Genomic DNA, 243793 nt, shown 5'->3' with positions numbered 1-243793 from the left:
ATGCAACAATATTATGAATTTGGTTGAAATCTGTTGACCCCCACCTTGCCACCCTCTGACTGGTCCTATCATGGACACACACTTAAAACGTGTAAAATCCAGCTATGGTTTAAAATGGATAAAGTAAACGTACAAATGAGAAAAAATTCATTTTTAAAATTTTTTATCTTATTATTCGTATTTATTATCTTTTTTCTGTTTTTTCTCTACTCAAGCCAGTGACATAAGAGTACTGGTCACCTGAAGCCAAAAAGGAAGGCGAGAAGTTCACAGCTTCCAGTATAACCGACATCGTGCCTATCATAATTTTGGGGAGAGGATTTGTTGCTCAGAAATTGTCATCTACTTTGTCTGTTACATTTCGAGCTCACTGCTTAGTACTTAATACTCTTACCATAAAATGAAATGATAAACAAAAAAACAAAATAGAAAATATAAAATTAAATTTATATGTCTTTAAGATATTATAATCAAATTGGCGTATCACTATCAAAGACCATCCCCTATGAACAAGTTGACTAGTGGTGACAACAGGAACGCCACCACGTGACTAAAGGTATAAAAGCGCGGAATTTTGAAAGTGCGTTCACTCAACTGCGGACAGATCTAGAGCAACAGGAAGGACGTCGTGTGCTGCGCCCTGTATCAAGCACAAAGGACACGCGAGTCGACTCGCATTTCTCCGAATCTTTCCTCATCCTACGTCAACGCATCGCTCTTCGACATATTGTTCCTTGCACACGCAGACGTCTAGACGTTGGATTCGGCGTTTCTCTAAGCTGGCCAGCTACAACCTTCGCTTCTCCCCACGAGGAATCGTCGCTCAGGGATCTTCGGAGGATACTTCACCTTTTTGCTGTCGTGGACTAGTCGTAGTGTCATTGCATTATTGCATGCGTTCCAGGTTTATTTTTTTTATTACAGTTCGTTCTTATTTCTGTTTACAGTACAAAGAAGATGATGAGCGCTACCTGTGGGACTTCGACTGCACTCCTTAAGGTATGTAATCTTTTTCTTTTTGGAAGTGGAGTTTAAGAAATGAAAGAAATCTAATCTCGTTCTTATTTCTGTTTACAGGACATAGAAGATGATGAGCACCACCGGTGGGACTTCGACTGCACTCCTTAAGGTATGTAATCTTTTTCTTTTTGGAAGTAGAGTTTAAGAAATGAAAGAACTCTAATCTCGTTCTTATTTCTGTTTACAGGACAAAGAAGATGATGAGCGCCACCGGTGGGACTTCGACTGCACTCCATAAGGTATGTAATCTTTTTCTTTTTGGAAGTGGAGTTTAAGAAATGAAAGAACTCTAATCTCGTTCTTATTTCTGTTTACAGGACAAAGAAGATGATGAGCGCCACCGGTAGGACTTCGACTGCACTCCTTAAGGTATGTAATCTTTTTCTTTTTGGAAGTGGAGTTTAAGAAATGAAAGAAATCTAATCTTGTTTCTTATTTCTGTTTACAGGACATAGAAGATGATGAGCACCACCGGTGGGACTTCGACTGCACTCCTTAAGGTATGTAATCTTTTTCTTTTTGGAAGTAGAGTTTAAGAAATGAAAGAAATCTAATCTCGTTCTTATTTCTGTTTACAGGACATAGAAGATGATGAGCGCCAACGGTGGGACTTCGACTGCACTCCTTAAGGTATGTAATCTTTTTCTTTTTGGAAGTGGAGTTTAAGAAATGAAAGAAATCTAATCTTGTTTCTAATTTCTGTTTACAGGACATAGAAGATGATGAGCGCCACCGGTGGGACTTCGACTGCACTCCATAAGGTATGTAATCTTTTTCTTTTTGGAAGTGGAGTTTAAGAAATGAGAGAAATCTAATCTTGTTTTTATTTCTGTTTACAGAACACGACTGCAAGAAGAGGGCCCACATCTACACTTCAGCTACTTCGACCAATCTTTGTTGCCAGCGAGTCCTGCCATGGTCCGTCTACGAGGTGGCTGCACTGGGGGAAGCGTCCAGCGAGTCCTGCCATGGTCCGTCTACGAGGTGGCTGCACAGGGGATACGTCCAGCGAGTCCTGCCACGGTCCGTCTACGAGGTGGCTGCCCTGGGGAAGCGTCCAGCGAGTCCTGCCATGGTCCGTCTACGAGGTGGCTGCACTGGGGGAAGCGTCCAGCGAGTCCAGCCATGGTCCGTCTACGAGGTGGCTGCACTGGGGGAAGCGTCCAGCGAGTCCTGCCATGGTCCGTCTACGAGGTGGCTGCCCTGGGGAAGCGTCCAGCGAGTCCTGCCATGGTCCGTCTACGAGGTGGCTGCACTGGGGGAAGCGTCCAGCGAGTCCTGCCATGGTCCGTCTACGAGGTGGCTGCACTGGGGGAAGCGTCCAGCGAGTCCTGCCATGGTCCGTCTACGAGGTGGCTGCACTGGGGGAAGCGTCACATGTAACCATGTTATTTGGGAAAGCAAAACACGTTCCTTCCTTTATGCATCTTGTTCTCCAGTCACTTCCTTTTTGTAGAATCTAAGCACTCTCCCAATCGATGTTTTTCCTGGTCTGTTACAGCAAATACAATGTTCCTTTTCCGTCGTTAACTCTAAATTTTGCCGTACTCCATTGTGTCACAAGTGTGAAGGTCGCCCGTGGCATGTCAAAATTTATAAGTTTTTTCAGAGTTTGTGACAAAATTACTCTTGATATCTATTTTTTTATCAAACCCGTGAAACTTTTTAAACACATTTCGTATTGCAATTGTTGGCTTTTATTACATTTTAAAATTATTAATCAAATTTGCAGGCTACCAAAAGTGGAGGTGTCCAAAAATGTCGATTGCAACATCCAAACCACCAGATGAAACGCTTCTTCTTCAGGAGCGAGGGATCTTCTTGCTAGATAAGTTTGTAAGTTCTTGGGGATCGACAACTTTAAGAAAAGCAGTTCTTAACTTTTATATATATTATTATTAGTGTATTGTTTCTTATTATGGACTGTGATCAAAGATTGTATCCTTTAAAATTCGCAGAATAATAAACTTAGAGCAGTGTCTGTATATACAGAATTGGCAAAAGCGCCCAGCACATTCCTAAACATCGCATCCTTTAACTAATAGCCAAGTGTCTAAATTAGTTATTAAATAATTCAATCATATATCATTATTTTTCTTTCCTTAAGAAAAGTAGCATGGACAGCCAACAATTTTAACATGTAACATTTCAAGGTGAAATAACTTTTAAGTGAACACATTACATTTCATTTGTAGGCTACGAAAAGGGATTTCCAGAAATGATGCCCGAAGGCAAACAGCTTCAACCGTAGACCAAATATCCAAGATGTGAAACGCTTCATAGCGCTAGCAAGGAGCCCCCTGTAGCCACTTTTCATTGACGATTGGACGTCCTAGCAGTCTTTGTTTTGAAGGATACAACTTGTTCTGCAAACAAATATAGAGAATGTGCAATGGAAATGGAAAGCAATATGCTGAGTATAATAGGAATACAAACAAGTAATGGACTTGGGGCTTTTGGATAATAAGAATATTTGGGTTTCATTGGTCACAAACTTTTGTCGAGTGTAATTGCACTAAGTTTTGTTTTTCACTAGTGTAAGTGATGTTTTATTACAATGGCTGAAGGTCTGAATGATGATTCTTAATTCCATGCATTCCAATTGAATACGATGAGGCGTGGTTATGTATAAAAATGTGTTAAGTCTACCTCTTCAGATATAATAATAATCATCATGTTAATGATTTTAATTGAATATCCAGTTGCTGTATACATTCTAAATGCAGATAGTTTTATGCTCACAAAAACATGCGCATTTCCACCACTTATGGTCGTCTGTGTTTTGTTTCAATCTTAGTGCAGTAGTCTTTTCTGAAATTTGTGCTTTTGATGATGTGGAGTTGTTTGTCAGTAAGGCATTTGAGAAGGTCTTAACCTGCACACTAACCTTACTAATAAACCCTCACATCTTTGTAAAATCTGACTTCATGTAAACGCTTTTACATGAAGAGATTTTACATTGATAGCCTGTGCAAAATCTGCAATGAAATATTTTACATGTGAAAATATTTCATTATTTTTTGCACAGTCTGCTCTACTTGAGAGATGCCATCATCTCTCAAGATGGAGATCACATTACTAACATTCAGATTTTCTCAAGTGTTATACTTGACAAATAAATCCACTTCATCATATATGCACCTTTTCTCCGGATCAACCAAATTCAAATTGAAATTTACATGGACGGTCAAACAGTGATGTGAGATGCGAAATAAATCGAAGCAAGCTTGCTTTATTCTCAACTTGTATCATATAGGTAGTGGCGATTTCAGGGCAAAATGAAAATTTAGAAATTTTATAGTTTTAGGTATTTTATCCAGAGTTATGTCTTAGTTTAGTTTAAATCATTGAGATACCCGAGTTATGGTCATATTACATGAATCTGTTAATGGTCTGTTTATTTTATCGTTAGAAATTTCAGGACTGAGCGACTTAATTTATGGCTTTGCCCCCCTGGATAAAGTTTTAACTAGTTTCGTGTTAAGTCTCTGGTAAATGTCTCGGGTTGGCTTCAGTGCCTCTTTCTGTATGAATTACTTTGGTCAATATGTTTATCTTGTATAGTATACCGGTATATAGAGAATAGTTTGTAGTCTCGAAAGTTTATTCAGTCGTGCCATGCTGTCTAAAACGGGACGATATTCTTGAGCTTGTAAGGCGCTGTAAAAACTGTTATCCGGGCCTGGCATTCCCCAAGAAGGGTTTAGACGGGGTTTTCCCCACGGCCCGAGAGCATCTGGTACCAACCTCTGACCATCAAAATTTGGCTTCAGTGCCTCTTTCTGTATGAATTACTTTGGTGAATTTGTTTATCTGGTACATTTCTGGGCTATTTGCGTTTCGTTGTGAGATGATAAAGACGGGAATGGAAGATATAAACTTTCAGTAAAACTACCGTTTTTTAATCCATTGCATTTACGTATAGTAATTCATTAATGATTAAGTACTTGCAAATCCTATTGGAATTGTATGTAACTGTTCATCATTGAACTTGATAGTTGAATAAAAATTATATTCTAAACTTGATTTACTCTTTTGTAGTTACTTTCACACCGATTTCTTCCATAAAACCAGACGATGTTAAGTAAATAAATAAATTTTTTGATTTTAGAAACGATTTTGCAGTGTTGCGCAACGTTTCAATTTTGGGAATAACTCTTGCCACAATACCAAGACTTTAATGAGTTGGAATAGAGCACCTAGAATTAACAGTTCCGTGCCGTCATTTTGGTCTAAATATTTTTTGTTATGTTTGAGATGCTTGTTAAAAATTGTCCATTCCGAAACAAAGTACCTTTACATTGCCAATGTTATAAATAGAGAGAATTCTGTCTTTAATGCTGTATGTTTCACTTGACATGAGCAAATTACTGTTAGAGCATCATGCATATGACATAAAAATAATAGAAAAACATTCCTTCAATGGCATCTTTTTAAATTTCTATATATATCCTCAACAAAAAAATTCATTTTTGCAAGTCAGCATCTTTTCTTTGGATCTACTAGAACTTCCATTGCATATTTTCCCAAAGTTCATGTATTTCAAAGTTAAATTAACAATCAATTGAAGAGATTATATCAGTTTAAATAAAAATAAAGGCAATTTGGATGCTTTGTATCGGAAAGGACATTTTTTAACAGATTGTCTAAAACACTTGTTTACTCTTTGGTCTGCTCATCTATTTATTATTCATGAGGAAAAGGATGATGGAAAGCACATCAAATTTATGTAGAATATAATTTTGAATAATATAACTTACTTTAATATTGCTTACTTATGATGTGCATTTTTAGGGAAGTTATGCTGTTTTTTAAAAACTTTTTTCAGCATATATGCAGCGCCGATAACACGATAAGTGGAAAACCATTTTACCTTTTGGCTTGAAACTTACAAAACTGATGAATATTCATAATACGCAGGTCAAAGTTGAAAATCAGCATGATTGGGCAATTTTTATGGAAATTATTCTTTTTTTTTTTTTTCAAATTTTTCAGCATTTTTATAACATGGATAATAAGATAAGTGTTAATTTTTTTCCTTTTGGATTGAAACTTATAGAACTGATGAATATTCATAATACGAAGGTCAAGTTGGAAATTTGGCTTGATTGGACTATTTTTACAAATGTTATCCTGTTTTTTTTTCCTTATTCAGCATATATGCAACACTGACAACACATTTTAAGGAAAACCAAGCAGCCATTTGTCTTGCAGCTCACAGGAGTGATTAGTCTAACTAGTATACAGATCAAGTTTGAAAATAAGCTTGATCAGTTAAGTTTTGATGAAGTTATTAGCCTTTTTGTATTTAAGTGTTTTTTCTTCAGATTTAATTCTTAGGCATGTTGACAGTCTCATAATGGAACTAATTAGATATGTAAAAGTGTTTTTTTGTCATTTTCTGCTTCTTAACAATATTGTTAGTTGATTGTATAAAAATGACGGTAAACCTGTTATCGTGCATTGTGTAATAAAGTATCAAAATGGAAAGGAACTCATCATTGCAGTTTGTCAGATTCAATCATTCACTATGTTCAGAATCTGTGAATGGAGCAAATTGGACATTTAAAATTGTTCTATTGATATTTTTCCTATGTCAACAATTTTCCTAGTTGATCATTTAAAAATGACAGAAAATTGATTATTTTGTTTTATGTAAAACAAGGCAGCAAAGCTGTTAAATGTACAGACAAAAAACAGAAAATAAGGATGCAAAAAATACAGAAAATGTGCAGAGCCTTGAGCGGATGGGAGTTAAAAGTCATTAGCTAAGTGATACCCAAGGGATATTAACAGACTGACCCTCTCAAAGGTCTTTCAGGCCCATAAGTCACATCTTAAGAAAAGCGCAAAACAATAATGCACAAAATAGGAGACTACCAATTCTGATGCAATAATACATTATGTTTTACTGCACAGTCTACATCTAATTTTATTTATGCACAACAGGTAACAATGATGAAAGTAAAAGCATAAGTCTTCAGGCCCATCAGAGTTCAAGTTTATACTTTGAAAGTGCCAGAATGGGAAAAATGAAAATTTCACACAATATTGCATAAATTCAATAATAAATGATAACCCAATTGACCTGGCTTTCCAATTTGAACTGCATGTCAATCCTAAAAATCATACTTGTAAGTTAAAAATAATAATAAGTAACACAGTTTTCTTTTCATAATGTATGCAGTAGCAATGCAAAAATATTGTTGTCAATTTTGATGTAACATTACATAAAAAATTATAGAATAATTATCACTAATTTTTGATTAATTATAAATAGCATGGACATGTAGAAAATTTGATTACCATTCGTCTTCATGTCCATGGGAGCTCCGAGTCCCACAATGAATATGCCAAAAAGAAAATGAATATTTCACTCAAATGTATAACTTCCAGAAAAAGAAGCCAATTAGACTGCTTTTCCAACTCATTCTGCATTTTAGTCCTGTGTTTCTTTTTTTAAGGTTTGACAGTCATAACACGGTTTTCCCATAATGGTCATCATGGCAGCAGCACCAAAAATTTTCTTCTATTTTGATGCAACATTACATAATGCTTAACAGCATAATGACCATCAATTTTTTATAATAGAATATTAGTAACATGGACATTCAGAAAACGTGACAAGCATCTGTGTCTGTACATAAAAATGTTTGAGTTGAACTTAGGGGAAAAATTATATGAAACTTACAATTAACAAAAGACTTTTACTAAAATTATTCAAAAACACTTTTCATCTTTGTATTATTGACATTTTATTTACAGGTATCAAAATAGTTTACAGGATAGAAAATACACTTCATAGAATTAAAATATAGAGACAGAAACTGTATAAAACATCTAGTACCTTGTTTTTTCATTACAAAAATTTTGTTACTTGAGATAAAAATTCATCATCAGATTACAACATTCGTAAAAATAGCTTGCACATCTAGTAAAATTACAATGGAAAAAGTTTGCATTTTTCTTGTGAAAAATAGGTTAACGTTATAGTAAAAGTATGACCATTGAAAATAAGCACAGTAACAATTTTAATGCAATTTAATACCAAATTTTCTGCCTTCCTTTTAAAACAGCTTGAGCAAATACATAACAGTTATCACAGATAACATAAATACCAAATCACATAAACATCTACCTAAACCTGTGACATTTCTAAAATCCATTCCGTGACATAAATGCAATCAACATATTTGTTAACTCATTACTATGTAGAAGAATAATGGAAAATAAAGTAAAGCTTTATTATGATCATACCCTGAAATTACAGAATGTAGTCAAAACATTTTGCTGTGGATACACTATAATGGTAAGATACTTTCTGTAACACGAGTGACATCATAATTCCTTTTTTTTTTTTTTTTTTGCTGAGGTACATTTTGGCTACACTGCATTTCTTTTTAATCCATAAACATTTACAGTTCCTGGTAAAGACCATTACAGTGGTACAGTGTAATATGTTAAAGGCATGCCTGTGTGTTATTCAATTTCTTATCATTTTAAAAGCATATAAAGTTAATATGAGCAATATTTGAAATTTGAAATGAAATACTGCAATTTGTTTCTGGTTGATAAAATAATATGTGTTGTTTGCTGTTAATTTGTTATAACATATGATTATTCTTGTAAATAAAAATTTATGAACAGCATTAAATTTGGTATCACATGTGAGACAAAAAAGAATGCTAACACATAACACATTTTCTCTGCAAATATCATTGAAAGAGAGGGTTTTTAGCTCCAAAATTAGTTAATTATACTGTATCATTTCAAAAGTAGTAATGATAATTAAGTGTGCAACTAGAGAAAAATATATCAATCATTAAACGAAAAAAATTAATAAAGAGAAAATTTTAAAAATTTCAATTTGAAAATAATGTTCTCAGTGAATTTATATAATAACCTGATACATTAGGTACTTTTTTCAGAGTTCAAAATAAATCCACAATTGGAATAAATATGTTACAGAAGTCTTCATTTTCTCAGTTGAACTATCAAATTCATGAACCAACGTCATTCATAATCCTTTATAAATAATCTTACTTCTGAATCAATATAAAAGCATATAAGCAGTATTTACTCTGTTCCATCAAAGTTAAATATCCCAAGGCTCAAGTGCTTAAGGCAGCTCAAAACAATCAATGTGTTTTAATAACTAAAGACTATTGTTTAAAATAATGCACTTAATTCATTACTTTGGTGTTAAATTGCAAACCACACCACAGAACTCAATCTGGCATCGATTGCCTGCTATCTAGTGATGTCATCAGGACTTAAACCAGTTTAAGTAAAATTATGAAGCTGAGCACACCCTAAGTCACTCAGCTTAACATAAATTAAACCAAGGTTAGGCTCTGAAGAGAAAGTCACTAAACAAGAACATCTGGGACTTGTCCCATGAAGACTTTATTATATAGCAACCTTTCATTAGTATCTTAGCACTTTGTCTATACATATAATCCCTGTTTTAAATACCCAGATGATTATAATACTGCAATGCTACTGGTTGGAAAATGATAGCATCATAGAGCTTGCCCTTTCTTTTCTCACCATTAAAGAGGGGTTTAGAATATGTAAACAATATCTGAGATAAATGAGCCCTGTTTGGTGACTGTGAAAAGGCTACATTTTCTATGATTAGATTCTGCTGAGAAAGTCACTAGAGGGGTTATAAGACTAGGGTACCTCTACAAAATATTGTACATATATATTTATATAAAATTCCACTGAAAAAATTGCAGTGGGGCAAAGGGACTAAGTTTATGTGAAAGTACATTTAGTACAAAGAAAATTCCCTGTTGGGCAGGTGTTTCTTAATAACTTGTTTCTCAAACAATTCATCAGACGTCGGGGGGGGGGGGGGGGGGGGGGGGGGGGGGGGGGGGGGGGGGGGGGGAATATTAAATATTTTTTCCAAAGTAATTACTTTTTGTTACTAGTAAAAAAAACATTTTAGACAATGTTAACACCAATTTGAACTTACTAAAGCCATTCTGTAAAAACAGTGATTATTATTTAATAAAATGTTTTAGTGGTCTAAAATACATAACAAACGTTGTGAGAACCATAAAACTTGTAAGTTTTTGTCTTAATCTTATTCAGATGTAACCGTATGATCAGCTGGATGTCAGTAAAAAAAGAAATATATTTTTGGGTTCAATTTTTTTTTCTATTTTGACCACTTTGATGTTAACAGAGTTTGAGAAATAAGTAATCAAAATTATCTGCCTTTTATGTTGTTACGGAAAGTGGAATTGCCCTGCTGCAGTGGACTTAGGATTTCTGACTGGTGGGAAATTCAGGCTAAAATAGAAAAAAAAAAAAAAAAATTAAGTATTTTGTTTTTACAGTTTACTGTTGCAGTAACTTTAGTCTATACTAAATAAACATCACTAATGACAAATCCACATTAAAAATAATGTAATAATTTTAGCGTCATTATATCCATTAAATAAAACCTAATACGCTGTCAACTAATATTCTGTTCCAAAATGAGCGTCTTAGTCCAAGTCTATCATTATAATTAGGCCAAAAAGATGAGGCAACAAGAAAAGTACTCACAGATCTTTAGTTGTGAGTTTATGACTTGTCAAAGAAAGATCCGGCACTTCTCCGCCACTGTGATGATGATGATGATTCTTCATATCAATGTTTGTGCGGCTCCTACCCAGGGAATTGAGGCGCCCAGGTGGCCCTGAAACATGCAGAATACACACTTAAATTAGTTGGGCAATGATGAAAAATTAGAGATGGGCAGACTGATGAAAGAAAGATCTAAGAAATTCAATATAAATGTCTATTTATGTAGACTGGCAACTATAAAGACTGGGTTAACTTCACAAGGCATCCCCCTGTTCTCAGAAACAGAGTTTTCTAAGCCAAACTTTGACTTGGATCGATAAAATACTGGCCAAACTAAAGTAAAACCACCTCTTAAGCCGCTAAAATAAAATATTAATAGAATTAAAATGAAACAAACACAACCATACACTAAAATACCTAAAATACTCCAATGCTTAAAAGGGTGCCTTCTTTACAGTCTTTGAAGTACAACAACTGAAAATATCACAACAGTCCACATACAAAGAGTACTCAAGACAGACAAGGACAGACACAAACTGAAGTCAAAAAGAAAAATTCTGCATTGAATTTACAAACGGGTTCAAACCGACTCAATAACCACCAGGCTTATACCTCTAATAGTGATGTTTGTGATTTCTCTGTGTATTCTGGGACCACCGGGAATGTTGGCTGGCTGTGTTCTAAACTGCATGGGCACAAACTTATCGTAGGATCTCTGCACCATGTTGGGAAGCTCTGGCATCACCTGGGCGGCAGACTTGGTGGGCTGGGCAACTGGGTGGAACCAGCGTGGCTTCTCCAGTGGGGGCTTCTTCACTGGGGCCCTGATGGAAGAAAATTTGTTGTTTTTTAATATAAAATTTGTAAATCTGAGGAAGGATGAGATTTTTTTTAAAGGAAGCGGATTTCTGTTTTATCAAACAACAGTGTTTACTTGTATTTACATATTTAAAAAAAGCAGGCTGTTTTATCTTTGTGTCACATTTTACATAAACTAATAGACAGAGAGAACAAAGGCATCAACACTTTGCAAAATATAATGATTTTTCCTCTCACTAAACAAAGCCAGTGCATTCAATCCATAAGCAAAGCCATGCAACAGGCTATTGCAATATGTATATAACATCACCTACCTGGAAAACCCACTATACTGATCACTTTCACTGTCAAGATTGAAAGAATCTATGCTTCTACTCAATTCTTCCACAGCAGAGTATCTAAAAGCAACAAGCAGTTACAAGATTTGTTTTCTAAAATATGCAACGAAGCTTAACATAAGAACATGCGCAAAAGTTGCTGTGTGCCTAAGGCATGAGTAAATATGGTTTTCAGAATAGAAATATCATGCTCAATACATTTTAGTTGACATCTGATGGAAAATAAGCTTCAAGACATTAAAAGTATTGGGAATCATTATAATTATTTTTCATTAAGTGAAATAAGAAATAGTTATTAATGTTGTTAAAATCACAAAAAGGATTTAAAAGATATTTCACATATAGGATATTTGGTTTGGACCCTGAATGGGTAGTCTGGAATCAAACTAAAACTTACTTTTTGGTAATTTCCACCCATGAGGGGTCTGGCACGGGTCCAACCCCAGCATCCTCCTCTTCTTCTTCCTCCTCCTTATCTTGACTGGGCATTCTCTTGAAGGGTTTGTTAACCCCAGACATACCCATATCAGTCAGACTGGCCAGTTTCCTCCCTGGGGGAGAAAGTCTATTGAGGGGTCTGTCCACAGAATTAGGCGACAACTCATGTTGAATTCTTGAAGCTTTGTCTGCAGAGTTAGGCAACATCTCCTGCTGCAAGACGTTGGGTTTATTCTCCCTGACATCTGAGTTTGAGCGTGTTAGTGACCTGGGAGACTTCTCAACAGGTTTTAAAGTTGTCAAATTTGAGTCCATACTTTCTAAATTAATTTTTATGATGTTTGTTTTTTCTTTGGCCTTTTCTTTTTTGGCACTGTTTGGACGGCCCACGACGGCTGTGCTCTCAGGTCCATCTCCTGTTCCCTGTAGTTTTATTTTAGGTTTGGAATGTCTGTTTCCATGACCCTGTGAATCTTGAGCAAATACAATAGGTTCCAGTTCCTTTTTACTGCTGCTACCACTGGACTTTGAGGAATGATCACTGGAATCTCTCTAGAAAAGAAAACATTTTCATTAAGTCCAATTAACCTCTGGAGGTTGAGAGCAAGAATTAAACCACAAATATGCAGTCATTTGATAACATATAGTTATTTACATTACCCAACAAATAAACTACAATATTTCAACTTCCATTAAAACAAGGCAGCAAAGCTGTCAAATGTACAGACAAAAAGCAGACAATAACAATGCACAAAACAGGCTACTGTCAATTCTGATGCAAAAGTACATTATGCTTTAAAACTGCAAATTCAACATCAAATTCCAATTATGCTCAACAGGTAATACCAATGTAAGTGAAATGTGTAACAAGCGTAAGGCTTCAGGCCCATGGGAGTTTAAGTTCACACTTTGAAAATGCCAGAATGAGAAAAATGAAAATTTCACATAAAACTGCTTAAATTCAATAATAAATGATAACCCATTTGAGCTGGCTTTCTTATTTGAACTGCATGCCAATCCTACAAATCATACTTGTAATTTGAAAATAATAATAAGTAACACAGTTTTCTTTTCATAATGTTTGTAGTAGCAGTGCAAAAAGATTTTTGTCAATTTTGATGTAACATTACATAATAAATTACAGAATAATTATCACCAATTTTTGATTATTGACTATAAATAGCATGGACATGTAGAAAATTTGATTACCATTTGGCTTCATATCCATGGGAGCTTCGAGTCCCACAATGAATATGCCAACATGATAAAAATGAATATTTCACTAAAATGTATAACTTCCAGAAAAAGAAGCCAATTAGACTACTTTTCCAACTCAGGCTGCATTTTAGTCCTTTGTTTCTTTTTTGAAAGTTTGACAATCATAAGTAACATGGTTTTCCCATAATGGTCATCATGGCAGCAGCACCCAAAATTGTGTTTTCTTCTTTTTTAATGCAATATTACATAATGCTTAACAGCATAATGACCATCAGTTTTTAATAATAAAAGATCCGTATCATGGATTTTCAGAAAATGTGATTAGCATGGGTCTTCAAGCTCGTGGAGGTTCTTAAGTCACACCTTGAAAATGCCAATATGTGAAAAATTAAATTTTCACAAAAAACTGATTAACTGCCAAAAAAATTTACCTAAAAAATAGACTGCATTGCCCACTGAAGCTTTATTTAAGTCCCATGTTTCTTCCTGTAAGTTTGAGAACAGTAAGTGACATGGTTTTCCTTAAATGGTCATCATGGGAGCAGTGTCCGAAATAGGGGTGTCTTCAAATTTTGATGCAATATTACATAATGTTTAACAGGATAATTACCATCAATTTTTAATAATAAAATATTAGTATCATGGATATTCAGAAAATGTTCCTAGCAAAGGTCTTCAGGCCCAAGGAACTTTAAAGTCACACCTTGAAAATGCCAAAATGTAGACAAAACAGCACTGTCCTGAAATGTGTTTTTTTCCATTTTTAACAATTTTTTAACATATGACAAAATTAACAATTTACTGCCATTTATATATGATCAACTAAGAAAATTGATGAGATGGGAAAAATATCAATAGAACAGTGTTTAATGTCCAATTTCCTCCATTCTGAGTTTCTGAACATAGTGAATGAATGAATCTGACAAACTGCAATGATATGAGTTTATTTCCATTTTTGAAACTCTATTATACAATACATGATAACAAGTTTACCATCATTTTTACTAAATCAACAAACAATGTTGTAAAGATGCAGGAAATGTCAAACAAACGCTTTTACATATCTTATTAGTTTAATAATGAGACTGTTAACATGCCTAAGAAATAAATCTGAGGAAATGTGAAAAAACAGCATAACTTATAAAATAATGGCCCGATTATGCTGATTTTCGAACTTGACCTGCGTTTTAGTAAGATTGATTACTCCTGTGAGTTTCATGACAACAGGTCTATCGGTTTTCCTTAAAATGTGTTAACAGTGTTGCACATATGCTGAAAAGTGAAAAAAAACAGCATAACTACTAAAATAGTGGCCCGATCATGCCGATTTTCGAATTTGATCTGCGTTTTAGTAAGATTGATTACTCCTGTGAGTTTCATGACAACAGGCCTATCGGTTTTCCTTGAAATGTGTTAACAGTGTTGTATATATGCTAAAAAGTGAAAAAACAGCATAAATTCTACAATAATGGCCCGATCATGCTGATTTTCGAACTTGACCTGTGTTTTAAGGATATTAGTCAGCTCTGTAAATATAAAGCCAAAAAGTAAAACTGTCTTCCACTTATGGTGTTAACGCTGAAAGTGCACGGCGACGGCGACGTGATCGGCGACGGCGACGGCGACGACAGACGCAGGTGATGGCAATATGTACAGACACATCTGTGTCTGTACATAAAAACCTTCATTGGAGCCATGGCAATTTGTCAAATGTGCAAAAATGATCCTACTTCAATTTTTTTAATGATTTATGACAGTATCTGCAGTATACAATACAAGGGGCTTAATCCTAATCCAGAAAATTTTAGTTATAAATTAAATCTATTTATACCTCTGCCTTTTCAACACCCTGTTCAATTTGTTTGCTGACAACTTTCTTGTGCAGTGAACTGCTGCTGCTTGCAGCTGAAAATATATTTAAAATATGTTCCCCTGGTTACACAATAAATATACATCTTCACTTATCTAATCTGAAAGAATATTTGTAATAATCTATGATAAAAAGGACATTTCTCTTCATACCACTCTGGAAGAAGAAAGGATAAACAAGCCAGCAGTCAAGCATCAAATATATATACTAAGTGATACATTTCTACTCAATATATCAAATGCTAAAATATTTAAGATGTACTATAAAATTAAAGAGTGTGTAGAATCTCAATTTTCTTTCATATTCCTTCACTTCATAAAATCAGTTCAGTTACACTCATTTCAACAGACATCTTAATCACTTATATGACCTCCACCTTAAGGCTGCCTCCATGTTCACAACTGGACTAACTTTAAATTAGCAACTGTCTACATATTTATAACTAAATTGCATACAAATCTTCATTCTGTCTTATAACCTTTCTGTTATCACCAAATTAATAAATCTTGATATTTAGTTATGTCAATTTGTTATCTTGTTTAACTAAGCCCAGTTGTGAACACAGCCTATAAGTCATACCTGAGCTAGGTCTACTACTGCCTTGTGATTTTTCTTTTACGTCAAGCCTTGCTTTGGGGGACTTGTGATAGTACTGAAATAAGAGGACATAAGAACTATATTAGTACATAATTATAGATTAGTAGAGTTAAGTCTGCTTTCATCTTGGGTATTCTATTACCTAGCATGGTTTAAATATATCACAGTATTGATTTTTGAATCAATGAGGCTGGGAAATCTTAAGATAAAGCATTTAAGTAAATATTAATAAGTTACTAAAACAGACTTAATGAGACAAGACTGAATCCCTGGAGTTCTTTTTACAATAAATTGTATCCCTGTTATTGAGTCCGACATCTCAACAAAAATTATCAAGAGGATTTAAATGCACAAAAACTTTAAACCATTCAATTTTGTCAAGCATTCAAAATATGTAAGCAAGGTATTGCACTTGTGAATTCTCACTCAAAACAAGCAAAAGTTATAACATAAGTATAAGCCAAGGTTTGAAGCTAAGATTTGCTTTTAAAGATAAAGCACAGGCTGCTGCAACATGATATTAAAATAATTTATGCACAGTATCCACTGAGAGAGTTTTTAGGGTCAAAAAAAGGAACATAAGAATATTATATATTAGCCTTTACCATGGAAAAAAATCTGCAAAAAAAAAAAAAATCACAATTCAGAGAACAAGTAGAGTGAAAATTGAAGTTGTTACAAGTTGATTATTTTGAATTAGAAATTGAAATATGAGATAAGTAAGAACATGTGGAAAATTTCAAGAGATTTGCAGAAGACTGGTATGAATTTAGGGCATTGTAAGAAGTATCATACAGAGATGGAAATGGAATTTGCATAAGAATAATTAGCATAAATTTACGACCTATACTTATTTAACCATACCTTTAGTAAAGTCGGAGACTTATCTGGATCTATTATTACTGGCAATTTATTCTACAAGGCCAAATACATAGGTGTTATGACTGTGACTGAGATCAGTGTTCCACAGTTACAATGAATTCTATATTCCATGCTCATCAAAATGGTACAAACATAAATAAGAATATTAATATTTAAAGACATTCTTCATACAGATAGCATTAACGTTTTTCTGTCAGGTATGATAATCATATTCACATTTGTATGACTACCAAGAACAATATTCATGTTTTCTAGTTATTTATTTTTTGGTTATTTTGTGAAAGCAGCACAATAAAAACAATAAATACAGCTAATTAACTATTCTAATGGATTTTGCTAGAGGTTTGTTCTACTGTCATTATTAAATGTGATTCTCTAAAGTCAGTTCACTATTTTCAATAAGAAATATGATTTATTAGGAATGGAAGTTTACAATGAAATAATAGAAAAGCTATTCACTGCACTCATCATAGAAACAGTGTAGTAAGACTAAAGAATTCTAAACAGAAAATTAATTATAAAACAACTTCATGGAGGACTGAATCTATTTTAGTTCTGTTGCACATGTTTAGTAGAGTACTTCCTTTTTCTATTGTTTTATGTGCAGTGGCTGTTTTTATCTTGCAAACAACTATAATATTAAATGCCGAGAAGTAGTTTTATCTAATGTTGTAAATAACAGTCTAAATACGTAACCTAAGGAAAAAATGCACAGATAGTTATAAACTGAATACAATTATAATAATTAGCAAATGATAGAAAAACACACTAATGCTCAATTTTAACAAATTTAAAAGGGAAAATTTTAAAGTATCATTCATATGAAAATCTCAAGGAGAAAAGGTTACCTGACTTGGTGCATTATGGGTATGACCCCAGCATGTAAATTTCTGTACAGATGATTGAAAAGCTGTAATTATCTACTGTTTGATGGTGTAATTTTGGTCTGTAGTTTGCCAAATAACAGTTATATATCAACAACGAAAGGTATCTTGGCCATTTTTTATTTCGAATCCTTTTTCTGAACTTTGGCAAATTCTATATTGTGACAAAAGTCTTGAGGTTTGAAGTACCAATGCTTTCTAAAAATATTTAGAGTTTTATAACCATTATAAGCAACCAAAGGAAAAGCCCATTCAAAAATACATGAAGCTTTATAAAAAAGACAACATTGACTTGTGATAAAAAACATATATCTACCTTGAAGAGCCATTTATTGAATATGTTTTGCTGGTAAAGAGGATCAAAACAACACAGTGTTAGAAAGTGTGATACACATCAAAATGAAAAATAAACACCTTGGCTGTTGCAGGAATTTTGGAGCAGGTACATCACTTCTAATATTTTAAAATTAAACATGCCTTCAGGTATTAAGCAATGCATATACTATTTAAAAAACAAGAGCTTTCAAACAAAAAAATCAAATGTACCATTACCACAGTACATTTCATTCTTTGAAAGCAGCTCCATGTTGAAATGGGCTAAGGATGGACCAGCTGTACCACTTTCTGTTTTCCTTTTTAAAAAATCTTTTTTAAAAATACTTTGTCATTTTTCTGTTAAAGACTTTTAATGGTGAAAGAGACAAACTTAACAGTTTAATATTAAAAAAAAAAATATTTAAAATAAACAGGCAGATGATTTTACTCCAAAATGCTTCATGATGTAACAGCCCATATATGTTTTGTGTGTGTTAAAGCAGGGAAAATATAAACTATTTTGTGCAAATACTATCAAGCAAACAAATGACAGATTATTGTGCAGTTAGGAGTAGTAGTGTAATTTCAAATACACCTAATAAATCTAAAAACACAAATGCTAATAAACAACTTCTATTAACAGTGCTTAATATGATTTTCAAACCATGCACAATATCTATTTGTAATAATTAATCATGAAAAAAATACAACAGCTTGTAGCAAATGCACTCACTTTGGCACTATTTGCACTGGTTGACCTTGTCCCTGTACTCTTTGACCCCTCTGTTGAGCTTGCCACTGACATCGCATCTGATTTTGAGCTTCGTCTTTTCTTCGTGGCACCAGCCTGTTTAGACCCCGACTCTGACTGTTCCTCTCCTCCGCTTTTCTTTACTGAGTAGAGTGGCGGTCTGTTGCTATCATCTAAAATGTCATCAAATTCCTTAAGACATATTTTCAAATAATACTTCTTCATGCGATCATACTCATCATATCTTTAGCATGTGTTCTATTTCATCTTGGTCATTCAAAGACTTGAACATGGATTTTATTCAGAATACTGAACAATGTGCATTAGGCAGGTGACTGGACATGTCCCTCCAGCTGGGGGTTTCCAAATCAATAAATACAGGGAGCATAAAATATCTCTGTCTTTGTATTTTGTAATATATTATACAGAGCAGAATTTTCAATCCAGCAATTTCACAAATCATTTTTAAAATAACTGTCCTCAATTCAGAGCCCCACACTCACACAAACCTTAATTTGGGGGTATCTTTTAAACTAATATCAAAATATTCTGAGATATTTTTTACTTACAATTATCCTTTGAAGTTCTTGCCTTGGCTGGTTTACTTTCACACTTCCCTTCAAAAGTTATTGCACTAACCTGCCACATAAAAAAACTGCATATTTGGAGACAGATTCAAATTGTGATAATAGAATTAACAATTCACAATCCCAAAATATAAGTAACCCTGAAAATATTTAAAAGCTAATCCAAGTCCAACCTTTTCATATGAAAATAATTCTTCATCCTCACTGTGTACATCATTTAAATTTCAAAGATCCTGACAAATATAACAGAACTTTAAAATTCTATCAATTATGTTACACTAAAACATACCGTAAAGACATATTCTTTATCAGGCACCAAGCGCCTGGCGGAGTAACTCATATCCATCCCAGAGTAGACAGACTTTCCATCAATCTTCAGCTCATACATGGTTATCTTCCCCAGTGGCTGCTCTGGTGCCTCCCATGTCACGTGAATCTCATTACGACCCAGAACATGGACTGTTGGCTTTGGTGGGGCGTGAGCACCTGCAACAAACATTTAATTTTACTTTTCTTTCTTCCTTCTAATTAACATAGTTTTATTTTCTTTAGCTCTCTATTAAATTGTTATACCTAAATAATTACTGACCTCGATGTTCCAAATTACAACACTAAAATAACCATACATATCCATTACAACAAAAGCTAACAGGGATCTTCCTACAATATTTTTGAATTAGCCAACAGGTATTTTTTTTTTCATTTTCTAAAACCAGAGTATATCTATTTCTTGTATTTGGCAAGAAAACTGCATCTGCCAGCATGAGCCTAGATTTATGTAAATGAACATTATGGATACTACAAAATACTGAAACTGATTTTGAATGTAAGCTTTTGAAAAACTATTGACACTCTCTAAAGCATTTCTCCATATATAACTGCAAATGATGCAAATACCTAATTCTGATGTGGATCCCAGTAAAGTGGCTTTAGCACCTTTCCCCTTCACTGTGACAGCACAAACAGAAATATCATATGAAGTATGTGGTGCAAGTCCTGAGATAATACAACTTAATTCATGTACAAAGTCAACTTCCTTCTTTCCAAGGTACACGTGGTACCCTTTAAGGTGTCCGTTAGCACTTTCAGGAGGCTCCCAACCAACTTTAATCTGGGTTGTGGTGGAACCCAAAATACGGAAGTTCTGAGGTGGGGTTGGCACTGACTCGTCCGTGATAACTCGCACAGGCTCACTCCATGGACTGTCGTCTCCTTCAGTGTAGGCTCGTAACTTAAAGGTGTATGGCGTGGCAGCCAAGAGATCGTTTACAGTGCACCTGAGTTCTGTGCCATTATACACGCATTTATTGCCCTCAAATAACTGATAGCGGACCTCAAGGCCACTTTTTGTGGTCATCTCTGTCCACGTGGCCTCTACTTCATCGGGTCCTTTGACCTCTATATCTGGTGGGGGCGGCTTGGTCAGCCTTTTCAGAATCTCTAATGTGCAAAGGACTTCTTCTTTCAGGTCCTCATTAACGTCAGTCTTGGCCTCGGTCCACTTCAGCCCAGGGAGGATGTCAGCGTGTTCACGTAACCTCAAACAGCCCTTTGGCTGGCTGGCTAGAGTCCTCAATGTCCTGGAATTCCCATAAAAAATTACAGCATTTCAAATTACTTTTCAGATCAGCAAACATTGATACACAGACTCGATCTTTATGATTATCTTTGATTATTAGCATCAGTTTCCAGTTTAAGCTAAGATCATCAAAACTAAGAGTCTGCATAAACTGTAAATAAATTACAGAATAGACAACAAAAATTTATTAAATAAGAGAATATTTTCTATGACACTCAGTAACTAGCAGAGCCAGGAATTTTTTTTATCAAAGTACCGAATCTTGTCAGAGTGTTTGTACATAATCTGTTCTCACCGGCTGAGTCTAAAGGAGAAAGAGGGTTATGAAAATAGGGGAGACAGATATAAATGTTTGTATGAAAACATTATTAAACTCACATTGCTGCAAACCACCCAGTTTCCCCATCCTCTGCCGCAAGTAAGTTGCTGAGAGTATGGAGTATATCATCAGAATACACATTGTGGAGAATACGGGAATGACCAGCATTGCTAGTAGCTAGGCAACTTAAGGCAAAACATGCATTCTTGCTGGCACCAGGATCATTGCAAGATAACATCTTTGCCAGGGCAGTAATCTGGAAATGGAATAAAAATATACAGAGGTCAGATGCCAAAGCAATAGTATTTACAGAAAACAGTAGTCTTTTTTTTCTTTTAGTAAAGATGTAGAAAAATTTCAAAACACTTGAGAAACTATAACACTAATGCATACAAAATGCTACAATTGAAAGGGATAACAACTCTTTATATAAGATTCAAATTTCCACAATAGATACATTGTAAACAACACAGAAACAAAATAAATTCCACTTTACTACCAAAATGGCAGTTATCGCAATTATACTGAAAATCTGGGCTTGTAATCGAACCACCCGGACCTTTATAGATGGCTTCCCTCCATAATGATCTCTTATAAGATTATTACAAAAAACACACTTCTAAAAAATCGACTAACTGTGAATTCAGAAAGATTCATTAACCAGTGGTAAGTCTGAGCCCAGGAAAATCAGGCTTACGGCACTTTTCCCACCAAAAGGAAAAGTTGTTATTCTTTTAATATCAAGTTCAATGTGAGGTCTCAGTGGTCAAGTGGTGGATAATGACTGATGCAGTTAGCTGTAGTTATTCTAAAGACGATATACCATTTTCTCTGACTCTTGTAATGCTAGGAGAGCTGTTCTTCCAGCATCCATATCACACAGCCTTCCAATGGCAAAGGCAGCATTCATGCCTCTTCCTGAAAACAGAACATCGACCGTTATTTGATATCAACAACCCTGAGACAAACACCCCATTCTCATAGATTAGATCGACCTACATTGGATCGACCTAACTCCCTGGGGGTTCACGCTAAATAGCTGTCAGCCGGGCGGACACGAAAGTTAATTACCCCTTAAAGCTTGTAGTAGCCGGGGACGGACACTTAAGGGGGATTATCTGACAGTAATCTAGTGAGACTCCCCGCGGTGATAGATCGATCTAAAAGTTGTGAGAACAGAGCCAAAGTAAATATATGAGATGTTCTCTTTAAAAATATAGAAAAATATGATGAAGATGATGATGATGGTTCAAAAATGGGGAGGTTATTACATACAATTATAAGAATATATTTTTATTATTTTAAATTCTGCTGACCATCTATTATCCCTGAAATAGCTATATCCCATCACATCAACAATTATCCAAAAATCCCAAAACAAACTGTTACAAGGATTCTGATACCTGTAATTCAAAAGTGAGATTCGGTGACTTTCATTACATGGTGCAATGCACTTGTTATGTATATACCGTTAACCTGAAATATGGACTTTATCCCATAATATAAAATATATCTCATGCTCCAATGCCCTCTGACCTGCTTCATCTACTCCTAATGAGTTAATCAGTTTCCCAGCTATGTCTTTGCCATTTTCATGCTCCAGGATTTTCATGCATCCATCTTCAGAAATGGTCAACCTAGAAACAGAATCATTTCTATTACTTTCTGTGAACAGAAATATCTAATTCCACTTCATATCTAATATATCATAACTTGTTACCTGAAGTTATCTTGATATATCATTTGTTTTACTGAAATCACAATTTTCTCAACCAAGTCAACAATAAACAGACATTTTTGAATTAATCATTTCATATCTTCTATCTTCTTATTTAAGGTTCTTCTGAAAAAGCACTTCACCAACATTGTACACACTAACTACATAAGCCAGAATACCAAATATGTTACAAACCTTGCCAACACTAAAGCAGCATTACTAGCAGTCCACATGTTTTCATTGGTCAGGAGAGCTGTTATGTGATCTATGGTCATCTCTAAACATGGCTGCTGTAACATCCACGCCCTTCCTTCCTGACTCTCCGCCAGAGTTCCCATCGTCCCCGCAGCGTTCATCACACTCTCCGAGTCATCAAAGGTGAGCATTCTTGTCAGATCAGGAAGGATTTTCTTCCCCTCTGCGTGACTGGAGTTTGTGAGGCTGAGGACACGATAGCATCCAATGTCATTTTCTGCAAGTGTCCCAATAATGTAAGCAGCATTGCCTGCAACCCTGATAGACAGAAAAGAAAAATTCCAATTAAATTATAAATCATGATTATCATTTTTTTTGGTAATTCACACTTTATCCAACATAAAAATAGACATAAAGATAAGTTTTATTGTGCAACTGCTACAAAAATGAACACATATGGTATCTGATATTATTCATACTCATGTTCAATCAAGACATGCTTTGTTCTTCAAAAATAGTTTTGTATCAATAATGCACATCGCATTTTCACTTTCAAATTCAACTTATTTACATGCAGCACCATTGAACCAAACTAGAAGCACTGTAATCAAATCAATTGAGTAAATTTAATGTGGGAAATTAAAAGAGTGTTGCACTGTTCCCACATTGATCAATTTTACAGACATAGTTCGAAGAAAGTCTATCATTTAATAAGCCACCACTGAGGTCAAACAAACAAGTTGATGAAAACTTCAAGTTTGTTTAAAAAGTGCACGATAAATAAATCATGAGAATTGCATCTTACATCTATTTAAAATCAAACTGGTTTCAAATAAATTCACATATACATGGAGCTTTGCTTATATCTATCTGACTTGAGAGATTGTTGGAGTTTAGAATTACGATATTCAGTCCAAACTAGTTTTATATAAAAAAATCCCACCACTAACTTGACCTTTACAGTAATTTTACAACATCAATTCAAAGTTCAATGAGATTAAAAAGTGTATAATTCACAGTTTGTTTGTCTGAGGTCGACCAAAGATTCATAAAAAACTAATTTTTCCTGAATTCTAGTTTTCACTTCTACACTGATTAAAACCACGCAGTTGTTTCCATCATGCACAACTGCTAGCATTTCCACGCATGAAAGAACTATTTCAACAGACATTGAAAAATCGATTATGATTATAACATGTTGACATAGCATTACAGAAAATGTGTGCATTGAACTGGTCATGTCCCTTTCTTCCCCGACCCATTGTATGCTTTAACATAGTCACCTACACAAACACAATCTCTATTAGCAGTTGGAAATTCAATAGGCAAAACCTCTTGATCTTAATCTGAAATTTATGGGATACTTTAACTCCATTTTCGTACCAAAGTCAAAATGTAAAACACATGAGGTTCCCTGACATGGTTTAATCCATAGGATATCTTGATTTTATTGCACTTAAATCTTGTTGTCAAGCATCTAAATGTTAAAACATTAATTATATTGATGGGTCTTTTGTTAGAAGAAATGTTTGTCAAACAAGAAAGCACTGGTCTTGCACTGGTGAAACCATGTCAGCTATTCAGAAACCTGCACGATGTTATATAGTAGAACTTTGACAAGTAGAACAATATTTGTTTTGCAACATTATATTTAGTCAATCATACTCAACATGACTTAGGTATAAAACATACTGTTTCAAGTTAATTTTGCAAGTTTTGGTGTCTTTTTTGTATAACTAGTAAAAATAATTACTGAATCATACATCTTCCTCTTCACATAATAAGATACATATTAGATGCCAACTGTACAAAATAAGAATGAAAGAGAAAATGTTGATATTTTGACCGATGATTGACAAAAATGTGTTTGCCATGCCATAAAAAAGCATCTTACATTTTGATAGTAGCTACATCAAGGGGTCTGAAACATGAAGTATAACCAGCTTTTCATCAGTTTGTTCTGAAAAAGTTTTAGGTCTTACTTCTTGAAGATTCTAAGCAACTGCTAAATGAGAGAAAAATACTGTCCAAAGAGACACGATTTCATGCAACTGAATTTAAAACACCACAATTTGGGCCATCTACATCCTGGATATCCACTTATCAAAGACTCCCACACAGTTCCAACAGCCTCACTTTAGGATCTTCCAACTGATTCCCCTTGTGATTGTTTGCCTTCTGTATGCTCTGGGAAAAGATGCTTGTGTGGTAAAAGAGGTCAGATTTACTGCTGCAAAGGGATTTGCTTTCAAATTAGGGGATTGATTGACTGATTGAAATTGATTGACTGATTGAAATTGATTGATTGAAGTTGTAGGGTTAAACAACAGCACTGCACCTCCATCACATAAAGAAAATCATCGATATTTTAAGGTGTCAGAAGTCATTTTTTTTTTGTGTTTGGCATAAATGGATTGAATATAAGCTATTGAAAGTAGTCTTATAAATTCATTGGAGTTTGCCCTCTGGTTTTACCTAACATATGTAAATGTCTACATTTGACATAATATATTGATAAACAAGTTTTTCTGTAGAATTGCTGAAAATTTTCAAACATTAAACTGACAAATTTGTGGCAGGTGTGTGGCACTTACATCAAAAGTATTGGTTAACAATTAAGAGGTGATATTGATTTTTGATAAACTTTTAGTGTATGGTTGTGTGAGCTGTTGCAAGGGGATTTAGTTACTGGGAGAACTTTTTGGAATGATTTTTACAAGTATTTGATAAAATATTTTAGCTATTTAAAAAAATTAATTATTCTGCCAAAATGACTGATTCAAGCCATTTATATGTCAATGTATGTTTTAAAAGTTTTAACTGCCCTCAGATACTAGTAAGTTCAACAAAAAGCATGCAGTTCATGGAAGTAGAAAGAATTCAAAATCCTGGCTTGGATCACTTCAAGTGACATGTTGTTGATGATTTTATGCTGTTATTAGTGGACAGGTGGTCTGTTTTTCAATTAAAAACTTTTATACCTCAATATCAGCTGTACAGCAGATTTTTATACATTTGTAAAATTTAAAAAATGAAAAAATAAATGGGGGTAATATCACTGTTAATGTCTTGACAGGACTTGTTTTTAACGAAGACATCAATCCCTTAAAAGTGTACAGTAGAGCTACTAGTATATCACTGATGTAGACCACTCTATGTGAAAAGAATCGAAGGCTGAAAACATTGGTCTACTTTGTCTCAGTTTTCAGAGTTTACCATAACATTGCACCAAACACAGTTTTAAAACATTTTTTTTTTGTAAAGCAGGCTTAACATTTCCCAATTTAGACAGACAACTAGTAATTTTAAATGTCCAGCCAGAGAAAAGTAAAAAAAAATTGGTCAAATGTTTTTTTGTGAAACTGGGGCTAGGACCTAACACAGACTACAGTAACAAAAATAATTAAAGACAGCCTCAGAGTTTTGCAACTTGGCGTTAAATCAATCAAGATTTTATCTGAATCTAAGAGAGAGTAGGATTAAAAATATTGGAAGATGAGCCAGTTTAGTGCAGCAAGTCAGCAACCATACAATGTCAGAATTGATCAAAGGATATTCTTCTTGGTTGCTTTCTCCCAAATTCTGCCTTTAAAATATTTCAGTATATATTCACAATGTTTTGTATGTAAATTTTGTATTGCTCTACGAGATGACATTCCTGACACAAAGAAATTTACCCTTATCACTAAAAAGTAAACATCATTTCACAAAGATAGTTACGCATTTTGAATTTTTCTACCCTTGAATGATGTCACACAGCTCCATTTTTCATTTTAGGATATTACAAATGATTCCCATTGGGACTGCTTGCCTTTTATGATCTTTCGTATACTCTGCCAGGGAAAAGATGCTGGTGTGGTAAAAGAGGTCAGATTCACTGCTGCTAGGCTTCCTTCTTTAAATGGACAATACATCTTACCGACCTATCAGTCTATAGTGCTGGGCACTAATCATGCAACAGAACTACACCTCTTTCACATTCTGCAGACCACTGGTATATAAAGGTGTTGAAAGGAATTTTTTTTATGTGTTTGGCATATGTAGATTTGAATATAAGCCATTGAAAGTAGTCTTATAAATTCACTGAAGTTTACCCTCTGGTTTTACCTAACATATGTAAAAGTCTTAATTTGACATGATATTTTGATACAGTAAGCAAGTCTTTCTGCAGAACTGCTGAAAAATTTCAAAGATAAAACTTATGAATTGTGGTGGGTGTGTGGCACCTAAGTCAAAAAGCTATGGTTAACAAAAGGTGCATTGTGATATTGTTTATTGATAAACTTTTAGTGTATGGCACTTCTGTGAGAGTTAGTGACGTAGTTTAATTTGAGTCAGTGATATATCAACTAACAAAATGTCATTGCCTAAGCCTTCTGTGTTACAGTAACTCTAGGAAAAGGAACTGATGTGGCAGAAGAGGTAAGATTTGATGTTGCAAGCTACTGGAGAACTTTTTGACTTACAAACTATCAAAAAAAAAAGTAACAAGTATCATGAAAGAGAGGTTGAGAGGTTTGCAACTTGGCATATAATCACTCAAAATTTTACAATTTATGCCTTTAGAATATTACAGTTTGTATTCACCATGTCCGTGTAGCACTTCTGTATTGCTTTCCAAGATGACATTCTTAACACATCAAAATTCATCCTAAACACTGAAAAGTTAACCCCATTTTACAAAGATTCTCACACATTTAAATTTCTAGTTTTTAAAGTGATGTCAGAAAATTCCAACAGCCTCATCTTAGGATATATATCCCAAATGATCCCCATTGTGACTGCTTGCTTTCTGTATACTCTGAGAAAAGATGCTGGCGTGGCAAAAGAGGTCAGGTTTACTGCTGCAAAGGGATTTGGTTTCAAATAAAGGGATAGACTGATTGAATGATTGGTTCAGTTTTGGGGTAAGCAACAGCACTCCACCTCCAATCAAAATTTTACAGGATCTAAAGGAGAGTAGGGTCCTAAATAATAGGCTTTGAGCCAGTATTATGCAGAATTGAGCCAATTAAATCTTTCTTGGTTGCTTTCTACTTAATTCTTATAATATTACAGTATATATTCACAATGTTTTATGTAGAACTTTTGTATTGCTTTCTTAGATGACATTCCTGACACACAGGAATTCATCCTAAACACTGAAAAGTTTACCCACTTGAGTAAAACACACTTTCTAATCTTGAATAGTCACTCAGTTCCAACAGCTTCTCTTTAGAATCTCCCAACAGATTCCCATTGTATTTGTTTGCCATCTTAATACCCCTGGGAGACAGATGCTTGTGTGGTAAAAGAGGTCAGATTTGTTTCATTCAATTATTGAGGGACATGAACTTCAGCTCACTGCACCTCCCTTGTCTAAGGAAAACCATTGGTATTTAAAGGTGTCGGAAGTAAATTTTTTACGTGTTTGGCAAAAATTAAATGAATATAAGCTATTGAAAGTAGTCATAAATTCACTGGAGTTTGCCCTCTGGTTTTACTGAACATATGTTAATGTCCATAATTGAAATTACTTTTTGATAAGCAAGTTTTTCTGTAGAATTGCCAAAAACTATCAAAGATAAAACTTATAAATTTGTGGTAGGTGTGTACCACTTAGGTAAAAAAGCTTTGGTTAACAAAACATGCATTATGATATTGATTATTGATAAACTTTTGTGTGTGGTCCTTTTGTGAGAGTTAGTGATGTAGTTAGTGATATATCAACTAACAAAATGTTATTGCCTAAGCCTTCTGTGCTACAGTAACTCTGGGAAAAGAGGCCAATGTGGCAAAAGAGGTTAGATTTGATGTTGCAAGGGATTTTAGTTACTGGGAGATGTTTTTAAAATGGTTTTTGCAAGTACATATATATATATATATATATATATATATGCTGAAACTGTCGGTCTGATCAGTCATGACCTTGAAAATTTGTCTGGACCGAGAAGAGTTTTAAGAGCCGCAATTTTGAATTTACAGTCATCATCCGACATACGTCACTAATAAATTGTATAAAACCCAAAGTGTTTTTCTCTTCCATTTCAAACCTATCACATTCATAAAGTAAGCTACCCTTATCGTACTGGTAGTATCTGTCTCAAACGAATGGTGATTTTCGGTCCGACAAAAATCCATTCGGACCGGCACATTTTTCATTACTGCCGGTCCAAATGTCCGACCATTCCTAAAAGTTTTCAGCATGTGTGTGTGTGTGTTTATAATTCTGCCAAAATGACTGATTCAAGCTATTTATATGTTTCAAAAGTTTTAATTGTCTTCAGGTTTTTATGCTGTTATCAGTGGACAGGTGGTTTGTTTCTAAATTAAAAACCCTTTACTTATCAATATCAGCTGTACAGCAGATTTTTTTTGTTTGTTTAGTTTTAAACAAGAAATGAATGGAGTTAATATTACTGTTTTAATGTTTTGACATGACATGTTTTTAATCAAAACGTGAATCTCTAATAGTGTACAGTTAATCTGTATCACCAAAATAGACCACTCAATGTAAAAAAAATCCAAGACTAAAATCATTGGTCTACTTTGTCTAATACTTCAGAGCATACTATTACAATGTACCAATTAAACATAGTGTACCAATTAAACATTCTTGACACAAAGAAATTCACCCTAATCATGGAAAAATTTATCCCCCTTAACAAAGATTCCCAAACATCTAGTCTTAGGCCCTATTCAGAATGAGAAGAGCCGAGTGCTAACTGGGTCCATGGCCTAAATATGGCGGACCTACATGAAAGGAAGACCACTTAATCCTGTAATGGTCTCTCTGCCTCTTATGCGCCTCTACACATGTCGTCCCTCGACCAGTCGAATTTAGCCAAGATTTAATTACTGTGCTCCTGCAGCCTGCAAGGATGATGCATGGAGATATGTGAAAGAGGCAGAGAGACCATTGTAGGTCAGCCATATTTAGGCATTGTAGACTGAATGGTCTCTTAAAGATACATATGAACCAAGCATTGGTGGATTCCCAGTAACACATATAAACCACTTATACTAGTTTCTTATATGACTCAAATAAAGTTAATATGTCAAGGGATAAATTAAATACTAGTACATCACTCGGTCAACCATAAAAGAGCTTGAGACTGCTATTTTCTTTAAATCTTTGGTCGGAAATTTAACCTACTTATGTGACCTACTTTTCAGCCCATGTATTTACAGCATAGCCAGAAGAAAAACCTGTTCAAATATCATTTTGTGGGTAACATTAAACAATGTCTTTTGGTAATTCTCTTAGTTATACTATTTGAAACCATATGCTGGCATTTGGTTGGTTTTTGTGGCAAAAAATTGACTTCATATGCATCTTTAAGTGGAGTCACACAGTTCAAACAGCCTCATTTTAGGATATATCCCAAATGGATCCTTTTGAGATTGCTTGCCTTCCATATAGTCCAGGAAAATATGCTGGTGTGGTAAAAGAGGTCAGATTTACTGTTGCAAAGGGGTATGCTTATATTTTTATTTGAAATTGATTTTTTGTTACGCAACAGTACTGCACCTCCAGCTTCCTCTGAAGACTAGTGGCATTTTAAGGTGTCAGAAGTAATTTTTTATGTGTTTGGCATTAATGGATTTGAATTTAAGCCATTGAAAGTAGACTTAAAAATTCACTGGGATTTGCCCTGTGGTTTTACTTAACATATGTAAATGTCTACATTTGACATAATATATTGATAAACAAGATTTTCTGTAGAATTGCTGAAAATTTTCAAACATTAAACTGACAAATTTGTGGTAGGTGTGTGGCACTTACATCAAAAGTTTTGGTTAACAATTAAGAGGTGATATTGATTATTGATAAACTTTTAGTGTATGGTGCTTGTGTGAGCTGTTGCAAGGGGATTTAGTTACTGGGAGAACTTTTTGGAATGATTTTTACAAGTATTTGATAAAATATTTTAGCTATTTAAAAAAAGCTTAATGATTATATGTAGTTAAACTGGTAAACCTGGCAGCAAGGTTTCAATTTGGTTTGTTCTTCAGCGCTATCACAGTAAGCTAATTCAGTTGTCAACTTGATTGTTTGCTGAAAAAAATTATAATGACAGAGTCTTCAGAACTTAAAACACTTTATGTCAAAACATATAAAGCTTGTAGTAGGCGGGGACGGACACTTAAGGGGGATTATCTGACAGTAATCTAGTGAGACTCCCCGCAGTGATAGATCGATCTAAAAGTTGTGAGAACAGAGCCAAAGACTCCCACACAGTTCTCACAGCCTCACTTTAGGATCTCCCAACTGATTCCCCTTGTGATTGTTTGCCTTCTGTATACTCTGGAAAAATATGCTTGTGTGGTAAAAGAGGTCAGATTTACTGCTGCAAAGGGATTTTTTTCAAGGGTCGATTGATTGAAATTGATAGGCCATTTCTGGCTAAACAACAGCACTGCACCTCCTTCACTACTAGAAAATCATTGATATTTTTAGGTGTCAAAAGTAAAATTTCTTTGTGATTGGCATTAATGGATTTGAATATAAGCCATTGAAAGTAGTCTTATAAATTCACTGGAGTTTGCCCTCTGGTTTTACCTAACATATGTAAATGTCTGTATTTTAAATGACATATTGATAGGAGAGTTTTTGTGTAGAATTGCTAAAAAAAAATTAATTATAACACTTTTTAGCTTGTGGTAGGTGTGTAGCACTTACTAGTACGTCAACAGGCTGTGGTTGATAAAAGCTGCGTTATGATATTGATAAATTTGTAGTGTATGATGCTTTGGTGACAGTGATATAGTTATAGATATATACTAAGCTCATATGTTATATTTTTGCCATTTATAGATTTAAATATACTCCACTGAAAGCAGCCTTAAAATTTACAAGCATTTGCCATTGGTTTTATAGCTCTATGTCAATGTCTACTTCTTAAATGGCATTTTGATTATCAAGCTTTTTTGTAGATCAGAGAAGATAAAACTGAAGTAAGTGTTATTTAGGTCAACAAGCAGCTGTACATGACAGTCAAAATTATGATACTGATTATTGATAAACCTTTAGGATATGGTGCTTCTGTGAGAGTAAGCAGTAACATGGTAGTAACATTAACTTCTAAAATTCTGCACAAGTATTAATTTGTGGAGAAATAAGGTAACGGAACTACGGTATTTCTTTAAGTTATTTGTAACTATAAAGTGGCATTTGATTGTGTTTAGTGGCAACAATTTGCCATAAGTACAAGTACTAGTATAATTTATATATTCATCTTTAATTAAGCTAAAACTTGTGTGTGCCTAAATGTGTTGCTAGATCACCAAGTACTTGTAGTATGTGTGGACAGCCAAGCCAACTGACACTGAAAATTCAAATGCATCCTTCCAGACAGGGTGGTATTTTTATTCAAGACAAAGTGACCAAAAAACGCTGTATCATGACTTTACATGACTTTTGAAAAATAACACAGACAGCTTCCTTTTTTTGCTATTTCTGCTGCAAAGAATGGCATTTCTTAAAGGCAGTCTTAAAATTTAATAGAAATTGATGCAGTTGTAAGTTAACTGACATTCCTACAACAAATTTGTTTTGCAAAACGCCATATTCACATGTTGAAATGTTTTCAACATAATCTAAAACACTTTCGGGGGCCACAGAAAGTACTATGTATCATTATTCTTTGTGAGCATTTAATAAACATTATAACTATTTTCTTTAAAAGATTCTGCTTCTGCCAAAATGAAATTAAATATTAGGTCATCAAGGAACATAATTGTGAAGGCAATCAAGGTGCTTCATTGGATACAATGACATACAGTACATGATATAATATTTTCTATAAAAAATTGTTTTTATATCTGTTATAATTGTAATCATAGATTTGTATTGGCAATTGTCTCTGCTCATACACAAAATAATGGTGACCACAGTTAGACTACTAGTATTCAGATATTTTTCTGAATGTCTAATAATTCAGTTTTTTGTTTGTTTATAGGTTGGCACCTTAATTTCACTTGTAATGCATGACAGGTAAAGTCAATAAAATTATTCACGTTTTGCAGGGACAAAGCTGCCAAAGCCTGGTGATTTTTCCAAAGAGTGCTTTCTCATATTGGGAAAACCTGAGAAAGGGTTATTGTAGCCTTGATCTTTGTTATTATGTACTGTAGTTAGCTTCCAAGCCATGCTTTTACCACCAAAGACTCATTTAAAGCATTTTCTCAGGGAAGATGGCATTTCTCCCAATTTATCATCCTTTAACCTTTCTTTTCTGATACTCACCATAACTTTGTAACAATTTTAGAAATAGCAAATGATCTAAACCTGCGCTTAAGCACAGGTTTTCCAGATACCCCATCAGATGTACCTCATTCATTCCAAGTTTGGCTTTCAGATCTTACAGGACTCTCATGCTGCAACCATATTATTTTTTTCAAACTGTGTCACGATGGCTGACTACGGAGGTTAGGTAGGAGGCAGTGAATATGATTATTTTTTGTGATGCTGATTATGGTCATTTTTATGTCAAAATATGTCTTAAAAGCTTTAATTATTCTCAAATATGCTCAACAAGAAGCAATTTATGCACTTAGAATGTGTTCAAAATTCTTGTTTTGGTCACATTACTGTAAGTGACATGTTGTTTTTGATTTTATGCTGTTATAAGTGGACAGGTGGTCTGTTTTTAAACTAAAAGCCTATATACCTGGATGTTAGGAGTGCAGCAGATTTATTTTGCGTGTGTGTGTTTGTTGAATATAAAACAATTTCAAAAATATAAAAGGATGTCTAATTATTTATATGTTTTGACATAAAGTGTTTTAAGTTCTGAAGACTGTGTCATTATAATTTTTTTCAGCAAACAATCAAGTTGACAACTGAATTAGCTTACTGTGATAGCGCTGAAGAACAAACCAAATTGAAACCTTGCTGCCAGGTTTACCAGTTTAACTACATATAATCATTTCTTTCTTTTAACAACAACAACAAAAATAAATAAATAAAATAATAGCAAAAATTAATAATAATAATTAAATATAAATAATAATAATAATAATTAAAAATCTGTTGGGGCATTTGGAAACAACTACATTATCCTATATTATAAGTAATTTATAATGACGCATATTATTGATCAATATCATTAATGCTTTCTACCATTATGCTATTACTAGTCATAGTTATATAAGTTGTAGTTATTAAATTTACAAAGGTAGTTAAAGCACGCTTTTCTTAAAACTGCAAAAATACCTCGAGTTTTCACTTGCCAGCAGCTTTACCAATCCCCACAAGAAATCTTCCGAGCCAGAATGACAGAGAAATTTGGTTATCGTCTTGTCCTTTTCGACGTGCAGGTCGTCTACAAGCATCTCCAGTGCTATGTGCGAGCGCTTGTCCCCGCACAATAACTGGTGAAAATACTCGTTATTCGCCCAGTTTACCGTCATCATCCTTGCCTTATGTGATACTACAGGAACAGTGTTTCTTTTTCTTTACACCTCCAGCAGCTATGTGATACCTGCTGCCCATTTTACCCACTGTTTAATAGGCATATCACGCCGAGTAGTACGCAGTCACATTTCTGTGTTGATCGTTTCCAATGTTTGGTTTACTTTCCAGAAAGAGGCTGTGGGTCGCGAGAATGCGCGAGATCAAACAGGCGGGCGGTGGATGGGGCGGTGGAGTGGAGCCAATGTAGGGTCACAGGATGGCGGAATATGTCGTCTCAGACCAGAGGACTTCTCAAAAGAACTAAAAAAAAAAAAAAAGGTTGACCCTTTTTAACTTTGAGACGAAAACTTCGTCTACTTCACTTAAGGAATAATATGCAGCAGTCCAATAAAATAGTATAGATTCTAACCTTTCTTAATTTGATTTAAAATTGTGAAATGCAAATATCTGCCTTGAATTACTTTAAGGGCGTATTCCCATAGATTTTGATCGATCTATCCCCGTGGGGAGTGTCACAAGATTACTGTCAGATAATCCAACTTAAATGTCCGTCCCGCCTACTACAAGCTGTAAGGGGGTAATTAACTTTCGTGCCCGCTCGGCGTGAACCCCCAGGGATTTAGGTAGATCTAGTTTGGATCGATCTAATCTCTGGGAATGGGGTCTAATTATCAATTCTATTCAAATGGTTAAATAAAATTATTTAGTTAGACCATATTTTTACTAAAGCTTTGGTAAACAAAGTCAAACCTATGATCTTATGTTCTTTTGTGAAATAGGTCCCAGAGCTAGATCAGAAATCGTTGAACTTCTTTCCATGAAAATATATACTGAAATTGCTAAACTCTTCATTTCTGATATATGTTTTAAATAATATTTAGAGTGAATTAATTTACTTAAAATGTAAGCTCTAATTACCAAGAAATTGTATATTGTTGGAAGTAAACTCCCTAGCCTGTAACGACACCTCGCTAATTGGCCTGATATGGCATCTTGTGGTCTGGCTGTACCCTTTTTTTGTGGTCTGACCAGAAAATCGTATAGATATCTCTGCTAGTGTTAAAGCTGAATACAAATGAGCAAATCTTGTATTTTTATGAGTATAGGGGCAGGTTTGGTATAATCAAGTCATTTTCGTCCCAACACATTTTATCAACCAAGCAAACTTATGGTAACCATGAAGTGCGCAGCTGTTTTGTGTACTTCCGGCAAATAGTTTCCTTGCACAATCGAAGTTTTCTGTACTGGTAAGTAGAGAAGAACCGTGTTTATTTGCAAATGATTGTCGGTATATGGATCTTTTTTGCAAGTGACAAAAGATTGTTTGAGACAGGAGCGATATTCAGCAAACCAGTTTTTCTTTCTTTTCCCCTAATTCTTGTGAAATCAGTCGAAAGATTTATTTTTTATTTTCAGTCATATTTTGATCTAGATCTATTTAATTTTTGTTTTAAATAATTTAAGATAATTTGATCCACTTTTTATTACATTATTCATGACATTGCATTATTTTTGACCTCGAATTATCACACCGTACGTGTGTCTTATTTTTAATTTCAAATATTTGAACTAATGTATATATTTCTTCCACTCTAGAGCATGGAGTGAAAGAAACAAGACTCGCCTCAAAATGATGGAATTAAACCTTTCTCGTGTGGATTACCTGCAGGTGAGTGGGTTGTATAGAACCAAGATGCATGAATATAGTTTTATAATTGAATCCCTTATCGAAAAAACAGTTGTATTTATTTAATCCAAGGAGTTTCAACAGGAGTTGAAACTCCTTGTTTAATCTGAGTGCACTATCATTAAATGCTTATATATAAATTATAATATAATAAATAGAAACTGTTTGAAAATTTACACAAATTCATGATGAGCTGTTTTTTTAGGTGGGTATCACATCACCAAAGAGCTTAAAGCTCCTTCCTCCAGCAGGAAAAAAGGATCCAACACAAAAAGTAAGTTCAATTATTTCATTGTAAATGGAATTAGATTCTGTAATATTCTTATATAACATGTATCACTTACATGTATAAATAAAACATAACTATATTTATACATGTATGACTTACAGAAATGCAGTGGTCTCCAGAGGTAAAAAAGAAATTATATACAGACATATTCAAATTTTAATAAGTGTCAACTGAATATTTTCAATTAAGAGAAAGAACATATACACCACAGTCTCATCCATTTTATTCTTTGTCTATTATGAATATTTGGTGGATCAACTGTGAATTGCTTGGGAGATTTAAAAAAACTCAGAAGACAAGCTGCTGCCAGTTCACTTAAAATGATCTACATCTCTTGCAGGTTGTTGTTGCTGACCATAATGGCGTCTTACAGTGCTTTTCTTTAAAGAAAGGGGAGCCTAATGTAAGTAAATTAAAATCGTGTTTTTACCAAATGTTGTGAATTCAATTTAGATTTACAATTTTACAATCTAGTAAAAATTCATCTGATTTACAATTTTTATTATCTTGTAAATATTCATTTTCATATGATTATATGGGATTGCAACTGCTAATGAGAGGTAAAAATTGGGACACCAGTATTTTATTAGTGCTTAACATTTTCAATATCAATATGATTGATACTGTCTCCCTTAATATAAACTATCTAAATAATAATTTTATATATATATATATATATATATATATATATATATATATATATATATATATATATATATATATATATATATATATATATATATAATCCTAGATGATTGCATGCTTATATAGAATCATGCAATGAAATGCGTTAAGGTTGACTTGAAGATTAACCCAGTTGTTTAAACTTTTTTTTACTTCAGCATGTATTTAAGACCCTCCCTGGCAACAAAATGGTACGAGTGGAACTGGGAGGCCCCCTGGGACAAGTTAGAGAGAAAATTTTTGTAGCAACTGGCCCAGAGGTCAAAGGGTTCAACAAGAAAGGAAAACAGTTTCTAGGATTTGATACAAATATGTCTGAAAGCATCTTAGCCATGTAAGTTCCCTTGCTTGTAATGTTTAAAAATGATTACTTTTAAAAATGTTTCAAAGACTAGTTGTGTCTAGAATATATTTTGGAAAGTGAAAGATAATTGGTTACATACTCAGCCTAATATTATATGTAAAGTGTAAAAAGAAATATTCTTAAGTATGTACCTTGTTATTTGGATGCTCTCAGGCAAGGCTTTTCATTACCTAGACATATTAAAAGACAAGTGATTACACCCTTTATTGAAACTAGACAATGTTGTGTCTAGGATGTATTTTGGAAATGAAAGGTTAGTGGTTACATACTCACCTCAATATTACATGTAAAATGTAAATTGGATATGTACCTTGTTATTTGGATGCTCTCAGACAAGGCTTTTCTTTATCTACTAAGACAGATTAAAAGACAAGTGGTCACATAATCACTCCTATATTAAATACATGTGAAATTTTTAAAATGTCGTATGTACTTTGTTGTTTCTTGATGTCAGGCAAGGGCAAGGACAAGTTTTAATTTAAAAATCACTTTTATTATTCAGATCAAGTTATTAAAACAATTACTTTCTGGATATTTGCAGGCATGTTGAGGGGGCAGATCTGTTTGTGAGTGGAAACTACATTTACAACCATTATAAGGATTGTAAAGATACCAACTATTACCTATGCCAAGACAAAGTCAATGACATTATAGTGTTACCTGTGGAAAGAATACCAGAAATAATGCCTGTATTGGCCTGTCAGGATAGGGTACTTCGAGTGTTACAGGTAAAGCAAAGTCGAACACCCATGTTAATGTTATCCTCAGAGTTTAGGGTTCATTTAAACTCTTAGTCATAGATGTATATTACTGTCCACATCTTTCATTTTCTTTCTTTCCTCAGTCTCCTTTAACTAAGCTGATAATCATATCTTGGTTTCTGTATGTCATGATGTAGCATTTTTTACCTGCAGTTATGCAGTTATCTATAAGTCATCATTTTCGTGAGTCACCATGAGTAGCACAAGAAATATGATAATTCACATAAACATAAAGAGTATTTGATGTTGTAAATTGTCAAGAATGAGATAATGAGAATTTTAAAAATTGGTACACCTATGTTTACTTTTCTACACACTGCCATGTTGTAAATGCACCATGTTGTAAATGGCCACGGTCACAAGGTTTGGAATGGTTGGGTTCATTGTTGTATTATCCTGTTTTGCCATTACATCACTGAAGTTTCATTCCTATTTGTCTCCAGGACTCTGACATTTTATATGAAGTGGAGACTCCTGGGCCGCCTTCTACACTTTGTATGTATGCTGGCACTGGAGGTGAGTCATATACATGTCCTGGTTAAAGACTGCACTGGATCTGTGGGCATAACACTGTTTTATTATAAACATTTTTCATTTAATTTGATATTTATTTTTTTAATTATAATTCCCTTTTCCTATCATTTTGTAAACTTGACCGACTTGGATGTTATATATATTACTTATTTTTATGAACTTACACATTGGTTGAAAATATATAGTGTTTCTTTTCTAATTATGTACATGTTAGTTATATTGTGTTCTTTGTACTAGGTGATGAGGGCAATGAAATCTTGTATGGCACATCAGATGGAAGGATAGGATTGGTGGAGATTGGGAGGTAGGGTTTGTGGAGTTATATTCTTGTGGGTAACTGCCTTTCTTTGTATTGGTATGAAATGTTTACTAAGCACTTTAACATAGCGTGACTGTGCAATTAGAATCTAGTTACAGACTTAGATATTACTAGAATTTTGTTCCTTTTGAACTGTGTATAAAATAAATGTTGTCAAAATCCATCTTAGTTTTCTGACAACTATACATGTATCAGAATGCTCTGATGATAAATGTATATACAACTTAAGTGACATTGTCTTAGGGTTGCAATCCATTGGGACCCTATTCAAAATCATCACTGCTAAACTATTACCCCATTCACACTACAGTTGCAAAAATGTGCATTTCTATAATTCGAATTTTTCGCGAGGAATTTCGATTCGGTATTGCGTTCACACACGCAAATCCGAATCACACGTTGAAAATTTCAGGTTTAACTTCCTGTTTTGAACACTCGCGCATGCGCCACACAGGAAATCTTAAAATACCAACAAAAATGTGTGACGACAAATGCAACTCAAAAGACATTCCAGCATTCAGGAGAAGTATAAGATGGCAAAATAAGTTAATATTTCCTCATGTTGTAGTGAGTGGTGACCTTCAAATACGTTTGGTGCAATCACTAAAGTAATAAACAAGCGTTCAAGGATACCCGCACTTATCTGCACACATGCGCAGTAAGATCTGTACAGGTGTCGATTCCGGTAAGTTATCCGAATCGCGCTTAGAAATCCACCTCGCTTGCAGGATTTTGAAAATTCGCATTAGAGAAATCCTCTTGCGTTCACACTACTGCATTTATTCGAATTGTGACCTAATTTGCAACTTATCTGGATAACTGAGCGTAGTGTGAATGGGGTATATATTCAATCAAAATTATTCCACATCCATTTGATTTGTTGACCTCTTTTAAAAACATTGTGAACAATTTCAATAGAAAAAAATTTTAATAGCTTCGAGAACACCAAATTTTTGAATTCGATGAAATTTTTGTATTCCATAGTTTTGAGAATACCCCCCTCCCCCCTGTGTCCTGTCCAATTAAGCTGGTTACAATCGGTCACTGATGGAGTTGGAAAAAAATTTTAATGCTATGAATTACAATCACTCTCTGATAGAGTTGGAAGAAATTTTTAAATGCTGTATTGATTTTGCCTGTGTTAACTCAACTCTCTTATAAATCTCTGCCAAGAATCCATGGAAGTCAGTTACATATATGTATATATATTTTTGCTGAGATGTTAACCATTTTGCTCCCTACACACAGAACAATGGCCAGTCCAAGGAGGAGGTAACCAGATAAGTTTTCCTTGCTTCCTTCAAGTGCTGTGGACACAACCAATTGCCTTCATTGTTTGTTTATTGTTTATTTTGTTGCAGTCATGTAATATCAATTTAAGTACAACGTTATCTTTGTGAAAAAAATATCTTTTATGGTAAAGGGAAAGAGTAAGCAGATTAAACGGTACACCTTGAATGTGAATTCAGATACTTTTATTGCAGAAATAAACCTTTGTTGGAGCCAAGCTAATCCCACATTGCCAATGCTATGTGCATGATATCAGTTATTTTGTATTTAGCTGTTTAGAAAGAATTAGATGTGGTTGCACTATTATGTTTGGTCAGTTATGCCTCTTATTGTTGGTAATAGTATTCATTTGCTAATAGATGTGATTTCCTTTTTACTTCTACCTTAATTTGGTTGTAAATGACAAGATTTATTTTCAAACTTTTGCGAAGTTTATCTTAGGAGTAATTATTTATTTGAGCCAGGCCATATTGTTCAACAGTGATTATCAGAAGACTGTCTGTATTGTCTTAGCAAACATTTTTTCTCTGTTGTATATATGTTTAGTGTCAAAAAACATTTCTGTAGCTTAATGCATGTACATGTGTGCTTAGATCAGTATGTATGTGAGTACATAATGTGTGTGATACACATGTCACTGTATGCTTGTGCATCTGTGTTCATACATAACTCTCAGCACAGACTTCTGCCTGAAATAATGCTGAAACTGATGCAAGCAAGTCTGGGCAGTAAATGTGCGGCTTCATCAGATAAGCTCTTTTCTTTTTTTTTTTTATGGACAGACACAGATGTGTCTGTACATATAGCCGTCATCTGCGTCTGTCGTCGCCGTCGTTGCCGTCGTCGCCATGCACTTTTACCGATAACACGATAAGTGGAAAACTGTTTTTTCTTTTTGTTTGAAACTTACAGAACTGATGAATATTCATAATACGCAGGTCGAGTTCGAAAATCAGCATGATCGGGTCACTTATATGGAATTTATGCTGTTTTTTCACTTTTTTCAGCATATATGCAGCACCGATAACACAATAAGTGGAAAACCATTTTACCTTTTGGCTTGAAACTTACAGAACTGATGAATATACATAATACGAAGGTCAAGTTCGAAAATCAGCGTGATTGGGTCATTTTTAGTGAATTTAGGCTATTTTTTCTCTTTTTTCAGCATATGTGCAGCACCGATAACATGATAAGTGGAAAACCATTTTACCTTTCGGCTTGAAACTTACAGAACTGATAAATATTCATAATACGCAGGTCAAGTTTGAAAATCAGCACGATTGGGCCACTTATAGGGAATTTATGCTGTTTTTTCACTTTTTTCAGTATATATGCAACACAGATAACACAATATAAGAAAAACAGATTGGCCAATTGTCATTATACTCACAGGAGGGGCCAATCTTACTAAAACGCAGGTTGAGTTTGAAAATCAGCATAATCAGTCCATTATTTTAGAAGTTATGCTGTTTTTTCACATTTTCTCACATTCAATTCTTAGGCATGTTAACAGTCTCATTATTGAACTAATAAGATACGTAAAAGTGTTTGTTTGACATTTCCTGCATCTTTACAACATTGTTAGTTGATTTTTTAAAAATGATGGTAAACTTGTTATCATGTATTGTGTAATAAAGTGTCAAAAATGGAAATAAACTCATATATTTGCAGTTTGTCAGATGCATTCATCCACTATGTTCAGAATCTCAGAATGGAGGAAGTTGGACATTTAACACTGTTCTATTGATACTTTTCCCATCTCATCAATTTTCTTCATTGGTCATATAAAAATGGCAGTAAACTGTTTATTTTGTTTTATGTTAAAAAAGTGTTAAAAATGGAAATAAACCCATTTCAGAACAGTGCTGTCTTGTTTACATTTTGGCATTTTCAGTATGTGGCTTTGAAGTTCCATGGGCCTGAAGACTTTTGCTTGTCACATTTTCTGAATAACCATGATACTAATATTTTATAATTAAAAATTGATGGTCATTATGCTGTTAAACATTATGTAATATTGCATCAAAATGTGAAGAAACCCCTATTTTGGGCACTGCTCCCATGATGACCATTTAAGGAAAATCATGTCACTTACTGTTCTCAAACTTACAGGAAAGAGACATGGGACTAAAATACAGCTTCAGTAGGCAATGCAGTCTGTTTGGTAAATTTTTCTGGCAATTAAACAGTTTTTTTGTGAAAATTTAATTTTTCACATATTGGCATTTCCAAGGTGTGACTTAGAACCTCCACGGGCTTGAAGACCTTTGCTAGTCACATTTTCTGAATATCCATGATACTAATATTTAGTACCACCAGCGTATACGCTGGCGGTACTCATGGTTTTAGTCCCGACCCGTCTCGTACAGCTCCGCCGGCTCCGCCGGCTCCTGCGGCTCCGCCGGCTCCTGCGGCTCCGCAGTCGGGCGCCGGAAACAAGTCACCGTTACCGCTTCTCCTCCTAGACCACCAGGACCTGTGTCCCCATCTCTTGGATTTAGGTCACATATAATCTCAACTTGAACACCCTGGTTTTTTTGTCTCTGTCGGTGCATTGGCCTGGGCGTGACACTTGTTGAAACGCACCCTTGTCAAAATTTTTGAAAATTCAAGGCTAAATATCTCCCAAACCAAAGGAATTATGGGAAAAATTACTACAGAAGTCTGACCGAAAGTCATATGTGGAGATTCCAAATATGCCCTTTGATATGACTTTTGACCTTTTTTTCAAGGTCAAACAAGCCAAAATTTTCTAAAAATGGGAATTTTCTGCAAAAAAATAGTTGTTTGTGCTATTTTTTGGAAACTACACAGATCTAAGCTCTCCTGTTACAGTGAGGGGTTACAATTGGGGACTCCTTTCATCTTTGGGAGTTTGGGGTCAATCGGTGCATTTCCACGGGAGAAGCAGCCATTAGATACCGAAACTGAAAACTTGCCTTTATTCTGGAATGGTAAATGCCAGAGACCTTTTGTTCATCGCACTATGTAGAACTTGTCAAGTGCAATACTGGAGGTGGTGTCCATTTTTTTGTTTTCGATATGGTTTAGGCATTGCGCTATATCAAAAATTACAACATCGCAATATTCAGTGGGGAAAATGTTAAACATTCCAAAACTGGCAGAGATACGCCCATAGTTACTATTGAACTTGAATAGGAAGTTATATACAAGTAATCTAACTGTGACCTTTAAATTGACCTTTGACCTACTTTTCACCATGAACTGAACTTTGCAAATTTTCTAGCCCTTATATCTCCAAAACTGGCAGAGATACACCCATAGTTACTGTTGAACTTGAATAGGAAGTCATATACTGGCATTCTTATTGTGACCTTGAAATTGACCTTTGACCTACTTTTCAACATGAACTGAACTTTGCAAATTTTCTATCCCTTATATCTCGAAAACTGGCAGAGATAGGTCCAAAGTTACTATTGAACTTGAATAGGAAGTCATATACTGGCATTCTTATTGTGACCTTGAAATTGACCTTTGACCTACTTTTCAACATGAACTGAACTTTGCAAATTTTCTATCCCTTATATCTCGAAAACTGGCAGAGATAGGTCCAAAGTTACTATTGAACTTGAATAGGAAGTCATATACTGGCAATCTTACTGTGACCTTGAAATTGACCTTTGACCTATTATTTATGATGAACTGCACTTTGCATGTTTCCTGGCCTTCATATCTCCAACATTGGCAAAGAAATGCCCATAGCTACTATTAAACTTTTATAGGAAGTCATATACTGCGACCTTGAAATTGACCTATGACCTACTTTTTACCTCAAACTGAACTCTGCATATTTTCTTGCCCTTCATATCTTCAAAACTAGCAGAGATCTGCCCAGTGTTGTCCCTAGGTTTTCTCTTTTGTCAGCATTCCGGTATATGCATTACTGATAATGCATTTCAAGGAAAACCAATAGGCCTTTTGTCTAGAAAATCACAGGAGTGATCAGTGTTAGGAAAATACAGGTTAATTAGGACATCTCCTTGATTGGACCATTTTAACTGTTATGTTTTTTTGATTTTTTTTTTTTTTTTTCATATTTTGAGAACTCTTGTTTATTGCATCTTATAGAGCTTGTCAAGCACAAGACTGGTGGTGGTGTCCATTTTTTTTTTTTTTTTTTTTTTTGGGGGGGGGGTCCATACGAATGCGCTTACTCCAGCTGGTGGTACAATATCCAGAGGCGGTATCGCCTCTCTGATCCTCTAGTTTATTATTAAAAATTGATGGTCATTATGCTGTTAAGCATTATGTAATGTTGCATCAAAATAGAAGAAAACACAATTTTTGGTGCTGCTGCCTTGATGACCATTATGGGAAAACCCTGTTACTTATGACTGTCAAACTTTCAAAAAAGAAACACAGGACTAAAATGCAGCCTGAGTTAGAAAAGCAGTCTAATTGGCTTCTTTTTCTGGAAGTTATACATTTTAGTGTAATATTCATTATCTTTTTGGCATATTCATTGTGGGACTCGGAGCTCCCATGGACATGAAGCCAAATGGTAATCATATTTTCTACATGTCCATCCTATTTATAGTCAATAAACAAAAATTGGTGATAATTATTCTCTAATTTATTATGTAATGTTACATCAAAATTGACAACAATCTTTTTGCACTGCTACTGCAAACATTATGAAAAGAAAACTGTGCCACTTATTATAATTTTAAACTTACAAGTTACGATTTTTAGGATTGGCCTTTAGCTCATGAGAAAACCAGCTCTATTGGATTATCATGTTTATTGTATTTATGCATTTTTTGTGAAATTTTCATTTTTCTCATTCTGGCACTTTCTAAGTATAAACTTGAACTCTGATGGGCCTGGAGCCTTATGCTTTTACTTTCGTCTGTGTTACCTGTTGTGCATAAGTTGATGTTGACTGTGCAGTTAAACATAATGTATTATTGCATCAGGATTGGTAGTCTCCTATTTTGGGCATTATGGTTTTGTGCTTTTCTTAAGGTGTGACTTATGGGCCTGAAGACCTTTGAGTGGGTCAGTCTGTAAATTACCCTTGGGTATCACTAGATTAATTTCAGAGTTATAAAGTCATTTGCTTTAATAGGCCATTAAATGAGATTACGTAAAGCACACTTGTTGATATTTCCCTGTAAACTCCCAAAGGTAAAGCTCTCTGCTAGATTAATAATAAGGAAGCAGTGATAATTATGCAGGTAAATTTTGTTTAATATTGCAAGTAAGTTTTATATATATATATATATATATATATATATATATATATATATATATATATATATATATATATATATATATATATATATATATCAAACTGGAAGATTAAAAGTTTGAATAGCATCTTCATTGGAATTATATTTACCTCAAGCTCTGCCAAGGAGGTTATATTTTCACCCCTGTTTGTCTGTCATCCACATAACACAAAAAAGTTATGGACCGATTTTGCAGAAATTTTCAGGAACTGTCGGAAGTGGGCCAAAGAGGACAATGATTAATTTTTGGTGGTGGTCCGGATCAATAATCAATCAATTAACAATAATAATCAACAATTGCTGCCTTGGCAGAGGTCTGCACTCTCAAAGTGCTTTTCTAGTTTTGTTGTTTTCCTTTATAATTTTTTCTCAAACACTTGCATTTGTGACTTTTAACTCTCATCTGCCTGGGGCTCTGCACATTTTCTGTATTTCTACATAAGCAGTTGTATTGTTTTTTATGTCTTTAAACATTATGTAATATTATTTTATGCACTGTCATCATTTTTCAAATATTGAGACTTTCATAATGTGAATTTGAACTCTCATGGTCCTGAAACTGTAATCTTATTGAAGGGGTGGATTGAGACCATCTTGTGGGTCTTCCGGAAGACAGTCAGGTTATTAAGTTTATATTGACTGGTATCTATTTTTTTCTGTTGGAAGACCATCAAAATGGAGGATGGATCAACATAGATACTTTGAAATACTGTCAGAAAATATCTCTGGGTCTGCTCCTGTTATTGACCATGTTACCTGTTGTGCAAGATTAAAATTAAGTGTTGACTGACAGTGCTATTATAAGCATTATTTATTATTGCATCAAAATTGACAAAATGACCTTTTTTGCATCTTTATTTTCTGTTTTTTGTCTGTACATTTGACAGCTTTGCTGCCTTGTTTTTTTTTTTTTTGCATGAAAAACTAATGCCGTGATGTAAAAAAACATAATGCATACTGTTGATGCCATGTATTGTCTATATTCAGGCTGGCTCCCTCTCACAGATGGGAACTTCCAAATGAAAAGAGAAATGGAGGTGAGATAGTAGACCCACATTCGGTAAACTTATGGTCATCATGAAGTGTCTTGACCTTGTAGTAGATTTATAATTGAATACCCTTTTTTCACCTGTAAATAAGTAGAAATCTTGTAAGGAGTCATAGATATGATTTTTCATTACAACTTTTCTCCACCTTTTCTTTCTTTCCTTAAGGGGTACTTTGTCTGGACAATTATGACATGACAGCAGATGGCATCTTGGACTTGGTGGTTGGCAGAGATGATGGCTTGGTGGAAATCTATGGTTATGATGAGGCAGATGAACCTATACTGAGACATACTACGGTATGTATTATATATGTTGATGGATGTGTCGATTATTGCAATATTTTCTATGATTAAAATGATTATGTTACTGTGCTTTATAGCTCTCTTAGAAACAGGATATCCTTTGGTGATGCTTCTCTCTCTCTCTCTCTCTCTCTCTCTCTCTCTCTCTCTCTCTCTCTCTCTCTCTCTCTCTCTCTCTCTCTCTCTCTCTCTCTCTCTCTCTCTCAGACACACACACACACACACACACACACACACACACACACACACACACATGCAGTGAAAGTATCCCATTTACCTCACAAGGAATCTAGTCATCATGAATCATTTTCATCTTCTAATATGATGTTACATTATATAACAAATATATATGGTTTTTCATACATTTGCATTGTTTTACATTGTGGGTACGTGTAGTGGCATATTGTAAGTATGTATTTTTTTCTGCTTTCCCTGAACAGACCTGTAGTGAGAGTGTCACATCTGTGCAGGGAGGTCGTGTGGCCAATGGAACGTTTGATGAAGTTGTGTGTACCACATACGCAGGTAAGACTACACCTGTCCACTGAAATGAGTATAAATACCATTGAATGTAAAAAGGTTAAAATTGTTTTAAACCAACAGCAGTTATAATTGTGTTATTAAGGAATGAAGTGAGTCTGATACTCATGTTTGTATGCATGAATGTGTGCGCACCTGTGTGTATAAGAAAGAGAAAGACTTAACAACTAAATATCTTGTACAGAAGATGAGTTGGTCATGTTTTCAGGATGGCTGTTTAGCTACACAGCTGAACAGCATCAGAACAAAATACAAGGTGGAATATACTCCGAGGAGGGGAAAGCCAAAATTATGGCTTTAAGGTAGTCACCATATTTGAAGTTGGGTCTTATTTTTCGTCAGCTACACATGCATGCACACATGCATGGTCACACACACACGCGCGTACACACACACACACACACACACACACACACACACACACTAGGCATGTAAATAATATGCAATGTTTTCACCCACTGAATGGCATGTCATTTTAACCATGGGTGTTCTCTGTTGTAGAACAAATGGCAGCATGGAAGTATTGGACAAGCACCTTGCTGCACGTGGCACTGTTATTATATTATATCTTATTTCATGTTATCATTATTTATTGATTAAGACCAAAATTTCCTAAAAGCCATAAATAAATTTACCATGTTTCCTTTTCTTTAAACAAAGAAGTTATTCATTATGCATTTGGAAGCATGAGCCAAGTGCACATTATTATATGTAAAAATGCATGTTTTTAAAAACTTGTTTTGTTTAAAGACATTGACTTTGTTGATATGAAAATCATTCCCAAGTTTGCATTACAGCTTGATGCAATATTGCAGAACTGATGCTTGCTTTTTTCCAATACAGTAAAGATCATAATGCATGAACCAACAATATACAAATCAAGCTTAGGGTCTTCTCACCTAAAGAAGTTTTCAGAACTTCACTAAGTTAATCGGGAAATCTTCTCACTGACATTATTTCTTGACTTTTATATCAAGAAGGCAACCATTAAAGGACCCCGAATCCCTTGTATTTTGGGATTTTGAATTTTGTGTTGACAAATTTGGTCCCCTAATGTTGTCAGTTTTGATTTCTGGTTTAAGTTGGTAAAGTTCTAAACAAGCCCAGGCTATGTGCAAGTACTCTTAATAAATTTACAGTTATTCAGATTGTTACCGTGTAGGGGCAGACGGAGGCCATCTTCTGGGTCTTCTGGAAGACATATAGAAATTTTCAGGTTTACATTGACAGGCATCTAGTTTTTCTGTTGAAAAGAGGTAAAAAAAGGAGGATGGATCAACAAAGACAATTTGGAAGACTGTCAGAAAATAGCTCTGGATCCCCCAGTGCTATGATATATCCTTAGCTTATATTTCAGCATCTTCTCCCCCCCCCCCCCCCCCCCCCCTTATTACCATGTTACTTTTTGTGATTATTGCAAATTCAAATGAATTTGTCAAAATTTACACATTCAAATTTGTCAAAAGTAAGTACTTTTCAATACATTGGTCACTGTAGGATGGGTCATTGGTTTGACCACTCACACTATGACTGAAAAGGCAACTGGACCAGGTGGAGCGAGGGTGGTGGACAGGGATGTCCAAGCCAAAATTATACACCTGAGGTACAACTTTACTTTGAGTCTGTGTGTACTGATGGAGACCCTCCTGTACCCCTGCTGACAACCTCAGTCATCTTTCTCCCAAAGTTATCACTGTGAGCAGCCACTAGATGGCAGCACATCATTGTGAGCAGCCACTAAATGGCAGCAATACAGCGTGAACATACTAAGGTTTTGATCTTTAGTTTTGGTTATCTTTTTCCTGCTTTTCTTTGTGTGTAAAGGAGTGCCCCCCTCAGTACTCTGACTCTTAAACCCATTTTGATTATTCCAAGTAATAAATCAATGACCATACTAACTGACCAGTGAACTGCTGACCAAGGTGACTGATGAGATGAATTCACATCACAACGAAGCTTAAACTATTAACACCATCATTATTTATAACCTTCCAGTTACCCAGTGCTGATGAATATTATACCAGGACATGCTCATACTGCTTACCCATATTAACAAAAATCACTGATTTTAGATACCAACTATAAGATCACATATATACAAGAGAGTATGTTGATCTATTGGTGAATATCATCATACACCAGCATTTTTATCACAATTGCTAGGTGTTCTTGCTATTGTCTTGCTCGCTCACTCACTCACACACTGCCTAGCATGCTGTACTGCACTCATTCAGGTTGGATCATGAGCTTAACCACTGAGCACCAAACCAAGGCCGCGGGACCAGGCAATGCTGTCCCTGCAGATAAAGATATGCAGGCTAAGATTATTCACATGAGGTAATGGCATGGAACAGTTGTAGAGTGATGGGAGTGGTTTTAGGCAAAGTATTACATGTATTAAATCTTTGTAATCTGCTTTGCACATTTATCTTGTCCTCTTACTCAGCTTTATAGAATGCTGTCTGGTAATTGTATGATTTTGATTCCTAACATTTCTTGCTTTTTTTCAAAGTGCTTTGATTATTCATATTAATTATATTGAATTATTGTGTTGGAATGTACATTTATTTATTTGCTAGTATTATTTTTTAAACTATGGTGATATCATAACTTTTACATGATAAAAACTGATGTCTGTCTTAATTATTCAACATAGAAATACATGTAATACTTCAACATTTTATTGAGTTGAATTAATACTTTTGCATATTTGTAACTCAGTGCTTAAAAGTGAACATTTGATAATTTTTACAATAAATTCAGACAAGAGATGGAAGCTCTTCAACAGAAGGTTATCCAGGAGAGAGAAAAATACCAGGTGACAGCTCAGCACAAGAATGCCATATCAGCTGTCCCACAGTTTAACATTAATGACAAGTTTGTGCTGAACAAGGAAGATGCCAGCTACACTCTCAGTCTTGAAGTTCAAATGGCAATTGATAATGTTCTCATACAGGTATGTAAAGGGAGTAGTTGAATATAGGGGAATTCGACTGACTGAACTGTCATCTGTTGGCATTCATAGCTGGGCCAATTTTTTTCAGACTGAAATGTAAGGAAAAAGGCTTGGTCTGATATCTCTAATGGTAATCTGAAGGCACTCAAACAAACCTTTAAAAAACGTCCAAACCCATCTCATTTCTAAGTTTATGGAATAAATAAATAAAAAATGGAGTTTTTAATAATGCTGTGGTCACCAGCAACTGTTGTCATATTATGGTCTGTGCATTGCAAATCTTTACATTTGCAATTTCTAAAAGCCAAAATTAAATTTACCATAGACTCTTAATTTTTTTCTCTTATTTATACCAAAAAAAGTTGTTAATTATGCATTTGGCAAAAAGTTTGATGTGTAGTTTTTAAATTTAATTCTTTCTTTCAGAGTGATGTTCCTGTTGACTTGCTGGATGTGGATAAAAACTCTGCTGTAGTTAGCTTCAGTGCCTGTAACCCAGAGGTAAGAGTTTGACACAGGATACCAGTACTACAGTACATCCCTATTTAATTTTAATCCAAGAAGCGTGCTTTTAGATCTAAAAAGAAGACTTCATGATTTGACACATTTCTGTCGGCAAAAACAAGTGCATTCAATTTACTTCATTTCGTCAACATGTCAGTTATATTTACAGGAAAAATTATTTTCTTCTTATCTTTTAATTAAGTTTTGTTTAGTTGTATGTTATTTTATTTAACTGTACTTAGTTATATAGTTATAAGTTAGTATTTAATTATGTTTTGTTTTCAAATGTAGTTTGTAAATATTTTGATTTATAGACTTACTCTCTCTACCTGTTTAGTCAACATGTCACTTATATTTGCTGGTCTCATGAAAAAACATTGAACTTAACCCTATAAAAGAGTTGTACGTTATTCGGTTTAATAACAAAACTCTTACATATACCCATTGAAATCTTTTTCAGGAGGGCAACTACCTGCTCGCCACCTATCGCTGCCAGGCCAACACGACGCGCCTGGAGATCAAGGTGCGGTCCATAGAGGGCCAGTATGGCACCCTGCAGGCCTATACCACACCCAGGCTACAGCCTAAGACCTGTGTGGTCAAGCAGTACCCCATCAAGCCACTGTCTCTGCATCAGAGGACACATGTCTTTGATGAAAATAGGTGATGGCTTGGTTCAATAATGGTTATTGTGTAACTGTTCATCTGATCAACGGGAAAAAAAGGATGCAAGTGCCTGTTATTATTTATTTAGAGCTATATCTGAATAAGTTTGATTAACTAACAATCTATAAGTGTATGGCCCACATTAACAACTGCCTTTGGACATTTGAAACACAGAAAAAAGTAATTTTAATCGATACGAAGATTTTAAAGTAAAAAGAGTAACAATGAACTGTACACTGTGCTCCCCCTCTTCATTACTAAAACTGATAGCAATTAAAGTGTATATATTTTTGTACAATTCCAGACCAAACTGTTCACTGAAACTGATGGGCAACTTCAGCCTGGCTGAGATCCACTCCTGGGTGACATTCTGTCTCCCTGAGCTGCCTGAGAGGACACCTGCTGGGGACACGGCTGTGTTCCACTTTGTCTCCACATTCCTTGACACACAGCTCATGTGTCAGTACAAGTTAGTAGGACTTTGCTGAATTAGTAGGTTCTGATATTATAGGATTGTTTACCATAGCATTCATGAGCGGTTTTATGATTATTATTTAATCATGGTTAAATGATTAGATGTCATGAATATAAACCAATAGGCCTTTTCTCAAATTTTGTGAAAGCGTAGCAAGTGCCAGTATTTTTTCTTGATATTTCTTTTAGTTTTACCATACAGATAGACAGATGAAGTCGAGCTTTACATAATTTCTCAAATAGACATTATTTGTCTGAAAACCTTATTTTCTTAATATTTTAGAAAAGGGGAAGGGCTTTTTAAATCGGACAACATTTCCACAATCTCAATTTTAAAAGATGTTCTCACAAAGGAAGCCACCAAAAAGAAGATCAGATTGGACATTTCATATGGTGAGTGACCATTAAGTCAATATATAAAAGAGGGTCATCACTAAAAATAAAATCTTAAAAGACAAATTTGCCTCTTTTCGAAATTGTTCAATTTTTAATGACTAAAATGTTTTTTATGAGTTTTGCTCAATATTGTGATAAAAAACTCTGAAGAAATATTTTTTTATGTAAATTCTGAACAAATAAATGATGCTTATGTTGTTAATGATGCAAATAAATGATTTTTGATCTTTTGGTTATCTAGACATCAATGAAGAGTCTGTGGCTCACTTACTCAATCTGATCCACCCAAAACTGGAGTACCAGCTGGTCCTGGCCAAGAAAGTACAGATTATTGATGCACTCAAGGTAAGTGGCTCTTCAGATAAAGTCTGCCTTAAACTATGGCACAACGTTAGAGGCACTTAACATGTTTTTATTATCTGAAACACGAATACTGGACTAGACGATTATGAGGTTTAGAATTTAAAAAAAAATCTCATATTAAATTGTTGGTCCTTGATTGTCATTTTCTAAAATAAAAAAACTTAAGGTAAACATTTATCAAATCGATATATGTGTGTGTGTGTGTGTGTGTGTGTGTGTGTGTGTGTGTGTGTGTGTGTGTTGCACACTTTAATGGATGGTGCAAAAAAAGCAAGTTTTCATTAACTTATTTGGTCAAACTTTCAGGAGTTGCAGGTACATGAAAGTGACACATCCTTCCTGTCAGCAGAATACCAACAAATTCTTCAAGATGCTGAAAAGCTTCAGGAAGAATATAAAAAGCAGCCTTGCTGTCTTGAGAGGCTCTATGATATCCTTTTTGATGGAATTGCTGGAAAAATAATTGAAAACTATTGGGATTTATGATATGTATAAACAAAAAGTAATATGTTGTCATATATACTAATTTATTTTGATGGGTCATTTTTTCAGATAGTATTTCAAATTTTATTACCCTAATTTACAATTTTGTAAATTGTTTTTTAAATTGAAAATTTCTTTGTATTTCGAAGTTGATCTTTTTAATTACTTTATCATTTGGCACTTATATTGATATTTCATAATGCATCATAATGCATGTATGTTTGCGTTTATGCTTTGTTTTAACTTTAAAGGTGTCATCTTGCTCTTTTTACTTAATTCCTATCCTTAACCATTTTCAAGTATGATCACAGATCTGTTCATCGACAAGTTCAAATTCAAGGGGCAGAATGTGAAGAGCAAAGTACCTCTCCTGATAGAACACTTAGATAACTATGACCTGGGGCAGCTAATACAGTTTTTCAATGCATCTGGATAGGCAGAGACTAGGAAACAAGCAAAATTTATCACTTCAGAATTTTTTCTACTGAACTTGAGCAGCCCAGGCTTGTATTGACCGTTTGCAAATTTATTGAAAACAAATTTTATTAATTTGGATCATAATTATGTTAACAAATTATTTGCTCTTGGTTGTAACTTTCTATGTGCTGCTGTTCTGTGATGGTGTAGAAAAAAGTGGGGCTGTTCCTACAGGTACTGCAGGCGAGGACGATATACTCTGTTGCATTTTCTTTTTTCTTTGATAGACTTTTGGGACTTAAGTAAACAGTTGACAAAAGGTTTTGATGATAGACCTGGTAGTCAAAGTTGAAAACCTTGTGGTAGTCATTCTTGTAAGGGAAACAATCATGTACATACAAAAATAGGTAATGTTCCAACAAGCCACGTAAGAAATATTAAGATTGGTTTTTATTTTGTAACTTGTCATTGTGCATAGTGTAATGTATTTTTTTATTTAAAAGTAGTCGTTTAAGCAGTATCTTCAAAATGTCATACGGATATTTTATTAATTTCAATGTTTTGTTAGAGCTTAATGTTTTTTATCTGAGTTTTGACAATATAATGGACAGTTACTAGCTTAATGGAAAAAAGACCTATAACATATTTGGAAAAAAAGCTTTGGCCATTGAAAACAGCAAATTGGTCTAAACACAATTGTAATATCAAAGACTGGATAACTTTAATAATTTATTCATTATGTAGTATAATGCTATATCACCAGAAAACAACATCATGTTCTTAACAGTATGCAAAATCCGTCCTTAAAACTTTTTTTTACTTTGCAACATATCACTTTACCAGGAAGTCTTACATCATGTCGTTGTTTGTCTGTGATCATATTTTAAGCAGAAACAAATATATGAAAAAGCATCATATCACTTTGTCTTTTTTTAAGGGAGAAAACCTCCAAGGGAAAAAACTCGAGAATTCAATCCAATCAGATCCTCTGACATTTGGTCTAGTGCTACCATGAACTTCGGTTTTGGGCAAAAAGTCCTGTCAACTGTTAAGGGACTGTCTGCTTTAAGAGTTCATGGATTAGTTAAGCTCAGAGAAAAGGACATGAAAACTGGTCAAGCTGCCTTACAATTCAAAGTACCAAATATACACTTGGATTTTACTTCTCTTCAAATATACAACTGACACAAGACAAAAACCCTTGTGAAAACTCTTCCTCTGAGAATTTCTTCACGGATTCTCTGGCATTCATTCTTATATCCATTCTCTCCTGTGGTGTGAGGTGGAATATGGTTTCCATTGCATCTGCATAACTGGTAATATCACTGGCCAAAAACCCTGTTTTTGTCCCCTTTCTGTCCACTACAATATCCATCTTTGGTCCACCAGAGTTGTGAGCAAGGACTATAGTGCCTGCTGCCATAATTTCTACCACTCCTGGAATAGAAAAAAATGAACCAAAGAGGGTAAAAATCTATGTAGCTATAAGAGCCCTTGTTTAGTAGTCTTTTGTAATAATGAAACACTTTACTTTCTTCAATGTATCAGATTCTCAATTTTTTGGCTCCCCTTAATATAACATTTAACAACATTTCATAAATCAAGCTATAACAAGAAAATAAACCAACTCATTTTGTAAAACAAAGCAATGAGCAGAAAATTTTCAAAAATGGCCTTTCACTTATTATTCATTAATCAAAAAATATAATCTGGCTAAAACAAAAAATTGTTAAAGTTAGCACGGTTTTAAATTTTTTATTTGCCATGAAATCAAGATAAAGGAAAATTAATTCAGGAAAATTGTCATCAGAAATATCAACACAACATAATCATCCACATGAATTGCTTAACAAAAATGCCCTTTTGTTTTGGTGTTTTCTTACCAATTCCAAAGTGTTCATTCCACATAGTGTGTAGGCCTATAGTGGCATGGTGCAGTTGCTTCTTAAGTTCCTCAAATGACACATTTAGCAAAAACTCCACACTGTCTTCCAACCCAAGATCCTTAACTGTGACTCTGAGCTCCTCTACTCTTGCAACATCCCCAGCATTGCGACAGCTTCCAATCAAAATCAATTTATATTGTAAGTTTTCCTGGTTGGATTTTTTCTTAAGAAATTCATGGAATGACCTGAGTTGTAAATCATGGTCTTTTTCTGGCCTAAACTGAGCTATTGAAACTATGGTGTGTGTTGTCCTTTGGGAGTCCTCCTCCTTGAGAGGGAGTTTCAAAAATTCCTCCACATCACACGGTGGGTACACGATGCTCGTTTTTGAAGCAGCCCTCCACAAGTGTAAAATATGCCCTAAAGTCCACGAAGAATTGACCATGATAACATCTGACCTTTTTCCAGCCACCCCATAGGCAAAGGCAAACATGTGATAGTACACCAACTTAAAGAAGCTGAGCACAGGGTTTTTTGATATCACCCTCCTGTTGTTATAGCTCTCCGTCCTCTGGGCCACTCTCTCTAACATGTCATTACTAATGGTGGGATAATGGACATAGCACCCAGTTTGACAGCCTCCAATGTACTTAAACAGTGGTATGGTGAAGGCATATCCCATAGTGTCGATGTAGACATCTGGGACCAGCTTACACAGTGCCTCCCAGCCTAAGAAGACTGAGCCCATGCTTTGTCCTAGCAATGTGAAATAAGGCCATGTTTTAGCCTCAACCCAGTCCCGCCTTGTAAGGTACACAAACTCTACAGGTCTCGACACTTTGATGTTAAAACGCTGCCATGCTTTCTGTAATATTTCTTCACCTGTAAGATATGACATTAAAAAAAAAAAAAATTATCATGTTTATAATGTGCACCATAAGCTTTAAGTTATGATGAGAAAACATTTTACAATAAAATATCATGGCTGGAATGAAGAAAAAAAAAACTAGGTCTTGTTTCATTCTTTCATAATTTCACCTAATTTGGACAATATTTAATGTCCCACATGCCTTTAAAATTTTCAAATAACTTCAAATGATATCTAAAAGCAAACAGTATAACAAGCCTTCTATACAGATTACCTGTTGCATCTTGGTCTCCAGTGTACACTACACACTGCACAGCTGGGTATCTGAAATACAGAACACACAACAATTACATTCACTGTGCAGGCTTTTGGTTAACTATCAGCTCAGTGTAAAATTCTATTAATTTCCCCAATTACCTTCCATTAAAATCCCTCATTTCAGCAATAAGGAATACTACAGTTGATATGTAGCCTCCTATTAAGGGTTGAATCTAACTTTGCTAATGGCACTACACCATGACATCTGGGTTATTACCTGATCAATACATATACAATACATGTGATGCTTTCCAGACAAACCATAAAATAATGATCGATACAGACAACATAATTAAACATAATTAAAAATGTTTTGGTTCAGGTTGGTGAATTATAGAACCACTAGTGTAGAATAAAAGATATCTGGGATTTGTTTTCCTAAGGGTCATCACAATAGCCTGAGCATGTTGTTAAATTCTGCTTTTAGTCGAATAACTTTTTTTAAGACTAATCAGATAAAAATTAGAAAAGCATAAATAATAAGACACATTTCATGCATATTGATAAATACACTGTGCATGTCAAGTTGAACCCTGTCAAAGTGTCGCTCACTTCAAATTGTCACCACGTGATACTGATGACAACTCAAAATCATTTCACCTGAGGAAGGTCTGGTGATAAAGTTAAAACAATGTGATCTCTATTTCAACCTAAGATCCATTATTAGAGTTTTTTATTTTTATTACTTTTGTCACTCACTTTTTTTGCAAGGCTTTGATGGCACACCACAAAACCCTCTCCCCTCCACCACCAGCATTGCAATATGGATGAAAAAATCCCACGACAACAGAGCCTGGGTCCTGACGAAGATGTGGCAATTGATTCTTCTTCTTGTGCCTAATGTATAATCTGAGTGTTAGGAGTACGCCTACCACTAGCAGCAAAATAGCAGCAGCTCCCTGAAGTGCTGCAGTTATTATGGAGGCCAGCATTCTGCAACCTGGAAAATATTCACTTGTCTATGTGATATCCAAATCACTTACTCTATTTCTAATTAATATCTATAACAAATTACTCAGTGGGAAATATGACAACAAAGTTGCAGACTTCATTAAACTAAATTAAGCAATACTTCAGTTCCAGAGAACAAGGGAGGGGGGCTTTTAGACCTAATATTAGTACAGTACATAAAGAAGTACAGTTTCACTGTGCAAGTAGTAAATCTGTGGAATAGCCTCCCAGACCAAGTGATGAATGCTTAGCAGAAAATTCTTTCGAGAGAGAAAGAGGGGGGGGGGGGGGGGGGGGGGGGGGGGGGAGAGAGGGGGGCGAGGACAGGTGCTCTATAATTACAAAGAGTTTCGAGACTCTGAGTGACAGAAGTCACAGCAGAAACCTAAACTCACAAATTCTGTAGTCTGACAAAGAGGACCTGTCGGGGTCCTGTCTCGAAAACTCCATAAATTAATTAACTCATACACGTACTAAATGAGAACTACAATTAGTACAGTACAGTACAGTACGGGGCGGTACCTGTAGCATCCAACCTGCTTGTCCCACTTCTTCCAGACCAAATAGCACTATTTTGCCGGCCTCCAGTATTGTAAGCACCCCTCTTCCCCACTAAACTTCCTCCCTATCAGGTTATATTGACAATCATAATTCTAACTCAGATGCGATCCAAGTTTCGTCATTCCTTCACAGTAACTCGCCAGCTAGCGGAAGTGCCGACCTCAATGTTGATAACCGTAAGGGAAAATCCGTGTATCATATATTTACAAACTATGAATGGGAAAATTTAAACTGAGAAACTCTACACTTAACAACTTTTGTTCATTTTTAGTTATGCATCATCATTCTGGTAAAACGCGATCATATTTGATAACAAGGAAGTATCTGTATCCCTTTCGCTCCTCATTCATGACATTTTTTCAACTAACCGGAAGAAATGCGCTGACCCAGTTTTAGGTCTACATCCTTTTGCTGTTTATTCATACTGCATATGGTTTACAGGGACGAATGTTGTATGTGGAAAGCAGAAATGCTGAATTTCAATTCCAACTTGGATTAAACCTAACTTTATCAGGTAAACAGAATTGAAAATTCCATCTGTACACGGCTTAAGAATTGACCTATTTCAATTTCTGGACATTGGTTTGTAATTTGTTTCGAAAATTTGACTAAAAAAATATCAGCAAGTCATCTCTGTATTTTATTTTATTTTAAAGATAGGGTCGTTTTTAGTAAGACGCCGTTTTACTTTTGTGTGTGATGTTTCTAGGCCTGTTTTCTTTGTCTGGTTGTGTGTGTGTGTGTGTGAGAGAGAGAGAGAGAGAGAGAGAGAGAGAGAAAGGAGGAAAGGGCCTTTCTTGTAGAGTTAGGAAGTCGGGGAGTTTAAACAGTAGTGGATCAAGGGTGGTCTCTTGGCTGTCACCTTGATTGGTTAAACAACCTGGTTAAAGGGATGTCATCTCTTCATTTTGGCTTGAAAAGGGACACAAAACAGTTTTCCATGGGGTAAACATTAATTTTCTGACACTTTCAAATGGTAAATAAATGCGTTAATTGTGACTTCAAAGTGAATAGGTGTGGCAAAATACCGGAGAGATGTCTTGCATGTGTCTTATATATTCAAAATTGTGAAGCATGTCTGAATAGCAGCTGGGGTAGCACTAGCAATTTTTTTCGCTCAGCCAAATCACCACTTTTTTGTCAGTTTGTTATCAAAATGGTTTTAATTTGACGAAAATAAGTCAAATCAAGCCCTTTTTCTTTAGTTTAATTAAGTTTTAGCATTTGGCTAAATTGGCGAGTGTTAGCACTACCGCAGAGGAGGCTCTTTTAATAGGATGAATGTGGATAATTTTCAAATCATATTTCTGATAAGACTGTTTTAGATGCATGTAGGCAGAGACGAAATGTAAGTGGTTGTTGTTATAAAAATGTATTAGGGGTAGGGCGTGATTTAAGATAAAAAATAATATTATATAGTTTAAAACCTACCCTTGATGCTTTGAAATCTCAGTGTAATAGAAAAAGAAGATTATTATAATTGTGCAGTGTGTGTGTTTGTGTGAATGAGAGAGAAAAAAAGAGAGAGAAGGAGAGAGAGAGAAAGAAAGAGAGCGGGGGGATTGTGTTGCTGGACTCTAAAAAAGTAAATAACAAGTAAATAACAAAAATGTTAATTTTGTTTTTTAAGAAGCAAGATGATGAGTGAAGCAGTGATCAGTATCCAAGGCATGACTTGCCAGTCTTGTGTGAAAAATATAGAAGTGAACATGGCAGCATTCCCTGGAATATCCGCAATTGAGGTATCGTTTATCAAGTATAATTATATCAATATTGAATTTTATCTAAAAGTGGGTATGTGTTGCACATAAGCTAACATGTGATGTACCAGTTGTTATAGATTTATATTTCATTGTTATGTTAAAAATTAAGCAGGCTGCCATTACTGTTGATGTAGAAAATAGAAAAATGTATTTGTTGTAAATCGTTGTTAACTTACAAGGAGTCATATGAACGCAGGTTTTCTTGTATTTTTTTTAATTAGCAGTGTTGTTTCAGGTCTGTTTCACTTTCACTTTGAATGATCATGATAACTAATAGTAAATGATAACTAGTAAACGCTTTTTACTAGTACTAGTACTATATTGCTCTTGTTACAAAGCCTAGTCTTATGTTGAACATTGTTGAGTTCAAAGAGCAGTGAAGGAGCAATGGTCCAAAAAAGAGAGACGTGTCCTTGCATTTGAAAATGATGATAAGTTGTCAGATTTTACCTCTGTGCTGGTTTTGAAATGCAGGAGAAGGCACTCTTGGGTTGTTTACAAGTAAACAGAAATTCCATTTAAACTGGAAAGCAGACTATCTTGGGTAATCATTGACCAAAAGACAAAAGTTGGACCAATTTTCAATTGAAATTAATAAAGGGTAAATTCACACACAGCTGTCTCTATGCAATCCCTGTATGCAATCTAGACCCAGTATTCTCATGATGATGTGCTTAATCAAGAATGAAATTGTCTGTCCCGTATTTCTAACAACATAATGCAGGAAGGACGATAAAGCTTTGAATTGCCCTGCTGACGACAGGTTGCCCTCATTTATGGGTTTGACGCAATTCAGTCTTTTAAGTGTGACTTAAGCGCTTGGGTTGGCTGACTATCTCGCTTATCTTGTTATGCCCTCAGGTTTTTGAGTGTCTCTCTCATTTTATTATATATATATGGGCAAATATTATCAGAAGCATCTGACCTTGTTTTAAGCACATACTTAGGTATTTTATGATGCCAAATCTAAGTCGTTTTATTTCCAAAGTCAAGATATCTGTGACTTTTAACACATGTAAGACAAACTGATCCACTTCTTGACCTCTCACGCTGTACCCAGCACTGTTCTCAAACATTTACAACTGGTCTCGAACCTTTTTAGCAAAGTTAATTGGTGATGAAAATCCCTTAATTTGGAAGTTGAAACAATGTTGCTCTTGTTACAAAGCTTAGTCTTATGTTGAGCATTGTTGAGTTATATATTTTGAAACAGTTACTAGTAGATTTTTTTTTTGTGAAGAATGAAAAGAAAGAATCAAATGTAGGTGTTTAAAAAAACTTGTTTCAAAGTGATTCTCATTAACAAACTTTTAAATGGATTCAAGATCTAGGAACCATGGATATTTATCTCATTTTAATTAAAGTGTGATAGAAAGTGGTCTTTTAAAACATATTTAATATTTGTGCCATGCTAAGGAACTTAATTATATGTTGTCTCTCAGTGAACATTCCCACCTGCTCCTTGTTCACTGTACTGGTCTCACGTCATGTGGATGACAACATATAATCTTCCTCCTGTATTTAGTCTAAAAAACAGGGTAGTTTAAAGGGCTGCTGAATGCATCTTTGCACTTCTTATCCTCACTGTAGAAGAATATAGATGGATCTATAGATATTACTATCACGATATGACCATGACCGGTAACGTCTACAGCTGGAAAGATATGGACCAGATAGAAGGCCAGTATCTTATATACTATCTTATATTCTGTGTCAGTTCAGAAAAAGACATTGGCTAGACAGTACGTGTTTGTGTCTTCAGATGGGATTTACAGTGATAAAGCCTCAACAAATGTTTTAGTTCAAGTATTTAAACTTTGTGTGGAAATTATAACAACTGTGTGTATGCAATCAAAGGTGAAAGGAGGAAACGGTTCAGCATATGGAGGACTTCAGAGAATTACTTAGGTAAACTGTGTGATAAGTTTGCATTTTGGCAGATGTACATTTATTCAATATGATTTATCTGTTCATAGAAACTGAACTGGTTTGACATAAAAACTTGACTGTTTAACTGTGCATGAACATCTGTATTAGTACTTTTAAGCACGATTTATAATATATGCTATGCAGTTATTTAAACTGATGTTGTATGTGTTGATATAAATTATTCAATTTAGTTTAGGTGTTTTTACAGTACATTGATGATTCCCTGTGTTACATCTTTTTCCCTCTGTAAAACTTCCTTATTTTTCATATCTTATGGAAGAGAATAAAATGGTTTGAGTTTCTCTTCTAAAATCTTTAGAAAATAGAATGTAAGGGCCTATACTAAGTAAGCTGTATGCAATTTGACTAATTTTTTTAAAAACATTTTCATGGCCAAAATTAAATGTAAATCAAGTCTACTTATGCAGGTGTACAGTATATTTCATCACTGCCTGCTTGTTTTTTAAATTTTTTAATTAAAAAAATTATGGGAACCCAGATATAACCTTGTATTTGCAGTGATAGGTTATTGTTAAAAACTTGATGACAGATGTTGCAGACAGATGAGGGTAGAGATTTTTGTTTTGTCGATGTTAGTGTTGTTAGGAGGTGCTGTTGACATGAACATGGCGCTGGCTTGCTGCAGACATATGGTGACAATGCTAGCAAAGTAACATGAAGTAAGAGCTTTTTCTTGGAGAAGATATGATATACAGTGGTGAGATTGATCTAGATCATACCTTTTTGCTAACCTAGTATCCCAGATATTTAGGAATGTCATAATATATATTTACCCAGATTAACCAGATGATTATTTTAATATCCTGATTTCAAATTTGATAACATCTATAGAAATTTACTTCCACAATTTCACTAGTGAAAGGGTGTTTGATATAGGACACGGAAATGTTGGAATACAGGATACTTCAGATGTGAGAAAGGTAGCAAGACAAGAGGGTCTATAAACCTGTTATCGTAACGTTATACATCTCAAATTTAAAATCTGTGATTAATTGATATTCGTTTAATTGATATTGATTGAAAATATTCTAAGTAGATTGTTCACTGGGTGGAGGGTTTTAACAAACCTGATATCTTTGGACTTTGTTTTATTACACGATAACTTATCATAATTTACATGTGACTGCTGAACAGGAGGGGGGTGAGATATATTCTTGATCATGGACAAGTAAAGATATTGTAGGTGTGGGTATTGTTGGTAAACACACAAGGATTTGTGTTCATTTATTTGATTGCTTGTAAGATACTTGATTTGATATGAGGACATTTCCACTTCCTTATTTTCACATTATTAATATCCTGGTTTCCTCTTCAGAACTTTTTTAGGATGTACATGATAGTCCTTGACTTGAGTCTGTGTCAGGTGCTTGAAAAATAGCTTAGCAGAAAAAAGTTTAATCAAAAACAAAACGGTATGAGATATATTTCTAAAGGAATTTTCAGATATTGAATTTTTTTCTACTAAATTTATCGTTGACAATTTTTATAATGTGGTTTGTGTTATTCAACTGCTTGCCTTTAAAGATTTTTTTCTGGTTTGAGCCCTGCTGGGTCAAGATGAAAAAAAAAGAAATAATTGCTAGAGTAAATATATATGTTGAGAAGAGATTTATCTCAGGTTGTATTGATTTCTACCAAAATACGGGAAGTGACATTCCTTTGATTAGTAACATTTTATGATATTAAGCACAGTTAAGACCTTCCATGAATTGGCATAAAATGACTTGATGCCCTTTAACAGTTAGGTCAGTTTTGTTCAGTCCTACGTAACTAGAGTTTAAAATGCAAGCCTCTCAGCGTATAAATGTTAGCATAGAAGCCTTAAGTTACCAGCATTCTGTCGGACAAACAAGAGATACATAATTATAATTATTGACTTCATAATACCATATATACGGGCTGACTTTGCAGAGTAGTTTATTGTTATTCACTACCATATGTTGCTTGAAAGCCATTCCAGTTGGAAGTTACTGTTTGAAAAAAATTGTTTTACCCTGTACAGCTTCAAGATCCTGTTTGGTTCTATGGTTCTTAAAGTGGTAAACATGTGCCTGAAATATAGTGCAGGGAGTAACAGTGGGTAAATGCTGACCATAGTTTTAGCTCAAAGTGATGAGATTTATCAAGGAGCAGCTTGTAAGAAATCATAGTTCTGTGGACTTAGACTGGACTGGCAGTGGTGAAAAAATGCAAAAGACTTGTCTGAATATTGATTTCATGAATGTTATCATTGCTTCCGAGTTACTTCATGTGCATCTGGTTAAGATCTAGGTTCATATGTTTGCTTTAAGATGTTTTAGTACTAAAAAGAAAATGTGGAATGTTCTTTTTTGCCAAGTTTAAGTTATCATTGATTACGTGAAAATGATATCATTTGCTTAAAAGTGTAAGTGATGGATGAATGTTTGATATTCATATATGACAGTTGTAGATGTCATGTAGATATATGTGAAAATATAAAAAGACAGAAAAAATAATTAAAATTTCCCTTTTTTAAACAGGTTTCTCTAGAAAACCAGGAAGGTGTTGTTAACTTTGATCGCACCGTTACCACTGCTGAGAAGATTGCTGAGGGAATAGATGACATGGGTTTTGAAGCCAAAGTTAAGTCCCCTGGGTCCTCCCCCCAGGAAGTGACAATCTACATAGAGGGAATGACCTGTCAGTCTTGTGTCAAAAACATAGAGGGCGCCATCAGCATGAGGTCAGGGGTCAAGCAGATCAAGGTATCATTATCACAGAAACAGGCGAGCATAAGGTATGACCCCTCTCAGACCAATCCAAGAACTCTACGTGAACACATCGACGATATGGGTTTTGAGGCTTTTCTGGAAAAACCGAAGCAGACGGCGAATGTGAAAATTGGAGTAGAGGGCATGACCTGCCAGTCTTGTGTCAAGAATATTGAAGGGAACATGTCCAGCAAACCGGGAGTGAGGCACATTCAAGTTTCCCTGGAGAGAAAAGAGGCCAATATCACGTATGACCCCTCCGTTGTTACAGCACAGATGTTACGAGATCAAATCAATGACATGGGGTTTGAGGCAACACTTCCCAGCAATGGATCCTCAACATCTTTTGATGAATTTCATGAACTCGCTAAGACAAGAAGCCATGCTGACTTTGGCAAATGTAGGTTACACATTGAGGGGATGACTTGTCAGTCGTGCGTTAAGAACATTGAAGGGGTTATCGGTGAATTCCCAGGAGTGAAAACTATCAAGGTGACTTTGGAGACCAAATCTGCTGATGTTACTTTTGACTCCAGCATTGTTACTGCCCAGGCAGTGGCGGATAGAATATCTGATATGGGTTTCGACTGCAATGTGGCTGACCAACAGGATGAGTTTGATGAAATAGCCAGTAGAAGTGCTCCCACAAAATCTCCCCCAGATGGCACTCTAGCCAAGTGTATGGTTGATATTGAAGGGATGACCTGTATGTCTTGTGTTAAGAACATCGAGGGTACTCTTTCTGATGAGAAGGGGATCGCACAAGTCAGTGTTTCTCTGGAAGAGAAAAGGGGTACAGTGCAGTATGATCCCGCCCTCTGGTCCCCCACCACTGTGGCCGAGAGAATCAGTGACATGGGCTATGATTCTGTAGTCCATGCTGCAGCCATTCCTAAGGTGCCCTCCACTATCAGCACAACTGTCATCTCCATCAAAGGAATGACATGCAATTCCTGTGTGAAGACAATCCAGGAAGTGATTTCTGAGAAACCAGGGGTGAGATCTATAAAAGTGTCTCTGCAGGAAGAGCAGGGAGTTATCCAATATGATCCTGACGTCACGTCACCCCAGCAGCTGCGAGACGCCATAGATGATATGGGCTTTGATGCATGCATCACAGGTGGGTGATACAGGCAGTGATTAGATTATACAGTGTGATAGTCTTGCTGTTTTGGTCATAAAAAGTTAATTTTGGATTTGTTTATGCTGCCACTGAATTTTTTTATGTGAATATTATCCACAGCATTTGAACAGTGCTTGGTAGATAAGATGTATCACTTCAGCATATGATATTTTTAATACCAAGTTAACATTTTTTATGCCTACCCTCTTTTATAACTGTGAAACCTAGCTTTTACCCCTGTATCTTATATACTTGTGTCTATATTTTTATTTCGATATTTACAAGTTTACTTTTCAATCATTTTCTGTCAAAAATCTCTCCCACATACACATTGGGTGATATTTTACCAGCTCTGCTGAAAACTCAGTATAAATCTTTCAGACGAGACCAAATTCCCACCAGAAACCACCGTGATAATGAACGGCAGTGCAGGGCCAGTGAAGTCCACGCCTTCACGCGGCCATCTACCCAAGACCAACCATGGCATGGTCCTACAAAGGAAGGTGGACACAGTGGAAGAGGATGACCTGGAGAAATGCCACCTCCATGTGTCTGGAATGACCTGTGCTTCTTGTGTGGCTAATATTGAGAGGAACTTACTGAAAGTGCCTGGTTAGTATTTGTTGATTTTGGCAATGTGGTATCATTTCTCGATTGGCAATGACTTAAGTAATTTTTTAGCCTTTTAACATGATATTTCTCTTTTTAAATCATTTAACTTCTCAATTGTAAGATATATGAGATACAGGAGAAGATTCAGAGATATTTTATGACAGTCTTGAAAATTAGCTTTGTTGGTCCATCGTCCATTTGTGTCCATCCTCCAACAGAAAAAAATTAGATGCTCGTCAATTTAAACTTAAAACATTCTGACCATCTTCTTGATGACCCAGAAGACGCCCTCCATCCATTTCTGGGATATTTGATTTTCTATTCACTAATTCAGGAAAATGTTATTTTTTTCTTGAGTTTGGCTAATAAATAGCCCAATTTACTGGCAGTGGAAAATAAACCACAATTTTGTGCCATCATGTGTAGTCCTAATATTTCAATAAACTTGTGTGGGAGGATAAATTTCTCGTTGTGGGCAAGTTGATTGCAGGGATAATTTGCCTGCATTTATGATGGAAATCACAATGTTTCCAAACTATGGATTTCAAGACATTTAAGCAGTCGTACATCGAATTAGTATATTTAGGCTTAGCAAACTGCTGGTAACATGACAATAAATGTCAAACTGAATTTCAGTTCTCTTTAAGACTTACCTTAAATGGCAGGAGGAAGAATGAATGATGTATTGGTAGATATATAGTATGCCTAAACTTTTCAAGGAGAAACCTTTATTATTTCACACTGTATACCACTAGAGGATATGAAAACGTGACTTAAAGCAGGTTCCATTTCATTTTTTAAAAACCAGCATTGAATTATTAATGGTTCCATTATCCTTGTCTTGATATCTGAAAGAAGGAAAACTGGAAAGTGTCAGCGTTCATTGATACAAGAGTCACAATTTCTACATTTAGAGGAATACAGTTGTACTTAAATGAGTGCTACTTTAGTGTGTACCACAAAGAGATCCTACGATGGCTGGCCATACGCTGACCGAGGTTTGTTTAGGTTTCAATGTTGTTTCTTATCTTAAGAAGCCTATTGATTTCTTTAAGAGTTCTTTCTCAGGGAAAAGGTGTTAAAATGAATACTACCCTCACAAAATTAAGATGAAATTAAGATGAACATAGTATGTGATGGATTCATACAGATCAGTTTGAATTTTGTGATTTCCAGGTATTTCTTCAGTGTTGGTGGCTTTGATGGCCCAGAAAGCAGAAGTGAAGTATGATCCTGCCTACATGATGCCCTCCCAGATTGCTACCCTGGTCACAGAACTGGGCTACCCCGCCATGCTGATCGAGAATGAAGGAACAGGTGATGGGCACCTTGAAATCCAGGTATAATATAATTATAGTAATATTTAGGAAATAGAGAAATACATTTAATAATGCGCACACACCAAGAACTCAAAGTCGGTTTATTGTGCCTTTGTGAAGACAAAAAGCTTTGGCATCATTATTTGCCATATCTGTCACATCATGAAAAAAGGAACAAAATGTAAAATAGATTCAAGGAAACAAAATTGGCATAATGAAGACAAGTAATGTAATCAGCCCCATGTACCTGCAGATTAGAGTGACAGAGAGATGTGTACATTATTATGGTAATCCTTATTCTATTGGAGATATATAAAACTACCTGCATGTTTTTGTGAAAGGCAAAAATTATATGAATGCACTTTTATGTTGAAAATAGTGACATATAATTTTTAGCCTGACGATGTGTTCACATCAAGACTCACATGAACCTTTAATAAGACCAGCTGACATCATCATACAGGCATATTGCTTTACATTAGATTTATGATTCTAAGATGCTCTGTAATAGTGTCACCTAATCTGGGTCATTTGGTGATGGCTTTCAGGCTTTTCTGGTGTCAGCAAGGATGTTTCAGGATAGTTCAGTTATTGTTTATTCTGTGTAATATAGGGCTGTATGTACCTTAAGTATTCACAGGAAATAATTTCTAGGCAAATGCTGTAGGTATCACTGCTCCTCTAGGGCCATCCTAACATTTACATTATATTTCATCCAAATAGCAAATGAATTTATAAAATAGCAATTTTCAAGCAAGAACATCAGTTAAAAGTTAATTAGTCCTTTATTTTCTTCAACCAATGTAAAGAATCTTTATCAATTATATTGTTATGTAGCAGTATGAGCCTAGATCTTTCTTGTTTTATGAATATATCACTCTTTTCCAGATTGGTGGTATGACATGTTCATCCTGTGTCCACCGTATAGAGTCCCATATGGTGAAACAACCAGGTATCAAATCTGCCATAGTTTCCCTGGCAACCAATAGGGGGCGCTTTGAGTTTGACCCAGAAAATACAGGACCAAGAGATATTATGAATGAAATAAGGGTAATTCTGTCTTTTGTTAGATGTTTTTATTAGAGATAAAGTCATATTAAACCCTTTCAGTAATATTTTAGCTTCAAAATTGTAAATAGGCTGTTAATAAATTTTAAACAATAGAACAAAAAAAAAGAAGGAAAAATGCTAAAAGAGCCCAGGATCTCAGTGGCTGGTGACATCAAAAATTGTATGTTTGAACCAAATAAATCATGACTGCTATTGAGTTTTCTGTATTAAGTTAAACTTAGTACTAATCAATTTTTTAGGATATGGGATATGAGGCTTCCCTGGTCACAGATAATTCCAAGAATTCTGCTGCACATGAACACAGGAAAACTACCAGGCAGTAAGTGGCATTGTCATGTTTAATCATGTTTTAGAGTAGCGTCTCAGCTGCTCTCAGTTTCAAGTATTATAAAAAAGGCAAAAAGTATATATTTGAACTAGACAAATTTAGAATTTTTAAAAATTAGGATTAACTGACAAGTATTTTATTCATTTGAACATCAGTTAAATCAGTTATGTAATTTGGTGTTTCTAGTGAGCATATTTATTTGAATAAATAGAGCTTAATGTCAAAAAGTGCTCAAGCTGGAATGTGATGCACAACTGCCATCTTGAATATTTGCCACATTGGCAAGATGACATATACAAGCAATAAGGTACATTGTTTTGGCACTGAACATTTAGTAAGTTATGTCGGATCTTAAACCTGGCATGTACTGATTTTATATATCATTGTAAAAAAAACTCTAAATGTTTAATTGATACTTATAATTCTAGGTGGAGAAATTCATTCCTGTTTTCCCTCATACTTGGTGTACCTTGTATGGTGGTCATGATGTACTTCATGTTTGCTTATATGCACATGCCTGGTCACCAGATGGCAGCAGGTGGCAGTAATGATACAGCTGATTCCTCGCCAGGTGTCCCCATGGTGACAGCAGGACTGTCTGTGGAGAACTTGATTCTATTTTTACTGGCAACTCCTGTACAGGTATTGCTACATTTTATACTATGCTAAAACATATCAAGATGAGACTGGATAAAGTTTTGTTTGAAATCCAGGAGAAGTTCATTGTTCAGGAATTGTTTATATAGTTAAAAATTTACCCAGGGGCAGATCCAGGTGTATTTTTTTTTTTTGGAGGGGGGGGGGGCAGATACATCGGGACCCCCCTCTTAATCTGCCACTGATAGCCATATTAATTTCTCTCATATGTTTATATATTTTTTAATGATTCAGAAATTTGATTTTGAAATATTATAGACATTGTTTCCTAACTTAAAACTTATTGGATCTCTTTCAGTTTATTGGTGGTAGATATTTTTATATCCAAGCCTACAAAGCTTTGAAACACAGATCCACCAATATGGATGTCCTTATTGTCATGGCAACCACAATATCATATGTTTACTCAGTCATTGTTGTGGCTGTTGCCATGGTGATGCAAGAGTCCACGAGTCCACGTACATTCTTTGAGACCACACCTATGTTAATGGTGTTTATATCATTGGGACGGTGGCTTGAACATATAGCAAAGGTAAGTAGATAATGACTGAATATGGTTTTTGATTAAATGAAAATAAACTTTCTTTTGCAAAGTGACTGAATATAGTGCATCACAGAAAATAATACATGAAACAGATGTAGCTTCCAAAGTAATAGTAAATTAATGATAACAGAGGACCATTATGGATATATACACAAATGTTCAAAATTTGCATAATTTCTATCTCAACTTTAGGGCAAGACGTCAGAGGCTCTGACCAAGCTGATGTCTCTGCAGGCCAGTGAGGCTTTACTGCTGGAGTGTGACAAGAATGGCCAGGTGATCAAGGAACAGAGGATCAGTGTGGACTTAGTTCACAGGGGAGATATTCTCAAGGTGAGGGAACACACTGGACTTGCCTTCATCTCATGGATTTTAGTCAAATGGGAAACATACTCCATTTTGATCTAGTGAATTAAACCAGTTTGTCATTGATTTGTTTCAAAGTTTTGATTAGTGAAAACTATCCACCTGGCTATAAAAATTCAAGATTGTGCCTATGGGATTGTAATATAGTAAATGTAATAAAGTCATACTTTTGTTTCTGGCTGCTATTCACAAACAGTTTACCTGCAATCTGATGTATTACAGATAAAAAATACTTAAAAGCAGTGATGTAACATTCAATTTATTTTGGTCTGTACCATAACACAATTTATTTATCATATCTAGTAGGTTTTTCCTGGAATAAAGTCCATAGGATGTCACAAACTTAAAAAACTATCTGTATGATGATGAATTCTTGTTATCACACTTGATATTTATCATCTCTAGGTCCTACCTGGAGAGAAGATCCCAGTGGATGGTAAAGTGACCGAGGGCCACTCCATGTGTGATGAATCTCTAATCACAGGAGAGTCCATGCCCGTGGAGAAGAAAAAAGGTGGGTTTTTCCTTTAGATCAGAGCATCTTCTACTCAGTATAAGGAACAGTGAGCCAGATATTACCATGTGATATACATTTTTGATGGTGATGGTGAATGACTCTAAGCTTTTAATTGTTAGCTGATGAAGAAATTGGTTAAATTTGTAAAGAAATACAAACAAGGATGTACTTGTTGGAATTCTGAACTAATTTTGACTTTAAGTTTGAAAGTACCTTAATTAATATGTACTAACCTATTCTGTTATTGATCAAATGACAGGTTCTTCTGTGATTGGAGGATCTATCAACCAGAATGGCACTCTGTTGGTGGAAGCTACACATGTGGGGGCAGACAGTGCTCTTGCTCAAATAGTCAGGCTTGTGGAAGAAGCTCAAACATCCAAAGTAGGTCACATTCATAAAGTGAACAGAAATTTGGTTTTATTTCTACCACTTTACAATGCTCTCGTATTTTTTTATTTAAAGAATCTTTTGTATGGTTCAACTGAATTGAATATTCATTGCTTATACTTTTATAAGAAAGGATACTTCACATAGAAAATTTTAATGCATCTGCACCTTTCAGTGCTATATCATAACATTGAGCCGGGGCATGTCATAAGTATGCCCTATTTACAGTGGTTTTATCAAACAATTGTTTTTAAAATTTTCATCCAGGCTCCTCTCCAGGCAGTGGCAGACACCATAGCTGGCTATTTTGTCCCTGGGGTTTGCACCATCTCTCTCCTCACAGCTGTAGTATGGGTTATAGTGGGCTATGCCACTTATAACCAGTTGGACATTCATTGGAAAGTAAGGCTTTGTTTTTTTTTTTCTGTGCTTGATATATGTGAACATGTGTGTAATAATTCACAGTAAAGAAAAAAAAAAGAAATTAGTCTTTTTTTGTTATGCAATTTTTCACAAATGATAAAAAAATCCCTTAAAATAAGTGTTACTATGATGTATATTGAGAGCATTGCAAGATAAGTACCTGAAATTCATTTTATGTGTGATTAAACTGAAGGACTGAATAAAGTTAAAAAAAGGTGTCAGGTAAAAAAAAAAAAAATCTGACATTTCATACAATAACACCACATGAACTTTTTCTATTTCAGTCAGAAAGTGGAATGGGCAAGAACGAAATTATCTTCCAGCATGCGTTTAAGTTTGCCATCACAGTTCTAGCAATAGCCTGCCCCTGTGCCCTGGGCCTGGCCACACCCACTGCTGTTATGGTGGGGACAGGGGTGGGCGCCACTAACGGGATACTCATCAAGGGAGGAGAGCCATTAGAGATTGCGCACAAGGTAAAATAAGTGCTAGAATTTTTATTGTTGAATTTTAAATATGTTCAGTTGGGGAAACTTACATAAGTGTAGTACGTGAATGAAGGTAGATTTGGAAATCGGTGGTTTAAGAATGAGCAATTCAAATGTGCACATGTTTCAGAATATAATTTTTATATTTTCAATTATTATAAGTTATAGGAGGTTGCTTTTCAATTTTCACTGTAACTTTTCTCTCTCCATAGGTACAGAGTATTGTGTTTGACAAGACAGGCACAATAACTCGTGGTATAGCAGAGTTGACTAGACTGACACTGTTTAATACAGGGTTGTCCAAACATCTGGTGATAGCTGTCACTGGGACTGCAGAAACCAGCAGTGAACACCCTGTAGCTGCAGCCATTGTCAAATATGCCAAACAGGTGAGTATCAGATTGAAATAATGAAGGAAATGATTTGTAACGACGAAAAGTTGTATAATCTTCAAATTACACAAATTATCCCGTTTCCATGAATACTGAAGGTGCATGTGCAGATAGGACATCACCCTTTCACTGTGATTCACAGAGTTCCAAATTCTCCATGACATAAGTGAACACAGAAAGTCTGAGAGATATCCATTAATTTTATAAAGAACTGTTTAAAACCTTATACAATTTTTTTTTATTTGCTAAATTTAATGCACATTTGCAGGCACTGGGTGCAGAGACCCTGGGCAAGGTGTTGGATTTCCAAGCTGTCCCAGGCTGTGGCTTGAAGTGTAGAGTGACCAATGTTGATCATCTGGTGAGCAGTATGGAAACAAAGGACATTCTCAAAGAACACACTAATATTGACAGAGACGAAATACAAGGTATGTGACATTCAAATACTGCATTCAGTTTTTTGAGCTGAATTCAGAAGTCAATATTTTCTGTGATATCTTAAGTTAATCTGTTGTTTTACCCAAGCCATCTGCACAGTGTTTCAAGAATTGGGAAATATGTTCTTAAAAAGCAGTTGGTCACAAAAGTCAATCTCTGGGTAGCTTAGCCAAGACAATATACACGTCTTTTAGTATTGGTTACTGTTAAAAGCACAAGTTGACTCTAGTTTTTTGTTGGAAAAATTGACTTGATAATTTTCTGTCCTCAGACCTGTAAGATGCTCCCTCCTGCAGTGACTGTGAGATATTGATATGTAAAGTTATTATATTTTCTATCCCCATATCTGCAAGATGCCCCCTCTTCCAGTAGCTATGAGGTATTGATGGGTAAATTGTTATGTTAGTTATATTTCTATCCTCAGACCTGCAAGATGTCCCTGCTTCCAGTGGCTATAAAGTATTGATTCATAATATGAATTATTATAGTTATATATTCTATCCTTAGACCTACAAGATGTCCTCTACTCCAGTGGCTATGAGGTATTGATTGGTAATATAAATTATTATAGTTATATTTTCTATCCCCAGACCTACAAGATGCCCCATCCTCCAGTGGCTATGAGGTATTGATTGGTAATATAAATTATTATAGTTATATTTTCTGTCCCCAGACCTACAAGATGTCTCCTCCTCCAGTGGCTATGAGGTATTGATAGGTAACAGGGAGTGGATGGGTCGTAACATGCTGACAGTCACTGAAGCCATGGATCAGGAGATGTCATATCATGAAAACAAAGGAGAAACTGCAGTACTCTGTGCAATTAATGGTAAGGCTTTAGTATTTCATTTTTGGTGTCTTTCCTCGTTTGTAATATGGATGGGTTTTGAAGGACTGGTGCACATGAACACATGCATGCACGCACGCACACTATTTGGCTTAACAAAGCAATTAATTAAATGAAGGTATACATTTTGTTGTTGTTGTAGCCTTGTTTTTGGAAACTTGTACTACATTTAATGGAAAGTGCATTAGACAATAGATTGTGTGAAACAACTCCAGTGTAATAAACACTAAGTGATTGATTTAACATTGGTAATTGAAGTTGACAATGACAAAAAATTGGCCAATGACACTGTGAACATCAGGAAAAAAAGTAGTTACCTACTGCAGATTGCGATTAATAAAATGACCTGTATTTTCTCAGGTGAGATAGTTGCCATGCTGGCCGTGGCAGACACAGTGAAGGAAGAGGCTCACCTTGCTGTGTACACACTGAAGAAAATGGGACTCAATGTTTTCCTCCTCACAGGAGACAATCTCAAGACAGCTAAGGCAATAGCCAAACAGGTGTGGTTTATGGTCTGAGATATTATCATTATAATGTAAACAGTATCAGCTGTTTATTACATAGATAACAGTTAGTCTGCCTTATGTTGTTAAAATCAGAACCTGCTTGATCCAATGATCTTATATTGTATGTTAGATGGTGAAACGGAATGCAAAAGGAATTTTAAAAAACATGCATTATATTTTATACAATTAAAAGTGCTATTATATAATAATGGCTTACATTGAACTGTCTGTATTCTAGGTTGGCATCAGTAAAGTGTTTGCAGAAGTGTTACCGTCTCACAAAGTGGCCAAGATCAAGCAACTCCAGAAGGACGGGCACCGTGTTGCCATGGTGGGGGATGGGGTCAATGATTCCCCTGCCCTGGCACAGGCTGACCTTGGCATTGCCATAGGAACTGGAACTGATGTTGCCGTGGAAGCAGCAGGCGTGGTGCTAATTAGGGTAAGACATCAGGATGATGTTGTGGCTTTTGAAGATATGTATTTGATGGTTATACAGATTTTATCACATTAGATTAAAGAGAATGACTAATAATAACGAAATGGGGAAAATTTTGCAAGTTTGATTCATATGAAGAAGTTGGTTATAAAAGTATGACATATGAGACATCATGATTTGAAACAAGTGCACAGTACCAATTTTCAAATATCTTGTGCACTTTTTAATGAAATACCGTCTTATTTGATTACTTTTTTGGGGGAAGGGGGGATGGTTACTATAAAGATATTTCCCTGATAGCTATAGTATATTAAAATCTCTTTTAAATATCTTAGTATTTTTGTTGTTATTTTAGAATGACCTGTTAGATGTGGTGGCGGCCATGCGTCTGTCAAAGAAGACAGTGAGGAGGATAAGGTTCAACTTCCTGGCTGCTACCATCTACAACATAGTGGGAATACCTGTAGCTGCTGGTGAGTGGATTATAATTAGGAGAGGAATGGTTTTGGAAAATGTCATGATTTTAGACAATTTTAAAGAGATATGTAAAATGGCACATTTTTGTGGAAAATTGGTATGAAATTATGAATGCACTCATGTTCCATTTGATCAAAGATTAGATGGCTGTCCACCATAGTGGCAGCAATTTTTTAGTCCAGAAGGTAGTAGAGCTTGTTACTTCAACAACTGTGGTAAGTTAACAAAGCTGTTTACTAAATGAAAATTATGATGTTTGATTTCCAGGTGCTTTATTCCCAATTGGTATTGAGTTAATGCCATGGATGGCCTCTGCTGCAATGGCTGCCTCATCTGTGTCTGTCGTCTGCTCATCATTGTTGCTGAAACTGTAAGTATCATCTGTGTAGTAGAAGGACAATACAATTTCTTGCACTTGATTTTGAAGACTTACTCTTTAAAGGGATAACAACTGTTCATTTTAGCCAAAAAGGGATTTTCCTTGGAAAAACAACAATTTTCCATTACTTACCAATGGTTAATGAATCCATTCCAACATTCAAAGTTAATCCCTGATTTATTATAAATCTACGAGTTGTTTACAATGTATTCATTGTGAAATATGTATCTCATACAAAGAGTTGTTATCCCTTTAATATTGCACCATATTTTGTACAAAGTATTGAAAAATACATATGGCTGGGACTTTCAGATAAATTCCTTGGATTTATGAACAAAATAACAAAAGTTGTTTTAAATGTTGATTTTTTTTTTCATTTTTCAATGTAAGCCCTTAAAAAATTACTTTGCTAAAATTAGATAAAATTTTGTATTAATTGCTTTATGTCTTAATGTGGTCAGTTTCAAGATGCCACGTCCTGAAGATCTTCTGACAAGTGAATATATGGCCAGGGTGTGTTTGCCAGACATTTTTGTCCATTTCCTGTTGTTGTTCCTTGCAAAGAGTAAAGTTTTTTTTTTTTTATTTATTTGGAGAAGGAATTTTTGGGTGTAAAATAAATGAAAATTTCTTTTAGCAAATTGCCAACTGAAATCGCAACTTAATGTCTCTTCTCTTGGGATAATTTCAAGAAGTTTTTCATTACCCAGCATCCTGGACTGCCTGCTTATCGCTTTTTTTTTCACCTTTTCCCTCCTTTTTTGTATCAGCATTTTTGTTGTTTTACAGCAAACTTCACTCTTTCTGTTCCTGTCTCAGGTTTGTTTCCAGGACTGGGATTATATTGCATGATTATTAATCTCCCCTTCCCTTTACATAACACTTTAGTAGGTAGCTATAGTCACTGAGGTTGTGTACCCAATAAAATCAAAACCTTCCATAGAAATAGATGGTATACAGCAGTATTCTAACACACTTCAGTTAAGAAAATAAAAAGGGTATATGGCCTGGAGAATATTTGATAGGTAAAAATCATACCTGCATCAGAACATTAATTTTGTGATATTTTTGTTCCTAGGTCCATAGCTAGTGATTGGGTTGTTGGAAAAAATGTACTCAGTACTCAAATGAGTATTTTTTAAACTACATTTGAGAGAAAAAAATTATGATGCTGTTTATGAAGTTTTGACCAATTCAAACCATTTGTTTGTAGAAATATTTGAACATTTGAAACAGAAATGGCATTCAATGATTTATTTTTAAAATCACTCAGTAATTACAAAAGTCTAAAATAAAACTAAAAGGTCACCTCTCTTGTAACATTATTTCATGTAGCCCAATCAAATAATTCCAAACAATTCCTCTTTTATTCCAACAGCTTCAAGAAACCTAACAGAGAGGATCTCCTGACACAAGAGTACTTTCAGAAGTTCAGCTCAGGCAGGGACGAGTATGGGGAGGATGATATTTCTGTCCACTGCGGTATGGACGCCGACTTTGACCCCGATATTTATGGGAAGACCAGTCTCAAGGGCAGTATTAAGAGCATAGTCAGCAAGCTGAACATAGCAAACAGACCCAAGGGGCATGAGTACAACAGTCTGCTGTCTGTGAATGCACACGAAGAAATGGAGATGGACCCAGTGTAATATTTAGTATGGTATCATAATAACCTGAGAAGAACTCGTGAAAGCAAGCTTTCTGTTGTTATAGGCAAATAGTTTAATGCCTTCAAGTACATCATAAAGAGTTTTTAAAGTTCAAAATTGTTTATACTTTGCTTCTGTATAAAAACTCAGATTTATATATTTATTGCTTCTGCATGGAACATTATATGTATTGTATGATCTGTTAGAGAGTAACCATGTTTACACTGACAGTTTCAACCACAGTTCACACCTAACAATATTAACTTTTCTAATGTTAATGCACTACCTCCTAAGTGCCTTTCATTGGTTTCAAGTCACTTTTACAATGACATCTGAATGTTTGAGGAAAAAAGTTTGAATTTCCCGATTAACATTGATAAGAAAATATAATGAATATAAAAGAACAAATTTAACATGAAAAACTAATACTCTAGAAATATTTATTTTTGTTTGTTGATGCTTTGGAAATTACATGAATGCCAATTTAAGTGATAAACACTTAAATTCAGATATTTAAAGCAGGTCATCTTCTCAATTGATATTGCAGTTCTACACCTTTTCACCAATAGTTTCAGGTTGAATTGAGTTTTGCTTGCCAAATTTAAGATTTTTTTATGCTTGTGTAAAGCCATGACAGTTTATTTGACAAAATGCAAATATAAAATTTTTCCAATATTGTAGTACTGTAATAGCTGTTATGATATACATTTCTGTTTTATGGAAGGGATTTAATTCTTGCCCAAGTTGTCTTTATTGCCAGTTTGAAGGCCAAATTGTTCTGGAAGCTTCTTATAGATATGTTAAAATTATAAGATTGTATAAGTATGGTTATTTGTGGCTTATGCCAATACATTACTTTTTTCAGATTGTGAAGTTTTCAACCCTTCATTAACATAGTGATGTCAAAAAACTTGTTTCAGAATTCACTTTTTTATTACTCGTAGTACAATCTAACTTATACTCTTTCAGGCAATACAATCACACAAAACTTACTTGGGGAAAATAATTTGGGAACATTATTTAAAAAATCAGTAATTACTGAATACTTGTGACCAATTTTTAAAATCAAATTCACTATAATATTGGAGTAAAAAAGTGGAATTTTGAACTGTAATAAATAAGACGGGCAAGTGGTGACCCACATGTCTAGCAAGCCATTATCTGAAAAGTATAGTAAAAAGGAAGATGTTCATGTTGCATTGCATTAAAAATGTAAAACATTATTCAAACAAAAGAAAATAAAACAAAATTTATAAAATAGACATGTTTTATTCACAGTATTTTTCATGTTTTAAAAATACTCAAAATGGACACCAAATAAAAATTAAAACTAATAATAATTAAGTTTTGGTAAGAATTATACAAGAAAATTTATGATTATAAGCCAAGTCTTCACTGGTCCTGCATTCTTGGTCTTTGAAAATAGAAAATCTGGCAGCCAGATGGCAAAACCTTGAAAAGCCACGACAGAAGAAGGTAGCTTTACACACCCACTGAAAACAGATTTGACGTGGCAGGAGATTAAACTCCAAAATCTTTCCCTTGAAATTGCATGGGCAGTTTTTAATTCTAAGCTGCCTCAGAACTTGGGTGAATTCACACACCAACACTCTGAAACTGTAGCCAATGTTGCAGAAAATCCACTGATACCAATCCTTATATAAGAGGGTCTGACTTACTGTGGTGGCTTGACTATATAGAGGCATTTAAGAAATTACCCATACTATCATCATCACCTGCCAGTCTTTTTCTTCTTCTTCTTCAATTTTTCACCCGCTTTTGCAGGTGATTTTGAGTCCTTGGATATAGGTTTCAGAGCGGATGTCAGATCTATTGTGTCTGGTGCTTTATTGTCCCTTTAAGTTAAAACAACCAAAAGGTAACTGACATGATATTGTATTGTCTAAACAGCATAAATATTATTATTGATTTACTTTCTCTAGTGTGCATATAGCATAGAGAAGAGATGAAAACTGTACAAAAGACATTCACCTTTTTTAATCAAACTGAATAAACATTTAAACCCAATTCAGACAAAAAGTTAAAAAGAAAAAATTCAAGCAGAAATTCTTTTTTTTGGTCCTTTTTTAAACAGTATTCCAAGAAAAACAAGAAATTTTCCTTTTCCATCTTACCCTTTTCCCTTCCCAATTTTAGTATCATCCAACTCCTCTAACACTACAACTTCTTCCTCCTCACTGTCTCCACTCAACTCTCCAGTTATATCTGAAAAATCAAAGACCTCCACTTTAACAAAAAGTCATAAAAAGTTATCAGGACACCATAAAATTAAAATATAATAACAAACTTTTATAGCAATACTTATCATTTGAACAATTTATTTTCCAGTTAAACAAAAAATTTAAACACAAAACTATATCTGTTCATTATATTGCTGGTAAACATTGTCTAAAGACACAAATTGAAACTGTTGCCTACCAACTACAGCTGTTGCACCTTTCTTGTTAACTTGACTGGTTTTGTTTTCCTTCATTCTGTTCTCTTCTTCACTTTCCACACCCCATGTGTTAGCACCTCCCTCCCCTATAGCTCCAGTACCAGGACCCTGGAATGATTCAAACAGACATTTATATCAATATGGCAAAGCAACAACTCCAGAAAGTTCATACTAGGTTCCTAGGGAAAACTGTGTAATTAAACCTTTATAATAAGCAGTACACACTAAAAATAATGTTATATCATAGCCCACAGGAACCATTACTTTTATGGTTCGAACTGGATATAGCAAACCAATCCAAACTATACAATGAAGAAAGGATCAGGATGAAAATTGATTACATTCAAAACAAATGTACAGGTGCAAAGTTGCATATTAAGAAACTTACCAAAATTTTCACCTCTGACACTGATCTTGATCCGAGTTAAGAAAAACAATTTCAACATGGTATTTACGTACTTTCAACAATGGTTTATCATTATATTTGTTACAGCTATTACCAAGATGATTCTTACAATATCTTAATGTCTTTTCAAATAAGAAACACAACAAATCAAAAAATAATTAATTGTAAAAACTTTGAAAAATGCAATATTCTTGGTAAATGCACCAAAAATAAACATGTATCAAGGATACTCCATTTCTTCTTCGTCATCTTTTCCATTTTCTAACAGCTGATAGGCCATCTCCATGGCAACCTCTGTGTCCACTTCCTGAGCCTGCTGCTGATTGGCTGTCACCTTGGCAGGTTCCTGAGATGCAGCAAAGCCAAATTTCTCTCCAGAGGACCTGTATTAGAAATGTGACAAAACTGACCTGAAAAGCTACATATATCTGTCAATCTTTGCTAGTGGTTACAAAATGTTGAATTTGACCGAAAATTTCAAACTTTCTCTGGGAAGCTGTAATTTTGCGATGTGATAGCTACACCATCACAGTTTATCATTTCATAAAAAGAGAAACAGCAGCTGCCCTTTTTAGGGCACACAGGAGAGTTGAACAGCTATACCCACCAAATCCAAGACGCGTTACCCTGGGCAATATATTTTGCACAAACTAATGAAAGTCTAATGGAATGTTTTCAGTTTTAGTTTAAATCATTAGGGGGTGTTGTCTCAGTGCTTCAAAACTGGGTTTGAAGAATTTAATCCACATTTCATAATTAATAAAAATGGTGAATATGGGGTTCACGGTTACGTCATTGACGCGGGTACAACAATTTTTTATAATCATGTAAATAATAACAATATTTTTGCTATTATCCATACACACTTCAATCATGAGGGGCACACCACTTTCACATGCTTTTAAAATGGAATTGACAAACACAGAGGAATAATGCACATTTTATTTACTGTAACTCTGTCACATGGGACACACACTGAACAAAGTTGATCTAAAGAATGTTCCAGATTGTAGTTTTTTATCTGAATTATTATTTTTTTAATTATTATTTTAACACAATAACGTTCAGTTAAATACAAAATTTAACAAAATGAAGTTCAGTGTAACACAAAGTTCATAATTATAACATTCTTCCTGACATATGTGGACCAATGGTGATATCTGTTCTGTGCTCACTAAGGCATCCACTCTTGGGATTCTGAAAAAAAAATCACACAAAGAATCTGTTAACTCTGATAACGAACAATGGATAACCTAAGATCAAAAATAGTTTATTGCTTATTCAAACAAAGTACAGTGCATTATGAGTGGCAAACACGCATATTACTGAGACACATTTTCTTCACCCATTTTCGGTGCTTCATTGCGTAACGTAAGTGTTGCTAGTAATCCATTATTGCTGTTTTTACAGACGGTTAAATTTTAAACGCACGGAATACAGTGTAGCAGCTTAATTTAAGACAAAACTAAAACAAGGCAGCAAAGCTGTCAAATGTACAGACAAAAAGCAGGAAATAACAAAATAGGCTACTGTCAATTCTGATACAAAAGTACATTATGTTAAACTGCAAATTCAACATCAAATTTTAATTATGCTCAACAGGTAATACCAATGTAAGTAAAATGTGTACCAAGCATAAGGCTTCAGGCCCATGGAAGTTCAAGTTCACACTTTGAAGATGTAAAACTTCCAGAAAAAGAAGTTAATTAGACTGCTTTTCCAACGTCAGGCTGCATTTTAGTCCTGTATTTCTTTTTTGAAAGTTTTGCAATCATAAGTAACATGGTTTTCTCATAATGGTCATCATGGCAGCAGCACCCAAAATTGTGTTTTCTTCTATTCTGATGCAATATTACATAATGGTTTACAGCATAATGACAATCAATTTTTAATAAGAAAATATACCTATCATGGATTTTCAGAAAATGTGACTATCATGGGTCTTCAAGCCTGTGGAACTTCAAAGTCACACATTGAAAATGCCAATATGTGAAAAATTAAATTTTCACAAAAAAATGTTTAACTGGCAGATTGCATTGCCTACTGAAGCTATGTTTTAGTCCCAAGTTTCTTTCCTGTAAGTTTGAGAACAGTAAGTGACATGGTTTTTCTTAAATGGTCATCATAGTAGCAGTGCCCAAAAATAGTTTTTTTTTCAAATTTTGATGCAATATTACATAATGTTAAACAGCATAATGACCATCAATTTCTAATAATAAAATATTAGTATCATGGATATTCAGAAAATGTGACTAGCAAAGGTCTTCTGGCCCATGGAACTTCAAAGTCACAACTTGAAAATGCCAAAATGTAAACAAGACAGCACTGTTCTGAAATGTTTTTTTCCACATTTTTAACAATTTTTAACATAAAACAAAATTAACAGTTTACTGCCATTTATATATGATCAACTAAAAAAATTGATGAGATGGGAAAAATATCAATAGAGCAGTGTTAAATGTCCAATTTCTTCCATTCTGAGATTCTGAACATAGTGAATGATTGAATCTGACAAACTGCAATGATATGAGTTTATTTCCATTTTTGAAACTTTATTACACAATACACGATAACAAGTTTACCATCATTTTTACAAAATCAACCAACAATGTTGTAAAGATGCAGGAAATGTCAAACAAACACTTTTACGTATCTTATTAATTAAATAATGAAACTGTTAACATGCCTAAGAATTGAATCTGAGGAAATGTGAAAAAAACAGCATAACTTCTAAAATAATGGCCCGATTATGCTGATTTTCAAACTCAACCTGAGTTTTAGTAAGATTAACCACTCCTGTGAGTTTCATGACAATTGGCCTATCTGTTTTTCTTATATTGTGTTAACAGTGTTGTATATATGCTGAAAAGTGAAAAAAACAGCATAACTACTAAAATAGTGGCCCAATCATGCCGATTTTCGAACTTGACCTGCATTTTAGTAAGATTAACCACTCCTGTGAGTTTCATGACAACTGGCCTATATGTTTTTCTTATATTGTGTTAACAGTGTTGCATATATGCTGAAAAGTGAAAAAAAAACAGCATAACTTCTACAATAATGCCTCGATCATGTTGATTTTCGAACTTGACCTGCGTTTTATGAATATTCATCAGCTCTGTAAATATAAAGCCAAAAAGTAAAACTGTCTTCCACTTATGGTGTTAAGGATAAAAGTGCACGGCGACGGCAACATGGACGGCGACGACAGATGCAGGTGATGGCAATATGTACATAATAAAATATATGTATCGTGGATTTTCAGAAAATGTGACTAGCATGGGTCTTCAAGCCCGTGGAGGTTCTAAGTCACACCTTGAAAATGCCAATATGTGAAAAATTAAATTTTCACAAAAAACCGATTAACTGCCAGAAAGAATTACCAAACAGACTGCATTGCCTAATTAAACTGTATCTTAGTCCCATGTTTCTTTCCTGTAAGTTTGAGAACAGTAAGTGACATGGTTTTCCTTAAATGGTCATCATGGGAGCAGTGTCCAAAATAGGGGTTTCTTCAAATTTTGATGCAATATTACATAATGTTTAACAGCATAATGACCATCAATTTTTAATAATAAAATATTAGTATCATGGATATTCAGAAAATGTGACAAGCAAAGGTCTTCAGGCCCATGGAACTTCAAAGTCACACCTTGAAAATGCCAAAATGTAAACAAGACAGCACTGTCCTGAAATGTGTTTTTTTCCATTTTTAACAATTGTTTAACATATAACAAAATTAACAGTTTACTGCCATTTTTATATGATCAACTAAGAAAATTGATGACATGGGAAAAATATCAATAGAACAGTGTTTAATGTCCAATTTCCTCCATTCCGAGTTTCTGAACATAGTGAATGAATTAATCTGACAAACTGCAATGATATGAGTTTTTTTCCATTTTTGAAACTCTATTATACAATACATGATAACAAGTTTACCATCATTTTTACATAATCAACTAACAATGTTGTAAAGTTGCAGGAAATGTCAAACAAACACATTTACATATCTTATTAGTTAAATAATGAGACTGTTAACATGCCTAAGAATTGAATCTGAGGAAATGTGAAAAAACAGCATAACTTATAAAATAATGGCCCCATTATGCTGATTTTTGAACTTGACCTGCGTTTTAGTAAGATTGATTACTAATGTGAGTTTCATGACAACAGGCCTATCGGTTTTCCTTGAAATGTGTTAACAATGTTGCATATATGCTAAAAAGTGAAAAAACAGCATAAATACTAAAATAGTGGCCCGATCATGCCGATTTTCGAACTTGACCTGCGTTTTAGTAAGATTGATTACTCCTGTGAGTTTAATGACAACAGGCCTATCGGTTTTCCTTAAAATGTGTTAACAGGGTTGCATATATGCTGAAAAGTGAAAAAACAGCATAACTTCTACAATAATGGCCCGATCATGCTGATTTTCGAACTTGACCTGTGTTTTATGAATATTCATCAGCTCTGTAAATATAAAGCCAAAAAGTAAAACTGCCCTCCACTTATCGTGTTAACAAGGAAAGTGCACGGCGCCGGCATCGGCATCGGCGACGGCATCGGCGACGACAGACGCAGGTGATGGCAATATGTACAGACACTTCTGTGTCTGTACATAAAAAGTAATTCAATTTCGATGATTGAGTTTTCGAGAACAAGAGAACATGAATACGGTATCACCGCGTCACCATGTTCAATGTGACCTTAAGTCCCCCATGTGACACAGACGCAAAGCGAAAGTTCAGACGAAGTCACCCTACTTATAGAATGGTAAAAATCAATCGGTACACAAATATGTTGAAACAATTGAAGAAAAATGAAACGAAACTCATTATTTCTCACCTCCATACAAAGAAGATCCCAATAAACAATCCTGTGACGGTTAAATCGAGGGAATTACACCTGTGCCCTGCATCCTATCTCGACAGCGTCATTGCGTGACATGTTATCAGAATGGGCCACCCGCCAGTTTGAACTGGTTTTTTTAGTGTGCAAAAGAAGCCATTCGTGTGTAAGACGTCATCAGTTAGTGAGTATGGAAGAAGATCGCTATCGATGTATAATTTTCACGCGGCATTTTAAAGTCGTCTGATAAGAATCGATCTCTGAAGTTTCAGCGTTGCGAACGTTATATTGGGACGCGGTGAAGAAAAATCGACCTTGCTGAGCAATAAATGTGAAATTCTTAAGAAAACTGATATTATCATGGATTTCGTGACACAAACTAACCGACATACTACTTTGGACGATTGAACAGTTTTAGTACGGAAAGATAGGATTAGATGAAATTTTCATCGGGGTGGGACACCGCATGTATCGTAAGTTAAGCTAATTTTGTGATCATTTTTCAGTCACTTCAAATAAATTTTTATTTAAATAACCATTTGCACATTCTGTTTATTATATCTTCTTGCAGTAGGTGTATTCCCTGCTTCAATAATTCATTCAAACCCTAAACAAACTGTTCCTAAATAGAGGTAGGGTCGAAATTCCACAAAAAAGGACGCCATTTTGAGGGTAATTTCGATATATTTTCTGCTTTTTCTCTTATTTTGCTTTTATAACAGCATCCTCCTTGCTCATGCAGCTTCTTTGATTTGTTATTGAAACATACACAACGATGTCATGAGAATTTGGTTGGCTATCTAAATTTAAATTACATTCTTGTTATGGCCCCCCTGCAGTGCACCACTAGCAAAGAATGACTGATATATACCTCAGTATTCAGATATGACACCAAAATCATGATTCGTATGTATTGACTGATTACTGAAAAAATTCTCCCCATCTGCACCAAAGGTTAACTTATCAAATGGTTTTGCTGTTATATGAGGAAAGTTCAACAGAATTATGACAGCTTCAGATACTATTTCAGCTGTGCAAACCAACAAGAAGTTCATCAAGTACAGTGGCCTTAGTGCTTCATCTACAGTTATAGTGGTCATGATTAATTGTGCATTACTTTGAGTGCAAACACATAACCAGGTTAACTTGTAAACCATGCTTGACCTATAGCAGTAGTGGTAAGACTGAGAAATGTTACACAAAACATGGAGTATTTTTATCAAACTAAAGGACAAACTGAATGCAACTAAATTATTCAAGTGTAACAGCATAGAACAATAGGGGTCTCCATGAATGAACTAACCTTGCTTTAGAGTCATTTTCCAGAGCTTTGTGGATGAGTTCTGTGATTTCTATCACCTTCACAACAGCAATGTTGGAGCACCTTAAGACCTGACGTGAAATAAACAGACAATATGAAAATAACACACAACTTCTAAGTGATGAAGGAAGTGCTCCAGAAGAAAAATACACTACTGCAGTGACAATAATGTTGACTCATTTTGACTTTAGGAAATTTGATTCATTCAAAAAGAATACTACAAAATATATAAAAAAAGAAAGAGACAGACAGACAGTAAGCCAGACTGTCCATCCATCTGTCTGTCCATCCATCACTCACTCATTAACTCATTCACTTGGTCTTTAAGTGACAACATATTTCCTGCCAGCTAAATGTGTTGGTGATTCACATTTACTTACTTGGTCTTTAAGCAACAACATATTTCCAGTCATCTGAAGGGTGCATATTTCTCTGTGTTTGTTCATTGCAATGACCATCTTTCCGTCCATCACCTTCTCCTCCTTCTCAGTAGGGTCAACCAATAAATATTTCCTGAACAAATGAATATATCAAACATGGCAATTGATGAGATGCAGTGTGAAAGGTGCAGTGTATGGAAGTAAGCCATGGAACTTTATTTATGGGCACCTTAAAATTGCTTTTAGACCCCAAGATCAATATGCCTTTTGTGGGACCAAAAGTTGCAAGAACAACTTCCCATCAATATTAATGGGTAATATTAATATTGATGGGAAGTTGTTCTTGCAACTATCATGATATCACATGACCAATTACTGAAAAATTGTCCCCATCTGTACTTAAGATGTAATAAGATACCAAAATAAAACAATCCTCACTGACCACAATACACCTCATCTTTTCGGTATTTCATCTTTTAGCTAGTTAATAAGTACAAATTGTTTTGTTCACTCACCCCTGTTCATAGAAGGCAAACGTGACACATATAGGCATATGGTGTAAACTGAGAGGAATGGGTTCCCGCTCCTCTGCTTTATGCTGGAAGTAGATGCAAGATCAAAATGATATTTTCCAAAATGCATTTTTCTTCTTTTAAAATTATGTGTCTACTTATTTAATTCATAAATATTTCAGATTCTGAAGATGTATGGTAACTTCTTAAGGATATTATTCAGAAGTGTTTATTTTTCCATCTTTCAGATTTTAGGTTAACACTTACTATTGTGACCTCTTCGCCATCGACAGTCACATCAGGACGTCTGCAATATGTAGAAACAAATTCATTTAAACTGAGAAAAAATACTATCAAGTTTACAATGAAACCTTCAATGAGTTAAAAATGAAGTTGTTTTGTACTGAAAGGTATTAAGTAAAAGATAAGAATTTTGCATGTTATAATAAATTGTAAAAGTGGTTTCTGGGTTTTAATTTTGAATTTTGAATAACAGCACTACATTACCCATGTAAAGAGCACTTTCTAAGCATCAGTTACTTAATCATCCAGTTTAAGAAATGCTCTCCTATAACCCCCATCCTCACCTGAAATGTGCAAGTGCTGCCATTGCTGCTATACTAGCACAATCCATAATATTCCCTTCTTCATTCAACACATGAACATCTACACGGACTGAAAACACCTAGAGCAAAGAAAGTTGTCACAGTACTAAAATTTTGTCATTACTTTTTTCAAAAACATTTTGGATTTTTACAAATTAATCATTAGTTACAATTTTTTAAAAAATTGTTTTAACCTGGAGACAATGACAGACAGTGATCAGATAAGTAAACATAACTATCAAGTATCAAGCAAACTGAAACTTAAAATAATTGATCTTAAAATAAAAGAATAAAAATTCTAACCTTCTCCCCTGCTATGATACACAATGATTCTGTATCAATACATCGAGAATCTTTGATGCATCTCTCTAACAGTCTGTTCAGTTCTACGCCATATTCTGATAACCTGCAAATTGGTAAATATACTTCTTAAAGACTGCAATAAGGTCAGACATTGTTATTTCCCTTGTCTTTTATATTGAAGTTGCTATATTATGCAGATATTTACCAAACCCTTTTACAAACAGAAAGGGAAATTAAACCAGATATGTACATTTTTACTCAATGGTGACTTACGTTAATAAAAGTCATGTACATATAAAAATCACAAAGCCAATTCTATCAAGGTTACACATGTTCAAGGCTGTTAACAAAGAAAATCAAAATTAAAAACAATCTGTCTTAAAACACTGAGCTAATAATCAACTTGAATCTTCAGGTATGACCTTTACCTTCCTGCTTCAAAATGAGGAGCCGCCATAGGCGACAACTCCAAGTTGACATTGAGAAGTCCCTCTGTGGGCCGTGTCTGCTTGGGCTCTGTGATCTCACAGGACACTTGTGCAAGCACTCTAGAAAACATATCACAGTATAATACATAATGGAATATAGCATTAGATCCAAATGAGGGCTCTGCTTGCATGAGACCCAGCTATATGACCTGATATGTCTCCTAAGGCATCAGCAATTATCACAGTATTAAATAATATGTATATTGTTAATTGATGTATAATTCAATCATTTTATTCATCATATCATCAGCTGTGCTTATCATAATACAAACATTATTTTGACAGGCAAAATAAATTTGAAATTAAGACATTTTAATTGCGCTTGAGTGACATCAATTGGTTCTAGTATAAATCATAAGCACTGTGTATTCTTTTTCAAAGAACAGCTCTTTACCTTGTAAGCCCAAGCTCTACACTGCAGCATCCTCTGTCAATACCAAATGTTATCTTCAGCTTTCTGTAATCATATGCTTCTCTGCCATCTAGCCTCTGAAACACAAGGAAAATCAACATTGTTTTACAATGACCTTTAATAATTTAGTTCTGATTAAACTCATTAATTCAATTAGCTTATTCACAATTTGCTACTTTTTTTATAGTATATGTATAAATATTATGTCAAATAAGCTATAGTTAAATGGCAAGTTCACTGTTGTTCCTCAATATAATTGCATCACAGCTAGGTTGTCCTTTCAAGAAAGTGTCGTTAATAGACTCAACAGAATTAAGCACAAAAAAGAGTAAGTTAATCCACTGAAACATTGGGAGACCGGCACAGGCCTAGGGTTAAAATTAAATACTAATTATTTCAAAATAGTTGGAAACTGCATGCATATTCTGCCAATAAAAACAAAATACAGAAGTTGTGCTACAGCGTGGATCAGCCTAGAAATCTTACCCTCCTTTCGGCAATGGCTTTTAATATGAACTCCCGTTCACATATTGTCAACGGTACTTCCCTCATGATCAGAATGTCATCTGAAAACAGTAAGAAACCTGTAGTCACATTTTTCGTTTACCCACGTTTTCTAGTTACAAACGTGACGTGAATCGAATGTTCCATGACTCGACTGTTTTGCGCATGTGCACTAAGCGCTAACTGCAACTGTTATGCAGAGAGTTATGAGGCATTTATTATGAATTTTCAATTTTTTCATGTCAGTGCTACCATGTTTTTTTTTTCTGAGATGAATTTCAATAAATTCTATTATTTGTATTCTTAATGTTGTATTCATATTTTTTTCAGGAGGCGCTGCAGCAGATTTCGCAGAACGTCTGAGCACGACAAAGTTTTGAGATCGTGATGCCGGAAGTATTTAAAACGACAATGAGGTCTAGCCTTGACCTACATAGGATCGAAAGTTGACGATATGTGCTGATAGAATAGTCACAAGATATTTATTTAATTAGAAGATGGCACACACTAGAGGCTACCAGAATTTACAGTGGAACGAAGGCAGTGTTCAAAGTACGTGGAATTATATAGAATTTCACTTTGTCCCATATCACTTTCGGTATTTTTCGGTGGTTTATTTAATCATTATTGTTTCATATGTGCACTGACATTTCATCGCATGTATTTCAATTTTCTCCAGCTTTCGGCCTGCAGTCAGTTCCGAGCATGTTAAGACGAAAACTAAAACAAACGACGAGTGCGTGCAATGTTTTGGAAAGAGTAACATGAAATATATACACTTTTGATGTGTGTATTTGTGTGTGCGTGTCCATGAATGTGTGTGTGTGTGTGTGTGTGTGCATGTGTGTGTGTGTGTGTGTGTGGGGGGGGGGGGTTGACTTAAAAGCAGGCTCCAGTGATGGGATTCCTTAATGTGTAGGATAATCACTATTGCATGAGCTGGACTGGAAATCGCAGCTGGCGGTCATTTAACTTTAAACAGATATGCCCCACTGTAGACATTCTTGACTGACCACTTAGCTATCCCTTCCATTAGGGTTTAGTTTGAATTTAGACAACTGAATGCTAGCTATTTCTGTAGACACACCTGCATCGGTCATTTTCATATATCATATATGATGTAAGACATGTTTTCTCAGCTTTGGCTTTTTTAACATTCGTTCATGAGCTCTTATGTGGACCTTGACATTTGAGATGTAAAAAGCTATATTATACAGTACAGTACTAGTAAATCTGGTAAATGCGTACATTGATCTTCACTGCAAAGGTACAATCATTCCGAATGTGATGGTATCAATAATTCAAATAAATATCTGTAAGTGTAGACACAAAAAGACATTATATATACTTTACAGCTTAACCTGCATGAGAATACATAAAGGGAAAGCTAGGTGAACAAGCAGATCTGTATCTAAACATACTACAGTGTTTAGTTATGTAAAGTGCTGGCTAACAATGACTAAATTTGGTACGTAGCAAACTAATTTTTTATCTTGGTACCTGTTTTGAAAATAAATTCTCCCACTTCTGATTTTAATTTAACCTCACTTGAAAAAATATGGCAAATGTTCACAAACACTTAAGGTAACCTGTACATGTAAGATATATTATAATGAGAATCCCTTAAGGGAGGCGATAATTTTTAGAGTGTAAAAGTCGTAATAGCTTGGATGACAGTAGACAGGTATGAAACTTTCCCATGGAATAATTATTAGTATAATAACTTGCAAGTTTCACATTAACTACTGCAATTCATGCTGTGAGATTCTTCTATAATGAATGATGATAAATACCCATTGCATTCATTTCAACAGAGTTCTGTGAGCTTTCTGTGTGCATAAAGCTGTTGCCTATTAGTATAGTATGTAATACTGTATACTATAAGACTCATGTGCTGAGTAATACAATTTTTAACATACGTTAACATTTCTGATAAATTGTATATGTAACAACAATGATAGCTTATGAACACCTGTGCACTGTATCTTTACATCAGTATTGATAATGTATTGTATTGATAATGTATTATACTAGTAATTGTACCACCAGCGTTAGCGCTGGCGGTACACATGGTTTCGGTCCCGTCCGGATCGTTCCGCCGGAGGGCTACCGTTACCGCTTCTCCTCCTAGACGGTAAGGGCCCCCATACCCATCTCATGGATTTAGGTCACCTATAATCTCAACTCGTTCCACGTAAAATTTGGGCTTTGTCGGTATTGGGGTCTGGGTGTGGCACTCATTACAATGCACCCTTGTCTAAAAATGGCAAAATTAAATGCTAATTATCTACCCTACAGAAGGAGTTATGGGAAAAATTTCTATAGACGGCTTTCCAAAAGTCATATGTGTAGATTTCAAATATACCCTTGGATTTGACCTTTGACCTTTACTTCAAGGTCAGATGGGCCAAAATTTTCAAAAAAATGAATTTTTTTACGAAAAAATTTTTTTTTGCCCCGTTATTCAGACACTACACAGACTTAACCAATGATATTATTGGAAAGTGTTACCCTTCAGGTCATCTTTCATCTCCATGAATTTGGGGTCAATCGGTGCATTTTCACGGGAGTAGCGGCCATAAGATACCGAAACTGAAAACTGTCTCTAATTCGGGAACCGTTAATGCTAGAGACCCATTCTTTTTTGCATTTTGTAGAGCATGTAAAGCCCAACACTGGAGGTGGTCTCGGTGTTTTTGTATTCCATACGGTTTTCGAGTTACGCTGTATCAAAAAGTACATATTGGTGGTAAAAGCAAAATGTGCAGTACGGTAATGGATAATAAATTTTGAACTCTGGAAAAATAAAACATAAGGCTTGGCAAAGCAGACAACTTGTGTTCAAAAATGACATTATTTCATCAAATTTGAACTTCTGAAACTTCAGAGCACCTCCTATTTCAAGAATTTTGACCAAAATGACATTTTCTTTATTTTAATTAATTTTTTCTGTACGAAATTTAAGGCACATATGGTAACTCCAAAATTATAACATTTAGTCCCTTATATCTCCAAAACTGGCAGAGATAGGTCCATAGTTACTATTGAAGTTGAATAGGAAGTCATATACTGGCAATCTTACTGTGACCTTGAAATTGACCTTTGACCTACTTTTCACCATGAACTGAACTTTGCAAATTTTTCTTCACTTTTATCTCCAAAACTGGCAGAGATAGGTCCATAGTTACTATTGAACTTGAATAGGAAGTCATATACTGGCAATCTAAATGTGATCTTAAAATTGACCTTTGACCTACTTTTCACCATGAACTGAACTTTGCAAATTTTGCTTCCCTTTTATCTCCAAAACTGGCTGAGATAGGTCCATAGTTAGTATTGAACTTGAATAGAAAGTCATATACTGGCAATCTAAATGTGACCTTGAAATTGACCTTTGACCTACTTTTCACCATGAATTGAACTAAGCAAATTTTGCTTTCCTTTTATCTCCAAAACTGGCAGAGATAGGTCCGTAGTTACTATTGAACTTGAATAGGAAGTCATATACTGGCAATCTATATGTGATCTTATAATTGACCTTTGACCTACTTTTCACCATGAATTGAACTTTGCAAATTTTGCTTTCCTTTTATCTCCAAAACTGGCAGAGATAGGTCCGTAGTTACTATTGAACTTCAATAGGAAGTCATATACTGGCAATCTATATGTGACCTTAAAATTGACCTTTGACCTACTTTTCACCATGAACTGAACTTTGCAAATTTTTCTTCCCTTTTATCTCCAAAACTGGCAGAGATAGGTCCATAGTTACTATTGAACTTGAATAGGAAGTCATATACTGGCAATCTAAATGTGACCTTAAAATTGACCTTTGACCTACTTTACACCATGAACTGAATTTTGCAAATTTTGCTTTTCTTTTATCTTCAAAACTGGCTGAGATAGGTCCGTAGTTACTATTGAACTTGAATAGAAAGTCATATACTGGCAATCTAAATGTGGCCTTGAAATTGACCTTTGACCTACTTTTCACCATGAATTGAACTTTGCAAATTTTGCTTTTCTTTTATCTCCAAAACTGGCAGAGATAGGTCCGTAGTTACTATTGAACTTGAATAGAAAGTCATATACTGGCAATCTAAATGTGACCTTGAAATTGACCTTTGACCTACTTTTCACCATGAATTGAACTTTGCAAATTTTGCTTTCCTTTTATCTCCAAAACTGGCAGAGATAGGTCCGTAGATACTATTGAACTTGAATAGGAAGTCATATACTGGCAATCTAAATGTGACCTTAAAATTGACCTTTGACCTACTTTACACCATGAACTGAATTTTGCAAATTTTGCTTTTCTTTTATCTCCAAAACTGGCTGAGATAGGTCCGTAGTTACTATTGAACTTGAATAGGAAGTCATATACTGGCAATCTAAATGTGATCTTAAAATTGACCTTTGACCTACTTTTCACCATGAACTGAACTTTGCAAATTTTGCTTCCCTTTTATCTCCCAAAACTGGCTGAGATAGGTCCATAGTTAGTATTGAACTTGAATAGAAAGTCATATACTGGCAATCTAAATGTGATCTTAAAATTGACCTTTGACCTACTTTTCACCATGAACTGAACTTTGCAAATTTTGCTTCCCTTTTATCTCCAAAACTGGCTGAGATAGGTCCATAGTTAGTATTGAACTTGAATAGAAAGTCATATACTGGCAATCTAAATGTGACCTTGAAATTGACCTTTGACCTACTTTTCACCATGAATTGAACTAAGCAAATTTTGCTTTCCTTTTATCTCCAAAACTGGCAGAGATAGGTCCGTAGTTACTATTGAACTTGAATAGGAAGTCATATACTGGCAATCTATATGTGATCTTATAATTGACCTTTGACCTACTTTTCACCATGAATTGAACTTTGCAAATTTTGCTTTCCTTTTATCTCCAAAACTGGCAGAGATAGGTCCGTAGTTACTATTGAACTTCAATAGGAAGTCATATACTGGCAATCTATATGTGACCTTAAAATTGACCTTTGACCTACTTTTCACCATGAACTGAACTTTGCAAATTTTTCTTCCCTTTTATCTCCAAAACTGGCAGAGATAGGTCCATAGTTACTATTGAACTTGAATAGGAAGTCATATACTGGCAATCTAAATGTGACTTTAAAATTGACCCTTGACCTACTTTTCACCATAAACTGAACTTTGCAAATTTTGCTTCCCTTTTATCTCCAAAACTGGCAGAGATAGGTCCATAGTTACTATTGAACTTGAATAGAAAGTCATATACTGGCAATCTAAATGTGACCTTGAAATTGACCTTTGACCTACTTTTCACCATGAATTGAACTTTGCAAATTTTGCTTTCCTTTTATCTCCAAAACTGGCAGAGATAGGTCCGTAGTTACTATTGAACTTGAATAGGAAGTCATATACTGGCAATCTAAATGTGACCTTAAAATTGACCTTTGACCTACTTTACACCATGAACTGAATTTTGCAAATTTTGCTTTTCTTTTATCTTCAAAACTGGCTGAGATAGGTCCGTAGTTACTATTGAACTTGAATAGAAAGTCATATACTGGCAATCTAAATGTGACCTTGAAATTGACCTTTGACCTACTTTTCACCATGAATTGAACTTTGCAAATTTTGCTTTCCTTTTATCTCCAAAACTGGCAGAGATAGGTCCGTAGTTACTATTGAACTTGAATAGAAAGTCATATACTGGCAATCTAAATGTGACCTTGAAATTGACCTTTGACCTACTTTTCACCATGAATTGAACTTTGCAAATTTTGCTTTCCTTTTATCTCCAAAACTGGCAGAGATAGGTCCGTAGTTACTATTGAACTTGAATAGGAAGTCATATACTGGCAATCTAAATGTGACCTTAAAATTGACCTTTGACCTACTTTACACCATGAACTGAATTTTGCAAATTTTGCTTTTCTTTTATCTCCAAAACTGGCTGAGATAGGTCCGTAGTTACTATTGAACTTGAATAGGAAGTCGTATACTGGCAATCTAAATGTGACCTTAAAATTGACCTTTGACCTACTTTTCACCTTAAACTGAACTTTGCAAATTTTGCTTCCCTTTTATCTCCAAAACTAGCAGAGATAGGTTCATAGTTACTATTGAACTTGAATAGGAAGTCATATACTGGCAATCTAAATGTGACCTTAAAATTGACCTTTGACCTACTTTTCACCATGAACTGAACTTTGCAAATTTTGCTTTCCTTTTATCTCCAAAACTGGCAGAGATAGGTCCATAGTTACTCTTGAACTTGAATAGGAAGTCATATACTGGCAATTTACTGTGACCTTGAAATTGACCTTTGACCTATCTTACGAAGAACTTAAATTTGATTGTACCATATATATTTTTTGCAAAAGTTTAAAAATTCTTGTTGATTGCATTTTTACAGCTTGTCAAGCACAAAACTGGTGGCTGTGTCCCTTATTTTGTGTATGTGGGGGTCTATACGAATGCGCTTGCTCCAGCTGGTGGTACAATATTCGGAGGCGGTATCGCCTCTCTGATCCTCTAGTTGATTTTTACAGTCGTTTCTTTACGTATATAAATTACTAGTAGTGCACTCCACACAAGTAACTCTTTAAATCGCATCTTTATGTATTGATTTACCTATCCTGAGTTAACCTGTTGCGCACATTGTTTGTTTTTTTTTCCCTTCCTAACAAATATCCTTATCCTTTTGTTCTTTAAAATAGCACAGTTGTTTGCCTTTGTAATTTGTACGTTTCAGCCATTACATTTTAAACCTACTATAGTACTTGTATATTATATGTTTTATATTACCATGTTTGTATTAGAAACAAAATGCAGTATGACTACTGTGTGTGTATTGTTCAATTCCAGAACAAGCTCTGTGTGTAATGCAATTCTAATGACATTGTCCATCCCCAGCAGACTGGCCATTATCTCTTACTTCCACTCTGTAATTCTGGGCTTGAAATCCAATCAGCTTCTGTATGATACTGATCTGTATACACTGTATTTTTTGTTGGAACACAATTTTGGCACACAAACTCTTATTCAGATGTGCTTCGCAAATTTGTGACTGTTCAATATTTCAAACATATTGCAGGATATACATGTGTTTCTTACAGGGCTAAAAGAGATAAATATAACTACTAGTAATTTAAAATAAAAAAGAAAGAATAATCTACCATTTTTACTTTCCTGAACTGCCTGATCATTTGCCTGGAATTATGGACAGAGATAATTTTCATTTTATTTGGGAAATAGCTGATGAGATTTGCTTCCATTTAATGACTGTTTATTTCCATACTGAAATGTATCTGTTTATTAAACCAATACCTGAGGTTCACCACCTGCAAGCATCTGTGCTGATTATTTCACTGTTGTTTTCAAATTTGAGTATGTTATACATTTGGCATATATTTTATTAAAAACATTTGTATAGAAGATTGGCAACTTAAATAGTTTCATAAATTTTAGGAGTGAAAGAATTTTTGAGAAACCTACGTGGTATTGTTCTAGTAGGTCTAATCCTTTAGAAACTGTTTTTCCCAGGATTTTAATCATCTTTACATTTTGTTTAATCTTCATTAGTTTCAAATTATCTATTATTACCAGGGCAAGTCAAGGGACCATATTATTTCCCAGGTTATCAAATTAATAATCCTTTTGTTTGATAAACTGTCCAGACTATTGATTTTAGGTCTGTTAAGAGATAAATATCTTTTGTAATGGAGGGAAATGTTGGCTTTTACTGGACTCTATTTAATCATTTCTGACTGAAGGGGAAAGCTTGCTTTTACATTATTCATTTGAAACAGTCTTTATTTCCACCATTAGTCAGTTATTGATCAATCAAAATTAAGTTGCACAAATATTGTATATGTTTACACAAAGAAGTATCTTCCAGTTTTGATTCAAGTATAAAGAAATTATTGCAGCATTGGAAATTTGATTTGCCCAATGTGGCCCCTTATGTAAGAGGACCTCTGTAAGGTGACTTCTGTGCATGGCTGGTTTAATAATACTTAATAACTTAAATAACAGTTCGGTTGACAGTATAGATGAACTAGGCAGCAGGTGCATTCCATTTAGGTTATTGCTGAGGGAAGGGACTCAAACTATTTTTATCAACCTCCCCCCACCCCTCCCATCTATGCAAACTTTCACCTACAATAGCCCCTTCCTGCCCTCAGCCCACCCCCTCCCTTACATCCACCCTTTAAAATTACGATCACATATTGTTAAATTGTTAAACTTTTTTTATTTCTCCATCATTGTCATGTGCTTTTCTATCCTTGAGAAAGAATGAAACCTAATAAGCAAAAGCTATCAAATGAAAACAAGACATCACATGTGCATCAATTTATTTTCAAAATGACGTCAGTCTGTCATAAAGACATGTAAAAGTAAAAAATCAATTTCTCAAGGGACATCAACACAAAGTATCATGAAAGGGGGGGAAAATCAATAATCATCCTTGCAGAGCTGGGTAGAAAGGTGAAGCTAATATAGGTTTATAGTTTTGTGCCGAGTCAATACCACCGGTTCTATTGCCAATTATTAGCCATAAGGGCTGTAGATTGATAGAAAATAGCAGAAACATTTTGGGAATAATGGAGTTGGGAGGTGTAAGGAGGTTTGCGTACATGAGAGGTAAGTTAATTCATGCAGCCGTTACGTACTTGTTGGTAATTTCCTGCAAGCTCCATGTTATTAGTTTGTGATTGAGCTTTACATTGTGGGAGGATGCACATGTATGAAAAATGGATATTGGTATTCAGAAAGTCATTTCATTTATACACTTTTTTGTTAACAGATGCATGTGTACTTTTTGGATAAATTTTCAGCTTAATGTATTCGGTAGCATACATAGTGATTGGTTTTGAATTGTTAAAAATTATGTCATAATGGACAGGCAGATATCAGCTCAGCAGCAGTCCACTTCTTGAATTATTTATATACTCTTGTCCAACGGATGCATGAGTACTTTTTAGATAAATTTTCAGCTTAATATATTCAGTAGCATACATAGTGATTGGTTTTGATTGTTAAAAATTATGCCATAATGGACAGGCAGATATCAGCTCAGCAGCAGTCCATTTCTTGAGTCCCCATTTGATCTGTGGTAAATGCAATTTATAACCAAGACTTGTTGAATAAATATTATCTGCTAGATTTTATAATTATGCATTTTGGCAGAAATGGGGAGTTGCCCTATCGAATGTAGGTTGGGAATTGATAGACAACGATAAATAAACTTAGCTATAATGTTGTAAGACATAATTATAAAAGTTGAGCCATTTGTCAAGTAATTATAATGTAGACATTTTTTGTGCTTGGTTATATTTTTGAACCACAATTACAAAGGAGTATATCACATGACAGAGATCATTAAAAATGAAATACTAAGCCTTGGTTTACCCACTGTGTTACTGAATGTTTCTGTGTAGAGATACAATCATCTCAGAACAATAATAGGAATTTGGTTGACATTTAAACCATATGGGTCATTATGATAAACATCAATTCCATTCAGGAGATGAACATCAAACCAATTATGTGAAGTTATAAAGGCTATAACCAATAATACATTTTATTGATATATTGGCCCTGTGTCCATTTCTTAATTTGTTCCTGTAGAAGCATGCATAATAACTGTTGTAGTGTAGCAGTGGCTAATGCATGTGAAATACTTAAGTGTTTTTCTCCACAATTTGCCCTGTTAGGTATTAGAAATGGGCCCATGTGTCTGTGTATGTGTGTGTGTGTGTGGGGGGGGGGGGGGGGCATGGAAGGAGAGCGAGTGGTTCGTACATGCCATTTTGACTGGGAAAAGGAATTGATGTAAAATCAAGCTGGTTTGAAAAAATGCTACAAATTTTAGGTTTTGTTGTGAAAAAGTAATTTATTCAGAGAAAGACCCCTTCTCCTTTTGAAATTGCTGGTTATGGGCCTATAGGTTTTAAGATAACCCTACTTAGTCTGCAAATTAAGGCTGAGAAAGAAAGTTCACACTTGGCAAGCAGGACTGGCAAAGCAGTCTCCACTAATCGAACTGGACAAGTGATGACCATTAGGTGATCGAGGTCTTCACCTTTACTCAGCACTTCCTTGCCATTCCGCTTTGGGTGCCATCATGCAGTTCTGCTGCCAAATAGAGATAAACATATTAAAGGGATGGGTCCAACAAATTTACAATATATTGATCATCTTTTCTACTTGTAGTAATTATATAGTATTACAAGGGATATGGAATTTTTTTAGATATCTTTTCCCTTCTATTGCCAAAAGTACTTTATATTCGTTGAGTTTGAAATGTTTAATGGAAGAAAAATAGAACCACTATCTTTCCTGAGTGGGGAAATGAGTTATGATGTTTTTTTAGTAAATTGCAAAAATGTATCTCCCAGCTATTTGCTTTTACCAATAGATCCATGCAAATAAGGAAATATGCTGGTTTAGATGTAAAGATAGATAATGTACTCAGACTGCAGTGCACTGAAATATGTCACTTTCATATATTTACAGTTTATGCACATGCAGACAATGATCTTTTCTTATTGATAAAGCTATTAAACATATTGCCTTTGCATACATTGTGTAGAAGCATAATGTAACAAGTGAATTACAAAAATACACTTAAGATCAATTTACTATTTGCAACAACCTGATAACAATTTTGTTACAGTTAAGTCCTGAAAATGATGGTCATTAAAAAAGATTGAAATTTTCCAATATTACTGCTATTTTGTCATATGTCAGAGAGGGTGATGATGGTGATAACCTTCATGTGACATTGGTTCTTTGCTGTCAATTCAGCAGTCCGACTTCATTGTATCCTCACCTTCACCTTCTAATCATTGATTGGATTAGCTCTCCAGCTGTGTACAGCTTTGCATATATTTACAGTATAAAACTCTGGCCTAATTAACCACACGGAATAATGGACGCACCGTTAGTGCAAGTGGATGTCCTTCTATTGTAATGGTCTATACAGCGCACCATGCCATCATAATTATGTCTGTCATATGATTTGATCTGCGTTGCGGCTACACCTGAGCGTCATGTATTACACAGTGGTTGGTTGCAGGTGACATTGCGTGGATCAACTGTGGCAAATGTTTCTCACCGTTGCCTTTGGTGGTGCTGACACATGCTAACTAGTGCATCTTGCTCACTGTGTTGAATCAGGACCAAATTGGCTGCATGGGCATAATTTGGGTATGCTATGTAAAGACCGAATATGGATTTTAGGTGTGATGTCATCCTGTGACGGCCACTTATTTATTATTCAGGACCACAGTTTTATTAATTACACGCTTCTATGACTTTATCTGTGAGGACTTGAACAGTCTACATAGACAGCTACATGTAGATTGGAAACAGTGGGACGACGATGATCTGGGTGTGAGATATCCAGTGTTTTAATCAAGACTAGACACCAGAGCTGAAGTTGTATATGCTCTTATATATGCACTAAAGCTTGGCTTTAAGAATCTGCTGGAGGTCAGTCTAGATATGGAATATTGAATGTCATAATAGATTTCTTGCACATAACAAATAGCGTGGATGCCAATATTAGCTGATTTGAACTGGATTGATATACCATATATGTGCTTTATTCCATTCTTAGTACCATTCCTCATATAGAGGTATCGATGTGTCAGGGACTCTGTTATAAGTATAAATCTAAAGTGTTATTTTCTTGAAACAGACATGGATTAGGAATATTTGGACGTTTATTTACCTCCACATATATATATACAAACAGGGTATAGTCTGCACTGGTAATGGCGCATTTGGAAGAAATATCAGTGTTGGATGGGAAAAAAATATTGGAAGAGACAGAAGAAAAATCAAGAGATGCGTGCCATGTGGCAGAGTCAGATGAATTACAAGGTAATGAATCAATTACAGCTCAGTTTTGTTTCATTTCCAGTGACTTAAATATGAAAAAAAATGTATGAAATAATCCTGTAAGTGGTTATTTGCACCTCTTTGCAGTTGGTGGCTGATATGCTTTTACACGTGATAGGGCTGAGAAAAAAAATTTTTTTTTTAATTATTTTCTTTAAGTTTCTGTTTTGTCTGTTCTCAGGTGACAGATTGTTGCTGAGATCCATTAAGGTATAAATTCTACATGTATTTGGGATATATGTGTACCAGTACTTTGAAATGGTACTAGTACTGATACTAATGGGAAGTGCCCTGCTTGATTTTCTCATTTTAAATAAGATAACTTCAACTCTGCATCTTTTCCAGTGCCTGATATTTTTTTTTTCTTTATACATACAGGTATAATGCTTAATTGAGTAAATTAAACATTCTTCAAACATTCCTCTTAGTTTCTAAAATGATTCTATATCAATGTTTTGTGCATTACCATTGTCACTTGCCTTATTGCATAAGCTGCAGAAAGAAATTCTCCTAAAAGATGCTATATATCAAATCTCCTGAGATTTTCTGCTTCATCAGTAGACCATCCTCAGTCCATTAGAATGTGAACACAGCAGAATTTGAGGTTGCCTGTTAAAATACACTCATTACTGCGCTATCATCTGTGACTGTTTTCAGTCAAACTTACACACAGTGGTATTGCAGGTCATTGCAGGACAAACATTTTATTATACTATAGGGTTTTATTCATCTCCCTGTCACAAGTTCTCCACAAGTTTGCTTTCTGCTGTTTAGTTAATTTAATTGGTGGCTTTAGGAGGTGGTCTCCATTTAGGTGACTTATTTTATAAAGCACCCAAGCTTAAAGTTGTAAATCTCTCAGACTGCATGGTGCAAAAGTACCAGCATTAGTAAAATTGCCAGTTTTATGAGCATATTTTTAGTAGCGATTTGTTTGACCAGATAATGAATGTCAGTTAAAGATGTACTGGAGTAACCCTAAATCTTCATTTATTGAATAAATCAATGATTTTATTTTGTTCTAAGAACCGGGGGTCATTTGTTTTCTGTGATTTATTTCTTTGTCTGAGAGCAAAAGGAAATTGGTATGAATAAGGTGATTTTGAACACTTCAGAAAATATGGTAAAATACTCGATCTTTTCAATGGGGAAAATTGAGAATTTTACAGATACTAGTTTTATGTCATAATTTCTTAAAATTTGAACATTCCTATTGAGTAGTAACAACAATATTGAAAAGCAGGGTACTCTATAATACAGGTCTATTTTGTGAAGTAAAAGCACCACAAATGCTATAGAAATATAATTTTGTGATTATAAAATGATGTATCTGGAAGTTTGATAATTTTTGCCCATTGAAAAGATCGCTTCATGATCCTAAACATTTTAATGGGGATCATCTGCAAGAATTTAAGGCTAAGGAAAAAAAAAATCATCCAAAATTTTGCCTGATTTGGATTGAGTGGGGTCAAAAATAATGGCAAAATAGACAGTGCAGGGCAGCAATGAATAAAATCTGAAAAACTTAAATAAATTAATATATTGCTGATTGTTTTTTCTTAGGTTCTGAAGAATGAAAGTTAACAGTATGAATTCACCATGTTTTTCATGTCACCTCGTACTGATTTTTGCACACTTTTCAGTCTAATCAGACTTGTATAACATCACTCAGTGGCTACAGCCTCATTTTAGTCTCAGATAATCCATTTTGCACTCCCTTACCAATGCTGCAGTATGACTGACCTCTTTGTTATCCTGAATGTTGCTCATTGTACCAAGAGATTACTCCAGTGATTATAAAAATTATTTTTATTACCGATGGAACTCTGACGAAGATTAATAAATTTATAATTGAATAGATGAAAACATTTCAAGTCCAGAGCTTCTTATATAACACAACAGTTGTGCTAGAGATCAGCAACTCAAATTTTATTCCCAATAATTATTTTTTCAAGTGTCAATAATCTTGATGGTCAGATATATTCTAGGTATTTTAATTTTCTTCTTGAGATATATTTGTATATATACAGAATTAAAGGGATTTTCTAAGGAAGATGGGTCATTTTGAGCTTTTACTATATGTCTTTGTGCATGCTTGTGTAAGTTAATCTATTCAAATTTCCAATTTTGCATTACTGATTTTATTTCAAAATCGATAATTTTTTTGTCATATTGTTTGTCAGATCAAATCTATTTGTAAATGACTTATTTAATATCAAGGTGACTTATTGAGTAAGAAAAGTCTATCTTGAACTGTCTTGTGGAAATCGATTTTGTCTCCAGTTCTTTTGAGTTAAGCTCAGTAATTTTAATGTTTCTTTGCATTTATATTCATTTTGTGCTCAGTTATTTGGCTTAATGGATTGAATTGGATGGCTGATTTGTTTTTATGCAGGTTTTTTTTTTTTACTCTGTCGCTGAAAAGAGGGCATATTGAATTTGAATGGTCTAACAAATAACATGAAATCCTATATTATGTACATTGCATGTTGAATAATTTTGCGCAGGATAAAAGCCAGTTCCATTTTGTATACCAATAAGCTTTTCATTAGAAAAGGAACTTGTGATCATTTTTGATCCCAACAATTGGTTTTCTATGTGATATCACTGCAAGCCACTGTGTTAGGAAATAGTAATAAATTAAATTCTAAATTTTCTATAAGGGAAAGAGTCCCTAACAGTCGTGCTAACAGAAACCCTTGCACATCCCTCCCAACCTTTACCTGTTTCTGTGCTATCTCTCTGCTAATACTGATCTCTAAGTGAAAATTAGTGTTCTCATAACAGTGTGTGTGTGTGTACAGTATATACCATCCCTTGGCAGCACTGAGTGCTATTATAGTTACAGTTCTATGGCTTAGTATTGACTGGCAGAACTTAATTAACATTGGATTGTGTAGTGTTGTTTTTCATCTGGAGAATTGAGATGTCATGCATGTATATATGGAGAGAGAGCATCTTGAGCCGCCAAGGGATGCTTCACTCATTCTTCTGAGAAAACTTGTTTTGTATCACCTGATAATGTGTTAGGGTACGTTTTGGCAAAACATAATTGTTTTTGAAGTACTGACCTCAAATAATACCGCCTCAATAAGTTGTGATAATTAATTTAGTTTCTTTTTTCTTCATTGATAGAATGTGATAAGATGTTGTGTAGAAGGTGATCAGAATGATCAAAAGGGAGACAAGTAAATTGAGTGGTTTACCACGAAAACCTTATTTTTGTTTTGTTAACATATGTGTAAACAAAAACCTGTGAACTCCATATATATATATATATATATATATATATATATATATATATATATATATATATATATATATATATATATATATATATATATATACTGTATTTCTTATTCTTATTTTATTTCTTTTTATCACATATATATACTTAAATACTCGTATATATACTTTTGTTGTATGGCATTAGTATATATCTGTACTCAGTTCAGTCTGATAAATGCTGGGTCACACTAATTGTACATTACTTTTATACTAGTAAGTGACTTGTATTTTAATTTTAATTTTTTTTTTTTTTTCATATTGCATGACTGTTTATATTCACAATCTGACATTTGAAAGGGAGAGTTTATGATGGGCAAATTCAGGCAATTTTTTATCTCTATCCTTTGTGAAGAGTTTACATACAGTATAGTAATGAGCAAGAATTTCCCAAGCATTTTCTCATTCTTGCAGCTCTGTGTTATACATGTATGTCAACAAAACATAGGTCATTGACTCAATTCTTTTCCCAGCGAACTGGCCAGTGGTCATTTGGACGACCAGCGGCATCATGGAACTGCCAATATTTTCAAAGAGGACTGGACGGCTTATGATTTTTTTTTTTTTTTTTTTTTTTTTTTTTTTTTTTTTTTTTTTTTTTTTTTGAAAAATGATGGTTTGGATTCCCTGCAATTTTGTAGGAAATTATAGGTGATAAATTTGGATGCCCTGTACCTCCAATCCTGGGAAAACCCCTAGTCATTGTAGATCAAAATGAAAGGCTGTTCATTCATTTTGATGTATAAGCCATTGGTATGAACATTTACAATTACATTAGGGTTGATTGTACACCCAGTCACATCCAGTAGATTACTATTGTGTTAGTTGTGCCTGACATAAAACACATCTGGTGTTCGGTATTGTGTTGCATCAGATCAGTAGCTATATGTACAATAATGTAATATGTGACTGCCCGGCTTGCTGATCAATTATTCATATGTGCTCACTTAACCTTATGACTAAGGGTCACTAGGGAGTCCAGAGGAGGATGTGAAAATGCTCAAGATATGGATAAGACGGCAGTGTTCTTTATGTTGTCTAATGTGCATTGAAGGTTATTGAGGATTCATTTTCAAAAACTTATGTAAAGAAACCTTGAATATCAAGGATTTTGTCCGAAACATTTGTTAAGTGATAAATGGAATCTTTACCCCTTGTTTGCTATGTGTCTATGAATATCTCTTTGTTTCAAAATTTTTATATTATTTTTTTATTAAGATAGCATATATAGTTGAGAATTAATAAATGAGTCTATACATGCAGTTCTTACGTCACTGTTTACGTCAAATTTATGCTCTCTCTTTTGCCCTCTTTGAACAACTCTCTGTCTCGATCGAGCTTTACTTATCAAGTGCTTACGGACTGCTGCTTTAAATATAGCCACAAGTGGGTTGATTGTGTAAAAAACATTAGTACAACTCACAAATTTGATTGCAGTCCCTGTTGTGCAGCCTGTTATCCCCAAAGTGTATGATAGAAAAATAAGAAGTGGGTGGGGTTACAAATTGATTACAAATGGGGAATTGTAAAGAAGCATCCACTTCTCCTTTAGATAAATAAGGTTTGCCTTAAACAGATTTTGTAAAAAATGTTAACTGCAACATCACCTATATTAAGTTCTTGGGGTTATAGGATAAAGATAAAGCATTATATAGCACTTAAGGCAATTTATATTTTTCCTTGGTGGCTAAAAAAAGTGCCATCATTGATTTCCTTCCACTTATACGACAGATAATCTGTTTTATTTCATTAGTCTTGCTACTTCTGGTGTTTTTAGGCTGTTCTGAGGGTGGAAGAAGATAATGCCACTTTCCCTGTCTCAACCATTGATTGATGTTCACTAATAAGTGATCCGATCTTCTAAACTGGCATGTTGTACTTGTCTTGTCCATGCTACACAGTTCATTGTTGACAGGGGCATATTTTAAACCAATAGTTTCTAGTCGTGCCATAATTTTGGGCTCATAGCAAGTATTGTGTTATAGTTAAAGTTCCAGTAAATTTCTTTAAGTCTACTTAGTTTTGATAAATACATGTAATATATAAGTTTTTGGTTTTCACATTGAGGATACTTGCTCCAAGATAACGAATGGTACATTTGAAACTGTTATAACTTTTTCCACTCTACAATTTCCAAGGGATGGACTTTTCATTATGTTGTGTCTAGTTTAAAGCTGATAATGACAAATTCTGTATAACTTTTAATTTTTCTGCATCTCTGACATAAAAAGGAATTTATATTCTGCACTTAACTCAATAATTTATTTTGAAACAAAATGAAAGCTAGGTATATATATTTCCATGTAATTTTGGCAGTTTCTGTGTGCGGTCATGCATCAGTTGGTTAGGTAATGAAGAAAACACATGAAATCAATCATTATTCAGGTGAGCCCTTTGTGATAGCATAGGTGGAGTCTGTACAGACTGCTATGAATATATAACCAATTTCTGAATAGAGTTTTTGTGTTGCAAACTTGAGCAAAGGATCATAACCATGTCAAACATCAGCTACATGATTGTATGATATCGTTGATCACTTCATCACCAAATTGTCTCTTTGATATGTTGAACTCCTCACAGCTGAAGTCCGGGAGATATTGGATCAAATTAGTTTAACACAAAGAGTTCATTTAAGCACATGGATATTTTGTATGCCTAGACATCAGAGGATCTATAGCATTTTGTATGCTTATAGTCTGCAACGTAGCGTGCCAATAATCATGCAAAAAACATGTCAACTTCCACAATGACTGGAGGAATCGATAGCACAATGGGAGAAATGGAGAGTGTACATTGGCTGGATAAGATCAGTTTACCTATTATACATGTGGAGCTCCTAAAGTGTATGATTTTCATTCAGAGGGATATGTATCCAATTGATTTACAGTGGCTCTACTAAATATTCAAGCCATTCTGTCTGTTAAGAATGATGGATGTGGTGGGATCACCAAGTTAAGTGTTGGAACAGAAGAGTGGTTATGGATCCTAGAACTACTAGTTAGTCAGCTGGTTGGTTAGATTAAGTGACATTCACTCTAACAGTTGTATCACGTGTGGGCATGGACTACATGTGCACTTTCACTTACGTTCAGGTAGTGACTTCAACAGGATTTTAAATTGTGCTACGACCTGGGTTAACATCTCACTTCTATTGTTAAATACCTGAAGCAGGCTGACCTGAATAACTTGATCTAGAAGTATTGAAAATGCCAAGGTGTTGTATTTAATAACATGTGGAGCTATCGCACCTCGTCCACCGGGTCTATGTGTGTGAATCCACCAGAAAATGAAATCTTGCCATTTCTACCATCAGAATGGAAAGAAGGTTGGAAAAAGGATGAAGGTACATGTAACATAATTACTATGGTTATTACATTGGTGGCTGTATATGAATATATTGACACTGTTGGTTGGTTGTGGTAGGTTTTTATAGATATTGACGTAATAAGTGCAAAATTCTATGCCTGATTGAACTGTATTTGTGTGTGTTAAGTAGAATATTGATTGAGTTGATATGTACATGTTGACATTGGCTTTACATATTAGATATTTGCATCTGACAGAAACTTAAAGAATTCTCTTTAAGGTTTTTTAATTAGTTATAACATATTTCAGAAATGTTGTAGCTTTCACTTTAAAGGGAAAAAAATTATCAAAAATTTGAGGACCTGAAATGATTTATTACTTGCTCACTTTTCGCAGTATGTTATAGGGCCTGTAGCCAGTAATTTCAAAGGGGAGTTCCTTTTTCTGAAAAATTTGTCTTTTTATCTCTCTTACATGACTAGACCAACTTGAGGAATGGCATACAAAACCTAGATCAAATTTTTATTCAAATGGACCTTTTTCTGGTCAAAAAAGTGGTTCTTTTGAGCTTCCTGAACACCCCCTCCTACATACTGTATATATAATTTTATACATATACTCCCAGTATATGGGCTTCCATGGTTATCATAGTTCTGCTGGCGTATTTGTTTATTCCCAGTTCATACGAGCATAGTTAATGCATCCACAAAAGAGTGAAGGAAATCCCTGGATACAAACAAAAAGTGTGAAGTCTACCACCAGTCCTGGATAAATGCTTGAGAGACTATTAATCATTGCATATGATGCTGCACCATATTGCAACTTTAAAACAAAGTAGATTACTTATTATATCATTATATTGCCTCATGCTGGTATGCTTAACATAGGTATGGTCTCTGTGGCTTTAAATCCAGCTTTAACCAGATGTATCTTAATTATACACTGTGCGAGTGTGGGACTCGGTTAAAGAAACCACCACAATTAAGTTATGTTATGTAATAATACAAGGCAATAAGAATCACAAAAGTTATCATATTGTATAGAAAAAAATGTACAGTGTATAAGTATGGGGTACATACATGCATATGTATGTTCGGTTGATTTGAGTTCTCCCAAGAATTGATGACTAAACATTTGAGCATTGGATTACCTGAAATTGTACAGGTGTATGCTCATTTTCAGTCTTTTTTTGCCATAAAGCTTTCAACCTCTCTCATACCACCAGAATTTAGGATTATCTGTTTGACAGTTAAAGTGCTTCCAGACTCAGTGCAGTATCTCATCTGTCTGTATTTTCAGAGGTTTATGTCACTGTCTTTCGTTCCAGGTTAACTTGGCAGTTATATAGATAGACCCCACACACACACACACACACACAAGAACATCTCGAGTATGGATAAAGTATGTCTTTGTTTGTCAGATAGTTATGTCAGTGTTTAAATTTGATAATAATTTACCTGTCAGTGAGATACCCCCATCCTGATATTTGGACAACACATAGAACAGTATAGGTACAGTACTAGTAAGTATAGATGGCAGCTATATCTGTATTACAAAATGTTTATGGCAGTCCTTCATTCCAGCTGGGCTTGGCATCAAGCACACACACACACCTCCTCACCACCACCACCTCTTCCCTGCCTCAGGGAGTATATAGCATATATCAGTATTTATCAGATATTTATATCAGTGTTTTAATTTAATTCTAGATGTCCCTGGCAACGAGGCAGTCCCCCCAGATTCTGGCAGTACATCAGATGACTTGGATCATGTCCTGAGGAGAGTGGTAAATTTGAACCCAATTGATAACCAGCAACCTGTGTCTTATGCCAGCAACAAAATATGGTGAGTCTTATACATGCCAGATACTAGTATGAAGGGTACTTGAGTTTGACATGTGGTCATTTTCAGTATCTTTTCAGCATATCGTAAATCAACAAATGTCGGAAATGGATTTTTTTAGAAAACTCGGTTTACTTTACAGGTAGGCCACTTTTTGAGAAGGAATGTTATGTTTACCTGATAAAATACAATAAGCTGAATTATTGCACATCCATTAGTTAATAATAAAGATTTTAATTATTATAATAATTATTATTCCACATAATTTGACTTTTCCTATTTATTCATCTTTTACAGCACTGCAAAGTACAACATTTTGTCTTTCATTCCAAAGTTTCTATTTGAGCAGTCCAGGAAATATGCCAATATTTTCTTTTTGATGATAGCTTTATTGCAAGTAAGTTAAAAAGTTTCACGCAGACAAAAAGATGTCAAAAAAACTAAATCATATTTCAGATGTTTTTTTTAATAGAAATTTGAAAAGCTTTACCTAAATATTTTTTATTTAGAAGTAAAATACACTTAAAATTGAAAAAAAAAAGAAATATATTAACATATGAACTGCTGTCCTGTTTTTATTAAAAAATAAATTTTCCCTAACAGGTTTTTCAGTGATAAGAAGAAGGGACTTTTTCATTTTGTTCTTTTTCTTGTGTGTTTCAGCAAATTCCCAATGTGTCCCCCACAGGTCGCTACACTACAGCACTTCCACTGCTTTTCATTTTATCTGTGTCTGCAGTCAAAGAGATCTTTGAAGATTTTGTAAGTAACAGCTTTTACAGACTTTCTGTAGAGTATAATATACATTACACAGTGGTCACTGTAGCAAATATTTAGTTCTAGCAAAAGAAAATGTTGCCTTTTTGTCAAATTCATTTAAAGTAAACTAAAAAAAATAATCAAATATTATACTAAGTTTACTCTAGCCAAATTCATATTCTGCTGAACACTTTTGCCACAATATTACTGGAAGAGAAAAAAACTGTGTGTGAAAAGCTTTAGATTCCTAGAGCACACATCAGTAAATCATATGCCCTGATGGGTAGATAAATATAGTTTTGCCATAAAACCATTGCACAGCGTGCCATAGGAACATTGTCTTTGAATTTCATTATAAATTATTGTGAATATGTGTTTTTATTTCTTTTAAATATTTTTGATATGAAAAAAATATATTTATGCTTATTTTTTGTATGTTCTTTTAGAAGAGGCATAAAGCTGATGGGCAGGTGAACAACAGAAAAGTGTGGGGTGAGTGCTTCTTTGTAGACATCTGAGAATTTATGATAATATCAACCTGCAGTTTTTTTTCCTCTGTTCTACACCAAAAGTCAGATATTAGAATTAAAAGATAAAAGCTTCCATGTGATGAAATAACAAATCTTTTTAAAGATTCAAGCTATGGCAGATTGACTTGGTATCATGGGTTTGCCATGTAGTACATATCAAATACATATTTATTAATGCCATTCATATTGAATGTCTGAGGGAGCTAAATGGTTAATTAAAACACATTGCTGATTTCTCTTGGGAGTTGGGTTTGATTTGCCAGACTACACTGGCCAGAATGAAGGTATTGATCCATCCTTGGTTCTAGAGTACTAAATGAGACTCACTGACAGGTGCTTGCTTGGGGACTGGAATTGTGTGTAGATAAAGAGAGTAATCTCTGTTTGGATTTCAAACACAGGATGAACCAGTATTGATCAGTCTGGCTTGAATGAGATGATAATACATGTTGTATTGACAACAGTGACGGTTGACTAAATTCACAGTTGCCATGCCTTCAAGTCCTTTCTTACTTGTCAGTGCATGAAATATCTCTGCAAATGATTCCTTTATGAATCTTTTCCAAAATTGACATTCTTTTCTGAGCCTTGTGTGAGCCTGCTTTCTGGGCCTGTTATATATGGCGATTAATATGGGAATTAATACAATCTTCAATACAATTTTAGTGTTAAGACGCCATGACTGGCAGTTGATCAAATGGACTGATGTTGTGGTGGGGGACTTTGTCAAGGTGGTTAGTGGGGAGTTCTTCCCAACAGATCTAGTCTTATTATCTTCAAGGTAAGTCTACATACAAGGCTCTTTTCACTACGACTGCATTCCCATAGATTTAGATCAATCCATCTAGATCGACCTAACTCCCTGGGGGTTCACGCTAAATTGCTGTCAGCCGAGTGCGCATGTAGTTAATTACCCCCTTACAGCTTTTAGTGGGCGGGACAGACATTTAAGCCGGCTAAGCTGACAGTAATCTAGTGAGGCTCCCCACAGAGATAGATTGATCTAAAATCTGTGGGAATGGGGTCTAAGAATCTGTACACAACCAAGTTGATCTATGGACTAAGTGAGCTGTGGATCAAAAATGGCGTAACCCACTTGATAGCTTGTTTCATAAACCCTTAATGGATTCCCAACAAGGATTACGGGATTATGCAGCAAGCTTTCAAGTGAGTCGTGTCATATTTGATATGTGGCTCAGTTAGTCTGCAGATCAACTTGGTTGTGAATAGCGCCTTATATTGAGCAGTATAATTTAGCAATGTACACTAATATGTAATTACACAATAGGAGGTTGTACTCCCTTTCATGAGTTTCATATGTTCGTATTAAGGTAAATTTAAATGGAGTCAAACAGCTTTTTCAGAATTAGGTCAACCTTTCGTGACACAAGATTTAATTTATATATCTTTTATTTATAGTAATTGCAATGTTTTCCAGTGAGCCTCAAGGTATGTGTTATGTGGAGACGTCCAACCTGGATGGAGAAACAAATTTAAAGATAAGACAGGTAGAGATACCATTACTAAAACATAGTTATAGGTGTATGTAGATAAATATAAATATAGTTCTTCAGCAATTGGCGAGGTTACCATTGCCAACAATGTGACTTTCAGAATAGCTCACCAATCACTGAGGATACTATTTCTTAGATTAAGAAATAGCTCACTAAATCCAAGCAAAATTGATTAAGTAAATGTCAAAGACCAACACTTTTTAGTACTATTTGAAAAAAAAGGTAAACACATACCCTCACACCACCCAGTTCAAAGACAGCACGTTGCTGCAGAGTGCTAATCGCTGAATTATTCATCCTATCATTTATTGGGGTATTCCTGGCTTTTTGATATGCTGAAGACAAGACCAAAAATTGATTTTTTCACGGGGAACATTTTTCCTAAAGCTGTAGCAGACGTGGAGATGATTCCACTGGGATATTCCTGCAGCTTGTCATCAAGCTGAGAGATGTGATCAGAGAAATTAAAAGAAAGCTGCATGTACACCTGACTACTTTGGGGACCATTCACAATGATTTTTTTCAACCAAGCCAATGTGCACTAACTCCACTGGAAATCTCGCTGAGTGCAATTAGATTAACAGACTAACAGGTCTCCTCCTGATGTTGAATAGAATATAGAAAAGCTGGTGATTATACAAGTAGCTTGGAAACAAGAGGAGGCATGTTAGTCGCACTAGTTAGGTCAACAAAATTTATTGTGAATAGCCCCTTAGACAGGAAATTGGTTCAATGTACCACTGAATGATTAAATAGTTGATAGACAGTGATGTTTAAAGTACGATCTACAGAGGAAACAGGTTGAGCCTATTTTTATCTGAAGTATGTAGGCATGAATACAGTAATAAAGACTCTATCCCATGACATTTAAAATAACCTCTGATAATTTTTCACAAAACCCAACATCTTTCTAGATTTTCTTATCCACAATATAAAGAGAAAGCTTTGCCCTGAAAGAATGACAGAATTGTTTGCTTGGACTTCAGGCTCTGCCACAGACAGCCAAGTTGCTGACCAGTGCTGATATTCTGTCCCTCTCTGGAACTGTGGAGTGTGAGACCCCAAACAGGCACCTGTATGAGTTTGTGGGGAACATCAGACCTTCTGGAAGGCTGTAAGTATTATTATGGGATGCAGTTTTTTTTCTATTGTCACTCAGATATTGATAGATTTTTGTACTCTGCATTTGTAAAAAAAAATTGAAAAAGGCAGTATTTTTTTTTTTTTTTTTTTTTTTTTTTTGTAATGAATTTTTGTCATCTACTTCTATCTTTTTTTGGTAGTTAGATAATTCTTCATATTTCAGGGCCTATCCCCTGGGTCCAGACCAGCTGTTACTACGAGGTGCTGTGTTGAGAAATACCAAGTGGATATATGGTGAGAGCTCACCTGTGCTTTATATATATCTGTTGTCATGTTTGGACCAAATTACACCAGAAATAAACTGACAGTGTGTTTTGTCCCTTTTGTAGGTGACCAAATTAAATTAATTAAGAACCTGCCCAGTGAGCCTCATATTCGTTTGACACAAATGCTAGAAACCCAAAGCTGTGTCTTGAAAGTATTGCTGAAAAAGACTATAATGATAAACTCGAGTTTTGATTTCATTATCTGCATGGAGTTTAAACTGTTCTGATACTATTTAGTCTGATACTATTTTGTGATTCCAGGTCTGGCAGTGTACACGGGTCATGAGACCAAGTTAATGCTCAACTCTACTGCAGGTGCTCCTCTGAAACGCTCTCATGTAGAAAAAGTCACCAACTATCAAGTGAGTTTGAAAAGTAGTGGGTGAATTATGTTGCCATACTGGTCCATAAAAAGTGCATTCTTTCTAGAATTCATGCAGTCTGTACAAAATTGACATTAAAAAATCCAAACAAAATGTAGATGGACTGACAAACGGTCAAAATCAAAACAAGGAATAAACAGGGAAGTAAGGACAAACAGATAACAACGATGGAGGTGGATGATAGTTTTTTTCAGTTCTTTTTCAGTTATTTAATTTACCTGTATCATTTATAAAAGATAAATATCTCTTTGTGCTCTTCCAGATTGTAGTCCTTTTCCTTATCTTGCTGTTCATGTCAGGATTCAGTGCAGCAGCCAATGAAATATGGACCAGTGGCAGGGACAAGAAAGATTGGTATCTAGCCTTTAAAGGTACAACTAGTTTTGAACTGTATAGTGTGTGTGTGTGTGCATTGCATATATGTATATGTGTGTGTGTGTGCATCACACATGTGTATGAGGGGGGAGGGTTGAATTTGCATGGTAGATTAAATGTTTCATTTGTAGAAACAATAATTGAGAATGCTGACATTCCAGAAATTACTTGACCATGCTTGTGTTTTTTACATTATTCTCTATAGACTGTCTTTGCTCTTTTAATTGAATGTACACTTTTGCACCTTCAATTTACTGTATGCAGCCTTATTTTAGGATTGTTTGCTCTTAAAGGAAAGTAATGATTTGCATATTTGAACAAGTATTGTCCTTTTCAGAAATGGCACCCAGCAACTTTGGCTACAACTTCCTTACCTTCATCATTTTATACAACAACCTCATTCCCATCAGTCTTCAAGTGACCATTGAGTGTGTCAAGTTCATACAAGCTATTTTTATAAATTGGGTGAGTGGTTTCAGAGTTCCCTTTGTCCCGTGACTAGTGTGACTTTTCCTTGATATATTATTTCATAAATTTGGGAAAAAATTGTTTAACTTGTTAATTTGTGGTGATTTTTTTTTTACCAGATGCGAATTAATGTTTATAATATGCTGAAAAATAGACAACATAAAGTAAAAAACTACATGAATTAATTAGACAAAACAAAATGTTTTATTATAATTATATAATGAAAGCTTTTTAATAAAAAAACCAAAGGAACTCATTTAGATGCAAAAAATTAATAAAATGTTGTTAGACTTTTCTTTCACAATTCAAGCACCCTGTGTTTGTGTTCTGCAGTTTATGTTCCTGTCCTTTATTTTAGGATATAGATATGTACTATGCTCCCACTGATACCCCAGCCATTGCAAGAACATCAAATCTCAATGAGGAATTAGGACAGGTGAATATTCTTTTATGAAAACTGCTTCTTAATTTTTGAAATTATCATTTTAATACCAGTCTGCCAAATATTGATATGGTGTCTTATGCTGTCAGTAATTAAAACAAGACTTAAAGGGTATAGAATGTCATCCCATTTTTATCACTTCCTGACTAATCAGATGGGACTAGTTTACTCAGTGATTTGATTAAATTTCATATAAATCAGTGTGTCTGTGTTTCAGGTGAAGTATGTTTTCTCTGATAAGACAGGCACCCTCACAAGAAATGTGATGGTGTTCAAGAGATGCAGCATTGCTGGGGTTATGTATGGGTTAGTATATATACTGGTAATTATATGCATAACACAATACTTTGTATGTATGGGAAAGTACATGAAATTATATGTAACACATTTAATTATTATGTTATGTATAGATGAGCTTACGTAAAGTACGTATTGGTGAGTTTAGACAGCTCTAAAAGCTTATAAATCATGGTATATATAGGCCTACTTTCAGTTTAACCAGAATGATATTCAGTTTGTGTATTTTGTTGAAAAACAAGAAAAATATTTTAGGCTTGATCAGTAGAGCTATCAAATTTACAAGGTATCCTAGTGTGTGATATGTGAAGTTTCTTATTGCAAACAATTACTTTTGCTACTACAGTCAACACGATGCTGATGACACAGATGTGTTTGATCCAACTCTGATACAAAACTTGAAAAGTAACCATGTAAGTAGTCTGCTGAATTCTTCACTCGTATACTAGGTACAGTACAGCTATCAGCTATTTAAAAGGCAAAAAAGAAAAAAAATTGTGGAAACTTAAGAACTTATCTGAAATATATATGATTATATATATATATGACAAGAAAATGACTTTTGTCATTTCCAATGTATTTTTTTTATATGGATGTCTTAGAACTTTGTTCCTGAGACCAAGCTCATGCACTGTGGAGAGAGTTCCATTGCAGCTTTAAATTTTCATTGAATCTGAAGATGTGACTACATTTCCAGGTGTCAGCGAAAGTGATATCAGACTTTCTGTCCCTGCTGGCAGTGTGTCACACAGTCATCCCTGAGGTAGATCCAAATGATGAGAGGAATATTATATACCAGGCCTCCTCTCCAGGTATTGCCATATAAAATATATTATATAAATATGACACTATATTGGACAAAGTTGTTCCATTATGTTTATCAAAGTAACACCAATGATAGATGTTTCAAATTGCAAAAAAAAAAAAAAAAAAAAAAAAAAAAAAAAAAAAAAAAAACAGAAGAAAAAACTTTTGAGAGAAACCTCAAATAAAAATTCATAAAGAATGAAACATTAAAAGTGAAATATTTGAAATTTGTAATTTATCAAATTTGACATGTTTATGTTGAGTATTAGTGGTAAAATCTGCTGTTTTCTTTAGTTATTTGTGCCATATGACAGTCTCATAATTATATCATTCTTATGCTGTCACAATGAAAATGTCCAGTATACACCTATAATTTATGCCTAACATGTATAGCTTTTATTTTACTCTTATGACATTTCAGTTATACTGATTCCAAACTCTTATTTCCAGATGAAGGTGCGTTAGTCAAAGGTGCCAAGAAACTAGGATTTGTTTTCACTCAGAGAACTCCAGAATCTGTCACAATAGAAGTGGTATGTTTTCGGATTCTCACATCTTTTCCCTTACAATTATGTGACTTCTGCTCCTCTCACACAGATGGTACGTCCAATACCACTGATGAAGTTCATCATTTTATGTGACTTAAATAGTTTAAGGGAAATACCCAAGTGAAGCACAGGTGTTATGAATCTATAATAATTATTATGATAGATCAACATCATAATTATAAAACCATTTTTTCATATGGAATGAAATCACCTTCTTATGGGTAATATTTGTTTGCTAGCAGCTAAATTGTATGTAATGCTTTTTAAACTTGTATAACATATTTTGTCAGCTTTACTACTTTCATTAGGCAAAACATATAGACTTGGGCTTAGGTTGATTTTTTGACCAAAAGCAAACATCTGCAATTGCTTTATTTGGTTAATTATTATCTGAATGTCAGCTTCATCCAAGATAACATCAAAAGTTCCAACATTCCTGTCAACTGAATTTGTTGTTGTCTGATGGATGGATTAGGCAGCAATGAATTGCTTTTTTTCTCTGAATGGTCAGAAATGATAGCATTGGTCAATGTTATGCTCAAATTCACTGATATCATTATCTATGCTAACTATGTAATCAAGTTTAATGTACAATGCATTTGATGATAACTCATTTTAATCATCATGTATTTTTTACAGATGGGTACCCCTAAAACATATGAAATACTCAATGTGTTAGATTTCACAAGGTATGAAGGAAAATGGGTAACTGACTCAAAAAAATTAATGTGAAATTGCATAAGCTGTTTTTCATACAGTGCCTTAGCTATTCCAAAGTGCCCATTAATTGATTTGTTGATCTTTGTTTGACCTTTCTGTATGTCAGTGAGTATAAAGAAATAAGTTAACTTTTATGCAGTCATCCCACTCATGCAGGTCAAAATTTTTGACAAATTTTTTATAGATTGAGGTCTGTGTTTGAAGGTACATGTACTTATACAACTGAATGATTTCATAGTTTTAGAAAAAGAATGTCTGTGGTAGTGAAGACACCCAGTGGGAGGATCAAACTTCTTTGCAAAGGAGCTGTAAGTTTGGTATTTTTTAAAATAAATTCCAAATGCTTTTTATATTAAAAATATCATTATCACTGTGGTTACCTCGGAGCAGTATGTGCACATGTGAAAAGTAGATTTACATTTGCCCTCAGACTAGAAAGATTGAAGTTAACCTTGTTTGTGCCTTAAGGCAGGGTTATTGTGACAAATAATGTTGATGGTGATGATAAATTTGTACCACAAATTAAAACACTTGCATATGTTTTATGTTGGATGCCATAATATTGATTTCCTTTCCTTTCCATAATATTCATTTCCAGGATTCTGTGATTTATGAAAGACTAGGCCCCGAACAACCATATAGAGAGGACACAATGAATCATTTAGAACAGTTTGCCAATATTGGTAAGAAAAAAACGTGTTATATCCAAATTAATATTTTGCCTATTTAGAGTTGAAGAGTTGATTGCTTCAAGTGAGATCTGAAGGTTTTCAAACATTAAAAAAATATTATTTAATTTTGAACCTTTCTCAATTCTTTCCATTTAGGTCTGAGGACATTGTGTTTAGCTGAGGCGGAAATAGAGCCTGAGTTTTATGATGAGTGGAAGCACACATACTACAAGGCCAGCACTTCATTACAGAATAGAGAAAGAAAGCTGGAAGAAGCTGCTGAACTTATAGAAAAGGTATTTTGTTTAATGGTCGTGTATGTGAAAATATTGATAAGTTATGTTTACGCTAGTTTAATAATTGGGTGAATCTATAAATGAATGATTTCGTAAATGGAAAGATACTATGTATAAAAAGAAACAATTATTTTGATCACTTGAAAGCACTGTCTTTATTGTACCAATTGCATTTGCTGTCTCAACGTCTAGACATGATAAATATTGAAAAACTTATCGATCAAGTCAAACTTTTTTTTTAGAATCTCAAACTTTTAGGTGCCACAGCCATAGAGGACAAATTGCAGGAGGTAAAAATGACATTTTGTTGGATGTATAAAATCTGAATATTTAAATGAAATTTTCTTATTGCATGCTAATTTTTCATACCCATAAATATTGCTAAAATGGTTTCATCTGTTGTACATTGTAAATCATGTAGTTTACCCAAATAATTAATTATATAATTTCATATTTTGATTAAGTGTTGTAGTGAGAGTTTGGTTTTATAATTGAATAGGTGTCTCTAGTTTCAAGACAGTCATCCTTATAAATCTCTATATAAAACACTTAAATATGCTGTAATCAGTCTTAATGTCTAACAGCCTTATAATCCACTGATATTGTTCTGTTGCCTGCAGGGTGTTCCAGAAAGCATAGCCAATCTAGCCAAAGCCGACATCAAAATATGGGTGCTAACAGGAGACAAGCAAGAGACAGCCATTAATATTGGTAACTACTTAATCTAGTTACTTGATAAATTATAAGAATAGACAAAAAGCTGTATCAAATTATGGGCCACAGGGTTCATGGAAAACCTTCCAAGACACACTTCCTCTCAGTCTGAATAAAACAGCTATGTATGTTTAGATGGCTGCACATTTTAAGATGATTTTATATACAGGCAATGACCTTAGAGGGGATCAAGTTAATTTCATTCCTTCACACAGGAACTTGCATGCAATCAGCACTCACAATAATATATAGCAATAATCAAGGGTTGCCATCTTTGTACACATTTATGGTCTTAACATTTTGACTGTAACAGTTGTATTTATTATACTGATTTGAGCTGCTGTCTTTTTTAAGTGATTTAGTAGCTTTCCCTATTATTACCCAATGTTTGATTCTATTGAAATAGCAGCCGTGATAATGGACTCTAAATAATGTATCTATTTGGCTGGATAAAAGACTTAGAACTCATGGTATTAAAACACAGCCCTGAAAGTCATTTTAAATTATACAATATTAACAAAAAAATATATGTGCATGATAGCATTTCTGTTGGTATTTTTCCAGGCTACTCTTGCAAGCTTTTAACTCAGGGAATGCCACTACTTATCATCAATGAAGAAAGCTTAGATGTAGGTTGCTTACAGCATCTAAGACATGATGAGTGTTTTTGAACTTGCCAAATATCTGAAAACATTTAGTCAACAAATTGACATGTTGGCGTGTTTATCAAAGTGGATTGATTTTGGCATTAAGTAAAAAGAAGGAGAAAATAGCTCCGGTTTGCTTGTTTATTTGGTGTGGTTCATATTACTAATTATTTATTTGGTATGAATGTTGAACACTGTATTCAACACTGAATCACATCAGGAAAATGCAATAACGCATTTTTGTTTCTTTTATCATTTTTTATTATAACAAACGTAAAATCCAACTTTTAGTTGCAAGAATAAATAATTTTAATTAGAACAAAAAGTGTAAAAATTACATAATGCAAAATAAAGCATAATAGAAATTTCCTCATAATTCTAACCAATTTTTTAGTCAACAAGAGAGACATTACGAAAACACATTGAGGACTTTGGTGAACAGTTAGGCAAGGAAAATGAAGTAGGCCTGATAATAGATGGCCGTACATTGAAGTTTGCCCTGACATGTGATTGTAGGAAAGACTTTCTGGATATAGCGAAATCATGCAAAGCTGTGATTTGTTGCAGGTAATGTACAGTGCATAACTTGTGGTAGTTTATGAAGATATTCAACATCCTGTACATTGTGCATTAAAATAGAGTTAAAAGATTAATTAAAGATGATGAAAATTTTTGTTGAACCATATTTTAATTCTTGTTTAATTAATTTTAATAAAATGGAAATTGTAATTCAGCAATGTCATGTTCATGTAATTCAATAATAAAATGTTTTCCCTGCAGAGTTTCTCCCCTACAGAAATCAGAATTGGTAGAACTAGTAAAGTCTGCTGTCAAAGCTATAACCCTGGCCATAGGAGATGGTGCTAATGATGTTGGCATGATACAGGTGAGAAAAGGGAAATAATTAACCTTCATGTTATCAGTTTATACCTCAAGAACTTTTACATAGTACATGAAATGGTATTGTAGAAAAATGAAAATACAGGGACATTCAGTACTCTCTCTTAATATGCTGGAAGTGGCACTGAAAAGTGTGGATGGAGTATGTGGTATAGAACATTGTCCCATATGCTGTTGTTTCAGGCTGCTCACGTTGGTGTTGGTATCTGTGGATTGGAGGGTTTGCAGGCTACATGTGCCTCGGATTACGCCATTGGTCAGGTAGTAGAATTTATTCTTGTAAGAAGGCATTGAAAAAAAAAGAAATGATGGCAATAGGTTTTGAGGTCATTTCAAAAAGATTTTTTTTCATGTAAGATGGGCAACTAAATATCATAAACTGAGATGCTGGCAGAAGGTTTTGTGGTCATTTCAAAAGATAGCATTGTTTATTCTTATAAAGAGACATGCAGCTGAATTTGGAAAACCGAGATGGTAGCAAAAGGCTTTGCAGTCATTTCAAAGATAGAATTGTGTATTATATAAGGAGAACATGCAGCTAAAATTTGAAAATTCAGATGGTAACAATACGCTTTGTGGTCATTTCAAAGATATTTGATTTAATGTTTCATGTTTGGATATAACTTCAACCATTAGTAAGTATTGTGTTTGATGATATGCAAAAATATATTTTTCTTTTTTCTTTCCAGTTCCGCTTCTTGAACAAGTTATTGTTTGTGCATGGTTCCTGGAGCTATACAAGAACTGTGAAACTGATTCTGTACTCTTTTTATAAAAATGTCACCCTCTATGTTATACAAGTAAGTATTCATTTGACATGATATGAATATAAAACAAGTGATAATTATTAAACAGAGGATTATACTTTTTGTATAGAACATCAAAATATTTTGGATTGTTAAAGAATGATGATGAGCTATAATAAAAGCAGTTATTAGCTTAAGAATATAATGTTTGCTGTTAAAAATAACATTTCTAGAAACATTGTTTAAAATACTGAGGGGAGTAAACAGAATACTTGAAAAGTATATTTAGGATATATTCGACATTCAGCCATCCTTACCAGGCTGTGTTTGTAGTTGACTTGAAAGTTCTTCTCATCCATTACTTTTTTTCAGTTCTGGTTTGCTTTTATGAATGGCTTCTCAGGGCAAATCTTATTTGAAAGGTGGACAATAGGTCTCTATAATGTGGTGAGTGTTGAAGTTACATCTTAAGTTTTTAATGGAGATAAAAGAAAAGAATTGTACATATAAATTAAGGTTTTTAAATGGAGTTTATCATTCTGTGAGGAAAATTCATTCAGATTTGCAAATGGTATAATTTATCACACTTCATGCATTTCAATGCTATATTTTCTGTGCATGGCAAGGGTGAAAAACCCATGAAAACTTTGTAACTAAAGTTTTAAAATGTCACCGAAATTTTGTTTTCTCTTTTGATAAAAACTTGCTGACAGTTAAGGATGTGATCAAAATTGCTTTGATGATAGCGTTTCTCCATTTAAATTATTCATTATTAATTTTTTTCAATCAGATCTTCACAATGGCCCCTCCAGTGGTGCTAGGTCTTTTTGACAGGTACTGCAGTGCAGAGAGTCTGATGGAGTTCCCAGCTTTATATAGAACATCACAGAACTCCGATTTATTCAATGTCAAGGTAACTTTCTATCTATATATATTATGAAAGATATTGCTTTTAAATGATAATTTGCTTTGTTCTGAAACTGATGACTTAGTTCAGAATCACAAGGTTGCTTGCATGATGATATTCAGAAAGTTTATAGCTATTGTTTGATGGGTCATTTAACAATTGAATAGTGCCTAGAAGTAATGGGAAACTATCATGTAAACATAGAATGCAAGTAAGTGCAACTAAGCACATTTTACTGTATTATTATAGTATTACAGCAGGAGAGGGAGCTCACTTCATGAGCTGGAAATACATGCAGACAAGGCATGTCTGCGAAAGACTGTTAGAGTATACATTTTTCACTTCACATTTGTAAATCTTTTTGTTTTTCATTCTTTCAGATATTCTGGATGTGGATATCAAACTCAGTTTTCCATTCCATAGTTTTATTCTGGATGACCTTGCTAGCACTAAATCAAGACATAGCATTCTCCACAGGTCAAACTGGAAACTATTTGTTTTTAGGAAATATGGTATATACAGTAAGTATCAGCAGCTAAAATGCAAAAGCAGTTATTTCTAAAAATGTAATCTATATAGTAAGTGTCTATTGGTCAAGTTAGAAACCCCTTATTTCTAGGAAATGAGTCACACATTGAGATCCTGCCCACAGATCAAATAAGACATTACTTATTTCTGGGAAATATCAGGTTAGTATGCAGTGATAGATTACCTTTTAGCTTTATTGATGAGCACAGTTGATGAATACACATTTTTAGATTTGTTTTAGTTTAGAATAATATGTAATATTGCTACATGTGGTTTGATAGATTTGTGTCAAGTTCTGTTGGTACATGTATCTGACTGGTTTCACAAACAAAAGTTCAGCCAGAAAATTGGCCTAAATTATTAGACCAAAATTTGGATCTTCAGTTCAAACTAATGTGAGTTGTAATGTCTTACCTGCATTGGAGTACTACTGATTAAACTTTGGTCAGAGTATACGAAAATTTTGGTCTGACAATTTTGACCAATTTTCGAGCTTTAAAAGTTCTTTTGTTACACAGTTCCCTGCATTTTATCTTCCCTGTATTTCAGTATGTGGTAGTGACAGTGTGTATTAAAGCTGGTCTGGAGCACAGTGCATGGACATGGGTAAGATATAAACACACACTTAAACACTAAATGCTATATTGTTTCAGTTGCATGTATCTCCCAGATAGCCAAGCACAAGCTTGTGTAGGTACAAATACTAAAATGAGTTGTTTGGTTGTCTGTATCTCCAGTAAAGCAACTGCAAGCATTTACTTTCAAAACCTGCTTGGGAATATTGAAAGATGGAAAAAAATATGAGGGTTGATAGTATGCACTTCACAGAGGTTTTGGATTTACTTACGGATATTTTTACTAGCTGCCATTGATGGTTGCATTTCTACAGTAGATTTTCTGTCCAATAAACCATGAATATTGTCTGTTCCTGATGCTCTAGTACAAGCACATAATGTTATGTTCCAGATATCTCACCTAGCCATATGGGGCAGTATAGCAAGCTGGTTCCTGTTCCTGATAGTTTACAGCCATGTGTGGCCAGCCATTGATGTGGGACCAGAGATGGTGGGGATGGTAAGTACAGTGGTTGAAGGCACATACCCAATGAAACTCTTGTTCTACATAGATCAATCCAACTTGACCGAACAACTGAGTTTCAGTAGTCAGATATTATCATTACAATGCCTGCTGCCATCTTGACTTGTACTTTAAGTCCCTAAAGCTTCATGTTAGGCTTTTTTATTTATTTATTTATTTATTTATTTATTTATTTATTTATTTATTTATTTATTTTATTTTATTATTATTATAATTTTTTTTTTTTTTGCATTTAAATTATCATAATGATTTTAGAGTAATGAATTTGTCATAAAAGACATTTGTACAAAAATGTTTTTAACTGCAAAAATGATGATGATTGATGGACAGATACTTAAAAACAGATAAAACCTGAAGTGAGGTAATTAATATATATAAGTAAGTGAGAACATGGCTGCTATACTAGCGATAGCTTTGTCAAATGTGAATTAACTTACATTGTACATGAAGGACTCAGAATGACAATGTATATTTTTGTATTTTCAGGACGGTATGGTACTTGGTTGTGGGATATTCTGGATGGGACTGATTCTTGTTCCAACAATGTCTCTTCTCAGAGATGTGGCATGGAAGGCGTAAGTCTACTTGCAAATTTGTAAATTGGAGATAAAGAGAGCTAAGAATTGAAATTTTGAGTAAAGGCCAATTATTTTCCTTTGTTTTATTTTATAAAGGCCGCATACAAGTGTAATCTTTTCTATGTGCAGTAACTAAGAAACTGAGAGGTACTAATGTATATACACACAACCTTAATTAAATTGTGGTGTTTTAAGAATTGTTCCTGTGTAGTCTATGCTCATGTGAATAAAAGTTTGTTACTATAATAGTTTATAATGAAAATGTCCACTTTATAAAATGGTTAATCATTATGTTGCAATGCTACTTGTTATATGTTTATCAATGCCGTGTTGGATGTTGAGTATTGTTACTACGTATTGTAAATGTAACTCTTAGGATTGTTTCTCCATCTGCTATACTCCTGACTCCTGAAAGCACATACATGTACATGTAGTCAACACAGATGAACTTAACCATATCACTTGTCAGTCACTGTATCACTTTCCAATTTCTAATTAATTTGAGACATTAATTTTTTTTCATTTTAAGTAGTTAGGGCACTATGGTTTTCAATGGTGGTAATAAACATTTAAAAAGAATATGGAATTAAAGAATCTGATATAAATCTTCTGTTTTGATCTGAAGTTTCCGCAGAACAGTCTTCAAAACATTGCGTGAAGAAGTACAAGAAAGGGAGATTGCAGGAATGGATTTATCCAGTGTCATTTTTAAAGCAACTAAGAAAAGGTAATTGTACTTTTATGAAATAAGTTTGGGATTATCTTTTGATTTTGGTTTATTGTTATTATTATTTTTTTTTTGTTTTGTTTTCATTTGTTTTAAGCTTTTGTCTCTCCGTCCCTTACTACAGGTATCTCATACAGTTGTTTTACTTGTCTTAAATTCCACAAACCTGAGGGTATTATGTAGTATTTTTTGTCTGGATAAGTTTTTTTTTCTCTCTTATCACATTGCATTGCTTTTTAGTGCTCTTATCGTATTGCATTGCTTTTTAGTGAATAAGTTGCTAGAACATGAATGGGACTCTGTTTGCACTTGTATGAAAATCTATGAAACAGAGTTATTCACAAAATCATCATTGATAATGAAAATGGAGGCTTATGTCTAATATTATAAAAATGGAAAAGAAAGAAAGAGAAAACAGTCGCACTTCTCTCGAAACAAAAAAATCCAAGAGGCAAAGTACTAATAGTGCTGTACAGAGTCAGCTGTCAGTAATTGCACATGCCATAGAGATAAACAATTAGGAGGGTGCTAGATTTAAGTAATTTTTGTCAATGGATGAATAAATCTAGTCATAAGGAATAAAGTGCACTGGTTGAACAGAGCTGGCATAACACTTGTCAGAAGAAAATGCACTTGCATGGGTGAATCGGAAAACACTTGTTTGTGACAGGTTTATAGATGAATTCATCTCCTATATTTGTATGCACTGATTTTAGTGTGAGCATGCAATATGCACCCTGATCAATTTTATGTGGTGTATGGGTTAAATGGTGAGCTGTTAATCAATTTAGTGTACACATGCTTATGGGTTGGGAACTCGATGTGTTTTTTTTTTTTTTTACCAAAAAAAGTTTTTGCAGTATGTGATGCTCTAGACACAAGTTTTAAGCGATCATTTATTTTAAAGTTAAAATTGAAGTTTGATAAGCAAAATAACTTGAAAATATAGATTTATTGCCATTTTATTGATTAACAGTAACCAGTTGCATGTTCTTTGTCATTTTACCATACGTTTATTTTGACAAACAATTCAAACAATTCCAAAGGAAATACACAAAGGCATCGAGGTCATTGCTAAACTACCTCCCTAACATGAAAATTGAGTTCACTTTAAAGAAAGTGATGTCTCTTTTCTGTGATAGTTACTATTTCCTTAGGAATTTTTTGGGTGGGAACTCAAATAACTTTTTATGTGCCAAATTAAGCAGTTTGCATTTTTTCTTATGTGCTTTCATTTTACTTGCAGAAGATCTGTTATAGATAGTAAATCTGAGGTACTGAGTCTTAATTTATACACAATTTAAGATGTAAATATGCAAAAAAAACTAACAAATAAATAAATGCTTATTATGATCTTTCATTAGTTACTGAGCTGTTCCTAACCATGCTTTTTGAATTTTTGTTTCATTTTCTTTTTTTTTTTTTACTTTTGTGCATTTATTTTTTTTTAACTTACTTGTGATATGTAAAATCATGCTAAGATTTGAATTTGGCAATGTTCATACTTATTTCATCTAATACCGAAAAAGATTTGTAAGATAATTTAGCTTTTATGTTGACAACTAATGCAAATTATTGTCTATTGTGTATTTTTGATGAGAAATGTCCAGCTTTGATCTACATTTTATACTAATGTCAACTTTGAAATAATGTTTAGACTCACAGAGACGGCACGGTTGCTGCGGAATGTGTTCACACGACCATCAACAGCAACCATTCAGGCACCAGAAGCTCAACAGAGAGATCGTGAGTAATGAGTTACAGTAGATTGTATTTGAAAACTTAAAAAATCAAAATGTGTGTTTGTCTTCTACAGATTTACACTCACTTTTGTTGATATAATCTTGGTACCCCCCCCCCCCCCTCCAGTGACTGTGCTGCACTTGAGGATTTTATATATATATATATATATATATATATATATATATATATATATATATATATATATATATATAGCCCCAAGATGTTGGACTATGGCCCCATCCAGAATAGATTATCCATGTACTAAATGTACCACTGACTAAATATGTCAACCCCACTTCAAAAGCAATGCCCCTATGGTCTCCCAGCCTACACATGGGCCATTAAACGGATTTCATTTTGGCCCTGAGGTTTAATTGCTAGCTAGGCCCCTGCAGGGACGGCGCATGTGGAGGCGGGGAGACCATCATGGAATTATTGGCATCGCTTTTTAACTATGGTCAGAGGAGTTATTTTCTGACAGTCTTCCAATTTATCTTTGTTGATCCATCCTCCATTTTTGACCGTCATCCTACAGAAAAATAAAATACCCATTCATGTAAACTTGAACCCAGACCCAGAAGGTGCCCTAAATCTGCCCCTGGTCAGTCATATTTAGTGGGCAGATCAGTTAGTACTCGGATCACCTATTCTGAATGGGGCCTATTTTATTTTCTGCTCTTTGTATTGTAAATATTTTGTATTACGCTGGCATAAAACTAAAGCTTACAAACCAGTTCACTAATGTTGACATTTAATCCATCTTTCAGACGGTTATGCTTTCTCCCAGGAGGAAGGCGGGGCAGTGGCATTGGTAAGTGTCAAAGCAGAAAGGCTGTGATCTCACAGAAGAAATGTCTTTCTAAATAAATCTTGTAATGCTTGGCGTTATATTAAATTATCATTTCTTCTTTTTTTATAGTGTGCAAAATTAACAAAAAGAGGTTTATAGTTAGATACAAGTTTACGACTGAAGCATTTGTTTCCCTTTTACAGCATTAATAATGTCTCAACTTAACCAGTACATGTAATAGTTAATTAATTTGCTTTAAAAAACTGCAATTGCTTTGAATAGTTTAAGTCATCTTTTTAATCATTTTCTTTTTATTTTGACCCTTTAATATGCTTTTAACACATTCATTTTAATTCATTATCACCTGTTCTGTTCTGAATTTCTGTAGGAACACATGGGTTTTTTGTCACCTAGGTATAGCCCCAAGTACAGCTTTGCTTCAGAGGCACTATGATAATCTTTCCTCTATGGGGGAGGGGAAAAAATTTCTTCTGGTTTTCTTTATTTATACCTCGCCCCCTGTGATTTAAGAACCAGTATATTGAATTTACGAAGAAATAAAGATGTGATTAAATCCTTAATTTATTTTGTCCACTCTCATGTTTTATAATTCTGAACCAATATATCCGAAAAAAAAATGTGATTACACCAAGTTATGTATACATGATGTGAACCTTATTCTTCTGAGACACCTTGCTTGAATTAATTTTTTTTTTAAATTTCAGTTGCCTTGAATAAATTCATAACATCTTGGGCGATTAATGTTTTTTTTTTTTTTTTTTTTTTTTTTAGATTCTGAAATCTCTACTTTGAAACCAGATTTTCATATCAGAGAAGAAAATCCTCTCCCTGTTTCACCATGATAAATACCTTCAATTTTCTCTTCACCTGTTGTGCTTCTATCTCGGTGCTCTTAATTGTACCACAGAATGTGGTTCTATTGCTTATGCTGCATTAAGACATATGTATGAACAATATGATTTGTAAATTGTAAGAAATTCTACCTTGGTTGGAAAGAAAGATATAAGGAAAGAAAGAACTTTCCCTTTCCTAAGTTTAACTAGTTCACAGCTTATTTTTATGTCTGAGACTCAGTGGAGTATCTCAGCACAGAATTTTTATTTATTTATTTATTTATTTATTTATTTATTTATTTATTGGGGGGGGGGGGGGCACAGAGAGTTTTAACTGCCTTGAATAATTAGATCCAGAATTGATTCTATTAAGCAGTGATCTAGTTCAACTCCTATTTAAGTGCCTTATTACTTGCTTAGTCTTCCTTTTTCATCAACCAAGAATCTTGGGTATGAAGTCAAAATTCCTGTATCAGTTAGCATATGGTCAACTTTTAAATTGCTATAATTCTTTATCTAGAATATACACTGGTGCTTATGACACAATGTATCATAAATACAAGTCAGTATTAGAAGTTAGGTTTATAAATTGTTACGGTCTTTCATATGTAAGGTTTTAGTGAATAAATATGATCTAAAAAGATGATCTAGATAAAACTTAAAACAAACTGGGTCGCAGTAAATGTTTGAAGTGGTTTTCACATTAGTTTTTACGAAACCATATTGATTTCAACTCTAGAAGAAATACTTCAAGTGTGTGTTCTCACACATGCACGTGCACACACACACACACACAAACTATAGTCCCAGAGTTAAGCTGTGAATATCAGTATTATGAAGGATAACCATGCAATCAATACATTTTATATGACACACATCTCACATTAATTCAAAATAAGTGTGAATGAAATATGTATCATCACTGCCAGGAATTATCACAGAAACATTTGTCTTTAGGCTTGAACATAACTAGAAGACCTCTCTATACTTTTAGTTGAGTTAAAATGTGATAAAAACCAAGTTAAATTATCAAGCTTCTTGTCCTGAAGCCAAGATATTAAAGAGACATTTCACAGATTTTGTTCAATATTGGTCGTTTTCAAATTTTATATCTGAGCTTGTGAACCCGTTTTAAAATTTTGACATGTTTGTCTTGTATTCCAGTCAACTGTAATCCGACAGTATGACACGTCTGATCGAAAACCTGATGGTTCATAAACCTCTTGCTGGACTGGTACCTCATGTCCAAACACAGAACTGTTCATTCGACTGAGAGATACCTGGATGACAAGTAATATATCATAACACAAGCTGAGCGAGTCATTGGCCCAATGGTGGACAAATTGCATCTGGAGATACATGTATTGAAGTGATGGGTCTATACCATCCTGTTGTTTTCGTGTCACTACACGTCACAAATTTACATTACCTCAGCAGCCTGGAGTACAAACACATTCGAAAGAGATGATAGTCATATGTCGCTATACTGTAAATTGTAACCTAGAGTGTTAACTGTAGCAAGATTTGACACATAGTTGAGACCATAGTTGTAAATCGTGAAATCTAAATCAAACAGAATTCCAAAGTATTATTATGTCATATTTTTTACTTTTCATGTCTTGGGCTTGATTAGTGAAATAACAGTCTGTTTATGACAAAACATTTCAGCCATCTGTTTTACCTCTTTTTGACTTATATATGCTTTTAAATGTTGAAAACAACAAGAAATCGTCTTTACTGATTAAACTGTTATTATTTTCATTGATCTGATTTTTTGTTACCATTTTATATTATTTGCTTATAGCTATTATACAGAACATACATAAAATGTAACTTTGTTTTCCATATATTGAATATTTTTGCATCATCTTTGTTATGTGTACTTGCATCACAAGTACAGTGCATATAAAGTGAAATTAAGAAACTTTGTTACAATGAAGGAAGGGGATTTTTGTTTCCTATTGTAAATGATATCTAGATGTCTGTTTAACGTATGTGACTTGAAGATTAATGTTATAGTTGTAATATATGTTCTTTTAAATTATCAATTATATACATTGTAAATCTAATGGTGCATTTCTCAAATGCACCAATGGTTTTGTTGGCATACAATTTTCATTGTTGTTACTAGTAAATTAATGTTATATTTTGCATTGACATCAGTGTTCTTTGCATACAATGGCAGCAAAATATCTTGCCATGTTATTTTTGACATAAGGCAGATTGCTTATCTGTACTAATATTGAATCAGATATAGTTACAATCGGCTGTTAGCGTTGGAAATTTAAATGTAATATAATAATAAATAAATGTGATCTCTATTTTGCTTAAATATTTTGTTAAAGATTGTATTCACTAGATGCTAAGAGGACAAGGGAAGGACAGAACACCTGCCTGCAGTTTGAATAACCTGATTAATGACTGTAGAACATTACATTTTTGACAACATTTGCCCCATTTCACTTCAAAATGGGGTAAATTAGTAAGAGAAAGAGAGAGAGAATATAGAACATCCATTATGTATGGTGCATGGAAGCGAGTTACTTTCAGATTTTAGCGAGGATTTCAGAGCAAGTATAATCCAGAAATTTATCTTTCATTTTTTGTCAGCCCTTCTCCCCTGTAAATGACATTTTCCCACAAACAAAATGAGGATAGAGGGACAAAATTGACTAATTAATATCATTTGTAAATATTTTTTTCTCTTGTATATGTCATTTTGTTTGGAGATAGTGTCCCTCCCTCTCTGCCTGCCTTTGACAAATATGTATTACTTTGTATTTTTCAAGGGTCACCAGGGTGATAAACAAGCCTAAGCTACATTCCTTGAATTCAGTCTTAATCCATCTATCCATTATGTCACCTTAACACACTGTGTTGCAAAAATGTTTAGAAATGTTTTCTTCCCGAAATTGTCAAATTTCACTTTCACGTGTCAGTTTAAGCTTCATATTGCACTTCTTTAGGAAGTTATTTTACATTGTGCAGTATGCATGTTGTAATCACCATTATTGATTTAACTGTCACTTCATGTACAAATTTAAATAAAATTTCTCAAGGAATGGGGGTTTATTTACAAATATAGATCTTGGTAATTAATTTGAACAACAGTTATCTGTAGAATCATATTTCAATGTCATTGCCCAGGTAAAAATTGGAATTGGTTCTAAAAGAAGGATGGAAGGGGGTTATTGAACAAATATATTAAAAATTGGTTTTGATATGCCTTTCATCCCTAAAGAAGTGCAATATTTTCAAAATCTTATGTGAGAAGCAAATTACGTCTTCTTGGCTGTGTAATTGTTATTCATGAACTGTCATTGTTCTAAGATGGAATAAAAGAATTCTTCTAATAACTATAACTTATGCAAGGTTATTACTAAAACAAAAATACAATTAAAAAACAAATAATTCATTTTGCACATCAGCACATTAGGGGACTTTCCAGTATTTGAAACTATATTAACTTCGACCAACTAAACAAATGTTTTCCACATTACAAACACTAGATATGTAGTTTTGAAAATGACCTCTCACAAAATAATTTTGTAAAGAACCCTGCAAATCACTTTTCCTTTTAGGCAATGTGGGTAAGAACTTCTATAACTGAAAACCCAACTTTCCCTGAAATATAGCTACTTTCCTCAATGCCAATACATGTCCCACCTCCAAATCGTCGATAACTAGAAATCAAATAATAGGTTTCTTTAGATCAAATATGGGGGGATGTGCTTCATTTTCAGCTCTACTGCTAAAGGCTTCAGGTAGGAACTATTGGGAACAGAGTAATTCAGAATGCGGCCAAGACGTTTTGCTTACATCATGAACTGAAAGAATGGCAACACCAGTTTCACTTGGGCTTTATATACTGCCACAATTCCCTTTTTAATTGAAGAGTAAACAATGGTACGTTTTGACCATGTGTCAACCAGTCTCCTTATCCCTAAGAAAACAAAATCAGCAGTTGATATAAAACCATTTTATTGTTGTTCAAGATAAAACCTGCTCACAACACTAATGAGAAATAAAAATGTTTCTCTGGATCTGTATACACCAATTCCGTAACAATGCCGTTTTCCCAGCTCATCATCAAGGCCTCTTCTCTATTCACAGCCACTTCCCGATTTTAATGCAATCTCTTGCCAGATGCAACACAAACAGATGGCAATAGTCAAAAGCTTAAGAATTTCTCAAATGATGACTAAAACTTGACCAATACAGATAAAGAGCAAACATTTACTTCTGCTAAAATGAACTCCCAGAAATCCACAGAAAACGAGAAGTAAGTGTTCACAGGGCTCTGTCACCAAGAAACAGAACACACAATATACAAGTATAAGCAAAATATAAAACAATCTACTATACAAAGACAATAGCAATGAAAAGATGAATGAATTTCAGAATGTTGCAATTTCTACGTCAGCAAAAGGTCATTTACTGTGGCATACTATATTTACATCTAAATTTCAATTTTGGCCTGCAATTTCAAGTATTCACAAGAACTTTTGCTCAGCCCATTATGGTATTAAAAAATAATTCTCAGTTACCCAAGCATCTACTTGGTGAAATCTTTCTTTACAAGCAATCTAATAACCATTATGATCTCCTATATACAGTAATGAAGATCCATCCAACAAAATGATGGTGGCCATCTCACTTCTGAACATTTTCAAAACTGAATAAAACTCCTTACTGATCAAAACTTAACAGAGAAGTGTCCAATAGTAGGGAAATATTCAGTGTCTATGCGAGAGAAGGTGAAATTACAGCCTACAAATTAAGTAAGTGCAAGATGGGAGTGGACACGAAAGAAGTTGTAATCAAAGACAGTTTATTCATCATCATCATCATCATCCTCATCTTCCTCCTCCTCATCATCTTCCTCTTCCTCCTCACTCTCCTCTTTGGCCTTCTTCTGTGGAGATGCCTTAGCCTTCTTACTATATGCACTCTTTTCCTGCAAGCACAAACAATATTTATTAAAATGCTGTTGCTAAATATGTAAGTTCGCAATTCCCTGTACAGCATATCAAATGCAGAATTTTCATTCTACATATTACTAATTTGCACAGGTTTCACACAAGTACAGATCCTAAATGCAAGTTGACATTATTATAAAACCATTTTTAGGTAATGTTCATCAGGATCCCCTATGCTGTATCTGCATTCAAGGTTTAACTCTCCCAGACACACTGATCATTAATTTGTGAAAAACAGACAATAGCATTTAGACAAATGCATTCCTTTCCAAAAAAAAAAAGTTACCTTTTCATATCTGGCCTTGTCATTGGCAGCCATCTTTTCGAAAGCACTCTTGTCGGTAACCTTGGACCATTTGTCACCTAACTTCTTAGCAATTTCACCGACGCCCAAGTCTGGAAACTGAGCCCGCAGAGCAGGGCGTTCTTGGGCACAGAAGAAAAAGAATGCAGACCTGAAATGTGAAAGAGCACAATAAAGTTAAACAAATCAATTATTGTTACTTAGTTTATCAGCCAACACTTGAATGTGATTGCAATGACATAAATTCTTGAATCTTAAAATGACTCTCAACTTCAAAATACTTACATTCCCCTCTTAGGTGCATTAGGATCCTTCTTCTGCTTCCTCTTCTTTCCTTTGCCACCAGATTCACCTGGAGGGGGAACATATTTGGCCATCTCTCTCTCATAACGAGCCTTGTCCTTTTCAGCCATTTCTTCAAACCTCTTTTTTTCCTTGGCTGTCATACTCTGAAAACAAAGCACATTTTTGACTTAAAATTGATTTTTTTTATTGTTCACTGCAATTTTAACACATAAGTATTTCAAAAGAATAAGAAATAAAAACATTGAAAGGACAATATTCCATACACTTCATACTGCAGAATATTTTACACATAAATAACTGCTGAACCCTATGGTAAAGAGAAAATATAACTTCTGTTTTCTTGGAATTTTGCAATTTAACAAAATACTTACAGCCCACTTTTCAGAGCACTTCTTGGAGAACTCTCTGAAGTTCACATTCTCTCCTGGGTGTTTCTTCTTGTGCTCTTCGCGGCACACTTGCACAAAGAACGCATATGAAGACATACGCCCCCTTGGCTTATCTGCATCCTTTTTGCCCATGATTCAAGATGCTAGAAATTAACAGAAATTGTTTTCATTATTCTCTAAAATACACAAATGTTATGTGAATTTTTCAATAACATTTTATTGATTATGTAATAATGCATAATAATAGATTTTTAAAAAAACATGAACGCTTATTCGTAAAAAATTCCAAAACATGCTCTAAACCATTATAAAATATGTTCATTTTACCAACAAAATCATGTATACAAATGTCAAGACCACTAAAAATCAATGTTACATAAATAATAAGACTATCCAAGCATTTTTTCATCTTTTCAAACAGGTGCATTGTTAAAAAAGGTTTAAACTTTTGAAAATTTGCAAATAAATATTCCTTAATATTGCACTTCTACAAATGATGCAAATATTGCTCTGATGCAACATTATAGTGACCACCTTTCTCTAAATGTACCATATTCCAAATACACTATCAAAAATATCATGCAAAATATGCTCGAAAAAACAACAGAGTTTGACCTTGAAAAACAAAGCAATTTACTCCAAGGTCATCCATATAAAATCTTAAAATTAACTCTAAAACATCATATCAAGAGATTGAAAGAGGTTTCCTCAAATTAAAACCATCGTATATGACCACGTAAATCACCAGGCTAGCATTACAATACAGCCAAACACACCGCCCCGTCTCGAAAGATTCTCCACAGTTGCCATTTCAACATGCAAAATCCAGTTTAAACCAGTCTGACAAACAAAGAAGGTCACCATCCACCCCCCTTACTTCTGTTAAATCCCCCCTAAATAACCCCCATCTAATGGGCCAAGTTTGCCCATCGTGTACCAGGTACCCATTTACAGTGTATACTACATGCTATAGTGCCCATACTATGGCTTTACACTGTAAAGTATTGGTACACAGCCGACATTTTTCTTGACCCCAAAATCCACCTTCCACGAAGCAATTTTTGACCTGATGAATGAAAGTCCCCTTTAAAATCATCTTTGAATAGTTTTATGATGGTAAAACCCAAAAATGATAGCTTTTGTGGAAGCTAGAGACTTCGTCTGACAAGCCCCCTACTCCATTGCATGGTACATAGTGTCTATATGGATATACAGGCTAGATGTAGGCAGCACATTACAAGGCATAGGACTGTTGTTTGGCCATGTAACAAAGGCATACTAAATTGAAAAGTCCAATTTCTCAAAAATTCAGCTATCGATCATCAAGAATTTTTGCATGTGCCTTTTTCCCGTTAGTTTCTATCAATATCTCATCACAGATTTTACAATCACTCATTTTAAAATGATTTTCAGCCAAATTGAAAAATCGAGCACAAGCCGTCCTCCATCATTACATTGACGGACCACAGGTTGGAGTTATCAGCTGATAAGCTCACTTTGAAAATAAATTGCATTATAAAAATAACTCTGGACACAGAATAAAAAATATGCATAAATTATTTATATTCATATTCTGCCAATGCAGAATGTTTTTTTCAGTGTCCGTTGATTTAAACATAAAGATAACTGAACTTACATTTTACCGGTCTCCTGCCTTGCAGCTTGAAATGGCTGGCCCACGCTACTTATGCGGCTACATAAGAAAACACAGCCCGGAAAACTCTGGCTTATGATTGGTCCGTTTCAGATTAACCGGCAATGTTGACCAATCCAAGCTTAGAATTGTGCCTCGTGACTAGCGTCCCCAGCGCTGTCCAATCAAAATGTAAATCTCCGTCAGGTGCTCTCTGTGGTAGCGGGAATTCAAACAAAAGGTCATTATTATAAGTTTTAAAGGTTAAAAATCACATAAAAAGTACAAAGAAGACATTTCTGTTGGATGTTTTTACAGAAAACCCAGATAATAAATAATTTTAGCCTTTTTACCAGCTAAAGGTGTATCATTTAAATATTGTGGCAGATGGAGAAATTCAGCCACCCAAATAAGGTTTGCATGACGTCAGTTCACCTTTGACCTACCACATCGTGAAAACAGGCCGCCATTTCAAGCACTTCATCATTGTTCGCAAAAGCGAGCAAGCTGAAAAAAATACAAATTTTGCCAAGTTGTCTCCGTAAAAAATTGAGTCCAAGTACACGTCCAGGTGCGCCCATACTCGGATAACACCAGGCTCAAAACTTGGTGAGTTACTTTTAGCAATATTCTTGATTTCAGCACTTTTTTATGAAGTCATTTGTAGGTTTTGCTAGTTTCGAGATCGAAAATAACAGCTTGCATTTAGGCGAGGACAGCATTATTGGCTTCTAAAGCCTTTATATCAAACTCTGTGCCTTTCTAAACCGGCGAAAAAAAAAAGGTTACGTTACCTATATACAGCATTAAGATCAACACTGGGCAGGTAAAAACCCCCATACACTATGGTTTAGCACAAATACAGCAGTGACACGTTGCCGCACTCCTGTATTGATTTCGATTTGCACTGGACAAATATATTAAAAATCAAATTTGATTCTATACAGTTAATTTAATTTGTAATGAGATTGGGTTTGGAAAGCAAAACACCATAAAGCCTCAAAAGGACGTTTAAGTAAACATATTCCTAAGGATCCTTAAACTGCCTCGCCAGTTTGTCTAGAGCTTTGAACAGTGTTCAAGCTTTATATTTTTGGTCTATTCCTCCTTGCCATAGACGTTTTATAGCACTGGCAGGACCTGGTAGTGGAAGTATGCATTACAATGATACCATGATGTGTTGGGTGTTTTGCTGACTGAGGTGTGACCAACACCTCATTTGCACCATAATTCAGATATTGGAACTAGAACGATATAGGAACTAGAACGAGCTGTACTGACAAGGCCTACTTGACAGTTTGTAGCATAAAGGTCACATCTAGGTGCCATTTCATTTTTCAAGATTGTACGAAATGGTACAGTCTATTGAAAAAGCTATTTTTATAAAAGGATTTGAAAGGACATTCTGATTTCATAGCATAAGGTAAGTCCTATGAAGGAAATGAAAACATTTTACTTTATAAGCCTGTATTAGGTGAAAGGATTTAACTAAAAAGATGTCAACTTGTAAGTTGACACAAATACTTAAAATTTGTGAACCAGACAGAAACAACATAGCATGGACTAACAGGCCTTGTTTCCAACACATTCATAATGACAAACTTCTCTGTATTCTACTCAATGGCAGGAGGAGACATGTTACATTGTTAGTTTGTTAATCTGATTACATTCAGAGAGTGGAGTTAATGCGTCTAGCTACATCGAAATAACTCGTTCTGATGAGTCTGTATAGAGACTTAAAAGATTTATCTGAAATTTGATTTGAAAACAAGAATGGCTGATTACAAGCTTAAACATATGGACAAAAAAGATGTGTTCAGTAATACGGCCCCTCCGCATTTAGTCAGTAGTGAGCCACATCTACAATACTGGAGAAGCAAAGAACAAGACACTATAGGAAGAACTGCAGGACATATAGTAGGGTTTTTCGGGAAGTAGATAAAACATGAATTGGTTAGGAATGCATGACAGGGAATTCCTGCATGGAAAGGCTATTTATAGAGCATATTGTAAAGAGATTAAGAAAGGTCAAAGTGCACTCCTGTGGTTTGCGGAAGTGATGTTGCTGCACTGTGGTTTTGGAACTAGTGTATATTTAGTGCTGATTGTTTATTTAAAGATAGAAAATCTGAATAATGAATGAGTCTGCAAGAGATAAATATACAACTGTTGTAGTTAATTTGGAATAGTTTGAGAGATAAGTAATCCATCCATACATCCATACATCCATATTTATTTATGTATTTATTTATTTATTTATTTATTTATTTATTTATTTATTTCAATTTAAATATGATTTTTCCCCTGATTGTTTTCTGCCCTGAGGAGCCTACAGACCACCGAGTCATACCTCTTTAAATACTTTTTTCTTCCAACTTAAAATAATGTCAGTTAATATGAAAAAAGTCATTTTTGTTGTTTATTTAGTCTGACCTATATAAGATGACATAAGCAGGACAGATCTTTCTGATGAATTCTGGGAAGATGAACTGAAGCAGGATGTGACCATCATGACTTTGGTTCTTGAATAGAAATCTAGGATGTGGTTATAGCAATATTATTAGCAGAAGCCAAAAAAAGCTTTGATTGAATTATGCAATAAAACTGCAAAGATCATGCTTCTGGGGCAGTATTGAACATGGAGACTGCAATTTACTGTAATGTGAAACAGGATGATTCATCCTTAAGTAGCAAAATTAAGAAGGATATTAGTGCAATTATTGTATTAGATATATTATCAAATGGATACTATTTCTCAGACCCGATGTGGAAGAAATATGACAATCTGTGATTGAGGTTTTTTATAATTGTTTTTTGAAATATAGCTTGCTACAATGAAGTTACATTGAGTGGGTAGTATGGTTTGCCTCACATTTATCGGATGTCTAGATCCCAAGGATCTTTGTTAATGATTTCTTGAAGAAGAGGAAAAAGTTTTGCTTTTAGAATCCAACAAATTTCATGCTGAAATAGTCCAAAGGTGCATATCCAGTCTGAAAGTGGCAACTCAACTTAGTAAGCACTAAGATATTACTTAGTTACTGTGATTGGTGGGAAACAGGGAATAGATTGTCTTCCTGTGGTCCATGGCACAGTGTGTGCTACATTGTCTATATATCTAGACAAGGTTGGGAATGTACTTCATGTTTATCTGGTTGTTACTAGTAGTATATGGCTGCATTCACAACTGGTTGGTCAGTGGATTAAAAGCGCAATCAGAAAAGCGGACTAACACATCCGCGGATCAAATATGTCTGACCCACTTGAATGCTTCTTGTGTAATCCCCGTGGGGATCTGTTCAGTGTCTAATCAGGGAAAAAATCGCAAGCTTTTAATTCAGTCCATATAGTGTATCCGCGGTTCTGTTAGTATTCTGCTCTGAATGTGCTCTAACAGATCCACTGATCAAATGTGGCCGACCCAATTGAAAGCTTGCCACATTATCCCTTAATGGACACTTAATAGATTCTCTGTGAAGATCTCGCGGCAAGCTTTCAAGTAGGTCGGCCATTTTTGAGGGGTGATCTGTTACTTCGCAGGTCTACTTCGGTTGTGAATGCGCCATGCCCAAACACACACTGGAAATCATAATCTTGGTATTGACAAGATAACATACAAAAATGATGAATCAATAACAAAATCTTCTTATTCACTTTCAAGTTTATGACAAGAAAGAAGTTCCGGTTTAGCTTGCCAAGGAGGAGAAGACTAGTTTCTGAGGCGACTGCATCAGCTGAGAAGCTACTTCAGTTCTTTCAAACAGGAAAAGGTACGAATATCAGAAATATTTGAGATTGTTACTTGGACTGTTGGCTATTTATCATGTTAAAATAATTTGATATTGACTACAAAATGATTAGCAAATGAGAATGAATTTAAGTTATTATGAATAAACCAGTCAGTCATTATGATGTAAAACAGATCATATTGCTGAAACGTAAAATATGCTTCAGTGAAGTCTGTTCTTAAAAACCTTTTTAATGCAGAAAGGGAGTTCTCACTTAACGGTATGCACTGGCATCTGTTTGGAAACTGTCATTGCATGTTGTCCAGAACTGCGCAAAATTTAGCAATGAATGAAATTTACAAATAGGCTCGAAATATGGATATTATTGTATACTTTTTGGTTAGAAAGCACTTTAGTACTGCTTTCCAATAGATGTCCCTGACAGTGACCCGACTTCAGAACATTACACCTAGCATTGTAATCCCAAGGTCAGGAGAAAGCAAGGTCTCAATTAAACCAGATATCTGGGCTTCAGTTTAATGTTCTACGGTGATTGCTTGGCTCTCGTAGTTTGCTGTGTCGAGGTTTTTAGAATATTTAGGAGTTGCCTTTTTATTCATTAGTCTACAATGCTGTGTATATATGAAGAACTGTGGTAGACTATTGATTAAAGATGGCTGAGAGTGCAGTGGTAAGCTGTCTACCAATCTCTCGGGAGACTTGTATAGGAGTATTGAGAGATTAGATTTCTCTTTCTGTTACACCGCAGCTAGACTTTGGTTGCAAAAGGTGATATCTAGGCAATAGTTTGTACAGTAGAAATGCATTGCAGACAAAGTGAAATAGAAATACCTGTTATTCTAAAATGGCCCAGGGAATTTGTGCAGCATTAAAAGAAAATATGCATAGTTATTTCCACAGCATATATTTAGTCTTTCAAGGAAATGTAGTCAATAAAAAATTAACAAAGTCCCACACATATACATGCACATGAAAAAAATTTATTTGAATTTGGTATTATATTTTTCAATATATTGGTAATTCATTGCTGAATATTTAGATGATATGGACAATTTTAAACTGACATGTTAGACATCAGATTGCTCACTTTTCTATTGGTAGTATAAGCAGGAGAAAAATTCATGGTCTCAAACACGTGATAAATGTAACCCTATTATTGATAGATATATATTGCTGGAAGAGGCTTGTTTATTGATGACAACTAATATACATTGTTTTATCACTATTACGTGGCACTTTGTTAAATGCATGCGTTTATTCTATATTCCAGCTATGAGTGGCAATATCAACGGTTTCAGTACGGAAGAAGACAGCCGCGGAAGTCATGAGCAGATCTGCTGCCTGGTGGACCAGGGCACGCGATGCACGCGCCTGGCTGGGAATGCCTGCTACAGCAAGAGAATACAGAAAACTGTACAGCAAAGGAGGCTGAAACTCAATTTAGACATTACAGTAAGTAGCATCAAGGATATATCACCATCTATGCAGTTGATCTTAGATTTAGTAAAGGCTATACCATAGGATAAAAGCCCAGACCGAGAGAGCGCTCTTAATTACTTGATGAGGAAAAAAATTAGGTGCAACTTGGTTTTTCTGAAAAGAAAAAAGGAGAGCCAGGGGTAGGGAAGTTGTGCTGAAGTTTGTTCTTGACATGCATTGATATAATTATTTTCTTTATGATTCATGATGTCAGAGAACTGTAGCTGGCAAAGGATACATACTTATTCTTAGAATTTCTGACTTTTTTGCAGGCACACCACATTTACATCTGTGAAATACACAAAAACATGATCCAGAGCGTGCGAGCAAAACGGAAGAGAAACAACAGTGATGACGACCGGGTGTCTTTGGATCTTGATAGTGAATTTCCTGAGGTAGGAGTTGGTGGCCTTGCCAAGGGTGGAGGAGTTTGTGTTTTTATTAGTGCAACCTTTTGGGGTTGAGATAAATTAAATGTCAAGTTACCTCATTTTCTAACAGTCTTAAAGACCTTCAAAGTGACAATTTAGGTAACTCAGAGTGTGTGTGTGTGTGTGCCTGGTTGGATGGATGTGCCTGCATGTGCATGCATGCGTGCCTGCCTTACCTTACTCTTAGTAAAGTACAAGGAAGAGAATCAAAATAAATATTTTAAATTGACCTGGCAGTTCATTGGTGAACCTGTTCTGTATTTCTGTGATAAAACAATAGGTCTGTCGGTTGTATAATTAACTTCCTTATTCTAAATGCAACATTTTACAAACCAAGGCAATTTCAGATTCTATTTGGTCTTAATCTTCAGCTTGTTTTTATTTAAGAAGTTTGCTTAGAGTCATATCCTCCTATTAATTTTCACAGTACTCGCGTTATTTGATAGTTTGATCCTTGCATGCTGCTCATGTACAAGCGTGAATTTTTCTTGTTTTATTTTTTTGTAGATTGATTTTTTTCAAATGCCAGTGAACACATTACGAAGATACAAGCGTCATTATAAACTGCAGACAAGACCTGGACTCAACAAAGCACAGCTGGCAGATGTAAGTGTAAAGTGTTAAAAAATTATTTTTGCAGAGTGAAAACTTTGATCATAAAAGAATGATGTATATAAAGTAGGACTAGAACATTTCTTTACTTTAAATAGGAAAATTGAAGCTATTTCACTTTATTCAGACAATAAAGACATTTTGGGGACAAATAAGTTCCCATAGGAATAGTTCAGGTGTGGATTTTCTCTTTTCAATGAAAATTTCAAGTTTGAATTTCAATTTTCTCTGATTTTAAAACCTTTGTCTTCTCTGCATTCCATACAGCAAAAACAGCAGTAGTTGGTTGTTGGGTGAAAATGGCATCCACTAACTTAATTTTATCTTAAGTGATTTAGCATATTTATGAAGCAATTGATTGGAATGAATAGCTGAAAAATTATATAATTCTAAAAAATCCAGCTTTTTTCATGACATTAGAAAAATATTTGGACTAAGGAAAGTGATATTAAATGAAAAATAGCCAAATTAGTGTCTTGTTTGAAATTTTATAAATATGTGTACATATCTTATGTCATTTCAGACGGTGTCCAGGCATTTCAAGACTATTCCTGTTATCGAGAAAGAAGCCCTCACTTTCTTTATTTACATGGCAAAAAGTAATAAGAGTAAATTTGACCAGAAAGTACTGGATGGGTTCAGCTAACACTGGAGTGCTGGGACTACAATTGAACTGACATGAAAGTTTTTGGTATAAAACAGACAGGAAAGACTCATTTAAAACTGGTCTTATTTAACCAGGAATAATCTAAATGTTGTCATTAGATTGATATTCATTAACTTTGAATTTTAAGGCGTGATGGGGGTAGGCAATTTAACACTGATTTCCTGACATCAGCAAGAGTATTCTTAGTTAAATTTGATAAGAAAAAAGGCACTTGTTGAAATAAGGGCCAGATACTTTGACCACAACATACCACGAGAAATTTTTTTTAAACAAAAGGGATGTTAGAAATTTTAATAGATGAATACGTAATTCACATAAAATGTGACCTGCAGCACAAGCATTATGTGCCACACGAGCAATTATTACCACTGCCAGGGAAATGCTTAGAAATTACCTGCCTTGGTGGAGCCACACACTTTCTGAGTGCTTTCACAGTTCCTAAAAAATGTATGGATTTTTAAGGCGTATTATTTCTCCATACAGCTGAAATTAGATTTGTTAATTGCATGAATGTCTGTCTTGAATGTTACTTTCTCTTGTTATTGTCAATTCCTACAAAGTGACAGATTAAGACTTGCCTATGGGATGTATTGAAATTAATTATGATAAAATCAATTTAACAAGCTTCCTGAATTTTTTTATTGCTGTGAATTGGAAACATCCATTTGAAATGGAGACTTGCCATTGTCTTAGCTTAATGTTAATCTTTGTCTTCAGTACCTTTTGAAAAGGATTCTAGGATTGTGGATTTTTTCTTCTCAAAAAAAGTTGTAGAACATATATGTTGTACTTATTGCAAATAAAATTGTACACAATATTATAAATATTGACTTTAAATTTATGTTTGGTTTCATTATGATGCGGTGTCACTTGATTACAACAAAGCTGAGCAAAATTAGGTAAAGTCGGTTCTGAAATTAAAGGAATACAATCCTGTATGATGTACGAGCTGAAATATGCCATCCACTTTTCCCGTGTACTATCAAATTCATTTTATAGTGGTTATCGAGAGGGGGATAACGAACGCTGACTCGAAGCGCAATCGATGCCATTGAATATTGGAATTGAATGGAGGTGAAATATTGTTTTGCATGTCATCTCTACCACAATGTGGGACACCTGGTGTGCCGATCACTAAGGCTTCGTTCACATGCAATGTCTATTTTCTATTTTCTATTTTCGGTATGTCTTATGATCACGGTCTGTGCACTGAATATCCCGCGGCGTAATTACTGGCAGCGCGAGCCAGTTACTTATAGTAACTTATAGTAACTGGCTCGCGCTGCCAGTAATTACGCCGCGGGATATTCAGTGCACAGACCGTGATCATAAGACATACCGAAAATAGAAAATAGAAAATAGACATTGCATGTGAACGAAGCCTAAGCCCAACACACGATGCCCATGCAAAACAACAGAACCATAGTTACGACAATGACGACTGGTCGATCCATCATCAAGGGGTTTCCGGCTGAATGGCTTTCAGCTTAAGCAGCTTAGATGTCTGGCACGCCTAATGAGCTGCTTAACGATAATTAAGTACCCCCTAGCAGCTTCATAGGGCGTGACAGACATCTAAGTCGCTTAAGTTCAGAACAATTTAGCGTGAACCCCCTTGGAGAAAGAGCAATCCTCAGTTCGTACGATAGGGCCTGGGAATGGTCCCTTATTTTAGACCAGCGGCTACACTTTTTTTGTGGACTACTGCAGATTTATCCAAGGTTGAATTGGTCACTTTACCGAGCCGCATTCCCATTAATCACAATATCCGTTTTCCCTACCTTCTACCAAGGTCACAGATTAATGTTTCACTAGATATTAACAGAAACGTCTCTAGTTAAGTATGTCATGAATTTGCCATGCACATCTGTAATCATGTAGTGGAAAAATCAATCTGTGGCCCTGGTAGAGATATTCCTCCCCACTTTTTTTTACTTTGGTGGCTAACTACCGTAGTTAGCCACCATTCCCACCAAAGTAAAATAGTACCGGTTAATCATCCCTGATACTCTTGATATTTTCCGGCGTCAAATTAAAGGTCCACGGAAGCGCCTTCAAGTTCTCGCACGCACATGCACTATCTCGATGTACATCTTTTCCAACTATATATACTGTTTTACAACTTATTCAAATTTGTCTCTATCTGAGCTCTAAAAATGTAATATAAAGTCTTTTAATTTTTTAAGTGCGAAAAAAAATTGAAAAAACCTACATATTATTAAAAGGAAAATGTGCTTAAAATGTGCTAAGGCTTCGTTCACATGCAATGTCTATTTTCTAAATTCTATTTTCTATTCGCGCTATCTTATGATCACAGTCTGTGCCCTGAATATCCCGCCGCGTAATTACTGGCAGCGCGAGCCAGTTACTTATAGTAACTTATAGTAACTGGCTCGCGCTGCCAGTAATTACGCCGCGGGATATTCAGGCCACAGACCGTGATCATAAGACATACCGCAAATAGAAAATAGAATTTAGAAAATAGACATTGCATGTGAACGAAGCCTAAAACAAAAAACAGCCAAAAGTAAAAGCTCTCCAAACACTACCAATTGCCTTTAAAAATTTAAAAAGCACTTGTTGCTTTGTAAGGATTTTAAACCAAACTAAAAACGGAGTGAAAAGTGCTCTCATTAACAATGCTCTCCAAGTCCACACTGTTCTCCTCTCACTCTGTAGCACCACCCATTGAGCTACCTTGCTCATTGCACCACCCAATCAACTGCATGGATTACGGTTCACGTCATTCAAATAATGCTCCAAAGCCTACATGGACGACTGACCTGGAGTTACCTTCGCGCCAAGGTAGGGTCAAGGCAAAGCAACTTACATAAGTAGAGTGTATATAGTTATCGAGGCTCATATTCTGATGAGTGTTATGTTTTTGGGTGTGAACGTCATTCCAACACCGTGAACCTCTTCAGTTGGGCGCGAGCATCCTCGGGAACAAGATGACTCTTAAACAACGTGTAGCCGCTGAACATCTGCTGCTTCAACTGAGGAAGTCTCAAAAGGTAGGCCTGTAGTGAAGAATTGAATCTGAATTTTGAATACGCTCGAACATTTTCTGTTTTGCGAAAAAGGCGTAGGCTACAGTAGCCTACGCATCAGACACTTTAGATAAATCAAAAATACTATTAGAGAAACTCAGGAAACAGGGCGGGGTTTAGGTGCCCTAAGTACTCCCACTCCCCTAAGCAATACCAGGTCGCACTAATGCCACTGCCACTGGTATATACTTATCATTTATGTTCTTCTACCATTTCTATTGTTTTGTTCCAAAAAACTTTTTTACTCTGACGGTGGCTGGTACCCTCCTAGCCGTGATGCTTTAAACAAATGCTTAGTATTCATACACATTTTTCCGGTTCTGAGAGAAACCTGTGTTCACGCGAGTAATATAAAGCGATTTATGTTCTTATTACTGTTTTCTGCAATGGATGCGGTCATGATAAAAGTCCAACAATGCAAAATTGGTCGTTTCAGATTCAGTTGAAAGCCAGCAAGAGAGAGCAGAGGTTGCACGAGAAAGCTATAGCCAAAGTTATGGCTGGAAATCCGACAAAAGCCGAGAAATTAGAGGTATATGAATAAATACTCCACCAAAAAATGTTTTGAAGACTTTAAGACACCCAGAAAGTGTAAAGTGATGTTTTGTCAGGTTATTTGGGTAATTGCGTCCGTTGTGTCGTCACGGGTCAGCCGAAGTCTTCGTGAAAAGACTTTTAAGGTCGTACAAGTAATAGTCGTTATAATTATTTAACTGATATAAATCGTAGTTCTAGAGAATGAACTTTACAAAATTATATAAAATGGATGATTACTGTCAAAGACCAGGCAAGAAGAATACTGTCATGTTTTCATGAAGTTACGCTCTACAGTAACTAAGACATTTAAAAAGATAAATTGCCCTTTTAGAAACGCTCCGAAAGATGGGCTGCAAAGCGCATGGAGGCCCAAAAGTCTGAGAGAGAGTACTTAGACAGGATGATGCAACAAAACCGCGACCGAGACTGGTCCGAGGTGCTTTGTTCCGTTCCCAGCGAGAAATGCGGACCGCCCTCTGGAGCCGATGTGGTCGAGGTATGAGTTTCACAGGACACTTAAGAATTTTGAGTGATTCTTTTTAGGTTGGTTCACTGGAGACGAGATCTTCTTGAAGTTCAAGTTCAAGCTAGGTTAGGTGCAGTTACGTATTCTGTAGTTTCAGAAAAGCACAGTTAGTAAGTTGTGCTCGTCTATTTTGTTAAGTTGATCTGCCTCACCAAATAATAATAATAATCGTTTACGGGCGCCTCTAATACCTTACAAAGTAACCGAAATAAGACACTACTTGTGTAAGTCCCATGAATTTTTTTTCTTATATAAACTACTGACCTAACTAGGTCATAGCTTTAAAACTGACTTACACACATTTATGCAACAAAGTTTGGCTGCTACCCATTCAATGTCCCTGTACCCTCCTTAGTGGCCCATATTTATCGCTGTGGGTCAGTTCTGGGACTCATCAAACTCCACAGCTAGGTCTGCATGACAATATACCAATATAATAACTGTCAGCATTCAGTAGGTGTAAATGCTACAAAAAGTCTAATAAGTTAACCGGATTTGTTTCCTTTCTTTTTACAATAATAACAATAATAATAATAATAATAATAATAATAATAATAATAATAGTTGCTATTGTTATTATTGTTATGTGTGCGAGTATGTCAGTGTTGTTCACCTGAACAGGTTGCACTAGACTTCGCCTTTGAGTTCACTGCGATGACCTGACCCAAATACTTACCTAACTGGCACGTTTTTCGTTCAAGGTATGCGTTACTCAGGAGCATGGTTGTACACCTCACGTGCGGTTTGTTATAAAATGTGAAGGGCCTTATAAAAAGCACAAATCTGTGATGTCGGCACTTCTTGAAAAAAACTCCGAAACATATTAACTCCCAAACACTGGTTTTTACGATGATAATAATAATATGTTTATATTCTTATAGCCCGTGTCTGTCCATGGCGATGTTGGCCGACACAATGTTTCATCATTTAATGGTTTTACTTTAAATTTACTGAATTACTATGTTTATTAAATATACAGGTGGAGTTCGAAAATGAGCACTATCGAATTATTTCTACGTATTTTATTTATACGAATTATTTCTACGTATTTTACTCTTGCGACCTTTTTTCTTTAAATGCCAATCCGTATTTTCGTCAAGAGGGGAGTTTATTTGCTTCAAGTCAGGTTAAATTCGAATATTGGCATTCTTTGGCTAATTTTGAATAAAGTTTGAAGTAATAAGTTTTGCAATTAAATAGAACATTTTGTGGTAGTTCCCTATTAGGCTTGTCCAATGTTTTCTTTAACCCAAAATGATTGTGCTCTATAAAGGGTAATAAACTTTGCTCTCCCATATATAATTTAACTTATTTAGTCGAAAAATGAGCGCGCAGCTATTACTAAACTGGCATTCGCATCTTCACTGTTATTTGAGGGAAAACTTTAAATGAATTTAATAACAGCGATTCATTGACAAAAGACCAATTGAAAATAAAGCACAGATAAAGAAACGATCCACTTTTTATTGATTAAGGAAAGCGACGGACTTCGCTAGGGTCGTTGCTTTTTTAAAGAGTGCCTTTTAAAATAATTAGACTATTTTTTCACCGGGACGTATATTTTCAGATAATTGATGGAACGGATTAGGTACATTTCTGTAGACGAATGTAGCTGATGGCTATCTATCAAGGAAAGTTAATAATTTTGAATTCATGGTTAATTTTTTTTCTATTCTAAGGCTCCAAGTGGTCCCAGCAGTCTCGGGAATCCTCCGGCATATTCACACCAGGACACACAGCTTTAACATCGTGCAGTTCTAGTTTCCAAACGAGGCTCAGAAGATGAAGCCTTTTTGACTGACACCACATCACGGCAAACGCATGAAAAACTATTGTAAACTTTTTGTGAAAAGAATTTAAAAACTATTGAATGAAAGACAGTGAATAGTTTTACGCTATATGCTGACTTAAAAGGAATGTAAAACGTTACGACTCGCGTTTTCCATACAGATATACTCTATATATTCAGTATTTCTTGAAAAGTGTATTATTGACTGTGCAGTTCCTTATACAGGAACATTGTTTCATTAAAGCGAAAACAGCTTAGATATTAATCTGTCTGCAAAATGGCATTCTCTGATAATGGGAATTTCTTTTTAAGAAACATATAAATTTGTTTTCGAGTAAATGTTATGTATATTCGTAATGTACGATGAACCACTTTACACTACATATATATTTAATTGTTTTTGTACATAAACCATGAGTTTCATTAATGATTTATGCTCCTATGTAATATTTACGAAAAATGGCAAATTAAATGCAAGTTCATCTAGCTATCTATCTATCTTTTTATCTATCTATCTATCTATCTTTCTATCTATCTATCTATCTATCATCCATCTATCTTCCTCTAGGAAATGCGGAATCATCTGCTTAACTGGTGTAACAGGAATGATAATCCTAGGAATGAAAGTCCGAGCCCCCCATGATTAGAACAGATTAGGGTTAGGCCGAGTATAAGGCTCTGTTCTCACAACTTTTAGATCGATCTATCACCGCGGGGAGTCTCACTAGATTACTATCAGATAATCCGCCTTAAGTGTCCGTCCCCGCCTACTACAAGCTATAAGGGGTAATTAACTTTCGTGTCCGCCCGGCTGACAGCTATTCAGCGCGAAACCCCAGGGAGTTAGGTCGATCCAAAGTAGGTCGATCTAATCTATGGAAATGGGGTGTTAGGTTCCTATGTGGGGCTAATGTCGCCTGTACGAAGTAATGGGGAACGGATTACGGTTCCTAGCAGACTACTATTCCAGTCACACCTGGTTAAACTCATAATAGTATCGTATTATTTTGCAGTTATATATTTTCTTTTTATATTAAAAAAATATTTGCCTTGCATGTGAGACTTTCAAAAACATAAAGCTTACCGCCAAGACTAACTGGCCAGATACACATTTTATCTTCATACTAAAGCATGTGAAAATATGAAAAAATATATCTCTGAACCATAGCAAGTTGTTTTACAACTTCATATTATTTGATCAAATGGAATCAACATTTAAAAATGAATAAATATATCAGAAAAATAAAAACAGAACGTATTTGATATTCACTTTTTAATAAAGCTTATCGTTTAATTATATTTTTAAACAGATTTATTTCTATAATAAAGATAAACAAATATACAAAATAAATAAATTCAAAAGCAGGCGGCAAGTCGCCGCAGCATTATGTGCTTGCCTGCGTTATTTTTAACTAATGATAAATAAATGAAATGATAAAGATTATATGAAAGTAATAATAATTGTAATACCAATACTAATACTAATATTAATATTAATGAGAGCAACAGGGAAGGGGGGCATAGGCACGGGGTGATATATGCGGGAAGTGCTAGACTAGTTGATCAGGAGAGGGAGAGGTCGGGTCGGAGGAAGACCGTCAAGGATGTCCCGACTAATCAAAGCATTTAAACATCATGAATTAGAAACGTCAAAACAATGACGGAGTGATTCCTTCAAGAGCAGATTATTCCATTGTCGGTGATCGGTTGCATATTTCTAAAGCAATATTTTATGAACGGTGCAACAGCCTGAAAAATATATTTAAAAATTATTAGGTTACCATAACACCGGGAAAATCCATGGATATTTTAATATCCATATCTTTAAAGATTTCTGTTGAAATAACAAATACTAATATAAATACATTTACAGAAACAACATTTGGGTGGATCAAGGATTTTCAGTAGGTTAAGGAAGCTTTGTTATATTCCTATTTCCCCATTCCACAGTATTAAATTTTTTATTCATTTTCACTTATAAATTTAGTTGATATAGCAAATTGACAAACGACACTTAAATAGTCTAATTATAATTCCGGACTCTGTGACGATAAATATGTAAAAACTTAGCAAAGACGTTGTTGTGAAACCATTATGTATTTTATTTAAGTATATAATTCAAAGTAACACTATATACACAGACTTGCGGAAAATGGCGTTTATTTTCCCGATTTATAAGAAAAGTGAAAGAAGTTGCATTGATAACTATAGACCAGTTTTACTTCTGAGCGTGTTATCGAAAATATTGGAAAAAATTATATAAAAAAGGATGATTAATCATGTAGTTAATGGTAATCTACTATTTGAAAAGCAATCTCGGATTCTTAAGTGTAATAGCACCGAACACCAATTACTGGCAATTCAAAATTTGATAAAGTTCCGCATATTTTATTACTATATAGGCAGTCAGTCTATGGTATTAAAGGCAATCTACTGTCACTATTATCTTCTTATTTGAGCGATAGAAAAGTGAAGGTCCGTATTGATGGTACGCTATCCGAATGTTCCAAAGAATCATATCAATACTAGTGTTCCACAAGGCAACATTCTCGGTCCTCTGCTTTTTCTCTTCTATAATTGATCTAGCAAACAATCTTACTGATTACAATCAGTGCACCCAAGTGAGAATTCCTGCAGAGATAGATCGACCCTGCTGGTCTAATAATTTTTAATCGGAACCAAGAACTGTGTGTAAGCGATCAAAAAGTTTTTAAAAAACAGGGTGGTCAATAAAATGACCTATTTTTCTTTCCATATCGATTTAAAATAGGTTTGTTTTTCATGGACCACCCTGTATCTCTTTGGTCTAGTGTTCATATCTAGACGCTGACCTGTAGGATGATTAAGATATATTTGACAGAGTGGAAGATACAAAAAGACTGAGATTTTACAAAGACATCAAAAATTCTTTTTCAAAATTATCCATCAGGAATATAATTGAATGAAGTGTTTTACGACGATAAGCTCATATTTTATGACCAAAAGAAATAACATTTTTCTAACAAAATGAATAGTATTGGTCGGATTGGTTATGGGCCGAACAAGACGGGCCCCTTCTAGATAAGTGGTAATGAACATCGTTATCGCAGTAGAAGTTTTATTAGGCACTTATAAAAAGTGAACAAGGTTTTGCTTATATTCTTTGAACGTAAGAAAACAAGTGATAGGTGAAATTCATATCTTCATATGTCAGAAAGAATGGGACCTAATTTTGTTACATATGCGACTGTTTGATCTGCCAAAAGGTCACCACAGGTCACAGTCTTACTCTAAGTACACCTTCTGGCCTCAACAAGTGACTTTCGAGACCGGGTTATGTAAATACCACGTGCTTTCTTTCTTTTCAGCACGTCGGTTCTTTGTAAAGACGTATAAAACATGATACGTTTGACATGATGCAAGCATCGATGAACGTAAATTGCACCACACATTTCACAAACCTTGGACGGGCTGAATTCTTACTTCATTTTTCTGGCGACTATTTTTTCAGAAATCCATTGTGAAAGAGCTGAAGATTATCACGCTACGTATAAATAAAAAGAGGACGTTTGAAACATTGAATTAAAATCCGACTGGTCACTGTCCACTTTCTGGCCTCAAGTTACTTTCGAGACCGGGTTGTTTGACCTTCCAAAAGGTCACGCCACGGCACCGGGTCACAGTCTAAGTCAACTTTCAAGTGACTTTCGAGACCGGGTTATGTACCGGCAGGTCTAAATACCACGTGCTTTTTTCTTTTCAGCACGTTGGTTCTTTCCAATGACGTATAAAAGATCATTCACATCGAGGAGAGCCGAGGTCGAGCGAGGTCGATGCCAGCGTCGATGAACGTAAATTGCACCACACATTTCACAAACCTTTGACGGTTTGATTTCATACTTCATTTTTCTGGCGACTATTTTTTAGAAATCCATTGTGAAAGAGCTAAAGATTATCACGCTCCGTATAAATAAAAAGTGGACGTTTGCAACATTGAATTAAAATCCGACTGGTCACTGTCCACTCTCTGGCCTCAAGTGACTTTCGAGACCGGGTCGTGTAAATACCGCGTTTTCTTTCATTTCAGCACGTTGGTTCTTTGAAATGACGTATAAAATATGATCCGTTTGACATGATGCAAGCGTCGATGAACGTAAATTGCACATTTCACAAACCTTGGACGGGCTGAATTCTTACTTCATTTTTCTGGCGACAATATTTCAGAAATCCAGAGTAAAAGATTATCACTCTACGTAAGACGCGTTATAACGTTTGAAACATTGAATTAAAACCCGACTGGTTGGAATCCAGGGAGAAACATGTAGTTCATGATTGTTGTATAAGTTGTTTGTTTAAATCGGAGCTAATTTAATTACTGTTATATCCAAAAGTTACACTCCAATAATGCCAAATACAGTGGAATTAAGGAAACATTTATTCCCGAATGTCCCACATAAACGACGGGTAATTTACTAGTATTTTTATGAGTTTGGTTAATATTTTGACTTGGAAGCTTACGTAGGGCGATCCAACAGATGATTCCTTAGATGCGTTATCTGAGACCCGCGCTTACAGGTTATAACCCAATGTGGAGGAATGGTACCACAATTTGTTAATTAAATACTGTTATAGGGAAAAAACAGATTATCCAGAATCTTTAAAAAAACTAAAATGTTTAATTACGAAAGTTGGAGTGAAAGCTTCCATACACAGCTCCTCCAAACCCAGGACAATGGGCAAAACTGGGTTGGTGTGTTGGCATTTCAACAACGGGGGGCACAATCAGCATTTCTGGGGCCTAGCCTCCACTTAAATCGATTACAATCGTTATAGAAACTTTTGAATCTATCATCAAAAACTGTTTTTGTTTGTTCTTGGAATTATCCTGTGCTGGCAGCTGCGTAGGTGCACCTGCAAAGGCATGCAAGTGCGAATTTACGTCTCAATTTTCCTTTGTGTAATGCCAAGTTCACAGTTTTCCTCATTAAAAAAAATTATCGTTTATGATGGATTTTTTTGTGCCACATTTTGGATGGCAATTTCGATGAGTATCAGTAGGCCTACTTTGCTTGAAAGATTGAAGGTTGTTTTACTCGAGTCATCATATAATTTAGAAAATAAAACAATCATAAACTCGATGAGGTATTTTGACAAACATAAGTCCACAAAGTCTTAAAATGTAAATAATAAGTTCTATTAGATTTATTTCTATCTATCTACCATAAAGCTATATCAGGAACATGAATATATTACCTAGTCAGAAAGCACTTTTTCCTTTTTCTTTTTTTGAAAATAACCAAAATTGACATAAAGCAAATTAACCAGTTTTAAACACAGATACTAGAAAGCTCTACTGTTAACTGTTATGCCAGAAGTTATACAGAGGCATGTTCTAAATAATATAAACTTGTCAACTGACCTTCAGAACTTTTAACTTAAACACACGCACAGGAATGTTTGGCACTTACAAATACACAATGTTTCAATGACAACAAGCAGATAAATAAATAAATAAATAGCATATTGATAAGTAACCAACACATTATTGAACATGAGCCTAGGATAAAAAAAAAAACTGAACATTTATCATTTTATTGCAGATCTTGATGAATCTGGGGAACAATCGCACACAACTGAATTAAAAAATGGAGAATTCCATATTTCTGTGGAAAAAGCTCTTGACTGCAGTATGCAAATATCACCATTATAATTTTGACCACTTTTGATTCTTAGAGATAATCTTTTCAAGCGGTAGGACAACCTGCTGCTCAATTCAAGTTTTAAAATAAATAACTAAAGATGACCCCCAAAGGGGCTTCGAAACAACAGGTTAGGTTGTTCACCCGGATTTATGCTCTACAAGTGCTAACAGTGTTTAATTCAACTCACCTACACAAACGTGTTGGGGAAAAAAAGTAAAATCTACACATATACTTCGAATGTAAGGTTCTGCACCTTTATATTACAACTTGGTCTAACCTCAAAGTTCCCTTAGTAATGAGACAAATGTTCAAATTTTCACAGATTAATACAAACTGGCTTAAATTTGTAAACTAACAACAAGAACCTTCTGACTGTACTTGCATATTGATAAATTATCACATAAAACTGAGACACAATGTGGTATAATTTAGAGCAATTTCACAAGAAAAAACAACCGCAAATTTTCCTTCTTATATTACGTGTACTAGTAAGTCCTCAGTATAAGACAATGCGTTCAGCCACCACCATGTTTATACTGCTGGTTTACAGTTAAAAATCAAGCAGATCATATACATGTATGCAATTTGTTAGGACCACTTTGTAGCACCTGCTGGCATTCGGTTCCTTTGAAAGAAACCACGCATTGTGAAGGTCCAGCCATTAAGAAGCTGCAATGCACAATGCAGAACTCTCAAAAACTTACTGTGTCAGTGTATAACAAAGGGAACAAAATGATAAAATATATCATCATTTAGCAGCATTCAATCCTGGCTTTTTTCCAGAATCCTTGCTTCTTTCAGTTTATCTCTATATCTATGTGCCGCAGATGAGTATGTTTTTTCTGAAAAATACCAAAAATATAAACAACTCAATTATTTGCAAAGAAAATTTCATGAGTTGTTTCATACAATTAGTAACTTATTAAGTTCTTAAAACATGCAAAATTTGCTCTACATTTTTTTATCTTTACGAGAGGTTTATTTATATATCCTCCCCCTTTCTCTCCCTCTCTCTCTCTTTGTCTCTACAAAATACACAACACCTTACCAGGCGTTTCACCAGTATTTGGTGTACAGGAAGACCAGAAAGTGAATCTACAATTTGGTTCTTCATTTACAGGGAGTCAAACCTAAGAAAGTCCAGCCAACCAACCCCAAAATTTTGTAAGCCAGCCAGCCATCTTTGGAAATATAGGCCGAATTTTGAGGCTCCTGGCCATTATAATAACAGCTGGATGGCTCTCTAGGGGAAAGCCTTGCACCTCACTGAAGCATAAAGCAGTTATCTTAAAGACTAATCTCTGAAACTTAAAAGACCATGCGCCCCACCTTGAGGTTACTCTCCAGCCTGTCTATCTCCATGCCAAGTTGGTCTGATATCCCCTCCCCATGCTTCACTATGATAGCTTCTGCATCCTCCACAGTCTTGGCACACTTCATCTCCTTAAGTACACATACAAAATAATAATCATAACAATATTCATTGCTTTAAAACCACACTTCTCATGCAATTCAGTGCTGTTCTCATAAAAATAAAGAGCATATAAGAAAGACAGGCTCAAATTAATAACATAAACGATGATAAAATATTAAGAAAATAGTTAAAATACAGTGAAAGTTAGATTTTATGATGAGAGTAAAATTTTCAATCAGTTATAATTACTTGGTTAAATATTGATACTCGATTAAAGATTGAAGTGAAAATTTATAGCCATTTATAGTCATGTTCTTAAAATGTGATTAGTTCACCTGCCTGCTTCAGTTCTGATAAAAATAAATGGGAAGGCAGCAAAAGACAGAAAGCTTACCTCCAATATTGCCTTTTTGTTTTGTCTACTGAGGTAATTTAAGGAAACCATCTTGCCATCAAAGTCCACTTCTGCCTTGAATTTTGTCGCGCCTCCCATATCAGTGGTCTTCACGTCGTGGACACCTCTGAAATAAAGCACAACGCCAACAATGGCCAATAATTCCTATCAGTTCCTGTCATATGGGATAAAGCCAATGCAATTAAAAAAAAAAACTGCTACCAAAGACTTCAAGTTATATATATATTAAAAAACGCTACTTTAGAACAAGGGCTCTTTATTCTTTGCTGTTACCTTACAACTTTATCACATTCCAGATCAGAAGTGATCCCTGCCAGTTGTTTTGGTGGAATTGACCTGCAATAAACAGTCCGACATATGATACCATAAACAACATACAAATGATGTTATTATTCAGCAATTTTTATTATGTGCACAACAATAACGACTGAACTGTTTGCTTTTAATACAATATATAATAATATAATAATAGGAAAATGGTGAGAGAAGGTCTGAATCAGTCAGCAATCATTGTTAAAGTTAAAACTTACTTTCCAATGATTGTTTCTAAATTACTGCGTAGTATGAAATTTGCCACAAACATCAGAAGTCCTCCAATACAAACAGATCCCAAGGAGTCGTAAAAAGGATTGGAAGTGAGATGAGTGAGCCCTACACCTGCAGAGGCTAAGGCAACGCCTATGACTGCTGCACTGTCTTCCAGTAAGATCAGATTCAGGGTGGGGTCCTTCCATGCATATACTGGAAAAATAAATATTGCTGAGGATTTTTTTTTTACCACTCAAAATGGGTCTAAGCAGGAACATTGAATTCAGTCTCATTCCAAAATGTCAAGATCTTATCTGAAATGTGAATTATTTGGCTAAGAAGAAGGGACAAAGAGTATGATTTTTAAAACATGTTAAAAACATAACCACTTATTGTTGAACTTCCCTGAGGAAAAGTAAAACTTTTCAATTAATCTTTTTTAAACAGGTAAATGCCGTGAATCAATGGGCCCAATGATTTTTCCCATCCTGACAAATGTTGCCACTCGTCAACAACCTTGACATAATTTTAGATAGCATACAACCCAAAACTTAGTGCTCGAAGTTATGGCAGAATTTGAAATAAACATGCTTAACCATGGATCAAGGACTTTTTTTATATATTTTCAGATGGTTTAATTTAATTTTCCCAGCAAAGATATATGAAATTATGATTTTAGGTTAACAAAACTTTGGGACAACAATGTTTCAAGCTTTTCAACTTACACCAGTTTTTCATGCTCATATCTGATGATTTTTTTTGGTTTATTGTCTTGAGTACTACACGTAGAGATACTGAAAAAGTAAATAAATAAAAGAACAATTAATTTAAATTTCAAGCACAATTAACTGTTTACTTTACTACAATGACTAAGAAAAGGCTCACAAGTTTAGATCATTTCTTAACCAGTAACCAGTTCATCACCAGATCTGGCCAGAATTTTTCTAGCAAATATATCTTCACCCAGTTGACCTATTGCCTCCAATATTTCAACACAAGGCTCATATATTTGCTCTTCTTGAATATATACGTGTATAATTATATACTTTTATAATATAGGAAACCATGACTGAATCTAATGAGACATGATTATAAACACTATCTCAGTTATCAACTTTTAATCATATTTCCATATGCTAGTAATCTTAAATATCAGATCAGAAGGCACCATTAAAAAACATTAATGATAAACAAGAAACATAAAGCAACTTAGATTAGAACTAAGAGAGAGAGAGAGATTTGCCAAATTTGTTCTTACTTGCTTCACATATCCCAGAAACGGCCAATACGATATATGCCTGAAAAACAAGACATATAACTGAATTTCAAAATACCTTATTCTTTCTTTATACTTGACATTACATAATCTTGGACAAGTGAATTTGAGAGTATTACATTGAAAGAATAATCGATCTATTTGTGAATATAACACTGGAGATTCTGAATAGTATTTTCTTTCATTATAACACTAGGTCAACATAAAAACCTTTATACCTGAGATCAATGATTGTCACTTGACATTTATAAACCTGACTTAGTAAATGATTAAGAACATATACATTTCTTATGTAAGCTCTTACATAAAATGGGGAAACAAGTTCTCCTGGGTTAAAAAATCCAAGGATGCCATGGTATATTGACACTGCTCCTACCCCACATATGACTAAGGCACTGAGAAAGGAAGTCAGTGGCCTTATTTGGCTGTAACCATACCTACAACATAATGATACGATCTTATAACATGGAAAACAGTACTGAAATAAAAGAAAAAAGATATGTAAGTGACAAGACAAAAGGGAAAGGGGCACAAGGGGTTCCAAAGAACTACCCCATTGATTGGAAAAGGCTTGATCTGAAACCAAATTTTATTTGGTACGTAAGTTCTATGCCATTTCTCAAGCTGGGTAAACTAATTTGGGAGCAAATATATATCTACTTTTTCAGCAAAAGAGGCCTAATTAAAATTCTTCTATTTAGGAAAACAATACTGTGAACAGCTTCATCTGATGAAAGCATCATGAGGCACATGTTAAAGACTGCAAACTGTTTTTTTTTTTATAGACAAGTAAGTTGAGCAAGCTTTACCTGTGTATGTGAATACATGTATTGGTCGGTCAATTAATATTGTAAGCCAGCACGCTAAGTCTTGGACAGTGACAAATCACTGCTGACATCATTGAATTTGTGATTGTTAACAATGCATTTTGTTGCTACATATATGGTTCTGTTCTATTGTCAATGATGTCTTTTTTTATGCAACTTACGGGTGAATGGAATCAGGTTTTTTGCTTGCTTTATAAACCCCGTACAGAAGAAAAGCCTGTAAAAAATGTGCAGATAAGTATTGCTATAGTGTTTGTGAAAATTGCATTCAATTCTGGCCACAGAATAATTACGTAATTCCACAATCGATTTTGCAACAGTTAAAAATAAATAAATAAATAAAGAGTTAAAAATTACAGCTTGTAGCAATAACTGATTTCTTTCTGTGATAATTCACAGTTGCACTGCAGCATTTGTCTGTGACGAAAGAGCTTACCTGGTTAGTTACATCTACCAAAGAATGCAGCATTTCGGCAAACATACTGTCAAACCCCGTTTGATACCATATAATACCTTTGGCACCAAAAGCTACAAAGTTCCTGGAAAAAAAGGGGAATAAATGGCAAACATGTCATTCCTTACAAAAATTTGCCCAACATTTCAAAATAAAGCACTATTTTCAAGTTTGGTTTTGGAGAGACATTATGGAAATAAGAAAAACGTACACAGCTATCACAGTGAAATATAGGAATCAGAAAGAAATCAAAAGTATTGAGTTTCACAGTCTAGCAGATCTATGAGTAACTATGAAAACTGCCCATACAATAGCACAAAGCTATCTCAATGAAAAATAGGAATCCGAAAGAAATCAGAAGTATTGAGTTTCAGTTTGGCAGATGTATGTGCATAGTAACTTACGTGAAAACCGCAAACTGGCAGGCCCATACAGTTCCCTTGTCAATCTCTTTACTGTCCGAAGGAGGAGTAAAAACCTAAAAGACATAAGATCTGGATACATGTATACTGTACCAATGAACAAACCAAGCAGAACAGTGGAATACGTGTACCAATTAAAAAATTACAGATATCACTGCAATTTTTAAAAAATGATCAATAAATAGCATGATTAAATCCATTCTATTTAAATTCTAGTTTAGTGACTTACTTTTGGTGGAAGATGGAGAATGCGCTTGGACAGTTGTGTAACATCTGATAAAAGAAACACAGAAAAAAAGTATTCATCTTTGTGTCCAGTACAGGTTGTTTCTAAGGTCAAAATTTTCAGGCTCTTATATACCTGTCCCCATAAAAAAGAGCTTAAATAAGGCTAGAGAAGAAGTGCAACTTTTTTCTTAAAATATTTAAAAATATGTATTAAGTCTATTCAATCTGAGAAGCCAAGCATATAAACATTAATTCATCTCACGTACTTAGGTTTAAAATACAATGAAGGCAAAACCATCTTACCCATCTTTTGTGCCCTTTCCCTTAATTCTTCTTGTCTACGTTGCATTTCCAAAAAATTGGCTTGTCCTCCATATTTTTTATATGCTCTGAAATATCCAATTTAAACAGACTATATGCTGTGTTGCATATCTTCTTCTCTACCTGACTGTTTCATGAAATATAAGATCTATTACTACTTATTTTCATAGAGACTAAATCCCATGTATACTACATAAAACATGGTCCTTATTTTCAAAGTTAAATTTAACATGAATGGCATATTATTTCCACTTGTGTCCCCACAAAATAATCTTATAACAAAATAATAATAAAAATAAACCTTACAATGCTCTCACATCTTTTTCCATGTACACCACAATATGATCCACACCAGAATATGGACTTCGCTGTTCTTTCCCTTTTAGTTGCCTAATATCTCTATAAAATCAAATATAAAATCAAAATGTCATCTTCTGCACAACTGACAATTCTCAATTGATGAAATAAAGCAGTAAATAAATAATAAGACCAAGGGCATTTCAATTAGAAGTGAACCAACCATTTACACTAGAGCAATATAATATAAATATCTACATAAACTGTAGTACATACACTCAGTAATATAACATCAATGTCTACATACTCATCTGATAACATAAACTTCTTTTTGACATCATGGACAGTCAACCTTATATTATCTGTGTATCGGTCTGTCTTTGGTACACTGGTTTTTGGCACAACTGGAATTGAAGAGTGAAATAAAATCTAATGACATGCCATCAATGTAAAAAAAAAGTTAACAGCAGGGGTTTAACCAGGAATTCTCATAGCATATTGAGTATATCATAAAAAATCCTCAAAATTAGGCTTGGCTGTGGTCATTAACAACTTTATCAAATTTTTCTGCCCTCATCATCAAATTGGAATTCATTTGGCAAAAATAATCAAATAACCTAAAATTTTCTCATTTAGTGTAAGCCAGATTGTCATACTAGCATAAAAAAGTCTATGAGCACGAAAAACCCATTTTTGTACACATACCTTTTACATATGAACTCTGCACTGGAGCACTTGTGTCCTGTTTCTCTCCACAACTTTCAAGCCCAGAAGAGCTTCCCTCACTACTAGATGACATGCTAGGCTCTTCCTCTGTACTATCAGGCAACTTTTTCTTGTTTATACCACCAGTTTTGTTGTCATTATTGTGAGATGATGATGCATGATACATAACCCCCAAGAAAAAATTATTTGCCATTTGAGGTGCTGTCCTTTTAGCTATTTTTGTGGTAGTTTTGCCTAGGAGTGGGTGATAAAGTATTTGTCTATGGCATTCTGAAATATTGTAGAATAAAAATCACTATAATACTAAATCATACTATGTAGAACAAGAGAGCTATAACATTACATGGTTGTAAAAAAACAAAAAAATTATTTAGTCTGCATCTAGGCTTGACACTTCTAGAAATACCAGTACCTAATGCATAACAGGCAATATTAATTTTTGATGAAAACATCGACAAGGCAAAAATTAATGTTACATCTCGGTTAAATTTGACAAAAAGATTAACAGTAGTGATATATGTGAAGTCGTATGCATTGGTCAATGTGCACTAGCTCCCAGCTTTCACAACTTTATTCTAACACACATATACACAAAAAGGAAACACTAAGACCCCATTCCTATAGATTTTAGATCGATCTATCCCTGTGGGGAGTCTCGCTAGATTACTGTCAGCTTAGCCGTCTTAAGCGTCTGTCCCGCCTACTAAAAGCTGTAAGGGGGTAATTAACTATGGTGCGCGCTCGGCTGACTGCAATTTAGCATGAACCCCCAGGGAGTTAGGTCAATATAAATCTTAATCTCTGGATCAATCTAAATCTCTGGGAATGCACCCTAAACAAACATGTACTTCCAAACCTTTATAAACAGTCCATGTTAGATATCCTCTGTTATAACTGACAGGCAGTCTGCCAGATGCCAGCCAAAACCTCAGGAAGCTTTTTGTGTGATGCATGACTTCTTTTACTGGAAATATACATTTCAAATTTAATGCACAAATGTTAATAAGTAAACATTATACAGATAGTAAAATTATATCCACCACATTTTCATCGAAAATGGAAGACATGACTTCATTTTATATATATACTAAAGCTGCCAAAATGTACTTGATGTGCAAAACCTCTAGGTTCACTAAAAAAAAGTTTCTTGTGCACCTTCAAGGCTATATTTATTAAATAATTATCTATATCCCTTTAAAGCCTATAAAACAACAAATTAATATAATATTAATATTTAAGTAGAGAGAATAGCTCTGACAATGTGCCATGCTTTGATGATGAGCCATAGATCTCTGTCTCCCTGTACCTATCATGAAATTGATAAAAACTCCTAGTGACAATACTGACATGTATGCTGTGCTAATGCGTGAAAGCAAAGGCCTCAAAAAGTGTAAAATGAAGACCAGTTTGAGCAGCGCCTACGTACAGTGTTTGACCTTCGTTTGAAATAGTACAGGCCAATTTGGCCAGTGTGCTCTGAAAGTTACTGGCCAAACCGAAAATGCACAAGCCAGACTTTGGCCAGCTTTATTACGAAGTTACTGGCCAAATATTCAAAGTGCAGGCCATGTGGTAATGACTCATGATGGAGATGTTATCATAAGCAAATAAAGAAAAAAATTTAAAACCTTTTTTAAACCTAGAACTGTGTTTATTCTTTAGTCTACAGATTTTGCACATTCTAATTAAACATAAACTATATGCATATTTATTTACCCCACTTTACCTAGAGATACTTTGATTAGATTTTTAATAAAATTTTCTGTACTTATATTTCTAAAATTTTCTGAACTTGTACTCCGTGAACATAATTTGTTTAATGAAATTTATATTTTGTATCTTTAAGTTGCATCATCACACCAAGAAATATTCATACAATAGATGCAAGGATTTAAGCTTCATGCTCTTTACTATATATTTGTACATAAATGTATATTCTTTGGGGGGAATCGGCCGGGGTGAAATTGTCCTGATACCGATGAAGAGATAAAAGTCAGTATAAAGATCAATTTTGTCTTAAAAACTGCTCCACATCCTTCTCAGTCATTTCATTGTCTTCATCTGAATCACTATAACAGTCATCAAACCCCTCATCACTGTCACTGCATCCCTTTTTTCAATTCTTGGTGTTTTTGGTTTGGTACCTGCAATTTTTAAGTGTCAAGTTTATTAAAGACTGCCAACACAATCACTGAGTCAGACATAATCAATTACTGGTACATGTGAAAAAGAGCTAAACATTTAACAACGTTAAAATCAACAATTGGGACAAACAAGTAGACCGTTCAGATATGGGGTCTTAATAAATACATATAAAGAAATACTCGTTTCAAAATAAATATTAAAATGAGGTTAAATTAAGCACTATCATTATTAGAGAACTTGTGATATTCAGGGTGAACTCCGTAAGTCGCACTGACGGAGATGCAGTCGGTGAACTGCTGAAAACCTAACGAGATTGTTAAAAGATTCAATTGTATCCGAGTTGAAATAAAATTCATTATTTTGTATTATTTGTATAGTATTGCACTGTACTGTAATAGCGTGCGCTAGGTAATTCAAGTTCTCTTACCCTACACACGTTGCACGTCGCACGCATTTAACCCCCTCCCCCCCTTTTTTCTTTTTTTGTTCCGCTCAGGAAAAAAATCAGAAAACGTCAAAAACATGCGTTGGGTCAAAGAGCTCAGACTATTAGTTCGTTTCTGCTTTGATTTTGTTTACTTACCACTTGAAGTTGAAGCCGATTCTGCTACGCTCTCACTCTCAGTCTCTTCTACTTGGCGTTTTGAAATTTTTAAAAACTTTTCCATGCAGCTTGATGATCCACGTGCATCACGTTTTCTCCCGGAAGCGTCAACTGCGCAAAATCGCAAGACGCAAGTGAAACGAAACAGACAGCATTTCCTATACTTCGTCAAAATCCGGCGCGCAAACGAAGGCTAGATGCTTTCAAAAACGACAGCGAGACTGTGAATACGTCATTACGGAATTCCCCACTTTCAAGCAATCACGATTATGAGAGTGAAAATGAGGTTAGCAGTAAGGGTAATCCCATGAACTTCCCTGTAATTTTTGGCATACGAGTCGGACTTAAATTGAGTCTAAATTTTGCCGATAAACTTGATACAGTAAGTTGACATAAATCGCCAAAATGGCGACTTGCACCATCATTTTCACTCGCCAGATTTAATTTTAACTCGCATTGGCGAGCTGGCGAGTGCGAGTGTCAAACGCTGACGTACCATGGTCCTCATGAACTTGAAGTCTTCAGTACCCTGTGGCACACAAGGCAGCGAAATCGACCTGCCAGTAAGCTAAGAACAGTAACACACAGATAACGCCACTGTCAAGTAATTGGAGTAAGGCAATTTGACCTCACCTTGTCTTTATTGAATTTGTACACAACCGCAGTAGCTACCGTACATGAACAGTGTAGCAGCTCGCCCGCAGCAGCTGCCTCCGACAACGGACGCCGGACGGCAACCTCGTTGACGTCGTCTAGAATGGGAGGCAATCTAAGGCGTCAATATAAATGCAAATAAATATTATTGCAGACGCTATAAATATGACTAGCGAGATCTGCTACTCGTATTTTCATCTTTTGAGGGAGCAACTCTCTGTCTGGTCAAATTCGCTAATGTAGCTAGACTTCCGGGCAAACAACTGGAGTCGATAACACATCTTACTGGTTGGTGGAGATGATGCTGATAAAGTGTGTAACATTAGCTACATGTTTTTTAGTCGGACATGGGGTGCATGGTCTTTGCTAAGGGAATTTTCATTTGCCTTTCGGAAAATTTTGCAAAGCCAGATTGTATTTTAAGATGTATAAGTCGTGTAACGTTGCGCAAATGCCACTCTGCTTCAAAGGAACAAACGGAGATTAGCGACAGCGTCAACAAAAAGAAAACGACGAGCTTGAACTTGAAGATAAAAACGGAGAATTTAAATGACGATCTACTGAGAAAGGTATTGATTAAACAGTAATTTCCCTGTGCCTCCATATTTTAGAAAAAAACTTAATATTCACTATCAGGGGCGGATGTAGGATTGTTTGAAGGGGTGGGGTGGGGGTCTGCGGATGCGAAAGCGAACCTCCCCCCTCAACTTGGCGTGAAGGGTCCCATAATTTTTTGGTATTTTAAAGGGCGAACGGTGCCATTTGGTACGGTTCATACCTATGATACAGCAAGTCAAAATTCTAATTTCAAGAGGGGACCAGAAATCGATGGGGGGGGGGGGGGGGGGGTCAGGACCCCCCCCCCCCCCCCCCGACCCCAGTTCTATATCCGCCACTGACCACACTGTCTTTATGTACATGCATGTCCCAGACCGCATGTATTTTCCTTACTCCCTAGGCTCTACCAGGGCCAGATATTGACACTTTACTACCCTAGGTTCTAGATTGCGGTGTTGCCAGCTCCATCTGGATTTCATATATAACCCACAAGCTAACACATTAAAAGGTATAGTGAGCAAGCTGTCTTAAATTTATAGTGCCCTGATATTCATAATACGCAGGTCAAGTTCGAAAATCAGCATGATTGGGCTATTTTGAGGGAATTTATGCTGTTTTTTCACTATTTTCAATATAAATGCAACACTGATAACACAATATAAGAAAAACGGATTGGCCAATTGTAATTATACTCACAGGAGTGGTCAATCTTACTAAAACGCAGGTTGAGTTCGAAAATCAGCATAATCGGGCCATTATTTTAGAAGTTATACTGTTTTTTTCACATTTCCTCAGATTCAATTCTTAAGCAAGTTAACAGTCTCATTATTTAACTAATAAGATGCCTAAAAGTGTTTGTTTGATATTTCCTGCATCTTTACAACATTGTTAGTTGATTATGTAAAAACATGGTAAACTTGTTATCATGTATTGTGTAATAAAGTGTCAAAAATGGAAATAAACTCATATCATTGCAGTTTGTCAGATTCAATCATCCACTATGTTCAGAATCTCAGAATGGAGGAAATTGGACATTTAACACTGTTCTATTGATACTTTTCCCATCTCATCAATTTTTTTAGTTGGTCATATAAAAATGGCAGTAAAATGTTTATTTTGTTTTATGTTAAAAAAGTGTTAAAAATGGAAATAAACCCATTTCAGAACATTCATGTCTTGTTTCACTTTTTTCAGCATATATGCAGCACAGATAACACAATAAGTGGAAAACTGTTTTTTCATTTGGCTTGAAACTTACAGAACTAATGAATATTCATAATACGCAGGTCAAGTTTGAAAATCAGCAAGATCGGGCAATTTTTATGGAAGTTATCCTGTTTTTTTTTTGTTTGTTTGTTTGTTTGTTTTTTTGTTTTTTTTTTTTTCAATTATTTCAGCACTTTTATAACACCGATAACAAGATAAGTGTAAAAATGTTTTTCCTTTTGGATTGAAATTTACAGAACTGGTGAATATTTATAATACGCAGGTCAAGTTTGAAAATTGGCATGATTGGACTATTTTTACAAAAGTAATGCTGTTTTTTGTCCCTTTATTCAGCATACATGCAACACTGATAACACATTTCAAGGAAAACCAATCAGCCTTTTGTCTTGCAACTCACAGGAGTGATCAATCTGACCAGTATACAGATCAAGTTTGAAAATAAGCTTGATCAGTTAAGTTTTGATGAAGTTATTAGCCTTTTTGTATATAAGTGGTTTTTCTTCAGATTTAATTCTTAAGCATGTTAACAGTCTCATTACGGAACTAATTGGATATGTAAAAGTGTTGTTTTAACATTTTCTGCTTCTTAACAATATTGTTAGTTGATTATATAAAAATGACGGTAAACCTATTATCCTGCATTGTGTAATAAAGTATCAAAAATGGAAAGGAACTCATCATTGCAGTTCGTCAGATTCAATCATTCACTATGTTCAGAATCTCCAAATGGAGCTAATTGGACATTATAAATTGTTCTATTGATATTTTTCCTATGTCAACAATTTTCCTAGTTGATCATTTAAAAATGACAGTTAATTGATTATGGTTTTATGTAATAAAAGGTGTTGAAAATGGAAAGAAAATCATTTCAGTACAGTTATCTCTTGTTAACATTTCGGCATTTTGAAAGTGTGACCCGAACTTCCATGTCCTTGGAGACCTTTCCATATCACATTTTCTGAATATCCATGATACTTTAATTTTTTTATAAAAAAATTGATGGTCATTATGTTGTTAAGTATTATGTTATATTGCATGAAAGTTAAAGAAAACCCTATTTTGGACACTGCTGCCAGGATAGCGATTAAGGGAAAACCATGTTACTTATGATAATCAACCTTACTGAAAAGACTGAAGTGCAGCTTGTGTTGGAAAACCATCGTAATTGTTTTCTGTTTTGAAAGCAATGCAGTACAGTGCTATTTGGTGCAATAAATGTATATGGATAGTAGGCAGTTAATTCAGGGTTATAAAATAATTTGCTTAATTGATTTTCAAGTGGGCATTAAATGAGATTACATAAACACACATTGAGATTTCATTGTAAAGTCCCATCGGTCTAGCTTTCTTAACTGTGTCACATAATTAGGAATCGATGATTATTATGCAGGTAAATGTTATTTAATATGGAAAATAAGTTTACAAAAAAAAATTTGTGTAACGCTTACATTAATGCTAAAGACGAATAACAGTGCCTCATTATTCTCAAACTCAATAGGGTTATTCATATCATGTTAGTAATTGTACAGCTAGATTAAAAGTTTGATTAGCAGCTTTATTGGTATTTTTTGTTATGTTTTATTTTACATTTTCTTTTAATTTTTTATGCTGTTTTTTTCACTTTTTTCAACATATATGCAACATTAATAACACAATATAAGAAAAACAGCTTAGCCAATTGTCATTATACTCACAGGAGTGGTCAATCTTACAAAAATGCAGGTTGAGTTCGAAAATCAGCGTTATCGGGCCATTATTTTAGAAGTTGTACTGTTTTTTCAAATTTCCTCAGATTCAATTCTTAGGCATGTTAACACATATCATTGCAGTTTGTCAGATTCAATCATCCACATCTGCCATGATGACCATGATGGGAAAACCCTGTTACTTATGATTGTCAAACTTTCAAAAAAGAAACACAGGACTAAAATGCAGCCCGAGTTGGAAAAGCAGTCTAATGGGCTTCTTTTTCTGAAAGTTATACATTTTAGTGAAATATTCATTATCTTTTTGGCATATTCACTGTGGGACTCGGAGCTCCCATGGACATGAAGCCGGATGGTAATCAAATTTTCTACATGTTCATGCTATTTATAGTCAATAATCAAAAATTGGTGATAATTATTCTATAATTTATTATGTAATGTTACATCAAAATTGACAATAATCTTTTTGCACTGCTACTGCAAACATTATGAAAAGAAAACTGTGTTATTTATTATTATATTTAACTTAAGAGTATGATTTTTAGGATTGGCATGCAGTTCAAATTAGAAAGCCAGGTCAATTGGGTTATCATTTATTATTGAATTTAATGCAATTTTGTGTGAAATTTCATTTTTCTCATTCTGGCACTTTCTAAATATAAACTTGAACTCTGATGGGCCTGAAGCCTTATGCTTTTACTTTCGTTGGTGTTACCTGTTGTGCAAAATTAAAATTTGATGTTGACTGTGCAGTTAAACATAATGTATTATTGCATCAGAAGTGGTAGTCTCCTATTTTGTGCATTATTGTTTTGTGCTCTTCTTAAGTTGTGACTTATGGGCCTGAAAGACCTTTGAGAGGGTCAGTCTATAAATTTCCCATGGGTATCACTTCGCTAATTTCAGTTATAAAGTAATTTGCCTAATTGATAGGCTACATAAAGCACACTTGTGATTTGAGATTACATAAAGCACACTTGTTGATATTTCCCTGTAAACTCCCATAGGTTAAGCTCTCTGCTAGATTAATAATAAGGAAGCAGTGATAATTATGCAGGTAAATTTTGTTTAATATTGCAAATAAGTTTTATATATATATATATATATATATATATATATATATATATATATATATATATATATCAAACTGAAAGATTAAAAGTTTGAATAGCAGCTTCATTGGAATTATATTTACCTCTGCCAAGGAGGTTATATTTTCACCCCTGTTTGTCATCAACATAACTCAAAAAGTTATGGACCGATTTTGCTGAAATTTTCAGGAACTGTCAGAAGTGGGCCAAAGAGGACAAAAATCAATAATAATCAACAATTGCTACCTTGGCAGAGGTCTGCACTCTCGGAGCGCTTTTCTAGTTTTGTTATGTTTTCCTTTATAATTTTTTCTCAAACACTTGCATTTGTGACTTTTAACTCTCATCCGCCTGAGACTCTGACATTTCTGTATTTCCACATAAGCAGTTGTATTGTTTTTTATGTCTTTAAACATTATGTTACTTATGTAATATTATTTTATGCACTGTCATCATTTTTCAAATATTGAGACTTTCATCATGTGAATTTGAACTCTCATGGTCCTGAAACTGTAATCTTATTGAAAGGGTAGATTGAGACCATCTTCTGGGACTTCTGGAAGACAGTCAGGTTATTAAGTTTATATTGCCTGGTATCTATTTTTTCTTCTGTTGGAAGACCATCAAAATGGAGGATGGATCAAAATAGATACTTTGGAATACTGTCAGAGAATATCTCTGGGTCCGCTCATGTTATTGACCATTTTACCTGTTGTGCATGATTAAAATTCAGTGTTGACTGATAGTGCTATTATAAGCATTATTTATTATTGCATCAAAATTGACAAAATGACCTTTTTTGCATCTTTATTTTCTGTTTTTTGTCTGTACATTTGACAGCTTTGCTGCCTTGTTTTTTTTTTAAGTAAACTTAAAAGTCTGGTATAACTTACAGAATTTTCAGTTAAAATAATTCCAGAATTGTGTCCTTGGGAGCAAAATAAATTTATATAAATAAAATATACAAATAAAAAATCTCAATTATAATAGTAAGTGAAATAAATAAATGAAAAATAAAAAGGAGTCAAATTTTGAAACTTCCATGTCAGCACTTTTGCCTAGGTTGAGTTATACCAGTGCATGCCATAAATTTTCAGCTCACTGGTCATTGGGACCACCACTTTCCTATAAATGTAATGGATCTAATCAGGATTTACTGGTTGGAATAAAAAAATCAGTAATAGTGGACATTTTCCCTTATATCATAAATATTAGTAATTATGAGTGATATTTTCTAATGCTTTTTCTTAATTTAGAATAATCTTGTTACTGTAGCAGTAACAGTTACATTTTTAAAGAAAATCATGGAAAATTAATCAAATTGAAAAGTTCAGCTCTTCTGATAACTCTGAGAAAAAACAAATGGAAGTGCCAGACAACCTAATTTACACTTTCTGTAAAATCAACTGGTCCATACAATTTTACTGACCGTGGGCATCAGACTAGTGGTTAACGTATGCCACAGACTGATTATACCAAACAAATTATTGCTTGACCAGGAAATATGCATAAGTACATTTGCAACTGTCACAATTACACTTAAGTTTTGTTTTTCAAAGAGATCTGAGAACTTAATTTTCTGAAAATTTGAAATTGGCTTGCAGTGGTGAAATTATGTCTATTTTTAGAACTGGGGGTCAGCAGGAGTGTGATCCCTCTCACCATATGAAAACAACAACACTCACAAATTAAATCAATGTCATTATATTTATTTACAGCCCTCTCACCATATAAAAGCAATAACATTCACGAATTAAATCAGTCATTATTCTAATTAATAATCAGAAAAACAAAAACATATAGAGGCTTGAATCAAGTACATCTGTTGAGTCTTCTTAACTACGCCTCCGGAAACAAGAAGTCAATCTGGAGAGGAAGCGCCGAAATCGTCCAAAACGTTTGTATTTCTTTGGTGCTGGAATGAAAATAAAATTGCACGTAATAAAAAAAAAGGGGGGGGGGGGGCAAAAAGGAGTTAAACTTTAAGAGAAACATTTGGCTTTTATAGCTTTATCTTATAGTATGTGGCAAACAAAATACAAATGTATTTTTTGTTTTCAACTGAAACCTTATCTTAAGAATATGATTTTTAATTTATTAAAATATAAAAAGAATGATACATTTTTATAACGATAGCCAGCCTCAATGGCTGGACAAAGAGGGTCCCTCAATGACGCCAAGGTACAATAGTACTAGAATTTGCAATGACAAAAATAAAATACTTGATAGTAATGCCTGCTTAGGATTTAACATATAGCTGCATCTTATATAACCACCACCACCACCATATATAAATCCCTTTTATTTACACCTACCACCCTCACTCCCACTCTCAATCTCCCCCTGGAAGATACTGGTGATATTGTTGTTGTCATCTACTGAAAATGACAATTTGGTTACTTTTCTTTCCTTATTAGTGGTATAGCATTGTGTTTGTATACTAGTATATAATTCTAATATTTACTGTCAGACACAATGAATTTGGCCAACTTTTTTCTTTCAAAGCTTTGTTTCACTCAAATAGTTAGAGAAAATAATAAAAAAAGTGTGCAAAGATTTTCTTCATCAGAAACGTGTGGCACAAATGAATTTTCTAACCAAACATGCTGAAAACTTTTCAGAATGGCTGGACATTTGGACCGGCAGTAATGAAAAATTTGTTGGGCCGAATGGGTTTTTGTCAGACCGAAAATCACCCTATTCGTTTGAGACATATAAGACTAGGGGAGCTTACTTTGTTTGTAAATGTGATAGGTTTGAAATGGAAGGGACAAACGCTTTGGGTTTTATATAATTTTATTAGTGAAGTATGTAGAATGATGACTGTAAATTCAAAATTGCAGCTTTTAAAACTCTTGTTGGTCCTTTGGACCGACCAAATCCAAATTTTTACTGGTCCAGACAAATTTTCTCGGTCATGACCGAACGGATCGACAGTTTCAGCATGTCTGCTAACTCCAGCATATGTAACATCATAAGATTTTTTTCCTACAATATTTTTACACTCCTTTACTTACACGAATCTGTGTTTGTCCCCCTTTCATTGCAATTCTCTGAAATAAGAAATTAAATGTATCAGATCAGAAGTGAGGGTATAAAATGTGTCAGATTTGAAGCTGAGGGTGTAAAATAACTGAAGCTAATGCCTGCTTAGGATTTATCATATACATGTAGATACCTCTTATATAACCACCACCACCACTACCCTAAATCCCCTTTATTTACACCTACCGCCCTCACTCCCACTCTCCCCTTGGACGATATTGGTGATATTGTTCTTGTCATCAACTGAAAATAACAGTTTGATTAATTGTCCTTCCTCACTAGTGGTAAGGCAAGGGTTTGTATATTCTAATTTTTACTGTCAGACACACTGAATTTTGCCAACTTCTTTCTTTCAAAGCTTTGTTTCAAACAAATAGTTTGAGAAAAAAGGATACAAATATTTTCTTCATCAGAAACTTGTGGCACAAATAAATTATCTAACTCCAGCAAATGTTACATCATCAGATTTTTTCCTACAAATTTTTACACTCCTTTACTTACACAAATCAGTCTTTGTCACCCTTTCATTGCAATCTTCTGAAACAAGAAATTAAATGTATGAGATCTACTAGTATGTTCAGTATAGCAAAATTTACTTACATAAACCAGTGTGATCCTTGATGTCAGTGCCCTCTGAAAACATTTCTTTTCTGTTGATTCAAATTATATCATGATTACATATTTAATAAGTTAATGTTTTTTTGTTTTTTTTTTTGTTGTTTTTTTTTGCTAGAAAATATATCAAGTAGATAAACCTGCCAGTTATCATTCATGTTGGTTACATATAAAATAGTTCCGTACCAATAGGAGGATCAGGAATTAATTCCTCATCCAATTCTGGAATGAAATAAGTTACACTTTCATGAAATGTATTTAAGTACAACATTCATATTCATAAATAAAGGAAAAATGTTATGTAAATTCTCAATTTGTCAAAAATGTAAATTCTCAATTTGTCAAAAATGTAAAATTTAATGTGATTTTAGAACCCAGATCAGTTGAAATGTCGATATTGAGCAAAGGCCTTTCCCAAACTTGAGTGTTCGAGGACAGTGGAAGCTCATCTCCCTATTATCAGCTTGCTTTTCCCATTTAAGATACTTGATAGTCAGTGACTCTTCCCATCTTCTCAGGAATAAGACTTCTTTGTGCAACATCAGTGATCAGTCCCACCCCCTTACTTTGTTAAAGATGAGCCCATTGCAGGCATTTCAACCAACTATTTACAAATTTCTTTTTATCTGTATATTTGATTTTATTTGATGATGATTGATCATGTTATATAATCATGAAAAGAAGCAATAATAACATGACTGCTATCTCCATAATGATATACCAGTAGGTCTCTTAAAAGTCAATGTATGTGAAACACAGCATGCAGAGCTAGAATAAAGCTAATTTACTTTTAATAAATTAAAAAAAAATCACACAGTTGATGATTTACCTCCAAGATTACTTACCCTCAATCTTCATATTTGTGTCACCCCATTTGCAAATGATTTTCATATTGTTTGAGGTGACATGAATGTGCCTGTTAATGAAAGGCCTTGGCTCCCATTCATATCCAGTGTCAGGGCAGTTAATCTGGATAACAAAAAAGTTAATCTGGATAACAATACAGCTGATGAATAAAAAAAAAACAAGATAAACATTTGAAATATTATAAAGTACATAACATATTACGTAACTGAAGACTCCTTCGTGAGAAAATTCCTTTGCTTACATAAAAAGCATAACATCACCCATGCTACTGTATATGTTACTAAAGTAATTACAGTAAGTTTCTTCAAGAATTATTTTGAGTTTCAACATCTGTGTAAGTAATGCTTGTGTTCTACTGCATTGAAAAAAAAAAAAAAATATATATATATATATATATATATATATTTCTTTTTTTAAAGATTTTCATGTATTTTTCGTAATCAAGGAGCAATTAAGGCATCAATTTTGAAAACAGAAAGCAATAAAGAAAAAAGACTGACAGAGAGACACCACATGAAGCTATAATATATTTGTCTGATAAAACCAGAATAATTTCTATTTTTTGTACAATTATTAAACTCAATATATTGTACTTACGTCAGATTGCCTGACAAATTTAAACTCCTGTCTTGATTCCCTTTTCAAATTGAGAACTGCAGTTTGTGGGTGGCCAGGGCCCCCCTGCAGTTTTATGCCATCCTCTGGGCACCAGCTGCCCAGTTGAGGGCAACTGCCCACAACTTTTGCCGGCAAAATATTATCCACTAAAACAATGTGGACTTTTGCCATATCTGGTTAAAGAAAATAATAATAAAATAAAAAATGGAATGAATAATATAACTTCGTTGGCACATCTGTTCATTGGCACAGATATACATGAAAGAGTATGAATATGTACAGTAGTACAAAAAATGTAGCACTCTATAATAATATTACTCTGAAGCTGGTCAATGAGTATATGGGACTATTTTAATAATTATAATAGTTATGCTGATAGTTATGGTTTATTGCACTCTCTTTGCAATATTCACATGTACAGTGTACTTCTACAACCTATATTGAATGCAATGGATCAGTATGAATTTAAAATGACGACAGGCTCAATAACATTAATCAAAACTTGAAAATGAATATGAAAGAAAAATATATGTATTTTAGTAGAATAAGGTATTCATCATTCTTTTAAAATCTAAAAAGTTCATCGGAAGACATGTCACTGAAACTTATACTCAGTATAAGCATGCAGTATAGTATGAAATTGTTTCTATACAGATCGATACATGTGGGGAGTGCTAACGCATGGATTTTCGTGCTAATACTTTTATGCATTGTGTATCCTGTTATTACATGTATCTGTTATTGAACCTCAATTATCTACAGTACATATATATGTGTGTAGAATGGACGTCACTGCTTGTGACAATACGATACTACCAGTAGACTGAAACATTACTGAAACATGATTCATACATTATCGGACTGGTGCACTTAACATGCTACAAACGGTTATAGTATGCATGCACTGTTTACAGTGTTACCTTTGCATTTTGGCTCATCCTGTTGAATACACGAATTTGTAGATTTGTTCTCCGTCGCCATCTACAAAAAAGTTCCATCTTTAGCACTCTTTATTTCCAGTTTTGATAAAGGAAATGTAACTTGCTTAGATCTACCCTGATGAATTTTTTATCAAAAACATCTCCGGATCCGTGAATACAAGGCAAGAATTGCCATCCTATTTGGACTTACTTTTCTAAATTATTGCGTGTTCAAGAATTGTGATCAGTGCATGTTAATTAAAATATCAAATACAAAGTAAATACAAAATATATGGATAAACTTCACTTGTTTCTTGATTTTTTTGTTCTATAAGAGGTCTGCAATAGAAGATATCTAGTAAAGAATGCAACTTACAGCGCTGAATGAATCAGATTCACCCATCTCAAAATCAATCGAGATATGTTTACCTAATTTGCATATACGCATAGTAAAATAATTTAAGAAATTTGATTGGGCAGCACTTTATTGTTCTCAAAACTTTCAACCAATCAAATTTTCTGTTTTTTAAAGACGTTAGGTCATTTCTACGATTGTGATCATATCCTTCTACTCAGAATTGAATCTTTGTTTAATGATATTTTGATTATTGAATCTTCTACAAACTGCATGGTTATTTCCTTAACATTTACATGAGCTACGAAGTTTGTCTCATGGGAAAATCACCCAGCAGCTTCCAAGAGTGACGTCACGACGCACTTCCGGTTTTCGTCGAGTCTCGAAGAAAGTTTTGTACCAAATTTGAGGCGTTTTATTCAAAATCTACGCAATGGTTTGAATTAAAATTTGTATTGGTACAAAAATTCTTTAAATTACACTGCACCTACTTGTGCAAAATTTAAGAGCTTTAAATTCCATGGTTTTTATACGCGTTCAAATATAAAATTTAGCCAGTTTTCGTTGATCTTGTAAAAGACGACTCTATTACTGATCATAGAAATTGACTATAGAAACTTGAAGTACTATTGTACGTGAGCCATAACAGCAAAAAATTATTTAACTTTTAAAGTTCTTTCGTCAGCAGTGTTTTGAAATGAGTATTAATAATTATCTTTGTCATTAAAATATTAACAAAAACACATACCTAACAATTGACATAAAATGTAGCATTCTTATAAAAATTTGGTGACGTTAACGATTTGAGCATTCAGCAGTTTACAACCCCCCCCCCCCCCCCCCCCCGCCGTTCCATGTTTTTACAAAGCACCAAATTATGCGTACCACACTGGTATTTAATGATTTTGTCTATTATAAATATATTTGTTACACTGACAATATATTTGTTATATCCGTAGCATTTTATTCTGAAATATTCTACCACGTTGATTGTAAAATGGGGCTCGGTGTGTGCAATGATATAGGCTGTAACGAAAAATATTATCTGCATCAGGTGCATTTTGTGCATTACCTCAGGTGCACTAAATATTAGCACTTGACAGTTCTGTGCCAGGTTTTCTTCTTCATGGCGCGCAGCACGTGCTTAGGTGAATCTAATATAGGCCTACCGTTAATTGTAGGCTGAAGCACCCGAAAGCCAGACTCCGCGCGTCAAGGTTGGTAAAAAGTTGATGCGAAAATATGAAGTCGTGCTCAACCAATCCTAAAGGGAAAAGTTGTCTAACGACATAGTTGATGTAAGCATGATTCGCGCATCAAGGTTAGGCCACACTTTTTTAATTTTATGGATGACATCCTGCGCGCGCACCGATTTTCGTCCGTTCTCCAAAAAAAAAAAAAAAAAAAAAATCCCCCCCCAAACCGCCCCCCCCACCCCCACCCCACAAGGAAGTCGGTTGTCGCAAACATCGTTATTGAATTTGCCGGAAAATGCAATCGGCAATTCTCGGCTAATGCCGCAAGCTCCATACTGTCATTGTCGACTGCGGAGACATCCGAGTAGTTCCGAGTGCGGAAAATGAGCTTTCTGCACATGCGTATTATCACCACGTGGAAATATGGCCGTTTTGCTTTCAACTTCATCTCTAGCATTAATTTCAAAATACACGACAATTAAAGTCATAAAGAGAACGGGGGCCGTCGTTTTGGATTGGTTTGCCATTGATATTGGACATGGAGATATCACCCTTTTACAATTTTACGAAAGGCTGGCCGAGGCCAGCGATCATCGCCCGGAAAATTTCAGTGACATTCTGTCCAAAGCAGCACATTACCAGTTTCATTTTGGAGCGAAAAAAGGGTCGACAAGAGCGTCGTGGTATTTGGTGGACTGAAGGTCGGACAGGCCACCCGATAGTTGGCTGCTACGTGTGAGTCGAAGTAGACAAAATGGCATCGACCGAAATTACCTTAGTAGTAGGAAGCATAGGCCTATCTTTGCTTCATATTTTTTAACAATTCTGTGAAGTGTTTACAATGCTTTAATTTTCTGAGAGTACAAATAAAGACACGCTGTTTATTTGATATTTGTTTTATTGGTTGCTATACCAACAGAATGCATGAAATAACCTTAAATAGATTTGGTAATATGCAGCATATATATTCATGACCTTTTACCTTTCTACGAAGTAGGCCCTATTCACAATGCTTTAATATTTTTAGAGCATGGATAAAGACATGTTGTTAGTTTGATACGTGTTTCTGTGGTAAATTAGTGTTTCCAGCTGTGTACTGAAAACATAACTTTTCTTAAGCAGTTTTTTTTTTTTTTTTTGGACTGTTTTTTTTTTTTTTTTGCCCGCTCGCACCGACTTTGGGGTCCCCAGAGGATGTCATCCATAAAAATAAAAAAGTGTGGCCTATAAGAATAACAGAACCGATCTGTGAGGGATAAACGAGGCATGCGTCCGCAAGCAACAACTACCAGTTTTCATTTGTGAAAACATCATTGTTTTACCTTGACGCCTACGCGTTTAATTTTTTTTTTTTTTTGGCTGCACTGTCTCGTTTCCACGGCGACCATTCATAAAAAGAGGGCGTTGTTAGGAATTAAACGATGTTTCTGATCGTCTTATCCGAACGCAAAGCGTTGTCGCGTTAACTCATTCGGTATCTGTACATGTACATTGTATGACAAAGGTGTCTGGTCATAGATCTTGTGAATTGGCCCTATCACTTTTAAATAATCGCACCCATCAATTTATCATGCAGGTAATAAGGCAGTGTTGGGCATGTATAATTTTCCTTTATATTTAAGTGTGCATAGTGTGTTGTAGAGATTATTTCATTTTTGTTTCTAGGTTAAACAGGGTCTTACAAAAGGCTTGCCTATCGTCCACCATGATGGTTATGTCTGTGACCACCCAGTGAAGCACAGGTTTGCAATGAGAAAGTTCCAAACCGTATTCAGACATCTCAGAAGCGACAGTGTAATCTCAGTCAAGCAGGTTGTGCATCCGGACATGGTCGGAGAGGACACATTGGCTGGGGTTCATAAGCCAGAGTACATACAGGATTTTTTCAATGGCACTACCTCTGCGGCTGCCCAGAGGAAGACAGGGTTCAAATGGAGTGAGGGTCTGGTAAAAAGGTGCAGGTTTGAAACAGGTACAGTACTACACTGTTTAGAACTCCTTCTTAGACTCAAGATTTTGATTAAAGTGGGAGGGGTGATGTTTCCATTCAAATGTGTATTTTAAGATAACCTTGGGGATGGGCACAAATCTCTTTCATCTCCCGTATTGCATGTAGCTGGTGAATGTAATGTACATTATCACAAGTAAGAAGCTCCTTTATGTGGTAGCATTTACTCTATTTATTTGAAGACAAACTCTTCATGTGCAGACATAATAGACTAAAAATGTATTATCCAACACTTTTGGTATGTACTTTGGTCCGTGAGGCATGATAAGTTTAGACTTGAATAGAGGATGGTAGCACCTTTAAACTTACATTTTTTTTTTTTTTTTTGAATTGTCCAATTTTTCATTTTGTGTCTGTATACTTGTCAGCTTTTCTGTCATAGCCATTATCATTACCCTCAGAATTTATACGATTTCTCACATTTATCTAGGGGGCACCATAACAGGCGCAAGACTTGCTCTGGAAGTGGGGATGGCTTCAAGCACAGCAGGGGGGACCCATCATGCTTTTCCAGACTACGGCTCAGGCTTCTGTCTGATCAATGACATGGCAGTGGCTACAGACTTTGTGCTGAGGCAAGGGCTGGCAGAGAAAGTATTGATCGTTGACCTGGATGTTCACCAGGGCGATGGAACTGCCTACATATTTAGAGAAAATGACTGTGTTTTTACATTCTCCATGCATGGTGTGAATAATTTTCCAGTTAGGAAACAGCAGAGTGATTTGGATGTAGAACTTCCAGATAAAACAGGGGTAAATATCTATCAAAAGTGAAGCATCAAAGATATGCACAGAGACCAAGAATTTCTTTTCTTACTTCAAAATCACATGTCATTATATATCGGCTGAACATATTATTATTATTGTTATTATCATTACTGCAGATATTATTATTATTATTGACACTTTGGTTATTGTCTGACTTATTACAGTGGAAATGATGTGTCAACCTGACTCTGGGGTCACACTGCTTTACATATGCAGTTTTGCCCAACTTGCTCTAAAGATATTTGCTTTCCATATCATACCATATTACAACAGTACCTTGTGTTTTAAATGTTAAGTATTTTTATTATATACATTTATACATTTTAAAACAGCTGTAGTTCAGATTTAATTTGCTCTGATTTTTTCCAGGATAAATCATATATGGAGAGGTTACAGGAGCTATTACCCCATTTAGTGAAGTCTTTCCGCCCAGATCTTGTGGTCTACGATGCAGGAGTTGATCCTCATGAAAAAGATGAATTGGGAAGACTTTGTCTCACTGATCAAGGTACAACATTTTCTATCATATGTCAATTTTAGTTAGCCATTTTTTCCTTTCTTTCTTTTTTGTAATCTACACTGATCACTCTTTTAATTATATAATTGGCCACTGAACCTTTGCAAAATGATTGTTGAGTTTTTGTGGGGTGGGGAGTGTAAGCAATTAGCAGAAGTTAAAGATCAGTTTCCAATTATAGATTTACTTGCTCTAACTGTTTTTGGATTGGACTTAATGTTCAACATTATAAAAAACTTATGTACAGGATTTCATTTTTTGCAAATTGATCAGTGAATTATTTGCGAGTGTGTGTTGGGGATGGGGATAAGCAATTAGCAAGAGTTCAGTTGAGAATCAGAAAGCTTCTGATTAGAGATTGCTCTTACCATTTTTGAACTTGGCTTTATGTTTAACATTGTAAAAAATGTTCTATTCTGTAAAAGTTTTATGCAAATAGTGTTGTATGTTTTTTTAAATTAAAATTACTGTAAAATCATTGTATCTGTTTGATACATGTAGTATACTTGAAGTTAAACATAATTTAGATGTCTAATGATATACATGATTGAAGTCTCTTCTATAAATTCAGGGCTTTTTGATAGAGATTATTATGTTCTGAAGTACCTGTCCTCCCAGGGGTGCCCATGTGTGACTGTGATAGGAGGAGGTTACGCACAAGATGTTGATTTACTTGGACTCAGGCATACCATTATACACAGAGCAGCTACCAAGGTAATTCTTTAATGCATATGTTACGTTTATAGATTTTTTTAATGAGTGTTTGAAGATAATTAATTATGAACTTGAATAAGGGGTATGCTCCAGATTAAGATTTGTGGGGGTTCTGGCCACCTGGGATATTCAAAGCAGCAACCTTAGTTACTGTTATAATATGGGGGTTTATGAGATAAAGTTTAATATAAAAGTAAAATGATGGGGATGGTTAGGGTGAAGATGTTAGGGTGGTTGGCACTTGGGGGGGGTGTGTGCACATAGGATGTATATAACTCGTATTACTCATTACAGGCTCAGTTTTCACATCTGTTTGTAACTTTGTTAGTATGTTCTTCACCAGCCTAATCAGAAAGTTATGTTTGGCTTTCAATCAAATTTTTAGGATAGGTCAGGAATGGGATTACCTAAAAGTGATCAGAATTTGATGGTGATATGGATAACCTATCAGGATCCAGTTTTTTTTAAAGATTCATTGCCATCATGAGATAGAGCCAATTTGGTCATTTTTGCTTATAACTCCACAAATTATGTTGTTTAGTATTAAGAATTTGTTTTTATTTTCTTTTCTTGCAGGTATGGCAGGAAATGAAGGGCTGTTCAATATAATGGTGGTATTACCTGCTTAACAGTATTAATTATACAAAAGAGTTTATTTTATGTTGTTTTTAACAGCTTATATTTTGAAATTCAGTAAGAAATCATGGTAATTTATTTTTGATTAAGTTGTATGGTTTTATGAGTATATTAAACAAGACAGTTACTATCTAGTACTTTGCATTGTATTAAGAGCATGTGATTTGATTAAGGATGAAGACAGGGGGTGCCTTAGCTATTCATATCATTATTTTATTACATAACAGCTATGTAAGGAGATATAATGCAATATAACTTGATGTTCACTACACATACACGCTTAGATAGCAGGGTTTGTAAGCCCCCATTAGGATCAACAAAGATTTGTCTCGAATTCTTGCCAAAAACATCCCAATTTACAAATTTTCCACTTTGACAATACCCCCTATCACCTATCATGACTGAAGCAATTGTAGTTTGAAAATGGAGCTGTTATTATGAAATCCCAGGCACATTCTCAAAGACGAAGCTTAGATCTAACAAATAAATTCTTTTATAGGTTGGAGGTCTAAATTATTTTTTGACAGTGGTGTAAATTTTTCTCTGAGAAAAAGAAATTTAGCATTAAATCTCCTTACAAAACTATAATGCAGAAATATAATAATGATATGAAATTAACTGAAATAAACTTTTTATTGGTATGTATCCCATTGGTATATCTTGTTCCATTAAAAAGATAACCCCCATCTTCATCTCTTTATATTAAAATATAAACTTTTCATTTTCATATTTATTGATATTTCACACAATATTTTGAAATATTATATTATATGTTTTTGGCATGTTATTTGCATTCAATAAAGAAAAATTTAATTAAAAGGACTAAAAGTTTTTGTAATTCTGTAAGTGAGGCAAAAATTGTATAATTGCAGATAGTAAGTTTATTACTAGAATACTGGCAGATTGCACACCTCAAGTTTCTACATTATCATAGTATCTTACACAGAATAGACAGTCTTGGTTTTTATACATTGATTATATAGAAACAAGAAGGTTTTCAAATTCATCAGTATTTACATGGGTGAAAGTTTTCAGGATTATGCCTGATTTCAGTCTTCATGTTGCTTTGGTCTAAATGCAATGAGAAATTGCAATCTACGTTTTCAAGATTTTCAGCTTTTACTGAGTACAACTTTCACCCATGTATAATAATATATATATAATAATCCAGCATATTACATACACTAGTACATGGTCAATCTGAGTTGGATCCCGTCAAAAAATTTTTGGACAACATTAAGGGAAAAAAACGCCAATGAATTAGTCTTAAACGGTGCTAATAGGGTGAATATGTACTACTCACGGTAGCATAATTTTGACCTCAGGTTATCTTTTAAAGGGGAATAGAGCATTTTTGGTGTAATGTAATGTCTTTTAAGCCTTCCTTTTATGTACCATAATGTCCATAACACACTTGTATGCGAAACGTCTACTTTAATCAGAGCTGAACAATTGTTTCTTTTTCTTCTTTTCTGGTCCGGTTTTCAAAACTTCCTTTGATTGGGTGTCAGTGTAGAAAATCCCAGTCAAGTGACCCAGAAGGCTCTCCAGCTTCTGGTTCAGTTCCTCTGCGTTCTCACTGCGGTAACCGCTGCCTGCAACTGCAACGTGAATGACAAAAGCTCATTTTTTGTCTTAACACCATAAACGTTTTTTTTTAATCGAAATTATGCAATGGTCGTGAATTTGGCGGTTGGGAAGAAGTTAATTTATATCGTGTGGATTGCTCATTTTAGATGTTCCTACCAAAAGTTTTAAAACAATGCTAACGCCATTTAATACACTTTCTTAGAATGGATGAGAAGAGTCTAGTCGACAGCTACATGCATTATTTTCATTTTTTCCTTTCACATACTGGTTTCAGAAATCTCTGGGGACCATCAGCTATATCGATTGCAGGTAAAGAGTAGGCCTGCAGATTAAATGTAACCAATATACCTTCTTCATAATAGACTGAATTCACAGTGTTTTGGTTGGCCCTCTCCCCTCCGACCCCAATGAACGCCTTGAGCCTTTGTACCATGAACTGAACTATTTCATAGTCGTTCGACTGCCGGTCTAGGTCCTGCCGCACCATTGTGAACGCTTCCATGATTATTGACAGGAACATGTTGATCAGGATGAAGGATACCATGACAACGTAACATAGAAAGAAGATGGGCCCAAGGGTTCCATCTGCCTCTGCAACGGCTGAGTAGTCGAATTTGTCTGAAATAAAGCAACACTGGTCACTTTAGTAATGGGTGAATTTTGAATTGGTTCTTGCATGGTAAAGTGTATGTTATATGGGTCTCGTATGAAAATCTAACATTTCTAGAATTTGTGTCTTTTAACGTTGTGTTAGTTTTCAAAATCCAGAAGAACCAAATAATGAAATGTTAAATTTTGGGAATTTCAGTGTCTGTATTTCAATTTGACTGAAAGAAACCAGTCTTCTTTTCATGCTTATTTTGCATAACTTACATTGTATCTCAGCATATAACTACTTACTCAAAACCATTACCAACAGTGTCTCAGCAACACTGACGACGTTCATGTAGTTCAGCAGCTTTGAACTAAATAGGAGATAGGCACAGCTGACAAACCCCATGAACACTATACAGAACATGGCCATGAAGTACGCCAAGGGCTTAGCTGTCTCGCGGAGTACGTCGGCGAGCATGGAGGTTCGCTTGTTGAACCGCAGCAGTTTGAGGAACTTCAGGTTCGCAAGGAATACGATGAATCCCAGTAAGAAGCTGTAAAGCTGAAAATGTATCAGAATTTTGACATGAGATTTATTATTATTATTATTATTATTATTATTATTATTGTTATTGAGAATTACAAGCAACCAGCGAATCCCATGTGGACAGTAAAACGCAATTTGTGATACAAGGGCGTATTTCAAATGCCGAATATTTATCTGTTAAATCCAAATTCAAAAAACTCTTGTTGCATCCTAATGGTTCATCCTTTTGCTTTGTGTTTCTTGCTAAATATTATCTTTAAAGGTGCTGTAAAGGAATCTTGATTTCGTAAAACATTGAACACGGGGCAGACGGACGGACAGACAGACAGGTACCTCATCCCATAAAACGGCGTACTGCATATTGTGAAATGTGTCTGGATTTTCTCGTATCTCGTCCATCAAGAGAGTTGCAGAAACCAACTTGTACACGAAGATGACGACAGTCACCAAAATGAGACTAACTAGGATGGCTTCTACCACATTCCAGAATCCCTGAAAAAAAAAAAGCTCCAGATAAAACATTGCCCTTTAGAAAAAAAAAGTCACTTTCGGTATTGTTACAAATGTAAGAATAATGTGCTCAATTCACATTTAACTGAGAAGCAATGAAAATACAACAATCCGTATTCCTCTGACTTGCCTCATGATCACTGGTTTGTGATATAAATCCTGTTTCTTTGTCATAAACAAGTGCCTACCAACATAAAAAAAGCCGGGACGCATCAGAGCCGCCACGATCTAACACGATGACATTTCTTAGGTTTTTATCTATTTTTTAATTTTCAACTTTTTACTCACTTCTTTTGTTTCCTACTTTTATTATATTGGAAATCATTTTGCATTAATTCAATTTTTTAAAGATAATGAAAAGAAAAACCCAATAACCCGAGTTATCTTTTAATTACCGTAAAATACTGGCACCGCTCATTACGCAGCTTCTTGAACTCCAAGACAAGGAAATACAGCGTGAAGCAAGCGGTTAGTATTTCAGCGGCCATGATCACGTACATGAAAGGCCCCACGTATCGGTCCAGACGGAAAACGTGGAACCTAGGGTTCGGAAAGGCACCTAGGGAGAAATTGACAAGCGCGCGTGACGTGTGATGATTTTACGTCTTCATTTCCATTATGTTTGAAATGTACTATGCAAGAATGATGCATATAGAATGCACGTCTTTTAATTTGATACGGATGAGTTTAATTGGTTTAAATTAAATGTCACAAATAGATGAAAGTGCCAATTTTAAAACATCCTTTTTTCGTGTGTGTGTGTGTGTGTGTGTGAGAGAGAGAGAGAGAGAGAGAGAGAGAGATACCTCCAGTCTCTAGAAACTCGATCACAATCTGCGACACAATGAAGACGTTCTTGTTAGCATTATAAAGTACAAACTCCACAAACACGGCGCGGGTGAAAAGATCGACCCAGCGTTCCTGGAACAGGCGCTCTATGGTTGTCCTGGCCGTTGCTTCAGAGCTTCCGAGATCTGCCACGTAGCCGCCGCCACCATACCAAGTTTTATCGCCCATGAAGGGATAGCTCGCCAGGTCGATCGCACTCTGGAACCCCCAGGCATTAGGCGAGTTTGAGTCCGCTGTAATGATTGGTTTTTCATAATTCAAGTGGATTTCACAACACATATTACGGAAAGGGGATCAAAAATGCGATTTGAATTCGTATCAGGAAATTTTTCATGCAAATTAAAAACCCTTTCGCCCTTAACGCTGTAAATAAATTCACAAATAGCTGAACTCCTTGTTCGAATTTTTTGTTAGAAAGAGGACGTTAAGTTATACAATTACAATGGATCCGTAGTACCTGAATTGTTCAGAGCACGCCATCCTCCTCCATAGGCCGCTTGGTCCTCGTCCAAGTAGTTGTAAGGTGCACGGCAAGCTGTCACGTAGGGTGCCATTGCCTTGGGGGGCTTACAAGAAACTGAAACAATACGTAGTTTTAGTAATAATAATGTTGCTAAATCAGACTCATCCCAATTTAGGCAAATTTCGATGTTTTTTAACGTAAAAAAACTTGAAAATAATGTAACTGTTTGTTAAAACAAATAAACAAATGGGATAATAACGCGCTCGAGGACACCATGGAAACCCATCCTTTACAAAAGAATTGTCAGGTCAGCCTAATTCTTATACAAAAAAAAAATTTACAGCAAAGCTGGCAAATGCACAGAAAATACATACATATTCATATATCATATTTATATATCAGTCACAGGAAATGACTATCCACATACCCGGCTTGATTCTGACTTGGCGAAGACGTGCTGTACCGACCAAGAAGTTTTGCCGATCTGCCACGAATTTTCCAGGGTCTATCTGGCCGTTGTACCACTGTCTTTCGTAAAGAGCTGGGAGTAGAATCTTATCAGTCCACACCCAAAATGATTTTCTGTCTACAACCTGAAATATGAAAAGGAACCGCCCATGAAAAATCCTGTGCGAGAAAAGCTAGAATAAACATGGGATGTTCTCGTCGATATCGACAGTATGATGCATTTAGTAGGGGCCTTTTTACCGACCATCATTCTATCTTGTTTTGACTTGAAAAAATACCAAACGTGCTTTATAAACAAGACCCTTTTCTGCACTCCTCTACGCTGAAAATTAATGGTCATACCATTTTAAAAAATGTTTTTAGTGTAACTGAAAATGGTCAGAGGCGCGATGATTGCAAAGTTTGTTTAAGCAACCTCTGAAAATAGAGGCATGAAGAGTTTTAAAGACTACAAAAACATTAAAACCAAAACCCAAAGGCGTTTTGTGTGAAGGGGAGAAATTTACAGGTCCTCAGTTATTGTAACGTAGATTAGTCGATTTTTTGTTTCAGTTTGAGGAGCACAAACACCCCCTATCTGACAGTAAAATCATCTAAAGGACGTATTTACCTTTTCCATAGAAAATTTCAGATCTTCCGGATAGTTGCTTCTGACGAACGTGTTTTCACAGGAATTCTTAAGATGGTAATACACTGGGTCTTGATTGCCATATGCACACATCATAAGCAGGAACAAATACACCATATACAACACTATCTCGCGAATAACTGCGTGCATCTTCATTTCCTTGAATCTGAAACATGACAGACAGTCATCCTTCTTTATTTCTAGGGGATTTTCTTATTGTTTTAAATTAGCACAAAGACGGACGCATTTGTTTTTAATAATTAGATGCACGAAAAACTCATTTTCGGTATCTGGATGATGATAAAGGCTCACAATACCTTTACGCCGTATAGATATTACATGTAGTACGGTATTGCACATATAATTAACGAGTACCTCAGTAACCTAGCCTCTAAGAGGGCCCCTTCGTCTGGTGGCAGTGGAGCCCTCCTCTTAGAAGTAGTATCCGTTGACAGTGGTGGTACTTTAATATACTCTTCGTCATCTTTTAATTCTGGGTTATCTTCATCTTCATCCTTATCCGGTTTCTTTATAATGATAGCGTAAACCATGGCTAAGATAATCACCTAAAATGAAATAAGAAAAGTTTTCGAGAAAAGGCCAATATTTGCACTTCTGACTTCTTTAAAAAGTTAAGTGAAGATACATTTCCTCTGCCACATTAAGACATTTGACTTAATTTACTACAGCATAAAAAATTAATTCCATTTACAGCGCCAATTTCAGTTAAAAAAATAATCGTTTTATTATGACCTTTCATAACTACAGTAAATATATATATGAGGAAACGAGGCAGTTAATGGACACGTCGACAGGAAAATTTAAATTACCTTAACAGGTTGTAGCATCAAAACAGATTCCACTAATCCCACGATAAGGGACACGAGCCAATCTTTCGACTTCTCCGGTCCAAATGTAAACGCTATCTCTGTGCAGTAGTACAATGACCCACCCACGGACGCAAAGGATAAACCATAGGCGATGAATATCACCCACCACGGGAACTGAAATTTTTTCTTCTCTTTCTTTTCACGACCCTGAACGAGTGGCGAGCGTGGAGGGTACTTTGGAGAAAGTGGGGCTACGAAGTTGATTTGACTGGACCCAACTGGAGTTGTTGTTAATGGCCTTTCCCCCTTTTCACCGTCATCGTTGCCGAGGTAATTCGCCTGCTGTTGGAGCTCTTGAATGTTTTCGGCGTCCTGAATATCGTGCTGGTTTTCTTGAAGATCGAGGTTACTCTCCGAAACAGATGGCCTTTTCTTGGGCGTTCTAGGACCAGAGTAGCGGAAAAATGAGACAATTATCAGGTTTATTGGAAAGACAATCAAACTACTGACGACTCCTATGTAGATAGATTGTAGAGTGACGGTCACCGGGCCCAGTCGGATCACCTCTGGCTTTTCAACTTTATCTTCTTGCCCATAAAACATGATATTGGTCGCCATGGTGCAGAAAAGTAGAGACACGCAGCACGTGAGGCGCTGGACACGCGTGAACCGGCTGCGTGGAGGGCGGTTGACAACCGAGATCCAGATATGACCATCGTACAGATTTCTCCGCGTCTTCGTCCAAAATAGGTGGTCAAAACTGACCAGTTCTACTCTTCCTGCTACTGGAATGATTCTGTCCACCTAAAATAGCATAGCAAAGAATGATGATAATTTGCTTTCATATTCAAATACTTAAATATGCTTACTGCACAAGTTGAAACAATCAGTTAAAAGAATGCTTAGTAAGAAACAAAGCTGCTAAAAGAAATAAAGAAATAAAGAAACAAACCGTAATATGAATTTTTGTAAAAAAGAAGCTACCTATTATATTCGTAAACGGCCGAGATAAACGTTAATCATTGCTTGCTAAGATTAGATATTCCTCTTGTAATTTCAGAAGGAAATTATGTAGTGGCACTTACCATTCCGTCGTCCTCCTCCACTGCCAGCCAGCGATTACATATGAAGTAGTACTTCTCATTAGATTGCAGATCCTCGACCAGCATTCTGCTGAAGTACCACGAGGGGCTGTTGCCATGGTTATCGTGCCAAATTCTGTAAATGAGGATATATAACGTGACGTATTAGATGTGTAAAGACCATTTGGAAGTGGATTGCTATTTCTGCGTCTTATTCTTATGTTAGTCGTGGTATTTTATAAATTTACAAAAGCACAGACGAATTAATGCTCTCGTGGTCCTCAATCGTCCACAATCGTCACTATTTACAGGATGTTATACTGCATATATCTTATAGATACTACGAATGTTTTCCATTAGCGATGCACGAAATTACACACACACACACACACACACACACACACACACACACCTTCCATAACGCTAAATGCCCCATATATCATGCAACTGCAATGATGATTAAATGCACTGCACGTATGTAGTGCACTTGTATTTATTTACCTGAGATGGGACAGTTTTCCCAGGGGCTTACTGGTTGTCATTAGGAAAGAATCTATGCTTTCACGTTTTAGAATCTTGCGGTGGACGCAGTGGAATGTTCGTGGATCGGTCTCATCTTGATCTCCTGTCAGGATAAATGAGACATGGGCCGTCGTTCCTAAAATCAACAAACAAAAAACAAATATCAGCACTGTAACCGGGGTGACGTTTTTTCTTGTTTCCTTCTCTTTATTTACGTATTTATTATTATTATTATTATTATTATTATTACTTCCTTTTGGAGGGGGGGGGGGGGGGGAGATTCAGATTCAAAGCTTTTTGATTGCCAGAAACAGCATCATCAATTGAAAATTGGGATTTAACAGAAGTCACCATGACAACCTTCTTCAAATTACGAAGCCAAATAGAAAAGTCGCCCTACCTCTATCTCAATTACTGAGTACGAAATAAAGAGAAATTACAAAAAAAAAAAAAAAAAAAAAACAACAACAAAAAACAAACAAACAAACAAAAAGACCACAGCACGCACCTGCGCCTCTCCTGTGTCCTGTCCATACCGTCACCTCGTAGCCATATGTGTGATGAGGCTCGTTATCTGGGAGAGGTAACACACCAGTCTGGGGGGGGGGGGGGAGGAGAAACTATTACACATTAACATCAAGTAAAATAATGGATACTTTTTTAACAAAACAAACAACATAGAATTTTAGAGATCATGATAAGACCAAAATACATTTTTATTTTCAATTTACAACGCAATCATTTACCGTTGAAAAATTTGACACTCGTGTAAAATTATTATAGTATTACACTACAGATTAAACATTTTCCATTTCAGTACTACTTATAAGTTTCACAATGTACGCTCACCGAGATCATTCGTTACTGTGATGGCTACAGTAGTAGAGCTGAATGTTACATGTATGGACTTAGCCAAAAATTATTTTTTCATTTTTATTAATACTTTAATAAAATCTCACTCAAAATTCTGTGGACTGAATTTCTGTTGTTACCTTCAGAACATCCATCTTGTCCGCCTTCCTTGCCCATATCACAAGAACAATATACACAGCCACAGCCGAAATACAGAACGTGAACACGAGGGGATTGTCATTCAAATAATTGATATTTGAGAAGACAGATTTTGCAGGATCAAAGGTGTTCATTGGAACGTAAAAGGTAGCGGCAAATGATGTCAGATGATTGCAGAAACACTGCGTCGCTTGGATGGACGACAGCTGGCCTACCTGTAAGTATGTGATGTTCACTTTTGCATTTGACCTCAACACGCTTTAGGTTATAATGAAAGGTGTTATAAATTTACGATACTAGTATTGTAGTGTTATATAGGGACCATTATTCAGGAACTGTCTATCAATAAATTTACACCGGAGAAAATGACAAACCAGACGCGTCTTGCTGCGCTATTTCTTATACGAGCCTAGGGGGGAGAAGGGGAGGCTTAGTCAAACTCCCTTATGTAAATCTGACACGAACCGTGGAATCTTTGGATTGCGTTATCCACAAAGTTAGTCTAAAACGTAATGTCCTATTTCGAGCCCACGCTTGAATTGAGCGTTCAAAATTAAATAAGTTTAGGACATTCATCTCATATGTATATGTAAAAGGAACATAACCATCCTGACCACTTTTTTAAATCATGTAAGTTGATAATGAAAAATAAAATCTAGTAAGTACTAGACAATTTCCCCATTAAATATATAAAATTTGATGTCGACGTACCCTACATCCGGACGCGGACCACTTGTCCGCTTCGGGGTCAAAGTACACACACGTAGTTGTGAAGACTTCCATTGTATAGTGAGCTGATACGCTTGTGTTGAACAGATCGTTGGAGTTCAACAGATCGAGGACTTCTTCTGATGCAATATCTTGATCACAAAAGTACATTTCAGTGGTTTAACATTCAGTGGTAAAACATACAATCCAATCAAATATGCTAACAATTTTTTATATTTTAATATTAAAAAATATTACATATTCTACATGTTTTAATTGTTAAAAATGCATCACCTATGGAATCAATAATTTATATATTAATAAGCATCACAGAAGCTTGAATTTCATACCTTGGTGGACAGAGCACAGTTCCGAACGAACTACAGAGAACAGGGCAAAGTGCCGCGAAAGAGGATCCGAGGCGAAGCTAAGCTCGTTCTTCCGAAGTTTACTCGGGGCTGTGCTCTATTAGTATCAGGCCTACCCAACTACCAGACTCGGCACCTACGGATCCAGAATAAACCGGTATATCAGACCACACTACCCGTTTTCAAGGTGTGTGTCAGATCGCATTACAGAGTATCATACCCCATCACAAATTTTGTAAGCCTACCTGTCATCCGGGTATCGCGCCTCGTTTTCGTCAAGTAGGAGTCGTATGAATACAACAACATGGCGACAGACGACTCCCTCAATCCTGTCCATCCCGCTAGCCATGAAAATATTTAACCCCCGACAGAATATGCTTCCGCTATCAAAATTAGGTCTACTTTTCTAAATTAATATAAGTTTGCAAGTTCTTATTTACAAAACATCACTGGCTATGTTCGAACCTAAATTTTATGTTTAACAATTGCGGTATTGTCAGATTTTTAGCATAAACAGGGAAATTGCAGCAGCGCATGAATCAAGATGAGATGCACTACTTTCCCCCGCTTAGGATCATCGCTATCACATGGCGCACCAGGCAAAATCGGTGTGGTGGCTGATACTCTGTAATACGATCTGACACACACCTTGAAAACAGGTAGTGTGGACTGATATACCGGTTTATTCTGGATCTGTAGGTGCCGAGTCTGGTAGTTGGGTAGGCCTGAGTATAATATAATATAATATAATATAATATAATATAATATAATATAATATAATATAATATATACCTGCAGATGTACCGTTTCCTGTTTCATTGCTGCCATAGGATCGTAGGGATACATATAAACTTTCAGTTGAAGATCTAGAAAATACAAATTCTTCCATTTTTTTATGGACATAGATGTTTTGTACTATATCAATTATTGGTAATTAAAATTTTAAATTTTAATTTAATTTAAAACTAGCTTCGGCATTTTTTTTACTAAAATGCAAAATGGTTAAATACTAAAATAAATTGCGTCTATAATAGTGTAGTTCGGTACTAATACAATGTATTTTTATTCAATATTGTCAAATATTTTTAGCATATTTGTTTGTGCCGTGCTTCTGAAATATAATGTTAGCCACAGTGACTACAATGCTAGTGCAAGGTATATAGTTAGGACATAGCAAGGGGAATAATACAAGCCTAATACTTGTAGCATGCACATACTTTTTTGGTATTTAAAAATGTTAAACAAGGACTTTAATTAAAGTAAACCAACGTGTTTTTGAGTAAAGCATTAACTAATGAAAAATTCTTTAGAAGGCTTAAAATTAAAAAAAAAAACAAAAACAAAAAAAAAAACTATCGTGTAATTTACTTTCTTATAAAGGTGATAAACCGACATGTTCATACAGGAATAACTTTACAGGGATAAGAATTGTTTGTATGAGATACAACAACAGAAAAAAAACGCGAAGGAACGTTTACTCACATATTCAGTGTATGGTGATCAAAGAAGCAAGTGTCCAAACTCAACTTATCCTTTTGGCCACATTCGTCTGTAATATCATCAAGCATCAGTGACGTCACCACCGTGCAATTCCAATCATGTGATTCTTCGGTTGGTTTACTACCTTTCTTGACGTACAGAATAAATTTAAGTGGCTCCATAGGATCCTCACTAGTAGCATTGGTCGAATTTCCTGATATGTTGCCATTTTCCGCTCTTCTTATCTTTAGGAACACGGCAGCATACTGCGGAATTGGAATTATGTGCACTCCCATTGGGTCGTCCAACCTGCTGGTGATACCGTGTACTTCATTTACTGAAGCATTGTCCCCCTTTTGCTTGATCCATACCTCGATTTCTTCCGGTCTGTCACTCACAACGACGCGTCTCCCATCTTCGTCCTTAAAATCTAGTGCTAAAACATTGCTTTTGATTCCGTCCGACCCCTCTGCCCAATTTCTGGTATTGTTCTCTTGGAACAGAGCCTAGTACGGTAAAAATATAATTTCATTACGTATCAGTACACACAGGTACGTGGAAAAGCGTTCTTACCACAAATTACTTAAATCATTCATTAATTATATTAATTTTGGGATTAGTAGATTTAAAATGCCACCCACCTTATACGACTATTAGAGCTTGCCCTTTCCTCTACAAAATCGCCTAATATACCAAAAAGCCAATTTATTTATTTATTAAACTTTATCTACTTAACTACCACATCAGGGTATTTCGAAACCAAAAAGTTACTGGTTATCTTAAAGTTCACACATTACCATATGCATTTGTGTGCACTTTTTCTTACCTTTCCTTGAACGAAGTACGGTGTACTGTTTCCGTTCTTAAATATTCCTTCCATGGATCCGATTTTAAATGAGCCGCAGCCCCCAGTTCGGAAGGTAGCTAAAATTTATGTATGTATAATGATTGGGTATTTTCTCTCCTTAATATATAGTAGGCATATTGCGTTTGAAAATCAATAAGGGCATTAGTTTAAGTGAGTAAACTGCATGCTGAAAAAACCAGAAGTCATTTGCAGATGAAAGTTGCAAGTTCGAATCCGTTAATATATGCACGTACACACACGTACACATGCAACCATGCACGCACGCACGGAAGCACACACGTTCTTACCATTGTCTAATCCTGTGGTGAAACTTTTGTAAAGGGTAACGGAGAGTTTAGGAGTAGTAAAATTGGACGCCGTTTCACCAGATACCTTTTTCTTAAGTATAGCATCGGATAATTTATCCAAATTTTGCTCGAGCTGCTCTGAGAAATGTTTGGCCTAGAAAAAAAGAATCGTTTACATTTTAACCTGAGAACCTTTTGCTCCTTCAAAATGAACAGTTTTTGCGAAAACTGACATAAATTGAACATCCATTTGTTGTTTTTTATCCTCAAAGTCCTGTTGTAAAACATTTTTGTCATTTATTTTGACAACTGTCCTAAATATTTAGTCCAAACTCTGTTTTTTTACCCAAAATGAATCACTATTGTTCATATGATTATAACTAAATAATAAGGTTATTTTAAACACGAAAAGACGTGACTTGTGTTTGAAATAATTGAAACAAATAAATACATTTACTTTATTTAGGAGAACTACAAAAGGTTTATCTTAAACTGAAAGTTTTTTTCTTAAATTCCTTTTTATAAAAACGAACCCTGGGTGTGAGCCATCACCATTCAATTAATGCATTAAATGCATGAAATTTTTAAGAGAGAAAAAGGCCTACCCTGTTATTTGAACTGCTGTCATCAGATTGACCACTGTTAGCTGGGGTCGTGGTGTATTCATTTGTACCCTCTATGCTACTGGTTGCATCAAAAAGATTACCTGTGAATATTTAAAAAATTAGAAATGCCTTAGTTTTAAAGATAAAACGTCACTGCAACATGTATTATGTTTTAGGAACAAAACCAGTGACAAATATCTTTATTGACTTCTATTCATTATTTAATTTATATTAAAGGCACTACGATATTTCTTAATAAATATATTTTAATAAGCGAACATACCAATGGTTGAGAACATTTCATATGCGCATAAGTCGAGCGAGTCCCCATCAACATCCTTGTCACCAGCTTGGTCGCTGACAATATCAACAACTTTGGACAAAGCTTGATTAGAATCTTCCTGAATTTTGTCAGAACAATCTTCTCTTTTGTTTGTCACCTTTCCAAGTGCCTGAGAAAACTGCCTGGCGCTTTGAACGTTAGGTGCAGGGTCAATACTGGTCAGTCCCTCGATTATGTCTTCCTTAAGCTGAAAGACATACGTGTAGTCTGGGTATTAATGTCCAAATTTCACAAAACACCACGGTGTGTGTATGTGTGTGTGTGTGTGTGTGTGTGTGTAATTAAAAAGTGCACTAGTGTTGGAAAAGCAATAGAATTGACAGTGGGTTACGGTATAATGAAAGCTGTAAACGCCGCGTTTGCCTAGTTTATATTAAAAGATTCATCTCCGAGAATACAAAAAAAAATCAACATTATAATTAAAATAAAACAGTGTACGTTTATTGCTTGCATTCTTACCTTTCGGGACTGGGAAGGATCCCCACTACTGTCACCACCGCCAGATTCATCTATAAATGCAAAAAAATATATAAGCAAAATAATTATGACTATTGAGAGAGAGAGAGAGGGAGAGGGAGAGAGAGAGAGAGAGGGATCACCAACCTTCATTCTTGTCCAATATGGAAGTTGCCGCAAAACTGATTTGAATCATGGCCTGAATGTCTTTGGCCTTTTTGCTCTGTGCAATGATTCCTTCTTCCCCCGAAAGAAAGTTATCAAATTCTGTTGGTTCCATATCTGGTAGCTCAACCTTGGGGTAAATCCATATTATATGGTTAGTCATTGGCACGACACACTAGCTATACACAGTATTCACTGTAAATGTATAGCAACATATGAGTAGCAGATGCTGGACATTATAATTTTATCCACTGGCTGGGCCGCGCATAAACACAAAGACGTTACATTACGTCATAACGTTAGAAATATTATACAAATACATTAACAGTATATATATGAAGGTAAATGAAAAAGTGGTTCTACCCACCTTGACCTGGAAGTCTACGTCTATGTGGGTTTGTATGTGATCTTTGACACGGACCACAATGCTTGTTTTAAAGTCGTCCTCTTGTCTGCCTGGAGACAACCATACACCTTTATTGGTACTTGGTAATACATCTGAAAAAACGCACAGAAGAATAAAAGAAAAATCACTGCCTTGGTGACTAAAAAAAGGGTCCCAAACTCCAACAAACTTGAATTTCTGCTAAATATGATTTATAACGCTCAACGTTGCTTCCAAAGGGAAGGGTGGACGTGTTTAAAAATTAAATGGACCCACGCATAAAAAGCGCTGAAGACATCAGAAGTAACTTCTGCTCTTACAGGAATTCTAGACAGACTGAAAGAGAATCTCTTTCGTTTTGTAAACTTACGAGGGAAGTCATATCAAACTATTTATTGGGCATAGTATACCAAGTCATGATATTGCCGTAAGTCTCAAGAAAAAGGGTATCTAGCAGCAGAAAAATAACAGTGGCGGCTGTGGTGGTGGTGTGTGTGAGTGTGTGTGTGTGTGAGTGTGTGTGTGTGTGTGTGTGTGTGTGTGTTAAGCTTATGAGGGTTTCGACCAATAAGGCAGGAAATGTCACTTGGTTATACTGTGTGTGTGGGTGGGTGGGTGGGGGTGGGGGGGGGGGGGGGCGGGTACGGACTCCAGCAGAAGACCACTGGTTATGAACTAATAGCAGTACGTACTTTGATCGAACCATACCACACCGCTGCTAAGACGTTGTCCAAACTCATAGCTCAAAGGTGCGTCCTTGTCGCTAAATCCTTGACACTTAATTGAGAACTTGGTCTGCAAGGAGGTCCCATTGTTTGGAGACACGGTGCAGTTCCCTGCGACAGGCGGTTCGTTGATTAATATTACATACGTTGCCATTCCTAAAGGGAATCAAAAAGAAGAATATATATTATGTGGAATTACACCAGTAACAACATGCCAACTCTGACCCATTACTTTGGTATACGACAGAACGTATAGCGGCCGTGTGCGCAAACATTTACGATAAAACCCAATATTGGGGCATTCTAATCTCGATTCCCGTTGAAATTTGTAGTCCCTACAGGACTGAGTAATAATGTTAAAATCTGGGGATCCTATTAAAATACAGAGTTTGTCTAATGTTAGCTTTCCTTTCGGAATCAATATGTATTACTGTAAATACAAAGTAAGGCGTCGAATAAGTAACATGCACAGTGGAAGGAAATGTTACCAAAATTGGCTGGTCCGCTGCTACGACGGTACGCTTTCAAAGATATTATAAAGTACTCCTGGTAACGTCCCTCGAAAGTGTCTTTGTTTATAGCCAGGTTTGCGGAATCCAGCCCAGTAGCCGTTTTACTCCGCCACTCCCCTCTGTCCCACGAATTATGAAGATTTTCAACCAGGGACTGGTTCGAAAGCTTATCGTGCATGTTCCATCTGAGAAATAAGAAGTATTTCCTTGAATCTTGTAAGCTGCGTAACTTGGCGATTAACTGTATTAACATAACAGTCATATCAATTATTTTTGATAAGAGAGTAGAAGCGGATCCAAGGGCACAAGAAAAGGGTTTTCTATTGTGATTGCATGGGTGCATGCTCAGGCGCGCGCGCCCGCGCGTGTTTGTGACTGTGTGTCGTTTGAGCACATACAATCTTTGGGTGTGTAAATAGCCGCACGCTCCCCTCATTCATGGTATTTCTTTCATCTTACGCAAAAGAAGTAAAAATAAAAAAAATACATAACAGCAGACTGTATGTTTTCAACTCTTTTACTGATTTTAAAGTTCAATTCAAAAGATAATACATGTACTACTTACTCGTAGTTGTACAACACTCCTTTCACGAAGCCAGCAATGACTGACCGAAGCGAAAACTTGCTGAATGGGTTCACTTTTTCCATGCAGTTAGTAGCACATCTATTTAAGAAAAAATATCATTTTATGCTTTTTTGCAGACAGTGACCAGTTTGTAGGTCAAATAAATGTATGTTGGTTTTAGAGTTCAATACAATTTTGAATACAGCATGTACAGTTTCAGATGCAGAATATAAAAAGGAAAGATGGGTACATTTGATATGACTTATTGATGGATATTATTTGTCATTGAGAACAACGTAACCTAATACTAGTACTAGGGCTAATGAATGCAATCAAATTTTCGCAATGGCCCTTTTTTCTTCTAGTGCAATGCTACTTAGTTGTCATCAGCGGTAACAACTTGAGAGTTAAGCATATGCATGGATTTTACAATAAGGAGTTAATTGATATACATACTCTATTGTTGTCTCTGGTGGATCACCCTGCGTCAGAAACACGTCCATTGTGATATTTGGACTGTTTCTCGTGAAACCGGTCAAAGGGTCAACCTTTTTTACCACGGCCCAGAAACTGTGGGTTCCATTCTCTTGGTACAGTAACACGCTCACTATTGTCATAGTGAAGTTCACGACGTTGTAGTTAATAACATCTCCATCACGACCCTCCTTTGGAACCCATGGTGTTGGAAGCTTGCCTTTATTAAAATGTGATATCATAATTCCGGTTTTTTGATTGCCCCGTTCCTATCTTTAAAGCACCTAGCTATTATACTTAATGATCATGTGATGACATTCCAATGTAAAATACAGTGTTATCTTTTTCATTTTATCGTGATGAATAGTTGAAGTACAACATAAAATGTATTAAGAGAAAAAAAAAAACATGTTGCGTAACGCATTTAAAACGTCATTTTGAAAATAAGATATACATGTATATTAGGCGTACCTGGATTGTCACCCTGCTTCCCTTCTTGAAAACATCCGCATTTGCCAGGTGAATCTCTGCAAGGTACCTCACAGAACCAGTCGATGGAGACCAGAGAATTGTCCTCGGCAGATATCGGATTGTCAGGATCTCGGAGATATTGGAGAGGGTTCATTGTATAGTTCGCGCCGTACTCTAGACGGGTATACGAACCGCCGCCTATCACACTCATCGGCGTTGCATTTAAAGCCACCAAAACGCTGTCCATTTGCCAAAGATTGATTTCATTAACCATTGAGACGTTTAGAGTGAAATTATAGATGCCATACAAAAGTACGTTTTTGGGTATCTCCAACCTGTTTAAGTAAGTGCTGTTGAATGCAATGCTGAGGTTGCTGAACAAACGAGACATATCTTGCCATTGCTCAATACTTGTGTTATACCAATTCACGCCCCAAATGTAGTTTGCTGTGGGTGAGCTGGTGCAGTTCAATCGGACGGAGGACGAAATGATGACTGGGTTTGAACGGTAGAAGACCTTCCGCTTTTGGCCGTCACAAAGATCAAGACATTGGTTAGGCTCCTTTATATCAACTTTGGGAATGGCGCAGGGTCCTTTAGTGACGATAAACATGGTAGATGTAGACTTCGTAGACACCATATTAGAAACAGTAGCATTTACAGTGAATTTTCCAACGGAGCGGAAGCTATTGGTAAACCCATTACTGACGTCTCCAGAGTACGGGTAATCACCACACGCCCGTGAACAATGATCTACGTTTCCAAAACATCTCTTTTGCCACTGCAGTCGAGGGACATCAAAGAAGACACAATAGGAGGCGTTAGTTGGCATCGTGTCTGTCCAAATGAAAAACTTATAGCTTTCGTTGGTTGCGTGGGGTCCTGTTTCATTTAGTTCTACCATATTAACTGCTCTCTGAATGACAATGTGCTTGGTAATGACTTCAGAATCCATGGGGTTTGACGCATTTAGTGTGACAGCGTACTCCTTTGGTTCAGAGTAAACATGAATCACCTCATTAACAGTGGTACTATGCACAGACCCATCGTCAAAGTCCCAAAAATATGTCAAGTCGGTTCCTGAGGTCTGGTTGGATACAAAGGTGATCGGTTCATGGGATGGAAAGTAAATGTGACTGTCACCATGCCCGCCAGAGGAATCGTTTCCGTAGAACAGGACCTTGTGCAGTCCACTGATTTTGTCAAATACGCTGTGGTTAAAGTGGGCGGTGACGTTACTGACGAGATTCCATGCGAACACGGTAACTGTGAAATCACCAGGCTGGGTAAAGATGTGAGAAACTTCAAGACACTTATCTGCCGAGGAAAAGGTGCACAGCAGCTCAGTCGCAGGTTTACGTGGGGTGTCATCTCCAAATTCCACTTCAAAAATGGCATCTGTAGGGAGCGGTGCTTCGACTTGAAGCGCGAACGTTGCATTGACCTTCCCTTCTGGAATTGGGCGGAGGGAAAACTTGCGTCCTGATATTGATAGATTCTGAATCGGATGCTGCACGATGATTGAGTCAAACACGGTCATCTGGTTGACTTGATTGGAAGCAGTCAATGAAATATTATACACCCCGGGCATTCTAAACCTGTGAAAAATTGAACTTGAGGCAGTAGAATTGGTGGTATACATTCCTTCTGGAATACCATTTTCTAGGTTCCAGTTGTACACATGGTCTGAGCCCCAGTCTATTGTGCCGTTCAGAGACACCAGCTCGTTCACTCTGGCATGGCGCGAATTCACACCTATGCTCAGCCCGATTATATATTCTTCTATGACCACTTCTGTCAACAAAAACATGTTGTTGATGTCGTTGGACACATTGAGCGTGGTTATGTATGTCCCCTTGGTGCTGTAGTTGTGACTGTAAAGCCAGGCGTTAGTACTATTCATTACGGAGACGAGGAAGGTATTGTCGACAAAGGAGGTAAGAGTCTCTGTGGCCGTTTTATTGTCACCGAAGTCGAATTCTGCGCTGGCGTTAGTTGGTAAAAGCACGTCATCAACGTTACAGGCAACAGAAAACGTAATTGTGGCGTCAGCGTTTGGATATATTGGATGGATATTTTGAAGAGCCGAGAATTCCATATTTGACACCGGCCTTTGCACCTTAAATGACACGTTTCTGAGAGCTTCTGAAACTGGGTTTGAGACATGCACGGGTATAGTTATTATGCCAACGTCACTGAGATTAAAAATATACGTAATGGTATCATTTGCTGTGAGCATTTCAAAATATTCCATGTAACTCTGTAACGCCACACCAGTTTGTATCTGTAACCTCGATCCCTGACCAACTGAGACAGTGACATTCACTTCAGAACCTGTAGCAACCGAGTATTCTGTCGTCTGCACGGTAAGGTTTTCTATACGATAATCCACCCATAACTCAGTCAGATTTTCAACCGGGTCGCTTACGAAATTATCCATCACCACCAGCAGTTGATAATGACCAATGGTCTTGTAATCGTCTGCTTTAAGGAGCAATGTACCCTCTTGCGACGTGTCGTTATAGAAACCAGCCGTCAGGACAGTTTCGTTTAGCGTACCCTTAATAACGACATTGTTGCCACTGTCAGCCCGGACTCGGATGGTGGCGTTCTCTCCGAATGTCACAGGCCCTACTTCTAACCACTCAAAACTCGTTATCTTGCTTTCGACCGGCACAAAGACGTCCGCAGAAACTGACTGGTTTTCAGTTAGTACATTGGAACAGTTCATTTGCACGTTATAAACTCCCAGTGCCGGAAACGTGTAGTTCAGTTGGTATCGCATTGTGATGGCTGAAATAACGAGTTTCTTAACTGCAAAATGATACCACTTGCACAACAAGTCTATCAAGCCGTCCTCCGCACACAATCACATTTTGTACCGTACATCAGCTGGCTTATTAAGAGGGTAAACACTACATTTTGTAGAACAGGGCCCGGTAACTCGAAAGCATCGCGCATTGCGACCGAGCGCAAGCGTCTCGATTCCATACCTTGCCCATTCTCGCCCCATATAATACATTGTAGCCTCTATGTGATATCGCTCTTCGCAATAGGCGATGCTTTCGAGTTACGGGACCCAGGTGTCTAACCTGGAAGGGATGTGGCTTGAGGCAAAAGAAAAAGGATCTAAAGAGATACTCTGTATGTGTGCATAACTTAGCATTATTGGCACAAATTATGGTAATAAATACAAAAATAAAATGTTTCATAACATTTGAAATTCTTCTTGTGCGCACTACAGAGAGAACTGAGAAACTTGTAATCCACACACTTACTACATTTGTACTAGACAATGAAAACGTCTTTCTAAGCCTTCAATATTACCTTCACAGCTTTGTATGCCAAGTCTGAAGGCAGGTGCTCCGGTCCAGTTCACAGCTATGATGCGGAGATGTCTTGTCAACACAATGGTAGGTAGTCTGTTTATAACCTTGGTCTCCGCATCAGTATTGCCTTCAAACTCAATCTGAAATAAAAAATCCTCATGTTATCTAAGACACGTGAGCACAATATGGACTTCGATTTAAGCTAATTGAAAATTATCATAATACGTTCATTTTATATACACATGTATTAAAAGTATCAATGTATAGAAACTGGCAAAGTGTAAAACCAAGACTTTAAAAGTGAAGTGACAGAAATCCTTTTACAACCTTAATAACAACTCGATGTCTCTAATGGGCTGATAGAAAGAATATTGATAAATCTTATACATACCTCTGTCCCATTGTTATCGGTCACTTTTTCCCAAACAATTCCATCTTCGCTATGCTCAAGCGTGTAGCTGGTCAACCAGTTTGTCGTGCCCCGCTCCCCCTGAGTAACCAAAGCACGAATTGCACTACGAGCTCGAAGATTTATCTGGAAATGAAATACTTTCTCATTTAGAATTCCTCGTACATGAGTATAAACCATGCTGCGGATGGAACAGAAATTATATATAGCAACAATCAGTTGAGGACCAAGCACTGACCTATGTCGGGTCCTAAAGGTCCACTTAACAAACAGTGCATTCAAATTTCCGTTCATTTGGGTATGTTTCTTTATAACCAATAAACTTTAATTCTTACACCCCATCTCGTTCTAACAACTCAGCGATCATCTACTGTATCTGATGATCTCTGATGGAGAATGCGTGCAATTACCGATTTTCTCTTATTACAGTAATAGTTTGCCAAATAATGTAACAGACCAATGTCTAGAATCATATTTGACTCTTTCTTATTCATATTTGTCTTCGAACCTGCATTTCGGGGACGGAAGTCATGGCCAGGAGAAAGGCGTGGTCCGTGTCCAATAGACCCATGGTCACTCCGCCAGATGTATTGAGTCCATCAATTTGTTCTTTTTCTACCGTTAACATCATATCATCGACGCAGTAGTCCTCTGAAAATCAAAACATAACACATTTTTATTGATTAAATTTCGTCCAAAACAGTAGTAATATCTAGCGTTTATGTCTGACATTTTTTTCTAAAGAGATTCTCTATCTACTCGCAGACGCTTTGATATTGATAATTTCTTAAATGTTTATGCATTTTCAATATCCGGAAAAGTTCACCCTCACATATTTAATATAATAAATCACAATAAGATTATTCTCTGAAACCAATACTTATATAAAATCAAAGATGAACTGAGATAAAAATTAAAATAAAAATGCAACCTACTGTTTAAATTAAGTAGAACGACGTTGGGGTCTTGTCTCATGGCGCTGGGCTCATCATAAAGATTAAGTGAGTTCATGAGACAACTGTCAGAGGACGAGGTCCACTCGATTGAAGAACAATTCTGCAGTAAACACTGCCTGGCACAGTCGTCCATGGTAGCTGAAATGACGGTTCAAAGTAGAAAATACATGTATATGACCAAGTATATTACAGAGGTACAATATTCGATGCTGAGTATCTTACCTCGCCTTGACTCGATTTACGTTCAAATTGATATTCGCCTTTCGGGGAAGCAATTTGTTCTGACTATATAGTCTGTGTCTGATAAAATGGTTTGCTTACTTTCGCCGTCTCCGTCGGTCCATTCTGTTTTATTTGTAGCCACTAATGTGGTTCCAGGGACAGCGTGGAAAAACCAACTTGGTTCTGAAATGTATAGGTGTAAACCAAGTTATCAATGCTTCGGTTTTACTTATTCACTGATTTTTATCCCACCGCTGCCATTACTGGTGCTGCGTTCTTTCACATAACGTTTCTGTTTTATTGAGGCACTTTTTTTGTTGAATTCATTTTTGTAAACCTTATGCACGTTAGTTGTTGTCATCCTTTTAACGCATGTTGTAGAAGAACTTGAACGAGGGCATTAAAATATATCATATATCATCACACCCACGCTGCAAAAATAAAAGAAAACGGCTATGAAAAACTTACCTATGGTCGCATCGTAGCTGCTTTCTGTTAGTGACTGTGTGCTTGGATTGCACCGTTCTAAGAAGAGGCGACACAAGCTGTTATCGTGCGAGTGCTCCAAAGTAATACAATACGGTGTTTCATCACACACATCCATGCACTCCTCCGCGGTAATGTTACCCGTAATATTCTTTAGTATTTGGCCCGCACACTGCCGGTTCTCGATGCGCCTGTACCTGCGACCTATACATTAGTGTTTAATGACCACAAGGAAACAATTGCCAATGATCTCTTGAGAATGCGTTAAATAGTTTTACAAATATTAATTGAGTGAAATTAACGTGCTAGTGAAAATCATGCAGTATAGTACATGTATTTAGCATTCGGCAATAAGGGTAGGAGATAAATGCGAACGTGCTGAAATTATAGACAATCTTTGGGACTAGTCAGTTATTTATGTGACAGGTAGCAACCTTATCTTCTTTTAGAGTACTAATTATCCAAGAATGGGACAAGTTGCTCGTATTGTCATGACTGTTTCGCTGACTAAAACGGCTATATAAGGATATTTCCTTGATACTCACCCACGTTATCTACGGATATAGTGGTCCCGTTTCCAATATCTATGATGCAATTAACCTGTGACCCTAGAGTAAAGATAAAGTAGATGTGTCACCTTCATAATAGATTTATAATTAGAATAATGCAGACAATTCTTTTATTCTGTGCTTAGGATACGTTTCAACATCAACCATAAAAATATACACGATTCTTCTTGTATAAAGTAACTAGTCGATGGATTTATTTACCCTTCTTTGTGAAAATTCATTTTAGTATTCTAACGAATGGAATGAATTTTTCATTTGCTACAAAATGAAAAAGCCTGACATATTGTCCATTTACCTTGAGCCAAAGTGATATCGAAGGACGTCACATCACCCAGAATAGAGGCTGGCGGATATGTCATTGAAATATGGGCACTCTCGATTCGATCAATGATGTTGACAGTTTTCTAATCAATAGAGCAAAGCAAACAGTGATGTGATCTAAACGGTTACTACAATGGTTCAATATCTATTCTTATCTAAGGGCATATTTGTAGAATAAATTGGTGTTCCGCAAAGGAAACGCAAACTAATTGATTTTAAGTACAGCAATCTTTACTCGTTTCCTGATCAGCAGAAAAACGCCAAACAGAGCTTGGATATGAACGTTACAATAGAAACAATTTGATGCTCGCAATTAAAAGACGCCGTCATTATTTTAAGTTTGAAAACGAATCAAGAAAAGCTTACGTTGATGGTGACTGAATTCAACCGGTTGTATGCAGACAGAACGACAATCAATTCTCCTGTCTCGCGATAGACGTGCGTTATATTCCTCTCCTGAGTTATATCAAAATAGCCGTCTCCCCAGTCGATAACGTAGGTACTATTAGTCCCTGGGTGTTCAGGAACTATAACGTCAAATGCCCTATTTGCCTCACCTGGAATAAAATACCATTAGTGCATAAAATATATAAAATATTGTTATCGGGTAATAATGCTACCGTTTTATGGTGTAACCGTGAAAATCCTGCAACTCTCTTTATTATTTAATTATCATAATGTATTTAAATCAAGACGACAAAAACAAAACCAGGACATTAATTAAGATAAGTATGAATCTTGCTCATTTTTTTTTGTCTAAGTGGCAGTAAAACGTCCGTACCATAATCAGAGATAATCCAAGTTACGTTTGCCACTCTGTACTGGACATGTATGATGCTGGACATGGAAACCGTTCCAGTTACTTCACTGGATACCGTTGCTGTGACGTTGTATCCATCTGGTGTATCATAAACAGTTGGTGCGCGGATTGTCACTGGTCTGATCACCAAAGCTTCGACGAGAAAATGCGTACGACTAGACGTCACATCGGTGGCCGCGACGACCTCGTTTTCTGGTGCGCTCTGCTTGAACACAGGGATATCTGCCGTTGGAATGGTTCCGATTTTCCCTTCATTTGCCATTTGGTAAACCGACAACACATCGCCCTGAATTACTTGGAATCGGGAGTCGCTGGGGAACATGTACACTGTCTGATTTTCGGTCAGGTTGACCGTCTGGTTGTATACGGCCTGATATGTGACCGGCAGTTCATAGAACCTGGAACCGTTCACACTACCGCTACTGCTGGAGAAACCAGAGCAGCTCCGATCGGAGAAGCTGTACTTGAGGCTACCCACGCAGCGGTAGGTCCTCATCACCGCGCCCTGTTTCCGGCAGCTGTCTGTGGAGTTGATACAGGAATGGGACCGGTAGCAGAATGTTTGGTCGGGGTCGTCACACACTGGGCGAAAAACCTTTTGAAACAATGTTTTGGACGTTATTGTTGTTATACAGTTGCCAATTTGCTATGTGGCTAAAACACATAGAAGGTATCAAATAAAGGACAGTTTATACATATGGGTTTTGTGTATTTTTACATGTAAATCTTCCCACTGAAATAGCTTAATCTGTTTCTACTGACTGTACATTACTTATTATATCACTATGCCGATACAGAAGTGACAATACAACCAACGCTTGGAGCGGCTGAACGATCATTACGCCTTAAAGCCATTTTATGCACAGTGCATGGTTTTATTGTTATAATAGGCGGATGAAAAAAAAACCCATTAAGCTTTGAGTTACTGACAATTAATATGCCACCACTTCATAAAAGTCGGTTTATACTATCGGGCGCGAGTGTCCGTATACATCATATAGAGAATGCAACGTACCTGAAAGATCACAGGACCAACTTCCTTGACATTGACCTTGAGGCCTACCAACGAACCGTTGCTATGGAAACCATGGTTCACGAGCATGTAATTGCCATCTGGTGCAGATTCAGTATACAAATCTCCAGGGTTTGCGTCTCCAGCTTTATACCAAGCAGCGTCTGAAAAGATTACAGGGCAAAGATTTAACTCTGGCTTAATTGCATCATTATATCAAAGCAGGCAACAGCTACTCGTTTCTTAAAAAACCCTGATGTTCAACACTATCAACATCTGATGTGCCCGAGACATGACTTAAATAAGGTGAAAATTATCAGTAAAATTTTACCTCAAGCTGTCCTGACACCAGATATATTATGGTATACTTGTATACCTTTGAGAATGTATTCATAACCTCCCTGAGAGGTATGTACTTTACAGTTAAAACCATTGTAGATCAGCTGAAGATTGTCACACTACGTGTCAATAAAAGCTAGCGGCATAAATATAAATCTGATTGACTGAAATTTAGGATTCAAAGGGTCTCACTACAACAATGAAATTAGAAAATGCAATGGGGGTATGAAAAAAATCTTCATTAGTCTGTACAAAATTTCCAGGACCCGAAAGTGATGCAGTTTCTCTATCGTTCCTGTCACCATCGGAGGCGAGTCGCTGTTGGTAATATCGCAATTTTCATAGAAAGAGTTTTATTATGGATAAACACGGCGCGGGGCAGAAAAGAAAAACACCAAGAACATCAAGATTAAATTTCTATAGACCCGTCCATAGGACGAGTAAGCTCTTTGTAAAAAGCTAAATATTTTAACAAAGATATGTGTTTAGTGTAACAGGAATAAAATAATAAAATGAAAAAAAAAAATATTTTGAAAGTCGTTGACGATTTTCATCAGCATTTTAAGAGCTTTTAATGTTAAATTTGGTGTTGGAATTGACATATACCCGTTTTCAGGGTGAAGATCATGGCATTTTTATTTCGCAATCTATTGATTTTTACAGGAAATTTGACGCCAAGATGTCTACACCTTCATATAGTATTTTGTTTGAAATTTTCACTTGATGTTTTATTACTTCAAAATCAACATAGCTAGATTAAAACACATAAACAGAGAGAAAAAAAACAACTCATTTACGGAATTGCCTTTAGGAGTATTATTGATTAGATCATTTTAAAAATAATGACGCCTCTCGTTGGAAGTTTCCATTAACCATAATGGAAACTCGTGTTAATTCTCTAAATGCAAACTGGTTCTTTGTTAATTTTGCATGGGTGCTAAAAAAATCAACCCGCTGACAAGACATCGCGTAACAATCAAACTCAGATTGTGACTTGTTCTGCCACTTTTGCTTTATCAATTTCCTCCGGGTTCGTTTTTATTTTTAAATGAGAGGCCTAAACACATTGTTTGATTTGTGTGTCTTGTTTAATACGCTAGATATGCAGAAATCAAAGTAACCGAAAACTTCCGCAATTTTGTGACAAATAGGACTGTATTCTTCGCAGTCCAAGTGGCACAGCGCACTATTTGTTCAACAGAAAACAATTAGTCAGACTAATATTTTTGCGTTCTGTAACCAGGTTTGTTCTGTCCCGACGGAAAAAGTTGCATAAAAACACCATTAACATTATGGTCGCATCGATCTCACTTTAAAATCACCAGAACAGTCACCAATGTGTTCTTTGCCAATCAAGTAGTCCTAATTTGAATCTGGACTGACGTACACTGCAGGCAGTATGCATTTTACAAAAAAAAAAAAATAATAATAATAATATTGATAAAACGACATTGCATAAACAGAAAGTTTAAGTAAACAAACACACACACACGCGCACACACACGTTGTCCGAATGAAATACTAGTAACGATTAAAATAACATGAGTGAGTGGTGTAAAGTGACCGATGTATTAAAATATATAATAACATGGCAGTTCACCAGAAATTACAGCCTTGTGGCAAGTTATATTTTTGATAAAAAACTAACACTTGCATTTTAAAGTAATTATTAAGAGTAACATGTATCATACCTGGGGGATTGAATTCAGTTTGTTTTCCGTTGCCAAATGTAACGGAGGCAGTCATGTTTGTTCCTTGAAGAACTTTGATCTTACAGACGGCTTCTTCATCCACGGCCACGTACAGCGGGCAGTCAAACTGGAATTGTATGTCCGCATCAGCGGAACGGACAACGGTGCTTCTTGCCGAATTACCATAGGTATCTGTGGCTTTAACACTCACAGAAAATTTACCTTGAAAAAAAAGGGGAGAATAAGACACTAGTGCTTCAGGATTCCCCAGCGGAGTGATTTGACAAAATCAATACTTGAACTTGTATGATTATTTTCCTCATTTCCTACAAAGTACACTTAAAGCTAAATGTTCTGTATATATTACAACTCCTAGAATTCTAAAACGTAATTTTAAAAAAGACACTACATTTTGACATTCCTCACCTGGAGTAAATACAGCAAAAGTATGATTGACAACAGCTGTATTGGTGCCTAGGTAATAACTTGCAGTGGGCCAAGTGTCGTGTTTTCCTGCACTCACTATGTCAATGTTCAAGTGAGCTGTCTCGGTTTGCACAAGGACGCTGACGGGCTTATACATTTCGACAAAAGTCTTATTTTCTGAAATAAGGCAAAACTAGACGTAAAAATAAAATTAACTAGGAAAAAGATTCTGTAGTTTCTGAATTGAAATATCTGAGTGGACTGTTACTAATGTGAAAACGAGCATTTGATTGTTCGCACTTTAAATTGCTACGAAACGCTGAAGTTCAATGGACTGTTTTTGAAGTAAAGCGTGTATGTTTTAAATATCAAAATCGGTAAATGTGTGAACATTTTGAGAGAAAGCTATGGAAGTTTTCACAATATCCCACCACATTTGCCTCTTTACACAAATATCCAATTTATTTAGCTTGTAGACTATGTTGGGGTGCCAAAGCATTTACTTGGCCATGTTCCCACGTGAGTGAAGGTGGGGGAGGGTTCAGGCACAGCCTTTGGTCTGGTCCCATGAGTGCGTTTGAAACGTTTCGACCATCATTTGCATTCTAACGACTCATTTTGTAGCCCTGCAGGTGTTCGTGTCTGATTTACCCTGTATTTCAGTATTTTCACAATAAAATAGACACTTTTAAATGTTGAAAAAATAGTTTGCTGGAAAATTTTGGAAGAAATGTTTAAATTTTTAACCCGCCTCCCCCCCCCCAGATCCATTAGGAAACAAGCTTTAAATGGCAAATCAATAAAAATATATGATAACACTGACACAAAGAACAAATGTTCTATTGATTATAAAACGCTTAATAACACCACGATATACTAACGTTCGTAACATGACGAGTACCGTAACATCATTAGAACCATTGAAATGTATGTCATTGTCAGATAATAATCTGCTCTCTCAAAGAATTGATTGCTTACATGTACATCCATTTTAGTGTGTACTTTGTTATTCATTTGTGACATTCACAGTTGAATTCCGCAGCCATAGATCGAGATAAGCAAATATGCTAATGGCAGAAGCAATTATATAATTTACCCTTCTGAAAAGATTTAAAGTGGTGTTGTGGAGAGGTATTGGACCTCATTAAGGCAAGCAATAAAATTTCAGAATTGCTGGTAGGAAGTATGTACTTAGCATATTGCAATGAGAAAAAGATTGCATGAACGTGTGTTAAGGTACTTCATGGTATATTACTACTTCTTGGGATAAATGCTCTGATTTTACTGTCAAATCGACTTCATAGGATGAAATGCGACTTCATCTCCACATAAGATATTGCCTGTGACTTCATGAGATAATGGTGAAAAAGTACCTGTTGTTGACCCAACGTTATGAGAGATAACGATTTTGAAATATAATGTTTTTGTACTGTTAATATTATCCAACATAAGTAAACTGTACGTTTTAATTTACTTGTAGGACTGAATAGGGTTTCTTTAGTGTTATTGGATATATGTTTTGAGCAATTTTAAAATACACAGGCACATGTAGGTGAGGATCCAGGATTTCTGAAAAATCAGTACATTATAGGGGATTATGGTAAGCGTTGAAAAGGGGGTCCAGTCCTCCCTTACCAGATCCCCTTGATACATAAAACTACTGGATCAGGTAAACCAGGCTATGAAAACATAATTAACGCGTAGGTTACTGGATTATAAGATGAACAAATAAACAAATAGGAATCAATTATTAAACATATATTAATCGATAATAGTGTTGAAAAAAAAAGCAGAAAAGGTACATGTATATAATTGTGCACTACAATCGTCTTGATCAAGTCGCGTCCCACTCTGAAAAGACTCATTTTTCCATGAGGAAAGACACGCGCATGCAGGTGTAATGCTTTAGGTCTGTCCCTTGGTTTCCGAGAGGCTCTGTTCTGGTCCTACACCTGTGAATGTCCATCATAGCGTGATCAAACGTGCTCTAGAAATGTGCCCTTGGCTGGCTCTCTTTTGACCCGAAAGTATTATCTTCGGCACAGTCTGCATTTGGAAACCCGTTAATAAGGCGTTCGGAGGGGGGGGGGGGTTGTTGTTTAGCAGCCTAATTAACGCGGTTGATCTGCGAGATCAACAGACTTGTAGATTGATATTTATTCATAGTAAATTGATGAATTGAAAAAGTTAGGTTGCAAAGTAGCCTTGTGTCTCAAGTATATTGCTCATGATTGCTTATTTCTTTTGTGCTTCCAAAATACAAGACAAAAATGTTGGGGTGTGGCCATCCCTGGGGATGGTTGACTAATCTTACCGTAATTTATTTCGTCTCCTCCTAGACCATTCTAACATGAGTCTTTGATGCACGAGTGGGCTACATGCACCCTGAGCTTCAGAGCTAACTTGACACTAACCTTTTCACTGTAGCCTATTCTCCATCGTGTTACTTGACACGATGGAGAATAGGCTACAGTGAAAAGGTTAGTGTCAAGTTAGCTCTGAAGCTCAGGGTGGCTACATGGGGATTTTAGTGTGGCTTGGGATGTGGCCGTCTCTAGGGGGTGGGGTGATTAGTAGTTTATCAGACAATGAAGAAGCTAATTCCATAGATTGCACTTAAGTCAGATTCCCTGCAGAGTTGGACCCACCCAGCTAGTACGATGTGTAAATCTGAATGCGGTCTTCAAGTTAGGAAGGAAGGGGAAATGCAGAGAAAGCAGCAGAGAGTACTTATGACAGACCTTCAGTCGTATTCTTGAATATAGGTCAAGTTAATTAGAACCCATTTAAGACCCCATACTCTCAGGAAACCTAGGGTCCAAGTCCCGTTGTTCTTTAACATAAAGCACACATGTTAATTACTGCTCTTGGGTAATAAACATTTTTGTTTTGTGTAAAGACACAACAGCAGGACCCATACACACCCCCAAAGCCATAGCCCATAGCCTTACGTTCCCAACTGTATTGGTCTAAGGGTAGATAGCAGGAATTACAATGTCAATTAGACTCAACCGCCGCCAGGACCCCCCCCCCCCAAAAAAAAAAAAAAAAAAAAAAAAAAAAAAAAAAAAAAAAAAATCCGAAGCGCCCTTCCACATCCAAAATGGTATGTTGCCACGTTTCATGTTCCTAGCATAAAATACGATGTAAAAATTAGAATAGACCACCCCCAGGGTAGACCACACCCCAAGTCACAATTAAATTCCTAAGAGCCTTTGCAAATCCCTAATGATAGGTTTATTAATCCCCGACGTATAAAGTTCCTAACTATGATAGTCTAGGAGGTAACAATGTGAAATAGATTATGCATGTCCATCCCAGGGAGAAAGCTTGACCAATGTCAGCGTACCTAGCCGAGACAACCCGTCCCCATTCCAATACTACCACTATAGAACATCACACTGTTAAATGACTAAGAAAAACTTCTGGTTGCAAAATGCGTTTTCACGATTTTCTTTGGTTGCAAGACGCGTTTCAGTTGCAAAATGCGTTCAGCTCAAAATTGCGGCTCTATTTGTAAGCCGCATTTTGCAACTGAACGCATTTTGCAACTGGTAGCAAAGTGCGATTCTACACCAGTTTTATGAATCAATCCCCAGCATTTCATTCTCCCTGACATCTACCTGGACAGTTGACCGTTTCAAATTATTCAGATTTCAGACTTTCCGATTTTAAACGTTTTCGTTAAATATAGGCCAGTGGTCTATCTTTTTAAACGACCGAGATATTCTCGAAGTATTAAGTTGCATATCAATAGAAAAGCTTATTACAGCTTGATATTTCAAGTCATAACATTCATGTTAAAGTTACATAAGATATACTTCTATATCATCCAATTAATAAACAGACAGTTTGTTAAAGATATTAATGTACAACTAATGTGGAGCAAAATTAAAACCTCTCTGCCTAGTAGAGTTCTCTACCTACAATGAAAAGACATACATTCCTGCTACTGTGTACTAGCAACTTCTATAAACCTGCGCCGTCAATCACATGGTCAGCTTTATGTCCTAGTTTAAAGACAGGAAATGTGTTTGTCTTATATTGCCTTAGATCCGCCATGATTCAACGTCCAAATGTTTTCAGTTTTTAATCGTCCTGAAATCTGAAGAATCTCAAAACTAAATGGGTAAAACAAAAAACTAGTTTTATGCTCTCCGTCACAGGACCGGAGCTTTTGAAATAAAGTACATTATTTATAGAAGTTAAACTCACAGGTATATGCGAGAACATGTGAAAATAACAGCTTCAATAAACTCCAACAAGATAAAATACGCACTATCATGTGAGTGAGTAATGTTACTCCAACCCCACCCCATTTCAAATACACGCATCACTCTCGAAATCATGGTGTAGAATAAAACAGCATATCGACCTTTACGCCTAATTCCACATCCAACCAGAACTGAAACATGTTTGGATACAATGTCCCATGAAGTGGCAATGTACTATGAAGTCGCCTAAGGGTCCTTATTTTTTGACCAATGAAGTCGCCTTCTATCATGAAGTAGTAATTCTTATCCTATGAAGTGGTAATATACCATGAAGTATCTTAACAAACGTGACTTCATAAAATGAAATACACGGAGAGAAAAGTAAAAGAAAAATAATTCGGGGGTATGTCTGCCTGCTAATTCTGTCTTATTTGAATTAATCCTGATAGATGTTTAAATCGAACGAAATTCAGGGCAAATTTGAAAAGTGGCCATATTTAGGAGATAAGAAATACACACACACACACACACACACACACACACACAGATGTTAAAACTAAAAAGCACTGTTGGACAAATTTGGAAAGTGGCCATATTTAGATGTGAAATTACATTTATGTTTCATACCGTTATTAATGGTGACGACGGGCAGTCCAGACAGGACATGGTCAGTGGTGTAGACGCTTGCGGCCTGTCGTCCACCGCACGTGATATTACCGTCACCAGGACAGGGGGCATTGCAGAGGGCCAGCGTGTCGTTGTCAGTTTCAGATATATCCACAGTGTCCGCACATGTACAGTACTTCCCTTCAGACAACGCGGCATACCTGGATATGTATATTAAAAATGGAATAAAAATTTTGAACATTTTATATTTTTTTCAAGGCCATGTAGCTACTTTTTCAGATAAGATTACTTTTCAGATAAATTCATGAAAATTAGTTCTAAGACAAAGTGGAATTAGATATGTAAGAAAAATCAGATTGAATAAATATGTAAATGGATATTGTTAAAGTTAAACGTTTTTTATTGTGTTTGAGATTTAAATAAATATTTTGGGGCCTATTCAAAAATTTTATGTCAAATATTTTTTCTTCTTGACAAGCATATTTTTATGTAAAAAATAAAAGGCGCAAACAGGAATTTTTACATCACTTTCTCCGTTTTTTATTGACGTAGAATCGTATAAGGGAAAAAAATTGATATATTGAAAAAGAGTTGTATAAAAACCTGCTAAAATCGTTTCTAAAAAGCATTTACTAAGTGACTTTATAACTGTTATGCTACATGTATTATCAAAATTAAGAAAATTACGTTTTGAAAAGAAACTGGATCTAATAGTAAACAACATTGTACGTTATCTATGCACGTGGGTGCGTTATGTCTCGTACAGGTACGTCTTCAAGTTGCAAATTGTCATTTTAAAATTTGACCTTCATTTGCAAAACCCATATATTATTCCATTCTCTAACTGTTTCTACTTTTTACTGAATAAACAAAGCTGTGTGGCAAATTTGATACCTTTTTTACACCGTACTTGGACATAATAACGAACGTAATTTTGCCCATGCACCGTGTGATGTTTTGATCAATACTCTCTACTTGAAAATATGTTCCGCACCGACGTAGTGAAAAATACTTCTAGACGCAAAGATTAATTCTTCAAAAGTAATCACTTTTCTTGCGTTTCGATTTTTCCGCCAATGTTACAACATTTCGTAATTGCATAAGTGTATGTGCTGTGAACCTAGCTTCCTGAGAAGAAGTAATAGTACCTTTTCTGTGATTGTGCACAAGCCTGCATGCAGACATCAGCTGTTAGAAAGCGAGGGTTGTATATCCCGGGGGATATCTTGAAGTGACGGGCATGGTTAACCTCACGCACGCAACCCTCGTAGAAATCTGGAACGATTAAAAGTTGTTGAAGAGAGATCGATAAAATGGTCAAAGGTTTACAAGGCGTAAACTGTACATGTATTAAGATTATAAAATATCATAAGATCTATTGACAGTCCTGGTACCACTGTTTTCTTCATCTTTATTAATAGTAATTGCCAAAATTTACACGTGAGATCCATATACTGCGGAAACTGATTAGATTAAATTTAAAAAAAAGGAAAAATATCTTTTACCTCCGTGTGCTATTGACTTTTCTATTACAACCAGGCAGCTAACCTGAATAATCATATAAAAGAAAAATAGTTACAACGATGGAATAATCTTTGTATGCATGTTGATACAACTTGTGTAGAACCGTGTTGCAATTATAAGTGAATAAAAAATCGTGTTCATACGTTATAAACAAATGGCAAATGATATTTACTTGTAACGCACATTGCTCATGGCGAATGTTTTGGCGTCACCGGAATTATTGGCCAATTAATCATGAAACTCGGGATAGTCACTCTGAGGGTTCTCCTTAAGCATAAATGCTTGTGTATGTCAGATATTTTTAACACGTACCAGGTACAGAAATAATGCTGGAGTTGCATACATTTTTCATTTTTTCCAGTCTGTAAAAAAGTATAAAAGTATGATGCTTGAATTCATGAAATCAAACAACTTAGAAGCAACAAAACTTTAAGATATTACCAAAAGACAAAAAAGAAGCAATCAGAACCTAACATAAACCATTTTATGAATCTTGCACCAGGAAATGTCGATTGGTGATCGAGTTTTTTTCAGTAAATTATAAAAAAAAAGTATCAGCTTGTTAAGTGGTTGTGATCAAAAGCGTTTTTGTCACAAACTTAATTAGAAAGAAAAACCTTATCACTCACGCGCAATGTTTCGACCGCGCCGTCGCTCTTATTCATATTTGTGATTTTTGCTTTTGATCCCTGTTTTATCAGTTACTTTCGAATGCCAAAATGTTGTACTACATAAACGAAGTCAATGTAAATTGCAATATCAAAGTGAAGTAATCCTAAACGTGACAATGAAAAGAATTATTCTCAGTTATTGCATTATGTAAATGATAAGCTGTGTTTTTCATTTTTACCGTCATTTTAACCTTGACAAAATACATATAATCACATGAATGTACATGTAACTAAACAGGCTCATACCGTATTACATAAAGCTACTATTACGAGTTCTTACACTAGGAAATATTACAATGGTAAATCTTCGAATTAAAGAAAAAAAAGTGATAAAAAAGAAAAATCGAGTTATCTATGTGATCATCACAGACCTACCTCTGTCCTCAATGATAAGTTTTCAAGGCATACAGCGCTATTATGGAATATCCGAACGCACCGCAGGTTACAAAAACAAATACAAATATAATTTACCAATTGATTTACGTGGCGAGATATCTGTCTTTATCTTTCAAACACAGATGGACAAACATTTGACACATGGGAAGTCAGTTATGTGCACTCGACCTTGAATTAATTTTAAGATCAAAGCTTTGTGAGTCAGATTGAAAAGTAACTGTTTGGTGGCGACAATTTTAATACAATTGATAAAGCAACAGATCGATTAAAAGCACAATTTCCGTTATTCCACGGTGTTTCCGTGATAGGTATTTGTTCCGAAAATAGATTTTATACATTGAGTCCTATCCGGCAAATGGAAAGGCAACTAATTGGTATTAAAAACGTAGACATACAGTAGCAGGCGCTTGCTTTAAGTTAAAATAGGACACAACGAAATGCATTGTCCTAGTGGATAAAAAGTGTCTGTAAGCAGGCTAAATGCGCGTGACGATCCTGTACAGATCCATCATACCACGCTTCAAATCATGTGAGGGGATAATGCACATGAAAAAATAATCTATGGTATAATTTTTATATCACTATCTGTTATTAGGGTTTTGGATAAAAAAAGCACTTGTGTTTCAGTATAACTCGAAACGCAACTTAATCGGGACTCGTTTCAAGCCAGAAATAAATGAATAATAGTAAATAACACAACCAACACTCATACTCCGTGATTAATGACTGCCATTGCGATAGAGAAATCCAGACCAGTCGTGGCACAGTGGTAAACGTGGCCTATTGGCGTGCATTCGTATTTATTATTTATTGCTCAATTAAATTATGTGAGTCTATAGAAGACGTGATAACAATACAGACCAACAATACAATTCATTCTGTCCACGTGTGGTTTAATTGTAAACACTCGAGTCCCTGTGAGAGAACGCAGCCAGAGGGACGACATGTCACTCTTAACACACTTAAGCATGTACATTTTATTAGCTATGCTGTGAAAATTTTGATTCAACTCAAGGGTGCGTGCGTCTCTGTTGGGGGGGGGGGTTTAATTTCTTACTGCGGTCATGAAATACGTGTCCTATGTCGTCAAGAAAGGTTTTGGTGTCAACTGTGTTGCTGAGACAAAACACCTTATAAATGAAATCAAAATGATCAATGTAGTTTACAATGGGGGTCCCGTAGCTTAGGAAAGGTGTGCATGAAGGGGAAGATCTGAAGTTGTACACGTGTAGGCACTGCCTACAGCTAGTAGCATGTGCATCTTTATTTAATCTAAACGTTCAGCTAATAACGCGTCTTTCCCTGAAATCACTCACCGTGTATTTTTATTTTATCATCGATCCAGTGTGCAATGATAGTAGTTGCTCGAAATATTGATGGGGTCCTTAGATACATTTTCAGTGACACTTTCAAAAAGGCTGCCTAGTTATTTTTTATATGAAAATATGGATATTCTTATCGTATTAAAAAATCCAAAAAATATCTTCAATCAGTATAAAATATGTAATGTTTTACAGTAATTTGGAAACCAACTTATTAATGCAACCCAAGAGTGCATTCCCAGAGATTTAGATCGTTCCAGAGATTAAGATTTAGATCGACCTAACTCCCTGGGGGTTCACGCTAAATTGCAATCAGCCGAGCGCGCACCATAGTTAATTACCCCCTTACAGCTTTTAGTAGGCGGGACAGATGCTTAAGCCGGCTAAGCTGACAGTAATCTAGTGAGACTCCCCACAGGGATAGATCGATCTAAAATCTATGGGAATGGGGTCCAAGTCTCTGTTTTTAATCTCGAAGTCCCTTTTTTATTTTCAAACAAGTTTCGATTTATCAAACTATCACAAAAATCAGACAAAATCATATTCTTTTTTTATAAGGATATGAAAATTAAAACCTTAACCAAAACACACATTTTTTTTTACATTCAAGAGGCAGAATATGTATTTGTACTGCATCATGAGAGGGATGATCGGCTTCCGGAGTGTAAGGCTGGCTGGGGGCTCTTCGAGGTAGTAAACTGTTCTTTGACTTCAGTCAAGACTACAACTTTAATGTCAAGCTGCAGGGCTTGGTTAAAGAACTTGGCGAGAGAGGAAAAGTGACAGGGCCCGGGCGTCGTGCGTGGTACGTTTATTTTATTTCTCTCGAATTCTTTCCGTATCATGACGTAAAGTTTAAAGGTACATAGGAACCGAGCATCGGTGGAGCGTGGATTCCCAGTAACACATGTTAACCACTTCTACTGGATTCTTATATGACTCAAATAGATTCGACATGCCAAGGGATAAACTGAATAGATCACTCGATCAGCCATAAAAGACCTTTAGACTGCTCCTTTCTTTAAATTTTTGGTTGTAAATTTAACCTACTTTCGTGACCTACTTTCCTGCCCCATTGACATACAGCTTAGAATGCCAGCTGAAAAATCCGTTCAAACATCATTTTGGGGTAAAATTAAACAATGCCTTTTGGTAATTCTCTTAGTTATACTACTTGAAACTATATGCTGGCATTTGGTTGGTTTTTGTGACAAAAAATTGACTTTGTATGCATCTTTAAATTCAGTCAGCGTTCATGATAAGCAGCATCCTGGTCGGACTCGTGTGGGCTACGAGAAGCGTGCCTGTAGCCAGAAGTTCCAAAACAACGGTAACAAGCTCTTAACCCCACGCTTTTCTTTTTTTTAATGAAACTTTTAATAATGTAAATACCATTTGAAACTGTTCTCAATAATTTAATTAATTTATGATTTTGAGAACGACGCTGTATTTTTCCTTATACAGCGTCATCTTGTTGACCACGGATATCTCTACTGGTCAATATATGATCTATCACTAGCTCCGACGAAAGATTTAGAGCAACAACAAAATCACCTTCTGATTTGGAAATTAAAGGGCGAAATTTTATTTAAAAGCGACTGAGATGACAAAACTTGTTGTAAACAAAGATCTAATTATATACAAATATTTTCCTTATCATATACAAATGTGTTTTAATTTTTCAAAAAGAATGAGTAAAATTAAAATATGCATTTGCCATAAGAAAAGCAAATGTCAGAAGCCCGCTCTAGCCAGGATTATAGTCTTTTTGGGTTCTTTTTTTTTAATAATGATATGCGCTTATCATTTGCTAAGCATTCCAAACATGGTCATCTTATACTTCTGCAGGACATTGTTTAGCTTCATCAGATCATGCAGGCGTCCTATGCCAAGCTCCGCTCTAAAGTATGCGAAGAAAAACTCTGGTGCCTAACTGCATACTTTGCATGATTTATCAAACACTTGATAAAAACAAACATCATCCAAAGTTGTTTTAAATTATATATAAATCAATTGTGTGTTTGCGAACGGAACACCATGGTCGACGGGAAAATGATATATTTTAATATATTATCAAACAATTGTTAAAACAATTACTTTTGTGAATAAGAAACTGATTACATCCTCTTTCACACTCGTATTACACAGCTGGCATTGAAAGCAAGGCTATCTATTATATTTTTACCTTGTTTACGAGACCTTTAAGGAAATTAATTTTTTCACCTGTCACAGGAGAATATTGATCATCATGGGATAACAAGCCCTGATATCAATAACTCAACACATCAGCCATTTATTGTCGTCCGACATTCATTTAGTATCCCATGCCCACTTCCTATGATATTTACTTATTAGATGAAATGATAAAAAAATAAAACGATATAGAATAGATGCCACTTACAAAGTATCTGAAAGGGAAACAACATGTTGTGTGCAGTAATCTCCTTTTGTTATAATATTCTTATTATTGCCATGATGAATGACAGCCAATAAGAAATGTTGTACGAAAATTAACCCGTTTATAAATCAAATACTTGGTTTGCGTATCAAGCTCCTTCCAAGGTATGTAAAAAATGTTGCCTAAAAAGAAATGTCACGTACTTGCATACACGTGTTAAATACTTAAATAAAAACAAACATCATCAAAAGTGGATTTAAATTATATATAAATCAGGACTTAATTGTGTGGATCCCAGCGAAACATTATGGTCGACCATAAAAAGAATATATTATCAATTATTTTTGTGAATAGTAAGCTCAATACTTCCTCTATTACAATATTAGTAGAGTACTCGTATTGCACAGATCACACTGAATGCCATGGCCGTTGAACCATAACTTATTTACGAGACATTTGAAGTAATTCATTTCTTTGCCTGTCAAAAGATGCAATTGATGAAGCTTGGAATAACAAATCCTGATATCAGTAACTCAAGACATCAGCCATTAATTGTCGTCCCACGTTCGTTAAGAGTCATCTGCCTACTTCCTATGATATTTACTTATTAGCAGAATTCAGGAGTTAATATAATAAAAAAAAACTGAGATATCATTTGTAAAGAATCGAAATGAATTTCATCAATTACCAAGGGAGGGAAACAACCTGTCGTGTACAGTTATCTGCTTTCGTAATTATATTCTGATTACCGCCATGACAAATGACGTATCAAATATGCCATAGCCATAATTGCCTCCACATTTAAATTACATTACTTGGATAAGTGTTACTAGCTGTGTTTCCGTGCCTTACTGAATGACATATGACTTCAAATCAGTTTCATTAGTATTTACAAAAAGCGGCATTCTGGAAGGTGCCGTGTGTGTGTGTGTGTGTGTGTGTGTGTGTGTGTGTGACGAGAATCTGTAGCCAGAGGTTCAAAGACAGCTCTGAGCCACACCCATTTTTCTTTTTGATGAAACTAAATATAATTAAAATAACATTTGAAACAAGCCACTGGACCCAAAACGTTTCATCTTTATTGAAAAGATTATTGTTCATTACACGGTGTTATCTTGTTGACCACGGATCCACATACTGATCAACAAATGAACTCGATGCTGGAAGGAGTCGTATGTGACAAGAGTCGTGCCTGTAGCCATAAGATCAAAGACAACTGCATCCACCTCTTAGCCCCATCCCTCTTTTATTTTTAATGAACCGTTAAATATTAAAATCATTTTAACATTTGAACTCTTGATTTCAAAAATGTATCAATTTTGAAAAAGCCGTTTTATTATTCATTACAGTGTTATCTTGTTGACCACTGGTCCACATACATGTACTAGTCAAAAAAATGAAATCGATCCTGGAAGGAATCGTTTATGTGACGAGAGGCATGCCTATAGCCAGAAATTCAAAGACAACGGTATCCGTCTCCAGGACTCCCCCCCCTCCCCCCCCCCCACACACACAGACACACGCTTTTTTTTTTTTTTTTTTTTTATGAAGAGTTGAATTTTTTATAATTTCTAACGTTTGAACAAACCCCTGAATTAAAAAAAATACATCAATTTTAAAATCGCCGTTTTATTATTCATTATTACGGACCATGGATCCAACAACTCGATCCTGGAAAGAGTCGTGTATGTGACGAAAGGTGTGTCTGATGCCAGAAGTTCAAAGACAACGGTATAAGTCTGGTGGGAAGGAGGGGTTCACTTGCAACCCCGTGAAAAACAATGGATACCAACATTTTCTTATATCATATCTCTTTTTCTTTCATATCTCTTTTTCTTTTTGATGAAGCGTTAAAAATTAAAATAACATTTGAAACAGGTTACTGGATTTTTAAAAAATATCGATTTTTTATTATTTATTATTCATTATAAAGTGTCATCTTGTTGACCACGAATCCACATATTGGTCAACAAATAAACTAGCACTCACTCAGAGGAAGGCTAAAAAGCAATATTAAAATTGAAAATTCCTACACGCGGTAATTTTATATTACATTTCAGATGACTTTACTTGGGAGGTAAAAACTGAAACTTAGTTTAAAAGCAGCTGAGATAGCAAAATGAAAAGATGACCGGATAATGTACTGTACAAATACATTTTTTATAATATACAAAGATATTTAATTATTTTTCAAAAAGAATTAATCAAGACAAAATGCGCATTTGCCATACGGAAAGCAATTGTCAGAAGCCCAGGCCAGCCAGGATTATTATTATTTTTTGTTTGATAATATTTGCTGTTACATGTATCATTTGCTTAGCTTTCCATAAACATGACCGCCCTATAACTTCTGTAGGGCATTGTTCAGCTTCATCAGGTCACGTAGACGTCTTATGCCAAGCTCTTCTCTAAGGTATGTAAAGAAAAACTCTGGTGCCTAAAAATAAACACACAAACTTTGCATACAATTGTTTAACACTTAAGTAAAAACAAATATCATGAAATTTGCTTTTAAATCATATTTACATCAGGACTTAATTGGGTGGTTGTGGTGATTTACAATTACTTTTATGAATAGGAAACCGCAAGCATCATCTTTTAGAGTACCAGTAGAATACTCGTATTTCACAAATGACACTTAATGTCACGGCTGTACCTTATGGATGAGGCCTTTGAGGAAATTAATTTCTTCACCCGTCAAAAGATGCAATTGATGAAGCCTGGAATAACAAACCCTGATATCAATAACTCATCACATCAACCATTTATTGCCGTCCAACGTTCGTTAAGCATCCCCTTTTTACTCCCTATGCTATTTACTTATTAGACGAAATCGGGGGGCAAATTTAACATTTTATTGAAAATGTCAAGTTTAAGGTATCTAACCAATAAAGAATGGGAAATAAAATTCCACACTTGGCATTCGAGCACGGTAGATGAGATATGGATTTATCATTCTTCATTAATTGAAACAAAATATTTACTTTGATTTGTTTAACCAAGTGATCTTGATTTTACATCCGCCAAATAAAAAGACACCTTCCCATATTTTAATAAAAGGCGCCTATTCCTCAACACACAACAATACATGTATGTTACCTATACAAGTCGTTTTCTTTTAACCAATCTATCACGTTCTCTAAGGACCAGTTGGCTGGATTTCGCCTTCTGTTAATAGTTTGCTCAACCAAAGAAAAATCCTTAAAAGAAAACGGTAATTGGTAACCTTTTGTCACAGCACATACTGAATTTGATTTGAATGGTTATTGAGTTCAAAAATTGATATTAGATTATGTATGAAACAAGCATCAATAAGGAACGCCTATGAGGTGAAGTTTATCTTACATTTGCGTAAACTGAATATCTTTGCGCGTGCGTACGTGCACGCACACTCGCGCTCGTATATATGTATGCGTACTTCAGTCTCTTGTGAAATAAGTTTAAAAAGACGAAAACGAGGCGCGATACCCGAATGACAGGAAGGCCTACAAAATTTGTGATGGGGTATGATACTCCGTAATGCTATCTGACACACACCTTGAAAACGGGTAGTGTGGTCTGATATACCGGTTTATTCAGGATCCGTAGGTGCTGCGTCTGGTAGTGCATTCAGTAAGAAGCGGAAGCACAGACAGTAAAACAAAACCTAGTATTTGATTTATAGGCGGAGTAGATTATCGCTATTGCATTTCTGTTTCGCTGCCATTCGTACTGGCCATTATGGGAATATAATAACAAAAGGAGATTAATATATACGGCAGGTTGTTGTTCTCGGTAATAAATGGACCTCATTCGTCGCTAGCTAATGATGTCATGTCAGCAGGACCTTTACTATATAAGGTACGTATAACTATAGACAGTCTTTAAAAGACATAGCCCTGTAGTAGATGCCGAATTGCAGCGGTTTTCCAGGAAAGTTTCAACGCTATTATATGTGGGATACGAACAATAACTATCTGGTTATCTGCTGAAGTTGTCAACCTTGGTAACGCATGTCAGTTTGATCGTTGTCTCTAGAACCCCAAAATGCCTTTGGAAAATACAAGCGTTCAAGATTCTATTTCAGTTTTGATGATCAGAAACAGTTCAACAGATAATCAAAATTTTACTTTTCCTCCTGGTCCTAAATGCTACGGCTATAATCTTATTGCAAATAATGACATCGTTCATTGTATTAACATGGTTCTGCTTGTTTGGGGAATCACTTCAAACATTTTAAACATCATCGCATGGAAAAGAGTTAAGGATTGTTTTACGTTGCCTTTCCTGAATATCCTGTTAGCGCTTTCTGTCTCAGATCTGACGAATTCAGTGTTGAATTTAGTTCATCTACTAATTCATAAATGCAAACCACTATGGGATGAAGAATACGGGACGATGTATACGAAGATTCTGTATTTTCTCGACTGCAACTTCTTCATCTTTGCCGGAACGTTCATGATGTATTCAACTTGGTTGCTGGCTCTTGCCACATCGCTCCGTTATATCATGGTAAAATACCCGTTTGCATCTCTTCGAGTAACACCGTTTCTTAAAGATTACAGCATGTACTTGTTGTTTTGCTTGCTGATATGCTCAATTGCAGTCAACACAGCCCCAGTTTTGCGAACTTTACACGAACATTTCGGAATCCAGGTAGGCAGAAACTTGGGGATCGTCGTGGTTATCTCAGCCCGAGAAATATTCATGAGCATTTTACCTCTTATCATTCAAGCATGCTGCAGTTTCTTGTTGCTGGCTCAAGTATGTTTGACCAGAAGACGTCAGAAATCATATAGCAATGGTGATATATTCTTAAGAACATTGGACACGCAGAATCGCGTTTCGTTGGTTCTTGGCAGTAACACACTTGCTGCGTTTTTGTTGGTTTTGCCTTTCTCTGCCTACTTTTGGACATCCAGAATCATAGGCTCTAAAACTGATCCCTTAGTGGGATATGCCCTGAACCTAATACGGAGCACCAATACAAGTGTAAACTTTTTCCTGTACCTTTATTTTCATCGTAACTTTCAATGTCAGTTGTATTCGCTATTTCGTTGCTGTTTGCGAAGGAAGATAGTTAAACCGGGAAGTGGTGATATCCCGGCTATAAATGCGGGGGTACAGAAATAACGTTGTTGCAATCTTGTCTCTGTTGTTAAGAAAATGCACGGAAAGGAACATATATGGAATTGTTGCTTAAACCCCCTTTACAAAGGATGGCGTCTTTTCTGCGTCCTTCGTGCGACCACGAAACTAACATCGTTGTGGTCGTTGAAAAAATCATCGCTTTTTTGCAGAATGAATGCACATAAGTGGCCAGTTATTGGCACGTAAAGTACTATTTCTTTTACTCTAAAACGGGTCTGCAGTACGGGACGCAGAAAGGAAGCCGTCCAGTGTAAAGGGGGCATAAGCACATGACCTTCGATTCCGTAATGTGTTTAAGTTATAAAAGGGGCGTTTGCCAGGGAATCCACATGTATCATTCAGGCTGCACTTGTGTGCTATTGAACGTTTTATTTTTGGCACTTACGTAGTAGTTTAGCTCTTAAACTTTATTCATTAAAATTTATATTATGTTTATTATGTAAAGTGTGTAATACACTGTATCACATTTATTATTTATTATTTAATATCTGTTGTACTAACCGTTATGCAGAGAAAAGGTCGCAAAACTTGGATTTTATAAAAGTTACAGTGTACACGACTCCCTTTCATCAGAAGTTATTTTGGGCCGTAATAACCCTGTTTTATGATTTGTAATTTGAAACTTTGACGGCTTATAAGTAGGACTGCATGGACTAACTGTATCGCATGGTTTCCGATTAAAACCGCCTAAGGAAGTCTCAAAGATAAATTTCCGTAATATAATAAAAGAGGGGAATTTCAGATCTTTCAATTTAATACAGCAACTGATCAGGAAGTTGACTTTCACATCAGGTAAATCTACTTGAAGATCTTGCTCAAGAAACTGACAGAAATCGATCCTTGAGTGGGAAAGAATAGATTATTGATTCCTTCATAATTTTATGTAATATGGTAATTTCTACTATAGTAATAGGGACATTACTGGAGCACGTAAAGCATCTATTTAGTTCCATTGATCTCTTTGCTTTTTTGCTCTTGCATTTCAAAGATCGTGTGCGAACAGTATAATGTGTCATTTATATTGTGTATAATGTTAAGCATTCTGAGAATTATCAGTCCCAAATAAGGGTGAGATGTTTATAGCTACGAACCACTTATCAAAACGTTTAAACGACACTGATGTAAAGATAACCTTTACCAACCATACGTTTAAACGCTGTAACGTTATCCCGCGTTCAGAAAATTAATTACCAGTTTTGTCTAATACGCCGGTTAGTGCTGAACGTCCTTTGTAAAATTAGGCCCACCCCTCACACTTACTTGGAAAACTCTTGAACTTGTATCTCAAGAAAGAGGCAGATAAGATTAATCTGATAAAGATCGATGTGATATTTCCACGTCTTTTATAAGTGTAGATATCTCAATGGACATGCATATAGAAAAACAACTGCGTCGTTCCTGTTTCCTTTTGTTTGGAAGAAGCAGTGAAATTGATAACATTCATTTGATAAAGATTGATGTTTAAATATCGTTTTCAGTGTTGATATATCTGAATGGGAATAAATTGATATAAATGTATCCGTGTTGCTATTGTCTCCCTATGCATAGAATTCGAAGTAGCGATGAAATTGATAGAGCTCAATTTTCCGAGACAACTTTATCACGAAAAATAAAAATTGAGAAACCAGGAGAAACGGAACATATACGCCTCTACGCTTCAGTGAATAGAGTTATGCGGGTATTTTAATTGTATCAGATTCAGGATATTTTTGTTCCTTTCACTTGCTGCAAAACACGTTAAAGATATTTGGTACATTCCTGCATATTTAATGGATCCGAATAGTTGGTAATATGTGTATGAACAGAATATAAATATAATTTTCTTAAGAACCCCGTGCAAAAGTAAGGTTCCCAATCTATTCTAGAACATTTGGCGTGTATTTTTACAGTTCTAATGTTGTTCTGTAATGAATGTAACAATTGGAGAACTGTTTTTGGAAAGTCCTTCAAAATGTCCTAGAACTGATTGAGAACATTTTCATAAAAAGAGAAAAACGTTACGTTCTAGGACAGATTGAAAACCGTTAGTGAGCGTTAAATGAGACACATTTTCGCAGGGGATGTCATTATAATCGGGGATGCAATAGCCCCAAGACCACCAAATGTACATCCTAAATCTAGGCCAAAGTTCTGCAGTTGGATATAATTCCGCATTCCAAATGGAAAGACCTAATAAAACTGTTAACAGCGGTGAAAATATCTATATTTTGTAACATTAATTCAAATTTAGAGTATGTGCCCCCTTTACTTTTATGTTTCACTGTGACTTCCACAGAGGCAAAGAAATGTCTAGTTAAATTAAAAAGACACCGCCAAATATCTCCAAATAAACACAAAATTACCATTAGGATGTGCTCGTTAAAGGTCACGTGTCTAATAGTGTGTGTGTGTGTGTATCGCGTACTGCATTTTATATTTTCTGAACGATTAATCATGTAAGTTATGGTATCTGGGATAAAAAGCATTGTTTATAGCTATGTACACCTGTGAGGTGATCATTAACTCATAAAAACACATTGAATTGGGGGTGGGACAACCTATTTGACCAATTTCGTACATACTTTGCGACCTTTGTGGCGAACACATTGTGTTCACACTATGTGCAATATCCAACAGCGATGGACATGTTTTGGTTTTGGAGGTGGGATATATATATATATTTTTTTGACCTTGCATTTCAAAGTTGTGTGTTACCAGTAAACAAAATTCTGTAAGTATAAGATGTTCATAGCTATCATCTTTTTGTAATGGCGGCAACAGTCAAGAATTCACATGTTCCCTCCACACACCCATGTCAGACATCAGCGTGGTCAGCTCCCGACATTTGCTGCGCTTGTGCCCCTCTTCAGGATATCTATATGTAGCTGTACTGGTTCTTTGACGTTCATAGCTATATATATTTTCTGAACGATTAATCATGTAAGTTATGGTCTCTGGGATAAAAAGCATTGTTTATAGCTATGTACACCTGTGAGGTGATCATTTATTCATAAAAACACATGGAATTCGTGGTGGGACAACCTTTTTGACCAATTTTGTACATACTTTGTGACCTTTGTGGCGAACACATTGTGTTCACACTATGTGCAATATCCAACAGCGATGGACATGTTTTGGTTTTGGAGGTGTGACAACCTTTTTAACCAATGTTGTATAGTTCTTCAGATATATATATATTTTATATATATATATATATATACAGCATTGGTCAAAAAGGTTGTCCCACCCCCATTTCCATGTACTTTTATTTACAAATGATCACCTAACAGCTGTGAACTGTTAGAAATAGTGCTTTTTATCACGGATACCGTGTCTAACATGATTAATGGTTAAAAAAATACAAAATAGTGGTGGAAATATACATATTTTATACCATTTAGTTAAATTTATAAGAGGTACCCCCTCAAATCGACTGTTTCACTGTTACTTCTACAGATGTAAAGATATGTCTATAAAATTGAAAAGGTGCCATCAAATGTCACCAAATTCACACACAATTAGCATTAGGGTGTGCTCGTTAAAGATCACGTGCCTTACTCTGTTATGTGGGATATTGTCCCATTCATCCTAAAGAGCGTGGCGGAATTGGTCAAGATTATTTAGGAATTGGTTCTCCTCTGCAATGCACATTCCAATTTATGCCACAGGTGCTCAGTAGGATTAATATCAGGACTCAAAGACGGTTGTCCCATCCTCAGAGCCCTGTGTTTCTGCAACAAATCGTTTGCCAGACGAGAGCTGTGAGCAAGTGCGTCGTCACAATGAAGCCAGTAGTATCCCTGAAGTCATCTCTTGCAAATGGAGTGAGATTTCTGTTGAGAATGTTACATCAAAATGCCCTTGTTACGTTTTGTTCCAAAAGGAACAATGTACTAATACCATGGGCTTGAAATGTTCTCCAAATGCGGATTGATCAAACACCTCAGGCGATATTATCCTGCACACACCCTTCCAAAAGGCATTTTTTAGACATGTCTATGGACCCTCTTTGACCATCGATGGGATACAAGAAATAATTTGATTCTGCATCAAAATCAACTTCCTTCCAGTGATGGATGGCCAGGTTCAGGTGCCTGTGGGATCACTGAACGTAGCATTCTCAACTGATATCTCATTCCATCTTCAAGAACTGACTTTGGGGTTAACTTCAGGCTTTATCATGACTGCACACTTGCTCACACCTCTCGCCTGGCAACTGTTTGTTGAAGAAAGATAATGGTCTAAGGATGAAACCGCCATCTTTGAGCCCTGATATCAAACTTACTAATCAACTGTGACATGTATTGAAGTGTGCAATGCAAAGGAGAACCAACCCCATAAAAACGTGGACCAACTCCCCCAACTTGTTTAAGAAGAATGGGACAATATCCCACAAAACAGAATTGTAACCCGTGTTGAAGGCTTGTCGCTCCGTCTACAGGAAATAATTGCAGTACGCGGTAGACGCACACGCTGTTAGGCACGTGATCTTTAATGAGCACACCCTAATGCTAATTGTGTGTGAATTTGGTGACATTTGATGGCGTCTTTTTTATTTTATAGTCATTTCTTTACATCTTTAGAAGTCACAGTGAAACAGTCGATTTGAGGGGATACCTCTTATAAATTTTACTAAATGGTATAAAAAATGTATATTTCCACCACTATTTTGTATTTTTTTAAACCATTAATCATGTTAGACACGGTATACGTAATAAAAAACACTATTTCTAACAATTAACAGCTGTTATGTGATCATTTGTAAATAAAAGTACATGGAAATGGGGGTGGGACAACCTTTTTGACCAATGCTGTATATATATATATATATTTTTTTTTTTTTGACCTTGCATTTCAAAGTTGTGTGTTAACAGTAAACAAAATTCTGTAAGTATAAGATGTTCATAGCTATCATCTTTTTGTAATGGCGGCAACAGTCAAGAATTCACATGTTCCCTCCACACACCCATGTCAGACATCAGCGTGGTCAGCTCCCGACATTTGCTGCGCTTGTGCCCCTCTTCAGCATATCTATATGTAGCTGTACTGGTATTTTGACGTTCATAGCTACCAACCACTTATCAAAATGTTTAAACGACACTGAGCTGAAACTGTCTTTTAAACATAATTTTAAACGGTGTTTAGTTTTCTTGCGTTCAGAAAATTAAATCACCTATTTGGCTACTTCGCCGGTTAGTGCCAAACGCCCTATGTAAAACTTTCCCCAGTATGTTGATCGCCCTTCACACTTACTGGGTAAACTTTTGACCTTGTATCTCAAAAAAGAGGCACATAAGATTTATTTGATAAAGATTCAAGTGTAGATATCTGACAGTGAAGTAAGTAACATAAATACGACAGTGTCCTTATTGTTTCCTCTTGCTCGGAAGAAGCAATTTTCGATAACATTCATCTGATAAAGATTTATATGATGTTTAAATATCGTTATTAAGTGTTGATAGATCTGAATGTGAGAATAAATTGATATGAATGTAACCGTGCCGTTTTTGTTTCCCATTATATAGATGTAGCGATGAAATTGAAAGGGTTCTTTTTTCCGAGATAACTTTTCCAGGAAAAATAAAAAGGGAGATACCAGGAGAAACGGAACATATACCACTCTACTCTCAGTACATTGGGATTATGCAGGTGTTTCTATTGTATCAAATTCGGGAGACTTTTATTCGTTTCACTTGCTGCAAAACACGTTACAGATATTTGGTACATTACAGCATTTTAATGAGTCCGAATAGTTGATAATGCGTGTGGACAGAATAAACACAAAACTTTCTTAGAAACGCTGGGCAAAAGTTTGGAATATTTCCAATATAGCTATGGAACGTGTAACTGCACAAACGTATGCTAAATAAAACAGTGCGTATATTTGGGGGTAGTGCATTTTAAATAACTTCCTTTCTCGATTTTTCCTCGGAGAGAAAATTGATTAACAAGTTTTTTTCTCAATTCAAGTAGCAAAATTTGAGTTCTGGTCAGTTAGAAAATTTAAATTAAAACAAGCAATAGGTAATTTAGCGATCAGTGACTACCTGTATAAGTGTGCCTTTTTTTGCGAAATATAGCTTTATTGTTTGAATTGAGTTAACAATAAAGAACAGAATATATATAGTATACCAATAATAGACAAGTCATACTGAAGCGGAACCAAACACGCTTCCTACTGCACAATCGGTTCGTGTTTTTCTCATAATCAGGTTGAGATAACATACATTTCACCAATTCGGAGAAAGCTGTCGAAGACTGATATATGTGTAGACGGCCACGTATATTCTGAATAAATAAATAGAGGAACCAGTTAGTCGTTGTTAACAAGACACCATTTCAAATTACTGTGTGTTGCTATCTTTGGTCCTCCTCCTGAAGTATATTTTGAATCTACATGTATATTTCGCGAAACCGCCAGTGCCTTGTTGAAGGCTTGTCGCGCCATCTACAGGAGATAGTAACAGCACACGGTAGACGCACACGCTATTAGGCACGTGACCTTTAACAAGCACATCCTAATGCTAATTATGTGTAAATTTGGCGACATTTGATGGCGTCTTTTCAATTTAATAGACACGTCTTTACATCTGTGGAAATTACAGTGAAACATTGGTTTTGAGGGGGTACCTGTTATAAATTTGACTAAATAGTATAAAATGTGCATATTCACACTACTATCTTGTGTTTTTTGAACCATTAATCATGTTAGACATGGTATCTAGACTAAAAAGCACCGTTTATAACAATATACACCTGTAAGGTGATCATTTGTAAATAAAAGTACATGGCAATGGGGGTGGGACAACCCTTTTGACCAATGTTGTATGTTTGTCTCAGAGATGAAGCCATGTATATCTAAGTGCATACTGATGTTTACGGCAGCTTGGAACGTGACACCGTTACCGACCTTTTCTGACGCGGAATAGTGCTTATACACCCATCACATTAGAGGTGCCAAAAGTAGAGGTGCCAAATTATTCGTAGACTGGGCTATGTACCGAGTAGAGCAGCAACCCCAATGCGTTATTGTGTTGAGACTAAGCCTTTCGTTTCACACACTAGTCGTGTAAAAATTCCGGTTCACGCATTAGTCTGGTAAGAAATTCAGTCGGGCAAAAATACGGTTAACGCATTAAAAATACGTATCACAATCGGGAAAGAAGGATGCGGTTCAAATAATTGTAACATTAAACATGCGGTTCACAAAAGATGCCGTTTACAAGATTAGGCAGAGACCGTTGAATTCGATCAATCCATTACGGTATGTCGTGGGTGCAACCCCTGCCACGGATCGTAAATACATCCGTTCACCCTTAAAACATAATTAGGCCTCTTCTTAGTCCCTTGGGAGTATATTAAAACGTGCTGCAGACAGGAATCGATGTCCTATTTTCCCAGGAACGTTCCTGGAGGACATGCATTCCTTTCACCCCGGCAACACTGCTGTAACGTCTTCAACATTGCTACCAACGCAAATAATACCATCGTTTGCAATTGAACCTCACCAAACTCTTTAATGTAGTGGAAAACATCAAGAAATGTCATTACTAATGCTGTTTGTGGTGTCAGTTTTTTAGACGTCTATAGAATACCAACAAAATTACGCTGTTAACGTGTTCAGTTGATATCTGGGTTAAGTCCATGAGGGTTAGTCGTGATGGCAAACAATCCATATACAATTGGCTAACAATAATAGATATAGTAAGTGCTATAGAAGCGGAACCCAAGTTAAAAAACGCTTCCTACTGCTCATTCGCTTCGTGTTTTTTTCAGGTAGGTTCATATATATTTAACAAATTCAGAGAACGCTGCCGAACACTCTGATATATTATGTGCAGCTAAGACGGCTTTGTATATGCTGAATAAGTAACTCTAAAACTGTGGAACCGGTTGGTCTTTGTTTTCTAGAAACCATTTCAAATGTTGACGGAACATTCCCATTTGACAATGCGTTGCTATCTTGTCTCTTCCTCCTGAAGTAAAATTTGTATTATATATTTCGCGCTTTTACTCGTAACAAATACATTGCTTTGAGGTTTTATATTTAGGAGTTTATTTTGATAATGAATGATTACGAGTTAATTATGCCACCTTTGCATATTTCTCACATCAGGGTATGTGTTCATTCAAATAGCTGATTAATAAGTATAGTGAATCACAAACCGTTTTACTCCAGGTTGTGAGCATCTTCCAAGGTCTCTGGCAGGTGTTTGTGGGCGGTTTCGGGGAGATATAGACCACTCAAAGCACAGAACAATGCCATGCAGCCAAACAATAACAGAGGAACAGTGTTACCAAGAACGGGATGTTCTCCGAGTTGGTCCTACAAATATATGTATAAGAAAGTATAAACCGTATAAACCAGCCTAGATCAATTTTATTTCATTGACATAATTAAGAAAACTGCTACGGATTTCGCCATTATGTTACATCAGCCGCAGAAAGGAGCTCAAAACTGTATCAAGATATGAGCTGTGGTGGAAATCTTTGGAAGACGGTCCTGTCAACTAGTGATCGGTTGGAATATAACTTCAAATGAGAATGGCGTTTTGATTAAATGTGTGTGTGTGTGTGTGTGTGTGTGTGTGTGTGTGTGGTCTGTTTATAACCTAAGATAATTTCAATGATCAGTATTGGAATAATTTAATTTTGCTCGGTTTTGATTTATATATAATTGTGAAACAAGCTCAAATCATCGAAAAATTGTACAATATATTGTATTATTCCGGCAAAATGCTTAAATATTTCTTACTTAAGCTGTACAGAAACAGTTTAATGGAGAAAAAAAATCGCCCCCATCCCTTCCCCCAAAAGATAAATAAATAAATGAATAAATAAATATATAAATAAAAGAAATTAGGTAAAATGAAGTACCATTATTACCGGAGTCGTAATGTTTATCGTACCATAACAACTGGTGATACAATGGCTCCAACACGGCCAAATGTACATCCTAATCCTAGTCCAAAGTTCCGTAAGGCTGTTGGATAGAATTCGCCATTCCAGATGAAAAGAAGGGAGAAACAGACGCTGACACCTAGCTTTCCTATAGTGTACAAAATATTGAAGACGATACCGGTGGTTGCTCTGCCTGTAAAGATGGAAGTAACGTACACATTGATATCCATGATATTTGTACCGATACCCGGCTTAAGAGGACCCTTATCACGTTTTACCGGTGCTTATTGGTTTATTTATTTTTCTTTCTGTTTCGCCTGACACAATGTTTGCTATTACACATGCTTAATTAAATACTACATGCATGTTCCCTTCACTAATAAGCTAATGAATTTCAGTTATTAGTTGAGGTAAAGCTAGTATGTATACGGTAGGTATGTGCTATAATTCATTACGTTTCTGTGTTTTCATTGATATCTCTTTCATCAGGGCACTGCATGCCACTTGTGAATGGCTTATATCAACCCTAAACAATTACGGAACACAAACCTTTGTCTGCAAAGAAATGAACCGGTATTGTACACAGCATAGACAAGGCAGAAATCAACATGCCGGCACAGTATGTTGTTCTCCTACCAATTTTGTTGATGATTATTAACGATGAGTAAGCTATAAGGTCGATTACTGAGATCACGGCAGAATTGATGAAGATGTCACCATGTAGGGACCCCTGATTCAGTGTCAAGCCATACCATGCCATTCCAACTGTGATCCTGAATTGTTAAAATGTTACTTTTATACATGTACAGTTGTTCTTTGGTCGGCATTGAAGAGTGTTAATGACAAGACACCCGTGGCCCTATCGTCTTTAAATGAATTAATTTCCATACATTCAAATCTGCTGCTATAGGGGTTCTTTATATTGACGATGTTTTAGCTTTTCTTCATAATTTTAAGTAAGTTATTTTTAAAGGTCTCTAATGATTCATCCCCATTATCTTACTTTACTTGGCAATAGTGTTGAATGGTTAAACTAATTTAAGTCAAAAATCCTCACTTTAGTGTGGTAAAAAATATAGCCACCTTAACAGACAAAAGATAAGTCGACATTCTGTCCGACATTGACGTTTTTAATGAATAAGCTGTAACACAAGTAGGGACGAAGGAGATACAGGTATAGGAACACATTACCAGCCAAACGATACCATCGCGGTCCTCGCAATAAGTCTTGGTGTTTTCAAGAGGTCCCAAGGGCTAACCGTGGTTGTATCTTGCAAAGAGTTTTCGTCGAAAAGCTTCTCAGCGTTCGGTAGGTCCGTTTTGTTCACCATTGTTGCCCACTGCACTATTCTCTCTGCCTCTTTGTATCTACCTTTAGATAGCAGCCAGCGAGGGGACTCTGGGATTAACCTGTAAAAATACTAATTCCGTTATACATGCTGTTAAAATCCAAAAGTACGCATCATATACGTATTTATTTTAGTTTAACATTAACTGCTTCCCCACTAAATTTGCCTGTCATGTAAATTTTCAGAATTGTCCTAGTCTACAACATGACTACTTCTTTTTAAGTATGTTTGGATCTGAAAGCGTTCACAAAGTTTTTATGGGGAAACTGGCTGAAATGAGGCACCTCCACTTATTTAACTCACCATATGCCAAACAAATGGAGAAACGTACCACCAGAATCCAAGATTGGAAAATGAAGGCAAGGCCACAGCCAACTGTAGATATCTCCAGTCTCGTATAAAATAAGCCACAGGGGTTGTAAGCACCATGCCTATACCCCATGATATCCCCATTGTGCATGCGCATGTCATTCGTCTTCTTGGTGACACAAACTCCATGCCTGTGAAAGTAAGAACAGTTTATCATTCACCTTAAAAACAGATTGTGGAATATCCAAACAGTAAGTTAACATCGGGTTTGGCACCGCTTTGATAACCATTTCTGACTCGCTTAAACAAATATGTTACAACATTTCGAAACGGCTGTAGTATTTTCTGTTAATTAAAATGATGCATGAATTTGACATTAGTTTTCAAGTCCTCTAAAAACCCCAACTTTGACGGGGGCTGTTACCCACAAGCGGTCGCAATTCAACTCTAACAGAAAAACCTGTCTTCATTTTATCGATAAGTTCATAAGGAAAACGGGAGTCTTTCAATGTGAAATGGCTTAGCAGTTACACTTGACACTAACTACGTACTTTTATGTGATTATACATACTTAAAACTATGACAGAACTGTTAAGGATGCCCTGACAGCTGCCGACCAAGAAACGGAATGCGACATAAGCCCCGTAGTTAGGTGACAAAGCGGCTCCCAGTCCTCCGACACCATGTACAAAACAGGCCAGGAAAGATATAGGCTTGCGACCGATACTGAAACCGCAAATATATCTTCTAAACTAAATAAAAGCGGTTATAGGAAAAAGGGATAGCAATTTTTAAATCTAAAACTGGGTTCCCATGCTTAGATCGATAAATCTGTATCGATCTAACTCTCTGGGGAGTCTCACTAAATTGCTGTCAACCAACCGGCTTAAATGTCTGTCACGCCTACCGAATCAGCTAGGGGGAAAAATACACCCCCAACAGCTTTACTAGGCGTGACAGATACTAAAGCCGCTCAAGTTGACCCACATTTATTGAGACTCCTCGGGGAGATAGATTGATTCATATATACATGTATGTGGCAATGCTCCCTAATGCTGAAACCCAAATTAATTATTACCCCCTCTTATCTTAGCAGATTTAGGCCATATAATGGTGATGACTGTGGATGAGGAGATTTATAACAGTATGTTTCATTAAACCACGGCTAGCGCGTAGAACAAAAGATTCGGCCGTGCTGTATTCGACATACAAGCACGTCATGTACGAGTGCGTTCCACGGTCTCTTGCACTACTAGTGTAGTAGCCAATCAGAGGCCGTGGTTTAAGCCAGATACAACACTCGTCGCCGAGCTGTACGTGAAAATTACTCGTGTATTGTCTCGCCTGCGGCTCGCCAATACACTCGTAATATTTCACGTACAGCTCGGCGACTCGTATTGTATCTATCACTTACAGAATCAATAATCGGTTTATTATTGGCAGTTGAGTAAAGACTATATATAAATATATATGTATCTTTCTATCTACTGATTACAACTCGAAATTCATAAGAAAGTCTTAATACGGTATCTTACAGATCTGCTGCTAAGCCTCCAACAGCTGCTCCTGCCGCCACGCCTGCTAGATACACCACGTTCGCCATATTCACCAGTAGTGAATCGTCGCATAATAGACCAAACTGAAGTAAACAACTTTTTCAATCATATGTATCAGTTTATAAAATGTAGATTACACGGGTCTGTATAAAGGCAGCTAGTCTATTTTTGTAAGTGACTGATATTTAAGACCAAGACGATGGTCTGTATGTTTTCCAAGAAAATAACCAAAGTCTTGACTATTACCTCTTAACAGGATATTGTTCTTGATTACATATTTTACTGGTATCAAAAATGATTTGCTCAATTAGACGTTTAAACGTATATATATATATATATATATATATATATATATATATATATATATATAAACTTAACGTAGTGTGCCTAGGAGAACTATTCCACTGGATGCATAAAAGCAAGTGGTCTTAAATAGTTGGCCAAATTATTTTCCGTCTGGTAATTTTGTTTTTGTATTTTCATTTTGTGCACCGTGATGTCTTGTCTGGTTAGATGGAAGAGTCAAAAATATATTTCTTTGGAATGAAAAGTAAACACATGCATACGGGCGTGTTTGTCTGTGTAAAACATGCAAATATGGGTTCTTTAATCTACAACAACTTATAATGAGATAAAAATTATATATATATATATATGGACAGCAAATATGAAGTGAGAAATATTAAATTATACAGACTCACCTCTGTAGGAAACGTTCTCGGGAATACGGATGTATCATAAACCAAGTCTTTGCACGGCAATACACTTCCATTTTTAGAATAATTTCCACTACGCCACAGACATCCCTCATACTCCCCATCCTCGTCTACAAGAATGGTTTGATTGATGAGATATTGGTGCCAGGCACCTTGGATTTTGAATGTGTCGTTTGCCAGGTCTGGGATGGCACACCTTTAACAGAAATAAGATTTTATGATATGTTGGCCGTTGTTATTTAATCTATCAACAATCTAATACTTTGCAATGGTACCTTTGCCACATACATGTATCTCACAGCATGTTTATATACATCTGCACTTATTTCCTTTACACAAAGCTGATTACTTTACATCAGCTAATTGTATTTCACATCACCTTACTGTACTACTTCACACTTTTCATTTAGTAGCGTCTTTGTGCAGGTAGTACCTGTGTGGCGGTGACTGTTGCATGAATAAAGTCACCATCATTTGTAAAGCTGTAGACATCGTCACCAATCCAGAAAATGCCGCTGTACGCAACTGGATCCTTCCAAACTCTCCAACAAGTTGGACAACTTCATCAAAGTCCATCTTCTGTGCGCTTTGTATGTTCTCAGGATGCAATCTGCAGAGAATCTATTAACATGAGAAATAAACAAAAAATATGTGGGTTGCTAGTGGAGACGTGTAAAATCCATAGAAGAATAGATGTTCAGATTAACAGTTCCTATAGGGGCTCAATGACGATGATATTTTGTATATTTTCTCACGAGCGCCTTATCCTGAGGGTGGGCGTGGAATCCGTTGTGAAAAAAAAACTTTTATTTTAGACAAAGTCGAGCCATAAAATGCAAACAAAAAAAATGAAGACCAATACTTCAAGTCTAATCAAGAAAAATTAAACAAAACTGCTACGTCACTGTTGTTAGCAACAGTGCTGCCAGCAGAAACAGCACGATTTAATAAATCGTGCCTTAAAAATAAGGGCACATTGGTAAATTAATTAAATAGCAATACTGTGGAATATGAAACGGGTCCATTATGGTTAAAAACAGGTCGATATATATGTGAAAATAGTTTCATTGGATTTCAGCTTTGATAGTCAGAAAGTTTTCATTTATGATAGATCCAGATATTTGGTTTACCTGCTGACTGTTTCGTCTGTTCGTTCTGGCAGTGCTGCCAGCAGAAACAGCACGATTTAATAAATCGTGCCTTAAAAATAAGGGCACATTGGTAAATTAATTAAATAGCAATACTGTGGAATATGAAACGGGTCCATTATGGTTAAAAACAGGTCGATATATATGTGAAAATAGTTTCATTGGATTTCAGCTTTGATAGTCAGAAAGTTTTCATTTATGATAGATCCAGATATTTGGTTTACCTGCTGACTGTTTCGTCTGTTCGTTCTGGCAGACTTGGTCACAACTGAATTATCTGTTCAGGTGAAGGTGATCAGGTAATTATCTCAGTCTTGAGATGATGTCTTGTTAGTCCCTCTGTAGGTCGAAAACAGGGGCTTTTCCGTTATTTTGGAGACAAACGATATGTGAAACGTATCTGTCCGCAGAATACCCTTGCCACTAGTGTATTTATTTTAACTTACTTACTTAAATTCACTTGAAAGAAACAAGAAAAGAAATAGAAAAAATATAAACCAATTTCTAAGAACTTATGTTTTTTTTCTTCTTAGGTCGATCGTAAATTTATTACCAAATGTGTTCAGTTTGCACTAATGAATTTAAAAAAAATCATTTTTCAGTCTAGCGTTTTTAAAGGAATGATATTTTTAATTTCACTAAGTTGCGACATGTCGCATCGAAACGTATAATATGAACAGTCAGTCTTCGATGTAATTTTCCAGAGTGAGACAGTGGAAATAAATGCAGTTCCCCATGTAGAAATACATTTGACTAGTGAAAACACAATTTCAGTCAATCGCCATTCCAAATCGCCAGTTTGTTGTTTAAAACATCTGACACATAAAACCGAAGGAGATGACTGCTACAAAAATTACCCCATGTGCGTCAAACTGTGGCATTGTGACTTGATTAAGATTCCATTTCAAATACTGGGGCAGTTGTCTCACTGGGCATTTTGCAGACAGCCTTCTTACACCTGAAATGTATTTTCGAGTATGTCTTGCCTATAAATCATCTATTTCCCCGTCTTTACGGCAATAAAATAGTTATCAAGACATATTTTGTGAGCAGGAAGTGAAATTAGTTTCGAATCCAGCTTTGAATATTGTGTGTATCTGTGTGTGTGTGTGTGTGTGTGTGTGTGTGTGTGTGTATGTGTGAGAGAGAGAGAATGAGAGAGAGAGAGAGGGAGAGGGGGAGAGAGATGAAAAGAGAGAGAGAGAGAGAGAGGAAGAGACAGATGACATGTATGGAATGAAGGATAGAGATATAAAGGTGCCGCCAGTTAAGTATATTACAAACCGTTTTACTCCAAAGTTTTCAGCATCTTCCAAGGTCTCTGGCAGGTGTTTGTGTGCGGTTTCAGGGAGATATAGACCACTCAAAGCACAGAACAATGTCATGCAGCCAAACAATATCAGAGGAACAGTGTTACCAAGAACTGGATGTTCTCCGAGTTGGTCCTACAAATGTGTATTATAAAGTATTAACCGTATAAAACAGCTTAGATCAATTTAATTTAATTGACATAATTGAGAAAACTGATACGGATTTCGCCATTATCCGCAGAAAGAACCTCAGAATTGTATCAAAATATGAGCTGTGGTGGATATCTTTAGAAAACGGTCCAGTCCTCTAGTAATCGGTTGGATTATAACTTTGTAATGATAATGACGTTTTGATGATGTACGGGGGTCTCTGCTTATAACCTTAAACAATCTTAACGATAAATATTGGAATAATTTATTTTTCTCGGTTTTGATTTTACAATTGCGAAATAAGTTCAAATGAGCGAAAAAAACCGCATGATGGTTTGTATTATTACGGCAAAATGCTTAAATATTTCTTACTCGAGCTGAACAGAAACAGTTTTATGGAGAAAAGATCGCCCCAATCCCTACCCCCCAAAAGGTAAATAAATAAATAAATAAATAAATAAATAAAAGAAAATAGGTACAATGAAGTGCACATTATCTCTGGAGTCGTAATTTTACCGTACCATAACAATTGGTGATACAATGGCTCCAACACGGCCAAATGTACATCCTAACCCTAGTCCAAAGTTCCGTAAGGCCGTTGGATAAAATTCGCCATTCCACATGAAAAGAAGGGTGAAACAGCCGCTGACACCTAGCTTTCCTATGGTGTACAACGCATTGAATACGATATTGGTGGCTGCTCTGTCTAGAATGATGGAAGTAACGTACACATTGATATCCGTGATATTCGTACCATGGACATAATAAGAGAAGCTTTCTCTTATTATGTCCAAGTTTGTACCTATACAAAAGGCCTCTTGCCACGTTTTACTGGTACGTATTGATTTATTACTATTAATTT

The 243793-nt window shown here is 35.4% G+C and overlaps 17 protein-coding genes and 2 long non-coding RNA genes across 45 annotated transcripts in view; 8 read left to right on the top strand and 11 right to left on the bottom strand.

Moving 5' to 3' along the window:
- Positions 1-410: 410 nt before the first annotated feature.
- On the top strand, positions 411-2483 carry LOC147762959 (uncharacterized). Its single transcript, XM_087007970.1, has 2 exons — positions 411-1781; positions 1860-2483. Exons 1-2 carry the CDS (start codon positions 1740-1742, stop codon positions 2481-2483), a joined length of 666 nt encoding a protein of 221 aa, XP_086864096.1. The 5' UTR covers positions 411-1739.
- Positions 2484-2721: 238 nt separating this feature from the next.
- On the top strand, positions 2722-5046 carry LOC147762958 (uncharacterized). Its single transcript, XR_015333629.1, has 2 exons — positions 2722-2856; positions 3216-5046. It is a non-coding gene; the product is annotated as an uncharacterized LOC147762958 (long non-coding RNA).
- Positions 5047-9958: 4912 nt separating this feature from the next.
- LOC106176403 (uncharacterized) lies at positions 9959-34685 on the bottom strand. 6 transcript variants are annotated; one of them, XM_087008904.1, is made up of 19 exons: positions 34309-34685; positions 23112-23429; positions 22736-22836; positions 22023-22117; positions 21259-21455; positions 20199-20881; positions 19591-19787; positions 19284-19353; positions 18697-18887; positions 17965-17994; positions 17613-17654; positions 16747-16797; positions 15865-15937; positions 15247-15320; positions 12157-12749; positions 11736-11819; positions 11215-11426; positions 10582-10714; positions 9964-10323 (listed from the first exon to the last, which is right to left on the bottom strand). In XM_087008904.1, exons 1-19 carry the CDS (start codon positions 34506-34508, stop codon positions 10260-10262), a joined length of 3408 nt encoding a protein of 1135 aa, XP_086865030.1. In that variant the 5' UTR covers positions 34509-34685; the 3' UTR covers positions 9964-10259. The 6 variants fall into 6 exon arrangements, with proteins under 6 accessions (XP_086865033.1, XP_086865030.1, XP_086865031.1 ...); XM_087008907.1 differs by lacking the exon at positions 11736-11819 and having other exon boundaries at positions 9959-10323; XM_087008905.1 differs by lacking the exon at positions 17613-17654 and having other exon boundaries at positions 9966-10323.
- Positions 34686-35602: 917 nt separating this feature from the next.
- LOC106175948 (BBSome complex member BBS7) lies at positions 35603-53914 on the top strand. 6 transcript variants are annotated; one of them, XM_087008910.1, is made up of 21 exons: positions 35603-35750; positions 36106-36178; positions 36402-36470; positions 36826-36888; positions 37328-37503; positions 38075-38261; positions 38738-38810; positions 39066-39132; positions 40396-40419; positions 46680-46729; positions 46907-47037; positions 47484-47568; positions 49081-49186; positions 50347-50539; positions 50966-51040; positions 51504-51706; positions 52014-52178; positions 52467-52576; positions 52821-52924; positions 53249-53372; positions 53725-53914. In XM_087008910.1, the coding sequence occupies exons 2-21, from the start codon at positions 36140-36142 to the stop codon at positions 53859-53861; spliced, it is 2181 nt and encodes a 726-aa protein (XP_086865036.1). In that variant the 5' UTR covers positions 35603-35750; positions 36106-36139; the 3' UTR covers positions 53862-53914. The 6 variants fall into 6 exon arrangements, with proteins under 6 accessions (XP_086865036.1, XP_023932484.1, XP_023932486.1 ...); XM_024076716.2 differs by having other exon boundaries at positions 35608-35756; XM_024076718.2 differs by lacking the exon at positions 49081-49186 and adding an exon at positions 47792-47885 and having other exon boundaries at positions 35608-35756.
- Positions 53915-54558: 644 nt separating this feature from the next.
- LOC106172291 (GDP-Man:Man(3)GlcNAc(2)-PP-Dol alpha-1,2-mannosyltransferase) lies at positions 54559-58590 on the bottom strand. Of its 2 annotated transcripts, none has more exons than XM_087008912.1 (5): positions 58567-58590; positions 57614-57854; positions 56871-56920; positions 55726-56610; positions 54559-55279 (listed from the first exon to the last, which is right to left on the bottom strand). In XM_087008912.1, the coding sequence occupies exons 2-5, from the start codon at positions 57844-57846 to the stop codon at positions 55002-55004; spliced, it is 1446 nt and encodes a 481-aa protein (XP_086865038.1). In that variant the 5' UTR covers positions 57847-57854; positions 58567-58590; the 3' UTR covers positions 54559-55001. The 2 variants fall into 2 exon arrangements, with proteins under 2 accessions (XP_086865038.1, XP_086865037.1); XM_087008911.1 differs by lacking the exon at positions 58567-58590 and adding an exon at positions 58388-58560.
- A 171-nt stretch (positions 58591-58761) lies between these two features.
- LOC106175926 (copper-transporting ATPase 1-like) lies at positions 58762-79099 on the top strand. 7 transcript variants are annotated; one of them, XM_087008890.1, is made up of 24 exons: positions 58763-58940; positions 60057-60168; positions 64641-65991; positions 66376-66606; positions 67783-67946; positions 68814-68975; positions 69236-69315; positions 69753-69966; positions 70280-70513; positions 70718-70858; positions 71297-71405; positions 71668-71792; positions 72066-72200; positions 72506-72697; positions 72922-73098; positions 73370-73529; positions 74130-74164; positions 74248-74368; positions 74747-74889; positions 75134-75337; positions 75690-75807; positions 76079-76181; positions 76980-77009; positions 77569-79099. In XM_087008890.1, exons 2-24 carry the CDS (start codon positions 60064-60066, stop codon positions 77837-77839), a joined length of 4605 nt encoding a protein of 1534 aa, XP_086865016.1. In that variant the 5' UTR covers positions 58763-58940; positions 60057-60063; the 3' UTR covers positions 77840-79099. The 7 variants fall into 7 exon arrangements, with proteins under 7 accessions (XP_086865022.1, XP_086865016.1, XP_086865021.1 ...); XM_087008895.1 differs by lacking the exon at positions 76980-77009 and adding an exon at positions 76652-76703 and having other exon boundaries at positions 77569-77766; XM_087008892.1 differs by having other exon boundaries at positions 58796-58940; positions 60060-60168.
- On the bottom strand, positions 79089-90249 carry LOC106172283 (exosome complex component RRP45). Its single transcript, XM_013552922.2, has 14 exons — positions 90062-90249; positions 89558-89652; positions 89104-89223; positions 88676-88778; positions 88355-88452; positions 88035-88074; positions 87771-87853; positions 87256-87388; positions 86858-86946; positions 80934-81086; positions 80686-80710; positions 80279-80405; positions 79975-80065; positions 79089-79695 (listed from the first exon to the last, which is right to left on the bottom strand). Exons 1-14 carry the CDS (start codon positions 90125-90127, stop codon positions 79572-79574), a joined length of 1347 nt encoding a protein of 448 aa, XP_013408376.2. The 5' UTR covers positions 90128-90249; the 3' UTR covers positions 79089-79571.
- A 166-nt stretch (positions 90250-90415) lies between these two features.
- Positions 90416-132194, top strand: LOC106175910 (putative phospholipid-transporting ATPase IA). Of its 7 annotated transcripts, XM_087008898.1 has the most exons (40): positions 107822-108606; positions 110279-110414; positions 110709-110808; positions 111075-111173; positions 111617-111662; positions 112367-112481; positions 113139-113208; positions 114201-114328; positions 114521-114591; positions 114885-114985; positions 115269-115377; positions 115719-115846; positions 116208-116285; positions 116509-116597; positions 116935-117001; positions 117286-117400; positions 117846-117928; positions 118583-118632; positions 118902-118971; positions 119262-119346; positions 119491-119630; positions 119873-119920; positions 120251-120341; positions 120909-120973; positions 121386-121558; positions 121772-121877; positions 122075-122152; positions 122581-122691; positions 123010-123084; positions 123428-123550; positions 123925-124065; positions 124622-124678; positions 125039-125146; positions 125657-125745; positions 126374-126475; positions 127722-127749; positions 128133-128221; positions 128986-129029; positions 129397-129422; positions 131027-132194. In XM_087008898.1, exons 1-39 carry the CDS (start codon positions 108495-108497, stop codon positions 129420-129422), a joined length of 3546 nt encoding a protein of 1181 aa, XP_086865024.1. In that variant the 5' UTR covers positions 107822-108494; the 3' UTR covers positions 131027-132194. The 7 variants fall into 7 exon arrangements, with proteins under 7 accessions (XP_086865028.1, XP_086865029.1, XP_086865025.1 ...); XM_087008900.1 differs by lacking the exon at positions 129397-129422 and having other exon boundaries at positions 107823-108606; XM_087008901.1 differs by lacking the exon at positions 127722-127749 and having other exon boundaries at positions 107826-108606.
- Positions 132195-133826: 1632 nt separating this feature from the next.
- On the bottom strand, positions 133827-137665 carry LOC106163172 (high mobility group protein B2). The gene is made up of 5 exons (XM_013540683.2): positions 137477-137665; positions 135823-135983; positions 135431-135594; positions 135128-135296; positions 133827-134819 (listed from the first exon to the last, which is right to left on the bottom strand). The coding sequence occupies exons 2-5, from the start codon at positions 135970-135972 to the stop codon at positions 134694-134696; spliced, it is 609 nt and encodes a 202-aa protein (XP_013396137.1). The 5' UTR covers positions 135973-135983; positions 137477-137665; the 3' UTR covers positions 133827-134693.
- A 118-nt stretch (positions 137666-137783) lies between these two features.
- Positions 137784-145235, top strand: LOC106163170 (histone deacetylase complex subunit SAP30 homolog). Of its 2 annotated transcripts, XM_013540681.2 has the most exons (6): positions 137784-138082; positions 141135-141243; positions 142493-142674; positions 142974-143096; positions 143640-143738; positions 144268-145235. In XM_013540681.2, exons 2-6 carry the CDS (start codon positions 141138-141140, stop codon positions 144388-144390), a joined length of 633 nt encoding a protein of 210 aa, XP_013396135.1. In that variant the 5' UTR covers positions 137784-138082; positions 141135-141137; the 3' UTR covers positions 144391-145235. The 2 variants fall into 2 exon arrangements, with proteins under 2 accessions (XP_013396135.1, XP_013396136.1); XM_013540682.2 differs by lacking the exon at positions 141135-141243.
- A 1965-nt stretch (positions 145236-147200) lies between these two features.
- LOC106181282 (uncharacterized) lies at positions 147201-150799 on the top strand. The gene is made up of 4 exons (XM_013565610.3): positions 147201-147425; positions 147898-147993; positions 148330-148494; positions 150204-150799. Exons 1-4 carry the CDS (start codon positions 147363-147365, stop codon positions 150267-150269), a joined length of 390 nt encoding a protein of 129 aa, XP_013421064.1. The 5' UTR covers positions 147201-147362; the 3' UTR covers positions 150270-150799.
- A 4680-nt stretch (positions 150800-155479) lies between these two features.
- LOC106181314 (proton-coupled zinc antiporter SLC30A9, mitochondrial) lies at positions 155480-166457 on the bottom strand. 2 transcript variants are annotated; one of them, XM_087008513.1, is made up of 18 exons: positions 166285-166457; positions 163759-163866; positions 162882-163172; positions 162484-162580; positions 162186-162278; positions 161862-161947; positions 161560-161603; positions 161313-161386; positions 160891-160993; positions 160616-160671; positions 159932-160064; positions 159610-159649; positions 159077-159145; positions 158354-158564; positions 158097-158159; positions 157803-157929; positions 157324-157437; positions 155480-156836 (listed from the first exon to the last, which is right to left on the bottom strand). In XM_087008513.1, exons 2-18 carry the CDS (start codon positions 163853-163855, stop codon positions 156792-156794), a joined length of 1743 nt encoding a protein of 580 aa, XP_086864639.1. In that variant the 5' UTR covers positions 163856-163866; positions 166285-166457; the 3' UTR covers positions 155480-156791. The 2 variants fall into 2 exon arrangements, with proteins under 2 accessions (XP_086864639.1, XP_086864640.1); XM_087008514.1 differs by having other exon boundaries at positions 166148-166311.
- On the bottom strand, positions 163890-165914 carry LOC147762957 (uncharacterized). The gene is made up of 2 exons (XR_015333435.1): positions 165631-165914; positions 163890-165046 (listed from the first exon to the last, which is right to left on the bottom strand). It is a non-coding gene; the product is annotated as an uncharacterized LOC147762957 (long non-coding RNA).
- Positions 166458-166623: 166 nt separating the features above from the next.
- Positions 166624-183911, top strand: LOC106181313 (uncharacterized). Its single transcript, XM_013565645.3, has 6 exons — positions 166624-166874; positions 180169-180475; positions 180942-181264; positions 181649-181787; positions 182368-182510; positions 183087-183911. The coding sequence occupies exons 1-6, from the start codon at positions 166653-166655 to the stop codon at positions 183117-183119; spliced, it is 1167 nt and encodes a 388-aa protein (XP_013421099.2). The 5' UTR covers positions 166624-166652; the 3' UTR covers positions 183120-183911.
- On the bottom strand, positions 172581-177356 carry LOC147762956 (uncharacterized). Its single transcript, XM_087009503.1, has 10 exons — positions 177329-177356; positions 176953-177013; positions 176012-176205; positions 175393-175516; positions 174734-174769; positions 174434-174469; positions 174119-174175; positions 173905-173940; positions 173203-173265; positions 172581-172802 (listed from the first exon to the last, which is right to left on the bottom strand). The coding sequence occupies exons 1-10, from the start codon at positions 177353-177355 to the stop codon at positions 172723-172725; spliced, it is 714 nt and encodes a 237-aa protein (XP_086865629.1). The 5' UTR covers position 177356; the 3' UTR covers positions 172581-172722.
- Positions 183912-183936: 25 nt separating the features above from the next.
- Positions 183937-217960, bottom strand: LOC106163484 (polycystin-1-like). 2 transcript variants are annotated; one of them, XM_087008511.1, is made up of 47 exons: positions 217909-217960; positions 217578-217620; positions 217221-217347; positions 216073-216272; positions 211232-211408; positions 210806-211027; positions 208779-208939; positions 207725-208358; positions 207310-207500; positions 206918-207026; positions 206599-206661; positions 206036-206257; positions 205667-205750; positions 205325-205483; positions 204898-205040; positions 204372-204515; positions 203979-204120; positions 200652-203444; positions 200163-200400; positions 199707-199805; positions 199118-199326; positions 198597-198785; positions 197887-198017; positions 197502-197649; positions 197358-197407; positions 196839-197085; positions 196556-196656; positions 195951-196104; positions 195622-195719; positions 194799-195301; positions 194109-194182; positions 192952-193100; positions 192222-192455; positions 191738-191825; positions 191209-191365; positions 190711-190843; positions 189626-190429; positions 189171-189361; positions 188778-188961; positions 188127-188292; positions 187694-187813; positions 187194-187469; positions 186783-186946; positions 186211-186369; positions 185637-185892; positions 185085-185354; positions 183937-184747 (listed from the first exon to the last, which is right to left on the bottom strand). In XM_087008511.1, exons 1-47 carry the CDS (start codon positions 217939-217941, stop codon positions 184581-184583), a joined length of 11406 nt encoding a protein of 3801 aa, XP_086864637.1. In that variant the 5' UTR covers positions 217942-217960; the 3' UTR covers positions 183937-184580. The 2 variants fall into 2 exon arrangements, with proteins under 2 accessions (XP_086864637.1, XP_086864638.1); XM_087008512.1 differs by having other exon boundaries at positions 183937-184741.
- Positions 217961-224266: 6306 nt separating this feature from the next.
- LOC106175503 (uncharacterized) lies at positions 224267-231752 on the bottom strand. The gene is made up of 4 exons (XM_087007969.1): positions 231648-231752; positions 225483-225583; positions 225040-225103; positions 224267-224820 (listed from the first exon to the last, which is right to left on the bottom strand). Exons 1-4 carry the CDS (start codon positions 231750-231752, stop codon positions 224725-224727), a joined length of 366 nt encoding a protein of 121 aa, XP_086864095.1. The 3' UTR covers positions 224267-224724.
- A 3027-nt stretch (positions 231753-234779) lies between these two features.
- LOC147762955 (organic cation transporter protein-like) lies at positions 234780-240931 on the bottom strand. The gene is made up of 10 exons (XM_087009879.1): positions 240757-240931; positions 240309-240519; positions 239587-239690; positions 238623-238777; positions 238074-238242; positions 237585-237803; positions 236943-237166; positions 236402-236586; positions 235659-235818; positions 234780-235468 (listed from the first exon to the last, which is right to left on the bottom strand). The coding sequence occupies exons 1-9, from the start codon at positions 240897-240899 to the stop codon at positions 235663-235665; spliced, it is 1566 nt and encodes a 521-aa protein (XP_086866005.1). The 5' UTR covers positions 240900-240931; the 3' UTR covers positions 234780-235468; positions 235659-235662.
- A 774-nt stretch (positions 240932-241705) lies between these two features.
- The window catches only part of LOC106169879 (organic cation transporter protein), a 13435-nt gene continuing 11347 nt past the window's right edge, over positions 241706-243793 (bottom strand). The window contains exons 9-10 of the mRNA XM_087009878.1: positions 242756-242916; positions 241706-242429 (exon numbers count right to left, since the gene is read on the bottom strand). Of these exons, the coding sequence (XP_086866004.1) occupies positions 242363-242429; positions 242756-242916 (228 nt within the window). The 3' untranslated portion in view covers positions 241706-242362. The remainder of the gene's footprint in view (positions 242430-242755; positions 242917-243793) is intronic.

This window comes from Lingula anatina, chromosome 3 (genome assembly GCF_051362555.1).
Source record: "Lingula anatina isolate TDL-2025a chromosome 3, LinAna3.0, whole genome shotgun sequence".
Classification (NCBI taxonomy): domain Eukaryota; kingdom Metazoa; phylum Brachiopoda; class Lingulata; order Lingulida; family Lingulidae; genus Lingula; species Lingula anatina.
The sequence above is the reverse complement of the archived record's forward strand: the minus strand, read 5'-3'. Positions and strand labels throughout refer to the sequence as shown.

What these genes read in the sequence shown, in the direction of transcription:
- LOC106181282 (XM_013565610.3), top strand. Translation starts at nt 147,363, where the DNA reads ATGACTCTTAAACAACGTGTAGCCGCTGAACATCTGCTGCTTCAACTG. An exon ending in CAAAAGCCGAGAAATTAGAG is followed by an intron (nt 147,994 to 148,329) that starts GTATATGAATAA and finishes TTGCCCTTTTAG; the next exon opens with AAACGCTCCGAAAGATGGGC. An exon ending in CTGGAGCCGATGTGGTCGAG is followed by an intron (nt 148,495 to 150,203) that starts GTATGAGTTTCA and finishes TTCTATTCTAAG; the next exon opens with GCTCCAAGTGGTCCCAGCAG.
- LOC106172291 (XM_087008912.1), bottom strand. Translation starts at nt 57,846, where the DNA reads ATGCTGGCCTCCATAATAACTGCAGCACTTCAGGGAGCTGCTGCTATT. An exon ending in ATCAAAGCCTTGCAAAAAAA is followed by an intron (nt 56,921 to 57,613) that starts GTGAGTGACAAA and finishes TCTGTATTTCAG; the next exon opens with ATACCCAGCTGTGCAGTGTG. An exon ending in GAATGAACACTTTGGAATTG is followed by an intron (nt 55,280 to 55,725) that starts GTAAGAAAACAC and finishes TTTCTATTCCAG; the next exon opens with GAGTGGTAGAAATTATGGCA.
- LOC106172283 (XM_013552922.2), bottom strand. Translation starts at nt 90,127, where the DNA reads ATGAGGGAAGTACCGTTGACAATATGTGAACGGGAGTTCATATTAAAA. An exon ending in AAGCCATTGCCGAAAGGAGG is followed by an intron (nt 89,653 to 90,061) that starts GTAAGATTTCTA and finishes CTTGTGTTTCAG; the next exon opens with AGGCTAGATGGCAGAGAAGC. An exon ending in AGGTGCAACAGCTGTAGTTG is followed by an intron (nt 80,066 to 80,278) that starts GTAGGCAACAGT and finishes TTGATTTTTCAG; the next exon opens with ATATAACTGGAGAGTTGAGT.
- LOC106181313 (XM_013565645.3), top strand. Translation starts at nt 166,653, where the DNA reads ATGGGGTGCATGGTCTTTGCTAAGGGAATTTTCATTTGCCTTTCGGAA. An exon ending in ATGACGATCTACTGAGAAAG is followed by an intron (nt 166,875 to 180,168) that starts GTATTGATTAAA and finishes TTTTGTTTCTAG; the next exon opens with GTTAAACAGGGTCTTACAAA. An exon ending in TACACAGAGCAGCTACCAAG is followed by an intron (nt 182,511 to 183,086) that starts GTAATTCTTTAA and finishes CTTTTCTTGCAG; the next exon opens with GTATGGCAGGAAATGAAGGG.
- LOC106163170 (XM_013540681.2), top strand. Translation starts at nt 141,138, where the DNA reads ATGACAAGAAAGAAGTTCCGGTTTAGCTTGCCAAGGAGGAGAAGACTA. An exon ending in TTGATAGTGAATTTCCTGAG is followed by an intron (nt 143,097 to 143,639) that starts GTAGGAGTTGGT and finishes ATTTTTTTGTAG; the next exon opens with ATTGATTTTTTTCAAATGCC. An exon ending in ACAAAGCACAGCTGGCAGAT is followed by an intron (nt 143,739 to 144,267) that starts GTAAGTGTAAAG and finishes ATGTCATTTCAG; the next exon opens with ACGGTGTCCAGGCATTTCAA.
- LOC106175910 (XM_087008898.1), top strand. Translation starts at nt 108,495, where the DNA reads ATGTGGAGCTATCGCACCTCGTCCACCGGGTCTATGTGTGTGAATCCA. An exon ending in AATGTGTTAGATTTCACAAG is followed by an intron (nt 118,633 to 118,901) that starts GTATGAAGGAAA and finishes ATGATTTCATAG; the next exon opens with TTTTAGAAAAAGAATGTCTG. An exon ending in ATGATGTTGGCATGATACAG is followed by an intron (nt 121,878 to 122,074) that starts GTGAGAAAAGGG and finishes CTGTTGTTTCAG; the next exon opens with GCTGCTCACGTTGGTGTTGG.
- LOC106163484 (XM_087008511.1), bottom strand. Translation starts at nt 217,941, where the DNA reads ATGTATGCAACTCCAGCATTATTTCTGTACCTG. An exon ending in TATATCCGTAGATAACGTGG is followed by an intron (nt 206,258 to 206,598) that starts GTGAGTATCAAG and finishes ACTAATGTATAG; the next exon opens with GTCGCAGGTACAGGCGCATC. An exon ending in TGGAGGAGGACGACGGAATG is followed by an intron (nt 190,430 to 190,710) that starts GTAAGTGCCACT and finishes ATGCTATTTTAG; the next exon opens with GTGGACAGAATCATTCCAGT.
- LOC106181314 (XM_087008513.1), bottom strand. Translation starts at nt 163,855, where the DNA reads ATGCATCACACAAAAAGCTTCCTGAGGTTTTGGCTGGCATCTGGCAGA. An exon ending in GGAAAGGGCACAAAAGATGG is followed by an intron (nt 161,604 to 161,861) that starts GTAAGATGGTTT and finishes TTCTTTTATCAG; the next exon opens with ATGTTACACAACTGTCCAAG. An exon ending in TGGTAGATGTAACTAACCAG is followed by an intron (nt 160,672 to 160,890) that starts GTAAGCTCTTTC and finishes CATTTTTTACAG; the next exon opens with GCTTTTCTTCTGTACGGGGT.
- LOC147762956 (XM_087009503.1), bottom strand. Translation starts at nt 177,355, where the DNA reads ATGGGTGAATCTGATTCATTCAGCGCT. An exon ending in GGATGAGCCAAAATGCAAAG is followed by an intron (nt 176,206 to 176,952) that starts GTAACACTGTAA and finishes TTCTTTAACCAG; the next exon opens with ATATGGCAAAAGTCCACATT. An exon ending in TGAGAGTGGGAGTGAGGGTG is followed by an intron (nt 172,803 to 173,202) that starts GTAGGTGTAAAT and finishes TTTTCATTCCAG; the next exon opens with CACCAAAGAAATACAAACGT.
- LOC147762955 (XM_087009879.1), bottom strand. Translation starts at nt 240,899, where the DNA reads ATGGACTTTGATGAAGTTGTCCAACTTGTTGGAGAGTTTGGAAGGATC. An exon ending in GGAGGCTTAGCAGCAGATCT is followed by an intron (nt 238,778 to 239,586) that starts GTAAGATACCGT and finishes TTGCGGTTTCAG; the next exon opens with TATCGGTCGCAAGCCTATAT. An exon ending in TTGTATCACCAGTTGTTATG is followed by an intron (nt 235,819 to 236,401) that starts GTACGATAAACA and finishes ATATATTTGTAG; the next exon opens with GACCAACTCGGAGAACATCC.
- LOC106175926 (XM_087008891.1), top strand. Translation starts at nt 60,064, where the DNA reads ATGATGAGTGAAGCAGTGATCAGTATCCAAGGCATGACTTGCCAGTCT. An exon ending in AGTTGGACATTCATTGGAAA is followed by an intron (nt 72,201 to 72,505) that starts GTAAGGCTTTGT and finishes TTTCTATTTCAG; the next exon opens with TCAGAAAGTGGAATGGGCAA. An exon ending in GGGAATACCTGTAGCTGCTG is followed by an intron (nt 75,808 to 76,078) that starts GTGAGTGGATTA and finishes TTTGATTTCCAG; the next exon opens with GTGCTTTATTCCCAATTGGT.
- LOC106176403 (XM_087008904.1), bottom strand. Translation starts at nt 34,508, where the DNA reads ATGATGACGGTAAACTGGGCGAATAACGAGTATTTTCACCAGTTATTG. An exon ending in CAGTATAGTGGGTTTTCCAG is followed by an intron (nt 11,427 to 11,735) that starts GTAGGTGATGTT and finishes TTCTTCCATCAG; the next exon opens with GGCCCCAGTGAAGAAGCCCC. An exon ending in CACAAACATCACTATTAGAG is followed by an intron (nt 10,715 to 11,214) that starts GTATAAGCCTGG and finishes TGCATGTTTCAG; the next exon opens with GGCCACCTGGGCGCCTCAAT.
- LOC106175948 (XM_087008910.1), top strand. Translation starts at nt 36,140, where the DNA reads ATGATGGAATTAAACCTTTCTCGTGTGGATTACCTGCAG. An exon ending in AAAAGGATCCAACACAAAAA is followed by an intron (nt 36,471 to 36,825) that starts GTAAGTTCAATT and finishes CATCTCTTGCAG; the next exon opens with GTTGTTGTTGCTGACCATAA. An exon ending in TATGTATGCTGGCACTGGAG is followed by an intron (nt 38,811 to 39,065) that starts GTGAGTCATATA and finishes TCTTTGTACTAG; the next exon opens with GTGATGAGGGCAATGAAATC.
- LOC106175503 (XM_087007969.1), bottom strand. Translation starts at nt 231,752, where the DNA reads ATGGCGGTTTCATCCTTAGACCATTATCTTTCTTCAACAAACAGTTGC. An exon ending in AGCCTGAAGTTAACCCCAAA is followed by an intron (nt 225,584 to 231,647) that starts GTCAGTTCTTGA and finishes TTTTCTTTTAAG; the next exon opens with GATTTTTCTTTGGTTGAGCA. An exon ending in AAAGAAAACGACTTGTATAG is followed by an intron (nt 225,104 to 225,482) that starts GTAACATACATG and finishes TTGTTATTCCAG; the next exon opens with GCTTCATCAATTGCATCTTT.
- LOC106163172 (XM_013540683.2), bottom strand. Translation starts at nt 135,972, where the DNA reads ATGGGCAAAAAGGATGCAGATAAGCCAAGGGGGCGTATGTCTTCATAT. An exon ending in AGTGCTCTGAAAAGTGGGCT is followed by an intron (nt 135,595 to 135,822) that starts GTAAGTATTTTG and finishes CTTTGTTTTCAG; the next exon opens with AGTATGACAGCCAAGGAAAA. An exon ending in ACAAGGCCAGATATGAAAAG is followed by an intron (nt 134,820 to 135,127) that starts GTAACTTTTTTT and finishes TTGTGCTTGCAG; the next exon opens with GAAAAGAGTGCATATAGTAA.
- LOC147762959 (XM_087007970.1), top strand. Translation starts at nt 1,740, where the DNA reads ATGATGAGCGCCACCGGTGGGACTTCGACTGCACTCCATAAG. An exon ending in CTTCGACTGCACTCCATAAG is followed by an intron (nt 1,782 to 1,859) that starts GTATGTAATCTT and finishes TTCTGTTTACAG; the next exon opens with AACACGACTGCAAGAAGAGG.